The 234,536-nt window shown below is 36.7% G+C and overlaps 3 protein-coding genes and 1 long non-coding RNA gene across 10 annotated transcripts in view; 2 read left to right on the forward strand and 2 right to left on the reverse strand.

Moving 5' to 3' along the window:
* LOC100747772 (semaphorin-2A) overlaps positions 1–44,743 on the forward strand; it is a 564,473-nt gene extending 519,730 nt beyond the window's left edge. For all 6 annotated transcript variants that reach the window (XM_012386839.3, XM_012386840.3, XM_024368287.2 and 3 more), the window contains 8 exons: positions 18,880–18,942; positions 20,851–20,958; positions 22,219–22,489; positions 30,902–31,132; positions 31,753–32,166; positions 33,618–33,894; positions 35,949–36,396; positions 37,550–44,743. In XM_012386839.3, the coding sequence (XP_012242262.1) occupies positions 18,880–18,942; positions 20,851–20,958; positions 22,219–22,489; positions 30,902–31,132; positions 31,753–32,166; positions 33,618–33,894; positions 35,949–36,396; positions 37,550–37,624 (1,887 nt within the window). In that variant the 3' untranslated portion in view covers positions 37,625–44,743. The remainder of the gene's footprint in view (positions 1–18,879; positions 18,943–20,850; positions 20,959–22,218; positions 22,490–30,901; positions 31,133–31,752; positions 32,167–33,617; positions 33,895–35,948; positions 36,397–37,549) is intronic.
* A 24,404-nt stretch (positions 44,744–69,147) lies between these two features.
* Positions 69,148–190,906, reverse strand: LOC117151776. Its single transcript, XR_004461894.1, has 3 exons — positions 190,585–190,906; positions 127,420–127,522; positions 69,148–69,968 (listed from the first exon to the last, which is right to left on the reverse strand). It is a non-coding gene; the product is annotated as an uncharacterized LOC117151776 (long non-coding RNA).
* A 30,087-nt stretch (positions 190,907–220,993) lies between these two features.
* Positions 220,994–224,185, reverse strand: LOC100746738 (asparagine-rich protein-like). Of its 2 annotated transcripts, XM_033321287.1 has the most exons (4): positions 224,048–224,185; positions 222,105–223,323; positions 221,671–222,008; positions 220,997–221,625 (listed from the first exon to the last, which is right to left on the reverse strand). In XM_033321287.1, exons 1-4 carry the CDS (start codon positions 224,084–224,086, stop codon positions 221,524–221,526), a joined length of 1,698 nt encoding a protein of 565 aa, XP_033177178.1. In that variant the 5' UTR covers positions 224,087–224,185; the 3' UTR covers positions 220,997–221,523. The 2 variants fall into 2 exon arrangements, with proteins under 2 accessions (XP_024224106.1, XP_033177178.1); XM_024368338.2 differs by having other exon boundaries at positions 220,994–222,008.
* A 2,450-nt stretch (positions 224,186–226,635) lies between these two features.
* LOC100746858 (glutamine-rich protein 2-like) lies at positions 226,636–232,307 on the forward strand. Its single transcript, XM_033321238.1, has 13 exons — positions 226,636–226,811; positions 226,924–227,059; positions 227,479–227,645; positions 227,786–227,947; positions 228,274–228,652; positions 229,320–229,717; positions 229,865–229,969; positions 230,043–230,308; positions 230,447–230,695; positions 231,287–231,521; positions 231,586–231,652; positions 231,917–231,972; positions 232,041–232,307. Exons 2-13 carry the CDS (start codon positions 226,927–226,929, stop codon positions 232,170–232,172), a joined length of 2,349 nt encoding a protein of 782 aa, XP_033177129.1. The 5' UTR covers positions 226,636–226,811; positions 226,924–226,926; the 3' UTR covers positions 232,173–232,307.
* Positions 232,308–234,536: the final 2,229 nt, after the last annotated feature.

The raw sequence follows: 234,536 nt of genomic DNA on the forward strand, positions 1-234,536 counted from the left end.
GGCCGAAAGGCGCGACACGCCGCTGCTATAAGTACAAACAGTACGCGCGAGGAGGCAGGAGGAGAGGCGAGCACAAAACGAGAATACGAAAGGGAGAAAGATCGGTGCATTGCGCGGCGCGAACGAGACTCGAGTACCCTCTCGCGCGAATTTATGGCGAAAGTGTTCAAATAGCCATACAACCCCTGCCTGCAGTGGCACTGGCTGCGTCCTTGTCGCCGTCTCGCCCCGTCGTCGTCGTGATTCTCGTTGTCGCGCAAACTGCCTCTGCTACTAAACCGCGAAAACTCGAGAAAAAAAGACGCATACAGCAGCGGCCCGCTTCAGCGCGATCTGAAGCGTGATAATCCGTAATTGTTCCGTGCTTATTGACGGACGAGATTGGGTTTTCTGCGAAATTTATCGTCTCGTCGCCGCTTCGTTCCTCGATATTAATATTCTGCACGTGAATGGAAATATATGGATGAATATAAGAAGACAGCTGTGTTTTCGTAATCTTCGCGTGAAATGATTCTTGGATCGATAAATATTGGTAGAAATGTCTCCTTCTCTTTCGTTTCTGAAACTTTTTATAAGTTATGCAAACCCATTATATTACAGTTGCAGATGTATTTTATTGCACTTGAATACGAAATTCCAACTTTCGAGACAATTGAATCGTTCGGAAGTCACATTGATGCATTCCATAAATTGGAAGATGCAGAAAACTGATGATATTGTTAACATTGTGTTTTTTAATTTACCGTAGAATTTACTATTATTCGTGCCATACAACTTTAACAACTATTCATTGAAACGTTTTCTTGTAACATTATGTCTTGTGTAGCGAAATATACCGAATATTACTCGATAGTAATCTCGTGCAAGAAATCCCTCAATCCAGAGCATCGAGGATTTACGATCGTCCCATTTGATCGTTAAAATCCACGTCACTGATGCAATTCACCTCGAGCATAGTTCCGGATAATTTATCGAGATATATCGCGCGAACGAGTTCGTCATTGGCAAAATCAAGCCTGATAATTTGTTATCTGCGCGTTGTGGACGTTTACCCTCCGCGGACACTAATGTCCTGGAACTTTGGTCGTTAGATGTTTCTTCTACCTCATTGACTTCCTATAATTGGTACGGATGACGCGAAGGATTCACCCGCTTCTCACGTCCCTCGATTGCGAAACTTTGCTCCTGTAAATGCCTGGTGGACACAGGAGATTAGAATCGTGAACAAAGGAATGTGACAAAAATTATAGTTCAAGCGTGAATAGCGATAACTTCAAAGTTGTGTAGTTTGGCTTTGAGCATTTAACAAGACAATATCTGTTTTAACAGAAATTGGTGTCTAATGGTATCACTAAATATAAATTTTGCGTAGATTTATTTGTATCAATTTTAATATTTTAATGATTTGTTTTTCAATTTATAAGAGCATTAACTCGTAAAATTGTTACTCCGGAACTCATTGGTAATTTCCACTTATTATTGATAAAGATATAAACAGATTGAATTGATATCAACGTACAAGCTAGCGATTAAAATTAATTATTAATATTTATGTAGAACATGAAACACAGTTATGCAGATAATAATTTCTATGATATCACGAATATAAATAAATTACAAAATGTTATAAATTGATGGCTATTTCTCAAATGATTCCACAATCTCACTCGTACAAATTATTATAATACATCTTCTACCAATATCTCGTTCTAACTTTATATTTGTACGATTTTTACTTTTCAAGAAGCATCATTTTCTTGATTTTATTAAAATCGTCAATGCATCCCCATTCTCCCTAACAATGAATCGCATGATCTATGAGAGCATGACATCGGTATGCATTGGAGTTGACTTTCAAAAATCTCCGGCGGCCTTTTTCACTGCGTAGATAATTTTCACGCCGCCGGTGTAAGAAGTAAATCACAAAAATTGGAATCCACGATATCGGATTGAAATCAATATTGAATGCAGATTGAATCCCGGTTTTTCGCTCCTTTTACCTCCCCATCCACCTCCCATTCTCTTATCCTGTTTCTCCCTTCGATGTGCGCACACGATGTGCGTGTATCCGCCATCCACTCTGTTTCTCCATTTTCAGCTCTTCCTGCTACACTTCCTTTCTGTCTCTATCTTTCGCGTCGGATCGCAGAAGGGCGCGCAAGTTTGACGGTTTCCATTAAGAAAAAGTGACTTACGGTAGTGATCGACAACGAAAGGCACTTTTCGGTCTCATCGCTTCTGATCGCGAAAATTTTATGCGTATGATCACTTATGTACGACGAAGCTCGAGTGTTTAGTTGCAAGGCGAATCGAATACAGGTATTGTCACTTGGTCTACGACACGGAATTATCTAAATTTCAGTTTTAGCACTCGTGGTGTCGCTTTCGACGAGTTTTTAGTTCTTCGTGAATTACGTGATTGAAAGGTTTCGAAAAATTCTATCGAGAAGATAGCTTAAATCTTTGAAAGAAGTTTGAATTTTTATTTCGTTGTTAGAAACTAGTGGTGAAGAAGCTAGGAATTAAATATTTTCAATTGTGAGAAATTAATACGAATGATCGAATAACAGTATAATATTTACATTAGATTGAACTAGATTGTACGACATAGTGTTTTAATAAATGAGACACCAAGTAACCTGAGGGACCATAACTCTGAGATAGTGGTAGAAATATGACTGTCTATATTTAAGGAATACATATTTCTTTTTCTGAGTATCGTATTAAAATTACAAATTTAATGATGAATATAGATACATCGCATGGCATAGAGAATTTTCAATCGGCACCAACAACTGAAAAATGAACGTAAATCTTCCGACTTCATTCCCTGTATTAACAATTTCTCCTCATGGATGGTTATTAGTATATAGCACACGTAGCGACAAGAAACGATTCTATCTTCTAACGGTTCAGTACCGTGCGTTACTATTTGATGAGATAAAAAGCGGCGCGGTGGCTCAGCCCGATGAATTTTTAACCACGCCTCCCAGGTACCATTACGGGCCTCGAATTTCGAAGGTTAGGGGGTGTCGATACCCCTGAGAAAACCGTGGGTCTTGGTCGTTTCAATAATTTAGCACGGTAAATTGTACCAGTCGCCGTATAGACTGACGTTCCACTTTCTTTTACTTCCGATCAAAATGTCATTCGTAAAAAGACGACGGGCTGCCTAAATATTTCATTCTACCCTTGACCATAAATGTAGTTCGATTTCACTTTTATGCAATTCTGTTTCGAGTATAAATGAAGTCGTATAGGTGTGGAATGATTTATCAAGCAGAGGGAAAGGGCATTACATTTCCATGGCACGCTATATCCTGCATGAGTGAAATTGAATTTTAGATTTTATTTTCTGCTACTTTTTATCTTTATAGTTTTGTTTCGATCAATGGTAATATGTTTTCTGTTCTCCTTATCACAGAGGAAACGAAATTTCAAAAATATAAATACATGGATATGCGTGTGCTTCTTTAAGTCACGTCTTTATTATATGCCTAAACATAATTGCAATTAACACAATATGATGAATATAAATAGTCATTTTTTTATGAATCATTTTCTATTTCTTTTAACTTTGTATTGCGTATCACACTCTTTCCCTGACTGCCGTAATTAAATCTTTCCAAATTGTAGAGAAATCCCAAATCTTCTTCTAAAAATTGCATCGTTACCTTTCTTCCTTACTAATCTTTGAAACTTTGAATCTTCAAAAGACAAGGCTGTTCCTGAAGTAATAATTTCATTACGACCAATCTCGCGTCCTAAGAGAAAGCCAATCGAGGGATCAAACCTGCGTAGTAAAGAGACCAGCGCTTCTGTTCAGCTAAGATTAATCAAAAAGCGTCGCGCATCTTAAGGATCAACCGCTATCAGGACTTTTAGTTAACGATTCTTGACTCGCTATTGGGCCGAGGAATTCGCAGACGCGCGACACCACGGCGATGATTAAACCGTCGAAACAAGAGATGGGAAGAGGCGAAGAGAAGGTACAGGAACGAAGGAGCAACGAGTTCGTCGTAGTTTAACGACCAGATGACAACCTCTGGGTGTTCTATTCGCGACATCATCGCCTCGCCACGAGCTTAATCAAGCCGGATGCCGAAAGTCTAAAGCCACCCTCTGAGGAGCATAGCACCGCGCGGAGACCTCTTGAATAGAAGAAGCGCAGACGGCAGAGAACCGTGGCTGATTTGAAGACGTAGAGGCGCAAAGCAAGGGAGTTTTGGTCCGAACTGGGACACGAGCGGTGATTACATGTGGACACTCTGCTTTGGATGTTCGCGCAGAGTTCTCATCTTTGTTACATAATCAGGCCGCCTTTCTTGCACCCGGTTGCACCTTTTGGAGGCAGTTCTCTTCGCCCCGATCCACACGTCGAAAAGATTCCGTCCTAGTAGTGATTACGTTGCTCGTTTAGAAACCTGACCGATTTTTCTCTGCCTTCGCTCAGTGTGTGACCTGTTTTTGTGGATTTTAGAGATTTTTATTTAAATTTGGCTGACGATAAATCGCTCAGGGCGAAAAATATAGGATGACATGTTTCGGAGAATTGACTTGCTGAGGTTTAGGATTTGGATTTGGGTTATTTGCTTGTGAAATTGTTGTTGCTCGAGGGTTAAATCTATGATAAATTATTAATACAGTCGAACTCTGTTTATGCGATTTTTATTTAATTAACGAAATTTTCTTTCGTGTTTGACTAAATAAATTCTTGCCGTTTAAATATACTTATCCGATTGTGAACCATTATATGAACAATGAATTACGGGAATTTGAGAAAATTAATGACCTCCTTTTATATAAATTATTTGTCTCCCGAAAAATTCATATGAACGCCGTTCTAAATAAAATATTCTAATAATAAGTTCTAATAATAAAATATTTGCTAGTAATTTATACACCGGTGTCATTGAAAATATATTACGAAGTTTAGAAATGTTTCTTCGTTATTTCTTCATTAGTGTAGTATTTGTTAACGTAGTTAATTGTAACGAGACTATGTTGAACTTCCTTTGTTAACGATGAATGATGATATACAATATACGTAGAAGAAGATTAAAAGATTTATCGTGTGCATGATATTAAATTCTGAAAGTTTCGATCTATCGAAGACACGATTACATCGGTTAATTGAAGTTAGAAAATTGCAAAGGAAAATGTTCAATTAAAATACAGAGGAAAGGATGTAAGGTATATATAACACGCGATAACGAATATTATACGGCAGTACTTCAGAAGTATATATTTCGCTGCTAAGAAGATTCTTTGTCTTTGATGGCATGGCTCCACAAACCAACCTTCAAAAGCCTCGACCTATTTTTCAGCTATACTTTTCGTTGCTTTTGTTTCCTAACGGCTAAATGAGGAAGCGACGGAGTCTAATGAAATGCAAAGATGCTGCAGCCGCATAGAAAGAAGTGAAAAAGCCAAGATGCTTTGAGAAGTATGTTAATACCAGAAGCTACAAGCGCATAAAACTACCAGATAACTTCATTTATTGGAACGATATTTTATTTCGTGCTCCAATAAAATTACAAATATGCGACTAATTACACGGTTCAATGTAAAATTGTTAGGGAATTTAATTTTTAATTTTTACCTTCTCGGAAGCAAAATCGATCAACTCCGTGTTTTTATTAGTTTCTCAATTTCACTATATACATAAATACATAATTAACAATCAATTTTCAAAATACGAATGACGCTTAAGTTCATTCGTCGAAAGAAAATGATATCAATAATGATAAATTCTAAAAGAAATTTCCTAATGAGAAAGAGAAGATAATATTCTACGTGTTTCTCGATAAAACCCAAAGTTCTTCCAGTCAAATATCCACTCGTGTAATTTCTTCAAACTCGAGATTCAACACCTTTGCAAGTTGTCAGGCAGCGTGGCAACATTTCAGCATACGGTGCGGCGAGGTTGAAATTCGGTGTCGTCGTCTCAAAATGCAAGCGTCAACGACTTTCGTCGTCTGTAAGACGACGGACAGACTTCTTCCTCTAGGACTGCTTACTGAGCGTGTAAACGCGGCTTGGGGACGCCCCGTGGCCTCGCACTCGATCCTCGTCGACTTTTCTGCCTGCAGCAAATCCGCGGAAATCCGGCTCCGTCGATGGAGTTTGAGGTCGGAACACATACAACCAACGTGCAGGGAGACGGTAGATATTTCTGTTTAATAGTCAGCGTACCATGGCCGATAATGGAAGTCGAGGCGTTTGCATGCCGCCAGGCACACCGGTGCCGTAAAGTTAATGGCATCGTAGGCAACGCGATAAAATGATGCACCCCGGCCAGCTGACAAAATTATTGCCAGCATCCATACGTGACCTGGTGAGATTGGCAACCTGGTTCAACCTTTAGAGACACATAGAACGTATCCATGTTAGGCTTGAACGTGGCTGTGGTTGTGAAACGGTAGGCTTGTGAGAGATAGAATGTTTTTGGTTATTATTGAATAAATGTTGAAATGGAATTAATTGTGTAGATTTGGCTATTTTGGCTATTTTGGTTTATTCTTAGTTAAGTAATCGCAGGAAAATATAAAATATTAACGTTTCGTATTATTTTGTAATGTGATATATAGACATTTATGTTCTTTCACGAAGATTGGAATAGTTATGTATATTGTTTCCTATGAAAGCAAAAACTGTCATTTTGTATCAATGATTAATTAATGGAGGCAGTGACAGATGATACGATAAGATACGTTATTTTGTATCGAATCGCACAGAATAATATTCTTATAGGAATTTCCTCTGACACTATGAGTATGTTTCAGCAAACTGACAATTTCGTTTGTAATTTTTTTTAAGTTCCTATCGACTGGCTCCAAATCCTTCGATTCATAATTAGAAATGCTTTTTTATATAATTATACAATATTTTATACAATTTGTAAATGATTTAAAATATCGAGTATATATTTTGATTCTCATCGTATCAATAAATTTACAATACAAATATTTCTTGTTCACACTTTACAAAGACTATAAAGGAACGTTAAAACAACATTGAAACCTTTGCAGTAACATTCCAAACAGAAAGAAAACATTAATTCCACTATCACATTCTCTTTTCTGATCTAGACAACTATACATTTAAGTCCGACATACCAAGTGGGTAGTAGGTTACTATATAGGTAACTTGCACCTGTTCTTTCCTTTTTCTCTCTCTTTCTCTCTCTCTCTCTCTCTCTCTTTCTGTTTCTCTTACTCTTTCTTAGTCTGAAGTTGCTCGCGTCTCTTGGTTCTCCGTCTGCCTGCTCGAGAACTTTCTGCTGCTCTTTAGTGAATTAAGGACTAGAGAACATAGCCTTTAATCAGAAACCGAGCGAGATTAAGGTGCGTTCCCATTTCGCGAGCTCGTTAACGGGTCCCTGGTAATACGAGAGGTTCGTTAGAAAAACGACGTAGAAGGAGGCCTGATATCGGGGTTGTAATCTGAAATTGAACCGTTAGACGAATCGTCGGCCTCGCTTGGTCTCGCGTGGTTCTTTCTTTGCTTACGTGACTCCGAGATCTATGATCGATATTGAACAAACACTGGTTTTTCCTTATCGATTTTACATTCAACCTCTTGTCTCGTTTCCTATTTCTGCTTCTCTAAATTATAGCCGTATTGTAACTAATGCAAATTGTATTCACGATAAAATTTCATTTTATTTCTGAATCTCATTTCAGCGTACTGTATCGAAACTTTATTGAACCGAAATTATTTCTGAATTTTCATTTAACGTAAGTACTGCATAACGTAATTTTATTTAAGAGCGAAATGTTTATAAAACAAGGAGCTAAAATGATTCAGGTGTATAAGTGACGTATGATATTATGTGTTCCTTTATTTTCAAAATTAGAAGCTATGTCGGTGTAGTTTATTCAGATATGTTATCGTTAAATAATTTCTTTTTTGTTTAATTGTGAAAAAGAGGTAACTATAGTTTATGAAACGTTCTGCGGTTATTAAGTTACATTTTCAAGAACTGTGCTACGCATGGGTTATTAATATTAACTAAACGTAATGGCGAGAAAATTTTACGAGTTACATAAACTTTTATGTCGGCCAGCCAGATGGTAATGGAAAAACGTCGTGAGTTGGTTCCGATATTAGATTCTATGACTCATTTACTGTTACTATAGCTCACAAATGAGCGTTCTTAATTAACGACACGTTGTCGACGTGTGAGAGTAGAATTATAATGTTTCACGATTTCTATCTCGCTGGAAAACAGTAGTAAAAACATTTTATGCTTCTGTATCCTGTAACTTTTTCTATAATTATTCCACTCTCACAGAATTATTCACAATATTACTATTTATAAAAAATATCGTTTCCGATTAGTTATGAAAGATATATTTATTAACTTTTAACATAAAATGATGTACATGAGACGTTGTTGTAAAATTCAGCAGCTATTGAATGAATGAATTAGACAGATAAAAGGCAATCACAAACAATAATGAATATTACAACAAAGATTAATTAATAGAAATATCAATTAAAACAATCAATTTCTCTCCTTTCAACGAAGGAAGAGCAACGAACTCTTTCTATCAACTTAACATATCTAAGATTAAACTATCGTTTTTTCCATAGCCATCAGTTTTCACAGTCAAAGAGATTTTTCACGCTCGTAGAAAATCGAATGAAACACGAATGAACATAAATGCATAAACAAGTTACAAAGCAGGTCTTTCGATAGATTAATGACTCAACACGAGTTTCTTTCCTCTGAACGAGGAGCATTTGCATTTCGTCGTCGCACCTTTTCCATGTAGCCAATACCATTAACATGTTTCATTTCACTCGACCCTTCGACACGCGTACAAAAAGAGGAAAGAAGAAAAGAAAAAGGGAACGAAGGAGGAACTCGAGCACAGCCTCAGTCACGGTCTTCGTTTCGTTCTTCCTTTCGAAGATACTTTCACCCACACCTCGATCCAGCGCCTTCATTTCCCGGCAGCCTCGCTATTTCTAACTCGGCGTACACCACCGGATAGTAATGATTAGTGTAACGAGAAGATCCTTGGCTGGGTTGCAGTTAAGTGCGGATACCGGGAATGGCTCCGCTTTTAATTACCGGCTAGCCCGGTGTGTACATCGCAGCCTTAATGCACCAGGCTGCTTAACGAGTAATACGTCGTTATCAATGGCCACGCGCAGCTGTACTAGAGACTGGCATCGTTAAATGATTTTAACGGGCCAACCGGTGGAATTTACACGAGGCAAACGCCTTCCCTTCCGTTTTTCCTCCTTATGATCAACTGGATTGTTTCTACAGGCATACGAACCACATCAAATAGGAGGTGGATATTTTGAGAATTAGAACAGTGCGTGATCGTAATTTTGGTACGTTTAGGAGACGCGAGGTGTATTTAGGGAAATGTGTTAAGGAAGAAAGAAGAAATAACAGGTTAAGGTGAAATTTATACGAGGCAAACGCCTTCCTTTTCGTTTTCATCACATGCTGATGCTTAGAAGGAGAAAAAGGTGAATATTTTGAAAATTACGACAGTGTGTGGGAGTCATTTTGTGCTAGCAGGTCCTAGATAATCTCTACGCATATCCATTGGGAGATTTTTCTCACAAATTAGAATTTTCGCAGTGCGATAAAGAGAGTAGAATAACAGAATTTGACACGACCAAAGCTATTTACGCACCAAATTGATTTCCCGAGAAAAACGATAAAGGACAGACTCGTATAATATAAATTTTCCTTTAAAAAATTAAATTGTGGTATTTAAATGTATTAGGTTGTCCGAAAAGTTTCTTTGGTTTTATGAGGAAATAATAGACGCACAAAGTTTTTTGTTTTATATTATTTTGTCGTATCACGTACGATCCATTTTGTTCTGTTGAGATAAACACCGCGACATTTCACAGACTTGGTTTCACGTTTGTATGAAGGTGCATTGTTGTAAAAAATACGTTTGCGAAAGAAAGACACTTTCCGGGCAACCTAATATATTGCTTACTTGAATCGAATAATTCGTTTACATCTTCTTAATCATCTATATCTCTAGAATAATTTTTTCCCTATATCTGCGTTCAGTTTGTAGCGAGTCTACATATTGAATAATTGAATCGTTGTATTTTTAAACAAATGTCGATTGATACAAAATGTCGATTCATACAAAAATATAGAAGCAGAGTAATACAATAAAAGGAATCTGAATGAAAACGTGTCATGTTGAAAGTGGGGCGAATTCGACAAAAGCAACAGATAACTAGCTTCAGACAATTGTTAAAATCAATATTAGAATGGCGGTTAAATCGAGCCGAACGTGAAGATGTCAAACAGGAAGATAGTGCGGGATCTATTCAGTTATTACCTAGTTAACCATCGTTTTGCATAGGAAATTCCAAGCGCATATAAGCGACTTCGAGACGAACTAGTTCTCCAGCCACGTGCTTGGTATTTCGAGAATAATTGTACCGAGCGAGCGAACGTAACGTAGTTCGTAAGTAGATTATCTTTATACGCGGCCAGATCTCTGAAAATTACTATCTCGCTAACGTACCTCCTTTAACAAATATTTCGCGAACGTTAAGTTTCCTGGAACGATATAGACTCGCCGTCCTTATTTCCGCCCAATTTTAATGCTTTATCGTATAAATTATATTTTCAGGAAACTCTGCCTTGAAAAGCCTGTAATACAATTTAATTAGAGAGATTCTGTTACAAGATCTTTACATTCTTGAAGAAGAATCTCGTTTTCTCTGTTTCAAGAAATAATAAACACAGTTATACAGTAACGAAAAGAACCGTAGGTTTTAATATCAAATCAAAGTAACACGAAGATCAGAAATCATTTTTAATTTTTCTCTTTTTTAACACTAGAATTATTCCAGAAGAATTCCAGATGAATTATAAAAAATTATAAAAATTATAAAAGAAGAATTATAAAAAATCATCGAAATGTCCAAAAATACATCGATATAAATCTATAAAATTTCTAAGAAACATTACGAATTAGTGCGACCATTCCATTGCATAGTAGCTTCATGTAATGTGAATCACAAAACTTAGCTAAAAAGTAATCAATATGTTGCCTAATGTTCCATTAAAAGGAATAGAATCATTGCATTTCAATTTACCCGCAATTTTATAATTATAATACACTGTGTCAAAATAAACGGGTGTCCAGATATTTTCAGAGATCGTTTTAATTTTACTCATCTCATTAATTCAACTTCACAAAATATCAATTAGTAGCCAACCATGGACGAGTCATCTTTGTACAAGTCAATCGCGTTCAAACGTAATTAACATTCTATCGGACGAACACGATCAAAGCCAAAGTAGAGAGTCGCTACTCGTGTTACGATTCTTATCGCGAGTTTCCCATTGCAAGTTAGAATCCTCTGAAACGATACCGATCGAACGTGCATTTCGTTCCACCGGGAAAAATCTCGTTGTCTCGTGAATGAAATTAACTTTGGAATTAGAAATCGAAACGATAAAGGCCAAAGGCCAACGACTTATTTCGAGAACAAGACGTGTACACGCAATTCCACGCTCGTTCAAGCGCAATCGTGTAATCACAGAATCGCGAGTGGCGCTCGCGCGCTTCGCTGTTTAGCTATGGCAGGTTTGCAGCTTGATTACTCATTCGTGTGCGTGCGTGTCCACCTGTGCACCCTCTTGTTCCAACGTGCACGTGCGTGATCCACACTTGTTTGTGCACGATTATATATTCGTACGTACACAGGTACGCAAGGCTACATATATGTTGGAGGGACGGGTGCTAGTGTTTGAGGACAAGCGTGTTTGTGGACGTACGCGTGTGATTACCCGATGTTGCGGATGTACAGCTGCGATCGAACGTTTCCGTGATTGTACGAATGTACCGTACGTTGATCGGTATTGTTGCTTTATGATATGCCATATATGGAATTGTAGTTTAATGCTTTACCATATGAGTCGCATACGACATTTTATTTTAACTAGCTTTTATCACATTGCGTACGGGCTCAACGCGTTACCAGAGTCCGCATATTTTTAATTAGCACAGATCTATCGATGTACTGGCTATACTGACTGATTGTTCTTACATGCTTGGAATATCAACATTCAGTTGTTTTGCTCGTCATTTGTCACAAGAATGCGCGAGGTTTCATTATTCAGATAACATAACAAAAACATTTGTCTCTGGTTACCTAAGTCATCGATTCAGTCGAAAAAACATGAGGACGAAATATCTCGTGACCCGGCTACAACGTTCGGCTTGCTAAAAACGAGATATCTCGTGACCCGTACGAAATGTGTTATCACCATATATTGTATCGTATTGTTAATGTGTATTGGTATCAATATATTTTTATTAAATAAAAGAGCATTACTTTTGAAGGCTACATGTGTAATTTAGACGTACTTTAGCAATCAATATGGTGTATCGATAATGACGTATTTTTATTAAATAGAAGAGTGTGTTTTACGTGTTGAAAGAAAAAGAAATCGAATGAAATCAAACATCGAGTCTACTAGTGTAACACGATACTCGTGTAACGTGTTTCTGAAATGTTATTAATGTGCTTTTGATAAGCACCTTTTCTGACAAGTAGAAAAAGGACTTTAATCGAACATAAAAATGCTGTGCGCACGGTATAAATCCTTTGTTTCAATTAATATATTCCACGCGTGTATAATGACAGAAATACCAGTGCTATGTCACAAAGTGATTGCATGTTCGAGACGTGTTTAAGAATCGTCCAGTTAACAGTTATGGGTCAAGGAAAACAGAGGCTACTAATTATTTGTAAACGAGGAGTTCTATTTCCATTTTAAGAAACCCATTTTCCACGGGCAGAAACGCAGCCATGCAAGAAATAATATATCCGTACAAACGGAGCCCAATTACAAAGACGTTCACTGAACTGAAAGCAAAAATTCTACGTTAAGAACGTGTAAAAATGTGAGTATCTTTATTTAAAAGAAAAAAAAGGAATGTTTAACTTACTTAATTCCCCTGAATATAATAATTCGTAATATAAAAACTTGCCCATAAATCAAAAGTAAATTTACTTTTTCAAGCACTCGGAATCGACCTCATTTCATTCGTGGAAAGTTCAATAATGAAGTTAACGTAGCAGCTAATGGTTATTCTACCTCAATAAAACTTTCATTTATTATCCAGCTCGTTTGAAACGCTAAGAGATCAAAGGATTTAAAAACATTAATATCACGAGTTAAAAATTGAAATTAGAAACTTAACCATCGCGTGAAAGAGTTAGCACGCGAGAAACGTTATCCACAGAAACGAAATTGGACGATATCGAGCCAAACAAATTCGGGTAATTTTCTCTTTACAGCGGAGCGTAAAGTTGGTCTTTGCTCGGCCGAAAATTTCCCTTCTGGCGTATTCGGTGTATTCCAAGCGATCGGAATCGTAGCGAATATCGGAGAGGTTCGAATCGAGCCGCGTAAATCGTGGTACGCGCCGGGTTTACTCGAGTCGCGCGATTCGCGAACTTCCAGCGACCAAAAGCTCGTAGAATAGAATTCCTCGCAGGAATTCCATTTTACACGGCCATTGCCGGGAGCCAGACGATTCGATTCGGTTCGAGGCGATTCATTCTACCTTCAGCCCGAACAAATAATTTTCCACGTTCGCCAAAAACCTATTGCGAGATCAAATACCACATATTGTCTCTAACGTATGCGACGTCGCAAAAACGCAATTTATCGTGTACTCCGGAGAACATGTAATTTTTCTACCGGAAATAATTTTCTCCTTTGGTTACTTTCAATGCATCGCATTAGACGACGTGTTCCGTTTGATAAAATTATGTATATCGTATCTCATTGTATCTTAGTTTTATTATCGAACTTTTGGATTGTAGATTGTAACTAATTAAAAGTTTCGACTTTCGTAAAAATATTTCTTTCAATGTATTATTGGATTAAAAAGTTTCGAGTGTAACAGAAGTTCTTTTATTTGTATTCATAACTGAAATATCTGGATATTTTCTCGTGCCCTAAATTTCTTTCACTCGATATTTCAACATATTTTTAGCTTCTTGCGTTGTTCGCTCGGGTTGATTATGTGCTATATGTAAAATATCTGATATCTGAACAGTATACTCTGAACTGTATTTTATACATAAGTTTAAACATGGTCAAATAAGATAAAAAAAATTGTCCATGTATAATTCCCAACATCTGGAGCATTGCTTTATGTATTTCCGATATGTCAACTGAATAACTATATACATATTTACATAGAAAACCGAATTAAACTGTTGAACACATACAATAGAATTTTTAGATTTATCTCAAATCAGTAATACACTATCGTCCACAAATATTAGAATATCTGGTGCGATTCGATTAACAAAAAGAATACTTGAATCACACAAATTTCACGTTTGTTTGCAATGAATAATTGACATTTCATAAAATGTATATAAATTTTTAAGATATTTCAATTACTCTAGATCAGTTGATCTCGCTTTAATTATTGTTTTTTTATTCCCATCGATTAATATTAACTATTATTGTTATCAATATCTATCAATTGTAGATTGTTGTCTGAGACAAGTTCAGAAGCCAAAATGAGTTTAAAGAGCTTCATTTCAAGTATATTTATATTTTATATACTCGTAATAATTTGTAAGTGTCGAATTATTTATAAACAGCGGCATAAAGACTCGGAACTTGCAACGCCACAAGCCACGTTTAATTCATCGTAGTTGATGATTAAACATGTCAGTGTGAAACATCCAAAAAATAAAAAAGAAAGACGTGGCACCATCGAGATTGTAAAAATCAGACGCATGAAAACCAGGCGTATCGCATAATTTGCCCGTTTCGAGTGCGTCCCCCGTTACTGTCCTCCGCATCGTCCGAATAAATATCACGGTGTGGTCGCGTGCGCAAGCAAAAACAATTCTTTCGTTAATTTATTAGCCGTAGATCACTGTCACAGGACGGTGTTTCGGGTTTCTCCCCCCTGCGTTCTCCCGGGCTAGGACAATTTCGAGGATCAACGCGGTTTCTGGCCGTGACATCAGCGGGGAGCGGCACGCGACGTCCGCAGGAGATCGATCGTTAAAGGCAACGCGTTTCGGACGATTGACCGTGCAAACGAACCACTTCCTTTTCCGGATCGTGTCTACGACCTCTGGCACACGAAATGCTCTGGCTGAATGGGAGACGGTGAACGAGGGGTCGCTCCACGAAGGCGTCGAAATCTATGGCCGAAGGGTCTGCAACTCGCGGTTTCCGTTTTTCCGGTTTACCGGAGAAAGACCTTGCGGCTTTAGTGTCACAGATCAATTTCAATAAAATTCCTTGTGACGTTTCGTAAAAATGGCAATATTTAGCTTGGTTTAATTCGGACGTTGAATCGTCCAAGTTGAGCGAAGAATGGACGAAGGAATAGGTGGAAATTCGTGCTGTCGGATATTTTATAAATTTGATGTGAAATGTATGGAAAAACGTATTTGTAGTATTTATGAAGATGGTTATGTTGTTAAAATGAGGGAACAAAAGTGCTTTGAATAATTTTAGTGAAAACAATGCTCATAGTCACTGGTGTACAAAGGATATTTATTTAGTTTAAACGTTCCATTGTTTATAGACAGTTAAAAACGATGTTCGAATCATTAATAATTCCTGCTGTCTTGTTATTTTATAAATATTAATGTAAATATAGTAACAAATTCAACAATATATACAAATTTGTCATATTTCTGTGAAAGGAGAGAACAAAAATGAATCGAATAATTTTAACGAAAGCGTAGTTGAATGGAGTACAAAACGTAATTATTTTCGACAAATTAATCTCTGGACTTTCATATTAATAGAACGTTGCAGAAGAATTATAGAAATAAATCGTGATTTCTCGCTGTTAAATAATATTGTTTAGATTATTTGAGTTTCGTGTTTATTATAAATCATTTAATGAATTCCGTTACGTAATTGCGGTGAAAAAACAGTTCGGTCATAGTATATGAATCAATTACAGTTCAAACATTGCTGCTCAATTAATTATATTTTTGTCTGCGGATTTTTTTAAGCTTGAATTAATTATTTAGCAGCGTAAGAAACAACAGTTGAAATAATTATAATAATTGAAATAATTTATAGCTTTATATAAATAATATATTTGAAACGATTACATTTTGCAGTTGAATGCACTTGAAATAAACTTTCATAAAAGATTTGTTATTTTCGTCTGATCAGATATCTATTATAGGTTTTTTAAACTTCAAATAATTGAATTGATATTTAGCGTTCTATTTTGCAGAAATTGCTTGTGCTTGAAACAAACGATGTGATCTATAATTCAATCGCATAATTTGATTAGTTTCTTTTCCGATAATATACTTGGATTTTTCTTACCAGTTTCCTTGATAGATAAATGATCTTATTTTAATGTATAATCTTTAATTTATTGTTTATCGCTTGATTCTACGAAGATCAAGTTGTTATCGACGTAAAGCCCTCAAAATGCTAGGAATAATACCAACTTGATAGTTGAGAAAAATAAAATGCATGAGAATTGTGATGGAAAATATAGATTCGAATAAAGGTATATGGAAACACAAATATTGGATATCGTATTTTATTCTTGTATCATATGTATAGACGTCCAATCTTGTTTGATAGCCATTCAAAGTTTCGAGAAATGTTCCCTAAGGAAATATTTCTTTAATATTTTACTTTTTCGAAAGTATGTAAATATTTCACTTCTACTTAAAATATGTACGCGTATTATATATTTTACAATTTTTTGCTGTATACGAAGCTGGCAACACGAGAAATAAATAAAAAGTCCTGATAGTGATTAAGATACGTTTGTGTCTTGTGTTACTATCAAAGAAAGCAATGGCTTAGCTGGATGTATGAATAAGAATAATTTCAAAAAGCTCTGTTTGCTAAAACTTGCTCTTTCTAAACTCGCTAGACTATGTACTTTTAGTCTTTAGGAAGACTCATCGTCACAGACATGCGCACACATAAGCATTCACAGACAGTACTTCATCTTTCCAAAGTACACGTAGACTTGTCAAATCTTAGCTTTCGGACATGATACGGCATCTATTAGAAAAAATCTTAAATTATTTTATTTCAAGATTTAATTTTGAAATTCAATGAAAAATTTCAAATGCTGATTCAACGTATATGAATTTCAACAACTTCGTATAACTGTCCATAAGTTTGCCGAACTTACAGGCTACAAGTTATAACCTTCACTAAAAAATAAATTTTTAATTTATTTTTGAAATAAAATTAATAAAAATTTGTCAAGATCTAGCTGGAAATATTTACGCGATTCGTACTTTGAGCTTCTTAAATCTCCTAAACTGACCAACTTCATTTTTTGTCAATTTCTTCATTTCATTACGTAAGTGCACAATCGATATTCGATTCTCGAGAAACTTGATTTCTACAAGTTTACACATTACAAGAAGATGACACAAATAATGGTAAATTCTAAGCTAAATTTATAACATCATTTTTCTGTACTCCTCAATTTGAGGATTCAATTAACGTAGTTCATGAATGATCCATATGATATACCAACAAACATCGATATTTAACTAAAAATCATACTAAAATCGTCGTATCAAAAAACTGGATCGACATCATAAGTAGACATCCATTTGCCGACGACCGCGTAAATAGCAAAAGACGAGCCTCTGGAAGTTCTGTTCGAATCGAGAGTGAAACATCAAAGAGCAGCAGCACTCCCGTCGCGGAATTCGCGAGCAATGACACGTACACTGGACTTGATACGGTGCTCTTTACTTTTTTCAATTCCGTAACTCCGTCTGTTGACCTTATTCCGGGCGACACATTCGCAAGGGAGCTTTGGAAAAGCAAGTGGCGTCCGTCTGCCACGGCGTCGCGATCCGCACAATGACACGAGTGCAGCCTCTTCTTCGCGCTTGCGAACCGTCGAGCACACTCTCGTCACGCCTCTTCACGTTGTGTAAGGTCGACCGTGTCGAGCAGTCGACGGTTGCAAGAATGCCGCTGAGGTGAGGAGTGTTGTATGGAAAAGGAGAAAAGACGATGGCTGGCGACGAACGAACGTCAAACGTAAGAATGCGAGTTCCAGTCAAGAAGAGATTCAGCCACCAAATGACTCGTAATTATGGCGCTCGTCTTAGAAATACAATTTTCTGGCTTTCATCGCGACCTTTAGAGGGACGAGTGATTCATCGTGTTGCAGGAAATGATTCATTTTCATGGTGAATCTTCTACCGACCGAGACTTCTTCATCTCTGAAAATGACGCAAGATAGACGTGCAAACGAAGTTCGAAAGTACAGTTGCGCCTAAAAGAATATTTTAATATCGATACACTGAATTTTAATAATTTTTCGTATTAGAAATTTTTTTACAATATTGGTATCATTCGTTCTTTGATGTATTTATATTATACCGATTCGTTACTCTTATTAGGAAAATGAAAATTTGTGTAATTTTTTTATTTGAGATTCTGAACAGTCGTAGTGAACGAAAGTATTAGGTTGTCCAAAAAGTGTCATTCTTTTATAGACACGTCTTTTGCAACAACGCATCTTTATACAAACACGAAACCTAGTTTGTCGAACGTTGTAATCTTTATCTTAATAGAACAAAATGGATCATACGTAATTCGATAAAATAATATAAAACGGAAAATGTTGTGCATCCATTATTTCCTTATAAAACGAAAGAAACTTTTCGGACGACCTAATACTCGTTCGGGGACGAATGAGATCGGAGTACATTCGACTAACGATTAAATAAATATACTGCATATTTAATTTCACGATAAAGTATATAGTAGGATAATAAAATAAATGTGCTACATATCTAATATTATAGTAAGGTATATTACAGAACGATAAAATAACTCATTTGATTTCGTTTCTTTTACAGAGGGACGCGCTTAATCTGGAACCCAGCAACGTGGCAAATTGTGTGTCCAAAGGGAAATCAGAGGTGAATTACTTCTTTATTTCATTATCGCGTTTACCGGCCCTGCTCGCGTCGTTTTTCGATGGAATTTTAATAACAGCGTAATCTAATTAAAGCATCGCTTAAAATAGAAACGCCGAGTTGATGTAATTACAGAAATGTAGAAAAGTAGAGGAAAGACAAATGGCAGGGATAAAATTTCGTAAACAATTGTCCATCGTGAAAGAAAAAGGAACAAATTACAATTTCTTTAGATTTGCTCGGCAAAGGAGAACAAATGAAAAGGAACACAGTTTCTATGGACTTTGATGAACGCGATGATATCCCTTTGTATCAAAGGCAAAAAACGTATCGATAATCCCTGGTGAAACGCGAATTAAGGGTATAATTAAAAGTAGGCGAAAAAAAAAGAAACGTTCTTTTGGAATTGTCTATGATATTTCAAATAAAAGGACGGTCGCGCGCGATATCGTTTATTCGTTCTTTGTGAGAAAAAGTAACTCGAGTTCATTTGAAGGCATCGTAACGCATTGCCTTCGTTATTTCTTGTTGTTCGTCGTTTTACATGTAAAATAAATGGATCGCGTATAAGAGACAAAGAAGAAAGGGAAGCGAAATAGGGAGAAAAGAGTGAAATCCCGTTTAACGGGCCGTGCGTTTCAATTTTATGGCCGCGGAATGTATCTAAACGAAATTTGATATCGAACAGATTCGTTAAAAGCTGTCAACGAGCTGCGCAACTTTTACTGAAACGGAATAATGGAAACAACTTTAGACGAAAAATGTTTCCCCGTTTGGAGCCATTCGTTTTATGGAGTATCGATCGGCCGCGTTGACGTTGCTTTAATTGAGAACGGATTCGTTCGTCTGATGACGTTTCCAATTTGGCGGTGATAATGTTTTCATATAGCGATAATTTCCCAACGAGATGGAAGACCTCGGCCCCACTCACGCTAATTGCAGATTTCTCAACGATATTTACGTTTGGACGCGAACATCGTTTCCATTTATTTTATTCCATTTCGTGAGCGTATTGTGTCTGAAAAAGTAATTACCAGAGATGTATATTAGATGCTCCTTTTTCAATGTTTATTACTGTACTTTTAACGCTACGCGTACTCCCGTGATTCTTTCGTTTTAATTCGTAATCTACAATTATCAACATATGGAAAGCGCCAAATTAAAATTTGAACGATTAAAATAATTATAAATATGGATTCTTTGCAACAAGATAATAACGTGCGAAAATAATTTATCATTCGAGAGATACAAGTGAAATACATAATAAGTTACATTTTATGGACGAACAGTTTTAAAATTCCATATCCAAAATTCCTGTTACCAATCAGTTTCATATCAAAACAATTTTTGCATTTAATCTTCCATTCAATTACGTATACGTCTTTGTCAACCTTCTTGAACATTTCAATGTATAACATTAGATTGACAATTGTTTCCAATCACCAGAAATGAATTTATCATATTCTTTTTCGTTCAGTATTCATTCGAGATAAAAATACAAAATCTTGTCGCTAATAATCCTCGATTTGTTCCTTCTTCATCGCTTCATCTGCCCCCAGCTGTAACGGGTGACTTTTTAAGGTGCACAATTCGCCGGCCGCTTATCGCGGCTTCATTCTGTATTCATCGTGCACGCATCGGCGAGGTGTAAGGTCCACGCAAATACTCTCTACGTGACGACAAAACCAATTTATTTTCCGTGCGCCAATTCGCAGCGAAATACGCGAAGCGACGTGATCGACCATCGGCGGAACCCTTTGCCTCGATCTCGTTCTATATAATTTTCTGAAAAATCCCTGTCCACGCATCGAACTCTTGTCCTCGCCGCGCCGCCGCCTCTTTCCACACCCCGAGCCACGTTTCTTCGCACGTATCCGTCGAAAATTCAATTTTCTTCCCCTTCTTTCACAGCACTTCGACTGCCGGAATCACATAAGGGTGATCCAACCAATGGGGGACGGCAATCGGCTCTACATGTGCGGCACGAACGCTCACTCGCCCAAGGATTGGGTGATTTATGTAAGTATCTGTGTGTTTGTTCTTCATTTCGGCCGTTTGTTTCACCAACCGCATCGTCCAACTCACGGTTTCCGTGTCGAAGGGTTTTTTAGTGTTACAAATCCGAATGTATGCCAATGGTAAATACGCGAATGAAATTTTTGGGCTTTTTAACAGCGTGTCGTATTGTATTTTTTTGATCAGAAATTTGTGATTTTCAAGGTTATAGTTTTATACGTAGAACACGTGAAACGAAGAATTTTATTATAATTGAAATACGCTGTACTTTTAGTTATCATGTTCAGAAGGATGATTGTAAGACAATTCGTGTAACTATTAGATTATTATAATGCTTAGCGAAGTTTAAGGAAAATTTGGATAAGAGCAAAGAATTCTATAGAATTCTCATTTTATCGAATAAAATACATTTTGTTTGTTCTAAATAGGAGCAGGACTTAATAAATTCAATGAATGGATAATTAACGATAAGTAGTATATTAGGTAAGATAGATAGGCAGAATTTAGTCTCGACGGTGTCTACGTCGATGTTGCTGCTTCGTTACCGTGTAATTTAGGTATCAATTCCTCGAGTGGTATCTGCTACTAACACAGCGCCATTGACGTTACAGTTACGCAGCAAGGTAAATGAATCGTGCGTTCAAGTACCCGTGTAATGAAGTCAAAGAATATATTGGTCTCGCTTTGTCGAAGATTACGACTCCCGTGCGTGTAATAGAGTTTCCTACAGTAACGTACAACTTTTGCGTAGGAACGTGTTATTTTAGTCCCAAAATTTCCGTCACCTGTACAGCTATTTTTCTTCGATATGCCATTTATTATCAACCACGTTAATTTTTTGTCCGATAAGGTATCATTATTGATATGTTATATCCATCTGTGACGTTTTATTTCTATATCATTTACATTTAAAACAGAGTTGAAAAATTAAGAATCGTGGTATTATAGCTAATACTCAAAAACTAGATATTAGAATTTTAGGATTCAGAGATTTTTAGTTCTTCGTTTTCGTATTCTAACGTTTGTTATTCTACAAAATACATTCGTTATTTAATTATAAGCATTCTTCGCAATTACACGAGTGTTAGTATTCACACAAAATAGAAACGAAAGAAGCTGAACTACCAGCACGATACTATCTTTTTACCTCACTCTTAAGAATTCTACTAAACGTTTTAAAATTTAAACAACACGAAACGCGACAACAACATAAGTGAACATTATCGTTTACCTTTGTGTATCCAATGTGAATATCTGTTGCAGAGCAATCTAACCCATTTGCCTCGCCACGAATTCGTCCCTGGCGTGGGAATGGGCATAGCGAAGTGTCCTTACGATCCTGCGGACAATTCGACGGCGGTGTGGGTGGAAAAGGGCAATCCTGGGGACCTGCCAGCTCTTTATTCCGGAACCAACGCCGAATTCACGAAAGCCGATACCGTAATCTTCCGTACGGATCTGTACAATTTAACCACCGGTCGCAGAGCGTTCAGCTTCAAGAGGACGCTGAAGTACGACTCGAAATGGCTGGACAGTAAGTGCCCTTCTGCACAGCAATTTCTTTTACTTCTTCTTCTTCGTCTTCTTCTTAGTCTGAAACGAGGCAATATCCGCGGAAAATTAGTGCTCCACCTTACCGGAACTTTTATACCGACTGGTAGAGCCTAACGAGATGAAATCGTCGTAATAATACTGTAAATTTGAAACCGTGTTATCGGGATAGGGATTTGAAGGTATCGGTTTCTGTGATGAGAGTCAGCTAACAGGGAAGATTTTCTTTTCTATCGAATTTTCGAGTTGGAGAATTATTATCGAGCAAAATTATAGAAATCATTTTTATCGACTTTCTATAATGCCTTTCTTGGTCAAGATACCTAACATTTGTTCATTTTTTGAAACATATTGAACTATTTGAAGTTGCTTGTACTTCTTACCTTTCAAGCCAAACTTATGTTGTACAGATTGTCATGAAACGATGATCAAATATTTTACATTGAAAGATGAAATATAAAGATCGTAAAAAAGTTCTCTCGGATACTTCGGAATGCTACATAATCGTAACTAAGAAGAAGAAGGATAATATACCTTATATTAAAATAAAAAATATCTCCTGTATCTTTTCAAAGAATCATGTAACTAATCCAGAACTGATTTTTTGAGACATTTAAAAAAATGTATACCAATTAAAAAAGCTAAAATAAGTCTAATTGAATTCTAATTATTTTCGAGGATAATTTGTTTGAATTTAATCTATTATTTCTGCAAGGATAAACTTCGTTGACCGTCCTTACTTTGTTTGCTTTATTATTGGTAAATATAAAAGAATCGATAGATTTTCATGTATAATGCAACATAGGTTAATAATCTTCTATCACGGAAATAGAGCGGTAAGCTCCTCGAATTCCGGAGCTTAACTGGCTTAACGTGCTTTAATTGATCCTTACTAACTGGTGATTGACAGCTAATTACTGTGACGATAAACGCCGACTGTGTTAGCTGCTTGAAGATTAATTTTGATTGTCTTTCAAAACAACACGGCTTGAACTTTTAAGTATTTGTATCTAATTATTGATTATTCTATCTTATTTAAGTTTTATCCTGTATCCTGATTTATTTATTTATCTTTCTAATCCTCCCGTTTTGTTATTGTATATATTTATTAAATTAATAAATTCATCGGTTAATCTATTATATCTCATTGTAACTCATCTTTCGCAATATTATATTTTAGAGCATACCTCTCTGCTTTTAATATTTATGCAAAATCTTGTTCTTATCATCTTCTTAACATTCCAAGTTTATTTTTTGGATAATTTACATAAAGAAATACTCGTAGAAATATTTGATGTAGAAATATTAAACGCTTCAAATTTTCGCTATTAAGTATATCATTCCACAAGAGCCTACCGAGTGTAAACCAAACATAATATTCTCAACCTTTTCTCCACCCACAAGTTTTAATGAAAGATCGCTATCTCTAACGACCTTGCCATGAATCCAGCCAACAGCACTCTATCCAACAGAGAGTATAAAATTGAAAACATCAATTTCTCACCCATACTGAATATTCATCGATTCTCAGTGTGCTCGCCAGACGCGATAGAAGTCAGCGTTCACCACTTAAGGCGCTTGTTACGGCTCGCACCATCAACAAAGAAACTTTCATTACAATCCGAACGCGGATTTCCCGTCGGAAATATGCGGAACAGCAAAAGGAGAAGAAGAAAAAAAAAGACAAGAAAGGAAGAAACTGAAAAAGAAAAATGAGCCCCTCGTTACAGGACGCAAGATCCTTTGAAGCGAAGCCTGAACGTTGCAAGAAACGCGTATAACCTCGCTTAAATAGTTGCGTATAAAGCCGATACCGTGGCGTCTGTTCTCCGAAAAGGGTCGAAAGGACTGACATTTCCGTCTTTTGAGCGTGCTCCACGCTTTTCCACGGCAAACTGTGTAAAGAAGGTTGTCGTCGTAGCAAGGGAAAGATATAGAAAGAGGTTCGAAGGGTAACGCGACCAGCTAGTATACAGTCGGGCTTTGCAGCGAGGGTGTCGGTTCTAAAAATCGACGGGGTAATAAAATAACACCCGACCACTGGTTTTTCTTCGACTAAATGTTCGTCGGTGGCAGGCTTTCTCCGAAAGAAGAGAACATTTTCTCGCGTCGATGCCGCAGAGAAACTCCCTTTTTACCATCGGCTCTGTATTCCGATCTTTAATCAGTTTTAGCTAGGTCGTTGAATCGGGGAAGGGTGAGAGAGCCGGGATTATTGCGATTCGTTGGATTTTTCGTTACCGAACGAAACACCAGTTGGAATTCGAGAGAGGGGGTTGAAATTGGAAAATGTAGATTAGAACGTGTTCCGGGTATCGGATCGCGGAATGCGGTAATCAGATTCAAACGCGTTCGAACAGCTTTGATTTGTTTGAATTACGTTTGTTTGGTTCGTTTGATTGTGATTACCTTCTGTAATGTCGGCACCGCGGTAATTGCGTAAGTGTGTAATAACGGAGTGATATTAACGATGCTGCTTGTTTGGGGAAATATTGGAAAGGCGCAAAGGTACCCTTTGCAATTTAGAGGATACTCGATATCGTCAGGCAATGATTTTAATGTATTCCTTGGATGCACATGTTATTTTAAAATTCGCATTCAGCACCTCTAATTTCCAATTGCAAGCTTAAAATATACGTTATAAGATTGAGCACACTGCTTTATGTTCTGTTATGTTTCATATGTTCTACCATCGAAGAATCTTACAATTTTACATTAAACCAACAGGAACAATAGTTTGATACAATTAAAACAAAAGTGTGTGCACAATGCGATGCTCCGATAAATTTGAGTAATTTAGAAAGATTCCTATAAGCAATGAATTGAGTAAATCAATATCCATGTAATTATCAGTAACTAACGAAATTATATAAGTACCTGAAAAAAGACTCAAAGTTTAATTTCACAGTTCTTTGTAACAAATCCAAAAACTAGAAATTCATTAGAATTGTCCCGTTTGTCGAGCTATTAATCAAACTGTGTACACGCAGAATCCTCGAACGTAACGAACGAATTCTCATTTCTTCTTCCTCGTTTATAAGCGAAAACGCATGCTCGAAAGTAAAAGCAGGCGTGAAAACAGCGACGAACCACCGTGTCTTCGTATTCGCGAAGAATAGTCCTTCGAAGAAGAATAGTCACGTAGACAGTGGAGAAACAATTTCATTCACGCCGCGTGCCGCGAACGTATTTCTTACAGCCGTAGTTGGAACCGAATCATAAATCTCGAGCGAAGTTATCAATTAATTTCAACTTCGTCCTGTGTATCTTGTCTACGATAATTCTGTGGCGGTGAACTGCGGCGAGTTTCGCGTTTGCCACGCGAAATAATAGCATCTCGGACCGGCAGTTTGCCTTATATTTCTCATTAGGGTGTCGTTCTCATGCGAAGCATGCCGGTAACGTTCGACCTTGCTTTATCCCTTCGTCTCTCCGACTGTTGGATTTTCGAAGGGTCGCGAGAAACGAAAGGAGTAACACAAAGTGAAGGAGAACGACGACGTCGACCCCACTTTGTATCTTCCTAGCCCTTCTTGTCCCCTCTTCGCATCAGCTACTAGCGGGATGCATGATTAGCCGTTTGTTTCGTCGTTTAATTTGAAGGCGGTACCCTTTCACCTTTCCTCTCGCTCCTCATGCTCTTTTGCCCTCGCTTTCAAGGCCAGCACTGTTACCATCAAGAGCCATTTCCCCGCATCGAGTTTGTCTATTAACAGAGGCGTTGATTAAATGCAGGAGAGAGACCCGAGAGACGGATAGGTTCACGTGCTCCGCTGCTTGTACGCTCCTCTGTTTCCAACCTCTCTTCTTCTCTCTCTCTCTCTCTCTCTCTCTCTCTCTCTGATCCCCTCACCCCTTCGATTCTCGAGCGTCTCGTTCGTGCGTACGCGGTAAAGTATGTGGAATGAAGATCGATGCGATTTGCGGGTGCGAGCAGGGGTGGATAAAGGATCGCGCGTTCTGTGAACGGAAGCAATGGAACACACCGGGTGGCTAAGGTAAAAAGAGCGGTGGCTGGCTGGGATAGAGCTTAACGAGTCCTGAATAATCGACCGACCACTTTCACGGATCCTTGCCCGTGTCAAACGACGATCCGATGCTTCTCGGTCATTTGTTTCCTTCTACGGGACGCTGTCGTGCCCGCAACGCTACGAAGAATGCCGAGTTCTTGGTCGCGTTCATTTGTGTGCTTCTAACGACACTGAACGTTCGGGAGAGGAACAGCGGCCGTGGATTTATTAATCTTTCGCATACAATGATTGTTTAATTAAATGAAAATGGTTCGCGCGCCATTTTATATTATGAATTTTCGTTGATCGACCATCGTGCTTTCGTTCGTTTATTATTCTATTTAGAGTAACGATTACGTTGAATGGTTACTAACTACATTGATTTATAAAAATTCATTTGGAGACAAAACGAAATAGATTGAATAATACGAATTTGCCGGGGAACAAGTAGTTTATAAGTATAATTAGAATTGATATAACAAGAGTTCTTGTCACTATCTATGATTTTCCGTTTATATAATAAGAATTCACGTGTAGATAAGTGAATTCAGCCACCGAGAGTTCACTTAATCAAACGCTGATTATAATTTTGTACAAATAAACGGAATTCCACTTACATTTTTAACACTAGAACTACCACACCAGTCAAATCGACCGCTTTTACAATTTTATTTTAAAATTCCTACTTCATGTTATATTTTTTCCCGCAATGATGTAATGACTTTCGTAACGATAACTAAAAGAATAATTTTTATTTTGTCTTTTATGTATTCAAACTCAAAATAATTTTCTATTAAGGCTACTTATACCAATATCAGTCAAAATGACTGGTATTTGTCAAAATGTAAAAGAATCGTGGAATCGGTTTATCGAAACCCAATTAACCAGCTGCCTCGTTTTGTACAACTTCCCACACGTTTTTTAAATTTTTACTGCGTATCATTCAATATGATATAAAAATATTCTATTATTATATATTTTTTAAAGGTCAGTCATTTTGGCTGATTTTGGTAGAAATAGCTTCGTGTTAACTATTGGTAGTTCTAGCGTTAAAGAGTAATAGAATATTTGTGCAATCTGTTCTTTTCTAGCCGAGTGGCACAATTTATAAATTGATTCGATACTACTTCCTATCTTGCTAATATCCCATTCAAATGAAATTCGAATCTAAAGTAAATGTATTTAAATGTTCAACAGAGTTAACAGGTCATTGCGCGCGCCAGGCAATGGTTGACGTATTCTACTTAAAATACACGAACGCGTATGATTTGCATAATCTATCCTTGCTCTTTCTTCAATCCATTTGCTCCACAATGCCTGTTTCAGTTTCTTCCACGCAACACAATTAACATCAGAAATCGGTTCTAAACATCGCATTCAATTACTCCGGCGAAACTGCGTTTATCGTCGGTCAAGTCTGTCAAACTAATACAAACTTCCTCGAAACTTGGCTCCGAGCGTGAAGAAAGGCCACAGAGGTTACAGGAAAAGACTGACGCGAATTTGAAAACTCCACGGAAACATCGTCGCGGGTTAGGGTTCGGTAGGAAGAGAAGAGCAAGTTCGCGAATATTAACCGGCCGCGAGTAATTTGGCGTATTTATTAACGGGATGTCGTCTCTAATGGGTAGCATGGACGCGGCCGAGCCGCGGAAAATAGAATTTCATATTTGGCCGCGTGAGAGATGACGTCTCTCCGCGCTACTTGTAAACTTTATGAAACTAGCCCCAAGGGTGATTTCATTATTCCTCTCGCGGCGCGAAATCGAGAGTGCCGTGGCTAGAGCGTTTTCCGCGTCTGCTCTTCCACAATACCGTTTCACCTCGACGAGAGGAGTCCAATCAAAACTCGTCGGTCCCGCCGTGTTTCTCTCGAATCGAGACATTTCCTTTTTCCTGTCCCAGCCGCCGTGTTTCTCCTCGTCTCTACTATCTCCCTCTCTTCTTTTATCTTGTCGCGTTTCCCATCTCGTCCCTCCTCTCTCTCCGGCTTCCGTGCCTCAATATATCAAACTTCCAGCGGCGAAGCGTCAGACAATCGATTTAATCGGTGAACTGTGAAAGAGATTGCGGCCTCTCCGCTCCGTACGCCATCGCATAATGTAAAATCGACAGAGAGAAAGAGAGAGAGAGAGAGGGAGAGAGAGAGAGAACCTTCAGTGCTGGCGCGCGGTGCGATTTAAACGCGGCGGAAAAAAATTCGATTTCCGTCTGTACGCCGCTCGTGGCATCGGCCGGCATCGATGTTTTTCCACGACGTTCCACGGTAAACTACTCGCCGATATCGCGTGAAATCGCTTCGGTTGGTGAACGGGCAATTAGGGAGGCGTGACTCGAATACACGGCTAATTGATCGAGGAATAAAATTCGACGCGTGGGCGGACGACGTCGGTTCGTTCGGAATTCCCCTAGATATTTTTCGGTAAATTTACGAGATCGTTGCTGATATTTTGCGAGGGATGCTCTTTTTTGAGGGGGGGGGGGCAGCCATCGTAGATGAAATGGATGAAGAGAATTCCGGCGATTGTAAGATACTAGCTGATGTACGTATGTTCCTGTTTTATTATCGTTGTGATATTGATTTATGGAGTCTATAGTAAGAAAAGTTAACAGTTATTTATTTATTTTTATTCTCATATTTATTTGTGTTTGCTACAAGGAAAAATATTATAAATGCATTTTTAATGGATTTATGCAATGGATTGTGTGACTTTTATATCATTTGGTGGCTAAGAAGAAATATTCTGAGCTTGTTTAAAATAGATAACAAATCTACGATGTTTTGCAAGTAACAAATGATACTAGTTTAGTGTTTACGTTAGGTTACGTATATACGGGAAATTACGTATATAGTGACGAAAACGCGTATTTCGTAGGAAAATCAAATGAAAAAATAATCTTGACGCGGAATTGCTTTATAACATACTGAATTTTGAAATTGCTTTTCTATGCGAAACAAAAAATGTCACTTGTCATATTCATTTATCGTGGTCTTCGTATGGAACTTCACAGTTTACATCAGAAAATCTTGTTTTCGTTAGCTAGGAAAATCCGCAAAATTATCGATGCTCGAACTATAGTAACGAGCGTACCGTTAAACGGTTTTACGATTGTAGATCGTAAAAACGATAAGTGGATGCTCGTTAAGCATGCGTTCAAGTTGGTCGCTTCATCTTGGTGCTAAATGAAAACTAGAAAAGTCGTTCCTCCTTCGAGTGTAAAACTTAGCTCACCGTGTCGTAATTCCAGCTCCTCGGACGTTTGTTTTATAGTTTTTCTCATTGTTCCGCTTGTTCCTTGAATTTCGAAGTTTTTCGAGAGCCTTCACGATCGTTTCCTCACTCGTAACCCTTTCGCGTAATTTCTTGTGGTTGAACTTTTGTTTCTCTAACGAGCGCTCGTGGCGATATCCTTCAATGGAACATCAACGTGAATCGTCCAATATGTTATGTTAAGTAAAATATCGACACTACCAAAGTCAACTTTTACGGTCGCAATTGAAAGCTAAATTACCTCGAATATAGGAAGATTTCTTAGGATTACGATCATTGTATATTTCGAACGTAATAAAATAATGGTCGACTTTTATTTTTAATTTAGACTTAATATTCAGTATTGTTATCATTTTATAGTTTTAATAATTTCATGTTTGTATTATAAAAAGTTGTGTCATATAATACCGCGAATTTCAATTGCAATTGTAGATTATACGAAATTGATATTTTTAAGTAACTTCTCGTAATCTCTACAAATTCGAGAAATGTTTCAGTTGCATGATTTTCGCAGTGTTGATTTTTAACAGAACCAAAAGAATGCCGACCATTGTAGGAGATTTGCATCCTAATTTGCTCGACGCTGTTTAAAGAGCAAATCGTTCGGCGGAAATCTTCGAGTGGAATTTCATCAACGATAGAATCCTAGCGCGCCTGGTAGTCTCCGTCGAAATTACTGTTTCTCTGGATCTGACACGAAATTCCACTTCATTTTTACGCTCTGCTTGGTATTTCCATAAATTTCACCACGACTGGGAACCGACGTTCGACTCGTATTAGATTTGTCAAGAAATACTTATTGAACGTTAAACATAATTCTGCGATTTCGCTTTAATATACGGAATAGTAGCATCGCAAACTGATTTTAGTCTATTATTTTATACATTTTACATTTATGGAAAATTTTATTTCTCAAGTAAAAGCTCTATTGTAAAAGTGAAAATTTGAAATAGAAAATAATAAACACTTCTGTAAGATTAAAGACTTCTTGGAATTCAATTTTGCAACCTCGTTTCTTCAACGCAATATCGAACTTTGTCAAACTTTTGCCAGAATCTGCGGAAAACCGAGTTTTCTTGATCGAATAACTGTTATTCTTTGTGACTGTTTCAGAACCTAATTTCGTGGGATCTTACGACATCGGCAGCCACGTATTCTTCTTCTTTCGCGAGACGGCGGTGGAATACATAAATTGCGGCAAAAGTGTGTATTCCCGCGTGGCAAGAGTTTGCAAAAGGGACACCGGCGGCAAAAATATCTTGTCGCAAAACTGGTCGACTTATTTGAAAGCCAGACTGAATTGTTCGATACCTGGTGAATTTCCATTTTACTTCAACGAAATACGTAAGTTTTTATTCAACATCATTATTCGAGTTTATCTAATTAACCACCAAGTACAAGAATACTTTCATAACCATTTTTCAAACATGAAATTTTTTCGAATGTATCTTTATATATACATACGTACACACACACACACATATATATATTACTTGCTTAAATTTTTATATCTATTTTTCGCGTTCTATGTATTTTAAAATTTATAATTTTCATATGCATTGAAAAATCCCTATATTATTCGTGTTTTAAAGTTTAATTTTTTGAACGTGATGTTTCAAAATTCAGGTACTCGCAATGCTGCAAACTTCAACCAAAGAATAATATAATTATTTAAGAGGTTCCGAAAAATACAATTTTTAATTTGAGGTCGAATTATTGATAAATTTTAGTAATAAAATCAGCCTGCTTGTAAATTGAAACAAATTATATGTATTGACAAACTATTAAAAACTCGTAATAAGATCCTCTACATAAATATGAATTGTATAATATATAGCTTTCTGAGCTTATCATGTTTTTGGAAAAGTATATTATTTATCCACCGAATCTTGCACTTGGTGTCTAATAAAATTTGTTTAATTTATCAGGAAATTAATGGTTGCTTGTATTTTGTATATTTGCAGAGAGCATCTACAAAGTGCCCGGCGATGACACCCACTTTTACGGTACTTTTACCACGTCGACGAACGGATTGATGGGTTCGGCGATTTGCTCGTTTCATATCGACGCGATTCAAGAGGCATTCCGTGGAAAATTCAAAGAACAGGCGACGAGCAGCAGTGCTTGGCTTCCGGTGCTTTCCAACAAAGTTCCTGAACCGCGACCCGGTCAATGTGTGAATGACACTGAATCGTTCCCGGACACGGTGCTGAACTTCATTCGATCTCATCCCTTGATGGACTCGGCCATATCGCACGAGAACGAAAAACCTGTCTTTTATAAACGCGATGTGATGCTCACACGGTTGGTCGTGGATAAACTACGAATCGATTTCGTTGGACTCGATTTGGATTATACGGTCTACTATGCAGGATCCAGTGAGTATTAATTTCATACGTTAAAGGATTATACATTTCGTCGATTTGCTATGATTATTTGTTCTGTTCAACGATTAATTGATTTTCATTTCGAAACTGATGAATCTTATCTGGTTTGTAATTAACATTTTCTTATATTTCTTTATATTTGCTGTATTTATGCTTTCTATATATTACTCCAATATATTACTTATTATTATAATAATTTGAATAAATATTGTACTATGTACTTTAGACTCAATACTTTACAATTCTAGACAAGATATTAATAAAAATACAATAGAACTTTATTTCTTCTATCAAACCGTTAATAACTGTCAACTTTATTTTGCGAGTATAAAATTAATTTATCATTATTCTAAACAAAATATCTAAAGATTTATGAACCCCAGAATATATATCGAAGCTGTTCTTCCAGTTGTAGCATTTTTGTTTATAGCGACTTGCTGCAGTAGTTTCATAACTTACATTTTTCATCGTGTCAGGATTAAACTTTAAATCGGGAAATTGTGATAAGAAATTTAATTCGGGAGTCGTAGCTAGGTTGGAGCGCGTTTTGCGCTGATATCCGTTGGCCGATTTGTCGTCGAGAAACTCGGCAAGATAATCATGAGCGAACTTCAAAGTTCTTGCAGTTGACTCGTACAATCTGCTATCGCAATCGCAGCTCTCGTCTCACAGTCAACTGTCTAGTGTCTATTACCGCTAAAAACTAATATAATCAGAAGTCTCCTGTACATTTGCAAACTGTACAAGAAACAAGTTACAAAAACACGACATAAGTCCGTGACTAATTACACGTTGTAACTTCCATTATCGATTAATATCAGGATCTTCTAATTGCACGAACGAAACAAATTACTTTCTATCACCGCGGTATGTATCAAGAATAGAACAAAAATCTGTAGAGAAGGAAGCGCTTCTTTCAACAAGATCGGAGTTCAGAAAGGTGCAAAAGTCTTGTCAGTAATTTAATTCCAGGTGAAACAGCTACTTCAGAATATTTAACATGTTTCGCGCTGTACGAAGATTAATTTTTAATGGAACTTTATGGAAATATAGCAGTTACACCTAATTCTTAACATGTTGATCTTCTTTGAAATCCTGAGCCAGGATAAAATGGATCTTTGATGAAATCGATTGGAAAAAATATCTCTTTGCCTCTTGAAATCATTGCCTTTGATATTTTTTACGTTATCGATGGTATTTGCGATATAAAACGCATTAATTATAGAAAAGTAACACTTGTGTATTTCGATCTTCTGTACTTTAATCTTCTTTTGTATTTTGCTGTCGACTGTCATGAATTACCTACGTGATAGAAAGTCTGTAACATAAAAATTTGTTAATCGACAAAGGTAATGTTTTCACGATCAATTTATGCTGTAAATTTAATAGAACGTTGTCTGCCTTAATTGTGTTTGTGAACGCGTTATTCTTGTTTGTTACAGGTGACGGACGTGTACACAAAGTTGTTCAATGGATAGACAATAATGGCGATTCGCAATCTATTCTGTTGGATGTTTTTGACGTGACGCCAGGCGAACCGATTCAGGCGATGGAAATCTCGAAGGAGCATAAGGCTCTTTACGTAGCTTCCGACCATCGAATAAAACAGATCGACCTGGTGATGTGCACCCGTAGATACGACAATTGTCTCCGCTGCGTTCACGATCCTTACTGTGGCTGGGACAAGGACACGAACACGTGCAAACCTTACGAACCTGGGTGAGTGTATTGCTTTATCGTTATTCGAAGTTCCAAAAATGACATTGAATCCAGTGCGATTAGATCTAACGATGTAATGTAATTGGAAAGAGAATTCGAGTTTGGAATCCAATAAAAATTTATCGTTATACCCTTTAAGAATTATATCCAGAAATGGAATTAAAGATATTATCTTATATTATACTTAATACTTAGGTTTTGATGTATTTTGTAATGACAGTCAAGATTTTTGCAAATATTCTACGTTAACCTTGTTGCGTTCTTTCGATCATCTTCGATCCATTGTGCATTTTTCAATATTGGAAAATATCTCAAGTTTGAGCAAAACATGAAAGAATTGTTATATATACGCGTTCCTGTTTCGACTTTATATAGAAGATTTTCTTAACAGATTAGAAGTCTTCTTAAGAAGCATTAATCAGATGATTAATGTTATTGTCAATATTTCAGAGTTCTCAACATTGTATTGACAATATATATCGATCGTTTAAATAGTTACAGCTCCTGTAGTCGTAAAGATAAGAGTAAGGTTGTTACATAAAGATTCGAAGATCACAGCAGATTTATCACCTTTGTCGGTATATTTATACAAAAATTTGGAGTTTATATTTTATCATTTTTATTACAAAAAAGCGATTAAAATTAGAACGTCGATTTTTTGAACGTATAATAATTTTAAAGAACACAATAATAGATCTTGACTGTACACGAAAAATATATGAAATGGTAGAAATAAGACGCTGACGAAATACTTTGTGCAAATATTAGTATTTTATAAATGCTGACTGTTATATTTGACGAGTTTATTATCCTACAAATTTATTACATTTTATACCGAGAGGTAGTTACAGCGTAGGTAACAAATGGTACGAGGATAATACGTGTAAGAAAAAAATGTAGTTCGATTAAGTACTTTTCTAGAGTTAAACATTATCATGTTTTCAATGTTCAACATTTCACGGTGAACTTTCATGCACAGAATGACCTAGTTAAGTTGGTCCAGTTTAATAAATTCGAACGAACATTGCCCCGACTCCACTGTTTTCCTTCCTGAAATTTCCATAACCCGCTTAAATCCTTTTGAACACAGTCCGTTCCATCTATCCGATCGGTTATATATTTAAAGATACATACATTTGTTATAACGTATAATGCAAAGTTTTGTTTTATCTCCGTTCATAATGGATGATACTCGACTCATATTAATAGGAAATTATTTTTTTCTCTAATAACAACGAATTTAATATATTTCACGAATGTTTTAAAATTTGTGAGAAATAATGTTAAAAAGAACTTTTAAGCGTGTATCGAAGAAATTGGAATGAAAAACAGATATAATACGAAAGGGAATAAATCTCTATCTTTTCAGAAAACTACTTTACAGAAAAATTATTGAAATCCTCAAAGATCTAAGTTCAATCTATACAATTTTTATAAAATTTATGAATTGATTATCTCGAGTATTTTGACAGTCTTAATGTTAATGTATATAATATATAATATATATGTAATAAAACAGTAAGAGGGTTGTATAGTATATACATTGGATAAAAACAAATAAAGCAATCATTTAGGAACAGCTCATAAGCTTTGGAGTCCAAGAAAATAATTTTTACAATTTTTCTCTGTCCGTTTCTTTACCTGTTTGTACTCGTATCACGTAAAAACTATCGAGCGGATTTTGATGGACCTTTTTCTGTTGTATCGCTTACTGCCCGAAGGGGGAGAGGGATAGAATATGTTTTATCTCGATTCGTTTTGTAGAAGCTAAAAAGTAGCCTGGCATCTGAATTGTATGCGCTCCCATGTTTGGTAGAGATCAAGCAACGATGTTTATTGTTTACGTGTTTGTTCTGAAATGGAGCTTTTTTATAATTTGATATCTTTCACTAGCCTAACTGTTTATATAAAAATTCAGTTGCTTATAGACCGTTCCGGATATTAGTAGCCCACGCGAACAAAGTTGCAAATGCTAATAAATAATACAGTTTCATAACAAAAACATGAATAATACGAAACACTATGCTTATGATCGTATTTTTATTGTTTTACAGGCTTCTCCAGGACGTGTCAAACAGTACGGCAGACGTTTGCGACAGTAGCGTGGGTAAACGGAAGCTCGTAGTCACCTGGGGCCAGTCGGTGCATCTCGGTTGCTTCGTGAAGATGCCGGAAGTGCTGGCGAATCAGGAAGTCAGGTGGTACCACTACAGCAAGGAGAAAGGCAGGTATCAGATAGCCTACAAGTACGGTGCTGGGGGGGACAAGTTCATCGAGACGTCCGAGAAGGGCCTGGTGATCGTTGGCGTGAACGAGCAAGACGCCGGAAGATACGATTGTTGGCTCGGTGGTTCGCTCCTCTGCTCGTACAACATCACAGTGGACGCACACAGATGCTCTGCGCCAGCCAAGTCAAACGACTATCAGAAGATATACTCGGATTGGTGTCACGAATTCGAGAAGTACAAGTCGGCCATGAAGAGTTGGGAAAGGAAGCAAGCGGTAAGTCGACATGCTTTGATCCCACGAATATATTTGTATTGATGCTTGCGATCGAACCTAGAAACCTTTGATGAAATATGAATGAAAATATTCTTTTTGTAATCTTCTATGATCCTGTCGGCAAGAATTTTTCTATTTCTGTACTTTTATTCCTGGTTTTAGTAATTTTGTATTCTTTGCTTGTCGAGAAATCAATGTCATTAATTCGTTTCGTTTGTGAGTGTGATTGCTTATATATACAGTTGGTGACAAATTTGAAAAGTTTTATAAAGGAGACGCGTGGTTTGCAAGAAGAAATCGTTTGATGTAACGCTGGCAGATATGTAACCTAACTCTGAATGCGAAGTTCCTTAGAAAATTGAATTTATCCTTGAAAAAACAAAAGCTTCGTAGCAAGCTAATGTTTACTTTTCACGCGAGAATTCTTTTCCTTTATTGCACATGGCTACGATCTAAAGAGCTTTGTATAATGCAATACAAATTGAAGATAAAAACTACCAAAGGTCTTTCGTACGTATGTCCATTCTATCGAAAAGGAAATACGATATTCGTCAGAGGTTTCCCTTCCCTTTTTGCATAAATGCGAAGATAAACGCTATAGAGTGTAATTTGATGTAATTGAAATGAATGTGATTGTAATTTAAAATAAAAAAAGTAAACTGGCAAAATTACTTATGTTATAGAATAGTCGTCCTATGAATTACGCACAATATCTCACCATTGCAAATATTTCTCACAGAAAGTGAGTTATGGGAAAGCTATTAGAACTATAGTTACACAAGACAACTTTCTTCGAAATACCTTTGTGTTTTTAAATACACTATTATGCTTTCGATCTCACAATCAAGAATATATAAAGATATGCTTCAAATCATAAACAAACTGATTGCCCCAATCGATATAGAATTAAAAAATTGTAAAAACACTTTGCACTACAAAAGTCTATAACTAAGATATGCTACAATTTCTTATTCATCACTTTATTAATATCATTATTTGCACATTAAAATCCAAATGATAGATTTTTTGATCCAATCATATAATTCGTTTTTATTCATTTCGGAAAAAAACTTAAATATATTCACCTCTCAATTATTACGTAACGTTCAACTTATCGTCTGCTTGAGGATCCCCATCATTTTCTCTGTTATAGCAATGCGCATCGAGGCAAAACGACAGCAATCAAAATTTACACACGAACGAGGTGTACGGCACCCCCTTAGTCTGATGGAGCCGATCATTGGAGCCCTCGTCGAGCCGAGATCCCGACATACTGCCACGCGCGAGCGTCTTACCGAAGAATCGCGGTCCATCCACGATCAGTTGGACGAGGCTCACTCTCCTTCTGACCGGTTACACCACTGCCTTTGTCCTTCTTGCTGCCGACGATCTTTCGTCCAAGTGAAAGCCACGAAACGCGTCCGTATCAAAAGAACCGACAAATCGAATGTCCGAAACGCGAGCATCGTGTTCACCGCGACATCCATCCTCGATCGGTTGGACGAGCCTCACTCACCTTCTGACCGGTTACACCACTGCCTTTGTCTTTCTTGCCGCTGACGATTTTTCGTCTAAGTGAAAGCCACGAAAATACATCTGCAGCAAATACCCGGCAAGTCAAAACGTCCGAAGTACAAGTACATTTTCATCACATTCACAGTGACGTTCGTCTTCGATCGTTCGAACGAGCTTCGTTCTGATTGGCCTCATCACCCGCCCGGAACGTGTCTCTTGCTTAACTCTCAAGTTTTTGCGAGATAAATAAAAAGATAATATCCCCACGAAACAGAAATATTCATATGAAAGAGAGAAATGTTCACAGAAATATCGATATTTCGGGGTTACTTGTAACCAATCGGTGTAACGAGGCTGTCCGCAACGCGCAGTGTTCATCGCACGATCGCTCGTCATTGTTACATTAATCATAGTATCATTTACATTCTATATTGCCGTAATGTCATAATGCACGTGTACGGTGGAGCACTGTCAAGGATCCGCTTTCGTTTTCAATGGGCAACCCTCTCCACGAATATTTTTCATTAACCCCGTGTATAAATAAATGACACGCGACGCGGTCAAGAAGAACGCGATTCCAGGATCGTCTCGAGAGAAAGTGCGCCTTAAACGCGAACGACGATAGGAATAACTCGGCCGGAAGGGCAACAATAATACACGTGGACTGCACAAGCTGATACACACACGGTTCCTAAGCTTTCTCACGCCGTGGATCGGTTCCTCGAGCGAGGAAGATACAAGGTCAGGGAAGGGTCATTAGAAGAGATCGTCGAGATTGATCGTCCGTGGTGGCGGAGGTTGATCGGTGATCACGAAAACGCGGCTCGAATCGAGGCGTCCGTCCGCGAAGTAACGCGTTTAGAAACCGGAAATCAATCCTCCTGTTTCCTTAGATCTGTGATACGAACGAAACGAGACGAGAGAGAGAGAGAGTGAGAGAAAGAGAGAAAGAAAGAGAGAGAGAGAGAGAGGTTGATCGCTCTATCGAGAATTAGGAGGTTACAGGAGCAAACAACCGAGAGTAAAAGGCGACGACGAGATCGAAAAGAGAAGAGAGAAAATAAATACCATAAGGTCGAGCTTCAGTGTAGTTTTAACGAGTCAAAGATAACAAGTCAGGATCAACACAATCTTGTATGTAAGTTGTATATCGATTTGCTAATGAAGAAAGTGAAATTGAGAGAGAATGGAAAAGAATGGAACGCGTCCAGGGAGAGAACGCGACATAACGTCGATGCGTTTTCGAACGTCACGCAAAGTTACACATGAGATTATTAATTGGCTACCACGTAGGTGGCGCGCGCGCGATCACCTCGACTTATTATTAGCTTGTTAGCTTTTTCATATCAACAGTTTTCGCGACGAGCACCGCCGCCTTTGTCTTCGACTCGCACGATTCCTTTTATCATCCTTACTCGACGAAACATTCGTTTTCGACTTGTTTTCACTTTTTTTCTATAGCGTAGATGCATCGATCGATCGATGCGATTCTGTTCCTCGCCCTATAGATTATAATTATAGCATTGTAGTTTTTGGGTTCTTTTGTCGCGATTCTATTGAAATGTCTTTGAAATCAACATTTCTCGAGTTTTGTCAGTATTCGGATATAATATCTTGGAGACAATGAGAAAGGAAAGTCAGTTACTCAGTTCTATGAACGTGACAATTGTTGAATTCTAAAAGTGCAGAAAGAAATTGTATCGATTAACTGGATTTAAGTATTCTTCCAATAATTTCATGAATCACGAACTCATGTATTTAAATTTTAATCGAAAATCTATAATGTCGGATTTAGAATTCGATATTTAGGAAAAAGCTAGAAAGCCAGACTAGGGAAAATTCGATGACAATCTAATTAGCCTAATTTATTAACATTTATAAATATAAGTGTTTCGAATTGTGTTAAGATTTTAATCGATCGTTCTCTTTTCCTTCGTATGATTCTAAATTACCAAAATGCTAACCAAGACAATTCCATCCATATCGCTATAATCGAGCCCGTATTCACAGCCATCCTAATCATTCAACGATATCACTGTTACCATAATCATTCACGAGAACTCTAAAGGTGCTACGTAGGCGCGTCTGACGCGTATTGGAGATCGGTAATAAGGCCTGTCATCTTCATATTCACTATACGCTCTTCAAACCTATACAAACACACACAAAAGACAAACACATACTTGTATACTTGGATAGAAATACACACAGATTTATCACACGAATCTATCTGCATCCAACTTCTACGTTTACTCGAATTTCCTCGAGTACTTATCTTTTTGGATGCCAAAGATTCAAACAGATTCTCGTATATATCTCCGAGCCTAGGAGTAGAATAATTCTGTTTTTGCTCGACGATTTTCGCCAGATTGAATCGGGTCTCGATCGAGCTTAAATCGTTCAGCAAATCGACGTAAATCGCGGGTCAATCGGACAGACGATCGGTTCGAGACAGTTTCGAAATCCACGCGCTCGTGAACACGGATGTCTCGTTTCGAGCAGCAAGCAGCTTCGACAGCAAGACAAATGTCGGCGAGCAATACGTTCTCTTGTTCGTTTTCCGTTCGTTCGATCGCGTCGTTCGATTAAGTAACATTGATCGACGATTTACCGGTCTTGTTCTAATATTTCCATGTATGTCCGTGGCGAAGCGCGTTTAGGTTTCCCGCTGTTCGATTAAACGTATAAAGTCGTTTCTCTTCCGGTCCGGGAACGTCCGTATGTAAATAGGATCGTCATAGTGCATGGTATTTTTATAAAAATTCTCTTCGGAACGATACAATCGTAGACGCGAGGAATAATAGCGTTCTCTGTTCTCCGCAAGTTTTCCTTTCACCTCCACTAGTTCTTATTTCGTACGATTTTTCCGCGATAATTTAATATTTTAATCCTTTATAGTATATCACACGTAGTATTAGTTTATCGTATACTATTTTAAACGTAGATACTTGTATCGTCGGAAGTAATCGGAAATTTGAAATGGTAAACGATGTAAGCATAAAAATTGAAAATGTTCGGTATGAATAAGAGATATTAGCTTAAAATTCAAACCTACCATTTATTAACTAATAAAATTATCGAATTATTATTCAGATAATTTTTGTCCTTGTAACTAAATTAAATTATCAAGCATGGAATTCACATCTTTCTTTTACGGTTAAAGAAAAATCATTCTCTATTTTTCTGACATTTACCATTTGCCATTTTATTTACCATTTTAACCCTTTGAATTCTTTGATACAAACTTCTCGACGATCACAATTGCTTCTACCGACGGAGATGGATGCTTACCGGTGCTGTATTAAACAATTTGTGGAACGGTCGCTGTTTCCTGAAGACCCAGTTCGCCATCGCTAGTATACATACATAGGCTATAAAATATAGACCGTAGCGAGGTGGTGACACCTCTCGTTTTGTGTGCATGTATATGTCTGTGCGTGTGTGTGCGTGCGTGCGTGTGTGTGTGCGTGTGTGTGAGCGCGCGCGCGTATGCACGGACCGGAGTTCCCTCAGAGGCGAAGGACGACGATCGAAATGCTGCAAAATGAGATACGGTGAACGATAAATGAAATAATAAGTATAATAATGTAGACAAGCGAAGAAGATGAAGAAGAAGAAAAAGGGGTGAAGAAAAAGAATAAAAAGAGAAAAAACACCGATGTATCGGTGATAGTTTCGCTCTTGCCCTTAAGTTTGTACATAAACGTTCGTATTGTTGAGAGGTTCACGTCGCGGCCGTTCGTGACCCGCGCGCCATTTTCTCCTCGCCGTGTATGAAGCTTTAACTTCAACCGGAAGTTACGAGGACCGCGGGCCAATCGGAGGTAGACTCGACGCGCGTGAACCGTTAGTTATTCTTGTACAGAGGTTTGGAACGCCGTGCTCGACGATTTTCTGTTCTGTATCTATCGCGTCGACGGCATACAAAGGTACACTGTCAGATATAGTATGAGAAAACGAATGTATGCGTGTTATAGCGTGAACGAGTGCTTGATAAGCACGAGAAAAAAGAGAGAGAATGAAGAGATATAAATGTACATGAAGATGGAAGAGGAAAGATGGTAGAAGCGTAAGGTTAATACAATAATCGGTAATTTAATCTTCAAATATGTACTTATTATGAGCTTGAAACAAGTATTGAATAGTATTATGTCGTAAGGTTAAGGACTTAATTTTCGAGCAAATAAGATGATGAACAGAGAAATACCTTAGACCGTGTCCTATAATCGCGGATCGTGAGTTCAAGAGTTGCCTTCGAGACGATCGGAGAAAAGAAACTTTTCTCTTCGGGTTCGTCTACTTGTAATTCTCGAGGATCATTCACGGAAACGTTTCGCGTCGACTCTAAAACGAAACTGACTGGCAATGAGAATATTTCAACTATAGTTAGAATATTCCAAAGTAATCGACGCGATGTGTGAATGGATGGCGAGGGCTAACGAGAATCTAAATGACGAATAACGAAGACAGAATGAAAGGGAGACTGTATCAAGAAGCGTGTGTGTCGTGACGAAGCGATACGCAATGAATGATAGTAACTTACCTATATCGTACCTCTATGCAAAGCTATTTAAAAAGAGAAAAAGAGGGGAAATAATAAAAGACGAATAACAGAGGGGAGCAGTAAAAGAGCATAAGAGAGTAGTAAGAGAGCGCAATATTAGAGAAAGCGGAACTAAAACAGGACAAAGACGCAGAGGATTACTAAGGTACACAATAATCTTGAACCACGAGTCTCTCGTGTACGCGTCGACGGCCAGCGAGGAAGAAAAGCGGGCGCGATCGATAAAACGATCGAGCGATGAAACGCCAATTTAAACGATCCGTTGCCGCGAATGATCCTAGTTCGAGCCCTCGACGAGTGCACATTCAGACTCCGTAGAACGAGTCGGCGTGATCACGGAAAGCAATCTAAGATGAACTTAACGTTGTTAGATATATTATTTGTAATATTATCGGAGTACTGTATATTGCGTAGACACGATCGTGGCGGCTGGATCGCGATGGAAGCAGATGGAGGTAGAAGGAGTATACTGACCGGAGATAGAAGAGCTCATTTTCGTCTGGGTATCGAGATTGTCGTTTTCGTAAATTGATCGATCGGCTGACTGTAAGAATAAGAAGATGCGGTTCGGTTATTTAACGTGTGAATCAACGGTTTCGAAGTGAAAATGGCTTGGGGACCATCGCGTTTATGGAACTCCGATCGATCTGATCCAGTGGCGACAATCGTGTCAGCAAAGATAGGTTATAGCTCGATTTAGTGTACGCTGTACGAAAAGACGTCTCTGTGACGACAGTTACTCGAGATACATGAAAGCGAGAGTGAGAAAATGCAAGAGAGAAAGAATGATGGAAGAATGCGAATGCCCTAAATGAAACACTTAACTACGATGACTTATTACTACGATATAAGGAGGAGAGTAGGGTAGCCGGTAACGACTAATTCAAATATATCATTAGGACTAGCCGACGACTGTCTTAGGTTCTCTAGATTTCTGTACGGAAACGGTTTTTATTTTCTGGTGAACGTGGGGTGGGAGGGTGATCTACCGAACTGACATTTTTTTTTAACGTGCTTCATTCATCGCCTCTCTGCAAACAATTTATAAGCGAATTTATCACACATGACCACGCTCGTGAACCTTTTTTTTAATTCCTAATTTCACACACCATCCGATATCCCATTTCTTTTTACATTTTGCGCGTCATCGATTGTCTTCTCGTAACGTTTCCGTTTTGACATCGTTTCGACGACAATCTCCATCGATTGCGACAGAGAAATTCTGCGAGAGAAAGAACGAGAGTAAGAGAGAATGCTGCGTGAGATTCATCATTTCGCCACTGTGTAACTTGTTTCTCATCATCATCATCGTTATTATTTTTACCGTCCTTGCCATTCGATTTTATTTCCTCCCTATTTTTATCCTCTTTCGTTCTGTAACTTTTCTACCGTTTGTACGAGTTTCTTTTCCTTTTATTTTTTTGTATAGCGCTCGTCCCTCTCGACTACAGCGATCAAGGGTAGAAAATAGAGTCGGACCAAAGTACATCGTGAATCCGAGAATCTCTTTTATTTTACGAGCGAAGAAATTTATTTTAGATCAAAAGAGGCGTGGCCTGCGTCTCGGCTCGTTTCGAAAGTTCCTTCGCTTTCTATCGAATAGTCATTCGAGTTCGTGCGTTGATATCCGTTCGAAACATTCTGTTCGAATGGCAATGGTGCATGTAACGTAATTAAGGCTATTATTCGGTTTTCTTCCCTATCGGAGAAAAACGGACGTTGCACGCGCTTTCTCTGCTATCGATTAAATTTTCTACTGTTTGCGCGTTGGTTGGCACGAACTGACGCGTATATCGCGACAATTTCGTGTATGAACGAGCTCCGAGAAATTTGGACGCTTTACTCTTTTATATATTAACTAGATATATTATTTATATATTAATATTATTTTATACACTTTCGATATATATTCGATTGTGACTCAATTTTTATCATTTAATTAGCATGAGATAAAAGATCGTTGAGGTAGTTTGTTAGTTTTTTAATTTTTTCGATATTTTCTTTGGATTCACGCTGCACTTGCGCCACCAATGGAAAATTCACACGTATTTACGCGTTCGCGCAATTGTCATCATTAAACACACGACTGTAGACACTTCTTTTAGTTCGAACAACTTCGTACGGTAAGAGACCCTTTAGATATTCACCTAATACTTAAACCTAAACATCCAATTGCTATTTTTATCAAAAAAAAAAAACATGTTAAAAATCTTTAATAGTTATCCATTGTTCACTATTGCTATAATAAAGTTTTGCTTTAATAAACGATGGATTCGTATGTGCTATTTATTCACGTATACCCTTATGAGAAGTCCATTGTCTTTTGCATAATAAATGACGCGTACGGAATCTTGGATTGTCCGGATGTTCTGTTTTCTTTCGTTACGAGACGTGACACGCATATGGGATTTTATGGTAAGTATATTTTATTCTTTATTACTCTTAAAAGTCTTTCGATAGTATAAATGCTTATTAAAAGTTAAATAAATCCATTTACAACTTTCCGAACTAATATTATATACATTTATGAAACTGGAAAGATTTTTAAATTCAAATGGTTTATATTTCTTACCTTTGCGTCAGTGAGAGTTGTTCGAAAAATACCATTAAAAATTCGTATCCAAATCAGTAGCATTTTATATGCATGTATAATAAAAGTAAATAAAAAATGCCAATTTAAATATTACAATTTCTTACCTCGTGCTGTCAATTGCATAAATGAGATTATGTTCAGCAAAAGTATACTCTTTAATATACCCTCTAATAATAAAATAAAAGCATTTCAAAAGCACTTCAAAAAATAAAACATGACTTCCGTTTCCATATACCGTATATCATAAGAGAACAAATAAAGGCAACGATTCGAAATCTGGAATCATCTAAACGTGGTAAATCGATCGAAGATACGGATCCGTTTCAAGGCAACAAGGAATACTACGGTCTTTTGTAGACTGAAAAGAATACCGCGTCCAACTACCGCGAACAAATTTAGATCAAAATCCGTGGCGATGATTCGGTTACATTTAATAAGATTAGCAATAAGAGAAAACCGGCCGGCGCAACGCGGTCAAAACTTACGTTTCAACCGCGTCTGTTCGACCATTGCCCGATCAATAGAGCAACCTGAACTTCAAGCTATCCCCTGAGTTTGAATAATTACGTGTAACTACTAACTCTCTCCAAGGGAGTTATGCACCCTGTCTGTACGCTTTCTACCCTCTCACTCATTGAACTGACGTCGTCACGGCTGACTTCTACGCTCGTACCCCGCGACGTCATCGCCATTTGGATCTGTTTCCCCTGTGACGTCATCCTGGGAACCTTTGAGACAGAGTCGCGCCATCTATCGATCATTCAACTTTCCCGATGAAAGTTTACCGCGTGAACGATCGCACGTTTTACAACACGAGAACGCGTGCATCTCCGTCATGATAAAAAGGTCGTGAGAAAGCGCATCTGATGGCTCTTTACCGAGGAGATTAAATATAGAGCGGCTGTTTGAAGAGGACAATGCCGATCGACTCGGTGATAGAAGCAAGCAAAAAGTGCGCCGGCTTGATCAGGCTTCAAAAGTGAAGTTTTTGTTGGTCTACTGTTAGCAGGAATGTTTGCGCGCGATTCGTGATCGGAGATGTTTTGATTAATGGCAGCTGTCCTGCTGAAGTTTTAGAAGTTTTTAAACATTAGGTAGCTGTTTCGGAACAGGATGAACAGAAAGTATAATATTTGCTGTATTTCTGGGAACTTTCGAAGCTCCTTTGTCATTTTAATCCTTGGATGATGGTTAAATTCGGCTGAAGAACCGAATTCAAGATACGTAAGTAATTATGCAATATGATAAAATGGTTCATGAAATGATCTGATGTTCAAGGTTAATATTGTATTTAATTAGATTATTATGTACTTTTGTAAAGATCACTTAACAAATAAATAAATGAAATTCATAACTACCGTTATAATTATTACCAATCACATTATGTATATTCTGCCATTGAGCGTAACATATCGAGTACACTAGAATAGAATAACGAAGAAGATATTAAAGAAATTTTCATTATATTCGATATTTAAATTTTTCCACACAGAGAACGTGTATAAAAATTCCTACAAAGCTCAATGTAACTGAAACGCAATTCTGCCACATTGGTCCATCAAAATAACGACGCAACGGGTCATGTGAAAAAATATCGATTTTCGCGTTATCATTATCGACGAAATTAACACTCGAATGTTCACAGACCGTCAGTCGAGGATATTCATTAACTTAAATAATTGAGCGAAGCGCGCTGTCAATTTTTATCAACCATCGACACTTTCACGCCGGATTGGTTTCAATTGATCGAAGCGTTTAAACGTTAATGACGAGAGTTTCACTCAAACATGGCCGGCTGGCGTTCGATCTTTTCAATGCTTCGATTGATTATTTATTTCATTAAATCAAATGACATTCATTTACCGAACCCATCAAGATATTTGAAGCAAAATTTTCCAGAGATGTCTAAAAAACATTTTATTCGAAAATTGTGAAAGGGAAAAAATATGTCGATAAACTGCTGGATAAAAGTAAAGTGATTTTGTTTAACGATATCAGCGAAAAAACGACGCAGGATAGAGTTAGATTTCGTTCAGTTTTCGTCTTTTTATGACAATTCACTGCGAGGATACTGTATTCACGCGAGGATACTGTATTCGCATCGAGCCCATTACCGGCAATGAGACTTCTGAAACTGTTACCGAACGTATTTAGAAACGGTTTAGACGCGATATGTTGACGATAATCTGAACGTGAACGAAACTGTGCTGTGCAATTGGCAGCAAAGCGTTGCGTTTATGACCGTCTTTATTGCCTTTCGGCAACATCGCTATACATTTGTGAACATTTCAGCCGTTGAGGAAGCGCGAAACTGACGATGAAATCACCGGTGACGGCTCAAATTTTTGTGAATGCGTACCGACTCGTTTCAACCAGATATCCTGCTGCACAATATCATCGTATTTAGCGTTTGGAATGATAAGCTCTGATACGTAGTTTCGACACGAGAAAACGTATGAAATTAAGTATGATTAATAATGATTTACGAATAACGAAGAAAAGCTAAAAAGGAATGATATAAAAATTGGATTTTAGTTTTATCGAAATATTATGCTATACTGTTGTTTTTTGGATAAAATGTTTCATCTATCATTTCGAAACATTCGAGAAAAATTGTATTATATTTTTGTATGTATATTATAACCAACTTTGTATTTTCTCATTCAATATAAAACGTCGAATCATTATTTTTCAACGTTTTGCATAATATTACTTTACTTCAAAGGTAGAAACACGGAGATGTTTAACTATTTTAGTACATTTTGAAAAATTAAAAAATAGTTACATACAATAAAATATATTTTCGCTCTTTAAATAATCGAGTTCCCTTTCCGATCAACAGAAAACTAGTGCATTTTAAGTAGCTGACTTGTTAATTATTATATCGTAACTGTACCTCTTGAATTTCTGTTTTTACGATCCAATGCACGTTATTAAAATAAATGTTAAATCAGTCGCCGATCGGATTAACTAGAGCGAGTGATTCGATAAATCGATAAAAATATATGTCAAAGGCAGCCGCGCCAGTAGCTGCGAGAATGAAAAATTCGTCGTGTACACGTGATAAAAAAAAACAGAGTAACGTAACTCACGAATGAGCGGGAGCTATTTTTTCTCGGTGAAAATTGCTCGATGGCGCGATCACGGTCTGGACCATCAGCGTTGATCACAAGTTCGTTCATAGAACAAAAGAATTATGTTGTACTCTTCCGCATAAAGTCAAGGTAAATTACACGAGAAAAGAAACAATTTATTAGACAAGTCATTCGATTAACGGATGCTAGTTTTTCTCTGTACACATGTACATCGATCAGGTCTTCAAAAAAAAAAAAGATTAATCTATGTGTGTTAAGTCCATTAGTACAAATTCATCGGATAAAGTTACATTTAATTAGTTAAATAACACCTTAAAATCTTAATAGAGTAAAATTACTTAATAATCATCGAAATCTTCTTTGCTTGCGGACAATATGATATTTCGACATCATTAATTTCATTTTAGAGATATAAGTACCACGTAAATATGGTGTAATGTAAATTAATATAAATGTGACAATAAAAATTCCATTTTATCTATCAAAATATGTGAGAAAACCTAAGATTCATTCCATTAAGTTTCGTATAATAAGATATGTGTAAGACAAACGGTTTACCGTGGAAACGCGTGCATACGCGTTTCAAAGAGGGACGATCAATTTTGTGAGATACATATTTGGAAACCACGAGCACCGCTTAAGCTGGCTTTAGCGTATGACGTATGCTACGAGTCGTTCCGCTCGATGAGAATCGCAAAATCTTATGGGGGTTGGTTAATCTGTAAAATATTGCGGACATATCCTTACTTACGCGCTTTGCCGCGTGGAAAGGCGTACATACGCCATAAAAAGAGTTTATTCTGTTGGAAAGTACTTATACACGTATGGCGTATATTTTTTCAGAATGATGTTTGGTCTCGTTTGTATGAGAGTTTTTCAATCGTTCAAAATGTCCAAACAATTATTTTACGAGAGTGCTACTTTTCGATACCCAGTTATTCATTGTTTCAACTTTGAATAATTATATTTATATTTTAATTGAATTTCAATATTGATGGATACTTAAATTTTATATAAGCTAAAATTCAGGTTTTCTATAAAGAAAGTAAATTTTGCATAGGCTATGAACGCAATAAATACAGAAAATCTCATATAGATCCACTGGTGGTTAATACATCTGAAATAGTAGTAGTAATTAACATAGCGTATATCTGAATCGTCTGACGCATATTTACTTTCACATCAGTTGCATAATGTCACATTCATTTCGTTCTCCATTGTTTTTTCCTCCGTTGTTCTTTTTTTCCAAGCTTTCTTGCGATTACATTGTACCAAACTAAAAGATTGCTTTTTGTTAAACACCTATTGTTGTTACTCATTGTTAGACACACATGCAACCAAACGTATCAAAAAACAGAATAGAATTCACAATAAAGTAGACAGCATTCTTCCTATCATCTCAATCGTAAATTCATTCATTTAGTTTCTTTCATATAACAGATTCATTTATAAAACAATACTGATATCCTACTAATAACCTGAATGCATTCTATTGAATGCTACTTTATTAATTGACGTTAGAATTACTTAAAAGAAACAGAGGTACGCGTAGAACGAATTAATAAAGTAAATTCTCATCTCGCAAGAAAAATGCAGCTAATTCAACAAACGAATCTCTACTGCTGATTGGCTTTCAATTACGAACCAACGCTGACTAGAACAGACTTCATCCAACGTCCTGGTCATTCGGTTATCCTGTTCATTGACGCAACGATTCTTTATTCCAACGTTTTTCTTCTGCCTGCAGCCTCGATTTCCTATTTATTAGTAAATCGTCCATCCTGGCATTTATCTTTCAATTCCGGTTTCGGAAATATAATTCACTCGTTTAAAGCTGCGCTTGGCGTTGAAGATGGCCTTTATCCGAGAGGCTTTCAGAGCTCGACGATAACAGCCTGCCGCGGAGTGGGCCCGAGGAAAACAATGAAAATAAGGATACGTCCGACGAGTGTGTCCCGTTAATTAAATTTCCGTTTCCTGCTTGTCCGGCTTCTCATCTTTCCCATTCTTCCATATTTCTTCCTTTTTTCCCCTCGTTTTCAACCGCACATACTTACTGCCCATTTCATTTACCCTGTTTCTCCGAATTCTTTTTTTCGATTTTCTTCCTACTTCTCTGCTTTTTCTCTCTCCATTTATTTCAGCCGTTTGAAAACTCAGGTTTTCCGATGTCGTCTCGTGACATCGTTGGAAATAGCGAAGCTTAGATAAAGCTTGCGATAAGGTCTATAGAATTGTTTGGTCAATCGATACTGTTTCATCTTTTTCTGAGATGTGTCAGGATGAAACATGATTCCTTGGACCTAGGAGTTGTAGAAGGTAGAAAGTATTCAAGCGATAGCTTTAGTTTTCAGGAAATCAGGATTTATGTCCAAACGTACATGCATTGGTACTTTACGAATGTTGTTCCACTGCATTCTGTGTTACACTAAAAGTCTTCATCACGTATATCAGATTTATTGAACAAATCTTCTATCATTTCTATTTATTAATAGAGAATTTGATATTAGAACTGCTAAATTTCTAATGCTGATCATTTTAATCTCGACACTAACTCACGCGTATTATTTAAAATTCTACAAATACAATTTTTTGATAATAAAATTATCTTTGACAGTTTCTCTTATCATTCATACATATACCCAAAATTCCTATAAAACCAACTAAAGATTTCAAAGAAAGATCATGCAATTTTTCTCAATTTTAAATAGCTCGACACGAAATATTCTTTCAACAAATATCTTTATACGTTATATATTTCATCGAAAAAGGTCAAATAGCTGTAGATAAAAAGTTATACCTTCGTTCCATTTTGTGTCCCGTTAATTTTTATAGCGCCACACGTCGATCGACGAGGATGCCTATCGCGCGTCTTCTTGTATTCTCTGCGTGGCGGGAGGAATTTATAATACCGCTCTCGAGCGGCTTGGATCGGGCGTTAAAGTTAACGGCTTCCAATATCCGACGTATAGGGCTATACAGCACTCAACAGCCTGATAATGCTTTACTTGCATTATGGAAAACAGTTCGTTAAAACCGTATTATCCGCTCCGTCGAGCGACGACGTTGGTCAGAGGCTCAGCTGTGTGCCAGAAGTCTCTAGGATCCAATACATCGCTATATATTGTTATACACGGTTTGGGTTAGGTTTCTCAAAAATTTCGAATGTTCTTCAATGGATAACTAGACGATTAAACATTAATCAATGGAGAAAGATGAAATTTGTATAGATGAGAATTACAGGAGAAAAATTAGAGAAAGATTTTTTAAATATTCTAAAAATATTAGCGAATATTAACATTGAAAGTAATGGTAATTAAAATACAAAACTGGTACTAAAGAAATTAGAATGAAAGACATATGAAAAAATGTGTACTATAAGAGGGACATATATTTAAACAATATATTCTATAAAAAGATTCGAATTCTCAGAAATGTATCATTGTAAATTTACGTAACTTCTACATAACATTACGAATCGGTCAATTTGACTGTTCAATGTTAAGTAATTTGATTCAGATTTTAGCAAACCGATTGATAAATTGGTAAATTGATTTGTTAAACACAGCATTAAGAATAAATTATATTTGATGATTAACATCAGTGCCATTACTTTTAAACGTAACGAGTAAATATTCAACTGTTAACGAACCGTCAACCGTACTAAAAGAGCCATTTAGACGAAATACCTTAAGCATAAATGACTGTTGATGACTTTACTTGCGGATTAATTTCAGCGTACACGTACCTCCATGTAGAGGATGTATAAATTTCAGCTAATGGAACCACGGTACTATGAATTTCTGGAAAGTGACGGATAACAACGATAAGTGCTCCGCTTGAACTTGCTGGTATCAATGTGGGGAATACACTGTTAAGGAAATTGAGTATCGTCAATCTAGTAAACGATAAATTTCCTTATTAGATTGTAGAGAACGACTCGTCGCAAATAAGTATAGTAAATTACAAAAATGTAATATGTATGTATAAGTGAACTTCTCAAATAACATTCATATATCTCGTGTAAAATATTTCAGTAAAATCCGTTTCTTAACGTAGAAAATATTAAGTAGAACTGCTTTACTGACATTAAAATGTACGATGAAAATAATTTACGAAGTATCTAAGTCTACTTTTACAAGTTTACATTATTTTTAAATTATTTCCAAGGATTTCTTTTACGTTCAAATTAATAATAGTAGAGAAATTTTACAACCTTTCACCCCTAGTAACATTTGCAAATAATTTTTACAAGTTTCCCCATCGTCATATTGCATGAACACGAAATCATGATCGATTAATCATTTTCTGGACAATTCGACTTAATTGTTACATCTTATATAAAAACAGAAAGTATCCTAATACTTCAAAATATGAGTATATACACATACATTATTAATTTTCTATATATCCTAGTTAAAGAAGAAGGCTGGAATTAATTATCGAAATATCATTAACAGGGCAATGAAGAATTCAATGGACGTTACACGTGCTTATTGCCTCGCATTTATCATATACAAATCTTTCTACCATCCCACGTCGTTGAAACACGACAGATGGAAGCATGTACAAAACTGGATGGTGAATCGTCGCGCGAACATATCTCACCCCAATCCGAGAAGACAGCGAATTCGAGCCGGCATTGTTCCAGCGCTCTGCCTTATCACCGTTCTCCAATTCCCTTTGGAAGTGTCCCCTACATCTCCAAGGAGCCTCCGTGCAATTCTCAAGGCTTCGACCGGAGCCAACTCGATCCTCGGCCGTGTCGTGTATCCACGCCCACCGGCTGCACCGAGTCGATGGCCATTGTACTTTAAACAAAGCGGCCGGCGTGAATTGTACGGGATTTAATGAAAGAAGATCGGCCCACCCTTTCTATCCGTCCGGTAGAATGGCAGCCACTCTCGACTGTCTTTAACCGGCACCGATTTCTGAATTATTGAGAACACTCCTGGTGAAACCGGCCGCGCCTGGTCCCGTGGAATTTGTTAAACGAACTGTGAACCGACGTCGGAGAATTTTTCATACCGGAAGGCCGGACGAATTCGTCTGGCTGCTCTCACGAATCGTTTCTCGTTCATTGTCATCGATTTTATTCGAAGGTCGCACCAAGTTAATGGAATAGATAGGCTGTGAAATTTTCCCTGATTTTCGCGGGGAAATACGTGTAGGAACGTAAGAAGATGATCACGTTCGGAGTGTCAATGAATGGAGCTGATGGGTTTCGTTGTTCTTTAAGCGCACAATTGAAAACCATTTGGAAATAGGATGAAGTAATTTAGAATCGAAATCAACTATTTATGCCTTCATATTTCAGATAGAGTATTTATAAATTCATATTTTGGGAGGAAAATGATAAGTTCTATAGGAATGATTACAAGTATATTCTATTAAAAAATGATTATCGCCCTTCTAGATGATGAACATCTTCCCGAAAGATTATTTCTCTTTAAATTGCCTGCTAAAAATACGAAAGTTTAATTGACATATCCAATTTAATGAAGAAGTTACGTTATTCTAAAAAATGCTTTACGGAAGTTACATATCCGAGTTAAATAATATGAGGTGGAGTTAGATGTAAGATGCCCACGAAATACTCTCGATGTTCAACAATATAATTTATTTAACAATCAACAGTCAACAACCAACAATGAACAATCCTCGCTTCTCGACTATGTTTACTTCGTTGTTACACTTGACCCTTCGCACTTCGCTGTTCAAAACCGAATAAATCTTTGAACAAATTCTTTTCTTTCGTTGCCTCTCGATATCCCCACCGTGCACGCATTCGTTAGACGTCCGGGACCGTTGCCGCGTACGCATTCTTCCGAATATTCGGCGGAAGGACCGTAGGAATATCGATGGTACATTAGGCATGTCGGCCTTACGTTTTGATGACATTATGTTTTGTGTTGCGAAGCCGTTGGAAAATTCCGTCGTCGAATGCCGCCACAAATATAACGAAGATTAAAATCCAAACATCAACAAGTACCCATCCCTTCAAGATTAAGAATACCCCGAAAATCGTTCAGCAAACAGCAATATGTTCTATCTCCACGTTCCACAAATTCCTCCATCTCAGCGTGCCTCATAGCCTTAAGAAAACAAGCCTTATCACGCTTATTTAAACTTTGTTCCAAGCTTATTACACTACCCCAAATTCCTCAGGACTCCCCATCGTGAGTTGTTCCAGTCTCGGTCATCAAACTTCGAAATGCCGTGTCGTGCAGAGGGTGCTCATATCGAGGCGAGTCCAAAACGAGGCACGAAAATCCGTCGGAAGTTTTTCGTTGGCCCGAGAATCGTCACGAGACTGGCAGTTTCGCGGACGGAAGCGGAAAAAGGTGCGGGTAACTTAAACAGAACCGCCACTACAATGTAATTACCCCGGGGGTGAACTTTTTACTTTGCTCGCGGATAACTGCACGGTCTCTCAGCGCTGCATCCCAGCGAAGTTTACGGGCGGACGTTCCTCTCAGCGTGTCCGCAACGGTGGCGTGTCCGTCGAAAATTCCTCGGGAACCTCTCTGGTGAGAAAGTATTCCCGGGGAAAAGTTGCCGACGCAACCTTCTCCTGTACTATCCAGCGCTTAGTTTCACGCGCCGAGGAAAAACCTCGTTCCGTGACGAAAGTTTGCGTACGCTCTTCCTCTTTCTTCCTCTTTCTCGTGTTCTTGTTAACAAGAAGAGGAGAGACAAAGAGCTTTCTGCACGGCGATTTGCTACGCCTCGTAGCGAAAATACTCTGAGCCGAAGAGTGGGAATGAAGAGGGTGGCTTAACGACGGACCGCCAGGGATAAGAGAGAAACGAGTTGAACTTTTTGACGACTGGCAGCAGCGAGCGGCGAGATAAACGTCGCCCTTTTACGAGTGCCGTCAGTGACAGTAGATAGTGGCCAGCACGGGTCAACCGGGCCGACATTCACGTAACGACTTGTTTTGTCAGGCGCCACCTCGAGAGGCACAAATCACTCACGCGACAACACGAAGTAGCGGAGGGTACAGGGAAGCGATCGAACGACTTTATCGCGGGAATCGTTGCGATGGTCGTTCGAAGAGTTTTCCGTGAAAGAGTAACACCTATTAGGAAGATCGAAAAAATGTTTGGTTTGGAAAGAAGTGGAAGAAGTTTTAGTATCGGCGGTGAGGAGACGTAGGGCGAGATTATTTCGGAAGTTGTGGGAAGGGTGTGCAAAATGAGAAATTTTTGAGGTTTCGATATTTGTCTTGAATGTAGGTTTTTGATTGGAATAAGATGAAATGTAGTAAAATATAAATTTTAAACGATGATATATTTAATGACATAGTATTACGTTTACTTATTTAATTTTGTGATTACTATATGGACAATTACCAATGACATTATAGAAAAGAGAATTTCTTCTATTTATTTAAATGAATAACAATGAGTTAATTGTAAGAATATGTAGTTTATAATTTAATTTTTATTTAGTAATTAATATTAATCGTGGTTGTTCAAGTTTTTTCATTTAACTTAACAAAACTAGAGTTTCATCTAGTTTTTCGTAAAATTTATTTAGAAATGTTGTAATAAATAAATTGAAAGTATACGGCTTATGAATCATTAATTAACGTGATGAGATAGAATTGCGTTATGTACGTCACTCATCCATGGAATTAAACGAACAGCCGACTTTTCCATAGTGTCCACCATAGGATGGTAATGGTGTCGATTATATTTGGAGATATATAGGAAATTGAAAGCTAATTGCGTCGAGAATTAAAGGCACCCACGTAGCTCGTTACAACGTAATATCACGTATGCATCGTGGGTGCCAAGGGATCAATAAAACCATTTAAAGCCGATTTCGCATTTAGCGAATAAACGAACTTTGGTTACCGGCGGTTAAAGTGAAATAATAATACCAGGGCTGCTCACATGTTGATGGAGATTATTAAATTTCGTCCGAAAAGATGGATGACATGCAATTATGTCGCATGTTCGCATAAAACCTATAGTCTCGATGGAATTTGATTTAATGATAATTCTTCTTAAATTTAATCGTTTTAAATCCACTTAATCACAAATCACATCGTGATTCAGTCTCTTGTTATTGTGTATAATAGATTGGAAATAGCTAAATACTTCATTTTCGAGCGGATACGAGATTGATGATTTTTATTTGGTTGGAAATATTGAAGTAGATTCATATATTTTGTATATTATTTGTTTATTTGCTTGTAACACCAAAGAAACCGAGCCTAATATCGTGAAATAAAGCAAGTTTTCATATTATATGAGCCACCTTCAATTGTTAACGCGTGTTAAAAGGATATAAGGTACATTTTCCTTTTTTTAAATATTTCATTAATATATCCTTAAAAGGTTTTATTTGCACGTTTTAGCATGAATATACTCTTATACTATATGTATATCAAAATCTTTTGAAATTTTACCTTACGAACTTCAATACATTTACATTTTGAAATTAACAATCGCATTTTGTCCTTGTTACAACTTCTCTATATGATATTTTCACCAACAACACGCCATTTTAACACACTCAACGTATCGACACGTTTTCCCTTTGTTAAACGTTTCATGTCCGGCCACGAAAAACGAATGATTTCCCCTGGAGGAAATTTCGGCTAGGTTAGCGTGCATAAAGAGTTAATCGACCGAGTTGGTGGAAATTTCTGAAGCGGCCGCGGTTTCAAGCGAAAGAAAGAAAACAGATCGGAGCAGGAAGCGGACAGGAACCGGATACCGCGGCGGAGCGACGAAGTTTCGGGCTTTCGCAGCCTTCCACGCGGAAACGTTCTCTGATCTATCGCTACTTTAAACCAAAGGGGAAAGCTGTGGCGATCTCGTGGAACGCGTTGCTTCTAAACGAGGGGAAATCGAACTTTTCCAATTGATTCGACTTAAACTGACGAAGGGAACCGCCGTCGATAGAAATCGCCCGGTTTGTGCGCCGACTATCTCTGCCTTTTTCTCCGACTTGTCCTTCTCTGCTCCATTCCACCATTGCTCTTATGACTGCAAGTTGCACCCCTTGCTTTTCCTTTTCCAGTTTTATCGCCTCGACTTCACTTCGACTCCACCTAGACGACTTTACCATCGAATATCACGAGAACTTTATCGAACCAATGTTCTCGCAGCGTGCAAAGCTACCAGATTTGTTTTCACTTTCACGCTGGTTCATTTCGTGTTTGAAATTCGCTGGTTACTGTAGAGACCATTGATCATCGTGGAGTTTAGTGAGAGGTTTGAGACTTTCATGGCGAAGATTGGTCGAACTATTAATTGAGATTTCTGAACTTTGATCGATTGTTCTTATATTTCAATGTTTTGCTAGGAGCACAGCTGGCTCCGAACAACGCAGTAGTACATTGTGCAATTTTGCGGTATAAAAGTACCTTATGTACGTACAATGACACCTTTATCCGAATTGACGAGTCAGTTTTGTGGTAACCTACAGTTCTTGTACATCTATTCTCATAGATCATAATGTTTATTACGTTTGTCAACATTCGACAATTTTTATCTAAAGATCCATCGACTATTTCGTATATTCTGGGATTGAATTTTGTAACGCAACACATCTTCCTCATATTCTGAATTATCTCTTAGCTCTTTTCTACGCTTACAACGAAGATCCATAGTTATATTTCGATCCATTTTCAAGTTCAATTTCTATACTCGACGATAAAAACCTGAGGAAGATTCGCTTTTTTCAAGGCGAACCAACTTCGCGACTCTAAAGAAGAGAAATTAAACTCCGCGTATGTGAGATGATGGCGCGTCGTGGTACCACGTTCATTCCGCGATTTTCAGTGTTCCGCGCGCATGTAGTTTCATTGTTTTTCAAAGTCTTCCCGGGGATCTGCAGGAACTTTGGTAGGGTGTGAGTTGAACAAGTCTCCGCGGAGACAATACCGGAAGGAAAACTAATTTCGTCTCGGTGGACGAAAGACGAGAGGCAGAAGGAAATAGGAGCGATCCTATTCGAAAGGAAGGTTCGTAACGTGATTTCAAGAGACAAAACCGCGGGGCTATGATGCGCGATAACGTAGCACGTGCTCTACCGCCTAGAGAGATTGTCAGGCCAATAATGCATTTCTCGTGGAAAAATCCAGCAAAGAGTACGTTCAGTCCAGAGATTTAGTCATTTAAAATGCATAGAGTTCATAACTTATTCCCAGACGACTGCCGCCGTCCCGCGCTAGCTATTGCAACCTTGGCGCACCTCCCTTTCGTTCCTACGGAAAACCACACAGGCAATGTGTTTTCATGCTCGACACTCTTACGTTGTTTCACCGGGGAAACGATTTCCCTTTTGACATTTTACATTGTCAGGTCGCATCACATACGATGATGGAACGCGATATCAAATTTACAGCATCGAATTCTGGAAATGAAAAGTTGACGGCGCTCACCACTTTTTATTGTGCATCGATTTTATATCGAATCATCGCGATTTATCACATTCATCGTAATGGATCTTTTCTTTGACTCATACAGTTCATCTTTACGTTCTTTGATACTTTCGTTTCACGGTGATGGGAGATTTGTAAAATTGGATACGAGTATACAAGCAATGTTACAAATATATTGTGAATGTTTAAGCATTTATGGTTTAAAGATGCAAAAATATACGGGATACATAGAATGCACATAATTATGCAAAAATGTATGAAATATCAAAGATGTAGTTATCTAGCGGATGAAAGAGAAGAGAGAGAAAAATTAATTTGTATAAAAATCTATAGTCTGGTAAGAAATTTTTGGTTATCTAAATTTAGCTAAATGTAAGATACGAAAATTGTAACAGAAAAATGAAACAATTTTCTCGCGAGTCATCTAAATGAAAATTATATTTTCCCTTTTGATTCAACTACCTAAAAATTACTTCATTAGTCTCTACGAGATTGCAGTGACAAACTAACACGAGAAAAAAACGTTTCCTTTCTATATCTGAATGACGTTAAGCGTTTTTCACTCGATCATACCTGTCTCTCACCGTCGCACCGCGCCAAAGAAATTCTCTAACGCAATTACGCGCAACGAATAACAGCATTTTCCAGCAACATTCCATCGAATTAATGTCCGCGACGCGCACAAAGGAACAATTTTAACGGGTTAAAAGCGATCCAGAGTTGTCTTCGTTAACCGTTCCTCGACGCGATAAAACGCCAATATCGATCGATAACACGTGCCGTTAATAATCAAAATCGCTCTTAAGTGACTCCTTTAAAAGTCCATGTCTCTGTTTTGCTCTTTTTACTACATCCTTTTACACCTTTTCTCTTTTTTTAGTTACTTAATTTTCATATTATGACGCAGTATTGGAAATCCTGTTCCTTTCTATGTCTATAGACAAAAAGCAAACAAGTTTAAACAGTTTACTTTGAAATACATATAAACTACTTTATTACAAATTACAAATTATTTTACGATAATTCATTATCTTATATTTCATTATTTCAACCCTTTCAGAATCGAGTAATTTGGGAATAAATCTTTTTCTAATAATTTTATAAATATCAAATGGTGCATTCAGATTTAATATCAACTTTATTATAATGTTAATAAAAAAATGCTACAATTAGTAATATATTAGATTCACAATATTATGGCAATATCGTATCTGTGTGTAACACCTAAAGATCCATTTTCTCTAATTTTCAATTTATTAAGCTGATCAATATGGTTTCTGAACGGTTCAATTAACATACCGAAATAGATATTAAACCACGGAATTAATCACCAGGAAGCATTAGTACCTGTAAACGATCGATTTCCTCATCCCATAGAATAAATACCTAAAAACTGCCACCTGTATAAATGCTAATGTGAATTGAGGAAAATTGTGAAATTTTTTTCTGGTCAAAAGATAAGATAAAGGATTTAAGAGGGACGAAAGTCCACAGCCAAGGGTTTAACGAGCACGAGCCAGCGACAAATGCGAATTCCCTTTATTGTAACGCGCAAGTAAAACGCGAGAAACTGTGCAACACTGGTTAAAAGCGGTGAGGCGAGCGAAAGCTGACGCGAGAATGCAAGTGAATTATTGCACGGCGTCGAGATTTTATATTTCTCTTGGCTTCCGCCGCGCGACTCACCTTTCGCGCCTCCGCATAATGGTTTAATTGGACTCCAACACACGCGTCTAACAATTAACCGCACACATAGGAAGCCGCCCTCCCTTGAACGCGCCACCACCGCGGCTAAATGTCACCATAAAGCCGAATTATATTCGGATTAAGCTCGGTAAAAATATATTTCCCCCTTGACGCCGGCCACGCGTTACGCCCGACAGATTCTCGGCTCCTTGCTCGCGTGAATATTATCGCCGATACACGTTTCTAAACAAATTCGTCTCTCTTACTGTGCGCTGCTAATGGAATTGTCTGTTTTTGCTGTTTAAGTCGACACAGCTGACTACTACTGAGAGTTGTTTCGTTCGTTCCTTTAAAAAGTTTCGTCTCCGCTTTTGTTGAAGTTAGCTTAGGGGAAATTACGAGGGAATTTGTTATCTTCTGCATTTTGGTAATTACGTTGTGAATTTTGATTTAGGAAGTCGTTAATATGTTATCGTGTCGTGATACGAAGTATTGCTTTTTATGGTAGGATAAAGAAAATTTATTAATCGTCAATTGTCTATCTTGATTTCTGTTGTGTATTTTTACAGTAAACAAACATGAAAATTAAACAAACTAGGCTAAATCTAAATTGCTAATTCAGATTAAGGATTGATATAGATTTTCTATATTCTTTAATTCTGGCATTTTTGTATTGTTAATGATTTGGCGGATCTTAACTTAATTGAATTATATAAAAAAATGGTACTTAACACGTTTGTACCGTAAATCTATTCGATGCTGAGAATTCACTGTAAGTAATTCACTATATGTAAAATTATACATGCATTATCACATTTTAAATGCATACTTTACAGTAATGTATATGAAATTTGATGCAATCAGGTTTACAAATGTACATGTAATTTATCATTTCGTTCTGTTCGTTTGTATTCAAAAATGTTAAAAAAGTCAGGAAGAATAACTGCTAAATTTTGTAGCGCAGATATTATGTTACAGATGTTACTTTAAGGATGTAGAATGAAGAAAAGAAGGAAAACGACTTCTCTTCAGTTTTCATTGCACATTAGAATACGGTTAGTAACCTTATGCTTTACAAAGTAGAGAAAATATAGTTTTATCCGTTAAAGGGGATGAAAGGATCTAAAGAGGTACCGTCAAGAAATTAGTTTTCTTATGGAAATAAGAAACTTTTCAACTTGCTCTATTCACGGCATACTTTCCCTTCAGAAAGATAGTTAACGTTATATGGATTTTATACACAAACCTTCAAGTAAAACTGACTATATTGTAGTAACGAATAAAAGTGAATCTATAGGTTTTCGAAAACATGTAGAAAAACTAATAAAATTTTTCTAATTTCTAAAAATATTTTTCAGCTTGAGATTTAAAAAATATCTTTATCCCTTATATCAGGTTCTTTAAAATAAGTGCAATTATCTGCATATGTGCGTGAAAGTTTAATAAATAAAAAGCTGATCTAATGCTTGAAAGAAATAGTTTTTGTAAATGCACCGGTAATAATTACGGACGCAAGCGAAATATTACCAACCTGCTGAGCTTGTTCGTGCTGGAGCAGCGGTATCAAGAAATTACTGGAACGTGAAATTAAATTATTTGAGTTATTTCGCACGTAACACGCTTACATTGCCGCAGGAACAAAATTAAGATATGAAGTTTCAGTCGTTCCCTGCAGCAAGTTATGTATATATTATTATTATCTAAACGTAGCGGGTCTTCAATGTTAAATGCTTAGAATTGACCAAGCTACATGGTACGAATAAAATATATCATTCAAAGATAGCGGTGAAGTTACAAATTTTACAAAAATCTAGAATTAGAAAATTAGGACGTCGAAAAATTGCATTTAAATTGTTTCATCTCCTACATTCGCATTCTTGTAACATGTAACGCATATAAATATAATATTTATTATCGTATGCTGAAGTTTTGTAAAATTCCAAATTTCATCTCTGGATCCTCGAGCATAGCAAATTCTCACACCTATATTTCCTATCTAACACCGATATTTTCTATCATTGCTGAGTTATCAATTTAAAATATTCGACCAAGCAGTTTTTTCTATATCACAAGATCTCAGCGGTTATAAAAATTTATCGATGCTAATGAGACGAATCCGTGACGAGAAGATGAAGTTTGTCCTGCGAAGTTGCCTTTCGTCATTGAAATTGCATTCGGCCTTACCCCTTTCACGGGTTCTTTGAGTTGCACATTAAATATTGATGAACTCGAACCGACCGAGTGTTCTGAGAGCTTGGGGGAGGCGCTTAATAGAGCCACTTTCCGAGGATTTCTCCACATTTTCATGCTTACTGCTTCTTCAGTCACATTGGTAAGGATATCCAGCAGGGGGATAACGTCTTAGGGCGAACACCAGTTTCCAGCAACAGCTTCAGCAATGATTTAATAATGTGTAGAGCATTAGTCGAGTAACGTAAGCGGGGATAATCCTTTTAACCAGTTGTCTAGCAATCCCTTTAACCCTTAAACCTGGGCGACAACTAATTCCACTAGATATTGTGGGGTAACAGGGACTTATATAAAGGGCCATTAGTGCCGAGCGTCATACGTAACGTGCATATGTTAAGAGGATATGTACACTTCCGTTCAAAAGTTTCATTCAAACGTCTTTCATTTTTAATAAAATAACATAATATTTGATGTAAATTATAACATTTAAATTATATGCAGTTTTTAATAAAATGTTTAATATTTCATATTAGTTACTTTCTCCGTCGTATAAGGTATCAAATTAAACGATATTCCATGTATTATATGTCGCACCCATTTACTTTTATTTAATTCTTTTTTAGCTTTGAAGCAAATATAATAATTACCCTAACATCTTTTAACAGCGGTGTACATATGTATGTGCTGTGTATATATGTACGTATCAAGTGGCAAACGTAAATTTTTCGAAAATCCAAATGCATGCAGTTTCTTTAATTAAAGAAACTGCCACTTGTACCACTTTTCCACTGAATTCCTCTGTTAAAAGAGAAAAGAAGTATTTTTAGAAGTATTTTGCTGTACATTGACATACGAAAATAAAGGAATAAGGAAGTTTACATTTGGAACATCCCAAAATACAATGCCGCCCTTTTTTAAACACACCTTACACGAACTTCAGAAACAATAATATTTTTAATCTGAATATTTCATAAATTTTACTTGGCAATAAGTTGCCACGAGGAACTATAATTCGAAATTACTGAGGTTGAGGCGGAATTATATTTCTAAGGTATTAATAAAATTCCTGCTGCCTTATTCTTGCACTAATTACGAGAATCCCAAGTAAACTTCCGGCATTTTCGCGTTTCTGTCCCTGGTAAGTAGATATGCCGGGCTATGAAATTCGACGGAACTCACCACCTAGAGGGGCGGACTTATTACAAGACTTTCAAGTTTACTACCGAAAGGGATGGACCAGTGCGTCGACCAATTTTAGACTCCTTTGCTTTCGCATGGGAATACGTCTTTCCCCTCCAGGACCGTCGGTCGGCCTCTTAATGGTAATTGGTCCGTATTTCTAACGAGTCTCAGGAGAACCTGCGTGACATTGATTTAAATAATCCATAGGGTTGAATGGATGCTTTAATTAGGCGGGTTCGTGCGACGTTACTGCTTCGTGCCCTCTTCTAAATTCTTTGTCCAAATACGCGGCTTCGAAAACGGTCCCGATTCTCTTGAGTATTATTCCTGCAAACCTTTTATTGTATCGTGTGTAATGAATATTCATGTTATCTTCTGCGTGCGTTAATAACCCTCGAAATTGGTCACCCTTTAGGTTGCTTCATGTTTCGAACGGTTCTGATCGAAGATAATTTACTTTACACTAATTTGTCATTTATTGGTTGATTTTAAAGAACATAGGAGAGTAGATTGATGTTTTATTATTATAGAGTGTATTATAGTACACTATGATATGTGTAATACAGAAATCAAAGAAAGTGGATATTATCATTAATAACGTGTCATTAATGTTTTAACCTTTAAAGCCTTTGAGTCAAATGTTAAGAAGATTTTGTTATAAAAAGTCACAAAAAAATCTGTAGAGAAAAAAATTGTACAGAAAAATCATTTCCTCTTATGTAAAGTAGCCAACAAACTAGACAAATAGTTACGCTTTAAGTCACAAATATCAATTTATTATTCAAACAGACAACTCGTGTAAGAAATCAACGAATTTCAATAAAATGTACTAAATCGCCGTGTTGAAAAGGCATTGATATCTACACGCAATATTAAAAATCGTAAGTGGGTACACATGAATTATCGGAATGTGTGTAAGGTGAACAGAAATCCGGATTGGACTGTGAAAAGTGCAAACCGTCCAGTTTACCCAGTAAACAGTTGCCCTTAGCATAAGTCAACGGTTTGGAGCTGTACCTACGACACGACTGAAATCCGCTTAACAAACTTATCTATCGTTCTCTGCTGTATGAGAATATTTAATTGCGAGTCTAATAATCCCGCAACACGTTTACGCGTGTATTCTACTTGAGAATTTTTCAATAATACATAAGTTTAATCATGATTAATTCAAACGCTCTGATATACGATTATCACGATGATTGTATAGACATTATTAACCTGTTACAATTAGAAAATCTAATTGCCGGTATCTTGAAATTTATTTATTTTTTATGTTCGTTTAGTAAAAATAAAAACGTGATTTAACCGAAAATTAATTCATCTTTATTAAGATTTAATTTCTTATCAACTAAGAAACCACGAAAATAGGTTAAATAATAATAATAGATTATGGAATTTCAATACATCTACGAATTTCAAATTTCTCTGATGAATAGATTATAAGGAAAAGCAATTACTGATAATTACAATTTTATCATGCTTGTAATTCAGTATGTAAATTGGGTAATATCAAACGATTTAATTAATTGATTAAATATCAATTTTTCAGACATTCGGTTATAAAAGTAATTAATGTTAATAATAATGCATCCTTGGTAGGATTGGTGAAACACAAATTTGTCGACGATGTTTCGCGTTACATAGCATACAGTCGCGCCGGACGAATTTTAAACTAGTTCCCGCGACGCATAATTCATTTCTCATCTGATAAATGTAATTACGCTCGACAACGTATCGTTAGTTGCTTTAAAATCATAAAAGTTATTTTATAGTTCCACGTGACGTTAATACACGACCGCTTGTAACCCGAGTCGTTTATTTAATTATCATCCCGCTTTTAATTAGCTACAATTATTATTAGAAGATAGCGCGTTCAACAGGAACGATAATTCTTGATGTCTTTATGATATACCTTCAGCGCTTCGGTTTTAATTGCAGCTTTACCTTGCTTTCATTTCCTTGCACAAAGGATAAATTGATATTACGAACCTGGTAAAAAGATCTTGTTCCCTTGCTGTGTTATCGTGTGTGGTATAATAAACGGCGGAACTATAAAGGGAAAAACAGTAAACGTAATAAAGTCTGATGAAATGTAATAACACATAGATATCTATATAAATCATAGCTTTTAAACAACTTATCAAAAAATTAAGTTTTCATAAATCTTATAAATGTCCAACAGCATGAGAATTATTGCTAAAGTGTTAAATTGTTCCAGCACACTGGAAATAGTATTATATTCGGTGCTGTATTTATAATCACTATTAACTTTCGTATGATATAGAAATGAACCGAGAAAGTTACATAAATTTCATTAAATTTAATCTTGTCAGATTTTAATAAGCTAAAATTTGTACATGAAGACACGTAATATTTTTAATAAAATATGGTTTTTATCCAATTTCCTATTTTATTTCTTCACGCTGGCCATCGGATTTCATTTGAAAACATAAATTTTTATTTACAAAAGTAATTCATATACAACATTCACTCCTCCATTAACCATTAACGTCTTCTTTCATTCAAGTACGCTCGACATTGTCAAGAAAGGTCTGTTGCTTGAAATCTTTCTACTTGCGGTCGGTTCGTGCTGCAAACGGCGTTTTCTGTACTTAACCCATGGACTCTTCTTCCTCGGAGAAAAGTAATTTCCCAAACGATGGCAGAAGTTGAAGGAACAAGATGATTCCCTTTTTTCTCGTGAACCGTGTTAAATTGTAAAGTTTGCACAGTGACACATATCTCGTCCACTGGAAAACCGCGGAGAGGCCTTTCCTCGCAGTTTTTCGATCTTACTTATACATTTCTCTATTTGCGTTGATGGCGTAGACATTTGATGCCATACTCTCACGAGCAACGTTGTTTTCCTTATTCTTACAGCGATGTCAGTTTTATCTTTCATGTTAGACGAGGAATTCTATATTTTGGTGAACAAAACTGTAGCTTCTATTCTTTAGAAAGTGAAATAGTCTTAAAATGGTCAGCCATTAAAATATTTTTCATCTCCAGTGACTTTTCTTTATCTTTTAAACGTTTTGTCTCGATGTCAATAATTTTTATAGCTTTTTCAAGCTTTCCAAATTTTTATTACTAAATTTGTGGTACCGATTTTTACACGCAGTATGTTTTTCGGTACAGAGAAGATTTAACCGCTGTAATAGCCTCAGAGGCTCTTATTCAGCTAAAATACGAACACATCTCCAAAAAGGGAACGCTTTAAGGCAACAAAATACTGTAATTTGAAGTAATGCCATAGTTTGTAAAACTGAACACATAGGTTTTTTATATACCGCGACTTTAATATTGTTGGTAAAAACGAAAACAAAAAGAGAATATGATATTATATGACAGACGCAGTATTACATCACTATTTCTGGTACATGAGAAAATTGTGTCAGCGACTACAATTTTTAATTCACAAAGGGGCATGCTACTCCACCGTCGACAACTTTTAATACGTAAAACACGCAAAAAGCACGTGACATTGCGTATTGACAACAATTTTCAATTCCCATAAAAGTGTATGCCATTGACTATAATTTTTAATTCACGAGAAGACACAACTAGATCATTGGTTACTCTTTTTACATAGAAATATACAACTAGATTATCGACTACAATTTTCAACTCACGAAAAAACGTCGCGTTATGTCATTGATGATGAAAATGTTAAGACAACGCCGTCCTAACCACAGAGAACGGAAGCGAACATTTACCAGCATATTATAACGCAATCATCGCGATGTGTGCCGGGTTTACGAGCTCGTAAACTGATACGAGCCTTGATATAAGAATGTTATAGTTTGCTATTCATAAATTTGCCAACTAGCCAATGTGGCCTCGATGCAACGGCGCGTTCGCGATTTATTAGCCGGATAATCGAAAGTTGTCGCGTGAGCACGCGGTCTCGAGCCACGGGTTTCTACACAGGCGACGAGTTCATGCATACGCTGTACAGGGATTTACGTGCCCGAGATACCGAGCTGCCTGTTCAATTTTACTGCATTCCGAACGATTGTGTTTGATGGTTTACAATAATATGGTTGTTCCGATGCGAGGGATTGCATCGTGATACGGTTACACCCGTATCGAATCAAACGAGTTCGCATCTACGATATTTGTTTCGAGGGTTGCTTCTTGTTTTGCTAACGTAATCGTATTCCTATGGAAGAGTAATTTGTCTAAAAAGCTTAAATTATTGTCATTGAATGTAACACATTAATTCTAGTAAATTAATGGGAACGTATAATTATCGTACATATGATATACATATATGTGTAAATAACTAATATTGACGAAAAGTGAAAGACAATTTATAAGACAGCCTGTTTTGTAGATAATGATAATTCTAATTTGTGAAATGAATTCTGAAATCAGAAATCAATCCAGTTTGTTATGAAATCAAATCGTCTAAGAAAGATATATATTAATTTAATAGAGATAAATGCGACTAACGTTAAACATGTCGAAATACACAGAAACCGATCATATTATGAAAGTATAATTTTCCTCCACGTTCCCTTATCCTTCTTCCCTGAATTTTATCCCCATTTTTGACAACGCAATAACTTGAGCTACCACGAGGGCGTAATTGCCACGCAGCAAACGAAAGTACTGAATATAGAAAAGGATAGAAGGAACATTTGCTCAGCAGGCAAGAAACTTCCCAACCCTGGTCCCGTATATCTGGTGAGTAGGTATATTTCGGAATTTTTAATCTCGCGAAATTTTACACCGGCATAAGGAACGCGTGTAATACTCCTTCTCACCGTGCCAGCTGTATTTAGATGCGAAATACGCATGTACTACCGCGCCGAACGCCATTGTACGTTTATTAAACGCGTACCCCAGACCAGCTTTCGGAAATATATGAGGCGATTCATTCTTATTTCTTGGTAGCGTGATTCCAACAAAAGCGTGAAAACGCGCTATAAACCACTTCCACGAAGAGTCATCCGATTGTTGGCGCCTTGAAAGTGTCTTATCTAAGAACTGATATAATTTTAGCCAATTTTCATGATCAGTGAATAGCCTGAAATTATACTATTAATTTTAAAAGTAAGAAAATGTTTTTTAAATCTCCAACGCGGTTATACCTATGAATAAGAAAGAACACATAAACCAAAACTGTCACTCAAAACCTTGCAACTTTACAACAATGTTGCATTCAACGTTTGATTTAAAAGTTATACAGGTTATTCAAAGTTGCTGTGCGTGCATATAATTTCATCATTAAACGTCATGTTACGATTGTAGACACGATAAAAACAGTCAAACAAGTCTTTCCAAAAGACATCAGTACCTACTTTTGCACGTTGACGTAATGCATCAAGTACTCACCGAACGCACGAAACTTTTATATATTAGGTTGTCCGAAAGGTTTCTTTCGTTTTATAAGGAAATAATAGACGCACAATGTTTTTTGTTTTATATCAGTTTATTGAATTATGCACGAACATAATAATTGAAATATAACGAAATGGATCATACCTAATTCAATAAAATAATATAATACAGAAATTGTTGTTCATTTATTATCACCTTATGAAACGAAAGAAACTTTTCCAACAACCTAATAATATTATTAACATTTCGAGAAAAAGATTTCCACTGTCCACCATGTACTCCTCGGAACCCAAACAATATTCATTGTTTCTGAACATTTGTTTTTCAGAGTTTACTACATTCATTACTCGTAAACATTTGTTTGAAAATTTGGCCTATTTCATATCTAAATGCCATTAAGACCACTTTCACGTGAAATTCAAAAAGAATAAACAAGCAATCTGCTAATTTGACGTAATTAACAGGCTTTTCTTTGTCACCAAACAATCAAAGTCTAAAATGTGGACAAAGTGTGGAGCGCGAAAGGAACAGCACAATTTGCAACAAAACTGCGTTGACTAACGTCGGCGAAGGGAAAAGCAAAGTCTCGTGGGAAAACGTACTGGCGCGTCGCACCTGCGTAGACAGTTATTCACCGCGAAACAGTGACAGTTCGATTTTTTTCGGCTGCGGCATTTTTTCTTTTTTTTTTTTTTTTGGTACAACGCGGTGGACGCAACTACCGATGATTGATTCCAATCAATGACGTTGCCGGTGTATTTTACAGAAAAGGGAATCGGGCGTGCGAGGGCTCGAAATAGCTGCAGGGACTCTTGCAACAGTATCGTCGATCCATTACACGGTTTAACGTTAGCGTTAAGTGCAGGCGGCTATACATACAGGTGTCAGAGCATCGTAGGTAATAGTGCTCCGTCCTAGAGTGCTGTAGGTGTTTCGTATACCAATGGAAACCGATTACCGTGAACCCGTCTACGATCCCCGAGATTACCTTTGATACTGGAAAACGAAAAATCAAAATTAAAAGCGTCGTAAAGGAATATTCCTGTTGCGATTTAAATTTTGCATTTTTCTATGTATTCTTGGCAGACTGTGAATATTTAAACAGCTCAGAAAGGAAAATTAAAGAGTCTTTGATCGTTGAGTTTCTAAAGCGTTGGGTATATTTAAATTATTATATTTAAATTATTAGGTAGTTAGATATGAAATTGACGTCAAAGTTTCTACTTTGATTTGGCTTGTATAATTGTGAGTAATTTGAACAGAAAATTCAAGGTAATCTGTGGTGAGAGCGGAATCCAGTAATAATTAGCAGCGGTATAAATCAAGATTTTATTGTACGATTTTTACAAGTATCATCCTTTTAGTTTCACAGTTAAAAGAACATGATGAATTTTGGAAAATAATAGGTATAGAATATAGTATCATAGAAAACAACAGTACACTGACTTACACGGCTATATGATTCTCAGCCAACCGATCGTCAAAATTCATTTTAGTAATTCATTGCAATAATAATAAAAAGAAAGAAGCAGATAAATTCAAAGAATGAACGCATGTAAAATTGATCAAACCTCTTACAAACGTGACTCTAACGACGAGAACGTCGTGTTTTCCACTTAGCGGGACACCTTGTAATAACGTGGATATAACTTTCGGGGAAATTGAGCAGTCAGCAAACAGAGTCGAATTTGCAGGCAAACAAGATTTTCATAAACAAAGTAAAAGTGCACGATGAAGAAGCTTAGCGTGGATTGAGTTCGGTTACAAATTGCAATGGCTGAACGAACCGTGACACGATGCCCTGCCGATTAACTACACAATCGAGCAGCCGCAACGAAAAAGCTCTATTATTGGATTTCGTTTAACCTTACGAATATCCCCATAAATATTTATCGAAACGCCTTCGTGAAAGTCAGTCGATTTCATTGAACCGTGTCCCGGCAAGCCTCTTTCGTGAAACATTCCGGCTCCTGTTCTCACCGCTCGCCTCTCGTCCTCTGAATCGTATCCACTCGGGGAAAACTTTATTTCTGAAAGTAGAAAACTTGTCGTCGGATCGATTTACACCGTAAACGATGATCAGCTCTCTCCCCCGCGGAAAAATGTAAATGTTCTGGAATCGACGATCGCGTTTACCACTACGTTAAACTTCTTCGATGTAATTCGGATCCATAGTAAACAAAATGCGAACGAATAATGAAATTCGGATTTTTCTCGTTTCATTTGTGGAAATGATAACAAACAAAGTTTGTCAACAATTGATTTCACTTATTTTTCAAATTACAAATCGCTTTTCATTTTGACCCTTTCTTTTTGTTGTTGACTTGTAAATAATTGAAAATCAAATCGATACGATCCAATCGTTTACTAATTAAGAAATAATATGTACATCGTACGTTTCATGTTTCACAAAAATTGTTTAATGTAGGACAGTTCTCATATGAACGTTTTAGCCTTGGAAAATTGGATTTTGCTAGGTATATATTAATAAATGTCGAGAAGTTTGGGCTTTATGTTTTAATCTGATTTCAAAATTCCTTTTGATATGTAATTTTAATATGTAATAAACACATTAATTCGCATTACGAATGGAAAGAGGAGGAGTTTCATAGCTTTGGTATTAAAATTTGGATTAGTTTTGTTCAGATGAACCGAGCAAACAGAAGAGTTATTTATATAATCAGAAATGAAATTGGAATTAAAACTGTATCTGTGAGATTAGTTCTCGAATGTATATTGACCAATATTTAACCAACATTTTATCAACAAATTTACGTAGTTCTACTTTTATTCCAATATCCTTCACTCTCCCGCAAAGATCTAATAATAACGTTGTTACCTAATTACTACATAATCGAACATAAATTTTAAACTTTCACCAAAGTCAAGCTTCAACATCCATTGTTTCTATGAAATTCGTTGTTTCTCACGCATGTCGTACAGTATTTTACAAAACGCGAACGGACAATTGAATGAGGAGAAGTAAACGAGGACGAACAATAAACTAAAAAGAGAGATACGCTCCGGTGCAAACAGTCAATGAGCTTCATAATTCCGCGACATTATATTATGGTTTCCTCTTGGCCGGTTCGCATTCACGCGGTGCATTGCCGTCAACGTTCCAGCAAAGTGTTGACGGTCGACGTAATTAAACAAAAGCTTAATTTACAGAGAGACCGGCGAAGGTGATACGAAATGTTCGGTTCGCCCCTCTGGAATCCTTTATTCGCGCCCTTCCGTCAGTTTATTAATGCGCATTGCGAGCGTGCCAACGCGGCCAAAAATTTTCCGTGCAATTAAACCGATTTGTATTTTCGGAAGTGGCGGCATCGCTGATAGCTCGCCCCGACGCGGTAAATCACCTTCCTGTCACACTTTTTTTTTCCGCGAATGCAGAATTACTGGGATCGCGAGAATAAATTGTAATATAAATTTTTCGTTTTTGTTGAAAGTGATAATACAACAATGGCGATAAAACATCGTGTTTGGCTTGTCTCTGTTTTTACTACACGCCGACAGAAGCATGCTGAAATGGACGCTAACGAGGGGCTAAGCCCTTTCATTGAGAATTATTTTAGTATCTATAATTTTGAAGAATCAGAATCACTCTTTTCATCAGTTTAATCAAATAACCTTTTTCATAAAACGATTGGAAGGTCTGACCTATGCAAATCTATGCAAGAAGGATCATGTTTAAAAAAGTATAAAAAAGATGTAACTGCAGAATGCATGCTGTGTGTTGTACTCGTAAAAACATATGCTACTGAAAGTATAACTTATTCTCTTTAAAGTATTCCCTTGTTTCCTCCAACCTACTTTCTAATGGAAGTTAGAAAAAAATAGAAACACCAGCTGCGGAGGAAGCTTCGCATAATTTTTACGAAAACGAAAGATCTCTTAATTTAGAGTTAGAAATAAAAGAGATATTTATAATATTACAGAAATAGAAATGGAAAGTGTGTTACTATTACGATGATTAATTTTTGATAACTAATGTCTCAATTGGAAATCGTCCCGAAACAATTCGCAATCTGGACTCGAATTATAAAGTTGTATAATTGGAAATGAAATGGAACATAAGAGACGCGACACACGTTCAGAATTACTGCTCGTGCTCGGCTAGGCACGCGATTGTTCAAAACTTTTCTCCGGGTTATTCACCCTCTGTGTCTGTGGCTCTCTAAAGGAAGAAATAATTGTGTACCTGGAAGACTGTTTCTTTTTCATTGGTTAACTGCGGCAAAAAATTGCCTGTAACAATATTCGCGATAATATCGGGCGATGCGAAAAGTTCAGCGAGTAATTGACGTCAGCGCAACCAAGAGCTCGCATTGCATGTGACCGTTTGCTGTGTTTGCTCGCCGATTATTCCTCCATTTGTTTAAAAATTCTATCAGGCTTTTTTCCACTGTTCAAAGCAATTGTGTAATCACGTTTCCAGCTTATTTTCTATGGATTAATATTTTTTTGCCACGTGCACTGGTCAGGTTATAACATATGAATTACAGATTAACATTTTAATTGGTTATTTCATTTAACTGTACTATGTAAAAACATACCTCCTGAAATGTATTAACTAGGTTCAAATCTCTTATTAGACGTTTTCTTTGTTTGACTTATTAAAAGAATTTTTATTTGCGAACGTTAGATTATTCAAAGAAATTAGATAAAGTGGCCATATAATTTTATTGTATATTCTAAAGTATATATACAAGAAGAATATAAATTCAATTCTTTTACTTTATTAGGTGGAATTAATAGTAATTATTAATTGTTTAGTTATTTATATAATTCTTTAATTGATTTAACTTCTAAATGTTTAAATAAGATTTAAATAAGTACTTTTATCGTTACAGTAATATTAATTTAAGCAATGAGCAACAAAGATATTTCGAATATTGCGACACTCGAAAGGTATTTCCAGTTTATTACAGGATATAGGGCAATTTACAATTTGTCCGACATATGTAATGAATTATTCTATCTTAGAACACGCGTATTTTAACGAACCTTATTTATACGATTATTTATAGGGGTAAACTCGTTCTTGGTGGCTTGCAACGTTGCATAATCTAAGGAAACACGAATTGGCAGTAGGTTTACGAGCCAAGATTGCACGATTACAGCAACACTTGACCCACTATCGACTCGTTAAACTTCCGTCAACGTATACTCTTGGAAATATTCCAGAAACTTTTGTAATAAGACATTCCCATAATCGAAATAAAATTACACACGTAGCCTATTAACATTTATCCTTCGATTCTTGCGATTCTTACGTCAAAATCAAAACTCCATGTTTCTTTTATGCTTTATTCTTCGCCAATCAAGAGACAAACGTAGAATCTAATTTTGCAGAACGTAAATTTAACGAAACAAAAGATTCGAGCTTTCTAATAAAACGAGGAACGATCCATTCTATCGATTTCTCTGAAGAATCGTGTTTATTAATCCTCAAATATCGCGAGAAGACAAGCGTATTATATGTGTGTGTGTGTATAGATAATAAAATTACACAGAATCGTAGAATGTCAAAATGTGACCAAATCGTGTCTTTTTTTTTTGTTGGTTAACTGCAGAAAGAAATTTGTTTATAACAGTATTGGGAATAGCAGATGACGCAAGAAGTTTTGCAAGTAACTAATATCAGAAGAATCAACATAAACGTGACTAATGTAATTAAAAATTGAAAATTCCAAAGCAAAAGATAGATGACCCGTCCTGTCGATCTCGTTTAAAACAGTGAACGTTATCCTCAGAAACACAACGAGGAGGCAAGTGTACCGATCGTATGAATTTTGTATTCTCCAGATAAATTAGGTCATCCGCGCATGATAACTGAATTTTCTGGTTAAAAGGCAATCATCTTTGCCACACTTGCGCCTCTATTAGCCACGTCGCTCTTGAATAATTTTCGGGAAATTGCTCGTATAATGGAATATTCGCTCGATCGTCACTCTGTTAGTTACATTATAACGACACGGAAAAATGTAGAATTAGCTGACGCGTCCGGCCGGTAATTGCTTCGTCTATCGTTGCCCTGCGTGTCAGCCCGTGGACGTCGCTTTAGGTCGTAATAATTTCACCGTCGAAATTTTTCGTCGCCGTGGGAAAAAAGTGGAGCTCGTCGCCAGAATGACATCGCCGGAGGAGGCGTCGCCTCGATTTCGCTCCACGAAATTTACGCGAAACTCCACTTTTTTCTTTCTCCCGCTCTCGTTGCTCGTCTACCGGGTTTGTCGACTGAACTTGTGCATCTAAATTGATGTTCGCTCGAATTTGTCTACAGTTTTTTGATTAATGAGTGTTTTAGACTGAGTCGTTTGGTCCTATACTGTACTGAAAAGTGCAATCCACTTTGACGGTATTATTGGTTTTTTGCAGGATTTCTGCTAGATATATTTCATAGCGAAGTTAACTGACGAACGTTGAGTTCACTTTCGGTGAACTCGTGTTTTTTGAGAATTTTACAATAAAAATTATTAGATTTGTATATGAGTTGTGTTTATAAGATATTGTATATAAGTACATGTAATTTGGTATGGGTATATTTTAATGCAGATGGTTTGAAATAAAATTTCACAGTAAAAGATTAATGGTTCGTCAACAGTAAATTCAGAGTTCCTAGCGTGTCTTTTCTTTCCGTTGTGGTTTCTTTCACTAAACTTCTTCTATTTCCTATTATTGTTTCGTAAGGACATTCATTGTAATATTTTCTACATGAAATCACGATAAGATATAACGCAAGCTTCGTATTAGGTTGTTCGAAAAGTGTCTTTCTTTCACAAACGTGTTTTTTTACAACAGTACACCTTCATATAAACGTGAAACCAAATCTGTGAAATGTCGCGGTGTTTATCTCAACAGGACAAAATGGATCGTACGTAATTCGACAAAATAATATAAAACAAAAAACGTTGTGCGTCTATTATTTCCTCATAAACCGAAAGAAACTTTTCGGACAACCTAATAATATACGGTAAAAGATGATTAACCATTGATTAACATTTGATGTGCTTTGATGAGAAACCGGATTACCACATATATGCACTATTACAATAATTAAATCAAATAACCAACATAGAAAAAATACATAGATTTCAATCACGTAATACAATTAAGGAAAATCGCTATTTGAAAAATACATAGACGAGTCAAGATGCGAAATATTTCATTAACGTTTTATCCTCCTATAACTGGTTTCAATAAACCAATACATATCCTCACGTGCCACACGCTTCAACAATTCAGCCTAATCACATCCAAATTCCAAGCAAAACCCCTCTTAAATCAAAACAGAAGGAAAACCGTAAAATCGCTCCATCCTCTATCGATTTCCCATCCCCTTCTAAGAAAAGATATACAACCTCATATTCGAATTCTTTCCGCGCTAAAGCGCGCTACGCGCCACGACGTGCAAGCCAGGTGCAAGAATCGTGCGCGCTTTCGTGTCCGGTGTTTTAAACGAGAATAAAACGAACTTCAGAAACGACACGACGTGGTGCTTATCGAGGGAACGCATTCTCCCGGCCATTTACAAGCGCACACACGTTCGAACACGGGCGTGCCATGCCACGGCGAATGCGTTTATCGACGTGGCCCGTGCGGCCTGGAAACAGGATCACGGCTCTCTCGAGGCGTAGGTATTCATACGGACGAGCGGCACACGGCTGATCTACCGGGATTCGTAGTGACAATAATAGAGGGAAATCGATGCTGTCGTGCGAGCCGCATGCGCCCGCCGCGCGACTAATAATGCGTAATAATGCATCGCTACATATGTACGAATATTATCCGCCGTGTATAACCGGCCGTGTAGCCGGTGTTGATGATGATGATGATGATGATAGGGCCATACCGCCACCTCGGATACCTGTACCAGCTTCTGCCCTCGATCATGTTGTTACCGTTTCCAGATTAGCGTAATTATCGGCGTATCGATCAGTCGACGTAAACGAGGATTTAGATTTAGATTTAGATTTTCCTGCGGAGATCTGCACGGGGTGGCGCCGATAGAACGTACGAGAGCGTTTTACTTGTTTCGCAGGAAATTATGGTTGAAACCAGATAGGCCAGATAGAATGATCAGGGAGGAGATCGTTGGATTAATTTGAAGTTCAACGAGCCTATCGATATCCCGCTCAACGAAATCGCGATGGTTTTGAGTAATTCAATGCCCCGCGAAGGGTGAACGCGTAATCTTGTTTAAAGGATTGTATCATACGATGAAAAATCGTCCGGGGTTGTGTGATTTAGGGGAATCGCGTTTGTTAGGAGTTTTAGATTGTGTGAATTAATTTGATTCGAATTATAGCGTAGATGTGAATGGTGTTAATTAAAATTTGTCTTCTGTGTGAAAGTAATTGAAATTGATCGTCTCGCGTTGATTTCTCTCCCCTGTTTGTGAGTTCCTTTCAACGAATTGGAATTTAATAATTGATAATAGTACAACTTTCTTTTTTGACATTTTTGAGATAGTTTAGTCGTGTATGTGTATACAATTATATAATTGTAAAAAAAAATTAATTTATTCTTAATATTCTTTTCAGAGAAACAATTTAAGTATAAAATATGTCATTTCAAACATTTATTCTTTTTATTCGGAAAACGATCGGTTACTATAAGTACCCTGTTTGAGACTAATTCATCGAACATTTTCGATGCCGCCAGTGCCGCGGATGATCCCTCGAACGATCGGCGTTCCAACAAAGTTGAGTGGCAGTGGCGCCCTTCGTGCATACATATTTGTCGAGAGTTTCCGATATGCACATATTTGGGAGGAAAATCGATCATGGCTGTAGCGAAGAAGCGGCAGTTAAAAACGTAGAAGAACGAAGCTGTTGCTTTGACGCGCTTTTCCATTACAGCTACATACTTTTCATCGCAAATTGTTCAAGCATCGTTTAATTATTATTATCGGCTTCTTCAAATGCAACTAATGTATCATACGGCAAATACGAAGCATCAAAAATACGACTGATATAATTCTCAGTACAAAAGCATGCGGTTCAATTTTTTATTTCATAACTAATTATCTTAGAAATTAATATAAATTACTTATTATAAAATAAAATAAAAAATATGATCTACAAAATTATTTTATAACGATACAGAATGTCCTTAAAACATCTCATTAGCATTTCTAAATTATTTGAGAAATCACGATTTTTTATTTTTTTAATTTTTTCTTCAAATTTCGAAAATTTTCGTAAATGAAAGATCGAAATTCATCGAGCAATCGACAAACAGAAGCCGAATGGAGTGCACGCTAATTCCAGGATAGTTTGCAAAGAAGCCATGCGGATTTCTCGGTGAGCCGATGTCACATCACGGTTTAGGTAGCAGAATGAGATTACGAACAGTTAACGATATTCCGTACGGACGGTAGGTAGGACCGAACTAATCTAATAACCGCGGAGATCGTAGTGGATGTGCCTCCTACTTCCCTCGTGGCAGCTTGTAGTTGAAGGCCTGATCGTACCTGCTTTCCTGACGATCTCGAATGAACTGACCCGGTAAACCTGGCGTCGCTTCGCTTTTCCACAATTAACGCTCGGTATCCGCACGAAGGACTCGTCCCTCGCGATGGACCGCAGTCCTAAAACAACGAAACTGACGCGTGCCTCGACTACCAGATCGCTCAACTGCCGTATTGACTCGGGTTCACGATCTCAGACCACCGATGTATCGTGATTTTAGAATCAGTACGCGGAGAGTTTGAAAGTGGACCGGGACCCAAGTTTTGTATTTAAATTTAGTTCCGCGTTCCACCGTTGTGTTTTAGTAGAATAGCAATGCGGTGTTCTTTTTATGAATAATTTAGAGAAATTGTGAGACGGAGAGGGCGTAAAAGAGAATAATGTAATATAATTAAACGATAACATCATCAAGAATATTTTTGTTATGGAAAGTTTCGATGGTTATTAAGTGAAAAAAGCAGAAAACAGTATTCGGTCCTGTTTTATGAGAAATATTCTTTTTTAATGGTAAGTCTGATTAAGAATTTTCTAGGAATTTGTATCAATGATTGAAAGGTTTGGATAGTAAGCCTATGAAGTTTTGAACAGGAACGATCAAACACAGAAACCTGGTGAATCTTCCAACGCATCCTGAATTCCTATCGTCAGCGAAGCACTCGCGAGATATAAAATTCGATGGGTCAGCACCACTGTCCACAACGTTGTTTCACGCTAACGAACGTTTATGTACACGCGTGACGCGCGGGAAAAAATATTTGCGAACGAACACACTTGCAAATGCAAAGGAATAACACATTCCAATAAATACACACTGTCACACTGGTTCAGCTTTCCAACTCGGTATTTCAAAAGTGTAAAAAGACATTATTTAAAAAATTCGAAAGTAAAAAGATTTATCTGTGAACTCGGAAGTTTTTGTCACGTATGAAAATGAAATTTTGATGTATTTGCCTTAATGAAATTTTATAATATTATCAATCGTCCTGTATTTTTAATTATATATATACATGTATTATTACGTATATAATATTTATTTCTGTTATAACAGAAGATTGTATATATCTAATCTGAATCTTATACTCTATTTTATAATCTAAATAACAAATAATATAACTATCTAAAAAACAAATTTTAATAACGATTTTAATTTCTCGCAAATGAAGTACTAAAATCTATGAGATTAATCGTTATTTATCATTAACAAAATATCATTTTTTGCAACGCTAAATGGCTCACTATATTCATATAGAATCCTCTCTTAAGTGGAAAGTTACCTATGCAAAATCGAAAATATTTTATATTTTCAGTTTACACTTGCAAACAGTTAAACGTAACAGACAGAAAGTAAAAAACATCGCGATAGTTAAATCGTATAATAAAATCTAGTGCTGAATAGTCCTCAACCCTCAGTGGCTTTTGACCAGACGACAGGGGACGAAAAAATAAAAGTGAAGTAGTACGGTCGGTAACTAGTCAGACACGATTGGAAATAGCCATAGTTTCCCGTTTCAAGATCGCACGTCACACGCAACTGCAGCCGGGTGTCCAGAACAAAAGGGCTTCAGACGGTTGTTTGTTACGCGGGTTCACGCAAAATTGCGCGCCCAGTTAACTTCGGACCCAGTCGAAAGTTATCCTAGATTGTGCTCTGGTCTCGTGGCTCGATAAGTTAATCTCCTCTGTCTGCTCCTCCGTGTGCTCGTGACACCGGCCTTTGATTTATTAGAACGTCGATCAGTGTCGCCCGATGGCCCGGTATCGAATTTCGAATGCGTCTGTTTGCCTGTCGCTCCTTTTACGAAGCTTTTGTAGAATGACGTGACAACCTCGACGCCGGGCGAAGGAAAATATTAGCCTGGACAAAGATTGCCTCTCTATATTGATTGCGACAGGACACAGCGCGACGCGTCGAATATGGACGTTAGAAAACTGAGAATCAGTTTGTTGATTTCTTTGCTTCGATCGGCTATCATAGAGACGATGATCGTTTTTGGTCCTTCGACAGTTTAATAAAGCGAAGAACAGTGCAGAATGTACGGCTTAGAGAAGACACCATGTGTTTCTCATATCAGGTATGAAAAGATAGTTTTAGTTCTTTAGGGATCGAAGATCACGAAGAGAAATAACGTATAATACTTTCACAAACGTGACATTATTAAGAGACATAAATCGATATAGAACATTGTTTTATCGAAATATAAAAGATTTATTGTAGGTTTCATAAAAACACGAAATATAAATCAGAGATATTAACAGAATTGTTATCATTTAAAAACAAGTTTAACTATTATAAATACCTCAAGTTCATCAAAATTTCATAAATTTGGAAAATTTAAAGGGAAGAAGAAATAGTAACGAAACATAATATTAAGCAAACCATTGGAATTTTCCTTTAAAAGTTCTCCTTACAAGACTGAAGAACGGCAATCAATAATGTAAACTAACTGAAAACAATTAAAAATATGTTATGTATAAATCTTACATATAATGAGATGTTACATATATGAAAATTAAAGACGCTACAATGTTAATGATAATCAAGACAATGGAAACTGATTCACGATACAGGATTTGATTACAAAAGAGAGAATACAGGACGATCAATCGATACTATCGACTCGTTAACAATTTTCGTGATTGAAATTAGCCACGTTAAAGCAGTTACGCCACAAAGAAATCTGTGGGCGGAACGCAATTCAAATTTCAATCACTAGCGGTACCCGGACCATGGAGATAATGTTCACTAGGGTGTGCACGCGTGTGTTAATAAGAGTATCAAATAATGCGCTTGTCCAAAAATCACTTTGGAAACCGCGCGCGCGATAAATGAACACCCGTGTATTCGAATCGATATAAATCATGCGCTCTACCGAGGCGCTGGTAATTAATATTCAGTGATTATCGGTAATCGAGTTCTTCCGGAGTAATTGAACGAGATTGAAATCATTCTACACGGAGAAGTTCATTAACATCACCGTAAATCATCAAATCGCCCACATACAATCGTAGTATTTTATTATTATATTTAAATATTTGGAAAATATCAATAACCGATTCTCGAAATAGATAGATAGAAATAAAAATACGACGAAGTATTATTAAAGTACTTGAGTAATACTGTTATTTTTGACGGTATGTATTTTAATTGCAAAATTGCGTTTTCATAATCATCATAGTTATAGATATTATATACTAATTTATCTGCTAGGTATCTTACTTTTTCTCATAAAACAATTTAGTTTCCTTTTTTATAAGATAACATTTAAAAAATAATCGTGTCAAGCGTTCAACGTATAACGTAGAGGAAAGATATAAAAAGATTGATAAAAGAAAGTTATATTTCAAATTACACGCGAAGCTACTATAAATACATTCTTTACAACAAACACACTTATCAATATTCTATAAAAAGAAAAGTACATTTCCAAATTTTCACCAAATTTTCTGTGTTTCTAAAGCATAATGCAACGGTTTGAAATTTCGATAGAACGATTCTACGCCAGATTCACCTGCGTGTGTATCGATCTCGTTTCTCTGATTATCATTTAAACACGGTCGACGCGAAGTACCCGAATGTACTCAGGGATCCTCTCGAATACCTGGAACTTCTTCGATCCATCTTCGTTCCATGAATATCTGCGATCTAAACGATCGTAGCGTAGTTAAGCGGACGGACGAGACGTATAATCGCATGGTGCAACCGGGTTTCCATGGGAATCCACGAAACAGGGCGGCCACGATAGGCTGCCGGAAAACTCATCAGGTATGCAGATATCAATAAAGGGGGATTCTAGACTAGGCCATAGCATCCGACGCCGTGCAGGATTCGATCGGCTCGTTCTGAGCAATTCGCGGCATGCTTCCAGTCGAGCAATACCAGCAGCATCGAAACCGTAAGGGTTGGCGCTATGCCGACCCCTTCGTTTAAGGGGGCAATAACATACCGTGCGCCACCCCCGAGGCACTACGAATAATGGAGCCTCTCGACTATCCATGATTAACGCGGCAATAACGATTATTTATAGGCCTAAAACAATGTTTCACGGTGTCCACCCCATAGCTGGACGGCCGGTCTCGTCCGCTTCTCCCGTGGTTTCTCTACGGCTTGAATCAGCAGTTAGTACTTTCTCCCCCTGCTCCCTTCTGTATTTGTAACTCTGTGCCACGCGACAGGTGCGGATTTATGCAAAAATCTCCGAATGTCTCCGTGGGGTGCCACTACGCGCCTAATTAATCGCAACCACTGGCAAACCATGCTCGTGTCCACCGTCTCGTATTATCGCCTGGCTACTGATTGGAAAACTCGACGGATTTAGCACCTGCGAAATTGGGGCTTTTATGAAACTCGCGCACAACGAGTCTACCCTTCCCCATTGTCTGTCTCTGTTTTACCTATTTCGAAGAGATATCGGTCTGGAAATGGTATTTCAGAGGGTAGGATTGGTCATCACGATGGACGTGATATTGGGGTAATTTACGGTACGTATCCGCGAGATTGGGTAGGTAGGGGTTAAGAGGGACTAACGTGAAATTTATGCAATTTTTGTCTCGATCGAAGATACACGTGCCATCTGATGTTACGATATTTTCATATCACCTGTGACCCGTGAAAGATTAAAAATGGGTATGTGTAATTATCGTTAAATAGAAAACTTCCTAATATTCTGTGTATTTCTATCGTCCCTTCTATAATATAATACGTATTAAATGCCAGGTAGAAACTTGAAATTAGTACACATTCCATAGGATCCAGCAATGTAGAAAAATTAATTAAAATATCAATCAAACTGATGATGAATTTATTTGCAGGAATAATTTCGAATCAATAGTGAATTTCACAGAAAATTTGCTATGAAATCCACTGAAAAGTAATTCTGAACTTTTGAATCTTTTATATCATGCATATACTTCATTAGTAAAACAATTGTTCTACTACCAATTTATATTTATTCAAACGCGCAGCGCCACACGTGCACGTATCCGCAAGGAAACAGTTCACGTGTCGAAAATCCGTGCGCGATGTCCCGGTTAATCCCAAACTTTTGATTACTTTCCCGTGGAATCCTTTCCAAAACCGGCGGATAGCTAGTCACTACGATTGATCCTTTCGACCGTATAACGAACTAGGAGGAAGTCCAATTTGAAATTTCTCTGGCTGGGTTCAATCAGCTTAACGAAAGAACGTCGCGGCAGGAGAAGAGCATGAGGAGGGGAAAAAAGGAGTCAGAGATCAGATATTTTTCATCCTGTTTACCACTGTGTGTGGATGGGAGAAGGGATACTTTCTACGACGTCATTGTTTGTACGGGTCAGCGGAGGCATAATAATAACCAGTGGTGGGGGATAGAATAAAAGAACAGAGAGTTTGGTCCAAGAAAACATATCCATTCCAGAGGGATAAAAGACGACTGAGGGAAACGTGGAGGAAACAAACTAAATATTACCAGGCAGAGGGGAAGAAACTAGAGGGAAAGACAAATAAAGAAGACAGAGAAACTCGAGAAAGTGGCGAATAGGTTGGATCGAAGAAGGAGAAGAAATAAGGTAACTTCTTTCTTTTCGTTCGTTCAGATTAGTCATGTTACTTCAGTTGAAGTCGCTCGAATTTACTTTCAAGTTCATATACATATTTCTGTAGTTAAATTATCTTGAAGTTATTCAAATTCAAATAATCCAGTTTAAAGTATGAAAGAAAAATGGATACTTCAAATGGTATTTATGATTTAATATCTAGAGTTGTATATTGGAAAAAGTGAAGAAGAGGGAATATAAAACTCATCTCGGAATGTTTATCGGAAAGTTTGAAGTTTACTAATTGTCAGTATGATTGTTCACGAACATTAAGAATATTATATCATCCAACAATTAGTGTTCCTTTCAAGGAATAGTTAAAAATGTTCTAACTTTATTTACAACTTGAAAGGATATTTCGAGTCAAAGATACCAGATTCACATTAATGAAACGTTTCGAATGCATTCGAGCAATTTGCAGTGAAATGACTTCATTTCGATTCAAATAAATGACATTCGCTATCACGAAGAAGTTTCAAATCGCTTAAATTGCTCCATTTAAATTGTTCGAACTCAAGTAACTTGACTAATTCGAACAAAGTTTTATACGAATGGTTCGATGATTTTCGACATTTTGCTTTCGATAATTCGGCATCGAAATTCCATTGCTTTGCTCCGCTACTTTGGGCCACGCTCGTCCGGGATGAATATTATTTGCGATAAGAATTTTTCGTATTTCGGGGAGGAATGGTCAGGGTCGAGCGGTCATTTCTATGCGGACGTCGGAGCTCGCTGGTGCGTGCTGGTTCAGCCGTAACCGGCAAGCAATTTCCCAAAGAATCCGTAGAATTCGATGCATACCTATGGGCTCCCGAACGGATGAATAAATTAGATATACGTCGCTGACGTTATATCATCGCTGATACATCCGAATGGATTGGATTCAGTGCGGAATTCGTTATCGTCCACGATATTACTGATACGGTTGTTAACGGCACGCTTAAGGTCTTGTGTTTCCTTATGAAAGTGGAAACGCAAACGCATGCTCTGAACGCATAACTATAAGAAAGAAAGAGTAACGTTGAATGCAAATGATACTAAATGTACTGTAAGCTGTAATGAAAATTTTATGTACTGTTTTCATGTAGTTTGAAGAGTATTAAAGTCGAAGAAACTTGTAGTCAAAGAATTTTTAATTAATTAAATCAATATATTAAGAGGTATTTTGTTACATATTAAATATTCTAATTATTAAATCAAATTATTCCTCCACAACTTTTGTACATAACTTTATAAAACGTATCATAGGAGTATTTGTGTTAGTATTGAAGTATTGTGTTAGTATATTTGCAAATGATTAATTCTGACAATAAGTGGTTGGATTTTTATTTGCCGCAATACAACTACGTATATTGAGAACAAGATTACCACCATCCACTTATATCACTTAATATAATCGAGTTATTCTTCCAACATTCGTACGCGATCCTTTCTGTTTCATATTTTACAGTGAATTTTGATTGAATCTCTACATTATTACTGCAAAGTGTAGAATTATACACGTGATTACAGGTAGCTGAAACGAAAGACACCGCATACATTACGTAGGAGATTCGAAGGAAAGTCATAATGGGGCTCAGGCCACGAAAGCTGTTAGGGTTGACAAATACGATACAATACTACTGCATCTCCTCTCTCTCTCTCTCTCTCTGCCCCTCTGTGTTCTACGTATACGTGTACTAAGCTGGCCGATCGTAACAGTGAATGATTGACAGTGTGGAGATGGGAAATAGAGAGCAGAAATAGCAAACCGTATCAATCAGACATGGGAACTTAGCCATCGACGTGGGTATAGCAGCTCTCAGGTTCAATGAATTATTTACAACGCTTACACGTTTCTACGTAAAGATAGGAGCATGGTAAATTGAAATGGAAGCTTCTTCGTACATTTATCGTTTAGCTATGAATTTAACCAAGACTGATCATCATCATTCGCGAAACTTTTCCATTATGATATTTTATTAGTAAAATTTTGAAGATGCACAAATATTGTTTCTCTAATAAGTATAATGTAGTATCACCACTCTCTAATGTGGTAGATTAACAATTATATAAATTAACGCATACGACTATATTCAACAAGTTGTCTCGTCTTTCACTTATATTTTCTTCTTCTGCCCATTTCCTGTTTTTTTCATATTACATAATCACGATATATCCCCACCAATAATTCGATGCTCTATGGAGTTCTAATAGTCAGACAAGTTTTGAATCTATTGTCTAATCTACTACGTGTACACTATGAAACGTGATTTACGTCGTACATTCCAATTGTCCTGTGCATTATTTCAGGCCGTGGAACAACGTTCGCTCGAAGATGAATTAAAAGTTTTCACGTCGACAACGGGTGGCCCGTGAAGTAAATGCACGAAAGGCAAGCACGGCTGCAAACAGTGCGGCATCGACAAACGAATGTAAACGAGACAGAGTGCGATAATTCATGCAACGAGAGTTTGATACTTGTTTACGTGTGTTTGTCTTTGCTTCTCGATGTTGTTGATGCAACTACCGCGGTGTTCTTTCCCAAGTATGCGCGTGTCTATTAAGGTGTTCGTTTCTATACCTCTTTCTTTCTAACACTGTCTTTTAATGCAAATTACCTTTTATTAATTATTTGGTTTTTGATACAACTAGTTAAATATCTTTTCCAATTACAGTCATAATTTTTATATCTTATATTATAAAAATTTGTAATCGTATAATCTAGGCAAATTCAAGAGCAGATTTATTTATTATAAATCACCATAAATCTCACAGAACTTTCTATAGCATATTAAATATAAAAATTATTTTCAAGAATTCATTCTTCTCACATGATATCCTCAATGGATAATGATATAATGGCAAATACAATTTTTACACAGAAACGAAAATAGGTAATGTTTTATTGGATCGCTGATAGTTGATCCATAAATATAAATACGACATAAAATATTATCATATTTATAAACTAAATTATAGGTGGAAAATTATTCAGTCGTGTCAATAATAACAGGTATTTCATAAACAGATGAATGAAAGGTAGTTCGTTGGTTACGCCAAAATTTCCCCTGCTCGTTCAACGTCCAATCGCTACGATGTCACGTTTAGCAAATCACTCGGATGTTAATTCGTTTTTACAGCGGACAACGAGGCCGGGAATAGGACAGCGGGGAAATCGATAAAACCAATAAACTCTGGCAATAACGTGCTAATATCCTGAAGACCATTCTCGCCTACGGCATTTCTCCACCCCTTTACTGCCTCGTAAAGTGTAAACGATGTCCGAATGCCTTTGTAATTGCTTCTCTATGACTTGCTCTTGTCAGCGGACTCGGTCGTGAAATAATATCTATAAGTAGTTCAGTGTGGTGTAGCCGAAACTAACCATGTACTTGTATTACAGTCGAAAAATCAATGGTAAATATAGTATTATAAAATAAAGAATGCTATTTGACGTAATATTTCGGAAACTTTTAACGTTTGATTTGAGATTTTTATTGAAATATTCATTGCAGTTACGAAAGATTTACTAAAAAAAGTTAGAATATTAAATGCAATAATTTGCTTCAAAAATTCGAATTTATTGTTAGTGAATTTTTATTTAATGTAAGGACCAACGAAAGATAATTGTATATTGGCACAATCATCCGTCACAATGAAGTACGAATATGTGTTTAATTAAAGAACGATGCATAATAAATAATAAGATTGTCTGATCGTTAAGAAGTTACATAAGATTATATAGTTAGATAAGATTGTATAATTATGAAGTATAAAGTCGAAGATTTCACTTTATTGGATATAATATTAAATAATTTAATATACCATGGGAAATATCGAAGTAATATTTTGTGAATCCACAAAATTGTTCTCATCTTTTAAATTTATAATTTGGTAATGCAGAGAATTTCACGATCGAAAATTTATACAAAATCCAAAGCGACAGATAATACATCCCAATTGAAGCTAATTTATAATAAACATTCATATTTTAATCGATTCCCAGCGTCGTTCAAATAATTCAGCTACCTTGCAGTTCATTCGAAATCACGAATAATTGCCATTAATTACTAATACAATTATTCTATAACATACAGTGAACGTGTCGTCGCAATGGATTCAATCGATCTTTTTACCTAAACATATCGCGATGAACATTCAATATAATTAACATTTGAAATCTAAATTAAACGCAATATATCCTTTCATTTTCATCGAACGTAAAAACCACAATAACAAAATAAGCAACGCCGCGATAAATTATTTGTACGTGTTCATTGGATTATTTTCAAGAAAAAGAGTAATCCTGGAAATATCGGCGGATCAGCCGTTAATCTGACGTGAAAAATCTCACTCCAAATAATCGCGTATTTTCGACTAAAACACTAACGACATCATTTATTAAGGCACTAGCTGATTGAGTGGCTTTTTAAGGGAAAGTTCAAATATTAACGTTCATGAAAATACTAATTGATAGATTTACCGATAATCCAAGAAATCAATACCAAAATTTACTGACTACAAATCGAAAATACTCTCGAATTAGCGGTATCTGATAGCTCATTCCCTTTTTCAACTATTTCATGTCAAAACGCTTCCTTTAACCGCAAAATGACATACGACACGGATAATTAACAAAAATTCTAATCACATTTTTTCTCTATAGTCTTCGATTACATAGTAGACATATTTAACTTCCAATCCATTTTCTCATAAGCAAGCAAACAAAATATAATAGAATCTTATTTTTGAAGAATTTGTAACAACAAAATCCTAAATTCTAAAGGAACAGAATCGTCAAATCATTTTGATATCATTATTTCTAAACAAATCGTTTTAAATAGGAGTCAGAAAATTCATTTGAAAATTTATATAGTTGACACGGACGTCAGAAAGAGAAGCAAACAACTAGTTCGATTTAGGGTGCGAGGAAGACTACATAGTTTCACGACCTGTCGTGTTACGACTGCCGTCGATCCCGAGAATTAGGGAATTAAATCGAGCCACTACGCCCACCTTCTACACCCCCTTGCACCTGACGTATTTCAAATACGGGCATTGGATAGGAGGGTCGGACGTCTGACGGCAAGTTCACGAATACATAGATGCTCGAGTCGCTCGACGCTGGAGGCGCGTAGTTACTTGCCGGCTCGACGGCATTATTGACAGGAGAAGGCCAAGTGTGTAACTTTGTTGGGTTGAGACTAAGGAGAAGCAACCTTGTGCGTCGAAACCGCTATGGGGCTCACCGAATTCCCGCATACCGATGGAAAATAATTATTGTGTACATGGAACCATTAAGATGACGTTTATCAGTCGAGAATCATAAACGTCTCGTACGTTAAATTGATTTTCAATGTTTCTAGTCTGTGATTAGTAAAGTGGGATCTATTAAATTTCAGCAATTGAAGGGGTTGTTACTATAAGATGGCGAATTTCAGATAGTAAACCAATCATGTTTGATTAAGCGAACAAAAACTAAATCAGAGACAATTTAAGTCAAATCAGTTTGAAACGTATGATAAATTAATATTTGTATTAGTAAAGTTTGACATTTTTTAATATGAAACCTGTATTTCTCTTTTTCTTCCGATAAGTACAATTTAGACATTGGATTTGCCTTGTTATTGCTGTAAAATCTTTTTTTTTCCTCCTTCAACTTTCACTTTCAAGGCATCCTCGCCATGAAGTCATTTGATATCTGTCAACCAACGAAGTTTCGAACTTCTAACCATAGGTTTTCACTTTGATCTAAACATAAGAAATTAATTAACTATTTAATAGAAAATATCTTTTTAATTTGATTTTAATTAATTTTAATTAACTTTTAATAAATTCACTTAATTTTAATCTAATCATTTATAAGAAATAAATTATTACAAACTACTGAGTGACAATGCAGTGATATAGCAGTAAAATATAGTTTACGATGATCAAGAAGTAGAATAAGACTTTAATACAGACATATAGAGATTTACAGTATCAATACAGTTACAATTACAATATTTTAAAAACGACAGTAACATTTATAGTATATTTAATAACATATTTGATTGTACGAACTATTACGTCATAAGAAGGGATGCTAAGTTCCCTGGGAGTTCGAGTATTAAATCTTACGTTCAGGGGATTATTGGTATCGAAATCAACGATACTGGAATCACCGGTATCCGATATAGTTTCATAACCATCGAGTTCTATAATGTATAGATCGTTAGTTCCGTTTCCGGCTATTCCAATAGACTCATGTTCCGTGAATACGAGAATCCTCTGCAATGATCTTTGAGGCTAGCAGGTTGTGACCACGAACATTAAAGTGCCAAGTGTTGTTTCTAACGATCGCAGACGTGTCGGTATCGATACCAATATCTTTGCCAATAGGTGTCGCCCGAAATGGGTTTGAGAAGCACCGTGGAAATTGTGCCATTTGATAAAGCAATGATGCGCAGATTGCACCATTTGTGGAACATGCTAGACTACGACGAAAATTTGAATCGATCAACTTTATTTTTTTTATCAATTTCGTTAGACAAGTACGACTTGTTTCCATAAATTTATTCATCGCAGGATGACAAAAATAATGGTAAACTCTAAGAGTTTAAAAAAAACGTTTCAACGTATGGAGTTGATTAATGTCGTTTTATTATCATTTATATCATTCTACGTAATCTGTTTCTTTTACGAAAATAGCCGAATATATAGAACTTTCGGGAAATAAAGTAACATGTATAGTAGATCGACGTTCTGAGAATTAGAAACGTAAAAAAGGAATATTATAAATATCAGAATCATATTGGGAGGATCAGAAGATAATCCGATTACAACATTCATTTCAAATGTCCCACGCAATGAGACGATAAAATTATTTATCCATATAATTCTCATGGCACTTAAATGTAGATAATCCAAATAATTGGAAATAGGATAAACAATTTCGTTCGCGATATTCCACTGAAAGTGCATTGGAGGAAACGCAATTATAAATTAATAAAATAGGATAGTTTGTCATTTATTATAACAATTATGTAGATTCGTAAATAGGTGGAAATGCTTGGATATCGCGTTATTGTGGTCCAATCGTTCCGATTTCGGTGCATTGCGCTCCCACAGGACATCGATTCCCGTTACAAAATCCCTTGCAGCAGTCGAAGGGGATGAAGGGTGGGGAGGTCAGACAGGGTGGACATCCATTGCATCGATCTGGGTCTGCTCGTGCCACCGCAAAGAGCAACAGTTGGTTTTTATATAGACTAATATTCGGCGAGCGTGACAGGGGACGATTTCAAGTTGGAATTGCTCCCTCGTAACGGCATCGTTGCGCCTCGTGCTACTTCTATTTTCCGCGTCGTCTTTCGGAACTTTCTCTTTTCTTCATTTCAAAGCCGACGCGATGTCAGCCGCGTTTCATTGTTTTCGATCGTCGCGTACCGATGAAACGAAACGTTTCTATTTGAACATATGAAGCTTGAGCGCAAGGACTTATTGAAGCGTACATGTTTAAAAAATTGGTTGAATTTATTGTCCCTCTTTTATTTTATTTTAATGAATTCTTTATTCTTGCATTCACCATTGCCATTTTCATTTTTGGAAGGTAATTGGTTTACTTTAAACATTTTAACAATTCTAACGTTTAATTAAAATTTTGTATAAAAAGGGAATTGATTTTAAAGATTTATCGATTACCAGAGCGTATACTTTCACGAATTAATCGACGTAAATTCTCTAACGGTTCGAATCCAACGAACAGAGAATACGTTGATCGTACTTCTAGCACTTCGCTAAGGAAATCCGACGTAATCTCTGTTGAACTAGTTTAAACTAATCCGTAATATATGGTATTTAATGTAATTACCAATTGTGCCAGCCGTACCTCAAATATCATTAATTAATCTTACCGGTGCGTTTACATTTGCCATACGTTTGCTCGTGTCCCACTTAATGTAACTTACGTTAGAAATCGCGACATTTCCTACGGCAAGACTCTCTACGAGATTACGTTACCATCTCATCATCGAGGCAACGTTGCTAATGGCGTTTCTTCAAAAGCAATGATTCGAACGAGATTTATTAGAAACATTGTTTTAGGACTATTACTGCCAATTGTTATAAAAAATGCGGACTCAGTTAATAAAAGAAATAGACATATAGAACCTCTCTTTCTCATCTACAACACTAAATGCAAGATACATACTCTGGTAATTTGTTCCCTCGGCTTTAAATTTATCACTTCGTAAAATTATAACTTATTTAATTTAAATTATAAATTTACTCGTACGTTCTTGTTCTTAAATTGTTATATGTTGAAACCCAAACATATAGCAATTAATCGAAAATTAGTGGCAAGATATTCGAAGTGTCATTTTAGACATTAATACCGTCAACAATTTTTTTAACACTATTAGTATTTCTTCACTGTTTCACGAACATACTTTAAGATTAATAATCTTGATATATAATAATAACTTCCCAGTGACATTAATAATATTAATATATCGTGTCGTAAAGCTACGTGTAATTGCAGCGCATACTACATTAATCCATTGTCACAGGCTTGCACACCCTATATAAATAATATCCTTCAAGTGCACAAATCTGTCCGCATAGAAATCTTATTCTTACAATAAATTAATCCTTATCAATGCGAGTATTCGCGCGATCTCCCATAACAAAACCGATACTACGCCTGTATATTTCTACTAGCTTTCTGCCTGAATAAAAGATAACCATCGGTAAATCGCATGGTGTAATGAATATTCCTCTGTGCATTTATAACACCTCGGGAATTCCATATTAATACATTATAAATAAGCGCGAGACGGGACGAGGTATCGTAAGGGGGATGAAGTACGTAGGGGAATAATCTGCGTGATCGTATTTAAACTAGTGACTCGAGCACGCAATGCCACGTGTACCAGGATCATTTTCTTGCGTCTACGGGGCGCAGACTATCCGGATTACAGACCAATTTCATATTAATTTCCGGCCACGGACCAAGACGAGTACACGAGGCTTAGCGCCTGCCCTCGACTTCGTATTTGTTAATGTTATCGCGAAATTGTCTACAGTTCCGAGATCTGCACGGGGTATCGATGGTATTTTATTCGTATATCATATACGGTAGCGGTAATCCATTCTTTTTTATTAATCTTTTATCAAGTGATCCATTCCTCTCTATTTCTTTACGATATCTAATATATTGAGTAATTATTAGAAATCTGAACGCCGGATCATTTGCTATCATATAAAACTGCTGCCTCTCAGCGAGTTTGTTATCAGATTCGAGTTACAGTTACTGATAATAATGTCAAAGAAAATCAAGTGTAATCGATCATGGATAAATGAAATTCTACTCTATTGTTATTATTATTCATCATTCATTATTCATTATTATTATTTCGATTGGGTATTTGTTATCCGATGTTGATCGTTCATCACGTCAGTAGTATGTAGTTGATTATTTGCCTATAATAATTATTTTTACAGTTTTCTGGCGACGGAGGGATTTGGCGAGAGTGAGACATCATTGATGAGTAATTGACAATGAGTTGTTAATAGTAGAGTTGCGTAGAGGGAACGAATGTTTGAGATTATGGAGATGAAGATTATGAAAGAAAAATTTTCCAAGATATATAATTGTTCGTATTGTAAGAATGGTTGTTTAATTCATTTGATGCGAGTAGAAGAAACGATGGGCTACAGAAAGATAGAATGTGGGTGTGTTAGAATACATTTATTCACACATCTTTATGTATAATAGAAAGATACGTTAAGATGTGTTAAGTCTGTGAGAATTAACTGCTGAATCATGATCACTGACATATCTTGCATTATTCTATGTTTAGCTGTGTTATACTTTATTTTTTGGAATTACTTTCAATATTTTCAACTACAATTTCATTCCCATATTAAAATTGCTTTACAATCTTTTCATCGTACCAGACGTAATCTAATAAAAATTCTATCACAATAATTCTTTGGCTTAAAAATAGAAACAGACGTATGTACTATGACAAAGTCACCTTTGACAGAAATTTTTTAGTATAACCGATATTGCCTTGTACCGAAAGAAATGTACAATAATATTGTATTATTATACGTATCGATATTCGAAAATGGATCACAACTCGGATAGCGATTTACATTCCTTGAAAATTCATTGTGAAACCGCTTTTCCATTTGTAAGAGAGAATTCTATTGCACAGAAAGGAAGAATAGATCGTTCGGTCAAATTCTGGCGGACCTTTGATGGTGCATCAGAGGTTCAACGAGACAAAATCAATTCGCGTGGTGGCATGTTTCTTCATTTCCTGAATTCCGTGCCTCACGTCGCATCGTGCGGTTACCTTCGAATTCTATACGTTCTCGTGGATATTTCACCTGGCACGTTCGAAAGGGCATCGAACCGTTTCGTCGTAAATTTCTTTCGAAATTTGTACGATGGCCCTGAAATATCGAAGCTAGCGCATACTTTATTAGATTTGGAAAATTTTCCCCGGTGATTTTACATAAAGTATTTATAGACAGGATCTCCTCCTTCCATGATTTGAAATTACATCTTTTTCGATTTATAGAGCGTCATCGAAAATTCTATGAATTATTAATATTTGTACTTTTCATACGATTGATTCCTTTCAAAGATTGTTTAACAGGCAAATCAAATGAGTTTCCGTTTAAACGTTTCAAAATATGTATGAAAATCGATTGGAGAATACTTAGACAAATTAAGTAATATAATTGAACAATCAATACTTTGGGACAAGCGAACTGTTATATTATTACTGTGAGGTTAAATTACGAATTTTTAATAGTATCCCGACAATCGAGATTGACAGACGTCGAGTGGAAAATAGTGAAGGAAGCATGTGAAATTTCCATGAACTGAGACATATGTGTTGAAATAATATTATTCGTCAGAATATTTGTGATTAAATATCTGAAAATGCAAGCAATGAAGATAAGGTAAATGTCTCCGTGATTTTCATTATTATATCAAGAAATTCGATACCTCGACTCGATAAGGAAGTACAAATTTATCTTTTATTATTGAATATACGAAATCTATATGACAATATCGTCTGCTACGTGTCTAATCCACTGGGAAAGCACCGTGTCGTCATTTAATCCTCGCGATCCCACTCATAATCAGAAACCAAACATAGATGTACAAAAGAAAGATCATATCTATTGACTTGTAAGAGATAAATAATGAAGATAGAATATCATGCCAAATTAATATATCCAGGATTATACACATTTGAATATCTCTATCGAATGTTAAACTGTGAATATTTGATTTTCTCTATTGGAAATTACTATAAAGTACTATAAATATATACACATATCAATTTCAAAAGTATCTAATTTCAAATAAATGAAATATTCTATGTTATACATATATTCTTAAATATATTTTTTAGTTTTGAATATTTGTAATTTATCCTTTTTTTCTTGATATATATCATTAATTTTCTTGTGTTGAATCTACATATTTATTTGTTTAGGAATTGAAAATAGAACATACTATATACTATACTGAATTAGACCATAATAGATGAATTTATATTATTTTATAGAAAATGAATTTATTTCTATAGCAAATTTCCAGAGCACTCTAAATCATGAAAAGAGTAAATACGACTTTAAATTTACTTTCTGACCGGGTAATGTTTGTGTTATCGACCTTTTGCAACGTGATGAATGCAAACGAAAGACCTAAATGACGGCGAAAAATAACACCTCCCAGGAACAACGTAATTTCAGATGTAGACAGATGTTCGTTATTCCATTCTCTTCTTCCTCAGGTGAACGGCTCGTGTTATTTCTGGTACCTGCTTGAAATCGAACAAAATGATTACTTTGTCCGATACCTTTTTCCATTCGCGATTCCCCCAATATTTCACACGTTAGCTACGAATTCTAATTAAATATTATTACTTGTGCAAAATGTATTTCAAATGTATTTATCAATGTAATTTTTGTTGAAATTACAAACTTTCCTTAACAAGTGAGAAATACTATAAAAAGAATATTTTAATATAACATTCTTGTATTTAAAGTAAATCAGGTAACTTTATCATTCATTCTACAGACATACATCGCGACTTAAAAAATTATTACATCAAGTGCCTCCTTCGTTTCATTCAAATATCTCAGAAAGATATTCCGTAGATACAAGCACAAGTTTTAAGTAGTTCGTCTAAGAACCAGCTCAACATGCATTCTTAAAACCGGATAAAAAGTAGAGATTATTTTAAGTAATTCCACTTCGTCTGTTCTTCCAGTGGAAGAATAAAGGCCGTGCATTTAAGTAATCATAAAATAGTAGACAAATTTTTGCTGAACTTCCAATATCTGTAGGTTGAGTCCCACATTTTTGCTATAATAATACTAACAACTATAATAATAAATTTCAGTAAAAATATCCTATATTTAATTAGAGTATTAATTTAGAATATTAATAAAATCTTCGTTTACGAAAGATATTATTTTCCAAGAACTAAATTATTTATTACATGTAAACGTCAATATTTAAATATTATAGTATTAAATAAAATATAAAAATTACGATATTTAACATAAATTAATACCAAATATTATACTAAAGTATTTCAAAGACAAACATTCGACATTAAACAAAGTTTATTCGCATCGAAATACATCTGTCTGAATCTCCTTGCACGCGGAGATCAACGTGCTCGAAGAAGCATATACCGATTCAAATCACACAGCGTGGTGGCGCGAATCGAGCCGAGTGTTTATCAGGTCGGAAATCACACGGGAAGGAAGATGATTTATCGTCGTCCGAGATACATTCTCCGATACGTCGTAGCAACCGAGACGGATGACGTTTCGCGAGACTGACGATGATTTAAATATCTTCGTGGCGCTGGAGGGGAGTCAGGAATTCACCCCTAAAGTGAACGTGCCTGCTTCGTTTCTTCTTTTTCGTTCCATCGCATCATGAAAGAATAAGATTTCCCCGCTCATGGCCGCCCTGTCAGTCAACTGCCGCCTCTTCCAACCCTCTTGCTCGTTTAAAGGGATATTATCTCCGGGACACGCCGCTCCCAATACCGCATTGTGACGATGAATCATTGAAACCTTCATTCCCGTGTACCGTATCCGAGGGCTCGTTTAAAAAATTCAGAGGGCTACGGTGACGTTAATTAAGGCGCGACCGAATCAGGGTTCTTCGAGCGAACCGAGAAGCTGCGTTCCACACAGCCGAAATTCAAGCTATTGTGACGCCACGGGCGGTGGTAAAAAATTGTCCGTCATTAATCAGTATGTAATTGCAGAAAAGTGTATTACTGTTCAAAAGTATCCGGAACATGGTTACTTTTGACAAAATGTACTTTAATTGTCGAAAGGGGAGAACCTAATTACACGAGAGCATTTTACTTTATCCTTTATAGTCGTCGCAGCTACACTAGGAGTATTTGAACATTTCCAAATCGTTGGAGATATGAAACATATTATCAAGATGAAATTCTACTAATCTGATTTTGCCTTCTGATCTTTCCTCATCAAAGAATCATATACAATTAATAAAAATTGATAAGAACGTTAGTGAATATTATCTGATATAAGTAAAAGAACAATAATTGAAGATGAATGGAAATTGATCCTACGTAGACATTTGAGTCAAGTGATTTTAAATGTATCTGCTGAATGTCGGGATCTCGAAACGTTTGAAATACATATTTGCGTAGCCAATTTCTGAAGACATAAAAATTTAATAGAAAAGCTTCCAACGTAATGAAAAAAGTGATTTTTAAACGATAAATGTACGTAGTAATATATACGATGAATAATAAATATATTATTACTGTGCCTTTAACATGTAATTTAAGTTGATTAATCATTGATTCACCATTGCTCAAATTGGAATGTTAGTGCTATGGATTGAACAGAGTATCCGGATACTTACAAATATAAAGTCTACGTGAATACTTTCGGAGTATTTTTGAATCTAGGTGATTGCAGAAATCTGGAACGACTAGATTAAGTGGGTTTTGTAATTTCGTTTCGTGCGGATTGAAGGATGGGAGTGGTTTCCACCGTGGATTTTGTTCTTTTATTTACCCGCTGCGCTTCGCTGTTTGTTTGCAGGATTTTATTTCGTGCTATTGATACTCTTGGGAGGTAGGTATTTATGAAATACGGGAAAGTAGGTTGGAAAACAGCGATATCGATTTGTTGTACCCGATTGTGCGAATTGTTCGGATTAAAAATCTCTCCGTTTCGTCGGATTTCTGATGTTTTTTTTAATAGGAGCATCAATACATTAATATCGAGTTATTGTTTATTCGTTACGAAGGATTTAATAAATGAAAACCACAAGGGAAAACTTCGTAAATTACATCTTTTTTTTCAGGAGTAATTTTTAATTTCAATACGCTACCTGTATTAACAAACCATCTCACTTATTTCATTTTTGGGATTAAACGGATCTATCTGTATCGCCTACAAAATTTAACTTTTTACGGAACTTCATACATTTATAAATAAAGCTTAAGTTTTTAGATCAAACAGGTTGCCCCACTTTCGAAATATGTCATATTGAAGTATTCGCTTTTAAAGCGATAGAAATGTATTTGTGGTGCATCTAATTGTGTTTGAGTACAGAATAATCGATTGATATAAGAAGTTATTTGAAAATAATCTTCTACATCTTTCCTACCATTCAAATGTATTACGATCGACTATGCTGTCCTTCTTAACTTTAAAATTCTATATGCTTCTGTGCTGTACTTTCTTATTTCTATTTTCTGACAATCTCATATTAAAATACCAAAGATAAAATAAGTTTGAATCAGTTTCATGCGAATGTTACTAATATAGTTAGTTTCAATTCGAACCATTACTATTCTTAATCGACAATGTCGAACGTCACACGAAAATTGTAAAGGAGATTAGGTAACCTCTAAAAATGTCGAACAAACCACAAAAAGTATTGTATGTCACGTTTATTCTGTACCTCGCCTGTGACGTTATTAAGAACATCGATACCAGCAATCGATCCGAGGGAAGGCGAGAGTTGATTTTTAGCGTGGCACAGGGGCGTCAAGAGTTTTTCTCCATTAACGTGGCAGCCGACCCTTTTGATTCCCAGGGGGACCAGTGCCGTGCAAAGGTCACTCATATGCAGCACGCTCATAGATCATGGTTAGTCGGACCCCTGGTTGCCTGGTGGTTAGCCATAAGACTTTACCTTAGCATCCTCAATTATCCACGGGACGGTTCGTTTCCCCAAGGAGCTCCAGCATTGTCGGTTTCCCGCAGAACTTTCCCTTATAATTAAATCATTAATTAGACACTGACTTTTCTCTGTTTTTCAACGGGAACGCGATCGGCTGCCTCGTCGATGATCATTAGTCTGATTAGTACCGTGAAACATTAATCGACTAAGCTTCCCTGGCCCTTTCATCTTCGTAAATTTATAGAATGAAGAAGCATTAAGAATATTTAAGCTATTTCAGTCATACTATATCGTTTGAGGATGATTAAGTTCTTTGTATTAATCTATGATCTAGAATCTAGGAGATATGAAAAGAAAGATGTGAAAAGCATTGAAATATCAAAGATTGTTTAGTGGTATTTTTTCTCCATATTGAAAAAGGGAGATCGACATATTTTCGTTAAAGGTATTAGGTTGCCCGAAAAGTTTCTTTCGTTTCATAAGGTGATAATAGATGAACAACAATGTTTTATATTACTTTATTGAATTAAGTATGATCCATTTCGTTTTATTTCTATTATTATGTTCGTGCATAATTCAATAAACTAATATAAAACGAAAAACACTGTGCGTCTATTATTTCCTTATAAAACCAAAGGAACTTTTCGGACAACCTAATATATGAATGAAGAAATTGAATAATATATTATAGCATAAGAGAATCTAACAAAAAGAAGATATTCGTTTAGTGTGTTATTTTTAGTGTATTATTTTTGTATTCTAACAATACTCCTACTAACATTTAATATTTTCACGAGGACAGAATAAAATGAAAAGAGTACGATCAAATGGGACAGAAAATATTTTAAATATACGCAACTGTGAATCGTAATTCACGTATAATTATAATTAATACGTGACTAAGAGAGCTAGATATAATTATTGAAATTTAAACTTCTGATCTTCTACATTTGCAACACATTAAATAATAAAAACGTGCAGAAACATTTAAGGGGCATGACATTTTATCTCGTTTATTAAACGCCGATTCATTTGTCGCTTTTTACGCAACCAATTTGTGCTTCCATGCTGCGTATCGACAGTTCCTTTGAACGCAGAATGTTTTATTTTCATCTCGTTCGTTTTCACATGCCGTTTTGATAATGTCATGTATGATTTTGTTTCGACGAGAGGCATTTACGTTAAGCGATTTCACTGGCATTCGCGTCGCGAAAAACGGCTTTTAATCGAAAACATTCTTATGACTCTTTTACATATCAAAAAACAGAAAAGGTAGAAAATAACTTATTACGAAATAATTGTGAATTGTTATCAGATATTTTACAAATTGATAATTCTAAAATTAATTTCACAAGTACATGTTTATTTTCATTTTAAATACACGTTTTTATACTCGTGCTTCTCAATCTTTGAATATGTTGAATTTATCATTGTGGTATCTAAGAATAAATTAAAATAAGCAAATGCTCGATATCAAATATATATCTTAATAGTAAAAACCAAATTTTTATCTACTTCGAAATACTGTGCTCAACTTTCAGGGCTTCAAATTTTCCCTCCATCTTCAACTGAATTCCTACAATAACGTTAATACACTATCTAAAACTTGTTCCATGGTGTTTCTTTGTTTCCGCGCGGTATTTGCAGCGTAGCGAAGACAATTCGATTAATTCATCCCGAACTAACTATTCCTCAATTTTCCTCGCCGCTTGTACGTACGTACATTCGTATACGTGGTTGGCAATTAAGCGTCAACGATACGGTTTCCGATTGTATTAACTTCGAAATTGGGTCACAGCGTTCGTTATCAAAAGGATTATCAGTTAATTTATATTGCACCGTAACCGCGGGCGTAATTCCGGGAATCTCTCTTCCATCTCCTTTGTCTCAGCCTGTGTAATTTGTGCACCGTTTCGTGCGTTTCATCTGCTCCATTTCTTTCTTCCTGTTCTTTCATTTTTCTTTCTAGCCGCGTTACCATGTTCTCCCTTTTTCTTTGTTGCACGCTTATCCGCGATATGAAACGCTGACTTATGAAAAAGAAAAAACAAAAGGAAGAAGAAGAAAAGAAAGAAGAAAAAAAACACGATCGAATAGTCGCATACATATACGTCTGGAAGGGATTAATTTGTGAAAGATACCACCGAGCTCTAAATCGAATGGGCGCGACCGAATCTGTTCCTACCTCGTTTCACTTCTCTGTTTCTTTTCCCTGTGTTCCCATCTCTGTCCCGCTTTACCCAGATAGCTCTTTTTCCCTTCGCCGTGGCAAAGGCAAACGCGTATGCATCTGGGTTATCCAGCTGCCGGCGAAAAACGCATTCATCGATGGGATTTATTTTTCCGGCGGCTATACAGCCGCCTCCATATCCCAGGAACGTGCCATGTTTTGCTGGCAAATAATGACCATCGTCGATGAAAACGCGGATCCCGCGTGCTCGTAACTTTCGCGATCGACGGCTTCTGCTTTCGAGACGCGGAGAGAAAACTACTCGCACGATCATCAAGCTCGCGAGTAATCGCCACAGAATCCGCACCATTCTTCCTTTGGTCCCACATAATTTACGATACACGTTCTATTTCTATAACTTGCAGAATATTTTTTGAAAAAAAATGTGTAACTGTTGAATGAATTTACCAATGAAATTGATAAACTTTGGGAAATTCAATATTATTGAATGTCTGGTATGTCTGACACTTGTGGAGTAACAAATTTTATCAGTACGATTTCCTTTTTAAAAAAGTAATTAATAAGCGAATTTGATATAGGAGAAAATGAACAATATTGACGTTGATATTATTGTAAATTCAACAAAATATTGGTCAAATACAATAAGAGTATAATACGTATCGTTTCATGTTTCGTTAAAATTTAATTTCTATTGGAACTTCAAATGTAATATTAAAATGTAAATTTGAATGACAACGTAGAATTGACAGTGGAATTATAACTGTTAGAAAGTTATACATTTTTACTTTGGTAAAGAAAAGTGGCATATATATTAAAAATGAATATTACGCTATTTCAGTTTGTGACACTCAATTATCCGATAAATCTACTTTCTTGCTGAAGTTTTTATGTCTACAACTATATGTCTGACTTACAAGTTAATTATTCCAGATAATGATATTTTAAATATCTCTTGGCGATATCAGATTTTTATCTCTACGATCAACCTGCCGAAACTTCAGGTTGATAATGTACAGATGAGAAATGTCATCTCGTTGTCATTGTTTATTGTAGAAGAGAAAATTACTTTTTGGTAGTTTAATCGCTATCTTCGGCTGAACGTAGTCCATTTATTTCGCAATTCTATTTTACGTAATTGAATTACATTTGCCAATTAAAAGAGAAATTAACTTTCAAAAAGTTCCTGTCAGTTCTATTTTCCAAACGTTATCAAATTTTTATTTAAAAACCCGTGTAGGCTATTAATTAAAATAAGATTTTCGCAAGTAGAAAACAATATTTAATTAAAGATAAAGAGTATATAAAATGACCTAATGATTTCGTAATAATAAATATTACAAGCAATAAATTAATGACACAATAAACCTTTAAAAGCAGAGACCGAAAACCTGTAAAAATGAAAAATCGATTATTCCTCTGGAGTTCTACTTTTCGCGTCGCTATCGCGTCACTGTCACGAAAACGACCAGGATTTCCATTACATAATGTCAGCCCTTGATCCAACAAAAAATTCTCCCTTTAATTTTCCCATTTAAACCATATTTCCCGAGATTTCCGGTAACTTCCACATAGAAATTCGACTCGATTCCCCCAATGGAATATTAATTCTTGACATCGCATCCCGACGACGAGTAACCATCGTGATTGCTCTTCGATAAGTTACGTTCACCTGTCAGCTTACGTTCGTTATCGTACTGTCATTCGTGCACGAACTCGAAACCACCAACTGTTCTCTATTTTATTCATAAACTGTTCACCAGTCCACAGTGAACGAACTTGAACGAATCGATGAATCGATCGACGGATACACGACGAGGAGAGAGGCACCGGCGTCTTATCGGCGAAACGGAATCGAACGTTAGCCGGAGGGCGAGCTTCGAGTCAAATTACGAAAGTTTTAATTGGTGAAGCAATTAATTTTCCCGTAAATTAATTAAAATAATATCGGCCTCCTTTGGCGAAGTAGTTGCCGCTTCGTGGACCGGTTGCTCTGCTTTCGCCACGCGAAGACGCACTTCCTTTTCTCCCCGTTTCTTTCTCTTTTTTTCTTTTCATTTAATTTTGCGGTCGAATCCCGGACTCGTTATTGCTTTCGTGGAAATATCTGGGACGGATGATGAGGCGTTTTGTAACTCTTTTCATAATTTCCTTTCACATTCGTCGTTTCGACCAAAAGAATTTTGTTCATTTTGTTTCTTTTTTTCCACTGGCTCCTTTGAGCTTTTAGCGACTAATTTAGAACGCGAACCGTAAATGTAAATTTGAATATGTGGATTTTTATAGAAAACGTGGATCCTTTTGAGACCGAAATAATTTGAATGGCGATGATCATTTTATTTGCTGTGATAATTTCAAAATGCAAATGAGTCGAGAATCTTGTATCTTTCATTTGACTGTTATCATATGTACGTTTTCATAAATATGTTTAACATTTATTATTCGATTAATATATTCAATATTTAATACAGCAAATGGAAGAATCATTGAGTTACTATTTACATACGTAAATCAAGAAACGGGTAATCTTTAAATATTATAATTTCCGAACTCCCAATAGGAATGAGAACAATAATTCGTGGAAATTTCAGTTGTTTAAACACTCTGAGATCAATAGATGAAATTTTTAATAAAATTCTCATTTTTAATTTCTCTACATTTGAAATGTGTTCGCTGATCGATTACAGAATCTTATCTAACGAATGAAATTTTTATCTGACACTTAAAACATCAAAATAAAATTTCTTTATTCGTATTTAATTTTCTTTTTCATCATTGAGATGTAGTACCTACTTACCTTTTACCGTTTCTTTAAACATTTCAGGTGTTGATACTTAAGAATTAATTCGCAAAAAACTCATATCGTTATAGGGAAAAAAAATCGACAAGAAATTAGGAGGTCAGAATCGTCATGAAGTATACGGAAGCTTAAATGGGACTTAATTAGAGAATTCGAAGCGAAGAAGTACTTTTTCTACGGTAAAAGAGGATATGGTTCTTGTATCGCAACGAAATGCGAGTACCGACTAAAAGCACGTCGTATCGCAGTTTAATTGGAGCGGAATTAACGTTCACGACGACTAAATGTAAGTGAAGGAAACACAGATGCAAGCGAATCGTCTTTAGGTTTTTGTTTCTGGCTATCTATTCTGTTATTTCGGCATTATGTTCAATGTAATCGCATTGTCATTGCCAAGTTACTTTCAGAAGATGTATATATCTGTTCAGGCGTAAATCATAATCTGAAAGTATACTATAAATATACTGTATAGAACGTATTTATGTGTAGAATAAATTATTTAATCAATTAATCATTAATAATATGTTCTTAATTATCAAAGAAAATTGACAAACAGCCGTCTAGTATCAAAAATTAATTGATGATAAATGCTAGAATAAATACAAACATCTTTCGTGGTGCAATTGTATTTTATTAAAAAAGACATTTCAAATTTCCTATAAATGCAATAAAATCCACAAATCTAATCATCACTCTAGCAGTACCAATAACGACAGCATATGAACGACTGTAGTTCTATTCGATGACAGCGATCCGAATCGACGTGGCAAACGAAAACGAATGGCCGGAGAGGGATGTTAGAAATCCATTTTGCTGGGGATCAGAATAATCTAGGCCGAGAGATTTAAATAATAATGTAACTCGATCCCGTGCCGACGGTTTTCCCGCGTCACGGCTTTCCGTCTCGCTTCGCTGTCCTTCCTCCACGTCGGGACAAAGCAAATTTGCGAGATTGCGTTCCGACGAACACAGGGATGCGCGGCCTCGAAATAGCTGGGTAAGGGTAGTCGCGGGATTAGAGCGTAGCTGTCTCTACAAGCGAGAAAAGCGAACGAGGAAGAGAAGGAGAATGTGAGATAGAAGACGAAGGAGTAAGAGACGCGAAACACTCGAAGAAGACGGAACAAGGAAGAACGAAGATGCTGGTAAAGAGGCAAGTTCCATTCGCGGGCCACGCGACGGATGGGTCGAAGTTTTAAATGACTTTGGTATTAAAACTTTGATGGCATTTGTCAGTTTCCCGGAGCTCCGCGAATTGTTTCGCAACTCTTAAGCCATTTTAAAGCGCCATTATTGACTGGTCGTTTCCTAGCGGCTCTGCTCCGTCCTGTCCTGCTCGTTTCGCAATCGAAAGTCCGCTTCCGCCTCCAGTGTCCTTCTTTCGCACCTGTTAAATTAATACGAGCTGCTTACGGCCTTCGTTGACGGCCTGCCGTGTTATCGGATCACGTTAAATAGCGGCGATGATTGACAAATTTGGAGACATTGGTTTCAAGCTTCGGAAGCGTGGAAGAATTTGGTTTTTAAGTTTCGGATATGTTCTACAGTTTGTTTGGGTTGGGAGACTGTACTGTGTCGCTCAGAAGTCATACTGATTAATTTCATATTCAGGGTCGAGTTTGGTATACTTGAATGAATTTATACTAGAACAGATCGTGATAAATTTTTTGCTATCACTCGTTATAAGATAAAACTTAGTCGGTAACTTTTGAGGGAACTCGACTAAAAGCAGCTACGATCCAGGTTTTATACATGTATCGAGACTATGTACATATGTATCGATCGAACGTTGTTTCTTTTCTTAGTAAAAGAGAGGGAAGGATTTAACTTGAACTCCTTAGGAAATATTTACCTAATCTAAAAATAATCTAGGAAGTAAGACTACTTAATATTCATATTATACAAATATTAATAGTAAAATTAATTAAATACGTGTTTCAGACTTTTATTTTTTCACTATTCACCTTTTTCAATATAACTACCTAACAAATATAACATAGAATTATTGGTAATTGCTGATAGTTATACACCGTCATATTATTTTACTACGCATGAACCCACTTTATAGTTTCAAATAAGCATCATGAAACCAATTTTCACAAATGATCTTAACACCCCTCCTATTATATTTTATAATTATTAAATATCTTTATATCGGATAATACATTATAATAAATGATAAAACAGAACAGAACAATAGTCATAAAAGCGACGATTCAAGTGGCACCATTTAGCTATTCTCGTGCGTTCTCTACGCCCAAGGGACATGTTCCTTTCAGCCATCATTGCTCTTACACCTGGAAACTATGTCTGCCAGCGTCCGTGACATTCGAGATGGCAATCCTCCCGAGTAGTCCCTCGGTTCGAATCAACGTGGGGTTGCTAGGAAAACCTTCTTCTTGGGTTTCAAACGGCAACGAGAAAGCGCATTAGCGATAATTGCCGGGTTATGTCAACTTTTTGTTGCACTCTTATTCTGTTTCGGATGCAGCAACTGGTAGGCGAAATAATTGAACGCGACATTAAAAATGCACCCTGTTCCTTTGTTCTCGCTGCAATTTCTTCGGTAAGTAATGGGAAATACGGATACTGTTTTACTAACTTTCACGGTAAATTGGAATTAGAAATGAAGTTGTTCTATGAATATTTCTTTAGAAGATTGAAATATCATAAGTATGAAACGTTTTATGATTATTGTATATTGTTAACTACAAGACAATCGTTTATGGACATCTTATATTTATTAAGATTTTTATTTTCGAAAATATTACAGAATTGTTATAGTACTGAATTGAAAAACAGAAAATCGAGCCAATAATTGAACTCGATATCGACTTACGTACCTACGTATTTTATATACTTAATTGATATATCAACATAGAAATAAATATTATGAAGAATATATCATAAGATGAAAATAACCGGAAAGCATTCTTAAGTGAAATTTAAGAAAACTAGAAACAGCGATTCAAATGTTCCTTATGATTATTTCGGGATCAAAAGCCGAAGGTTAGGACCTTGAGTGGGTATAAAATTAAATTTCTAACTAATTTCTAATCTAAGCTAAATAACTTTAAGATAAATTTGATGTGATTTTTTGATGTAAAAAAAAAAGGGGGAACGATTACATCGGGCTGACTAAGTAGCGTTTCCTCGTCAGCAGAAATAAACACTCTGTCGTCACCTAAAATTACCTTCACCTTTGACCTCAGTGAATTATAAGCAGTCCAGATATGTATATATATGCTATATTGATCTGATATATCAAATACTACCTTGTTCCAGTATTTAATTTAAAGGAATGAACGACGACAATTATCATCTAAATAGAAATCGACCAGGTCAACCAAAATATCTTATTAAAATACTAAAATTAAAAAATCATATTTTAGTGCCTATTGACAAATATTTCCTTACCCTTTCTTACATAACATATTTATTATCTGATACGAAATATCTATATTTTGAGACAGAAAAGAAACACCTTGAAGTTGCAGTGATGAACGAACAGACAATAATTATCGCGTGACAAACAAACACAATGCGCGCGATTAACGGAAAAGCTAACGACGATAGCGGGACAAAAAGGCGGAATGACAAAAAGTCGACGAAAGGTACAATGAGAAGGAAACGAAGACGCGGAGTGTAAAAGGAGCGAAGGATTAATTCCAAAGATTTACAGCGCGGCTCAACCATTATCGCGTTTCGTCGGCTGGATAAGAGTTTGCCCTCCGGGCTTTTAATTCCCCCGCAGACGCCGCACCTTAGTCTCTCGCTTTTCTTCTTTTTTCTTTTTTTTTTTTTTTCAACACTTGCCATAGCCTTAACCCCTTAACCGCCTTAATGCGCCCGGCTACGCGTCGCTTCCGCCCTGGTGTGTCTGACACTTAATTAGAACCGTTGTACATGAAAACGGAGCTGCTGCTCGAAGTGCGTTCCCGCGAGGGAAACCTACAGAATTCTGTCAGCCAACCGCGAGAAAATCCATCTACGTAACGGTCTACGAATACCTTTTCGCCAACCATTTGCGGCGAACCATGAAGAAGATTGACGTTCGATCCTTCCATACGAATCGAACAATCGTGAAATGTCTGTTTGATAAAACATTGAAAAACGGAGCCGGCAGGATTGTCATTGTGGGACAAAGAGCGTCAACGATATTTCTATTCTTTTGTTGGAATTCTTTCTGTCGTGTGAAATACTATCGCGAAGAAATAAGCATTTTGTACAGAAAGAGGTGTTGCTATGTTGATTCATATTCGCTTGACAGTTAAAAATTTTATGTGCAGTTATCATGAATGGTGAGTTATAGTTTATTAAGAGGACTGGAAGCAAATAAGAATGAATATACTATGGTAATTATAATAGATTATTCTTGATATTCTGAGAATTAATACACTTTACAATTTTTTGTGATATATCCATTTGTGTTCAAGAAAAGTTGTCTTCAATTTTTTCTATTATCACTAGGTTACTTGTGAAATACATACTCTCTCATCTGGGCACAAATTCAGTCAGTAGATTTCTACGAGAACCTTAATTTCTTTTTTCTGGGACTTTGTTTTTTACAATTTTCGATTAGAATCTGTTTATGGTATCAAATTTATTTCTGAGAATGTTTAGTTCCTTTCTCTTGTTGACTCGTACTTTGTCTTTTATAATCTTCACTTAAAATATGTTTGTGATGATATTAGGTGATTTATTTCTTAAAATTTAAAATAGTAAGAATATTTCACTTGGACGACTTATTCGTGCGAAAAAATAGTAAGATTGAGATTAAACTTTTGAATTTTATGTTCTTCTAGTTTAATATATTTTAACGTGCACAGATATTGAAACACGAGGCCTTCTTACATGTTATAAACCATAAAATCCGTGAGGACGTTCCAGCGTTTCCGCAGTTCACGGAAAAAGTCATAACACCAGGAATATGGTAATATAACTTGAATCAAAAGGCGAGAGATAAAAAGGCTCGAACACGAAATCGCTTAAACTTCAATAGCGAGACGTGCCAATGAAATTCTAAAACCACGCTAGATCTATAGTGAGGGCCGATTTTACGAGCTATACTGACAAAACTTGCAGACAATTTTAAGTCTACATTCTTTTCAACCCCAGACGACTTTATTACACCAGCAGTTTCTCCTTTTAACCGTAGCTGAAAAAAAATCATATTGATTCATTTGGAAGAAATCCATAATCCGCTTCGAAAAAATTCCTGGCAGAAAATGAAAATTTCCTTCGTTCATGGTCCAAGAAGATGTTTATAACAGCAAAAGCTTCTACTTCCACTTCGGACAGAGTCGAATAATGTGACGAATTATCTGTTAAACCAAATTTGAAGAAATTTTAAGATTCTAATCGTAGATGTGCCGTTCTATTACGATAATTCTAAATTGCACATTACTTATAGCAATCTATATAGTAAAGGGAATCATGAATTTCAACTTGACTAAGGACTAAGAAGATATAGGACACAATTAATTAAAAATAATTAGAACATTAATTATGTCAATAAATATTCTTAACTTTTAGAATAATAAAATAAAAATTCACAGTTTCAGAATAGCAGTACTTAAAACATAATCTGACATTACAAAGAAATACTTGAGAATCTAGGCACTATCGATGTTTCAATTCTCATGGCCGATATAAATAGGTAGATATAAATTTCCTGGCACGTTTCGTTTCCATTCAGGCTGTCCGTTCCTCTTCCTTCTGTTTCTCTTCCTCCATGATTCTCCCCTTTATCCACAAAACGATGTGGATCTCCCTAACACCGACAACATAGTCGGAGTTTAGTTTGACAGGTAGTCTAGTGAGCTGACATAAAGCTCACCACCAAACACAGCCAGGCAACCGGTCCGCGGCTGCGAAACACCGTCTGCGAACTGTGGCCGACTTCGCACCGGGCACACACAGAATTTGAATAATCCCGATTCAAAATTACGTCACGTACGACGAAATTGCGATGATTAGGGAACTTGAGAATTTCCAGAGAATTCATCGTCGAGTTTGCATTTTGCTGGACTCGCGCCGCGATGTACGGGTTGGGTCGGCTGAAAATCTAGCTAATCAATGACGATCACGAAGCATCCTCGAATTTAAAAAACTTCACGTCGAATTATACGCCACTACTTTGTCCTATATTTTGAAGTGTCCGCTTCTTTGTTCGTTTTTGCAGGATCTTCAATTTTCTCTTTCCTTTTTTTGTGAACGAATTGTGTCGTCATTAACTATAATGAAATTCCGATTTCTTTCTAATATTCGTCTCTTTATGTTCTTTTGTTTCGAAATGTTACGTTGGTTATAATAAATATTGCTGTAGCATTGTATTTATTATTACTTTTACGTACTAATTCATCGGATCGAAGTATGTGTATATTAAATTTCTTATAATTTGGTAATATTTTCACAAGACTACAAAAAATTTGTTATTATAAAAATAAAGTGTAGATACTGATAAAAAAAATGCCCCATTAAAAAATAACGGTATGATCCAATCCTTTTTGTAGCCGCTATAAACCAACGTCAATCACGAAGCACTCTCGAAGTCCTTTGTAGAAAACTTTGCGCGAAATTACACTACTTCTTTGTCCTCAATTTCAAAAGATCGTTTCTTCGACAATTTTTGCCGGAGTTTTTCTTCTTTTTTTTTGAGCAAATTGCGCCCCCATTAACTACAAAAAGTTCCAGTTTTTTCTCGTATTCGTCGCTTCGTGTTATCCTTTTGTTTCGAAATATTTCGGGCTCGTAGTTTATGTGAATACACGGGCGCGTGTATTGTAATTATTTTGAAACTGGGTTGAATACCACTGCCACGAAATAATTTCTATAAACGTATGCTTAGCTCTCGTGCATTTCACGCTCATTTACCCAAAAAATGATTCCCTAATTGAAGAAATGTTGCCAGTGAAATTTTTACTAGTTCGCCAGAGCGACACGAGTGCGAAGTTACGTTTACGAGTTGCTGGAACTTCGTGATACACCCGACAACGTATCGCGCGTTCTAAAAGATAAATATAGTGCGAGAGTTGGGTTGAGCTAGTAAACTTCGTTCAACTACGATTAAAACACAACTGTATTTCCCTATTATTAAAAAATTTCTGCAACTTCAGACAAATATAACAGAATCATTATTAATATGCACAACTTTAATCTTATGTTTAAAAAATAGATAATTTGAAAACAATTTAAAAAAAAAAAATAAAAGTCCTTTTATCTGTTGAGACAAAAGTGAGATTTAAATATTTGAGAACCGTAATACGGTTAATTAACGACAATAAATTATATATCTATCGTAGAAACTGTATACTTTTCACATATATAATTATTATACCGCGGAGATTTGTACAAAAGTTTTGTGCAATTTATGAAAAATTTCGAAGGTGTAAAAATGCATAGAATGCATATAATATGCAAAAATACATAAAATATCCAAAGTAGAGCACACGTTATATTTTTTAGCAGCTGAAATAAATCTCCATCAAAATTGTATTTTTCCCTTTTTTGCTTGTATTAATGAAAGCGCAAATTTGCATAGAAATCTTAGTGATTATTTTCTGATATCGTTTCTTTCTAAATTTCGCAAATCATAATCGCTCGAGTCTTAAAAATTTAATGTCGCAGGTTATCAGTTATTTTTCTGATTGAAAGGGCGTCTTCTCGACTGGCTTACTGTAATAAAAACTCCGTACGAGTCTCCGTTTCCTCCGGATGGAACGAGAAAAGATGCAAAGCAACAACGTTCGTGCCAACGTCAGACGATTTCGACGATTTCACGGACTGGTGCTTTCATAGATTTTGTCGGTGCGTAGACGAACGAATACAAACAGTTCTGGTCATGGACTCTCTCGCTTTCTTTATCTATTCGTACGTATCTGTCACGGAGGGAGGATCAGATTGATGGTAGATATCAATTTTACGTCTAACGTTATTGCTACACTGTTTGCGTTCACTCGCATACATCAAGGTATAAATCGCGGATCCTCTATGAGGAGTTTTCCTCTTGCTGGAGACGCTTTTACGTTGCCCTCTGCGAACTATCCAACCGAGTGATTTGTATCCTCGAATATCAATCAACGAACTTCACTGTTCGTAACTTCTTTCTCGAAATCCTCGAATAATTCCTGACTGGTTTAATCTCATGGACGAACCTTTTAAATGTTACATTTCTTTTGCAGCTATGCACGTTTACGTTAGGAAATTTTACACTGGAGATAAAGAAAATTTATATCACACTAAATACATTCTCCTGATCCATTCTTAATTTTTCTTGTACTAAAAAAAGTTCTGAACAACCAATGAAGTCTGTATTTATTTTAGTTTAGATCAAAGTTCAGCTTTTGAAGGTCGTTTTTGAATTATTTTTTCATAATGTTGACAAAGAAATCAAAACATGTTCGAGCTGAAAGCGTGTCTTACTGCTTTGAACGTTTCATCGATGTTAATTCCTGACACAAAAGTCTCCTATACAAATTTCACGTCGTAGACGCTTAAATTACACACTCTAAATTGGACAAATCTATCTAATCGTAAAGACAGGTGAAAAAGGTATGATTAATTTAATATTATTATAAAATATCGTTAATATAAGAAGATAATTACTAATTATTTTCGATTTCATTAAACATACGTGTACGTAGAATCCACTAGAATTAGAAATGCAAACCAATCTACAAATCAAACAGTATCCATAATTTAAACTCTCTATCTCTCGCAAAACGCCTCTCACCTATAATCTCTCAAATTCAAAGGGAATGATTTCAGCACTCTCAGAGTTTTCATCGACCAATACAATCTTGCACGGCGCAGCTTAACGTTAAAAGAACATTTCCTTCTGCTCTAAAATCGAAAAGTTTGCAAGCACACGGAAACGGTTTCTTCTGCGTAATAGAAACTTCATTTCGTCTCTGTATCCCAGTAGATCAAATTTACGATCCGTAGAATTTGACCTGTCGTTTCGCGATCTACTTAAAGAGAAACCTTTCGCCGTATCTACAACCGGATGAAAAGAAATCGTACAGCGATCGTCGGTTTCACTTCCTTCCACCTTCTCTTACGATCTTTTCTCCTCTTCGCTCGGCCATAAATGCCCCGCTATTAACGTCGATTTGTAGCCTCTTAAGCGCGGCGAATTTATCGAAAATCTGGCCGCGTGTCCTTCCGTTCTTTAATCGATCAGTCTCGTCGATCAATTACGTTTCGTGCCATTTACTGGTGACCGTAGAAACCCACGGAAATCGAGAATCGTGGTTCGCTTTCGAAGGCTCGTCGTTTAAGCTGCTGCACGTGTATCACTTTCCTCGTGACTCAATTCAAACCGTGACGAGACTCGCGAGTGGGTTTCACCACAAGGTAAATACAAGCCACGCAATTCGTTCCGTCGACGAATATCAGCACGTTTACGGTTGCCATCGCGAGTTAAGGCGTCCTTATACTCTGTGCAACCACCTGAGGCCGTAGCCCATCTATATACATTCTTTATTTGCAAAGCGATGCAAGCTGTGCACAGGCTGAAAGAGAAATTCCTGCGATATTCGTCCATGGATGGCAAAAGGAAGTGTACTTCGTGGTTAGAAAGTTGACGAAGGAACACAGCTTTCATTGGTTTAGAATGTAAAAAGGTCACTTTCACGATTATAAAAACAGAAATGATGGAAATTATCATATCTTAAAATTAACCAATTTGCATTTACAGACTGGATGAGAAGCAAAATATATCTCTTATCTCTACAAAACCTTCCAATTATATTAGGTTGTCCGAAAAGTTTCTTTCGTTTTATAAGGAAATAATAGATGCACAATGTTTTATATTAGTTTATTGAATTATGCACGAATATAATAATAGAAGTAGAACGAAATGGATCATACCTAATTCAATACAAGACAGGTTAGTAGGAAGAGGACTGACTTAGTCGGATAATCTTTTCATGCACCTGTCACTGAATTGATAAATGAGTGATTGTACATTTTATTGATGAATGGAAACTATTCTCTAGCATAAAGCATATGGGCTCTACAAATGTGGTGAAAAATATGAGAGTAATCTATTTATGAAGCTCTTTTTATCTGGTCACGATTTTGTGATGTATGCTTGTGCATATGGACATCTGTGGTAAATTATTAATACCAATCAATAGTGTATAATTGAATGACCGGCGCGGCTATAAATCATAAGGATTTATTACGTGTGACGTATAAAGGAACTATGACAAGAATTTATTATATTTAACTTACTAATTAAGTTTCGATTTATTTGGTGGTCAGTTGTGAAGATGTACCACGAATCTTCGCATATCTTCGTACACAGCGTCTCTATCTTTCACAGGATTTTTCTCCGTTTCAACACCAGCTACGATTTCCATTATGTTGCTCGAATAGACTACTGCGCTAAAGTTCTGAGATTTTGGAAACTTTTCATATCCAGGGACGAATATAATCCTTGCAAAATATATAGGGAACACTAACTTTTGGAGTTGCACTCGGCAGATAACATGTAAACGTGTTGCTTCACCTGCATACTAAAATGAAAGTTCACAAACGAGAGTAAAACGAGAGAATATGAAACAAGTCTGTAGATCAAAAATACCATCTCGATACCGGAAGATAATTCAAAGAGGCAGAGCAATTAGACTGCTTTGAAGATACAAATTTTCATTTACTATTCTATCGTTTCAACCGATTAAATTTTGTCTCGTACAAATGTACAAAGAATTGTGTGCCATTTTCACCAGAAAGACTCTGAAAACCACAATCGATTATAGAATTCATTGATTCGAAAATCGCTTTTGATATTAAGAAGTAATTCACCTGTACTTTCGATTATACTTTATTCCATTAACTTTATTACTCGATAATACTTTATCGCCTTCTCTCGTTAATTCAAAATTAAACCTGGTAAATTTTTAGATTCCAATCTCTCGTCTGTAATTAGCAAACATTTTGTTGGTGCTTTAAATATTACTTAGACGATTTGAATAATGTCATTTTAAATGATATACGTAACAAGATTTCATTCTTCCGTACGTTCTTCAAGCTTAAAAAATTTATTAACGATAAAACTCCAACAGGATTGAAACTCCAAAATAATCCAAAGAACAGAGTGGAAATTAGGATAATTAAGATAATTGTAAATTGTCATAAATTAAGATAATTCTAACAAAAGGTATAGCTGTACCAATCCTCTAGAGTACATGTATAATCTCGTATCTTACAGTCGGCTGTAATCGCAGCCAACAACTCCACATCGAACAATCTGTTCTAAAAAGAAAAGTCACCGAACTAATACACTCCAAAGTCTCCTACCCCATCGAATGCAACGAAGTAGTGCCTCGCCAGCATTGGCGTAGCTTCCAGGTAAGTACCGTGCCAGCAACTTATCGTAGGGTCGGAGGAAACGTAGTCTAGGGACACGTTGGGGTACAGGAGGGACGCTGAGCCTGGCTGCCGGGACGGTATAACTTCGAACTTGGTTATGGAGTTGGTTGAATTATGTGTCACGTAGCTAGTCGCGCGCGAACGCGCCAACCCCAAATAGGCTGGGGAACCCTCTTGGATGTTGTACTGCTTCGCGAACGTGTGTGCCACGCTCGATACAGGCAGCTGTGAACGATATTACGTGTATGTATATACATCCAAGTAAATTATTGTATGCGTAACGTTTACATCGGCAACTTGTGAGTACATGTACCTTGCAAATTCATCCTTCGTCCTATTTACACGCTAGCTTACTCGCGAATCAATCAACGGTTGATTGGAAACCCTGAAGATTTATAATGGTAAACGTTTGCCGCAAAACATTTCTATCTTCAACTAGCCTATGCCCGCGAACAATTTTTCAGCAGATGAATTTTTATGAATGAAATACCTACATATCCTTTATACCAACAGTCGGATTATTCTCCGTAGTAAAAACTATTTAATTATAAACAGATTCAATTTCAGAACAAACAACTTTCATTCGTTATTGCTTACGAATAAAAAGAATTCGTTGCTTGATCTCTACCGAACATGTGTGTGCTTACGGATTGACCCGGATGGCAGGTTATTTCTCAGCTTCTACAAAACGGATCGAGATGAAACATACTCTGTTTTCTTTCCTGAACATTAAGTTATACAACAGAGAAAACCCCATCAAAATCCGTGTAGTAATTCTTCGCGATACGAGTACAAACAGATAAGCAAACGGACAGATAAAAGTTTCAAAAATTAGTTGTTTGGACTTCAGAGTTTATGAGCTGTTATGAGAAATGGATGACTGTTTTATTTTTCTTTATTATTTATTAATTTAGAGCTTTTTATTTGATATTTTTATTGGCATGTATCGTATCAAATGAAGTTATTGAGTTTCTTCTGGTATACTAGTAGAGGTTATAGAATATTTGGCAGACGAAAATTCTTTCGGGGTAAGATTTCTCTTAGACTTTAGTAAACGAATTTCTGTTATCACTTTTCATTTTGCAACCTGGAATTATCATATCATATCACATACAAATACTTCGATAAAACCTATTTATTATATTTATTACATCTCAAAAATGTATAAATACAGTCGCGTTTCTTTTATCTTATGACAAGAATAAAAAAGTTTGTCTCAAATGAGAAAAGCGTAAAAAAGAAAAGACATATAATGAATACAAGATTCTGTTCATCTTATAACAAGAACAATATTAAAACATCACAATTTATCTCATAAGCAAAGAACAAAAAAATGAAAGAAAGAAAAGACGTACAAGTAGATTGACACTTCTTTTACAATAAGAATGAAAATACAAAATCAAAGTTCCTTTTACAAAAAAAAAAAGAGAATAGAAAATATAAAAAAGGAAAATTATTCGATTGATCAACTATCCGTTTACCTATCCCAAGCCCGTGATACGTCCAAGTCGCGTCTTTGTGGAGGCAAAGTCGCACTCGATACAGAATGTAGTCCTGTTTGCGAGGCAAAGCGGCTGGTAAAGTTTCGAGCCAACTTCTCTCCCGCAGTATTATACGAGAATTGATAATGCCGAAGTTGTTAATGCATTCTCGGATCACTGCGCCATTTATGGACCGTAGGAGGACGGACCAGTGTTCCCAACCCCTTCTTTCCTCCCTCGTTGAAACGTCTCCTTTCGCGTGCACCGCTCGACCGAAATTCGAGGCGCGAACCGAGCCACGGCCAGTGATTAATTCGTTTGGAAAGTTCGCAAAGGCGACGACACTGTCTCTCGACGAGTATTCAAACGTGTTTACGTGCATGATACTGACAGAGAGAAAAGTGGTGACTGTTGAACAATCGTGGGCAAAACACTAAACTGAGAATGTCCATGCATTTATAGGAAACATAAATGTAATTTTCAAATATTGAAATTTAAATGAATGTACAAAATACATGTAATATATATTTTTATATAAAATATCAAAAATAAAGTATTTATTTATAATATTTGAAGGGTGAAATAAATCTTCATATAAATTCTATTTTCTTTATTTCTAATTCTTCTTTATTTCTAATTCTAATTCTTCTTTAGTCGTGCTGATAAGAATATGAATTTGCATAAACATCCGCAATTTGCTCGTGAATGATGGATGGTTTAATAGACGCTTTTTTGAATGACAAAATATCCGATTTTTATTGACAATCCATAATAGCTGAAAAATGTGCGTTTTCAATGACGTTTGTTCTATTGTTGCAAAACGCGTGTATCAAATAAAAGAATTTTTATTCCATAAACTCGAAAGCAACGATAATTTTGTCCATTTACTTCGTTCATTTTGTTTAGAAAGTTTTTGAATTCCTCCAATGAGCTTGCCGCGAAAGAAAATCGCTGGCGATTCGGAAAATCGCTGAGATCTCGCAATCTTCCTTCTAATTCTATACCTCTCGTTCCGAGGCAAGCATCGTGGTACGAAGTTGAACGAAAATTGCAAGATATTTCCAAGCTATCTACAAATTTTCACGGGATCAAAATTGAAAATGTAAAGAGTATCGAGGATTTAAATTGAGAAAGAAAATCTGACGAGCACAAAAATAACGTGTAAAAATACATTATCCATCCATTTTTATATGTATATAACCATTAAACATCGAACAATGAACAGGCTTTCAACGAAACTAGCTATTTTCTGAAGATTAATATTTTCTACTTATACAGATTTTCAATTTTTTTACGCCAACGTAAACCTCGATATGCTGCTGCGATGTGCACGTTAAATTCCTTTTTTGTTTTTTTCTTCTACCAGACCGTGGTTTTGCTAATTAAAAAAATGTTATGAACATGCATGCAGTCGACAATTTTCCAATAGGTACACTCGTATACGTATTTATATAGTACTTTGTTCCCTATGATGTCGCGTTCATACAGCACAGCTGGAATTTACGTACATAGGTAAAACGAGTATGCAGCTCACCAGCGTGCACTTTTATTATTAACGAAATAGACGGATCCGTTGATGGATCTGCCCGATGATATTATTGGTTGTTGCGTTCATTTTTTTTTTTCTCTTTTTTACTTTTTTTTAAAGGGGATCGTGGCATCGTGTAACATTTAGAGACCGTGAAAACATCGATGCTGTATCAATTTGCTAATTAATAAAGCAAAAAAACCAACAGCACATGGGAAAGCGCCTGTACCAATTATCACAACCACACTAACGTCAAATGTTACACGAATTTTAGTACTTGGATTCTCTTTGTACGAATTCGTTTTATTGAATCAGAATTCTTTGACCCAACGCTGGCAAGCATTGTTCATCATCCATATGCCCCGGAGATTTAAAAATGTGAAAGTAGCAAACGCGGTAATGGATATTAATAAAATATACGTACGAAGAAAAATTGAATACTGATCAAAGATTTTCTACGATTCTATATTACTTCGATAATTCTCAGTATTTCATCCATCGTTTCTATAATTGTTGTACAATTAACTATACAATTAATTTATTGTATATCGTGAGTGCGTAACACAACTCACTCTAATCGTTTAATTATTATATAATTATAATGTAATAATTACTACATCATTTTCCTAAATCCGATAAAACCATTCTCCGTAAATCCAACGACTTATTTCCAAAAACACACGATCAGGACGCAATATGAGAAACGTAAAGGGTTAAAATTATAACCAATCACATTTCATCGCTCCCTTCAAAACAGGGCTACTATTCAGTGGTATAATTTCTCCAAGTGCAATAACCATTTTCCATAAAACCATCGACTTAGTTCCAGCAATATATTATGAGAAAAATTAAAACAGAAGTAAAGTATAGCAGCGAATTACTGAATTCGAAGGATCAAATGGGGAAGAGACGAGTGAAGTAGTCTGAGCGAGTTTGTCCCGCTTGATCGTTCGCGCTTCACTGCTCTTCAATGCCTGCCATCGCCACGTCCTAATTATTCTGGTAATTATTCTAGCCATTATCGTGCCGACAGAGGATCGATAAGAGCGGTCTCGGGATCGTTTATGAGATAAAGTTGGGAGAGAATGTGCCTTACGAAGTCACCCTGCCGCTCCTGCCTTAGCTTTCATCGCCCATCGATAATCTTCGATGGTGGCTGCGACGCGCATCGTTGCCACGGCTAAAGCCGACCACGGATTTTCGCGTGACGCTGGCTACACGCTCTAACGAGAATCCAATAATCCTCAATTCCCCGGGATGATGCACGCCAAATAGAAGTTTATTCGAAAGGCACGGCTCGGCCACGATGGACACGAAGATCCACGGATAAATACGGAGCTCGCGTTTAACTAACACGCGTTCTGACGCGCCATCAAACTTCGTTGAGTTCGAGGTAACCCTCTTCTGCTTGCGGTTTGCAGTCAGATTTCTGAGGCGTTCATGGACTATGCAGATCCATGGTGTCTGAGCGTTATGATAGCGGGATTCACGCCCAATTTGATTTGTAACGGAACCACGTACCTCCGGGCACTGTTTAATGTAACGAGTTGTTCGGTACATGGATGTGGAGTTCATGTGGCGTGTTAATGTTTCAGATTAAATGCATTTCATAATCAGATTTTAGCGAAGAGTGGTGAATGTAGATTCTGGTCTATTTCGGTGATGAATTTCGGAGGGAATTTTGGACTAAGTGTTGTAATAATATTATAAATAATTTGTCAGCTAATACAAGCTTTCAAATTTTGAATACCATCCAATACCAAATGATTGAACTACATTAAATGATATCGTAAATCTGATCGAAACAAAAGATTATAATGCAAATACTGTATGCTTTAGCCTGATTTGAATAAAAATTTAATGTTGTAGACGATTGAAAGATGTTTGATTTATATCGATAAGTTATATCGATAGTGCATTAAAGGAATTCTGATAGAATTATTTAAGTCTCGTCCGATAATCAATTATTCGAAAATACTGTTTACTACTGCGATAATTTAAAGGAAAGTGTTCGGTTATATCGATTAAGAGCTTTGGATACCAGCAAAATTTCAACCTTAACTTCTTTGAAATTTTACGAGAAACAGAGCTTCCGCCGTTTTACAAAAATCCTCGTAGGAAATTAATTTTACCCAAGCTACTTTGCAGATAGACCATGGTTAATTTAAGAGAAGAGTTAGTCTCCCCGTATCCTGTACGCCTTGGTTTAACGGATCCTTTAATCGACATTTCACGAACAACAAAAAGCCTCCGATACCTCAGATAATTTCACAGCTCTCAGCTACGTGAAAGTAAACCTTTCCTCGGACGCGATACGAGCACATACAGGCCAATGAAAAAAGACCAGAATATACGAAACGTTCTCAAGTTAACACCAGAAAGCGATTCTTTCCTGCGGCATCGTAGAAAACACTATTTGCTCCTGCGAACGCAGCCGATGGAAAATAAAGATACAAAAAGTAAAAGACGAAAAAATAAAGCACGAAGAAGAAAAACGAAAATAAACAGAAGCAACGAATGGAATCGATAACCGCAATAAAGAACCGTGAAGCAAACTGCGAGTTCACCGGCCAAATTACTCGATTTGTGACCTAACGATAACGCTACGAATCCAACAAATTATCTAGCCCTCTTTCGTCGAAAATAAATCGACGAGTTGCCGAACTCGCATTTCTTCCCCGTTGCGGCGCGTGTCGTAATTACTTATTAGCCACTAAGAAGATCTCTGGCTCGCACTTTTCTCAAACCCTTTTTCTCCCCCTTGATTTTTCCCTTTTTTCTCTCGTTTCTTTTTTTCCTCCCTTTTTCACGTCGACGCGGAGCAGCCAATGCCAGAGGGTCGACGAATTTCAACGATTTATTCCATATTATGTAAATGACGGACCAACGAGGAGGAGAGGGGAAAAAGAAGGAAACGAGAGAGCGAGGGAAGACAGTGAAGGCGGAAAGGGTGATCCGTGAATCAACGAACGAGCCGGTGTGGACCAGAGCCGCAGCTTCTTTCATCTTCGGATATTAATTTCACGGTGGAAGAAGGGAGAAGGAGACGGCCGATTCGAAGAGAGAAGAAACCAGGGAACAGAAAGAACGCGGTAATCCAATTTACCAATGTCTCTCTCGAGCTAGAGCTTTGTCTGGATACCTCGGCCGATCTTTCTTCCGTGTCTCTGTCTTCCAACAACGCGAGAACCACTTCTTCCATAGGATGCCCCGTCCTCTCCCGATGCCGCCAACCTTCGTACTTGAAAATTCAAAAAGGCACGACCACGACTAGACCGATGCGTCGCGACGTTTCTTCGCCGTGTCTCAAGTATCGCGTTGATACTAGCTACTTATTAGCCTTGCGTTGCCGCTGCGACTTTTGGCAACTGTATGAGATGGCATCAAGAAATTTAGATACATCGAATCTTTTTATTTTTATTTTCATCGCGAAGGAATTGTCTTTAAGACCTACGTTGACTACCCAAGCATTTTTTAGCCATCTCGGTAAGAATTCTTTAATTCTTACATCCATTTTAATCGCCCTATTAATAGGATTATGCAATTTTCTTTAAAGATCGGAAGGAGCGACATCAGAATGATTAAGAGTTCTTAGTATCGTATTAGTATTATCAGCGCCCTTAGTATTATGTGGAAAATAATCGTAAAAAAGAATCATCTACGCGAAGGGAATGTAATCTTTTTGAGCAGAAAAATGTCAAAAAGCAAGAAAGTATGTAGATATCTAACCTCGTCTTTTGTTTTCAATAGTAAGGGATACAAATAAATAATAATTTAGTATAAACTCTTAAAACTCAACTCAATATTTTTTCATAGAATGATAAAAAAAAGGTTTTTATCGTCGCTAAATGGTCGAGTTATATTAATAACTTTCCACTTCTATCCAATCTGTTGAAAAAAAGTCCACTGTTTTTAGTTACGCTATTCTTTCATCCAATCGACGATACTTGGATCTACAGACCGAACAAATTTCCTTCCTTCCAAACTTATTCTAATTTCATCGTATGCGCGGAATATTTGGCGTAAAACTGAGCAGCTTTTTCCCAAGCATCCAGGAGATATCGCAGCGAATCGCCGAAAACTTTCAACCGATGGTAAACATCAGCAGGGATGGCGGGTTGACTCCCTTCGTTGGAAATACCATTACGTTCCCGAGCTTCATCCCCATCGTGCCCCGTTTCTTCGTCACACCCGTCCCATACAATTCTTCGTCTTCGTCGGACGAGAAGCCGTGGGTTATATTACAAGCCATAGTGGTAACCCTAGCCAGCATGCACTTAGACCCGACCGGTATCCCTCTTGCTCCTTAAATGCCTCAGGATCCCTTTAGGAAAGTATTCCTGATGGCATTACTTCTCACTGGACTTCGAAAAACCAGCCCTCCGGTTTCTACGTAAGCTCAGATACGTCTAACGTAAGTAGATTTCGTGCGTTTGCCGTGAAATACCACGAACGCGGCGCGATTCGATTAGTCAACGAAGAAGTTGCGTGCGTCCTAATGCTCACTGTCTCCAGAGTCGCTGTCAGAAACGATATTTCCTTCAGCCACTAAAGGGATTCTCTTGTACGAGGCTACAAGGTACAGGATAGAGCTCAGATGCGATAGAGTAAAGAGGAAATTGACTGTAAGGTATAAAAGAATTTAAGAAAATCGTATGATTGTAACTGTAAATGTATATAGATGTCTTTATAATAATACAGAAGTAACTATTACTTTTTGATACTTGTCTTGTTACTTTGATACTTTGACAGTAATGACAGTAAAAATCATCTTTCTGCGAAACAGGTCCAATAAATTTAGAACGGAGTGCGACTACGATAAGAAAAGAAGGAAATTATTTGTGAGAAATTTCAACTCGTGTACTGAAGTTGAAACTTGAAAATCCCTTTCTTCTTCTAAAACCAGTAGATCGTAAAAAGACTCTGGACACCCGTACAACGCCTCTCGTTAAAGATTGGCGGGCTCGTTTTAGGTTTGATACGTTCCTTTTCCTCGCCGTTCTTTGAGGACTGAGAAGAACATAATTTCAGGCCACGTTTTATTTCAACGGCGAAGTGTTTGTCGTTGAGCGCGCCAGGTTGGCCTTCCTCAATAAAATAGAAAGCGTTTGTGGCGTGGATACCGTGGATAATAAGATGAACATTGAAATACGCATGGCCTGTGAGATGAACCGGCGGCCTTCAAAGGGTTACTCAACGCTCGGGATTGTATCTCGCCGGCGTGGAAACCGTAATTACCTTCAAATGACGCCGTTAAGCGCAAACATTTAATCCGGACGAACGCAATGAAAGGCATTAAAACAAATCCACTTCCGGGTAATGTAGAAATTTCAGTGAAATAGATGGCCGTTCGAGAATCTGATTGCAATTTTACCTCAGCTACTTTAACTTGCGTCGTACATCAAAAAGATAGGGAAATGGTAGAAAGGAAAAAGAGGGAAATTAACGAAGACGACCGAAATGCGTAATATGACCAGTTTGCAAATATTGGGAATATTTAACGTATACCAGGTCCATGACTCGGTGTTTCGTTTACTATTTTATTAGGTATTATAGATTAGATTATCGATACATAATGTTATTCTGACAGAAAGTTACGAGTTTAACAGCAATTTTCGTTGATAAACAAGATATTTAATTAATTAAATACCCAAGTTAATAGTTGAAAGGTAATGCACGTGCATAGGTAAATAATGGTTAACAATAAACACAGAGGGGGTAATTATATTTGTTATATTTAGGTTAGGTTATGTTAGGTTTAGGGGTTGTTATATTTAGATCAAAAAGATAATGAAATAGTTAAGAGGGACCCGGTGCAACCTCATCTCGGCTTGAATTTGTTCTTCAAATGAATATCTCGCAACAAAAGTTCACTTTCTCTATGTCGTTCATTTTTTTTTCTTTATCATGCTGGCGACTATAATAATACTATTACGAAGATTCCATGCACTACCTTTTTGCTTCGTTTTATCACTTTGCTTCTTCTTTTCTTCGCTTTTACCCCTTTGTCTCGACCAATTCACAATCTTCCTTCCATTTTCTCTTATTTTCTTTCTGGACCTTCAATAGCCGCAAGTTGCACCATTAACGTGTAAACTATAAAGTGCGGTCTCTGTGTTTCGTAACTGTCGGAAAAATCCGTCGTTTCAGCGCGTGATAACCCGTTGCTCGAATTCGACGATAAGTTTCGTCGCCGTTCGGTTCCAATTTTCCCTCGCAAACCAACCGACACTGACCCGCTTCCAACGAAACGGACCACGTATCTAGTTGCAAGGCACAAATAACGGAAGTAAATGTCAGCAGGAACGGCGAGGATGCTTCTCGTGTTTTATAAATGGTAATTGCGCTAACACTCGCTTGAAACGATCGAAAGATTGCTACTTACGAGAAAATTGTCGTGGTATCTTCTTCGTTGCAGCAACAGTTACTGTAACGACTGGGAGAAATTTATAAAGATTGTTGCTAGGTTCGATTTATTTAATGTCTTTTAATTAGATCGAAGTTTCGAAGTGCTGAAATTAAATTCTCACTTAACCCCTTGCTATGTGATTTTAAGATATACTCAGATTCTGTGAAGATAATTTTAGACTAGAATTGATAGTAAGTTTAGATTAATTTTACCTTCATTTTCAATTCTCAGATTGAGAATTGTTAAATACAGGCTTTGTAGAATATTTCTATACTACGTCGTTTAACAAGGTGTTACAATGATCAACTAACCCCTATTTATATAGATACTAGAGAAAACGAAGTATTGTGAAAATTTTTTTTGGGAATATAATTTACGATAATCAACGTCCTCATATTCGCCATACATTAATTGATTTACTATTAAGTGATTAGCTGTGACATCAAATTAATTGCAGCAGCTTCTATGAAGTTATCGAGGATTTCTTATATTTCATTTTTAATTCTTATCAAGGAGATTTTATTTAATATGAGAATTTTCCAAAACTGTTTAGCAAAATCTTTATACGTGTATACGGCTAATTGATATACAAGTGAAAGGAGTACACTGTCAGCAATATCCGATTAACCTTTGAAACAGTTTCTTAGAAACTTGCGCCGTATCGTTTAGATCGTGGCACGACCTCGTTCGTCAACTAAATTCCTGCGCGCTGCGACTTCTGAATAAAGGATACAGAAAGAAGGAATTATATTTCCATAAATGCTCGTCTGGGACGCGTAAAAGATGTAATTTCACGGGGGAATTCCAGGTTGTTGGATTAATAAAAAAACACCAGCTTTATTTGAATACCACCCTTAATCTATCGTAGTATTATTATTTCAGTTTATAAATAAACATATAAATTTACCGGTTGATATCTTTAGCTTGAAATTTCATTATATTTATTTGTTGTTTCGAATGTAACTTCAAAAACATAAGTTACGATCACTAATCCAGAAATTCACACAATTTTAAATTTCACACGATACTCTAAATTAAATACCAAAGTTTTTATTTAAACGATCAATAATTACCAAAGTAAAGTATGGATTGCCAAGAATACAATGCATCGAAAGAAAAGAGCAGCACGATGATGGAACGCTATTTCGCTGGAAGGAGGAGAGAAGCTTTTCCGTAGTTTACCCAGCGTTTCTCGCGAGCATTCCGCACTTTGTGCTTTAGCGTTTGTTCCGTTAAATTGCTTTAAACGCTATCGTGGCGCTCCAATGGAGCAAACGACCTGCCACGGTGTTAACCTTTCGTTGGTCAGGCTATAACCTTTATCTGGTGACAAAATCGGTAATAATCTCGACCAATGAGTACCACCTCTGGCGACTCGTATTTCGAGAATTTCGACCAGGGAATTTCGTTCGCAAAGTTATCTGAATATTTACGAGATGTTTGTTCGGATCAGACTTGCAGCATTCGTTGTAAATAAATGTAAGTGTATACAAAGGTGTATGTGTATATATATATATACGAGTTATTTGTTTGAGTAAAAAATTTCAACGATAGCAAAGGACTGGGGTTGTCGGGTACCGTTATCGTCCTCGCGTAAACGGTTCTTCTTTCTATTGCAATTGTACAGAAAACGAATGTCTCCTGCAGTGGTACATACTGTAAATATCAGTTTGCCTTGACTGAGCACCAAGTCGTTACAAACGATTTACGAGCCATTCTGGAGGCCAAACTGTCCTGACGCAACATAAGCATTAATGTTCGGAGGACGATTACTCGATGTGCTACTAGGTCACTGTTATTTCTTGAACCGAGAAGATAAAACTAGCTAAGTCCTTTTTGGATGAAATAATATCTTTTAAATAGATTGTAAGAGATAAAACAGAAAACTGAGCTTTTCTAATACAAAATACATTTCTTTTTAAATATAAGTAGACTGAGTTACTATTTACACACGTAACAAGTATTAGGTTATCCGAAAAGGTTCTTTCGTTTTATAAAGAAATAATAAACGCACAATTTTTTTTGTTTTATATTAGCTTATTGAATTATGCACGAACATAATAATAGAAATATAACGAAATGGATCATACCCAATTCAATAAAATAATATAAAACAGAAATTGTTGTTCATGTATTATCACCTTATGAAACGAAAGAAACGTTTCGAACAACCTAATACCTGTTATTCGTAGAAGAAAATGTTTTCTGATTATTGAAAAATTGAAGATCTAGCAAGTTTTCGGGATATTGCTTCGGGATACTCGAGATTTCTTGTGTCATAAAATTATTACTTTTTGTTAATTCTTATTTCGAATAATTTTATATTGATAAATTTGCGGCAGTGAAATTATGAAGATTGATCGAACATGCATAATTTATCAAGGATACCAGAATGATGTTAGAAGATTAAGGAACATAGTGTACTCACGTAAACCTACGTCTGACATATTATACAGCTTGATTCCTGTGTTACGCATGCAGATGTATGCTGTGGGTCGGAAGATTCAGATCGCATTTAATGTTCATAATTTCTGAAATAAAACAAATTAAAAGATAATGTGTTTGTATCCTGATTCATTATTTCTTATATCTGGTAGGTTTAATAATCGTTTGCTTTCTTCTGCACAATAATATGTGTCTTTTATCCCTGTGAGCGAAAATATTTTATTACTCTTTTGTACAACTGCTATTACGCTGTTTCTTAGATTATGGAATCTTTCAATTTGAAATTATTTTATTTCCGCTCAGCAATACTCTTGAGAATATATGCCCGAGAGCGACCCAAAGAAAGAGTTTCTTTCTAGAAATACGTGGAAGAAAAAGAAGAAACAGAATCAATGAAAGAGGAAGAAGATAATGTTAGAAGTTAAAATAAAAATACAAAACTGTGCAAACAGAACCAAGATAAGCGGAAAAAGATTTGCAAGCAAACGAAAGAAAGAAAATAAAAAAGGAAAGGAGGACAGTGAAATAAAAATAGGATCTTCCATCCTGCGCCATCGCTTGTCTTCGATTTCTTCCAGCTATTGGTAGTCCTGAAGGTGTAACGTAGGTATATAAAAGTTGGTTTACGATCGAATCACGCGGCCAAACCGACGCGACCCAAAATCGATGAGAACTCGTAAAAGTGCATCGATTCCTTCGTCGGCGAGCATCGGTAAGAAGAAGGCAAATGAAGGCTTAGAGAGGAAAGGGGGTTTACGTCTAGAAAGATTGATTCCAAGATGTGGGGAAGTGGTGCCTGTCATTTGCTCGTTCGGCTTAACGAAATGCGTCCCGTCCTATCTACCCACTGCATACCAAGAAAACAGTGACCGAGCTTACCAATGCGGATTCCAAGCTTTCAGACGTAAAATTTTCTAAAACCAATTTTTGCGACCTTTGATGAAATGGATTTGATGGAATATTCCAAGGAATTTTCAAGATATCTACATTTGATATCTAACTTGCCACAGATAAATTTTTATAAAGTCATGAATAAGAAGATGAGAGATTCTTTCAAGATATCCATATTGTAGAGATTTATTTAAATTTATTATTTCAGAAATACTTTTAAAATATCTATATTTCACATCTAGGTTATAATAAAAAAATCTTGGGTGACGTTATGAAGAGAGAAACAAGAGATTAATTTTTTACAAAATTATACATCGGTGGCCTATATTATAAAGAAATTGTTTCAAATATATACATACGTCTTCTATGGCTCATGATTGACTAAAATCGAAGTGGACTATAAATAACGTACCTGTCCTCTATAATATAATTGGTTCCTACGTATCCTAAATAACATCTAACCGACACATTCAAAACGTTTCCCATTATACATCAGATGTTCCTATATCCCAGATTCCCTTTTTCTTATGAGTACAGTCATTCTCACCAACACCCACTTTCCTTCTTCGAACGACACCACCGCATATACCCACAAAACCTACCAAACATCAGCGAGACGTGGTGTCACTTGTATCATTATAAGCTGAACAAGCCACGTAACACGTGCGCGTTAATACGCCCGGCTTCAAAAATCTGCTCACCAAAATCCCGCGAAACAAAAATGAACCTCGTTATCTTCAACACGAACATTCTCCGTTTCCGAACAATAGAACCAAGTCGATCGGCCTGGAATCTGTAGATAAAAAAGACAATTGACTACTGGAAAGAATAAAGCGTGGTCCTCCAGAAGTGCTATCACATTTGATCTCTCATGAATGCAAGAATAAAAGCGTAGGAATAAACAGGAGTACGTAATTTTGTGAAATAAGGGTAACGAAGAACGAGCTCTCTTCTTGTTTCGTCGGAGTTATACGCGTCCCCGATGGTCGTACGCTAAAAAACATACGCGAGCCAGGCGTAGTCGTAAAAAGAAAAGGTTATGCCTGGTTTTACACCGGACCATAAGTGAAATGTGCATCCGGCGGCGAAGCTCTCCCGTTACGTATATGACAGGCCAACTTTCGGGTGAACTCGGGCGCGCGGATTTACACGTCCGCGAAATCACTATCTCCGTTCAGCGAGCGTGGAACCGAGCTACCAGTCGCTCATTGTGTGTACGTTACGTCTTTAGCCTAGTTCGCGAACAGAGGCACGCTGTCGTAATCCCTTCGCTGGTTTATCGCAAAATTTCCGAATTACGCGGTCGCGTACACACGTGATGTACAAGATTCAACAACGCGGCGCGGAGACGCGATGAAATTTACGCGGTTCCCGCGACGGTGAAACTTCACGAAACGAAGATAGTTCGTGTTTGTAACAGTTACTTTTCATTAGGTTTTGTGTCTAGCGGAGGCAACTGGTTGATGGAGGGTCGATTTCTCAATTTTTATTGAGAAAGTAAAATTTGTCTTTAATTATATTTAATGTATGTAGTTGATTAGTTCGGTACTCGAAGAGTAGAAATATGTTATTTTATGAATAATGAGGATGTAATGGCATGAACTACTGAGTATTTAAGTTTGACAGTTAAGTTAAGACATTAATAAGTTAGACTTTAAGGTAAACATACAGGTGATAGGAATTAATATATTATATTATGTACAAACGTTGGATAATTGTAAGATATTAAATCTAGAAAATGTACGAGGAAGTGCAATCATGTATTTTATGTATAATACGACAAAATTGCAAGCAAATCTCGATCTAAAACTTAGAACAATATAGTAAAGTCTCGTTCATATTAATTAAACTACTTGCGATTGAAGAAAACGAGAAAGGATTTGATGACTAAAGAGGAAGATAGAAATTTAAAAAAACATTTCAAGCCAGACATATCACTAGTAGAAGATCACTAGTAAGGTCTCAAGTTGTTTGAATTCAAATAAAAGTATCATACAGAAAACAATACGCGTCTCTGTGCATATTCTGCGTCGTCAAACGTAACAAAATTCATTGGACCATGGCGATAAACGGGGCCATTCCATACCCATAGGCTCTCCCCAAGTGCAATCATCATAACGACGACACGACACAGCAACTCTCTCATCACTTAGAAATCTATGTCATCAAAGAGAACGGGTTAATCTCCTTTACGTGGTCCGGATGAAAATTCATGAGCTAAGTAGCAAGAACTTGGAGCAGGTTTCTTCGAACGTAGAACCGAAACGTATTTCGGAGAGTGCACGGTAAATATCTGCGGGACCCTTTTAGTTCGGCAAACGCGTGTTAACAGAGAAACCACGAGAGATAGAAAGAGAGAGAAGGAAAGAAAGAGAACACCGTTAGATATAATCGAGAGGGGCTTCCGATGGTCGAGACCGATGCGACGACTGGGGACAGGATAGCGTTTTCTCTAGCTGAAAGTCGCTTTACTTCATAATCGCCCAGTTACACGGGGAATTACCATTGTCGTGGGGCTTGCGACGTCGAGTACTGTGAACGTGTCTTTAATCCAAGGAGACTCACCTCCGCTTCGTGGAGGGGGTTTGTGGATAAAAGGGGCGAAGGTACGCAGAGAAGGGGATGACAGAAAGAGAGAGAGAAAGAGAGAGAGAGAGAGACGCAGAACGAGAGGATAGGCAAGTTGTGGCAACGTAACAGCCGGCAACCTTTCCTTCCTTCGACGTGCTCTCTCCGCATTAAATATGCATGCCTGACTTGACTGCGTCCTGCGGGAAATGGAGATTTTATTACTCCGGTACAACCTAATGTCTCGTGCAACTTTGAATTACCGTTGTAGGACGAGGCTACGCAGACGCTTAAGCGCTTCATAAACGTTATTACTAACGTAGGACAACGAGAACTGTGTGCTTTCCACAATCATACGTTTTGATAAAGGTGAGAGGAATTGCTTGTGCAAGGTGACTAAGTAGTCTTATTAGCAGTGTTGACGCTTTGTGCCGGTTTAGCAGCTGTTCTAAAAGAAAATCTTGGACTACTGCGATTATTCATAAGTTCGTGACAAATTATTTTTAGGAAGGTTGTATTTTAATTGAACGGAGAGATTCCATTGTTGCGATAAGAAAGTGAGTGAGCATGCATCTACATTCATATATATTTATCGCAGAACGATTTCATTAAATAGGACTCTCGCTTGCTTTGAATGCGGGCGGATCATTTTAAAATTCCTGATCTATGCACAAAGATAATTATTGATATCGTAATTATCATCAAACGATTCACGAAACTAGCAAAATTTCTCGTTGAACATGCGAATATCCTTTATTGCTGAACATCCTGGAGAAGAGGGGATATTTTCATCCCTACTATCCTGCGATAAAAATAGAAGCCTGTACTTCTGTATGAAATGACTAATAGGTTTACCGATACTGTCATAAAACAGAGCAAAGAGGAGAGGAAAGCCATTTTGATTGAAATCTGCTGGTGGACTCACCGACAAGACTTAATAACAGATCAGACTTTGATGTCAGAAGAATGAAAATCCAGACGAGACCGGCAAATATTTTTCAAAATTCTATTTCTGGTAAGGAGCGTAGAACGATGGTACTGAAATTTTAGAACGTTTCATATGACGCACATAATATATTTATAAAAATTACCCATAAGTGCTCGTATAGTTCCGTGAACCTGTATAGCCTAGAATTATAGGGGCGTTTGAATAAAATTAGCGATAGAGGAACGCGATAGCCCTCATTATTCGATGGAATACGTTAATATATGGCTGGTCACACGTGTTGGTTGTCCGTGATTGTACATGAACAATAGAGTTCGGCGTAGTGCAAACAGCCGGTGTGTTATTATGAGTTAGAAGTGTATAAAACTGGCGACAATGACACCGATGATAGCGATGACGCGTTCATTATCCGTGATTCGACCGGATTGTGCGGCTCTATCGGCGGGCCTCAGTTGATAAATGCGGTAAAGAGATAGAGTTAATTCGGTGTTATCGAAATGCAATTTATGCGCACGCGATTCGGCCACGGAACGCGGGAGGACGCGCGAAAACGCGATATCATTTAACGTCAACGTTCACCGTGGTCAGCGTTGTATGTATCTCTTCTAGATCATCCGTATCGTTGATTCTTCAGTCGACCAGCCACCGAACCACCAGCACCAATTAATTGATTTATGAAATCTTCCACCGCGATCGAGTGTTACTCGATGGAATGTGAACTGGCGAGATAAGCGAGGTTATACGAGGGAAACAATGCTATTGTTTGCCCACGGATACGCTAATATCTCTTCATGAAACCTAGTTTATTGTACGTTGATGTATAGTCAGAACTTTTAATGAAAGTTTCTACACGAGTTTCCCAAATTTGCAATTTTAATAGAACAGTAAAATTAATGCATAGTTTAATAGAATATAATAATTGAGCCCCTCAGAAGCCAAGTTAATCAACATACGTAAGTACGTGAATAATATACGATTCTTAATACACAAATGACGTATTGTCATAAATTTATTCATCCTGAGGAAATTACATAAATAACAGTGGATTCTGAAATTAAAACTTAAAAAACAGTGTTTGTAACATCGTTACATTTGTATTACATACTTTTCAATTTATGGGGTTTATTTAATATAGCTTCTGAGCGGCTCAATTCCCGAATCGTCAATATTTCTCCTTTTTTAGCAAAGAATGCTCAAAAGACACTGATATAAAAAATATTCTTATAAAATAATATTCCAGTTTGTTATCCATATCTTCTAAGAAAAGATCTAATCTCGAATCTCTAAATGGAACTCAATTTTTGCGATACACCTTTCTATTAGCTGCGTAAACCGATTTATATGCATTCAGCGTATCAAAAAAAGGAATACTGTGCATAATAACCTATTCCATAGAATTATAAAATGATCCAATAAATTATTTCGTCCTTATCAATGTTTACTTGTACCTTTTCATACGTGACTTGAATGCTTACTCGCACGTTGCTTGCACCTTTCCTTCGTACATTCTCCCCGAAAAAACGACTACTCCAAGAAATCTTGCAAACCAACCAGCATACCAATCGTGTAACAGATACTCCATCTCCCGCGAAATGAGCCAGTAAAAGCATGCCAAGGGTTTTTCGAGCGTGGAGGACAGGCAGTCGAGAGCAACAGCGGAGAGCTTCCTTTCACGGTATTCTATTACCCGACTTCAGCTTTGGTGTAAAATCTTAAAACCGTCTCAGAGTTTCGTGTTCTGCCATTCGTTCATAGTGTCTCGTTAGGAAAGACGCCCGAAGATAATAACGACGCGATATAACTAAGGCTATCCACGAGTAACAACGTCTCGCATTTGGAACCAGAACGTGAGTGGATTTCGATGGCCCTTCGCGTTGTATCCTGCCTTGTCAGTGAATGGATGAACGGTGGTGTGCGTCATCACTCATTCATCGAATGAAAAAACAAGGACGCCTCGCGGCTGGATATTTCAGGCGGCTCGTGTTCAGAACAGCGAGGAAAGGAAACGAAGGTAGTCTCCCATGGGATGCGGTAACGTCGACCTTTGCGTGAACCCTCGCCAATATAGCCCTTGTTTCCCTATAAAAGTGAACTACCGTTGCGTGCAATGGCCATGGTTATGCTTGAAATGATAGCGAAAGGAAGGCCACTCTGTCATCCGGTGCACGAATAACCAAATTTGACTACGTAGGTGGAAGGGAGACTGTGGTCGCATAATAGGTCACGATATAAAGAAAGGCACTAAATCAAATAAATATTTCTGACCTCGCATAGTGGAAGTTCCTTTCTGTTTAAGGGTTTTGAATATACACCGGTTCAGGATAGTATTCGAATATTTAACATAGAAAAGTTTTACGTCCATACTGTATGCGTTATATAAAACATTCTGGAATTACAATCATATTGTCATGATTATATTGGCAAAACTTAAGATCGATCTGTTGAAAATGACAACGTGAGTTCGCGCTCGCCATCCATATGCAGATGCTCTAGTTACAATAAATAGTAACTAGGAGATAGTTCTAGATACAATCGATAGATTTAATCGATAGGTTTAAGATGTTCTTTTGTTTTTATCCCTAGTCCATGTAAGAAAGTGCAATAAAGGTTTTTCGGCTCAGAACTGTGTGATAGATTTATCCAAAGAATAAAATAATAGCTAACATTATCCTACCTCTGAATTCAGAAATAACAACACGATCTGAAAACGTATATAATAATTACAAGATATATACTGCAGACACATATTCGTAAAAAATTAAATATCGTCCCACTGAACATTCAGATTTATGAATACAATGAATGATTGACAATTTAAATACACTTGTCGTTTCTGCGAAATATATCTGCACTAAATATTTATGGACACTTTCAAATTTATTTTAAACCTTACGAAATAAGATACGATAGTCGAGTTTTATTACAGTGCTAATGAAGTTCCAAAATGTTTCGCACATCATATCTAATATATTCACAAAAATACAACTGTTCAAAATGCAACTTTCACGACTCTGTCTATAGATACGTAAATAACGAAAAATCGTCGATGCTGGGCCAACATTTTCGACCGATCCTTTGTTTGCTTGTTCAGTTTCGTTCGTCCGATATCGACTGATGTTTGCTTAATTAGTTTCCTTTATATTGGCACGGAGTATTGGAACGTGAAGCAAATTGCCAGATTGACCGTCCGTTTTGTTACTTTTTCGATATCAGGTTAATCGTATATCAACGTACACGTTAGTTTATGCGCGAGCACGTTTTTAATAAAACATTAAGAACACAGCGTACACGTTGGCTCTCCGTGATGACACATTAACCGCGTATCAATGATCTGTTTCCTGGATCATTCGAAACTTATTCTCATCGGGACGGATTTTAATTAGTGCGGTGACATTTTACCAAGTATCGTGTGGTGATTTCAGATAAAATTCCTTTGTTACCATAAGACGATATGCATATACAAAGTCGAGGGGGATCCATGGGCACGATCTCTGCTTGTCGCAGTCGCGGTAATAAAAACGCACGCGTCGCGCGTGCTCTTGCGCGATACGCACGAAGGACAGGGCCACCGTTCTCGTTAAATATTTTACGCTCGATTTTACGAACCTTCGGCGGTACTGTTTCTCCTTTTTTTTTTTATGAACGGTCACTGTATATCTCGCACCAGAGACATGAAAGTGGCTGTCACGACAACAAACAAAAAAAGGTTCGCGCTGCATTGCGCGACAGCGAAAAACCTTCGGTTTCGTGATCATTCAAGAATTTGTGGAATGTTCGCTAAATTATGACTATGTATACCACGCGTGGCTTTTTGTTGAGTATATCTATATTATTGAACAATGTATCTTCTAATTAGTTTAATGTTTAACAAATATTAGTCAAATAGTAGCAATGGTTTGCATTAAATTGATTCACTTTAGCTGATTCTATGTAGAACATTAATGTGATATATTACATTGTAAATTAAATTAGTAATACGCAGGCTTGGTGGATATTAATTGCTTCAAAATTGATTTTTGTAGCATTTATTAGACCTAGCCTACGGCCCATAAATATTTGAATATTTATTAGTGTAAATGTATAATACATATTTGCAATAATTTTACTAAATAAAACTCTTCAATTTAATAGTGACTCTGATATTGTGTCAGATAACCATAAACAGCTACTAGATACCAAAATAAAAATAGATAAGAAAGGAATAATCGAAGTTGGATAAGAATAGGTGCTCCGTATATACCTGGGTTCAATAGTGTCAAGCATCCAAATACTGAAATGTCAGTCATCACGTATGAATAAAAAGGAATATTTTTAAAGCGGTGTGGAAATTTTTCTTATTTTAATTTTAATTTAATAAAATCACGCTTGATCCCGCATGGCAAAAAGGAAAAAACTAACAGTAGTTATTTTATAATAAATAGATAAATTCAAGGCAACAAAATGCAACAAAAATATAGATCTTTTGGTAAAATTGTATCTAATGTACATATAAATACTTATATACGTTAGTATATATGATTCAATCAGTTGATTAACTTAGTTTTAAATTTTTCGAAGTTCAATTAACGGGAAGAATAACAGACACGCACTTTACGTCTATTCTAATCTATCGTATCCAAACTTCCACTTTTATGCCGTAAAAGTTCTCCCCTCTGTTATCTGCTTAAACTAGCATGCAAAAGCTAATACGACTCTGTCAAAACGGAAAAAAGGGGATGAATCAGCCGGAACAGTTCGTCGAGAAAACAGTTCTAATTGACTATCTCTGATCGAGAGTTCCGCCACCCTATTTTCTTCTACCCTCGACTAAACCAAATGTCCTGGTGACGGGTGTGTTGCGTCGAATCACCAAAGGGAATATCGTTTAACGTTTGTTTACCCGTAAATCGGGCGAGCAGATGTACAGGCAAATGCGACTCCGAACTTTTTAGGAATCCTTGTTGCGAAAACGACGAATACGATGATAATTGTAAATTTGATTTAAGCAAAATATTTGACAAAATTGTTTGTTACACTTAGAATACCAACAATGTAAAAGTGCGCTCTTTCAAATTTTTATTCAAGATTATTATACTATGTTATTCAAAGAAATAATCATGTAACTGAAAGTTCAACGTCACTTTGATAGATTCTAGACAAATACATTGGAAACCTATTTCGTTTTGAAATTTCTTAAAATAAGATAAGAGAATCAATCCAACGTGACATGCTTCATATCATATTTTACTGCATTTCTTCTGATCATTTCATATAATTCATCCAATGTATCGCGATATTATGCGACTAATTCGAAGAAGCAGTTCAAACTTAGTCTAGCCAATAGTACTGACAAAATGCAGCTCATTATACACCAAGAAATTCTCTAAATTCTCGAATTGAACAGAAGAAATGAAACTCAAGGAACAATAACTAATTCATTTTCAAAATCAGTGCTACATATTATATTGCCATGCGTGTGCTTTATAGAAGTATACCCTCATCAGCCTTGTTTTTAAATCGTTCGCGGCGCAATATAGAGACGTGCAGACACGCGGGAAGTAGAAACGGGTCGTGTGCCTCCGTTGTACGATCGTTTTTCCGAAGGCGAGACGATGCAATTGCTTGAAGGGATCTCACGCTAGGATACGTAGCGCGTCGTGGATACGTCGGTTCGTAGTTGTGCCGGTATTCCTTGTTCGAACTCGTTTGTACGGGACGAGGACACCGTTTCGTAAATGTCTTCTCGTATAACGGCTTCTTATTGCCCCACGTACGATGCCAACACGACTCTCTGTCCCGTTTCCAACCGAGTACGTCCTTCGATCGCAACCAACCTTCGGTTCTTCGCTTCGCTCTGAAACCTGGCACGGTATTCGATGTAGCCTCACCATCCTCTTCCTTTCTTCATTCTTTTAACCGTGGTTCTTGCATTTTTAGCGATTCCAACTACCAGAAACGCCGCATTCGCTTCGAAATTCCGGCTTTTTGAACTGACTCTCTTTACTATAGTACTTCGTGCTTAGTCTCATTCCACTTCCCATCTCTCTTTGGCTCACACATTTTCTTGCTTGTTTGCTTCCCACTAAAAATTCTTTTCTCTTTAATTCACACTTTTTCTTGCCTGTTTGCTTGCCTCTTTCCAGTAAATCTCTTCCGTTTGTTCCTGCTTTTGATCCTCTCAAATCGTACTTCATTCCACTCTGATGTAACTTCGCATCCTACAGCACTCTGAAAAGCGCGTATTCACTTTCTGATCTTCTTATTTTAGTCTAGTTATACTGATTACGAGAAATTTAAAGTAGTCTACGTTTTTCCGATGCTCAAATATTTTTGATACCTTTGAAATTTTTTACGACTGATATAACTTTGAAAATGAAAGAACTTAGTACGTTTTAACTCATATTTAATTTCAACTGCGTTGAACCTCACGAAGGAAAAATAAAAATGTCAATTTTTAATTAAATCAGTGATCGGGTCAATTTTAATGTCTGACATCAACTTTTACTACCCTAAAGATAAATACGTATTAAATCTTATTAAATTCATCCGTTTTAACTTCTTCCTTTCTGCTTCGTTCTCGTTCGCCCTCATCACACTTTTCCACGTTGATCTCCTTCTTGAAATTTCCTTTTACACTTTCTTTTCCATATTCCACCCTCCATGGGGAAGACAAACGCGTCGCGAATTCGCTGTAGCTTCTGGCTTTAATATCTCGGCTGGATGGAGTCGTGATTCTCCCGACTGACTGTCGAAGTTCTCACGCGACGAAAAATGGAAATATACCGTCGTAGTTGAGCTGTTCGAGAGGCTTACGCTTGCGGAATAAGTCGAAGTGATTTGGGATCGATAGGACGACGCGTTATAGAGTATACTGAATGTTATTCGCGCGTAAAGGCTTCTGCTCGCGTAGTGCATATTCGTCGCGTCCCCATGTGAAAATGGAGCAAAAGCTAGATCTGCCGTTTTCCGTGCTTTCTGTACGCGCCCGAACACTTGCGGTTGTGTGCGCAAGAAATGAGTTGCAAGTGAGGCAGATAAATTACGAAATGGGCTGTATGAATTTACTGGATGCGTGAGTATCCAGAGACTGTCCCCTTTAGATATATCAACTGTTATATCGTGTCTGACGGTCACATCACGACCCTTGAATTTTGTGAGACGGAAATGAGCCGTACTCGACGAATGACTGTTCGTATGTAACTACTCTGTCGTGTCCGGCGGTTGGACCACGACCGTTGATATTCGTAAGGCGGAGCAAAATCGTACGCTACGACTGACTGTTGGTATCTGACCCTGAATCTGCCTCGTCATGCCCGGCAGTCATATCACCACCTGACGTGGTATTTCGTTTACGTAAGACGGAAGACAACGAATGACGACAAGTGAGTCTTTGCATCTGCCCCGCAATTGTTCGCTCAAGATGGGCGTGAAGGTTAAAAGTAAAAAGTTTGCTTCTCTTACCGAGTGGTTTGTGACACTGTTGACTCGTCAAAAGTTTTTTGACCCTAGACTTGTTTCAATGGTTTCAAACGCTTTCTGTAAAAATTATTTCAGGTGCAACCATGTTAATGTATGCTAAATCGTTTGTACAACGAGATTTAACGAAAATGTTTATTATCATTATCGTTATTCCTACTTTACTTTGTCCAATTGGATCAACTATAATTAAAAAAAAATACTTTAATTAAAAAGTAAACGCAATATTTTTGTCCTTCTCGATGTTATTTTTCCCCCTTTTGCACAATACAATAGCCATCGTAATTTTTATGAAACGTTACCCCCGTTCCGTGGATGACGTTTAGTCGTTTCAACCAGTGTTTCCCATCCGTAAATTTTTGAATACACGCGAACATATTTAGAGAAGTATTTTATATGTAATCGTCACGCGAGGCGAAACAGCTATCGATTTTGACCGTGGTGTACAGATTTATCGCCATTATGTGTTTAAATTAAAGTAACAGTTCCCTTATTTGTATATTGTTAATTTAGGATTGAAAATATTAATGCCATCGCGATTTTAAAATCTGTGCCACATAAATTCCAATTTTACATGTTGCTCATACACGTGTAATCCATTATCGCAATTAGAGTCAGCTAAATGGAACTTTTTCCCATGCGAAACAACTAATTAAGCATTGTTATCTATGCAATCTACCTCGAGATCCTAATTTTTTGAATATATTTCAAATTCTCGAAATTATAAAATATTGGACTATTCCAAAAAATATTATAGTTTTTAATACATAGCATTGCAATTAATATTTAGAATTCTCTTCTCTAGATAATTAAAAATTTATTAGCAACAAAGTGACTAAAGGCTTGCAATATTTGCTTCGACACGTATCTACCAAGTTCTAGTATCTGTAAATATTATACAGTATATTTTAATATTTTCCAACTTATTCGGAATCGTATCTGAGATTACAAGTTAATTCCTACAATCATGTAATACGATCGACATAATAACCCGTACAATTCTCTCTATCTAATCCAAATAAAAAGAAACATTTATAGAACTCGTCAAGATGACAAATATTACATACACCTATAAAACATTCACGCAGTCTCGCGTTTATTACCTCATCAAAGATACGATAAGTATCAAAGGTTCAAACGCGTAGCAAACAGATAAAACCTAGGGAAAGAATAAAACCAGGAAATAAAAGGTCGGAAAAAAAAGACTAACGAACGATAATCACGAGAGAACGGAGTCAATTCAAACACGCGACTCATCAGCTGTACTATTAAACACACCGCGCTGTTATCTTTACATGTGTCGATGAACGCTTGCGCGCGCGTTTGACCTAACACGGTTCCGAGTTAATACGTTCCGCGTTAATTTATACACCTCTTAAACAGTGGCGTGCTCTCGGACGAACAATATCGATTGCTGTCCGGGCACAATCGTTCGTAAACATAAAGCTTCGAATTTGTAGAAGCATTTAGTGCGAAGCACATTACACTAATGAGCGACGAATTATGTACATTGCCGCAAATGTATTGCCGTGCTTGCACATCACGGCCGCGATGCGTCGTTACGTCTGGTAACAATTTCGGACGCGGAAGTATTAATCGTGTCGCGTAAACACGCTCGGCACTGTATAATTTACTGGTTCGCGCGCGCCCGGTTAACGCGATCTTATGCAAGCGAAATTTGTATGGTTGAACGGATGAACGTAATGTCACGTTATTAATTCCTTGACACGCTCCCGTATTTCCATGTCCATCTTTCTCTCCCAATTTTACTCAATCTGTTCACCCAATTTGCGTGTACGAGACTTGTTAGTTACTCTTGTTCGGTGACACGAGATCAAATAAGATAAATAAATTACAATGGTAATTGGACAATCTCATGAAAACATAGGTACGCTATCGGTCCAAATATTAGGATCTATATAAAAAGTCTAACAAATTTTACTTCCTTTAGTATTTTATATTATAAGACCAGAATGATGCAAATGAAATGGCGGAGTTATAATGAAATAACTAGGAGATAGAAGCAATGAAAAAAGTGTTCAATTTATGCGGAATATTTTCAGGTGTCGCATTATTTATAGCTAACAATGTATGTATGTTAGGTACGTCTAGAAAGTAATGAGACAGATTCCGGTCAATGTTGCGATGATGTTTGAGACGTAATATTTTTACTCTACCTTCAGCAGATCGATTCAGCTAACACGAGCGATTTTGCAGCGAATTTTAGAAAAATGTGTTTTAGTGGCACGTTATGGAAATGGAACGGCGACATATCGAGCAGTGTCCTACACTGTACATTCTGTAAATGTATCTTTGGTCAACGTAAGTATTCTTGTAATTCCATAGCTTCCACACGTCTTAGTCTTGAATCTATATGAACTTTTTCTTTTCTCAAAAATCAGAAGCCATTTTAAGGAACATCAATATGGAACTATGGGCAACGTCCAAAGCATCGTAACTGACCAACTAAAAGCAATTTCGGTAGAAGAATTCAAGCAATGTTTCCAGAAGTGAGAGAACCGCATCCGGAGATGTATAACTTCTCAAGGAAACTATTTAGAAGCGAACGATATACCATATATTTTTGGTTAAATGACATATAAACACTTTTGCAGAATCAGTCTCATTGCTTTTTAAACACACCTTGTACGTATATAGAATAACATGTGTTCAGTGTTAGATTGCATGAACACATTGGTGTTGTTACAAACATAGAATTATTGCTTTCAGAATATTTTAGGTGATAAGCACATTTTGTGATTACGTTACTATACGTTCGATGGAACTTCACGACCGTCTGATCAGGTTTAGGTATGCGATAGTAAGACAACTGATGTCTCAGAATGCTACATAGAAACCTTTCACTTCGTGGAATATTAACAATCATGAAATCGGAAAAAACGAAAAAGTTATTTTACAATGAAAAAGTTGAAAACAAGCCAGCCTTAATCTTATAATCCAATACTGATCTCTGAAATTTCAAAGTATTATCTTTTTAAAGTACTTATCTTACAGTATTTATCTTTGTGAAATACTAACAATCACGAAATCGGAAAAAATGAAAGAGTTACTTTACAATGAAAAAGTTGAAGATAAGCCAGCCATAATCTTACAATCCAATACTGATTACGTCAGCATTATAGAACCATGTCTGGCTGATCTCTGAAACTTCAAAGTGTTATCTTATCGTCGAGGAATCTCTAAATTTCAAACCCAAAATCGTTGATCCCCTGTTTCATATTTTCAAAACCGAAAATCCCTACCTTTATGAATCTAAACTAAAAGTATGTGTATCAAACTATCATGATACTACGAAACCTCGAGAGTCGCAAAAATCCGTCCTTCAGAAGTAACTGGTTTAAACCACCCTTTAGAGTTCTCATCGAAGATTGCCACGGAAAACCTTTAGATTCGCGTCACAAAGCTGTTAAAGAAGAAACTGAAGAAACTGCAAGGGAAGGAAACGTTTTGAAATAGAGGGTTAGGTGACACGTTAAAGGCAGGGTAGAGAGAAGAAAAGGGATAGTCGATTTCGTGGGACATGTTGTTCGCGAAAACGGCGTGGCAGGAGAATGGAAGCGAAGGGAAGGGAAAGACACATTGGTGGGTGCTCGGGTTTTAGTTGACAGTGTCAGCGTTTTTTAACATACTGCCATTTCGGCGTTTCATCTACCATGTGTGCGATATCGTGCGCGTGCAGGACCAGGGAATTCATGGAAAACGGAGAGCGTCGCGATACCACGATTCAAATCAGTCATAATTTTCGTATCAATGTAACGCGCGTAACACGTAATCGTCGACGCTATCTGCTAATTTATAATTTTTACCATGCAAATAACAATATTCCGTGTTGAATGAATATCGGCTACATCTCGTTCAAGTGGCTCACATTTATGTTTTCCTCTATTGTGTTCTGTATAAATAATTTATTGCATGCGAAAGTATCGTGCAACTGACGCATTCAATGCTCGTTATTAGAAAGCTATGTGTTGATTGTAGAAGAAAGTGATTTTTACGAGGTGATTTTCTTTGAGAATGAGATTATCTTTCATTTGACAAAGCAACGTTTACATTCACGATTATGCTATTACGGATGTAAAAGTAGCGTGGATATTAATCTCATTTCACTACTTTCTTCTTCTACACTGTTATACATACGAATTTATATTCTCGGATACTTGGAATATACTCGGTCCATTTATCGTCAAAAATAGGAAAATATATTTCACTACCCACACGGACCGCCGATTTTTATTGCTTCTAGATATTGCCGGTACGACTCGTTCGAGATTGTCATACGTTTATCCACGATCTTACGCGCGAAAGCATACAACGACGTGTGGTGTCGCGCAAATGTAAAGGATTCTCGTGGAACACATCCGAATTCCGTTGCTGTCTGCACGCACCGCTCAGCGATATTGCGATATGTATTCCAATAAAATATTGAGACAGGTAGCCAGTGGCGGAGGCACAGCGCCTGGCAATAATATATTGAATATTCCCCCGTCGGATTCTGCGGAATATAAAAACGAGGCACAAAATAACCGTTATGCCTGTTTTGAATATTAATATCCGACGTGTGTAAAAATTCACGCACACACAGTCGCAGACACACGTCGTGTCGCACGCCAATATACGGAACACCATGCACATGCAGATTTGTGACGCGTGCTGGCAAGAGTCGACCGATTTCTCCAGAAAGCTTAGAATCGCAGAGAATATTTGATGGTCTATCTGATTTCAATTCATAGCTGACAGTTTTGATATAGATACATTGAATTTATTACTATTTTTTCTCTTTTTTTTGTTATTTCAGTATATAAGCAGCTATTTGCCATGTGAACATTTAGTACATAATATAATTTTTAAGATTGATGATTAAGATATTTCTTCCTTAAAGTTTAATTGTGCGTTATTAATATTATATTGGTATATCGTAAAAAGAATTAGTCCTGTTTAATATCGTTGTACAAAACATATTAACGTAGTACTGATAGAGCATAATCTTAGTGAGTATAAGTTGTCAGTGTTAATTTTTTTATTAAATATTTCAAATCATTGTTGTATATACTTCGGGTATTGGTATTTTCGAAAGAATTTTCTGAATTTCGTTGGTTGTAATTGCTACTTTTATTTTCCATTGTTAAAATAATAACTCTTTATCGTTATAAAGAGCAATCACCTGTATGCATCTGGTTTTGGCACTCTATTATGGAAATTAATTACATAATCGATAAACGTTTCAGTATATCGTGCAGCACATATGTTCGGAATTATTATATTGTTATTATAAAAGAATCGAGAGCAGCGCGTTACCAAAATATTTAAAGCGCAACTGGTAACCAGAAATTGTTCATGCATGTTTATTTATGCACTCGATAATACATTAATTTGTCATAATCGTAAGTGAACAACGTAATTATTCAAAATATATTACTCTTTCCTAAGTACTTGGTGCTATTCGATAAGTTAAAGTGCAAATTCAGCGATCATTAATTTGTCAACGAAGCAGAATATGCATGCAACTATTCCAATCTACTCCAAATACAAATGCAAATACAACTTTTTCACAGGCACAATTTTTACATTTTTCTCAGAAATTCATTTATTCATTTGTCCAATATATTGTTCAACGGAATTCTTTTTGCAAGTTATGATTTTGCACGATGTAATTACACGCTGTCACATTGCACCTCGACATAAAAGTATCTCCAAAATTTTCTCCAAAACACAATTTTTACATTTTCCTCGCATTTTTTTATTTTCCCAATATTTCATCCAATGAAACTCTTTTTGCAAGTCACAATTTTCGTCAATAGCACACCCCTTCGTTTTCATAACACACACTGTAGATTTACGTACGAAATTTATGGAATCGCACCCATTTCCACGGATAATTAGCAAACATTCGAGTTCTTCATTAGAGGCACGAACGCTTCTATAATCGACGTATATGAGAGATCCAAAGTTATGTAAGATCCGTCACGCGCCATTCATTAATACCGTATTTTCTTATGTGCTCGCAGTACCTGCGCATACATGATCAAGGTAAGTGGCATCAACGGCCGGAAGTAATGGACGATGGTAGAAATTCCCAAAGGATGACGTAACGTGTACACAATCATCCCTTACACACACGGCTGATTAGCGGCTTATTAAAATTGAAAAAGAAACTACTAATTATTACTGTTACGACCGGTATCAACGGTTGAATCTGTTGGGCGTAAACTGGCGGCCGGCACGCAGCGCACGATAACGTAATAAAGATGGCATACTTCAGATAGAAAACGTAGTAAACTAGGGAAGCACGCTCAACAGTGGACCGAAAATAACCATATTTCTCTCGTCATTACCCCGCTATAATGCGGCATATCGTTTGAACGACCGAACGATAGCCGCAGTATTATAAACGTTTATTAGCTCGAAATTATCTAACTGGGTAGAGCAGAGCGGAGGAGAACTAAGTACGAACAATTACTCAAATTTTCGGCTGCATGTTTAACCAAAAATTATGGTCTTTAACGCGAACTTATTTTGTAGACGTATAATTGATACGATAATTAACTCGTGATTACGTAATATTTATTTTTCTCTCGATTAAAGTAGACTAATTACCTAAACTGTTAAGAGGCTACTATTCAATACTTTAATTATGTATATACAATTATTTGTCTTCTATTAATTAAAGACTAAATGGTACCGTTCGATAGAAATGTAAAGCAAGAAAGAAGGTTTGTAAAGATTAAAGGAAACGTGTATACGCTGGCGCGAAAGTGGAGAGATTTCTTGATCCAATATAATCCAGAAACGCAAAAAGAAGCCCAGGTGTGTTCGAAATAAAAACGAGAGAAAAAGGAAGGAAGAATTCTCGTGTACATTCGATTCGTGTTCAGGAATCTTAAAAACAGCTGGTACTTGCGCCCTTCTGCAATTAGTCGCAGTTAACCTGCTTCGGGAAAATCTTCGCCTCAGCTAAGTAGGTTAACCAATCTGAATAAAACGAGCGTTAGATGCGGATCCACGGCGATCAGAAAAAGGTAGCTTGCTGAACGGATTAAAGGCTGTAGGTCGGGTTTTCCCGGGCGAACGACCTTCTTCCATTGTTTTGCAGTTCCTTGAATATTCATACGAGGAAGGCGTCTCGCTGCTTTCTTATTCCATGATGGATGAGATCGGGAAAGCAGAACGAAGCCAAAGAGACCTACTTCTTGGATGGACAAAGGCGCCATCCATCACGTTTCCTGGTCAGCCGAACATTATCTTCCTCGCCCTTAATTCTCATCCGATACGTGATCCTTGTTGCGAGCGGCGCTCGCATGCAAATCCACGTAAATTAAGGATGAAAAGTGATTTATTTGGAAAGTAATTTCCGCGCTCCGATGATTCCACAAATTAACCCACTTTAGACTTTTTCGAAAAAGAGGGTTAACTGCGACTAATTGCACGCACGTCGTTCTTAAAGCTTCCGAACACGAAACGAGAACACTTTAATGTCTTTTCTTTTCCATTTTTTCTTCTTTTTTTTTTAGTGCAATGCACATATTTCTTATGTGGTTGGATTATCTTTCATCGAAAAAGAAATGTAGTAAAATGCAAAAGACTTCGGAAGACATGTAAGAAAAATTAGAAAATTATTCTGTAATTTTTTAATAAGTGCACTGTTATAGCGTAATTTCGGAGAAAATTCAAGTCGAGCGATTAATTTCATAAAATGTGGATATTTATATTATTGGTAGAATGGTTAACATATGTATTGTGTTATCATAATTGTATGTTCAATCGTCGATTAATGATATGTTAAGTGAATCCGTTGCAAGTAAAAATTGCATTTTGACGATTCAACGTGCTAAATGAATTTTAAGCACCGATGAGATCTACATATATTATATGTCAATGCATGCTCCGCAGGCCGAGTTTGATAATATGTAGATTTGTTCGGATGTTTCGGAGAATCTCTAGGTGTAGTATTCGCGAAACATATTATGACCGAAACATTTAATTCTTCTTTGTTATAGTAAATTAAAGTCTGCTTTATTTAAGATTAACATTCACACTTTTACTTCATTTCATATTGTGAAACTTTAATGTTAAACATGTTGTATTAATAATTTTCTGATAATCCAGAAGTTAACTTAAATGAGCCTCTTAGGAGTGAAACTGCTAACATTTTATAAAGTTCTCAAATTCTCGAACCTAATACATAATTAGAAAACAAAACGACTTATTTTCCTGAATTAATTTATCGAAAGATGATATCAAAAATTAGAAATTCTAATCGAATTTTAGAAAATTTTCATTTTTATCTGCATTTCAATTTATGGAGTCGATCGGAGCTGCTTCTTAGAGATTCGAATAAACCTTACTATTACTCGTGCGAGAGTATGTAGCATTTATGAGTATAATTACAAATAAAATTTCTTTCAGGCAACGATAGAAATTGCCCCTTCCGACATAGATTTATGGTAATTCACGTACAGTCGTATATTCACCCAGCTATTACAGTTCCATCGATAAAACTGATTTTTTGAATTGCTGCATCGTGCGGCTCGAGCAAAGAAGAAGGCAGAAAATCGAGCGAATCGTAAGAAGCAAACCGCTCGGTGTTCACGGGATCACGCACGCGATTATTCGCAACAACGACGACGTCGACGTTAGCCGATCGGGGTGACTGGGGTGTTCATAAGTACAGCAATCTTGGCCTGGTAATTTTGTGCAAATAGTAATATCGTGCAGACCAACTGGCTGTGAAAGGTTGCTGCTACTGCTGCTGTTGCTCGCAACCGCCGCTTTCGAGCGCGCCGCGTTTCCTTTTCCCCCCAGAAGTGGCCTACGTTGGATTCGCGTGTCAGCCTATCGTTTCCATTATGCCCACCTTTGCCGCTATAGTCAGATAAAACCAATTATAACCTATCCACCCTCGTCGACATCAAGCCAAACGTTGTCAGCGGCCCCAAGCCGTGTGGCTCACTGCGGAGACGATTTTACTTGCAAACCAGACATTTCACCCTCGTAAATATCTGGCCGCTAGCTTACATGGCGCGGTCGATCATCTTCCTTTTCGCCAATTTCAGAAATCACTTTGACCATAGACGAAACCCACCACATGGTCTACCCGTTTTCCATCCCTTCGTATTCTTGTTTAACCGAAATTAAGGGCAATTTAGTAAACTTCTTTCTGATTTATTAAAGGGTGTATATGATAAGTGTGAGGTGATTTATTATACATGTTGGTTTACTAAAGAGACGAGTGATAAAATTGTAATAATCAGTCTATATTAGAATCACTCTAAATACAGGTACAGAGATAGCGTATGCCGGTCGTAATCGTCGCTCCCTCAATGCCACTGTTCAACTCTACGCTCGTTATTCGACTGTCTATGACTCGCTACAATGATTGTCCTAGAGAGCATGTTCGTCTGTTTGTATAGACCGGTGATATTGTAAAAAGTTCAAATGTAACCCCGGTTGACGATTACAAATAACGGCGATAATGTTTTGTCCGGAGTTCGTTTACCTTTGAACCTAGCAAACGAAAACAACGTTGGCATTCGAAAGCACAACAATATGAGTCTCTCCCGATTCGAATCTTCCGTTGACTCATGTGCCGCTATAAATGTTTGGTTAGACGAAGAATGAGGAGGATAATTTGATAGAAATTGTAAAAAGAAATGTATCTGGGAGAAGTTATTCGAAAGATATTTCTAAATTTAGGAACATTATACTTTAACTTTTATACTACACGTGAGAAGCTTCCTGACAAGAAGGATCTACAGTCCCTAAATATGTAGGTGCCGAGTGTATTTTCTAATTGAATAGTTGAACTATGAGATTTTTATGTATTTTGTAAATATATGAAATGGACAAAGTTTTTTAATAGCCAGTACAATTACCAATTTAAATGTAACTAACATTATGAAACTATCATTAAAAACTTTCATCGTAACTGACTCGATCTATCATTTTGTCTCCTTTTTTCCAGAAAACTCTTCAGTTATACTAGAATTTACTGTGACTACAAAAAGATGATACATTTTACTGAGTAAAATGAAAAGAGAAGAGTTGCACAGGAAAATTGACTAACTGTAACCAAAGAACAGCAAGAGTACATCTGTCTTTATACTTTTTTATTATTCCATAGAACTTCTTTACCGATTTTGTTTCAAAAATCCACGCAAAACCCGCAAACCAATTTATGTAAATCCGAGAGAAAGACGAGAAAATTATTGGACAACTTCAAAATTTCACGAAGTCTGTTCGAACGTAACATAGCATAGAAAGATACGAAGAAAGATGGAGAAGCTCGAAAAGGTCGTAAAATCTATGCGATCGATAAATCTATCGGCCGCGTGTCGAACGTACGCGATTTTTCAACAAAAGGATGCATTTGATACACATAAGTAGAAACGTGGCTGCCTGTCGTACGAAGAAACACGACTTTCGAACACGGAATTCCATTCCTGGCCGAGCTGCATTGATCGCGGCGTATAAACGTTTCTGGGAAAAACGACGTGCCGTGTCGGCTAGAATTAAGTAACCACGTGTCGTTTCGTATCGCGGGGCTATGAAACTACGCATGGCCGCGTGTCGTCACGAGAAAAGGCAGTATCAGCCGCGGCAGAAATTATAATGCGTGTTCAGCCGACGAAAAACAAGTCGGCGCCGTTCTGCGTCGCGACAACGATGAAAATGTTCCCCGCATTCTCTCACGGAAACGTCGATTCCCATTCCTGTTGTTATATCGATTCAATTTTTAATACGTTTGCTTCGCCGCGCTAAAAGCACATACGTTTGCTTTTAAACCGATATAGCATCGTGGATGAACTTTTAAGCGATACTGTTAAATTACGAATGATTACAACAATTTAGATCTAGAACAGATCTCAGTTGGGTTGCACATGTTTATGGTATTTAACACTCGTTCTATTCTTCTATATCGTTAATTCTCTTGTATACTACTTGAAGGAATGGTAATAAAAAATATTCAACAAATTTTTGCAATTGCTTTCTGTAATTACAATATGTTTTCAATGAAAGTAAATAAGAACTAAACAATTTTTAAAAAGAAATTATCTATACATATTATCTGTCGTGTTATCGTAACGTTAACTTTTAGGGATTAATAGAGTTTTGAAAAACTAAAATGTTTACTATTTTTCCACTATTTTCTCTGTATACACAGTGCATTTATTCCACTGCAGTTTTCGTCGTAAATCGCAACGCTAACGATTTAAATTATTCACTACATTTGAAATATATAATCTCTTAAAAGGAAAACGATACGATCAATACAATTTTATCGTATTACAATACGCTTGATCGTGAAAAGCTTCGGAAATTGATAGTAATCGGACGAATTGCCACGTGGTCCTCGGTATATACCGCTGTCACAGTGATTTCCGCGTTTGTATGTCGGTATTATAGTTCGAATAAAAGGAACGGACAAATTGTCCACTGTAATAACTGTCGTTCGAAGTTACGTCTCAGCTGGACAAGGGGAGATGATAAAAATGGTAGACATCGACAACGAACGAATATACAGTAGAGATGGGTCGACACTCAGCGTCGAAGACGAGCAACAGAAGCAAAAAGGAAGTCGAAGATCGTAGGTTATATAGCCGCCATCCTCGGTGCCCTGGCTAATCCACTTGTCTTCCCGGCAAACTCAGACTAGCCTGAACTGACCTATCACGTCAGACGGGAAGCTTGCTTTCCGTCAGATTGCATTACACGGCTAAACTTTCATTAGCCTCGTCCAGCAAGCGACAGCTTAACCTTTCCCTGCCGTTTCTACCTTCTGTCTAGTCGTAACTGATAATTCACTCAACATCGCGACATCCCATGGGCTCATACTTCAAGGGCGTCTGCTCTCCCTTTCTTCCGTCTCTTTCATTCCGAGAGAAGAACCTTGAAAAGTTTCAAGGGAACGCCGACTGAGGATTCAACGAAAGTTAGGTACAAGTTTTAGTAAAGAACATTGTATGCAGCGCTTTTGTTCGTCGAGGGCATGCGTTTGGGAATGAGTGGAAGTAGACAGTAAATGTTAGTGATGAATTGGCCAACTTCTTCATAGCACCGCAATTTCAGATGAAAAGTGTTTTATACAGTGACTCGCGAGAGCACTTGAATATTTATCATGGACAATTTTTATGTCTACATCGTAAGTATTATGTAGAACATTTTGAACATTTCATCGCTATTATCACGAGACTGTCATGATTGTATTGATAAAATCCGAAATCAATCTGAAAACATACATACAGAAGTTTTACGATATTTACTGTTGAAAAATTGACGTATAATACGAATAGCTGTCTGAAACTTATAATAGACGTGGATTTAATAAAGTAATAATATTTTTGCCATCTCTGCGAAATATATACTTGTAATAAATATTTTCTCTCTATATATACTTTCAGATTTGTTTCAAACTTTGCCAATATAATCGTGATAGTCAAGTCTCGTAACAGTGCTAATGAAATTTCAGAATGTTTTATGTAACACATATAATGTATATCATCACATGTGTCCTACAGGTGTTCGAATAATTTCGTGAACTTGTATATTTATTAGGTTGCCTGAAAAGTTTCTTTCGTTTCATAAGGTGATAATAGATGAACAACAATTTCTGTTTTATGTTATTTTATTGAATTAGGTATGATCCATTTCGTTATATTTCTATTATTATGCTCGTGCATAATTCAATAAACTAATAAAAAACAAAAAACATTGTGCGTCTATTATTTCCTTATAAAACGAAAGAAACTTTTCGAACAACCTAATATATCACATGTCGTATAACTTTCCAACGTGCACGAAAAATTATAACAATTATAATAACTTTGCTTTAATAATCGCACATACTAATTGGAGCATAGATATTGTAATTGCTATGAGCATCTAGCATATAATAACTAGCGTGATTTGATAGATACTTATGCAGTTCCATTGACAACGACGAACTCAATGAAATAACAAACTAGACTTGAACAATTTTATTGAAAATATCATTCTACCGGAAACAATTTACTCTAACTGGATGTGTGACGAACGTCAATTTGAAAAAAAGAGAAAACAAAAAAAAAAGATACAGAATTGAACAAAATCGATTATTCTAAATAAAATGTTTGATAAACGATGCAATAGAATTACGTTCGCAATCGTAGCAAACCTTTTTTTTTTTCACTAACGACTTGCCCATTTCGTTTTTCGTTAACGACTATGTTACTAAATGTTACAAACTCTCTGTAATCTCTGTAATCTACTAGTTCGTTGTATCACAGAATGGGCAAATATTTACCGTGCATGAAACAGAAACAACTACATATGAAAATCTACGATTGATTGAAGTGACTTGATCAACAGACGAGTCAATGTTTGCTCTTTCGTTCAACTTGGTCAGCCGCGCGTGACATTTTTCGCGCGCATTACACTGTAATACGTATATCGATTTCCGATGTTTAATGAATGTGGGCGCAATCGAATTGTCTCGATAATGATGTCTATCAGTGGTTAATGTCGATGTAACAGAATAGCTGAAATTTTCCTGGGGGTGAACTACTTGATAACTTTTAATTTCGATTAAAACTATTATCTACGTTTCAATGAAAAAAATTTGTTCTTTTGTTCTATAAATTTCTGAATAATATAAAAGGATAATTGACCTTTTTATTCGAAACCCGTGAAGAATTGACGTTGTATTTTTTTAATTAAATTCATCGGTTATTCTTATTAGAAAGTATAATTTGCGTCATTTCTGTCATTTACTCTACTGGAACGAAATGATAACGAACAAATAATCGTGTTTCGCTCAAAGCTCGAGTTCGATCAGATAACGTCAGCCATAATTTTCTTAGTTGCGCTGTGCTTTCATACGTAATTAATTTCCCAGGTAAGCTACATATGTGCGGCATAGTTTTGAAATATGCTTTCACAGGAAGAATTGAAACGCGTTTATTTTACGGATTACTATCTCGTATTGATTTTCAAGCTCTTGCGGCGTCCGTATACGAATACGAATAATACGCGCTTTTAACTGTTTATTTCGCTATTCGTATATTAAGTTAAATTCTAGCGAATTTTTTACTTTTTGTCTCTGTTATCATTTCGCATGATGGTTTCGTATCACGGCAAAATCGAGCTGGTTAATTCCCAAAGACAAATGGTTTACAACTGTTTTGGTAACATTCGATTATTCTCTGCGCTTCACCGAATCGGCTGGCTGTATAAAATCCACGCTTAAAGTCAGCGACTTTTATTTTAATTCTAACAATATGCTTGAAATTGACAATTTTTTAACCGTATATCGGAAGTTTGTTCCACATGAAATTTGGAGTGTTTAGCACTTGACAGAGTGGAATATGAATCACAGTTTTATCGTGTATTACTATTCAGTTGCCTCTTAACCGAATTTTAGTGGAATTAAAAATTAACTCGTATGATTGATTGCTATCATCATTAGACGAAATATAGTCGAAATCAATTTTATCTAGAATTCAAATTTAAAATACATATATCGTTATTAACTAATTTCCAAAAATCATATTTCAGAAAGAATTGGATAGCGTCGTGTATAATGCTGTGAAAAATCGCAAAGTAAAATTATATCACGATCATCCTTCTGCAAGAATGATACGCCTATATAAAATGAAAATCAAACGTAATTATCTGGAAGGTACCAAATTCGTTCGAAAACTCAGACACACATGTTGACCAAATTGAAAATTGAAAAGATATAAAGTACGTAGCAATGATTATAAAAGCTAATAATAAAAAACACAAGACACAAGTAATTCAATATTATAGGGGCTGCATTTTTGTAAAGTTATACTTTCTTTGGATCCTCAAAGTATCTACGACAACATTAATTCCCAATATAATTTCAAAATCGATTTTCTCGAAAAGCAAAATCTTAATTAACTTAATCTCTTGTACTTATACCTTGTACTACACACTGTGATTGTGAGGCACCAGTATATGATATATTCCACTACTATCGCGTGGTAAAGGTTGTTAACGACAGTTCACGTTCGTCTTGCCAGCAGAGAACGACCACGGACAAAAGAAGCGTCCGCCGGTCGCGTAGCAATTGCAGCTCCCCTCTTGGGAATTGCATCTGAATATCCAGTGCGTACTCAGCCGGTTGATTTGTTCTGCAACCCTCCGGGTAATCGAATGAGGCGTCGCCCAATCTTCGCTCGTACATGTACGAGCGTGTGTCCCGATTCCGGTTCGGCCTACGAACGGTTCTATGCCGTTTAAAACGACGCGGCCGAGTGGCTATTTCGCGAGGGTTCGCGAATTTACGCGCGCGTAGACGAACGCACGACGTGTACGTGTGCGAGCATACAATACAAACCCGGAGGATCCCTAACGAATTCCTCGAGCAGGGGCTCCATGATATCCCTCCCTATGAAATTCTCCTCTCATTCTCCGCTATTGATTTTCCCCGCCGACGATTTAATTGGACCCTCCCTCTCGCCTCTTTAATTAGAAAATTAAATCACGAAAGAACATTGCCACTATGAAAACAGTTGTACCTAGTGTTGTTCTTTGCGATCTCTCTAGTAATGGGATAGTGCCCCTCGGATCATAATATTTGTATGGTACGTTATATGTAAAAGGGGAATTATGAAACCGAAATTAATAACGAGTAGTTATCGATGATGTTTATGCGTTTGTAAGATACTTATAGGAGCTGGAAATGCACATAATATACGAAATTATGGGAAGTATCTGAAGTGTAATATGTAATTACTATTATTTTTAATTATATTCAATAACAAAAAATAATAGCAAAAATTCGTATAACAAAGTTCGTACTGTTTCTAGTTGTAATTGGCGTATCATATTTGAATTCAGGAACACAGTGATTCTATTACAAATGTACCGAATAGCTTTCAAGTTTTTTATGTCTATTGATATTGGTATTTTATTAATAAACGTATTCGCAAACGAATGGATATGAATCACTATGTGATAATCTACCAATGATATCGATTTTTTATCCGGAAGAATCGTACTAGTTTTAATAACTGAAATGGATAATCAGATGTTTGCAATCCATCAAATAATTAGCAGCTGGTATTAGGGGCAACTCTATTATCATTTATTCAGAATGCAATCGAGATCTAAAATAATTTTCGATTAAATTTTTATTCCTTCATCTTCGATATTAAATTCCTAAATTTCGTTGGAAATTGTACAATAATATAATATTATATTTTTGTCGTTATCTAACTCTTCAACAACAAATTCAATTTTATAGAATACGAGTTGAACGATTGCATTAAAATTGAGAATATAGAAATACTTTTTCTATACCAGGGAAAGAAATATTAAGCGAGCAACGAAAAGGAAATACTCGAAATAGAAGCGTACGAGCTCTTTCGTAGTAAATCGAGATGAAAACTCGGGGGTGGAGGTATCGGTTCGAGTCGAAACGCTCTGAGACGCTTTTTTCTCTTTTTCCGCCAGTTTCCCCTTCTTTTGCTCTCCTATCGGCGATCCTGGAGTTGTAAGGGGCAGAATATCTTCGATAATCGACACAAAGCCGACCGATCAGCTTCTGCTACGGTTCGTCGACGTCCGAAAGGGAAAACTGGGCCAACGTCTAAAAGGCTGGCTATTTTCCACTTTGTTCGTTGGATGTATTTCGAGGTGTATTTCCGGTTACATCGATATTTTGCGGCTAACATACAAATTAAATTATTACTTGTCCGACAAAGACACAGACCAACTTAATCGACGACTCGTAACTTTCTTATAAAATTCATTGGAAATGTTACGTAATACAAATGAAAATTGATATTGAAAATTATGATGGAACGTGATATTCGTTTATGGATGTAAGTAAACGAAATAAAATCTATGAATAAAAGTGAACCGAACATTTTGTAATTCCATTAACGAATATGATGGGATATTTTTGTAATTTTTAAAAACGTTATATTCGTCTTATTATGCATAAATCTGTTTTTAAGTTAGATTTCAATTTATGCTCCATATAAAATATGTTATAGAAAAAATGAATATTATATAGTAACGTATTTTATATATATTTTCTATATGCCAATTTTATGCAGACCTGAAGGTACAATATCTAATCCTCATTGATATTTGAATATTTTTCTTTGTCCCTTGCTTCCTTTCTTTTTCATATAAATATACCCTCGATATTCGTCGATTATCATTTTATGCGTATAACATAATCGATGTTTCCTTTCTTAGACCCTCTGCAAACCTTTCTTGCGACATATAACGCTTTCTCCCGATATTACCGAGTATGTCTCTGCACTGTGTTCTTTCCATGGAAAAATATCGACACATCTGTCCAATAAGTATCCAGCACATCTGTTGTAACGTTTCTATTTATTGGACGTATTATATTATATATGACCGATAGCTTGACGATTTTCACTTAAATCGTTTTTTCTATATCAGTATACTCTTTATCTTACGTATTTTGAAGATTCTATTAATACCAATACAAACCTCTCCATTTCCACTCTTATATCGTTTCTTACATTTGTATGATTTTAATATAATAAGATTGCAAGTATTAATATAAATTAATATTTTTATGATCTTTTATTCATAATTTAAAAAACGGAAGCTAGACAAAGATTTGCATTATCTACTGATATCATAAAGAGCACTACATTTTTGATACCTCATATGTATACTATATGTATATTCTTTTTAGTATATTATATGCATGTATTCTGTGTAATTTTTCACCTTTAAATAAATGTATAAACATCCGGAGATCGTTAAATAACGATCGTTGTCGCCAAAAATCGGTAAAATCGAAAAAGTATCTAACCGAAGAAAGCAGGCAAAAAGACGACAGTATCACCACCCTTGCCGTAAATCCACGGGGGGCAGCAAATGAGTTTAATTTTAGTTGTATTTCAATGAAAAGGGCAATTCTCCGGTGGCTGTGCATCCATCATGGAGAATAACGTGAGCCGGCCGGTGGGATTAGCATGGATATGACTGAATTATACAGAGACTATGCGCCAGACTGCGTGTACCATACGCCACTCTCTCATTCGTTCTCTACCCCTCTCGCGCTGTCTTTCTGACTCTCGCGCTTCTGCCTCTCCGGAGAGCCGTCATTTCAAACTGGCTGTATGATGTTTAATATACCGGTAATGCGGTAAGCTTTAGGAGGTATACGAGGAAATAGTGTCGACTGCCTGGACCCTTCGTGATTGAATTTATCCATCCCGTAAGCAAAACTTCCGTATTATGAAAATAATTATACCGACTTCTCAGGTTTCCTAATTTATTTCCTTTTGTGTTTATGATTCTTGATTCTAACTTGCTTTTGAGATTATAACGAAGAGAAGTAACGTGAACGTAAGAAACAAGACAATAATTATAATTACAGTTTAATCAAACAATAAAGTTTAATGAGTTTATACAATTGATAAAAATATATAATAAATTAGTAAATGTAATAAAAATTAAATGTAGTGTCGTCTGCATAATTTAATTTCTGCATATTTAATAAAAAATTATTTTTTATAAGTAATGTCTACTTCTTTATAAATGTAATAACTTTAATATACATACGTTGATACGTATCTACAATAACATGCATGATACATATTTAGCATGCAGAGAACTAAGATCTCTTCTAGAAATACGATATCTGTAATATGTAGCCAGTATCAAATTTTAAAAAAATACACGTAGCAACTATTATTTGTTTTTATTAGTTAATAAATTATAATAAATATATGCATACTGTGAAATTTGCATGCAGTGCAGAAAATCTGATCGCACTTCCTTCAAAGTTAATATTATCTGTATTACCGTCTAAATTTACCAGTATACACGAAAGACAAATACAATTTTCAACAGTAGTACCAGCATTATGCATGAGTTTAATAGCAGCTTGCACGCTACATTACTGTACTTATCAATTATTAAATTACAGTACCTTTACTTAGATATAAGCGTACTTGTGATCGCTAGTGAAATTAATTATTTTATATATAGCCTATATCTGTCGTTAATTCAGAATTTACCGTAAGATGAAACGATACATAAATAGCGATACCGTTGATTTTTACAAAAGCATGACTTAAGATTAATATATTGACATGAACTTTTGAAAAAATTATAGTCAGAATCCAGTTAGGAAATTCTACACACATTGATGTTGTTCAGTATCTTTACGAGAAATTATACATCCTAATATATATATAGGAATTTCACCAACCAGATTAAACAATATTATTCCACTAGGTCTAAAAATAGAAAAAATCGCGGATAAATGTTGTGCATGCTTTAACAGGCTCTATAGCACGATTTTACATGTAATCAAACTTTTTATATAAATTTATTTCTCGGGTAAACACGTATAAGGGGAACAAGCTAACGTTATCGAAAATTCAGTATGTTGATTTTAGACGCCTGCTAACGAGCAATTTTCGATACGCCGGTCTACTTTGTTGAATTTCAATAACATCCTAATTACATCAAATATAAATCTGATTTACCAAAATTGGATGTGAAATTGGTTAAATATTTGTTAGCAAAACTATTTCACGATCATTTATTTTTATCATCCCTTTGCTTACCCACGATGACCAATCCATAAACCTAAATCATTCTGCACACTCTAGTTACAAAACTACCCAAATCAACTGCTCGTTCCAGGAAACGAGAGCAGGCTGCTCGATGGCACGTTTCTTTCGTCCTTGAGAAATCTCATTGGTCCGTAGATCTTTTTCGGCGCGAAAGAAACCGTGCTACTTCGAAAAACTTCTCGTCGGCTTTCTCATCCCTCCGCGGACGAAAAGTTGGCCGGCCGGGTCAAGAGGATTCTACATCGGTGAATGGAAAGGCTGGGGGTGGTTTGCTGTTCGTAGTAGTGCTTGTACTCAACTAACAAAGAGAAAGAGAAAGAGAGAAAGAGAAAGACAGAGAGAGAGAGAGAGGCAGAGTAGGTGGCAGTAGGAAAGGTGGTCTTTGGATATGGGGTGAGGCTTATCCCTTATCGTAAAGCGAGTTTAGACGTAGACGGGCCGAAGCCGGCTCTGTATTTCCCCGGAGCTCCGCAAAGTCCGTATAGGAAATCAAGTTAAATTTGTTGAGCCGATAAGGGCAGTAGGTAGAGGTTACCAAGGTATGGGATGATGGGGAAGGAGGGGTTAGGTGATGGAGGGGACCAACGACGGGGCTGGAATCGAGCTCGATAACGGGCGAAAGCTGTCTTTATGTACCACTACACTCTCGCATAGGTGCAAGCTATTTCTCTCTTACCCTCTTACTCTCTTTCCTTCTGTGTATATGTATGTGTGTTAACATTTCGGCCTTTGGATCGTGTTCATGGGAGAGCGGGTACGTGTGAACTGCCGCAGGAAATCCCGATCGGGCGTGGAAAGCTCGATCTACGAACATCGATTGATTCCTCGTGAATTCTATCCCCAGTACCCGGTGGCTGTGCTAGCCCGGAAAGCGATCGGGCACCGAGAGACGGACGACTTTGCTCGTGGAAAGGCAGCACGGGCCGGGAATTAGCTGTACGCCCGTTGACGTGCAAAGCCCGTTCCCGATGTCGATTTCGACCGTAAAATCCAGTCGGCGACGTGTGCCGTGTCACGATTACCAGTCTGCTCTGGCCACCGCACACCGCGTTACCCTGGCGTGTTGATAATTCCTGCTGATCGTCGCATTATTTATGAACCTCGATACCGTTCGTTGACCGCCTGTCGATCCAGATCGACTTTTATGCAAAATCGTGCGGCACGATTTCGTTTCGTACAGGTTAGAGCCGTGTAAGTCGGGAATAACGTTGTTGCGAGCAAACTTGAACGAAACGGAGCGAGCGAATGCGCTTTATCCATGCAAATCGACTCGTTTATCGGTTTCGTCAAGGACTTTGTTACTTGCAATTTATTGATGTTATTAATTTTTTAAGTTTAGATTTTTTGTAGATTTAAAATATATACTGTATCACGAAATGTGATGTATTAAGTCGTCCGAAAAGCTTCTTTCGTATTATAAGGAAATAATGGATGCACAACATTTTCCGCTTTATATTATTTTATCGCATTACGTATGATTCATTTTGTTCTATCAAAATAAAGATCACAACATTCGACAGATTAGGTTTTATGTTTGTATAAAGATGCGTCGTTGTAAAAGACGTGTCTGCAAAAGAAAGACACTTTTCGGACAACCTAATACATTTGTTGTATATTGTTGTATACAAAGAAATCGATGGTTTATTTCCAGTTCGTGTAACGAAATTGTTTTATCTTTGCTTTTGATAAAGTAGCGAAAGCATTCTCACGTTTCCTGTCATGTTATTTCTTTTGGCGAGAACGAATGGAAATTTGATGGAAACGTTGGTCATTCCACTGATTTATTCAGTTTCACCCATACGCGAGTATACCATTGTTGATTACTGTCGTTAGTGATCGAGTTAATGGCTCGAGAATAAATTGATAATTAGACGCGTACGTTGTTCACAGGCTATCGATGTACATAATTTATCACAGAAAATTAGGCTGCTAATGGAATCGCTTAGTGCCGCGTTAGAACCAGAAACTATGTACTACCTAATAAGTCATTGTATGGTTCATTGTATACTGTCGTAACATCGAGTTATCCAGTCCTAGATGCAGATGAATAAATAAGCACGTAGTAGAACTTTTATTTGCTTCTTTAACAATTTTCCACAAATATTTTGCAGATTTGGATTAATCAATCGATTGAAAACACTTTATGATGGTTTGAATGATTTTAACGCAACTTTGATACTTGTCGAAAGAATGTCTTCTAAATACCTGCTGAATTTACATGTTAGAAAATAATGATATCAAATGAAACGATATAGTCTGCATCGTTTTATGAATTTAAAATTTTTACGTAAATGTAGGAACAAAAATTGAAACCATATTGATAAGCAACATGTTCCTTGTAATAATCAGTTTATTATTGCAGATGACTAATATGTTCTCTGATTCCGTTAAAAATCACATCCACAGAGGATAAAAGAAAAATTGCGGTTGTTCATAATTCTTTGTTATCGAATGTAGTCGCCTCAATCACAACAGAACGGAAGCTGTAAATCGAGGTTGTTCATTCATAGAGTGGCCCACTTTTCCGGGACTACCATTGAAAATTATCATCGTCTGGGAATACTTGTAGCCAGTTAATTAAAAAACGTGGTACAGGAGGCGGCGCGGCGTGGCCCGTTGTCATTGAAATGTTGCCAAAAATTTTATTTCCGGCGAGCCACGCCGCCGGCCACGTTTCCGTCGAGCAAACATTGGAAGCCAGCGCATCCGTTCGCCCTCTCCTCTCTAGTTTTCGAATTTTGCATTGAAACGCAATTACCTCGTCGCGCAAAATATCTACATTTCAATTCTGTTACACTCGGTCGCCGGTTTTCCTTGGGAAAATTGTTCGCCGTTATGCTTCGCGAGAACGTTCTCCGTGCCGAGATATTTTCCAAATTTCGTTAACCAATAGTCGCGCAACGATGTGGAACATTCTGTTTGATTACCTAAATTGTTGTTTGCAGCCTTGATTCGTGTTGATTCGTGCCGAAGAATGGAGTTAATTAGGTAGTTAGTATAATAAAATAACGCAACCGCCTCTATAATACATAGATACGGTATTGTTACGATCGTCGAATCAATGGAAAATTTTAGTGGAATAATAGTTGAATTTTGGGTTCCGAAAATCCTAAATTTATAGACTTTTGTAAATATAAAATATGGAACTGTTTTCATATATGCGTACGATTTACAAATTCATTTCATATTGGTAATTACTTTCTTATATTAATTTAGTTGTCATACTACTGATTTAGTTTTGGTATGACCTTTTAGATGAAAATATCTCACATTTGTGAAAAATGTTTAAAAATCGTCGTAAAAAAAAAGAAATATAAAAGAGCCTTTTCATTTATTGAAAGGAGAACAAGATCGCCAACATTGCAACAGGGTTAAAACCAGTGTACAAGGTGTGATCATCTAAATCCATTTCTTTCGTCTCCTACTTCATGAAAGGAGCAACAAGTTTTACAAACATATTTCGTTACAAGAAAGGATATAAATATTAATTTTCATTTAACAAATAAAAGAAGGACATAGGTATTCGTCATACCAGATGATATACCTAGTTCGACTTTCAACTTTCTGAAAGCTATATATAAAAAGACGTTCATTAATCAACGTGGTAGAAGTGATCAAGTCATCGATTAAAATCGCAAAAATTTTGTCCAAAACGCTTCACCAATGCTTCATAGTCAGCTAGGAACGTTCGCAACCGTTCGACACAAGACATTAAGCTAATGGTTATTCCCACTCGAATTTTCCCTGCGTTCTGGTTAATAGGATCGAACGAGGGGCATCGAGACTGCACATAAAGCGCAACCCTCGACCGCAGCAGTCGGATACACGGTCCGAAGAAAAATGTGCGGATGGACGTATCAGTAGCCGCGCCTAAGATCGTTGCCGCATGCGGCTAGCGGCCAGAAAAAATAGGGGCGAAGGAGAGAGGCAGCCAGAATGCCGTTGAAATAGAGGGAGGCATCTCGAAAAAACGAGCGGTTCGTTTACAGGATATTTAGCCAACTTTAATTAGCATAATGAACTATCGTCCAAAGTGTGGTTACTATTTCAGCTACCCTCGCTGAGGGGGTGGATGAGATTGCGTAATCCACAGTCATTGGAAGAAGGGGTTACGGTGTTGCATACCAGGTAATCGTCGAAAAACCCGAAGAATTCACAGCATACCAGTCCACGCGTAACGAACTGTCTCTTCCGACGAACAATTTTATTATTAGTTTCGGAGTATGCAGGGTGTTCACGTAAAATTTGCGTCGTGAACCAGAGGTAGCCAGAGGTTACCGCGATTCCGTCATTTCTGGTTGGCTCGATTAATTTTTAATTAATTAGCCGCACATCCTCGCGCGATCTCCCACTACCTTGCAACGCGGCCTCACTGATAATTACGTTTGAAATTCTGTTCGACGAGTCTCGTTACAGAGAGCACTTTGTTCGTTTCGTGGTCTCAGCTGGAGAAGTTGCGTATTAAATTTTCAGGTATTAATTGGCGAGTAACGCATCAGGAAAAAGGCAGCTTGACTGCTATGAATTGCGCGTTCGTTGAAAACGAATTCGTATTCTATGAAGGAATTTACCTGCGAATTCGTTATTCGTAGCTTTTGTCGTGAATAATATTAGAATTGGAAGAATGTAGATGGCCAACTGTTTTAACTAATTCAGTAAAGAATCGGCTCATTTTTTCAGATTTCCTTAATATTTTACGAATACTTATTTTTATTCGTCTACTTTAACTCCCTCCTCGCAAATACCATCATATATGATAACTCGAAGTTACCACATAATCCAAGAAAGATTTTTGACAACTGCCAAATACAGTCTAATGTAATTCAAGAAACAATAAACGACGTCCGAAAAACACAGCAAACGAGGATTGCACCGAGGACCTTCCATTCCCCTCGTTCTGCTGTATAAAAAGGAATCCACAACAGTTGAGGTCGTGGATGTTTCAACAATGCAAATAGAGTCGTTCGTTTAGTGGCCTATAACAAAAGAGCGAGTCCGCTGAAAACAAAGAGGAAGCACTGGCAATGAAACCGGGACTCGGCAGGATACAAACGCGGTAGTCGTGCTCGTTCCATCTTCCTTCGTGGAACCGGCGTCGTTGCTGCACGCGCAGTCACCATTTCCCTGCCGCAAAGGTAAGCTGCGTTACTACTGGCTGTCTCCGCGAAATTACTGCCGCGATCTGTTGCTCTATGGGCCGTGAAGCTCGAAACGCGGCAATAACGTAACCTTCTTACCAATCCAGTTGTTTCTCCGCCATCGTCGTCCATACAAGAATCACGGACTTGGTCGATGGCGTGCACGTAAATCTGGCAGGGCGGTTTTACTAACGGCGATGCTGTCGATGGCGGGCGCTGCTTGTGTTCTGTAGTAGTAGCAACGAGCAACAGCGGTTACGAAGCTGGTTGCAACGATTACCCTCCCCATTTGAGAAAGGGCCCCGTCTGGTTAGTTTTGGTTCTTCTCTTCGGGTAGTTTAATTGCTAAATTGGCCTTGCTAGATTCAGTGGACTGGCTGTACCACGCGCCTCGCCACCGATTCCATTCAACCCCCTTCTTCGTCCTCCAATTCAGACGATGTACACGTTCAGAATGCTGACGATACTATAGTCGTTGAACCTCGATCAATTGCACACCATGACCAAACTGTGGAAGAAGGGGCACCTGATTCTTCACAGACTTTTTAAAGCAGCAAGATTTAGCAAAGATATTCGATAGAAACGTTCGTCTTCTGGCGACGTCTCCTCGAGACGAGCGAGACTGCGGCTGGGAAATTAGCGTGAAATTGTGTTCCAGCTAATGCGAGTTTCATTCGGCAAGGGGATTAAATTCCAACGCATAGCCGAGTTACCGCGTTTTATTGCGCGTCCCCGGTGGTCTGGTAGCCGGATAAATGAAAATTCGCGCTCAGTTGCGAATTGGCAGCCGAAAGAATATACATCGCGAAACGCGGTGTTGATTTAACACGCGGTCTGGGTGAATGTGTAGGAAGACTGCGTTGCCGATGACTTTGCATTGCACAACGATGATGCATTGTATGTGCATATAAATTGTTCTCTGCTTCTCTTCTGCTTCTCTTACAGTAGTTCTAAATTACAGAAAATTTTGTCGTACTCGATAGCTGAAGATGCTATTAATTAACTAAAGACACAGATAGCTGAAGTTCATATTATATATATTTGTGAAATTTTCTTTTTTCACATGCTGCGTTCATAGATTACGTGATATTACGAATAGACGGATCGATGTGGCATATGGTACGATAAAAATGTTTTATCAACGCTCCAATATACCAAACGTTATAAGAGGCACGTTGAACAGTCTATATTGTGACCATAAAGAGAAGATAAGGGGCTTCCTATTTTATTATCTCGGACGTATTCGTTATGGGTAATACACAAAATCCTGGAATAATAGGAACGAGATCCTAGAACTCGCTACACATGAGATTTGTGTCTTCTTCAACCGCCGAATAACGACGATTTTCGGTTCCCATTTTACCATGGAATTTCCTTCGTTCGCGAACTGTCTGGCCGATAACGTCTGATTTTTCGAACAGAACACGTACCGTCGTTCGTTTCACGATATTCTTGGAAGTCTTCCGTGTTCGCCTACGATGTACTTTTAAATGGAACGTTCTGTTCAAAACCCAGTGAGAAAAATCTTAACAATTCATACCGTATAGCTTAACGTTTTCATGTAACGAGGTGAGGTAACGTGAAGTTTTTAGCTAAAAGTACATACCATCGAAATATGAAACTTACAGATCCATTAAAAAGTCTTCAACCGGATAATCAAGAGTTTCACTAAGGATACTTTCCTCAATTAATGGATAATTAATGGTTAAACTGCAACGTGTAGAAACCACTTTTGCTAATTAAACGTTTCATTCCACCAAATCCTCCTAGTCGCGATTACAATTTTCGTAGAGTGCTTCTGGTGGTTGCGTAAACTCGAGATTCGAGAACGACATTAATTCTCATATTTTCATCTTAGCTGCAATTTAATTCAAGTACCTCCGCCACCACGTGTTGCTCGCGTCCGGCTTGCAGCGGCTGTATTGCCTTTATTAGAATCCCGCTGAGCTGCCACTTCTAAATGTTTCCCTTGTTCCATGATTACGCCACGTTGATAGCATTTTAAGAGAAGGGCGCAACGACGAGGTGTTATATACTCCCGGGATTATTTTATTAATTAAATGCGCCGACGATAAAATGTACTCTCCAAGGTAGAGGATAATGATGGATTTTTCTAGCATGGTTAGGGTACATTTTCCTTTTTACTCCATTTATATTTAGAGCGAAAGGAAGATTATTTCACAAAAATAAAACACAGCAAAATATTACAGATATGATAATAGAGGAACCGTGTGATTGCATTTTGTAAGAACATTTAATGGTATAAAACGCAATAATCTTTTGTTCTTACGCATTTGCAAATATTTCACTCTATTGAGAATGCAATAATTATCAGTTTCGATGCACAACGGGGACTCGACGAATTATAAGGAAGGGAAATCAATTCCCTTTGTTCCAACGGAATTTTTTCATTTCTTTCTCGAACAAAGCGAATTCTGATAGGGGATACGGGTAGGCTTTCCACGTGGCTCAGTCGTGCGGCATAATTTTCAATTACAATAGATTATATCGCGTTGAATTTAAACTGGGATCGGAATCACAGGACGTTGGTTCTTGTTTTGACAGTATCGCTGCGACGAAACCGTTGCTTCTCGCATACTGATATTAAAATCGGGTAACGACAGTTATCCTGATATAATTAAAATACAAACAACTCGTATCTTATAAATATGTTGAAATAAACCTGCATCAAGTTTGCGAACGTTTGATAAAAAGAAAAAAGAAAAAAACGAAAGAACATAAACGAACTAAAAGATCGTTCGCTAAACACCAATTTCTACACCAAATTATATAATCACATTCTCTGAAACTCTTTACGATACTATAACTCCCGTTTCATAATTTTATCTCAATTATTCCCTGTTCCTTATCAATTACGTACGCTTTTACGATCGGAAGGGGATGCAATTTTTTGCATGGTCAGCATAGCTCGTCGGCGACCAAGATCGTGACCAGGCTATAAACGGTCGGTTTGCGTAAACGCACAAAAATCGTCGAAACTGCATGCCGGCCGGTTACACGCGGAATATTAATTAAGCTGGTCGGGTAAAAGCCGCGTGTCGAGCAGCGGTGACGCTCATAACGCCCGTTGTACGCGTTGAATCTCCATTACGAACGGTCGCACGTTTCCCGCGTCCGTTTTGAATTACGAGCGGAAAGTATGGAGCGATCGTAAAGCTCGTCTCTGTGGCAGCTACGAGGGAACGCGTTTAAAAGGTCGAGACCTGGCCTGACGACGCTGTCCTACGCACGCGAGGACAATGTTAATAAGCGAACGGTGAATTATTGCCACGGAATTCTAACGACGTCTATCGTATATAAGTTTCTGGTTTCGTAGGGCCAGAATTTGGACGTTTTCGATGTTTAGATGTTATAGCGAAAGTGGCCTTGGTTAACGTTTTAAAGGCGACGTTGATCGTTTAAGTTAACCCGGTAAAATTTCGCTCATGAATTTCTTGCAAGGACAGTTTCATCTTGGAAAGTTTTTTACACATTTGAATTTAAAATTCATTGTGAACAGGTAGCAGGGACTTTCAGAAGCATTCTTGAGCTTTTTTAATCTTTTGGAAATATTGAACAGCAAACAATATAAAACGAGCCAGTTTGCCCATGGAAAGTGTCAAAATAGTATGTTTGCACAGGAAGGGCTGATATATATTTCCTTTGCTATTTATTGGTTTTGCAATAAAAATTCCAAACTTTCTCATAGGTCGTGATTGACTATCCAAGATACAGGACACGGAACTATCTACATGTTCGTAACTAAAGTAACGACGATAACTAAAGTAAAGGACGATAAACTAAAGTAACAAGAAGCGTGATGAGAATTCCTCGCTAATATTTTTATATGTCTATCTACATAACATTTCTACTAACTGAATTGATAAACTTATAATAATAAATACTTACTTGTATCACCACAAAATACATGGGAAAATTCTTTTTTTATATTGATTGCAGAGAAATTGACGTGGAGATTTCGATAAAAATAGAGGTGAAGTAAAGGAAATTATATCACTCCAAAATGCAGTGAATGATGGCTATAATTTAATTATACGTAAATTTGGTTAATTTATTAGTGCAATTATTAGTAGATATTATAGGGATGAGGTTCCTTTTTGGAGTAACATTTAAAATATCAAATCTCCGAGAGTATTTCCGACAATTTCTAATTACTAGATATTAAGTATTTACACCATTAAGGCAGATTAAGAAGCCAAACAATTTTAGGATCCTGATTAAACTAAATTGTTATTTAATTAAATTTTAACATGAAGTTATGAAACTTGATGGTCGTAAAAAGTCTTCCGTACCATCGGTAAAATAGAAATATCGTAAAACCTTTGACGCGTTAAATATGTCTGATTAAACGTTGTTCCGTTGTTAATTACCTCGTTAATTACAATACTGACCTATTTAGTGAATAAAATTAATTGCCGTTCCAATAAGTACTTCACAGGCAATATTCAAGAAGTGAAAACTTATACAATGTGTACATACTGTAACATTTTAAATTGTAAAATTCTCTCCAAGCATTTGAGAATGAAACTAAGTGTATTTAAATAAGATATAACGCTACTGAATCATGCTACCAATACATGATCTGTTGTAGTGTAATATATATCATCTAATAATAAAATATTTTATCCTAATATCAAATTAAATCTATGAATCTAACTTTAATTGGGAAAATTTCGAAATATATCAAACACGAAGCAAGTAAATGCTATACTCGCTGAAATCCAAATTCAACGAAGAATAAATTCTGGCGACATTCACGGGAAACGTCATTGTCAATCTCGTTAACTTTCATCGTTTCGAAACCTTTTAATGCAACCGGCTGCTTTTTCCCTCGATTTCGAAATTCGTATTTAATTCACCTCTGCGTGATACGCGCGCAATATTAATTTTCCACTCGCGGGCGGTCTTAATTTTGGATTCAACGGGGATGTACGAACGTCAGAAGTGGAATCAGGAGACGGTTAGACACACCACCTTCAGCGGATACCCCAGGCAGCGTGATAATGTCATGCTAAGATCAATTTTGTATTCTGAGCGTCACTTCGCAGACTCAAGTTAAGTACGAGCTTTTCGAAATTCCGCCCATTAACGACGAAGCTTCCTGCTTCTGTCTACATTTACGAGTGCTCTTACGCTGCGTTTATTTACCCTCCCGATTGTTTTATTCGGCTTTAACGTTTCTCTTTTTGTCGCGGCGCGTTATTTTTAAGTCGATACATTAGGCTTCGCAGCTCAAATATTTCTTTCCCCATTTGGGTTATTTAGATTTTAATATTGGTGGAATTCATAAATAAACTTTTATATTCCTATACTAACAAGATGTAGAGATAGACTCGAAAGCGTAAATATTCCCTCATTTTTCTATATGTCCATTTCTTTTGTTTTTTATTATCGTATTTAGATTTTTGTATGGATAATGTTCAAAACAAATCTTTTCATTTTTATATGGATAGAGTGTATTAAAACCTGCGGATTTTGGATAAATAGTAGTAGTAGTATTGGAAAATAAATCGTCAACACGTCAGACAAAAATTACGACAAGCAGCGGAGTGTCTAAATATTAAAAAGAAAATTTCTAGATAACATCTGACTTACCTGTAAATTAGATACGGGTCAGATCACTGGGTTAAACCTACGCCGATATCTGGCTTAACTAGCCGGAATTGGTGCATTTGCATTAGGTCGAATTTGTGGTATTGGTTACGGTTTGGCTAAAAGTAAGCCCAAATTATACGTACTAATTTGCTGGCTCGTGTTACGTACGATCGTGTCGTGGTAAATTTATACGTGTTATGCGCAACGTTTATCGTGCTTAACGTCGGTAAGTGGCTTTCGCAATGAGAAGCATCAGATTTTCGATTTATCCATCCCCAAATAACAATCGGGAACACGTTTACAATCGATCGCTGATAAACAACTAGACTTTATCACTTAACGTGTACAAATCATACATGAATACCTTCGCGATTCACCATGGCTTCAAATGCAAATCACTGATTCCTCTCTGTTAAAGATAATTCTGTTCTAATTCGTCATTTACAGCTTCTACACTTAATTGTATCCGTAATCATTCGTGACTAATCGGTTAATTAAATTGTATTCATTTAGTAAACTCGAATAATGTAGCCAACTGTATCATCGCGACGTATAGCAGTTTCTAAAATATATATATATATATATATATGTATAGATGTACACGTTTGACGGAGAAACATTTAATATACTTTGCGGAACAGAGACTTGCTGCTGTTTCTCCCAACGCGAGTGTCCCGGGCCCCAGGGCGCTTCAGTCGTGTTTCTTAGGCAACGACTATGTATATGCTCTCGTTACATTCGAATAGAAGTTAACACGAAATTCCCTGACGGCGTATGCGTCGCGACAACGCCACTTCCGGTGGTACAGAACAATAAGGGTTACACGAGGACGACGAAGATGTAAATTGGAACCGGAATGAAGAATAGGAAAAAGATGAAAGTGAGTGAATGACAAGGGAAATATGATGTACAGGTGAAAAGGAAACAATCGGAGAAGGGGAGAAGATAGCCAAAGACGCTTCAGAAGTCGAGAAAGAAGCAAGAGAGGCGTGAAAGGTAAATGTGGAAAGATGATGGAAATAGAAAGATGAAAGTGAAGATGAAATGTAAGTGGAAGATTACACAGAAATGGAAGGATACAAAAAGATAGCTTGAAGGAATGAAAGGGGGGATGAGTGAAAGCAGTAAAGAAATGAGAGAAAAATTACTATTCTTTCAAGTGAATAAAAGGTGATCCTATCTTGTTCCATTCGCCAATAATCCAACTAGTTAACAGTTGTTGGAACAGGAAAATAAATTCAACGGTGAAGTGATCTCCGTGTAGTTAGTGAATACAAAAAAAAAAGGACAACGGTACTTAAGAACACGATAAAGTGAAACAGAAACTACAAGAGCACAGGAATTAACTAACAGACGAAGTGAAACAAACACAAAAAAGAACATCGAGCTGAAAGACAAAGTTTTCCAAGGGAAGAAATCAGAAAATCATCGTACGAATGAAAACGAGAGTGAAACGAAGAGGGGAAAAGGGGAGAAGTCACAACGAATCCTGGAAACTTCGAACTGGCTTTGGCAGTTTAAAAGTTGCACGAAGGCGTCGCGTTGCGTCTCAACGCCGGGAAACCTTATCATGGCACGTACACTCGGTCCTTGGCCAACGTCTTGCTACGATATTATTTCCGGTAAATTCCAGGCCGGAAACTGCAGCTTCTCAGCGAATCGGCGACGAAGAAGGCGTAAGCCTGGCTGCTTGTTTGAAAAGATTTCGATTCGTCGCCATCGGGAACGCGGAGGGAAATCGTGGTGCGACGAAGAGAAACGGAGCCGCAGGAAGGTAAAAAGGAAGGGACGACGGTAGCAGAAGGTGAGGGATTCGAGTTCGAAAATTGGCTTCCAGTTTTCCAGGGCAACTTCAAACACAGATATCATCGGATCTCGCTATTTCTTGGATGGAACACAACATTTCCTGTTTCAGAGTTGGTGAATCTCTGATGCTTCTTCTTTCTCCCTGGGGCTCTTTCATCTAGATCAGATTGATTCCTTTTAAATTTACGTGAGACGCTGTCACGAATCTTGCTGGAGCTATATAAACGTTTGAAATAAACGTTTCTCTTACCCTATCGAGCCAATGAAATTAATCGATAAATTTTTGACTTGAAATTTAATTAATGCGTTGTTATGTAAAAATTTCATTTTTACACATCGCCTCGATATTTGGGGAAAAAGAATGAACAGCAAGTGCAATGATATTAAAAATACGTTGAAGAATTAAAAACGAGATTAATGTTTATTTCCACGGCAAACATTTTGCGCCTCGTTTTTTGTCACGAACTCCTCTCATTAGCATGCGAAATAAACGCGAACATCCTCGCTACGTGCAAAACATTAATTAAATACGAAGCAGGAGAAAAAAAAATATATAACAGACTGGCAGGAACAAACTTTTTACCAAACGAATGGCCCGTTAATAGCCCGATTCAACGTTTATCCGGGCTACTCGTCCGAAGAACAATGTATTATTTAAATATCGCATCGTGGAAAAAACATACGAGTCAAATGGCGAGCCATCGTTACCCGCTGAATTATTCATTAATTATAACGGGATTACTTCTCGAATCTTCACATGCGTATAAAAACCTGCGCGTTACATTACGGTAAAAAAGCACTCGTTTAATTGTAGAAGTTGCCGGTGTTCGCGAGGAAAACGAAACAAAACACACACAAAAAAAAAAAAAAAAAAGAATGAATGGGCCAACGCACGGTCGCCACTTCACTGGCAACAATTCATATTAATAAACAAACTTCCCGGCCGTGTAACGTGTTTTTACGCCAGCCCGTAAAAATAAAACTTAATACGCGACGGCTCGTACCTTTCATCTGCCCCTCACTTCTTTTCCTCTCCCCCCTCTTCTCCATTTTCCGCTTTTAATCAACCCTTAAGATCACCCGTAGGAAATTAAAATTGTTTATAATTGATAATTAGCTCCGGTTAGGAAAAAAAAACAGCGTGGCTAATAGTCCACTAGGTACTGTTTCGCTGTTTAATCAAGCGTTTTACGATGTGCTTAAGCAAACTTTTCGTTAACATCGGTGAACTTATGATCGATGCTGAGCATTAAGCCGTATTTCGTTGCGTCGTTGTATAGTTAATATCAAGGACGTTGAGAGAAGTTCCTTGAGAACTTTCAGAATGGAAATTGCCATTGTTACCATCGGAGAGAAGTATAAACGAAGTCTGGCGTACCGTTTGAAAGTTGTATGAGTTCGTCGCCGTCGTTCAACTGTCATAATTTCGAGTACATTTGATTTTAATTTTAATCTCGCCCAAACGTAAAACACTTAGGACGGATTAAAACTTGTCCCCTCGTTCAAATTCTGCCGCGAAGTACGAAAATAGTTTCGCAGAAATCGACAATTGTTTGCGGTTATTTTGCGAATCGGCTTCTTAGTTAAGAGAACAGCCAAGTTGCAGGAAGTTTCGTCGAGTTCTCTTCCGCTTTTGCGTGAAAATTTAGCTCCGCTCAAATTTTCCTTTGATGTTGTTGCGGCGACTGGTTCTTTGATCAGTAGGATTCTTCGAAAATGTTAGGTTCTTAGATGCTTAAGAACAATTGGTTATTTCGCTTCGGTTGCTCAAAAATTATTGAAAAATAATTAAAAAATGATAAGTAATTATTGTGGAAAAAACCAAAGTTAGTTATTAATAAACTAAGAAATAGAAATAAATACTGAATCTTTTTGATAAAGAAGAGAGAATATTTAGAAAAATATTTTGATATAAATATAAACTCGTAAGTGCTTAACAAACTCCTGAGCGTAGTTTGTACATCCTTCCTTGTTGGAAACTCACTGTACATTAATGATACTAGTTGATCTCCTATTTCATTATCGGCAATGGTCCCTGAATATTATAATTTTCTAAATAACAACAATTTTTCTCCTACTTCACGAAACCGGATCACCTTGACGCGAATTTCTGGTTTAATAATCGTATGTGGCCAAAAAATAAGGTTGTAAGAATTTCCCCGAAACCAGAAGCTGCACAATCTTCAAAAAATTCATGGATTTTGCTAAAAGTATCGTATTCACAGACGATTCAAAAAGAGAGAGAATGGCATTTCAGCGCCGTTTCGACGGTGACGCCACGCTAAAAGAGAAACGGAGCGTTCTCGCGTTCGCCAGCGTCGGATTGCAAGCGGTTACCTCTCGTCTTCCGTCGAACGAGTGACAAGAGGCAAACAGAAAATGGCGTCGAACGGCGAACGAGAACGCGCGAGGTAGAGATTCGAAAAAGTATTCGCAAGGAGCACGTTACTCGCATACCATGTGTACCTATACAACGTACTCTTCTTCCTTGTAAAATATCGCAAGCGCAGCTTTCCGAAACTGGAGCCTGTGTTAAGAATCTGCCTAAGTATTTCGTGTTCGGACCAAGTATCGCACATGATACGGACTTCGGCACGGGAACTGAAGATATCGCAGAAAACTCGTGTTCTTGTACGTTTTCAGATATCTTGAATGGGATCCATCGACGTTTCGTCGAAAATCGATAACGTAAGTCGATGATAAATTGTGAAAATTGTATTGATTATACGTACATATAATCACATCATAATTATAGCTAATTAGAATTATACTGTTAATTGTAGGTTTAGCATGATTATTATTGGTCGTATAAATTTAAATACAGGCACAGGGTAATATAATCTATTTGATCTATTTAATATAATCTACCTTATAATATAGAAAAACACTGAAAAAGTATTGACTTACGATGATTAAGTTTCTATAATATCGTGAGGATCCTTTTACTACCTAAATTTCTTTTTTTCTATTACCTACTATGCATTTGATAAGACTAAAAATGTCAAATTAAAAGCAAACACAAACCGAGATATATGTGTGAATATAGTTTGTGCAACTCGACATTCGTTCTCCAAGAATTCTGTCATTCAAAAACTATAAATAATACACATCAAAAGACGGCGCGTAATATACGGAATTTCTCATGACGTAATATAAAAACCTGCAACCCTACATTTCAATAACCACCACGTATTCCACGTAACCACGATGTAAATTATAAAATCCAACAGCCATTACTTGAAATTCACTAATTGTAACAGTAAATACAAAAGTATGCTCATGCACCAAACAAGTCACAATATTTGGCGCGTCCTATTAGCGGCAACGGAGTTTGCGTGAAACTTTCAAAGTTAACCACACGCACAAGGAAGGCAGCTGCTAACTTGGTGTCAGCCTGGTGACTGAGCCAAGTGCTGATAGTCTGACATCGCTGTTAGTCGAGGGGCGAAGACAGAGAAGGGTTACAGGTTTGGTTTAACGGAGTTATTTAGACATGGTGTTGTTCTGGCTCGCGTAGTATGTGGGCCGCCGGCGGCTTATTGGCGCGGGTAAGCCTCATGAAACATGAGTACCCACTGGAATGGCACAGCTATCTCCTTTATGGAGATGGAAGCTTATGCATGAATCGTAAGGACAGTGAGATCCTTCTGTTCCTTGGGCAGCAGCTTGTCTATGACACGGTGGAGTATGCTTCATGCTTTTAAGTAACAGTCCGTCAAGTAAGGCGCGCATCCTCGTAACCTTCGATACGTTCATTATGAAGTTGAAGGGTGGGAGAAAGAAGAAAACTAAAGAGAACAAGCACTTCCGCAAGCATAACCCTGTCTGGTAGTAAAATTTCGGCGTGTAAGGGTACACTGTCGTTCTACGCTCAGTTTACGAACGTTCGGTGAGAAAGTTTTGGATTCACCTCGTCACCGCGAGGGCCAAACGACTGTTATAAACTCAGCGAAGTTTCGTGTGGGGGAGAATGCAGAGTAACTCTTCTCACGGTACGCTGCGCAAATTTTTCAATGACATCGAGGATGTGTGACAACTATGCTAAACCAGCGGTCGATGGTTCGTCACAAAGTAGTAGTAGGTATGAAAGGTTATTGGTGGATGGTGTCGGTAGCAAAATTCCTGTGCCAAGTACAACGTCTAGTTATCTTGGAACGAATAATACTATTTTTATTAAAAAGGTATGTTTTCTTCTAGAAATTACAGTAAATATTGGTTGCTGTAGAATAAAATTTATACGGTTAATTTAATATACTCCCAAACGTAGATACACATCAATTTCTTGTTTTTCATAGAATATTCTATAACGTACCATACAGTATTCTCTATCTCCCCTTCACACGAGAATATTTTCATATTTTATATCAGTTAGCAGAACAGACTTCGAACCGAAGGACAATAAAATTCGTCGAGGAACGATAAATCTGAACGATAACCCCCGCAAGGGAGCAGGAAGTCGCATACACTTTACATAATTGCGATCGCGCCTCGAATAAATCGTTTTCGAAACGATCCCGCGCGCTTTTGTACTCTTGGTTCGCCACAGGGAACAAGGAATATTCGATTGGTAGGATGTTCCAGAGCAAACGAAGTACCATCGCGTCCAGCCCTGGGAAGAGGTGAATTTCGTAAATTGAACTTACGTCTGGATCCGTTTAATATGCATTAAAGCGCTTCACTCGCTTAATCGCCTTGAATTCCCACGACGTTTCATAATTAAGCGGAAATCGGACGCGGCCTGGATCAGTTCGCGATATTAAATTCAATTATTATCAATTCTCGTAAATAATCGAGCTCGAAATCGAAGGAGCTGAGGCCTCGTTCAGTCTCCTTCAATTTATTCGTTGCGATCGGATCATGAGAAGTTTCCATTAAAAGGGAGGCGCAACTTTTTCACGATCCACGACAGCTGGGTGTCGCCGAGTGGAAGATTTGCGACAGCCTAGCGGCGCAATAACGAAGAACGCCCTGGCTAGAAAGTAATATGTAAGAGGAAATAAGCTCCCGCTGTACGTTCCGCGATATCTGATGCGACCATCTCGAGACCCCGAGGGATCGTTGAAAACTTAACTCTTTCTTTCTCTGCCTAAGCCAGCCGCGAAGCTGCGCACAGCCTGGGATCCAGCCGTGATATTTATACGACTTTTCGCTTAATTGCCCTCGCTTGGAAAGAAGTTGCTGGCGTAATTAACGCTATCGTTCGCGGGAAATCGTCGCGTCTTCCTCTGTTACCTACGAATACGTAATATACTTTGGTGCTGGTGAAATCTGTCCCAACCGTTTGATTTATTTTATCTGCAGATTAATCGGTAACAAAAAAGCTTGAATTTTTGGGATCTTTGATGGAGAAGTTCGTGTAATATTTCTTAAATTCTACTGTTCTCCTTATATTTACATACTTGAGGTAGATATTATTATACGTGTTGGTTTATTAAAGAGACGAGTGATAAAATTGTAATAGTCAATGTATATTAAAATCACTTTAAATGCAAGTACAGAGATAGTGTATGCCGGTCGTAATCGTCGATCGCTCAATGCTACTGTTCAACTCTACGCTCGTTATTCGACTGTCTATGACTCGCTACAATGATTGTCCTAGAGAGCATATTCGTCTGTTTGTATCGACTGGTGGTATTATAAAAAGCTCAAATGTAACTCCAAATGTAACTAACTAACTTGACGAATACAAATAACGGCGATAATGTTTTGTCCGGAGTTTGTTTACCTTTGAACCTAGCAAACGAAAACAACGTTGGCAGTCGAAGGCACAACAATATGAGTCTCTCTCGATTCGAATCTTTCGTTGACTCATGTGCCGCTACATACTACTATATTTCGATAGATATTATTAAGGTATAGATAGTGATTAGATATTTAACTTTAATATTCAGTATATTGAAATTTTACTAATATTTATATATTTCACTGTTCGTAAATAATACAAAAAAGCTATCTCTGAAGAATATATGAGAAGATCAGTAGGGTTAAAAGAAGCTACAGTGATTTTGTTTCTTTATATCAGCTTATGATACTCATAAGGCAAGGGGAATACTTATGAAAGAAGAAAACGAGATTTTTTTACGATCCTTACAAGTACGTAATATAGAAGACGCGAAATGGTTGAAGGCGTCCTTTAAATCAATTATACGATCGAATATTAAAATGTCATGAGGTTTGGATTAAATATTGTTCGATCGTTCACGAACGTTGTTATATCGGTAAAATGTAATCCACGCAGGATTTCAGAGGGATCTGGCTGATGGAAAAGGGACGTCGAGAAGACATAACACTGTTTCAGCTACGTAAAAATAAGCCATTACAAACACGTGTCCTTGTCGATTAGCATAATGGTCGGACTTTTTGTACTTGCAACGATCCTCTTGCAAAAAATGTTAATACAGCGCGCTGTCGCGAACAGATTTAGAACTAGGGACCCAGATGCTGTGCATGTGCTTACCGGAAGTCATTACACTTCTTCAGGGTGCCGTTCAAGAAGATCCACCTCTCTGCTCTGACAAACTTGGTTATCCAGAGTGAATCGATAAATTTATAGACCACTTCGTTTCTTTATCGTCGCGTTCCCCGCAGGATAAGAGAACTTATCGTACTCGTGTTAAAATAATATCGTCTTGAATTCTGTAACTCCTAATTTTTAATCTATTTGAAGATATTATAACATAACAAGTATTCAATGATTCTTGTTTAATTTATAATATGATAGTATACGTTAGACTTTACTATAGGGTGTCCAGACTGGTCCACTAACCGGGAGAGCGAGATCACCAGTGCAGTGGTGCTTGATATAATTAATACGATTTTAACTTCATATCTACAACGTAACACTCAAACTTCAAATCTCAGATTCTACACCTCGCACTTCGCAATCCAGTAACCAAATCTCACATCGTATAATTGAAATCCCAAACCGCAGGCTTTAGGTCTCAGACCATATACTTTAAGTTTTAGATACAAATCTAAGTACCCTAATTTAAAATCTTAGACCTTAAAATCCAGAACCATGTTTATTTTTCGAGTTCCTCCATTTGCGTATGATTAGTCCTGTGATTTTGTTGGAAACGTGCGCTTCTCCACGACATTCACAAGAACGAAATTTATTACGTTTACGAGTTCACATTATGGTGCCGTGTTTGCAGATGTTCCAGAAGACAATCTAATACGTAATTAACCAGGACGCGGGAATGTCGCGGCAACAAACGCAACAAAATCCGTAAAAGCAATTTCTGAAGCTGCTCGAGTCAACGGGCTGTCTGTACTAAGGGAGACGCGCAAGAACATTGTGCCGCACCTTGTACGACGGACAAAGAAGGAAGCCTCTTAACTGACACGACGGCAGAGCTAATTAAGCGCACGTAACGTTTTGCAAGGCGATTAAACCGGCAAGAGGAATTCCGTTCTTATCTCGCCAGGTTTCCTCGAGGCGGCTTCAACCACCAACCCTTGCCATCCCATTCTTCCTCACACCATCGTCGCTTCTTCGTTCGTTCGCGAAATTATATCACGAATCTCGGCGTATCGTTATTTGTTTATAATTAGCGCCCGACTGACGTCGTTCGAGGATAAAATGGAGGCCATGGAACGCGTACGAGCCCCTTCAGATTTGGCTGGTATAACGTTTAAACCGTAGAATGGCAGTGGTCTGTGTGACATCATTAACAACTTTCTGGCATTGTTTTCCGTGCGACCGACAAACTGGGCTAATTGCTTCAACTTCTGACCCGTTTCAGTTAGAACGCTGTAACTAGCTGCTTCTGCCGAGCGGAGACGATTGTCCTCGGCCGTTGCGAATACCACTCTCGCGCAGGCTTGCATAAAATTCATCCCCTCACGGCGACAAGCACCACTACGCGACCGACGCCGCTTGCAATCGTCGCGGCTTATTAACCCGACGATAATTAGCCGTAATCGCGGGACGTGAACTACCCGTTTCTCTTCGTGGCCTCCTCCTACCGGCGTGTCGTGGACTCACGCGTCAGAGGTCACTGCTTATTTCTTTGAAAGCTCGTCTGAACAGTTATACTCGCGTGACAGTGATGTTAATCGGTAGTTAGACGGATTAGAATTGGAGAAAACACAACTTTGACGATAGATAGTGATAGATACTGTCAAAGATAATATCTGCGGTGACTCATAAAGTTAATAAAACGTTTTCTCACTATGAGCATGCTTATAGTAATTTATAGTAATGACAAAAAGATTGATTAGAAGATATATAGATTAAAGATAGAAAAAGATTATAGATTAAACGACATATCGCTTTTACTTTAAAAAAGTGTAACGAAAGATAAAATCGTAACTTGATCAAATATGAGAGTTTCTCATTTTCAGGTATCTCTGTCTTTTGATGCGAAAGAGTAGGTTTGAAATTATAGAAAGTTGTCGAAAGTCTTACAGTTTCTTAGGAAAAGTTTTACATTCCCTAATAATATGAGAGAGGAATAAAGAATCATGAATTTATGAGGATTTTATTTTAGAAGAATACCAATTAAAAGATGCTATGTAAAAACGGAAGAGTCTCTAGCATCAATAAGGTAACTGTAAGAAAAATTTAAATCGAAAGTGTTCTTCATGCGAGGAGTCCATTTTTGGATTGTTCTCTATGAAAAGAAAGAAAGTTAATCTCTTTATAATCGGACAAAGTAGTAGCGAAAGCATTTATAAAAGTCGGATAATTAAGCAAATGAAAAATTTCCTCAGTTACTTGTTCGTTTTCAGTAACAAAGCAAGTTCGATTAGCTTCGTGACGTTGATCGTTTCATCAAGTTACGCCGCAGTTTTTACAAAGTATAATTAAGAACAATTGATTCGCTATCGTTCACAAAACTTCTTGTTTACATCGTTCGCCAATTTGCAGATCTATAAGAAATATTGTGTAAAATTGTCTCGGTGCAAGGAAAAAGAATAATACTGCAAATCAACCGTTGTCAGTCGCGCCAATTATTTGTTCGTGAAAGTTGCTTAAGTATCTGTTCCTTGTTCTTTCAAACATAATTCACGTATTTTACAAAAGACAATCGCCAAGAAATGAAAGAGCAAACAGCGACAAAAAAGAACACTGGTTCTTGTCCTTTAAATCGGATCAATTGTTAACGAGCTACCTTGAAGAAAGATTTTTTAAGTCGAGTCTTTTCTTTTACTTATAAATAAGACTAAGAAGAAGAAGGATTTTAAGAACTTGCATACAGGAGTATTTCGTTTTCTGACTCCATTTCGTTTCGTTATATTGTCTTTCCTGAAACCGAAAAAAAGATTCTTTAAAGGCAGTCTAGTTTATCTTAAGAAAACAATTGTGCAGTAAAACTGGTAAGAGAATATTTATATCAGATTTAAAATTATATCAGAAAAATATTCATATTTAAATTTCTGTAATTATACTTTGAGATTCTAACGAATATTTCGTACTATTTATTGCGTTATTCTTTCAATTTCTTACTTTTTTTTTATTTAATTATGAAGTTCAATTTCTTAACACATTTTACAATTAGACTCTTATAAATATTAGACTTGTATATATTATATATTAGACTCAGATTATTGTAACCGTTCTTAGATACCATATTTATTATAAAATCTGTCGTGTAATATTTTGCTAACAAAATATTTTATAAATTAAATTCATCAGTTTTCACTCTTTCATTATACTTTCATGCGCGTTATGCAAAATTTTTCGCTCTAACGATATTTACTTTACAGTAGATTTACGTATATCGACCAAACGAGTTCTTTCTATGAATTTGCATATAGAAACGGTAGAGAATGTTAATGCATACGCGTTCATCACATGGTTGAATTTACAAATCCATGGATTAGTTTCACGATCGCGATGTAACGATGCAGCCGCATATACGATACGTTCTCCTATTTCATCGGAGGAAATATGGTATTTCAGAGATGCGTTTTTCACCATAATAACAAATTTCATCGTTAAGCACCGTTTTCATTTGAACTGAAAATTATGATTGCCCAACCCTTCGGTATTTATGCAAAGAGCAAATCAGATGGCACTCGACTGTTTGAAATCGCCGCGACTTTTTGCTACGCACCGCCCTTTTTCCACCTGCATATAAACGATAATCGATAGAAGAATAATTAACGAACAAAGTAGCCGAACGTTTTTCATTTGCAGTAATTTTAGATTTTGTCGAGTTATCGTTACAAGATACGTCGGGGAAATTCAATTTTATACCTATTTCCCTTTCTGATTTTAATTATACGCAATATCCTCGTTTACCTGTCTCGAATGCAATTTTTAATGGCTTCCATCTCCACGTTTTAATACTTGTCGACGTATTTGTACTAAAATACATACGTACAATCAGCAAAATTTCAGAATATATACAAATATTTTTATGAAATGAAATTGAAATACCCACGCTATCAAGTTCAGCTAAACATATCGTTTATTAAGATTTAAATATTTAATGCTCAGTAAATGCTTTCTATCGATGATATATTTGACGTTTATAAAAAGTAAGCGAGGAATACTTTTCAATAATCATTGCTTTCCCGTAACGATATCTTTCCTACTCGATCTAAATTCTAAAACTTTACAAAGTTTGCTGGCTGGTACTTTAAATGAATCTACTGCTCGATCTTTATTTTGCAACGATGCAAGAAATGAAAAAACGGAAACAGAGAAGAAACTAAAGAAAAGAACGATCACGAAAGTTTTATCCCAAAGTGGAACAGTATTCCCGTGGCCTGACCGCAAAGGATACCGCGTTTAAGTTAATTTGGCATAGTTTATGTTACAGGTCCAGAAAGAAGTGAAATTTTACAATGCCCATCGTAAGTTGTTTGTCTGGTGGAAAAGTCTCGGCTATTTTTATTCAAGAGATGTACCACTGCTTCTTCTGAGGTTTCTTAATTAGCATGTTTAAGTTACTCCTCGGTAAAATTTATGTTCAACGTCGAAGCACAACGAAATATCAAGTACGTCGTATGGAAAAATGAAACTCGCGAACGAATTTCATTAGCAACAGCAAATTTGTAGCTACTGCTCCTGTCTTGTGCAAATCTACTGTCGGCATTGAAATTTTTATTTTATAATCCTTGAATTTTATTTTATAAAATATCTCAGAAGCATAAAATTGGAATAAGATGATTCTCTTAAATCTTGCAAGAGTAAATTGTTATATATACTTTATATTCTTACATACGTATAAATTTTTCATATCTACCTGGAATTATTTTTATACATTCTATAACTCCGATATAAAAAATGAAAGCAAACATTCTAAATTCATATTCAGCTAAAGAACCATAATTTTCATTAGGTATCTCTTATTAAAATATCTTATTCTTTATTCTAATGTTGATACTGTTTAATATCGTTCTATCCAATCGATGGATATCGGTAAAAACTAATCGTCTATTTAATTTTCTGCCGCGATACACGGTGGCTTTGACGTTCCACACTGTGATTGTCAAATACTCCTAACAATATAACATTATTACTAGACAACAAATGTGTATGCAATTTTAAATTTTTACAAACATAAATATAAAAATAAATTCTACAAGTCATAAGACAAAGTACCAACACTCTTATTAAAAAGGCATTTCTTGGTAGCACCCATCGAATGGGAGCCGTATTAAATTTTAAATCACCGCGCACTGGAAAAAACTTCGCATCGACCACCAAAAAAGGATTATGAAAAATATCATGGAAAAAGGAATAAAGAGAAGACGAGAGAGAAGTGCAAAATTATTCAGTGGAAAGCGCGCAGAGGACGCGCGACAGAGTCCCGCTGAGAGTGTATCCGCGTGGCACGTAAACGGTGAGAGGACGTGAACGCCGCGGGCACCTCATTTACGCACATTTTGCATCCACTCAAGTTTCGTTTGAGCGTTGGAGATTACATAGAATATTATTTCGTCGGTGAAGTGGCTGGCACGTCGCGTGCGAGATGGTGAGGTGTGCGTGGGACGCCCTACGCTCTGGGTCGACTTTAGCCCGCTTTGATACACATGGCGGTCGAGAGTAGACCAGAGAGCACTTCGTTCGACGGTTTGAGCCTCGATCTATACAAACACTAGCGTTTCATGTACCATCGTGTCGATTCGGTGTACAATATTCTACCTGCGAACACTATCCACGAATTTGCAATACGTTTGACAAGTATACCTTTCAGAGCAGAAGAGAAGGAAGAGAAAATGCTGCCATTACAATATCAATCTACTTTGTCGTCTTTTGTCTTTCCTCTTTTCTATTTCTTGGACCATACGTATTTTCTTTCCTCTTGTGCACTTTAAATGTACTTTCATGATGTGTTTTGGATTTTTACAATCATATTTATGGTTGTCCTTTGATACTGATTCTTGTAATTTCTATCATTGCATTGTTTTTTCTGTAGGTAGATGTTCTGTATTTTTTCGTTTTGTCGTAGAGACAATCTCGTAATATGCGCGTTTATTCAAACGATATGGGTGAAGGTGGAAAGAATTTCTTGGTACTTTATATATTTCCACGTCTGTTTTTTAAATGTTTTTACATCTATGATATGTGTACATTTTCTTTATCTTTATTTGGTCTATTTTTACTGTTAATTATCCGTTCTTCTGCCATCTGTTTTTAAAGATGTAACTTTTTACTTCTTTATCGTATTACTGCAGTTCACTCGCAAACAATAATGTAACTCTATATAAATTCATAAGCTCTCCAAGCACTTTCTTGCTTCCTTTTTTTGCTGATTCTCTTTTTTTTCGTTTCTTTAATCTCGCCTTATATAAGTACCTTACCTTGTATCTCCGTTCCTTTTTCTTCCACCTTATCTTCTATCCACCTTCCTTCTAGTTATGATTTTTCTCGCATACTCTTCCGTTGCCTCCTCTTTTTAACGTTTTCTCCTTAGCTGTATGTCTCGCGAATTTAATTAACTCAGTCTGAGCTTCATTGAGCCGCGTTAAGTCACATCCTTCGCGTAATCTTTGTATTATACCATTCAAAACGTATTTCTCTGTCGTGCTTGCATGGCGATAAACCTCATGGAACAAGACTTGTACAAGAAAGTTACGCTTCCGAGAAGTGTCTCGCTGTTTCTGGGACGAAATGTCCCACGCTGCTTTTATCCAACGAGCTAAGTGCCTCGAAAAGGAAAGAATATCAGCAAGTGATGTACCTGGTGCACGTTTGCAAACTTCACATGTTGTTTATGCTTGCCTCTTCTAAACAACTTACCAAAGTTTGTATTCCATCCTACATGCGCACTACATCCACCGTAATCTCGTCATAAAATATTAATTTCTTTAAAGCATTTGATAATACGCGGAGCGTCGTAAGTAACATTTTTGGGCTAATATTTTTTTTTCTTAATATTTCAATTAGATGTCTAAACTTCCAGCAGGATTAAATTCTGGCAAATCAGATTATAGAAAATTAGAGATTTAGATCAGAAATAGCTTTGTTTGGAAATAGGAAGTTAATTGTATTTAAGTAAACGAGTTTCTAGAGAGTTTGAAGGAAACTTTGAGCTTTATTTGACTATATATCATCGCGTGTTAGTGTGTGCAATTATTGGGATTAGTTTAATCTGAGTCTGTCATAACGAAGTCAGAACTTTGTTTGGCGAATATATTCGCGTTAGAAAGCAAAATATTAGTGAAGTTGCGACTTTTCAACGAGATAAAGCGAAATAACTTTCGTCAAACATCAAGATCCTTATTATTTCTATATCACTAAGCTAAGAATGTCTCAGAGAATTAAGTTGAACTTGTATAGTCAGACAACATATTAAAACCATAATATATTAATCATAGAAAACTTTTTTCTATATATTATATACGTTGTAATATAAAATATATAGAAATTTCATCAAATAATGAGACACGGTCATCGTGATTACACTGATTAAATTTAAAACCAATATGCAAATGCGTATAGAAGTTACAAGAAATTTACTGTAGACATATATTTAATAAAATAAATTAACAGCTGTCTGTTAAAGTGTAATAAATATGTAATAAGTGTTAAAGATGACTTTACTGAATATTGAGACGAATATGACAATTAGGCCTCGTTGCAGTGTCAATGAAAATTCAAAATGATTCATACAACATACATAATATATTTGTAAAATATTTCTAATAGATCGTCCGAAAAGTTCCTTTCGTTTTATAAGGAAATAATGGATGCACAACATTTTCCATTTTATATTATTTTATCGAATTACGTATCATCCATTTTGTTCTATCAAGATAAAGATTACAACGTTCGACAAATTAGGTTTCATGTTTGTATAAAGATGCATTGTTGTAAAAGACGCGCCTGTAAAAGAAAGAAACTTTTCGGATCTCCTAATATAAAGATTTAAATACGTTTGCATAGCCACTGTATATAAATATTAGCAGCGAGCGTTTTAAAGAGCAGTTAACTTGGACGAGAATTTACAAGTTTGAAAATCGTGATTAGTGGACAATATTCTGCGTCTGATGGTCGGTTATTATTCGGTGAGATCAAGCAGGTCGCGACAGTAAAAATTTCCAATTTAAATTCACGCCGACGCGTTTAAAAATTATTAAGACAGCGAGGATGTCTGCGCCGACAGGTAGTTTGCATTCGTGGCCGACTATAAAGATTTCACGTAGCTTCAACGAGTCGGTAATAGAGTCCGTAAGCAAGTCTCGCCAGGTACTTGAAAGTTTTTCCTTCTCCTCTCAAAGGTGGAGGTGAAAGTTCCTCAAATCCAGAGCATCCTCAAGTCTCAGGAGTACAGCCGTAACATGTTGCAGACGCATCAACCAAAAAGTGAAAAGAAAGAAACTATGAATACCTTCGGACGAGTAAAACGGTGTATGATTGAGGGACAACCACGTAACTTGAAAATATTCCCTTATGTATTAACATAAACATCTCAATGGCATAAACATTAATAATACGAGGCTTTTAATTGTAAATACAAAATGTTTAAATTTCTAATTGAATACATGTATCTTTACATAGACTGTCTGAATGAAATTTAATGAAATGGCTTTTGAAATTTAGTATGAATATTCGATTATTAATATATTATTCATCATTCGCAAGTTTTTTATTACTCCTATACTATAATATATTCTATATGATACAGTTAAGTACCTGAACCTTTCTTGAATAAAGTTGACTTCAATAAAAGAAGAATCATATAGGTGTCGCACAATATACTAATTTGAAAAAGAAGAAAACAGAAATTGGCTAAGCGCTGAAACGTACTGTACGTTGAACGCTATGTTCTTAAAGAAACCGTAGAAAGGATTTCAACTGGGTGAAACTCGCGCGATCAAGCAATATTATCGTTGCTTAAATATAGTGAATCGTTTAACGAGTTCTCTTGCTCCAGGAATCTTTTCCTGGGTTTCGCGAGAACTTCGTTTAAACTCCTTCAATTATCTCAGAGTTGTTTACATTTCGCTAAACATTATCCAGGTCAGAGGCTCCTCGGAATAACGCTATAATAACGCGGTCCAAGAAGCTCATTTTTCACAATCCGACGGACTGGGTTAGCTCGGTCACGTTGGTTCGCACCAACGTGTTTGTAAAACTAATTGAAAAATTCCTTTGCACCCTGTCAGGAACGAAAATAAAAGCTCTGGCCGTGATAAACGAGAAAGAAGGAACCCGTGGACGACCGGCCAGGGAAAAAAATGTTCATCGGGCTTAAACCGACTTCGGTTCCCAACCAGGAATTAGTCAACGTTTTTCAAGTTTTGATGGACAACGACGATGGAATGCGCGAGGGTTTTCCTGTGTTTCAAATTTCCAACCTCCTCGAGGACCCTCTTCGCGTCGAATGGGAGCACGAGTTCGAATCTGTCAAAGAGAAGAGCATTAATGTTTCGTCCCTTCAACGCTTAATTTCGTAGCCGCGTCACGTTCGTTGTTGGCTCCGTAAGTGTCACCATCGATAACGAAACAGGACCGATCGTCGTTGTGTATATCCGTGGTTTTATTGGCTTTCGACGAGGGATCAACGAGAAATTGAAAGTGAAATGAAAAGCCACGGTTGAGTATCGTTGGCTACAGGTCGTAAATTCGCTTGACATTTGCAGTGGTTGATATGAAGGATAGTGATTGGTTACTTTTGTGACAAATTAATGGAACGAAGTCATGTTGGTGTAAGGCGCAAGTTATATAGAACTTCTATACAATGTTGGTTATTACGTAGCAGAAAATGTTACGCAGCGTAACAGAAAATGGAATTATATAGTTTTCAATTGTGTTGGATACAATAACGAGTTTTACAACGTGTGGATTGGTTGCTGCGATTTTTGAGTGGATTATTGAAAAGAGGATTTTGTTATTGTAGTTGAAAGCGCACGATACGATCATTTATTTATTTCATTTCGAAGATTTAGGATTCAGAATTTCTGTTAGATGAATTTTCGATATTGGCGCTTGAAGAAAGAATATAATTCGTCATCTACAGTAATATCTGAAAGATTAATTCCGTTCAAATACGAATAAATTAATTTTCGAACGTGCTACTGAACATTTTTTTCTATTACTATTACAATATGCATTTTTCGTGAAAGAGAAAGTAAGAGAAAAAGTAAATAATCGATAATAAATAATGAAATTAAAAATATCAGCTAACATTGTAAATAAATAAATTTCCCCATCCCCTTTACGACACGTAGAACGTTTGAAAATTTATTTCAAACGCTTAACATGTAATTCCAAATGAAATCTACCGTAATTATACCGCACGTATCTACGATGTGCTCCTTTAAATTGGTGGAAATGATCTCTCGCGGTATGTAATGGAACTGGGTGTATTCCGTCTCGAATAAATAACGCGCTGTCTAAAGGTAGAAACCACAACGAGGGAATTACGAAAAACGGAAATGAATGGTAAAGCAAGCGGGCAGACTTGAAGGAAGCGAAAGATCGATGAGATCTCTCCAAAGGGAGAAGCACAGTTACCCAACTCTCGTATCTCAAGTGGATGCCTTTTCTGAAAGACTCGCTGGAATATATTGCGAGTTCTGGATGCTCGTTATACATCCCGGTGAAATTAGAAGAAAGAGATAGCCTTGGATTTAAAGAATATTTCTTTCGCATATATAACTTGACCAAGATTCATTGTACAACGAAAGGAAAACGAGGCACCTGAGTAAGATACTACATAAAAATTCAGATTTTAAATGTAAATAATACAATAAGAATTTAATTGTATAATAAACCAATTGATTAATTGTTGTTTTAATTTCTATCGCTGTTATATTTATTAAGATGCGACGAAAATATTTAAGTAGAACAATTGTTAATACGTTTTATGGAAAAGACTAATTCAATTAACCTATCCTTCTTTTAATCATCTCACAGAATTTATCGTAATTAAAGCTATGAAAATTCCTTTCAACTACTGGTATCGACTCATAGTTCTTCCCGATATTTCACCAGATATTTAAATCTGACAAAGTAATGGATACTTCATTTAATGGAATATTAGTGAAAGATGTTCTGCCTTTCACATCACGTGCAAATGGCATTGAGAAAATGCTTTAAGTGTTTTATCGTGAAGACGAAAATACGACATTACGATTTCCAATATCCATATCTCGACAACGTAATAAATCATGTCACACGCGTCGTAAAAACATCTCTAGTCTTCAAACATCTCTTCCAAAAGTGAATTAGACGACTGAAAGTTTCGAATTGGCTAACGATAAATATATTATTAAAAAGATACAAACGACCACCTATGAGTATTATATATACGTGGTTTCAACCTCAAGTTAAGGTTCAGAAGAAAATTACCGTTTAATCACGAGAAAGAGGCATCTAGCCCACTAATTACGACAAAAACGTGAATGTTTCACGGAGCCATCGGCGCGAACCGTCTGAAGAAGCGTATGCGAATAATTTTCACGAAATTCCCGCCGGTGCTGGTATCGCATTAACCATGCTGTTACCGTTTAACGATACTGCCAAAGTAATAGGATCCCACTCAAAATCCGTTCTTTCACCAAGGCATTGCACACGTTACACGTCAAGCTACTCTCGCGATCGTTTTACAAGCGCCGCCAGGAATTTCGCGAAAGGACTCCATCTCGCTCCGGGATTAACCGGTGCACATTCTAAAAGTAAATGTGACGATGGCAGGTCGTTCATTGATTTTGTTTTAAGCATCTCGGAAATTCCGTGAATTTTCCCCGCTCGATTTACCAATCGTTTAGTAAGGAACAATGTTGCGACGATGGTCGTATTACGAAACAAAGTTGAATAAATTTATTTTATTGATTGACATGCTATTCGAATTAATGTTACGTAGTGCCTAATTCGTAATTAAGTTTATGGTAACTCGTGGAAATTTTGTGGATTTTTAAAGATATGAATAAACTGCGGATTTTCATGCGTTTACGTGAAATTTAAATGTGCGACAATGAATAAGATATATATACATGTAATATTGTGACGCTCAAGTATAAAACCGATGAACATAGAACCCGGTATTACACCGAGAGTAAACATTGACTAGATATTTTTTTGGTCGACGAAACGACGCCTGCGGCATTATTCTTTTATTTACGCTGGTATTTATGAGAATGATTTAAGTCAGGGAATTAAAGTCAATGAATTTATCAATTATTTTGTGTTTGCATACATTTACATTACAATAATGTAAGACCAGTTTTGTAAGGTAGTAAAAATTTACTCGCTTGATATGACGTTAAACAGAATGCAATTTATATATTAAACGCAAAACGTTAAATATGTCGAAACAAAAAATGTATGACTAGACCATTTTCATGATACCAGCATATTTCGGACCTTACCGCATGGTTGGATTTATCGATCTTCAAAAGTTCTGGATGCTTCTACCGTGAGACCGAAAAGCCTCATCTCCAATGAACCAACATCGAGCAACTTTTTATCGCAGCTTGTTTGTTACTGCATATTCAAAAACATTTCCAATAAACAATTTACATTATAAAATATTTCCATACTGAAACAACATTCGACAATAGGCGGTGATTGTCTCAAGGAACAGAAACAGCAACAAAAATTTACTCGATACGACTTCAACAAAGATGAGACTAAAGAGTAACCTAACGAACGACACACTGTAGAACGATACCTAAGCGCGAAATGGGAAAAATTATTTTTTCCTATAGAAAATAATGTAGCTTACCTTGTCTGTATCCTCCGTTATCGACATGATTCTCCAAAGATCCTCATCAGGCATTGCTTTCTGACACAAACTCACATACAAAATGGCGCACACGAAACCGAGATGCATAAAGAATCACGTATAAGTACGTAGATCGTAGAAACTTTGTACGATGGGTAAAGCCGATAAACTATGCAATATATCTATACAACAACACTTCGTTCACAGCATCAAAACAAAGAGGTTAATTGATGTCGCGAAGCACGCGTATTACGTTTAACTGAAATAAGAAGCGAGTCCCCCCCGTCTGCTACGTGTGAGGAAATCTCCCACCCCTCGTCGTATCCCTCCAACTGCCGTTCTATCGATTATCGATATCTAATCGCGAACTCCGTCGAATGTGAGATCGATGCTCTCGTAAAATCCAACGCGCATCTGAGCCGCGCAGCCAGCCTTTCGGCGGTTTCAATCAAATTCCTGTAGTTACGATACTTTCCTTTTCTGTCATAATGTCAGAATATACGAAAATATACAAAATATTCGAAGTAAATTACTCATTATAATATCTAAATCGAGAGGCAAATTACTTTTTATATAATAATGTCAAATAGTAATAATGAAAAAATAGTAATAAAGGGTGTTTAATTTCGAATGCATGAATGACAATGAAAGAAATGTGTATATTTTTTTACAATATTTAATAATGAGTTAAATTTTTAATTAGAACGTCAAAAAATTACGAAACATTATAAATTAATATCCATTTCGAATATATTATTATAAGTATTAATAGCATTGAATAATACAGAATAGAAAGCGTTCAATTTTTCTCCAACGAACACTTTTTAAACATATAAGTTTTATATCAATGGTTTTATTACAAAGCATGATTTTATCATTATTTTTTATTGTATCGTATAGCTCGGGGATAATTTTCATAACATTGGATATTCGCAAAGCGTCTACATATATATCTGTGAAATTTTGTTCCAACGTAAAATTTAATTTAACATTAAAGGGAACTTTGACTTCAATAAATTGTTTAAACATAAAAATAGGACAAAAGATATGGAATATCTTTTCTATATTAAATATGGATACCTTTTTTACGATATATATGAGATTTAATGAAAGAAACTTAAAGAATTGAATCGACAAGTTGCTTTATGTAATAACGCTTGAGACATGATCAAACAGCGCAGTGTTCCGGCAAAGCCACTTCAAAGGGTTTCCCTACAATTCTATTGAGTTTGAAGCGTTAAAGCAAAAACTTTTCAATTTGTGCTCGAAATCTTGTGTTTTTAATTAAAGAGATTTGACTACGTAAAAGTCGATGGAATTTTTTTGAAAAATCTCCGATACACGTTGCTAAACTTGTATTAGGTTTTCCTTAGGTTTCCTTAGGTTTCCTTTCCATACTCCATTTAAAATTTTATTTCCTATAAGTTTATCTCCGACGTTTTTCATATATTCATATATGTTACTAAGAAGAATTTTAAATGATCATATTGCATCTTCAAGTAAGATTTAAGTAGCAGTCTTCTTACTCTCAGAGATATCCGGATTAACATAAAATTCTCAAAAATCCTCATCTAATCACCCCGACTATGCAATTACTTTAATCTGATGTTACCGTGTACATATATCTAAAGCATAGATCTGCTTCGTACAGAAATGTTTCTTTTCTTCACTCTTTCGCTTTTTTTTATCTTTTTCCTTATTAGAGCGTCGCAATATCAATAAATATATGATATTTACTACTTCTAGATTACAGATTTTTATGCATTTATTGGAAATTTAAAGATACAAAAATACACACAATATGCACAAATATACATATAAGATGTCCAAAATATAGTAGCTGTTAATGAATGTTTAAATGATTAACGAATGGAATAAATCTTTTTAGATTTTTATATATCTAGATGCTCAATCTTTACTTGTATTCATAAGGATATGAATTTGCATAAATATCAGCAGTGTAGTTACTTATATGTATATTTATATTGAAATACTATTTGCACTAAAATCAAATAAGATATTTTTAATAATTTCGTGTATATGCATTGTGCTAGCCGTGTTATTGATGGAATTGTATCAAGTACGAGAGTATATCGATGTTTAATCCGTTCGTGTCAGGAAATTCAAAGTAAGTGACTTTACAGGACCTACTTCTGCAGCAGCACCGAAACCAATTATCCTTCTGCATTTGGGCTTTGAGCTTTGGCAAGGATATACGGCAGGGCCTCTCGAATCACCTTGTCAATCATTTGCCAATTAATCTTGGGAAATTATTGCTTGGATTGATTCACCTACCTAACGCACCTGACAACTAGATCAAGTGTGCAAAGTGCACTTGCGTCTGACTTCGAGTAGACCGGAGACTGACTCATTGATTTCTCGAAACGGAACGGCGACATGCACTTGGTAGCACGTACCAATTTCGTGCAATATCTGCACGTGAGCTGACATATAGATTTTCCAACATTTTGTACGCTTTCGTTGAGATAGTTACTATAAAATCGTTGAAAGCTTTACATATTCTATTTCTTTAGAATATTTCATAAATTTTACAATAAATATTATATTTATATTAATCATCGTCTTTGTTACTCATCAAAATTAAGAAATTAATACCTCAGATGCTTTGTAACTATTTAATAACATAGGAATGAAATGTATTTTATTGATTAATAAAGGTTTAGAACCAGAAATTAAATTCTAAATAGGTTAATATCATTAATATTATGTATAAATAGAAGGAAATCTGAAATTCTATATGGAATATAATAAATTTGACTATGTGCCACTTTGTTCTATAGTTAAAATAGGAAAAATTTATCACAAAGATAGCTGACTTCCTTCCAAACAAGTCCCTTGAATAGCCACATAAAACTAACTATTAATCTTCTCTCACTAGATACTGTTCAATTGTATAGGTCTGACAAAGCAGCATCCTATTCTACTCGTCTCACCAGACACGATTCTATTCTACTTGTTCGATCAAAATACTTTCCAATCCCGTCTCCCTGACCATGCACTCTTTTGTACTTCCGCATTACATTATTTCCATTACACTGGATAAAATTCAAGCTGAAATTAAAATTTAAAATTAATCGTATTTCCAAGCGCGAAATATAATAGTACTATCGTAAAACAAAATATTACGTTGTTGCCCAGTAATACAATAACATGGTTCAACTAATTATAGAATCCATGTTTATTTAATTTGCTGCCAAAATACAATGAATAAAGGATGTTCTGCATTTATGCTAATAATAAACGTTCCATGTTCTCTGTAACTATTACCATTATTAAATTAACCAGAATAAAAGGCAAAGGTTTTTGCTACGTCGGTTATTTTCATGTAAATTTATTAAAAAGACAACCAGCTAAAATATCGCTGTACGGTGACATTCTGCAGCAAATTAGATTACTACTCACTCATCAATTCCCCTTTCTTTCCAGCGGCTGCGTTATCCGAAGAATTAATAAAGGCTAGATGGAAGAGAAGAGGGTGGGCGTAAAAGAGGAAAAGAAGGAGAGAGCATTGATGAAGCGCCCGCGATAAAGAGGAAGACAGAGCATGAACAAGTACCACTCTCGATTCCGTATTTACATAAAATAATCTATAGCGTTCAGGACGTGGTGAGAAATTACATCGTGCCTTCAGCAAGCCCGAGTACTTGTGCCGAGAGGAAGTATTTATTATAGACAATCGATTTTCGAACTCTGCAAACATCGAACGTTAAGTGAAATTTAAACGCTAAAGAACAATTTGTATCTTCTTATGGAATTCTATCCTCTGGCAGGATCACGTTTCTATTGAATTATTTAATATCGATGACTGATTAAATGGAAGAATGTGTTTCTCCAGGAGAAAGATACAATGTGATGGAAATATAAAAAATAATTTGAAAAAAAGTGAAATAATTGGGAAATATAGAGTGTTCTTTAAAGTAAGTGAAAATTTATCAATATTTTTCTAAATTTATCCGGAAATAAATACATGCTCTTGTTTTGAAGTCGATTGTGTAGTACAGGATACCATATATCGTGACGTGTAGAATTTCTGTCTCTTTTATGGAGCTGTCAAATTTGCATCGAAATAGAAAATGGAAACATATATCATTTATAGAGAAACTGGGGCAAAAATTCTATTTCAGACATCCATCATTATTTTGATCTAGTTTTTACGAAATTTTGCGGAACGTTTATTTATTCTATTAATGAATACTGCATGTTCTAAAATTATTCTATCTTCAAATTGTTTGGTATAATCTGTGTTTTATACGCACGTACGATGTTCTAATTTTGCTACCGATATAGAGAAATTTTCCAAAGAACCACTACGACAAGATAAATATGTCTACCTTTCTAAAATTGACTTTTTTATAAAATTTAATAACCACTGATATACTTTGAATATTATTTTTACAATTTTCTTCTGTTGTTATTAAATTCAATTACTATTTCATCTGAATATTTTATCTTTAGAAATAAAAGAGGAGAGCAGCTAGATCCTAAAAGAACATATGCAATATAAAGTCAATTTCTTACTTTCAAATGGGAATCTCTTTCATTTATTTTTCAACAGAAGATTTATGAAACTGTACAGTCAAATCACCTAACTTAAATTAAGATTGCAATATCGTCCACTAAATTTCTCGAAAACGAGTTGAAATGCATCGTCTACCCGATCGAACCGCTTTGAACGGCTCTTTGAAAAAGATAGCCTGGCTGCTACATTATCCTTCTCCACTTTCACATCGTTTCACATGCGTTAGGTAGAAAATTCCTTTGTATTAAAATAAAAATCCGAAACAAAGAGATTCCTCATATAATGAAGCTATCGGATTAGTTTTTCACTATCTTCTTTTTTCAGTTCGATTAAAAAAGGTGAAAAACGAATTGATTAACGTTCGTTCAGCGAAAGCTCGGTCATAATTATAACATTTAACAATAAAATTCACTTAGAAATTAAAACTGCTTAATGTAATGATAATACGCAAGAGTAGCTTAGGGAGTAATAAACATAAAATATGCATATAGTACGAAGTACATTTTATGTCAAAATTGTCCCAGTCCCCAAGAGTTAATTCGCGCTCTATTTTCGGCGAAAAAAAGCATCTCAGATTTATTTGACTCGAAATCCTCGCAATAGTCGTTAACCACGTAGAACCTGAACTATCTGAGATCGTTAGAATCGCTCCAAAGCCTTGGTCATTTCGTCAAACGGCTAACTTTGCGGCCGAGAAAGCAATTTCTTACTGCCGATCATATATCTCAAATCAGTTTTACGAGTGTGGTGTTCACGAAACAGGGGTTAGGGGGCTGAAAGGGGCAAGGAAAGATGTGGAAGAATGTTCAGAGTCTGTAGCATCGATGCGTTGGAAGTGGAAGTATAAGAGGAAAAACAGTATTAAGGCCGGAGGTCACGTCATTTTGTGTTATTAAATTTATATAGATGGCACAGAGCTCTGATCCCCACGACGTAGATTTGTCAGAAGGCATGGCAAAGGGGGTGGAATGGGGTTGAAGAGCGGCGACCCCGCAGGCCTTGCGGGAATTCAATATTGCACTTCCCCGTGTCCATCGTAGCGTGCTGTTCCTCCTCAACCCTCTTGGGAAACCGACGCAACCGGTAAATGTTTGTGAATCTAATGCAACCGTTCTCAGATTTGATGGTACGGAGAGAAAATGTGACGCCATTCAGCCTAGCTGACAGATGATACGTTGAAAAACGGTCGGATTACGGGACTCACCAGTGGAGAAGGACGGGAAAGAAGGGAAATCACATATTGGGGTTAATAAAGAGGAAATATGAAATAGACGATCAGCAAAGACGTGACTCTTTAGTGGGATTTTACTTTGAAGAAAAAATGAAATAATGCGTGGAAACTGTTATTAGAATAAATGATTACTTGTACTTCGTTTAGTTTTGTTTGGATCTTGAAAAGGTTAATTATTTTTTATGATGTTGGAATTGGTTTCACGTTTGCGTGCTTGCTTTTTTGGTTTATTCTTCCCTTGCATGTAATATCAAACATTCAATCGAGTATACGAAACATTACGGTGTACTTTTTGAAGTTAAATAAATTCATGTCGTCTAAGTCTTCTCTCTAGACTCGCAAATAGATAAATTTGTAATACTTTATATAATAAATGAAACAGATTCGTTAAATGTAAAATGAATATCTTGTGTCTTATATCACGTGGAAGATATCTACGACAACATATATTGGCATGAATATATACATATATTTAGAACATTTAATTGAATTTTCATTTGGATGCTAAAGAATACCGTTTAATTAATTAATTCTCGTGTTTTGATAAATTCAATTCCGTCCATTTGGGTAAGAACGCGGAATATGGAATTAATAAAATCAGGGTTTTCGAATGCATATGGTTCGTTTTTCATTTATCAAAATATAAATTTGCTTTGTGAAAACCCTATGTCCGACGGAATATATCTCGTGCTTCAAACTGAAACATCGTTTTCATTATTTCAATAACGTCAGATCTCGACTCTCAACCTGTTAACCTTTCTGACCCTTCCCGATTGGATTTTCCATTCCGTGTACACAAAAGACGGGGGAAATTCGAGTTTCCAAGAATTCGATCGGCGACGTGGCGGGGTCTGAAACAAGAGAGTGGGCGAACACGATTAGCGGAGAATCCGATCAGAGGATCAACGTCGTCCTTTTACGGCCGTGAAGGGATATCGGAACCGGCTATTTCCTTTTTTTCTTCTTTCTCTCTTTTTTTCAAAAACGAACCACCTGATATTCCAGTCGTGTACACAAGCCGTATGTTTACCTCGCAGTAATAGGCGGTAGAGCGTGCTTTGGTTTCTTAATTTTTCACTTCCCCTCTTCGATAGATCAAGTAGAAGTTGGAGTGCGCGACTCCACGAATCAGGAAAGAAAGTAAATAAAAAAGTTCGGTTAAAAGACTAAAACTTTTCTTAGTTGGCAAGAAATCAATGATTTGGAGCGGCAATTTTAAAAGAAAAAAGCTATCGAATTTCGCTATATGTTTTTTCAAAATAGAAAGAAAATAATTTATGATCTCAAACGGGACAGAGTCCCCGATAACTTTCAATCTTATCTTATAGCTTATCTATTTTAATATGCACATAATTTTGAAAGAAGGGCATTTTGTAAATCTTCCATTAAATCATAAAGATACAGTGATTACATAAAAAAGGTATTTGCCCTTGTTCTTACTTTCCAATGAAGCATCTTTTTAGTCAGATCCTACATTTCATTTTCTTAGTATCAAATTTCTGTAGTCACGTGAAGATATTACCTTAGGATACGAAATTCAATATATCATTATTTTAATATTAGATGTAATTAATTGTTATGTAAATTCTATAATAAGTAGAATGGTGTGCACATACATTTTTTAGCCACAATATTTTTATCAAATACAAGAAAGAGATGTAACAACTAGAACGACTTAAAGGATACACCATTTATAAATGATGTAGTAAATATATTCTGGAACTTTTATAAACATTTATGGTCGTTTGTATCGACATCCGGAGGATAAAGGATGAGAGTTAAGAAAAAGTCGAAGGCGAGATGGGTTAGTAAAAAGAAGGCGAAGAATAGGAAAAATAACGATAGAGCACAAGTAGAAACACGAGAGCAAACGAAGACACTCACAGCATGTGAAACAGTTGCTCAAAGCGTAGCGGAGCTCTTCTATTTTTCTTTGCCCTCCTTTCCACCCTTACTTTAATGATGAGGCTGACCCACCCTCGTTCTCTACGATCCGTGGTGCAAATGTAATCCACGTGGCATACGTGCCAGTTTTTTGTGGTACCAGATGAGAACCACCTTGTAAATGAAATGGACTACCAGCCACTGTCGATGAAACTTCACCACCACATATATTTCTCTTGCTTTAGGATATAGAAAAATTATATTTGTACATATATCTAACAAAGAAGAAAAAAGAGTTCAACCCCTTTTATACAAATCGTTCGAAATAAATTGAAAACTTTGCGTGCCTGAACAATTTCGCGTTTAATTTCATTTTTCGGGGTATTTATTTAAATTGCATTAATTCGCACACATTTTTCATATATTTAATGAAACAATTTTCCAATGTTTCCTCGTTGAATTATGTTGGAAAATATGCCTGGAACGTTTTCGTATATTAAGTGAGTAATTTTATTTGCTTTTACGATAATTGGTTTTTTAACAACTTCACATTGTTGCGTTCCACCCTTGAATGCTTGCATGCATGTATGTAACGTAGGAACATAGATAAAATATAAATTTTTACCTCCGACTGTGAAGGGTTAATATTTACTCGATTAATGCGAAACTATAGATACTTAGATATTTAAAAGATACTATAGATATTTAAATTTATATTGTTCGAGCCAGCTAATTTATAAGCTATGATATATACACTCATCTTCTTGAAGTACCTCGTCTCAATTCTACTGCATTGTCTGAATGATTTTCGATCCAATTGTATCTTACTATCGTCTTCTTTTGTTTGAAGAAAAGTGAAGTAATTGTTAATTGTATTTCGTTTCAATATTTTGTTAGTGATCTTGTGAAAACATTGAACGTCTTTTGTCGTTAGATCGAGACTACGTTCCAGACATAAAAATTAAAATTACAATTATTTCCTAAATTCATTCATTCTTTGGAGGCGTGCAAATATGAAACAAGCAACTCTCGTCTAAACAAGTTACTCGTTCGCTGTCTTCTCCGTAGTAAACACAAAAATTAAAAATTGAATTACCTAATATTTTAAAATATCTGGAACAAAATAATACTATACCCTCAGGATCGCGAAAACCATGTATAACACCTACTACCACAATATTAATCGACACTGAACTCGACCTTTCCCAAGAACTTCTGTCGTTCATCTTCGTGGACTACCATTCTCCAGAGAAAGTCCTTTAAATTCGCGTATCACAGGCGACATCTCGATACCATCTTTCATCCTGCTTCCGGCCAGTTTCGTTCATCGCTCAGTCATGAAGCTCACTTTCATTCAAAGTTAAATACTCGGCGTAGAACTTCCATTCCCGGCATGGATCCCCACCTTTAATGATTGATACCGACTCACACCCGCCTCGAATGTATAAATAACTAATTAGCTCGGTGACACGGACAAGGGGAGGGCGCTGGGGATGCATAATTTAAACGTCCATTACTGTACACGCCATAGTTCTTCCTTAATACGCATGAGGAACCGTGCACTTTAATTTGTCTCGTGGGAATTCGAGTTGTTTCCAATCTTCCTTGTGCAACCAACCAACGTCCTTGACTTAGCCTTATCTGGTAGAACTGACGTGGTTTATTAAACGTGTTGGTTGGTTTATTAAAGAGACGAATGATAAAATTGTAATAGTTAGTGTATATTAAAATCACTTTAAATGCAAGTACAGAGATAGTGTATGCCGGTTGTAATCGTCGATCGCTCAATGCCACTGTTCAACTCTACGCTCGCTATTTGACTGTCTATGACTCGCTACAATGATTGTCCTAGAGAGCATATTCGTCTGTTTGTATCGACCGGTGGTATTATAAAAAGCTCGAATGTAACTCCGGTTGACGAATACAAATAACGGCGATAATGTTTTGTCCGGAGTTTGTTTACCTTTGAACCTAGCAAACCAAAACAACGTTGGCACTCCAAGGCACAATTTGAGTCTCTCCCGATTCGAATCTTTCATTAACCGCTACAGAACCACGAGGCAAAGAAAATGTCTGATTGCGCTTCCTAATATTACAAACAATTGAACATAGAAATAATCGGAATCGAAGACATTCAAGAGATAAATTAATTCTACTGAAAGCGATTAGGTTTCTTGGATCTTTTCGATAAAAGGAAATATAAGTATTAGAAATTTCTTTTGATACATTATGAATTTCCTTTTTGTTCAGCTTTTGTTGGGAAAGGAGAGAATATAGGAATAGAAAGATTTATATTAACAGATTTTTGTCAGTGATATTATAAATGATTTTATTTCCTTATACTCTCAATTTGTATTTTAAGTGTAATTTGATATGTCTTATACAGTAAAATGAAATAATGGTGCAACACTGGAGATGATAATTGATAATCGCTTCGATCATTTTAAATCGTTTCAATATCCTAATACATACAACCATGTACAAAATATGCAGCAATATTATTAAAACTTTAATCGATCTCAATTACAACTAACAGTGACATAGCTGACATTTGTTATTGTATTTTTAATGACCTATGTTGCATAACAATTAGCTCCCTAAATTAATTGTGAAAAATAGTTTCTCATTGTCAAAAACTACATAATTCTTTATTTCTATCTCAACTAAAATATTATACTACCAAGAGAACTCAGCCAGAACAATCTAACTCTGATTTCAAGGGTTGTGATAGAAAATCAAGAAAATAATATTTATGTATAATATGTATGTATTATGTATTTGATAAATAATCATCTTGTAAGCTTGTCAATAATTTTGCCAGAAAAATCAGTTTAAGTAGTGCCACTTTTAAAATAGACGTGTGATATGTAAAAAAGGAAGTACCCAAAAAAGGATGGAAAAAGTCCTCTGGTAAAACAAAACTGGAAGTGCGATGGGTTAATTAACGAGGAGCCATTAAGGGAAGTAAAACACGAAACGAAGGGAAAGTGTGTTTTCAATAACGAAAATGAAAGCAAACGCGAAGCAGGTCGCCTTCCTTCTAGTCGAAACTTATGGACGACACCCAATATTGAGATTGCTAGCGAGCAGAATGTCGCGCGACGTGTACGTACGACCACCATAGAGGCAATGGTATCAAAACGAAAACAGAAGAATAGGGAGAGGAGGGATGAGAGGGATGAGAGAACGATCGGTCCTCTCTCTCGATCAACGTGGAAACAGGTTGACAGATTGGAAACAGGCCGAGACTTTTATGGCAGCTGTTTCCCGAGCGGTCATAAATCCTTTATCTAGATTGTTTATCGCTCAACGGGAGAGAGAATTTCTCATTTGCGTTAAAATTGTCCCCAGGAATCGCATGTAGGGTGTCGTCGTTTACGATCCTTCTCCTACGTCCATTGTTGTCGATCTTAGAAGCAATTTTAACGAAGGAATTACGATTGAATAAGAATAGTATGTGTAAATTTGCTTTTGGGATTTCGATACGTTTTGTCTTCTTCTTCTCATTTACTCTTTTTTTTATTGTTCTCTGTGTGTTTGTTACTCTATAGTTAAAATCAAACGCTGAATGCTTTATAACACTACGACTATTTCTAAAAAATTTGTTAATAAAACAACCGAAAGTAGCATTTTCTGGCGTCTATTCATGAAGTTTGTAATGATTTTTTTATGCTTTTTAAATCTTTTATATCTTCTGTATGTTATAACGCATACGTATTTATTTAATCTTTCATATTTCTTAATTGTATTTTCAGTGTGTCAAGTTTTCAATCTTTTGGTAAAAATAATTGAATTGATTTTTTAATTCAGTCATATGATCTTCAGAAATTATTACGATTTGTTGTAGAATCCTGTTAATCTTCTATATTACAAATTGAAATCAATTCAATTTATTTCGTAATAATCACAGAGAATTTTTCTTTCCAGTTTTCATTAAACACGAGTCTGTTTTATTATGACGATTTTCTTGAATTAAATAAATCAGAAATCATTGTAATAGCAAACGGAGGTGAAGGATTGTTGCGTTCAATTGAATGCGATCATACCCATATGTATTCGATGTGACTATCCATATCAGGGAAATGTTCAATTTTATGGGTCATTTCTCGAGGCTTCGTGCCGTTGAAACCGGGATAAACCGAATCTGGTGAGAAAATTGTGACAATGAAAAGTTGGGCCCTTGACGACGACGTCCATCGTCGTTCTGCCGCGAAATTAAGGAAGGCGTTTCGACTCGATCAATTAAACAGAACGTCGAGAGGACGGGAAAATAATAAAGCAGAGCCTTTATGGGAAATGGAAAATCGCCCGCTGAATAATGGGTATTTCGATTCAATTTGCATTTAATTGGTCCATTGATATTGATATGCTGTATGTCAGGAACCATTTCGAATTATGAGCGTCTGAAAAACCAAATTGATTATATTAATTTTTTAATTGCATTACATAACAAAAACAACATTTTTTAAATTACTTAAAGAAATTTGAGGTTTAATAGATTCGCAAGTCGTATCTTGTTGAAGTAAAATAATAGAATAATGTAACATCTCATTATACGACTTTTTAAAATTAAAAGATAGCCAATTTCTATTGCAAGCTACCTAGTCGATCTTGGATCAATTGATAAACGTTACAACATTTACTCTTCGTTCATTCACGACCAAATCGTGTCTCTAGTTTTCATTCCTATCAATTATTACTTTTCTTCTGCTACTCTACTCCCATGATAGCTTTCCAAACTATATACGAAATTACAGAAAATATTCTTGCAATACTACGTACATGCAATTCGTAATTGAATTGAATCACCAAAATGCAGGCGCGGATACAAAATTACCATAGAAAGATAGATCCCAAGCGTCTCCATGGTCCACCAAACAGATCGAAGCAATTATCCGTAACAAAGCAACGAATATCCTACTAATAGGATTAATACACCGTATTAGCCCCGACAGAGTCGTATCTAGAGGCGTCACAACATTTCGCAGACATTTGTAAAGCTCCAGCGAACCGTGGCAATAACGAAGTAACGTTCGACTCTTTGCAGTTGTCGAATTTCATCAAGCTGGCCGCGATTTGGTTACGTGTCGGCGATGTGTTTCGCGCCCGTGTTTCCCTACTCACCTGCACAAGCGCGAAGCCGACGTTTCGGTGCAAACGCCGTGTATTATCCAAATTGCATTATCGTCCGCTGTTTGCACGGTTATATCGTCACAGCCGGATGTATTTGCCGTGGAGCACTTTGCCTGTGCGTAGCCAGTCAAATGGCTTAATTGCTTTGTCCACGCAATTACGAAATTGCTTACAATTTACAATCAGCCTGTCTAGTGCATGGCGCGCTACTCTCTTCGGGCCGCGTTGATCAATTTTATGAATGACTGGCCCCGTACGGCCCGACCTTTTTCGCTTTAACTCCGTCCCGATGCATAAATCAGCGACCCGGGTCCACCGACAAATGCGCGTTTGTATAAAAAGATCCATTCGCCGGTTTTAATCGATGATACTTATGCAAGTTCGAAGTGATGAAGTGGTGGATTTTCATTTTGCATAAAGGAACACGGGTTTGAATTAGAGGGAGATATAGAATTGTGCGATGACTATCTTGTGCTTAAATTGAATATCTCAGAAGCCATATTTATCAACTACATAAAGTGGAAAACATATAGAAAAAAATTATATTACAGACAATAATTAAAAAATTAAATATAATAAAAAGAATTTTTTAACATTTTCTTTAAAATTCTATGTCATATCGGTAAAAGAACTTATCGAATTACCTAAGTCATTCGTTTCTTTAGAATTGAACGATAATATTAAACTAATTACAAGAGGTTCATTTATTAAGATACCTATTTTTTTGTTTTCTATAGTCTTCATTTTATAATTATTTCATTATAATTCCGTTGTTTCATTTGAATTTGTATATGCCTTATAGCGTAAGATACTGGATAAAGTAAGGCATTTAAATTGATCAATTTACGTCTACCTCACGTTATTTTTACCAAACATTTAACATATTTAAAGCCACATTCCACAAATAGCGCATCCATGAAATAAGAAGTAGTAGCCGTCATGAGGAATGAGTTATTTTCATAATATCTATATTATTCTTTCGTACAGACGTCTTTAATAAAATGTCAGCATCAGTTTGATCTTTAATAAAAGGAGCAGTAGTTGTTGTTTGTCCACAAATAACTGGCACCGTTACGATGACGCCGACAGTTTTGCTCAGTGACTTTCATCCACGCAAACAGTAACTCGCTCGCTTCCAGCTGCCGGAAATTTTCATAAAATTCCGCCCGTTTTTTGTCTCATCTTTTTTCTGTTTTGTTTTCTCTATCTTCTCCCCCCTCTCTCTTTTTTTCTACGTCTCCTCCGCTCCTGCGGTTTTAATAAATAGCCACGCTAGGCTCCGTCGCTCATTTTTTTAATCTGCGCGCAGCGTACGCGTCCCGCATTGCTCGTATTTCACAAATATCGAATCGCTTACGGGTCGTAAAACGTTCCCCGAAATTCCGGCCCGTTTAAAACAACCGCCAGGCCAGGCGACCGTATTTTAGTAAATTTATTTTTGCGTACGGCCGGTTGACAGGCTGAGTTTAACCCTGTCGTTGTCGTCAGCAACTCGCCGGACGAACCGCGGTCACGTAGTCTAAGGCCGAGCTTTTTTTCCGCGGTACGCTGAAATTAATGTTTCGTCAGGCCTGCGGCGACGTTTCGCGTGCGCTGGAACATAAACGATTCCCAGATACGCGAATCGAGAACGTTTTGATTCAATATAGTCCAGAGCACAGATTTTTTCGACGTTCAAGTCTTTTAATTGCGAATTTGAAATTGCTTGAACTACCCCATTTTTAAAACGTAGTTCGGTTTTTTCGAACTAGTGGAACTGCATGTTTCTATTTGTTGCATATTTCCGAAGAGTGTGTGTGCAGTCTCATTTGAAATTTTTTGGATATTTGCTGGGTTTAATAGAACTCTTATATCCGATGTGAATTTCCATATTTATATTTCTTTACTAAAGTTATTGTTCTGTGAGCATCGAGCACTTTTTTCAAATAATACAAAGCGTTAAATAAACTAACAACCCTTCGTATTTCTTAATGATTTCCTAATTTTTTCCAAATTTGAATTAGATAAGCACCAAGTATGCAAAAGTTTCCCACTTAGATTTTTTAATTCATATTCCAAAAACGATATAAAAATGAATTTTGAGTAGTATTGAGTATAAGACATTACAAGCAAAAGAAGATAACGCTTTAGTTATATTATACAAATTGTAATGATACATATTTATGTGCGTTAATTATAGAACTAAAAGTTCATTCAGAATACAGCCTTCATTAATTTCTTTATATCGATCAATTTGCATTTTGAAGTTATTTAGAAATAATCCAAAATGTCATCGACAGAAATCAAATTAACAAGCAACCCGACATTGCTCTATTCCAACAGTATGGAACAAAAATTTGGAACACAATTTGCGATGATTGAGTTTCATGCTTTAATAGTAATAATTGACCGTCGGGATAGAGTTTTAATTTCAGTTCGCTAACCAGACGAAACCGGCTGTTTCGCTCGGAACTGCAAACAGCATGGTTCATCACACGAAAGTAGCCATTCAGCAAAAATTCATTTATGTTCGAGATTCGCGATCGATCAAGTGTTAATCGACTAGATAAAACGTACACGCGTGTGTAAAAAGTGGAACCAACACGATTGCAACGTTTGATCATCGATGATAAAAGAGCGTTCATGGCTTAGATAGCAACGCCATCGATTTTTTCGCGGTAGATAACAACTATTCCATATAATTGCACAGTGGCCAGGATAATTTAATAGCGCCGCTGGCTACGTTGAATGTATTTAACAATCAACCAGAGGACTCGAACGTTCCCTCGCTTTCGGCTATTTTTGATGCGCGAGCCTCGATAATAAAATTATAACGGATGATCCCGAAACGACTGCAGTGTTTTTTCGTAAAATCCAATAAAGCGCCTATCGAACTGACACAGGGAAGGAGAAAAAATGTCGGCCAGTCTGGTTTTCGAGAGCCACTTTCCATCGCGGCCGCTCCCGCTTCCTGCTTCGCTTCCTGTTCGGGCGCCCCTTTTCGAAAACTACGCCCGTACTGTGAATTCTCATTGTTTGCCCAACATCGTGGCTGTCACGAAAAATATCCATTGCCAAAATATCGAGCCTTTTGACCATCCACCAGTGTATCGACGATGACGAATGAAGTCGCGGGAATTGGCGAAACGATTCGTGAACGAGTTTTGTTGACCGATCTTTTGTCAAGACAACGCGTTGCCAAGCGATTATTCTTCGTAAAATTTTTCACATTTCCCATTTTGTGTGGAAAATATTTTTCTCTTTTTGTTAACTAAGAAGATATAGGGAAGAATGATTTAGGCTAGGTGACGGATTTGTTTATGAAAAGCAAAGGTTTTAATTCCCAAAGGTTCTGAAACCAAGTTTCGCTATTGGACAGTGATTGATATAGTAATTGATAAAGATTGAGCGTTTCTAGTTCTAATTCTGACCACGATCGATAAATAACCTAGTTTCTAAGCATGCCCAATGATTAATTCGTTCCTCGTTAAATTTCTGTTAAATTACTATTGACCTAACTACATATTTTGTATTATGAATTCTGAACAGTAAGTAAATCGTGGGTTCTACTTGTTGATCCCTGTATAATTTGGAAATCACAGGAGAAAAACATGACAAGTATATTTTCTGGTTTTAATGTTAGAAGTCAAGAGGAGGATTTCAATGTGACATAATTGAGAATGAAACCAATCGGTTCAGTCGAAAGATTTAAAAATAGCTGATAGGTTGACGAAGTTTTATGGAGGCCAAAGGTATAATTATTAATCCAAACCACATTTTAATATTATCACGATATCGGACAATATTTTTAACATTTTGAAGTATATGAAAGAACACAATAAAAAGACAATTTTTGTATTGATACGTACTGAATTTTAAAACTGTTTCTCAAAAAAGAAAAATATAAAAATTTAGACTTGCTCTGTTCTCCCCTATATTCTTCATTCACTAAGTATCCATTAACAATACAATTACTGAATGCATTCCTCCTTCATCCTTGTTTTCTCGCGCAAAGTAAGTATGCACCCTAACCGGAATCAGCAACCGATTCAAAAAAGGCAAATTTCTCCAGCAGAATCGAATCAGTGAAATTAGCTTGAGCCGTTTCTCTTCGAACGAACAGAGGGAACTCAGTCAGCCATAAGATTCTCGATATATTATTAAGAATCGAACGGTATAGGGCGGTTGATTCATCGTGTTCGAGAGTAATCCGAAGGAATCGGCCCATTACGTGTCGGCTCGTAAAGCATACGACAGCGAAAGAAAAGAAAATAAAACGTGATCAAGGAGAAAAGGAGCCCTATGAAAACCGAGGAGACGCAATAACATGCGAAGGATCATCGATCGAGCGAAAGTCAACGATATTCCGTGCGCAGGGACGAGAATGTTCGCGTAGCGTTGTCTCGTATTGAAACGATATGGCACGCCGCGCTGGAATTCCTAAACGCAGTCCAATAAAAACTTTTCCAATTGACTTCCCTTGGCTTAATTCACCCAAGTCGAAGGTAAGTAGCGAGCTGGGTTATACGACCGCCCTGTGAACGAGGAAGGTTATTCGTCGAGCATCTGCAACAGTGATGGGGATGGATAAGGGTAAAAGTACGAAGGGTAGTTGACTGGCGAACATCGTTGCCTTAAAACAGAAGATCAATGAGAATTTTTTCCAGATTGGAGGCTGTGATTCTTAAATAGTTTGACTTTCTTTAAGTGTTACAAATCGTTCTCGTTGGTTTAATAATTGCAGACTTGACGACTGCGGGCTAATCGCAGTGTTTCGAATTAATATTACAGAGAATGTTGTCCAATTGTAGAGGGTAATACAGTGCCTGTATACAATTTTCGGATGATCCAACTTTTATAACTGCTGCCTGTATTATTTATTTTTCATTTTCTCTTACGATAGTTGCATAATGTATTTACACTTCATTCAACTTATTATGTGGGGTATTAAATTATTTATATTAGATGTATTAAATTTTGCATTATTTACTACGGTTTTCATACGGCTACAAAAAATTGATGTTATGAAAATGAAATGTAGAATCTGATTAAAAAATCGGAAGAAAAATAAAATTGTTTCTTGTTTGCTACTGAAGACTAGAATATCAAGAGAAACAGTGGATATGACAGACGAACGTTTTAATTACTACCCTGGGACAGGACACTTTATTCTTTCGAAACTTTATCTATTTAACAAAGGAGAAGAAACTTTTAATAAAAATTATATGCTTTCATACTAATTTTAATTTAATGTTTTAAACAATTCAACAAAGGAACATAAAATCTCAGCGTGTTGTAACTTAATATAATAACTCGTCAATTTCTGTATTCATATTTCTTTGCTACACTCTTCTATAATTTTATTCTTTAATTATACAAAGTAATTTGAAACACTAGTTCTTAAATATTAAATATTCATTTTAAATCTTGAATATTATTTCTATTTACAGAAAAATTGATTCATCAACAGTATAATATTATAAAACGATATAATTTTTACAGAAAAGTACGAACGCGCAAGTGATTTCGTGGAGTTTTCCGCAACATGGCGGATTCTACGCAGGTATTTCCGAGTTAATAGCAATTACAGAACGAAACATAGCTACTAGATAGCGATAAGCCTTGCCCTCTTGTAATTCGATTCGATTCGATTCGGTTGGGAAATAGCATCTGTTTCTGATTTTGAGAAGAGCGAAGTTATTGAAATCACGCTGTTCTTCGAGTAAGCTGAATAAACGATTTCTCTCGCAGTAATGTCGTTTAGCTCGGATGAGACGTTCGATTAAAACGCATTTCCTTCGACTCATTTCCCATGCATGCAGCGTACAGTTTTTAAAACGAAACCTATCAATGTCCTGCCTTTGAAATACAAATTATGCACTGTGCTTAAAGGTACATTCTCCTTTAATGGAGTAACAATGTGCATAATGTGAATATGTACATATGTGTTACGTTACGTATAAAAAACGTCGGATTGGTCACTTTCTGCTTGAGTAAAAATTTACATGGTCGAGGAGTACGTGAAAGTACATATATAACATGAAATTATTTCTCCGAACTTTTATCTTCTTTTTTTTTTTTTAATCGGAATCTGGAACTGTTCGGATTTAAAGATTCGTATGCTTCCCACTTGCCATAAAGTAAATCGATTTTAAACACAAAGCGAATTCCGATTCGCGATGACGTGAATACAAATTTCGGATCTCGAACTCTAAAGATTTACAATGTTAAACGTCTCACAGTTTCTATTTCCATCTCTATACATAGGGTGAGTCACGTAACTCGTCGTATCTCTTTCTTGGTTGAAGTTAGAAGAAATTGTTAAAGAAAGAAGATGGATGGTTCAAGCAGCACCACATTTTCGTGACTACATTTATTTCCTAAGCATAAATATTTTATTTTATTTTTTAAAGTGAAAGGCATACAGTCTTCTGCATAGGTCGAATCATCTCGTTCTAAGAGGAGAAAGAAACTCTGTTCCACCCTGTACATTGTATATTACATGCTACAAACGACCTTCAGTGCTTCATCTCTTTTACAAAATTATGCACTTTCAACTTCCTGCATGAATCGTCTTCGAAAGAAATTCTCTTCCCTGCTTCGTAGATAAGAAGATAAAACCCCTTCGATTCCACGTATTATTCGTAACTTTCTCATCGATTCGATGATTGATGAAGAAAAAAATATAACGGAACAAAGTCTCAAAAAAGAAAATAACTTCTGCGCTGTACTTCGATTTACTTCGAGAAGCAAGGATCCCTTTGTAGGATAATTCGTAACGAAAGGGTTTGTACGAGGGTAAGAGAGACAGCGACCGGATATCAGCGCAGTTCCGTGAAGTTTCGATAAGTCGGTCTCGAAGCGTTTACTTCCTGGTGAGCACGACTGCCTCGGATAGGATAGAAGACTGGAGAAAGTCTAGACTTTGAAAGATCAAAAGGCATCGGCGGCCTGGAAGTAACACGGTCCTGGTGTCTGGCTTCTCAGTAGGAGAGCTTCCAGAGAGTACCCTCCTTTTCGCTTCTTCATTCTCCCTCCGTCATCCTTTTTGCCAGGTCTTCCTCTTCTTCTCCGCTTGTTCCTGTCTTAGTTCCTATTTCAATCGCCCTGTCCTCTTTGTCGAGCCTATTTGCCTCTCTCCTCTTTCTCTCTTTTCCTCTCTACGCCATCGTGTGCCGTCTTTATAGGTTATGCAATCGTCCTTAAACGCTTTACAATACCCAGCAGTTTGATATCGAATGCTGGGATCATCGTAGAAATTGTGGTATTACCTCGCGACCGATGTTCTCGTTGTAAAATGTAATGCGCGAAATGGACACGGTTAAATGAACCGGACAACAACCGGTGCCGTGGGAATCCATGTAATTGACTGGATTATGGTACGAAAGAGGAGGATCCTGTTTTTGGTTGACCGATTACAGGACACGGTTTGTAAATTCTTTGAAATGCTGCTATTGATTTCGACATAAATAGGTACTCGTGCGATAATTAAATGTTTATCGTTGGCACTAACGTCGGTTAATTTTAGAAAATATCGAAAATATTGCATTTATTTTCTACATAATTATGATAAATGTATTTCAAATAATATCTAATTTAAATACTGTTAATTGTATTATACGAAAATAATGATCGGGACTTATTTAATATATTTTAATATATTTTTAATATATTTTTATAAAGTTTATCTGATGGGTTACAGAGTCTAACATATCCAAATTACACTAGGATAAAGAAGAATGCAATATAATATGCTGATCGATCGTATGTATAATTCATATAACCGATTAATGTAATTTTGAGTTTAATCATCTTTTCATTATTTTCTCCATCAAATTGCGAATATTCAACTATAACACTTAGAATCCTTAAAACTACAGTCTCGGATATTATAGAAATTTTCCGGAATAAATAATTACAGAATCGAATATCGCAATTTTCTACTTTTCGTTGGAAGATACTGATAAAGGTGATAAAATAGTTCGTTAAATGATAGGACAAGATTTAGGGATTTTTATAAAGCGGATTATTCAGTAAAAAGCAACACCTTTACGCCGTGCTTCTTCATCATTCATTATCCTTTGCTCAGCTCTTTTTTCCATCTATTTCTTCTTCATTCTTAAAGATTTTACGCGGGATCAAAGCACGCGATGGGAAATTTGATGCGATTATAAGTTCGAAGGTAAGAAACGAGGGAGCTAATTGCATCTTTTTCCGAAGGAGCAAAGGATAAGCTTCTCCTTCCTTTGGAATCGAGGAGCAAACTAAACGGTCGACCTCGTTCTCGTGGCGTGCTCGAATCGGGATTCTATTAACCCATTTCCCTGAAATCGTGCGTCAACTCTACAAAAACGAACTTTAACGACGTTTTTACATCCTCCACCCCGGCGACACGATTGCACATCACAGAGAGATCTTTGTTCCAAACAGTTACAACCCCTGAAATTACTTCTCGCGCCACATTGAAAGAATAAAAGTTTCAATCGTCTCTTTGCGTCAGACGTGGATGAAGTAATACTCGACTTCAAACTCGACGTTGCAAATAAAGTTCATCTACATTACACAACCAATATTCTGCAATATAACAATATGCTATACGTTTCTGCTTAATTAATTTTAAACTAAACATCTATCGATTTATTTTTACTTCTGTGTGCGATGAATTTAATACTTTTATATTGCAAATATAGCTTCGAGAATTATATTAGTACGGATTTTTGTTTCTACCGAACAAAACGTTTATTCATTGTGAAGCGTAGAATATTATTTATCTTTGATATTTATTTCTCCATCGAGTAGTTTTTATATGAGATTAGCTTTTTTGTATATAGAAACAAAATTAATGGCGAATTAACTAGCTTTAACAATTAAAAATGAGCATAAAGGAGATTGATTAAAAGTAAGATTCCTTTCACGTGTATTCATTTTAATTGACAATACATTAAAGATTAAAAGAACTAAAAGAATAAAACTGATGTTCATGACTTCTTTTTTCTTTAGTTCTCAAGCTTCAACAATGAAATAATATATTTGAACTAATTACAAGGGCCACTTAAGAGATCCGCCTTTTTTATTCACGGCATTACAATAATTAACACAAATACGTATCTCTGTTAGACTACACAATGGCCTTCAATTTATTTTACATTTTGAGCAGACATTTATTTAAGAGTTAAGTACCTATACAAGGTGTGGATCCTACATAAATTACATTTTAATGTAACAACGCTGTTCAGTCGTTAAAACGAGAAACTAGAATATCTGTCCTACCGAGCAGAATAAATGTAACAACAACAAATGACAGTAGCCAAAATGTGCATAGAATTCGTTTACACGAGCCAGCTGACACTAATGATGCTGCGTTTACGAAACACAGGGGTGCCATGTTTTTCACCCATTCCGCTTAAAATGTACAATTGTTTCGTTGTTATTATTATCATTATCGCGATGTCTATTTAATTTCACTGCTTCTATTTCGCTTGTAACGATTAAATAGACATCGAACGGTCGCGTGCCAATTTATGGCACGACTGTATCGCGAAGCACTTTGCTGATTACACGCATCGATGCTCGCATAAATGTCCAAATAAAATTCAACGCCATCGATTCTCCGTGATAATTCCATAAAACGCGGAAACGTGATCATCGAGCCGTTTCATCGGCCGTAAAAGAATCGCATCGTAGCGAGTGATTTCGTTGCTGCAATCTTTCGCTTTATGTGAACGCTTGGAAATTCAGGTTTCGTTAGTGAATGTTTGTTCCGCCGAGTTGATGTTTATTCGATCGAGTTGAAATTGAGTGTCGTGTACAATTTTCACGACGGTTGTAAGTTAATTAATGAAGATTTTCTTTTTGGGACGGTTGTTAAATGTTATCGAAGCTCTGTTCGGTATGAATTTTGCGTTACAATTATTCATTTGTAGACAATTCAAATCTTGAAACAATTGGAAAGTTAAATTTTATATCGATAGTACTTTGAGAGTTGAATGTTAATAGTAGTTTTAGTTAAGTTTTAAGCTTTTCTTATTAACTGTAGAATTAAAACTTAAAACTTGCAGCAAGAAATGAAAATGGAAGAAGTTGCAAAATTGTATTGGTATGGATCTATAAAATTTCTCTGAAAAATTATAAACTAGTTATTTTAACTACTCCCCTAATTCTAACGTTAAATGCTTCTCATATCATAAATTCAAATTGTATAAATTTTATATATTCTCGTACTTAATCTTACGAATCTCATTATTTTCAGGAACTTCATTAACGCAGAAAAGGCCCATCCAAAGGTGAGTTCCTATTATCCGACTATATTGACTTTTAGATAATCGTCGGCGGTCCTCGTCAGAGAGTACCATCAAAAATACAAGATTCGTTTGCATAACGAAGCAATTGAAGAAAGTAAATTCCAATTTCCCAAGAAAATGATATCCCTTGCGTGGATTGTTCCATCATAGAACAAGTAGTTTAAAATTGCAGCCACTCCACGTAAACCAGAACAACGAGCATAAACGTTGCAACGGGAGGTAGGAACTGAGCGTTTCGCACGGAACACGGGTTATTTCAGACTAGTTCGCAAGAACGAAAGTTCATAGCGCAAGAGTTATAATTGCAAATAATGAAATATTTCGTTGGAGTTGTGTCTGTGTGTCTTCGTGCATTCACTTACACAAGAGGAAGGGAGCGTAGTGCTGGCGACGAGAAGAAACTTATTCTCGTCGTTCAAACTTTCTCGTCTCTAATTACCAAAACAGCCGCGTTCGTTTTGGATCTAATTCGCGGATGATAACTTGCTTGACGCGAATTAAAAGCAGAGACACAAGGAAAATGCGTTGACGCGCGCCTGAGCTCTTTTCGTTCGTTGGTTCTTTCGTGCACCAATTATCCAGTGAATATCGAAACGACGAGGTAGACAGCGAGATAGGAAAGACAGGGACGAACGAGTACGTTTCCACTGGTTCGATAAAAAGACGCTTTCAATATATCCAGCAAAAGGAATTACAAAAATTCGGATATTAGTTCGGTGCAGATCGATCGTAATCGTGTGTGAGAAACCGTCAGTCCATGGGAACACGATGGAGCAAGATGGGGAACGCGATGGAAAGGAAAAAGCTGCAGGGGTGGCGTAAGCGAGGGTACAGAGGCTCGACTTCTCCTTTGAGATCGTGCCAAAGAACGTTCCATATGAAAATAAACCAAATAAATCGCGTGTTTCAGACGTTCACGTAATAGGAAACGAAATAGGATGTCGATAGATCGAGCTGTTTTTAGTTGTTCTTTCCTTCATCCATCCCCCTCGATCAAACTGTTCACCCTTCTTTCTCTCAACGTTCGTCATCCCTTTCGTTTTCCCTCCTTTTTTCTTCTTTTTTATTTTCCTATGTATGTATGTTTCAATGGAATGTTTCGCGTGTTACCATTTCTCCTTCTCCTTCTTTTCGTCTTCGTCGTCGTCGTCATGGAGGTCGTTGTGTGCACATTTTGCGTTCCTCTAGCGAAAGAACGAAACTCACAGTTTCCTCTGATGTACGCGCGTCTTGTTCGACTGGCTGTCGAAGAAAAAGCCAGGTGCGCACCTTTTCCGGAAAGAAATATCCAATCTTCCCCTGTCGGTCAAAGTGCGCCGCAAAAAGGGCCGAAGAATGAAGCGAGGCGTAGCTGCGTTGATGTACGCTGCCAGGCTATCGGAAACGTCTTTACATCAATATCAGATCAACGTTGAGAAGCTTCTAACGCGACCTTCTCCATTGAAAAACTGTAAAAATACCGCGAAGCATTTCCAATGCTTAATTCGCAGATCAAAGAGACAGTAAATGTGATTTTCGAGTTTTCAGATAATAATTACATGTTACTTTTAATCGAATGAGATTATTGGTTGATTGTAATTTATTAATATAATGTTCGGAAATGTACTAATTAAAAGGTTACCAATTCTATAGTCTACAATTGTATAAAAAATTAAATTTTAAATATTCTTAAATATTCGTAGTCATAAATTTGGCCTAAATTCTTCATAGAGAATGCAGCGTGTTTCTTTTTCCTTCTTCTTCGTATTACACGAATGAAAACCGTTCGACCATTAATCCTGCATATTCCCTTCGCGAAACACCAGGCCGGTGTACTATTTTCTCGTCGGGTCGGCGTTTCTGTCGAGGTCGTGGCTGGCAGAGGTCGCAATAAAATTGCATGCCCTACTCGCGCAGAGGTCTAAGAAATCGCTCATGTGTCACTGGTGGACGTGTTCCTTGATACCAGCAGATGCTTTTCGGTAGGATTTACAGGGCAACGGTACGTGAAGCGCAAGTACCTCGGGTACCAAGCCGGAAAAGCCTTTGCCGGATACGGGTTCACAGCCGAGACAGACCGTTCGTGGCGCTGTATTTGGTGGTAGGGGGCAACAGGCAACGATAAAACCAGCACCAGAGGCGTATTGGGCGGGATGTTTTTAAAACTTACTCCTCTGCTCGTCGGCACACCCACACCATTAGGAAGCAGGTTCTGAATCTTCTCCTTCCTTCATTCCTTCTTTTTCTTCCCTCCTTGCCTCTTCTTGTTTACCATCTTTCTTCTGAAGCCGCGCCGCGTTCTGCACCTCGCGTTTCCTCGCGAGAGGGCCCCGCAAAAGTCTGAGCACTACGTCTTTCGGCCTCACCCTGACAAGAATACACGTTACGCTTGAACAACTAGCTCTTCCTTCCTTCCCATCTCCCCGACCAACCCTCATCTCCCCAACCCCTCGCCATTCTCTGTTTCTTTTGCTCGTTCACCGAGGCTTGCTTTCAATGCACAACGCTCAAGATACACCAAGGTTCCAGACGAACACTCCCGCCCCCTTGTCTTCGAGATTTCGGCCCCGAGTTCGGATTTAAATATCTGAAAACGGGAAAGACGGCCTTTCCCGCTGCCTTTAGTCAAGTCTATCCCCTTTCCTTTTTTCACTTTCTCCTTACCTCCGCTGCTATCGTTTGTTCGCTCAGGTGCACCACGATCGAGGAGCTCCATCCGTCTGTCTTTCTTTCCCCTCCTTCTGGAGAGCGAGCGTCAATTTCCCATCGGACGAGTTGTAAACCTTCACGGTCTTACCGTTAAAAGCCTGGCTCCTTCGCGCTCCACTTTTCCGACCGATTTCTTTTCGTCTTTCATTCCCCTCATTTCCGCTGGAACACCTCGCGCCGTTTACTCGACCATACTCCCCGTGTGTACACGATGAGCCACACGAGGGAGCAAAATTTCAGGAGTCATCAAGATGCGGTTCAACGAGGTTCAACGAGGTTCAACAAAATACGAGGTGTAATTAAGGAATGGAGATGGTAAATGAGGTAAACGACGCATGCAAATTTTATGATATCGTAGAAGAATCTTACTAGAACGAGAACCACAAAAAATATTTGCAAATATTATTAGCTTTCGAATGGAGCATTCATTTATCGAGTTTTACGTTGTTTCATTGTCATAATATGAAATTTTTTATAATCTTTGTAATCTATATGGAAATATCACTAAATAATACGAAATTTAATATATTTGATTAAGTTATATATCCCTATGATTATCTGTCCCACAATCATAGTTATACGTATATAAAATAATTTTTAATTGTCGACGCATATGGAATTCAAATACCCGTGCAAAAATATTTGCACGAAAAATTTTAATCGGCTTGGAAAGCTGAAAATACCGAGAAAGGAGCCAAGTTATTCGATCGAGTAATATTCTGATTATTTTTTAATCTGTCGTTTTTGTAATTTTATTCGACCAACATTTCAATGAACGAACATTAACTTCCCATTCTACATACCTTCCTTCTTTTTTCCCTTTATTGTACTATATTTTTCATAAATCTGAGTTTTAATCAAAACATTTATTAAATTGTTCGGACACCGGTGGAAACATGCAAAATTCGTTAATACTGATGAACCGGCGAGATAAAAAACGGAACAGCGATCGAAATGGTAGGAAATATTTCGATGGCGCGTACTATACGATCATTGAAATAAACATTGCATAAATGACGCGAAACCGTACGACGGCCGTGAGCATTGCGGGTTATAAAACACTGAACATTCGAAAATTTATAATTTCGCACGTCAGCGTGTCGCGGCACGAAACCACAGACAGAAAAGCAGAGGTAAAAAGCGACAGAGAGAAAGAGAGAAAGAAGTACGTCGGGGTGAAAGAGAAGCAGAAAATAATTTTGAGTCGTTGAAACGAAAAAAGAGCTGTTAATTAAGCCAGATCTCAATGAACATGTATTTACCCTGAGCAAACTATAGCCCGTATCAATATTAACTTTAAATATTCCATTTTCTCACAAACATAAATATATAGGTGGTTGCAAAATCGTTCGCGTCTCGAACATGAAAAGACCAGTGCCATTTTGAATTTTTCGCAGCGTCGGTTCGCCCGAGGAAGATTTGCCGTTTTAATATAATTTATCCTATTAATTTCATACACGCGCGGATTGTGTCAGTATTCCCAGGAAATATATTTTAATTACGAAAAAGCTAATTTGCGAACTTTAATATATCATTATTATTAGCGTGTGTAGAAAGAAACGCGCCCTCACCGTTTCGTAACGCTTTTCCTTTGCTTTAAGCCGTAAACGTAAATAATAATTATTCTAATGGGAATAAACCGTGCCTGAAAGGATTGCAACGCTCTTTCGATATTATTTTCCATGGGATTTCTAGTTTTTTAATTCATTTCATTCCATTCGATTCTACGTTTGCGGATATGACGTGTGTTCAAGGTAAACATATATTGGCCAGTGTATGAATAACGCTTGAATATCGTACGAAAAGCAAAGTTTCGTGACTGGAACAAATAATTAAAGGATCATAAAAAGAAGATTTTATCTCGAGGTATTCAAATCACGAAAGATTTTTAGGATAATTTTATACAATTTCATATTTATCGTGAATATAATGAATAGGCTAAATTAATCTAAAATACAATTAATCTAAAACTCGTAAGACATTTCAAAAAGTTTCTCCGCATGAAGAGTGAAACATTAACACGACTATTCTTGTTGTTCCCTATAATCGTATTTTCTATTACAAATGCTTCACGAATGGCCTTTAGCAGCAAGAGAAATTTCCGACAAAATGATTGCTAATTAATATTCCCGTTGGTCAAACAAAATTCTCGGAAACCAATCGATGCTACTTTCTCTCGATCAAATCTCGTTAACAATCCCATTAAGAGCGACGTCTCTCGATTGCACGATCATTCTGGCATTCCCCGAATTATATACACGATCGTTAATAGAATCGACGACACGATAATAATAGCGAAACCCTCGCACTTGCGCGATAATACCAATCTCGGTCTCGAGTTCGACGGTTTGAGGTGGTTAGAAAACGAAGAACGACGGGGGATGGACTCTCATTTTTTGGACGAGCGTCTTTAATTAAGATCTTCCGTCGAAATTTCCCCGGCGTATTCGGTTTCTGGGGTTCCAACGAAAGCGGCCGCAATTCTCGATAAACCGTGCTGAAAGGAAACTCGTTAAAAGCAATCCAGCAGTGATCGAATCGATCGTTTTGCGCCGTTCGTCTGTACGCGGCTAGAAAGCCCGCGGAAGAATGAGGCGAAAGTAAGAGGGTGATACGAGGAAGAAAAAAGAAACAGGGTAGATTAAAAGAGGACGCTTTTCAAGAAGATAGAAACAGAGGGGATAAGCAAGAAACAGAATATTTGTACTCTGTGTGTGGTTATAGGACGAGTGATCCCTGTTTCAGATAAAGCAAGATACAGATATTTGAGACAAGTAATTAACGATAAGTAGTTTGTCCTGCAATTCGTTCAATTTAATTGTGAACAATTTTTATGAACATTTGGAAATAGCCTATTTGACTTGTTTTCAATGGTGTGATAAATGTGTCGTGTAAGTATTTACATCGACAGCTTGTCAACGTTAATTTTTGATGACATAACTTCTACTTATTAAAGAGAAGGTTTGACGAATTAATATTAATATAGTCAGTTGTAATTGCCATAATTCGATAGTTTGTGCATATTATTTATGCTTTATCCGTAAAAGTTACATCGTCGTTTATTTTATCACATTGTTCTTTGTCATATCTCTTCGCTGATTCAAACAACTCTACTGTATAATTATTGGAATTATTTTCTCGTTCTTCATATTTTCTTTTGGTGGACGAAAAGTACACGGTACTTTCTCTTTCTAATGCTATCTCATAATATACATATAACAAGCTCGATTATTCCATGCAAAGTTCAAGACTGAGTCCCAAGATGTTGAAGCTCGTGTGACTCTAATACCTCTACCTTATACTACCTTGAAGGTTAACCATTTGCGAGGACAGTCGGGCGAATGATTTAATTAAAAAGCTTGAACGTAATATACGGAGACATTCTTTGTCTCGATTCACAATTTTCAAGACGTCGAAATCGGCCGACGAAAAAGAGGGAAACAAGAAAGAAAGAAAGAACAGAGTGTCGTCTGGTAGGAGACGATTTCTGTGATCGTCTCGAGTTAGGTAAGAAATGGGCCAACGAGCGTGAAAGGAAACGGAAGAAAATTAACGAAAAACAGAAGGACGGCGAGGAGCAAAGTACCGAGAGCAGAAGAGAAATCAGACGTTGGGAAGGACGTGGAAAGTTGGCTAGAAAATCAGGATGAAAAGAGGAAGTAGTGGGACAAGTAGTGCGGATCGCGCGGCAGATAGCAGACGTAGAAAGTGAACGTGGCTGGCAGGACGCAAAGGGTAGATAATTAGACAAGAAACACAGACTCGTTGCCTTTCTCTCTCGTCACCTAGAGTTTCTTCCAGCCATTTCGACTTTCTCTTTTCGCTCGAGCCCGTATCCTCCTTAATTAAATATAAACGCCGGCTTACCTCTGCTTCTCAAACCTCACCGCCTGAGCCCGTCGTTTCATCCCCGTTTCTCCACCATTCTCTTTCTACTTCTTCTTCTTCTTTCCCCTTTCTTTCTGTTCTTCTCTCCTGTTCCCAAAAGTACACCGTTAAGCCAACGTTTCTCGTTCGCGAGATACTCTCTCGCGTGCGCGTATGTACTTTCAGCTGTTTGCACAAATTCAGCCCGTGTGCATGAACACGGTCCCGTACACCTCTGCAAACGCGTGTACGCGTGCAACGAAGGGTAACACTTAGGGAGGCGTAGAGTACACGCGTGCACATACACGTTCGAGTACATACGTGTACATACGTATGTATATATATATATATATATACGTATGTGAGATATACACAACGCGGTTCTATCGCCACGCAATTACGAGAGGAACCAAGCACGTTTGCGTAGGTCACACGTGGGACAGAGAGGTTCACCCGCTCTTCTCTCTCGCCTGGGCGACTAATACGCGAGACTGATGCGATGCTTGGCGATACGGCCGTGGGACAAGGAAGGGTTATAATCGTTTTAAACGATCGCGCCAGGCCTGATTAAGGATCGTCGATCCTCTTAGCACGCCGCCGATGGTGCGACCCGCGGGCTTACGGTGTTTAGGCGAAATTCCCAAGCCCTACGCTATTTAGTTTGTTTTATTATAAGATGTTTCCAGCCACGACACTGAGGTTCCTGAAAGCGCGGTAATAAAGTATGATTTAGGAATTTTATTACCGCGTTTGCTTTACGAAGAATATGGGGAAATCAATGGATTTATTCTGTTCAAAGAAGGCGATTTATCGTGTCATCTTCATTTGTACGCGTACTCTTCTAGTTTTCTACAGTTTTTACAAAATAATTCATTTTGTTAAAATTGTTTGTTGTAAAATCTTTATCACAGTATTATACGAATAATGTAACGTTTATTTAGTACGCATATTATCCATTTGTATGTTATACATCTTACATGTGCGCTAGTGTGTGTTTTCCAATATATGAGAAACGTATTGATCCCGTACACAGATTTGTAAATATACAATAAGTATATAACGAATATATTATTGTAAAACAAAAAGATGCAAATTTACATTCGTATGTTTATAATATTTTTTTATTACTTCTAATAGCAAACCTTCTACCATTAAAAGGACTTGTAGTAGTAATGAATTTCCTCATACATGTCCCTTAGATTTTTAAATAAAAATGTAAACTTACCTAGTTAAATTTCTGAAATTATCATGCTTAGAATCTTTGTTATTCAATATCATACTTGGACTCACACATGCATGGATATCGAAGCGTGTAATTACGAGTTATTACGCTTCGTAATATCGTCAAATTTTGTAGTTGACTCGGTAGTTACTAATATCTTATACCTACGAGGTGAAAATTTATACACCTGACTATTACGGCTGACGTTATTTATCTTGGAATTATTGTAAAATGTACTATTGCTATAATTATTTTCAGATAATCTAGAATGAAACCTATTAGATATATTCTTATTCTCTGCGATACTATTCTGCATCTTAAGGTTTAGAGTGTAACCGTTGTTTGATTTACGATCAAAATTAATTGTATTATTCATAAACTTATTAGCAAATGCATTATCACTAGATGTCGTACGTTCTCTGTTCCAATTTAAAGTATAAGGCCATCTTTTCTCAAACGAAGATTCATTTTTGTTTTCTTTACTGCGAAGAGGGTGCAGACGGCCTGCCGCTCCGAATCCTGGGAAGCCATTTCTCGTTTCCTGTAGTTGATGCTCCTCTTCTTGTCGACTCAACTTTTCTAAAATAAAATACAATAATTCCATAAAATTAGTCGCTTCTATTTCCGCTTATTCTTTAACAAGCAGAACAATTTCCAAAATAATTTCTGGATTACCTGTTGATGTCAGAGGTTCTAGAAAACTTTCAATAGATCTCCTGTTATTGTTCAAAGAATCAAATATCCTTCGTAATATTCTCTGATAAGCAGTTTTATTCCGACCAGCCGCGTTCAAAACATTCGATACCGCAGAGTTCATCAAACTCGTATTCGTCGATCCGTCAGCAGGCACTACGTGTACCAAGTGTTTCTGTCCCATCTGATCAGTACCCAGAATCAACTTTGGTATCGATTGCCTCACCTTGCTCCCATTTTCCCTCGATCTGGCATCCTTCGAAGATCCACTCACATTTTCCTTTAATGCAACACCCTTCGAGGATTCGCTCAAATTTTCCCTCGATCCAACATCCTTCGAAGATCCGTTGAAATTTTCTTTCTCGCTAGCAACCTTCAACTCTGGACGTTGTCTTTTGACATTTCTCAACTCATTCCTCTTCTCGCCATTTATTCCTGCATCATCCTTTTTCGGCATCGCGCTTGTGCTCTCCGAAGTCTCTTCAACATCACTTTCATTACGTTTCTTAGAAATAATATCGTCAGTCGAGTTTCCAACAATACGTTTCTGAGGCAACGAATTCCTATCAACGTACGACCAAAAGTTTCCAAATTTTCTCTGACCGGAAGAATCGTTTTCTACGGCGACGTAAGCAGCGCCGTCGCTATGATAGCTATGCTTATCGTTCATGTAGATATCCTGCTCGCCTTCTGACGTCACGTAGACGTACGTTTGCGGCCACAGGCTCCTCGTGTGGTAGCTACCGTCTACCTGCGGTAAGATCGTCAGCTGAAGATCGTGTCTTGCGGCGCCGTGTGAAGAGGTTCTCTTGATTCTCCGCAGCACCCACTTGACCGTAGGGTGCGTGTGGTCGATACACACGCCGCATTCGACGCATCCTTGTTGACAGAACAGCCAGTGGCCGCTCGGCAGTTGGTAAACGTCGCCACGCGACAAGACGACGTTGGCCACGTCGTTCGAGACGATGGGAAACGGGCCGCCATAAAATGGCGCCTCCAACAGACGTCTGTACAGCTGGTGGTTTCCTGATGGCGATGGCGAGATCGTCTTGAACACGAACTCTCGGAGAATATACTCCCAATAGGATGGCGTGTTAAATGATTGACTTGATGCAGAGGCATGACGCTTTCCGGAATGATGTTTCGACTGCTCTGGATTTTGTTTTGACGGTGTCTGAATAGCCGCGAAGATTAGCGAGAGCTGTGCGAAAAATTATAGATATTAAGGATAGTTGATTCGTAGATGATAAATTCTCGAAGATATGCAACTTTGATAGAGTAAATATCTAGTTTGAGGTTTGGATGGAATATCTAGAAGAATTGGATATTTTTTACACGAAGTATTTAACAGAAAGGAATATTCTATCAATGTGATTGTATTTAGAAGCATCATTTTTCGGAAATGAAATATTTGCGGGAATCGAGTATTTTTCATAAGGTGGTTGGGAAAGTTGGATATTTTATTGGAATATAGTATTCGCACAGAATTAATATTTTTATACTGCATATCGTATTTATAAGAATTATTTTTTGAGAATTCAGTTTTTGGGAAGATTGAGTAAGTAAGTATTGAGATTTTTAAGGAAAAGTACTTGGGAGAATTGGATATATCTCAGAGATGAAGTAATTGGAAAAACTAAGAAACTTTGTGGTTTGTAAGTTTCGGAATATTACGGGAGTTTCGTACAAATAGGAAAAAGAATTGCACGTGGTTAGCAGAAAATGTAAAGTAGAACGAATAATGACAAAATTGATAAAGAAGTAAGAATTTATAGGAAGAACTCAGGGTACTTCAAATATAACGGCTATCGTTAATCAAAAAGAGTGAAACCTAATATCCTTGTAGTTGAAATGTTCGCAATATCATTCTCAGAAGAAGTATTTCCACAAGAAAAATATCAATTGAATTATTGATTTTCACTCACCATCACCATTGAGACAAGGTTCCACTTTGTCGGATTCATGTTTCCCTCCCTCTAATCACACTGACACTGGAAACGCAGCAAAAAGTGTAAAGTTAAAGAGAATTCATGATGCACAAGGGTCGGTGTAACGTGTCCAGCACCTGGTGGGCGACTGAATCATACAAAAATCATGACCAGTTTCTGATATTGAACATATGTTGGAGATTCTACTATGGATACCGAGCTACTGTCTAAGAAAACCGAGATTATCTTCGATTAGACATTCGATCCGCTAATCGAACAATATTATTCAAACATACCGGTCAGGTCAGATTTATCGCGTGTAACTTAAGGATACGATGTGTCGAATATATTTAAAAGATTATACTTGTCAAAGACTATACTCGTCAAACAGTCGGCATTATTTTATTCGATGATATAAATATAAATGTAAAATAAATACATTCTTTCTTAATGATGGAGGCAACAAGTTCTTCTGAATGTAAAAATGAGAATTTATTGTTTGCGAGTGTTTAGTTCAAAATACAAATGATATATTCGCGAAAGAATGAAATAAAAGAGGAGAAAGGATATCTAGAAACGTCACTTATTCTTCTGAAAAATCAAGCTTTTATTACTTTACTATCGAACGTGATATTGTTTTCGTCTTATTAATATCTCGATGAATTATTCTCGCTTCACATAAATTTTCATTTTCAATTATTTTATACAATAAATATAAATTTAGTAGCCTGAAAATAACGATATAATAGTGATTATAATGCTTGTTATAGCCATGATATAAACTTCGATTAATGTCGAAAGTTCTCGAAAGTTCCATAGAACAGCATACTACCGATAAAACAGAATTAATCGTTTTCCGTATCGGCGATATAAATAGTGGCGATCGATGCACGCGTTGACCATATCGGATAGGTATTGCAAACGATCGACAATGTCATACGGTATGTCAGGTAAAATATGTACGTCGCGAACTAATCTGCGTTTTGATCGTGAATTTGTTTCTATTCCGCGATAGGGAACCACCTGTCACGTACGGTCAGATAAACGGTTTTACTATGCAAAGAATGGAACACGATGAATTATTGTTTCATTAATACGACACGCTGGTAACGCAACACATGACAGAAGTTATTGTGAACAGACGCGTTAATATTAAAAGCGAATGGTTGTTGCATTTTTCACGGTGACAAACGTTTCTTTGTTTTGGTTTTCTAGCACACCAGGCGTTCCACTTTTCGATGATGAATCGTATGGCCGGTACTTCAGGAAATTTTTAATACGAGAATAAATATTCTATGTATATAATCGATATTATAAGAAATACCAGAAAATAAAGTAACTAAAAGTTAAAAGTTAACTTTTTATTGTTTATTCTTTAATAGGAATTAACCTATATCTTATGAAATATTTATTCACCGTCGTTGGTGTAATAAGTTTTATGAAGTATTTTGAGAATTCTTCTTAATCTAAAGAATGTTACCTAATATAGGAGAATGTCCACAAACCGTAGCTTAAAATTTCTTTAATTTTTATTAAAATTTATTTCGTCGACGTTTCAGGCTAGAGTTTCAATTAAGGGGGATTTTATAATGGTTGCAAATTTTCGAATTTAAAATAAGAGGTGGTAATTTCGACTACAAGAGGGCGATACTTGTCGACAATACCCGTGGCGCTATCTTTAGTTCATTCACGGAAGCTAAGGGTTGAAAGTATAAAGTCTGGAATATCTGTGATTTAACAAAGATAAATGTGCCTGTGTTAGTGTTTTATACGTTACACAAATTTATAAATTCGATATATTTATTAAAATTACTATACTAAATATTTTAGGATAAGATACGCGCTTTTTATTCCGCAGTTCAAAGATTTGCAAGTTTCTTTACCATTTCAGTATCCCTTCGAGTGTTACCGATTCATCATCAAATTATATCACAGTTGCAAACGAAAATAATTTAGGGGAAAGTAATACGAAATAAATTCACAACTCTTTTTCTAGATTGATTGAGGAATGGATGTAGAGAAAAAAATAGACGATAAGAAATGAAAGAATTAGATGAAAAGGAAATAAAAAAGAAGAGTAAAAGTAGAGGGTTCTTAATATCTATCTTTGTCAAATTTCAGAGTTGCAACAATGAATTGACGTCTATTTAATTACAACTCTATGTTGCCATAATACAACCACTCGTCTAAGATTTTTACTATTCTACTAGAACTATTTACCATATATTGTAATAAATACCATTCGTATCTCATCTGTGTCCATGATACTACAGTCGAATAAAAGAATACCGATGACTTGCCAAAATGATATGTCCGCCTGACATTCGAGATATAGAATTGCAAGAAAGGTTACCGTAAAATCAGAAGTTCTTATTATTATGTTTTTTTTAAATAAACACTTTGGAAAATTGTTGAAGTGAAGAAGAATGTCGGCAAAAGTCGCGAAATCGCCTACGTCACCTCCTGCCGCTAAGGAAGTGGACAGTCTGCAGGTTTCTTTACCGCAAATGTTGGATCTTGCATTGGGAACTCCGGAAGTAAAAAGAATTTATCTTCGATCTTTCACGCAAATAGAACACGATAATTCACGAAATGAGGTATAAGAAATACTTTAACGACAGGTACGTCGTTTTACGTTCGCGTCTAGGTTGGAGCGGTAAATTTAAATATCCTCCACAACTTCCTTCATATTTTACTGCATCGGATAAATTTAGGATCGACCAAGGTTGAGTATCGTGGCGACGATGCTAATCGAATCAAGGTAAAATACTGTGTGTATTGTGGTTTTGCTTAATTTTTGGAAAATATAATAAAGCTATAAATAGTGAAATTTAATAAAATGCAACGAAAGGTTAAATAATATGTATTTCTAGACGATGGTAAGTTCCCTAAAAGCAGGTCCCTCGCTTTACCTTCAAGAGTACAATATTATCGATGATTCCAGTGACGTGAAGCAACAAGTTCGTAGTACCGACGCTGTAAGTGTAAAAGTGGATGTAGTCAGTGATGGTAAGAAGATATTCTGATAATTGTAAGCGATGCACTAGTTTTGATATTGTTATTTTTATATTAAATTAACGATACAATTGTACATGCTTTCGTTATCGTAATAATTTCATACTTTTCGTTATAAAATCTGAGGCGAGAGAAAGACCTGCGAGTGTTCCAGTTACAAAACGTGAAAAGTTTGAAAGCGAGCTAGGTATCTATGTAAGAAAATAATGTTTTATAACAAAATAATATTTCTGTAATACACGCAAAATAAGATAGATATTAGAAGAACGTGGTTATATCAGTGAAATCCCAAGCAAACCTGCACAAGAATGCAAGGAACAGAATATTAAAAAATTACCAAATTCAATTCAGTATTTCAAGGTTATTTCAAAAATTCAACTATTGTTAATTAATGCTGGTAACGAATTATTTAGTCAAAAGTGGAGCATCCCAAGACGCGGTGGATTTAAAAGAGACAACAGGTGTCAGAAAACAAGTTGGTCCTGGGAAAGAAGGCAAATGCGAAACTGTTATCTTTGTAGAACCGATTGTTGATGGTGCAACCCCTACAGCTTTAGGTTTCAAACGACTCGAAAAAAATGTAATAAAAGTTTATCTTCTACTTACCATATCACTCCATATGTTTTTGCCATATATATATTTTTTCTATTTATTTTCGTCGAGAGAAAAATATTAGGTGTAAAATTATATGATAAGATTCTAATTAAAATATTTATATAGGTTAACGAACTTCAACAACGGTTTCAAGCATTGGAAGAGTTAGCAACGACTCCAGAGCTTATCGAACGACTGAAAGGTAAAATCACCGATCCCCTGACCGACGTTTGGCAAATTATCAGCATTACCAAAAGATTGGACGCCAGTGAACAAGGTATTGATAAGGTATAACTTGATTCCTTCAATCGTTACTTAATCTCACAATGAGGAAACTTATCGATATCTCGGTTGTCTATTATTTAGCCGTAAACTACTGCGTACGTACTCGTAATTTAATAGTATTTAGAAACACATAAAAGATGTGGTAATACAAGAAACACATAAAAGCAGGGATGTCATAAACAATCCAGTAATGATTAATAATTTGTATTTTGGTAATATAGATCTTTCAATTTAAATAAAACTATTTAGTTGTATTTATATATATTATATATATTATAGTCTACTTAACTTCCGATATAGTAAAACTACAGAAAATGCTCTGCTTCCAGTTGACAAAAATGGTGCAAGATGTGATGAAGGGCGACACAACACTCGCCACGGAAGACACGTCGAAGCTCGAAGAAAGACTAGTGAATTTAGAAAACGCTTTAAACAATTTGGATCACGTCGTTCAGAATTTACAATTAATCTCTGACGATGGAGAGGTTGAGGCGATAAAAAAACCTGTAACGACCGGGGAAGAAGAAGAAGAAGCTCAGCTTGTACAGGAAGAAAAGCAACCCGTTAGACGAATTACATTAAGCGAAATTCTAGGCGAAATAGACATAAGAAAAATGCACCAGGACGTGGGCAACTTGCAAATGGAAGTTAGCCAAATGAAAAATCAACTGAAAGATTTGAACGAAAAGATTGACAAAACAAAAACTGGTAATGAATCATAAGTATCGTAATTAAATAATTAGTTATAGGGAATTAATGAATCTTATCAATACTTACTATTTCTTACATTTTAACTGTCCCTGTTGAAGTATTCTTTGATATATTTACGGTCATCTTCTTTAATAATTTCTTACCCATCTTCATTTTTAATCTAAACTTGGAACTACGCTTAATTTAAGCCTAAGATCGAAAGTTTGCAATCATTACACTATCCAAAGTTCACTATGATTGTTGAAATTTCTGTGATATTCTAGTCTATGTTTATTAACTTACTTTATAATTACATTCGACTTGTGAAAAGGAGACAAAATACTTTTAAGAATTTAAGGAACATTTCTTTTAAAACATTCTGAGAATGAAAGAATTATTAGAATGATCAATTAAATTAAGGTATCTCAAAAAACTTATTCTGCAATTATTAGCAGCAACAAATGGAAAACTTGATAAATATTACAAACTTGATAAACAAAAACTTGATAAATATTAGATCTAATACATGAACGTTCACTAATATTGAATCACTGAAAGTCATCATTTTCAGTTTCCAATAAAATTCGACCTTACACGCTTTTAATAATCAATATTTGATATTTAAAGTTATATATCAATTAATTTCTCAGAGATAAATTATCGATTTTTATACACGTCCATGTAGAACTGACCAAAGAGATAGAAGCAAAACAACTGACTACGCAAAAGGAAGGAAATCCGGTCGAAAGAACACAGAAAGAGGAAACAGAGGAAACGACGAAGGAAATAACGACACCACGTAAAAACACACCTTCAGAACTACGCACTCAGGTTGAAAATCCGAAGGGAATGATAGATTCAGAAGAATTGCAAGACATGAGAAAACGCATTTCAAAATTAGAAAAGGACGTGATTACCATATCTGATAAAGTGGACAAAGTACAAGTGACTGGTGTCGCAGGCGCCACTAATATCGACAATTTATTCTCTAAGTATAACGAGGTTCAAGCTGAAATGGAGAAATTGAATCAAACCGCGGATCGTCTGATCGATGATCGTGAAACTCGCGAAATGCATCTTAATGTTAGTATATTATTCATCGTATTTATATTCATCGTTATATTCATTCTATATCGTTCAATATATAATTAATCCCCCTCTTTATCGTGGATTATTTAGTTAATATTTCTCCTCCTTATTATTGCACATATTGTTCTACTCCTCATTTAGGCGCTGTTAGAACAAGTGGAACTTTTGAAAACCATTAAAGCCGATAGAGAAGACCTCGAAGAAGCTCTTGCCGATAAAGCTGATGCTCAGGCGATACATAGAAAGGTCTGCACATGTATATTTACCAAAAAATCAGAGGAAACTAAATAGCAATCTTTCTGTGGTATTTATTCCTCAGGTTTCTTACGATCAATTCGATGCAGCTTGCGATGATCTCGCACACGGTCTCGAAGACGCGATCAATAAATTGGGACAGCAAGAAGAGATCTGGCAACAAGCTCTGGATGAAGTACAAAAGGAGATCGAGGGAAAAGTTGATAAAATGGAGATTTCTCCGCTGAAGGATTTCGTGAATCATCGACTGAAATCTCTTCAAGATAAGTTGAAGAGAGTGGCGGAAGCGAGACAAGATATCGAAGCTGCCGGAACCAAAAAAATGCTTAGGTAAAGTTACAGCAATCCTTCAACAGTATATGTATATTTATATTGTTCTAAATTTTGTATCTCAAGTAACTGAGTTCATCGCGCAATATCCAATGATAATTAGATATACGCTCGATGACATTTTGTATGTGTTATTAGGGACGTTCAATGCATATCTTGCGACAAGGATGTGGTCATGAGAATGGATCCTCCCCACAAATTTAAAGTTGAAACATTACCATGCACCACAAGCATGAAGCCGTACCTGACCTATGAATTGGATCAGGTTAGAAAGCAACACAGAAGGTTACCTCATAGTAGAAATATGATTCAATTTGAAGCAGCCATGCAGGAGGAGGCAAAGAAGCAGAAGAGCGCAAGAGCGGACACGCTTGTGAAGACTCCTAGGTACGTAACTAATATTGAGATGTACATCTTTTTTTTAAAGATTCAGAACAATATATTCGCTTTGGACTTCTGAGCAAATTTAAAAGAAACGTTTAAATATAAAAAAATATACTTTTAATCTCAGTACCGCTAAAGAAGTTAAATTATCCTTTCTGTTAATTTATAAATTGCCTTCGATTTTTGCTAAATTGATGACGTCGGGAGAATAAATGCAATGATCCATTATTATCAGTGATTGACATGTTAACCAAGTCATTTTTTAATTAGAAACTTACATAATGATAAACTTGAAAATTAGTAGGGACAAACTAATTTCTATTGGAACGATCTTAGTTCTTGTAAGTAATTACTTATTTTCAATGAAAATAACACAAAGGATAAAAGGCTGAGGAATCCATAAGCTTAAAAATTATTACATGTAAGTAATTAGAAATTCAAATGACGAATTAGTATACTCTGATCGATTAACGAGTTGAGCTTAGAAATCTTTAAAATAAATGAACGTCTAACTATATTTATCTTATTAAATTATTATATGTTTCTAGCTAAAAAAAGGACTAATTTTATTCGAGACATATGTTTAAATGTTAGAGATCATCTGTGCAATCGATACTGCGGTGGAAGCCACACGATTACCACTCCTCAGCAAAGAGTAATGCGAGTGGGCCATTTCCTCACTGAGTGGGGACCGGAAATAATTCAGCTGACGGAAGGGATGATAAAGGGAACGGACGGTAAGATGTATAAAGGTCGGCGAATGCCAGATAAAATCGATGTCTGCGGACCTACATATTGCGACGAGCGTGGCGACGAACTTCGATCATCGGTAATTATTCGTTTTCCCCACGTATTTTTCAGCTTCGAAATTAACAAAGGTAATTGTATTTCAGGATAGACAATCGATAACTACTATACCATCCTTGCGAAAGCCTGACAAGCAAACTTCCACTGTTTCAAGTACGTTGAACATGAACCAATTTTTTCTTGCTCTTTGTAATTACCTAAATACATATCATTTAATTAAACAAAAATAATGTTTGGAATTTTCTATGCTTCTATATAAGATTCAGGGTATAATTTTCTATTGTTTATTTTTATTTTTATTTCATTATGAATTTTTGTAATAACGAGACAAACCAAAAATTGAAGGGTACAATTTACATTACAACATACATTTTAAAGAAACTATTTTATAGAAACTTATTAGTACAATTTTAACAGGAAAACGATCGTCGAGGAGACAATCTCGAGAAATAACTAAGGAAGTGATAGAAGAGGTAAATAAGTCGAAAAGCTTAAACACGGAATTGAAATGATACGTAAATTGTTTATGTTCTATTCGTAGCTTGCAGAGACACCGAGAACAGAGACAGAAGATCAATCTGACAGATCTGCCAGTGCACCGATGGATACAGTTGAACCTGCAAATCATGTTGTTCAATACATAGAAGAAGAAGAACTGGGAGAACAAGATTAAATGAGATTCTAATTATTCACTGTAAAGTATTCTAAATATTTTTATGAAGTGCTTGTTCTAAGGTCTTATATCTGGTTCAGTGAATAATATAATACAATATATTACATACACAGAAATATTATAAAATTAATCTAAAATTCATAATATTTATTTGCAATTTGTTATTATATTTTTATCTACATTATTGAGAATATAAGTTTATTTTGATATCATCTTACTAAAATTACGTTACTGAGGATAATTAAGAATAACTGAGGATCGACAGGACAAAGAAAAACGAGGAACGTTATTTTATTAAATGTTTTATTATTAAGAGGGAATTTCGGAGTACACAAGACTATCTAGTGAAGTCGATTTGGAACATCGGTGGTCTGTCATGCTAAAACAAAAATACCGAATCGCACCACGCATCGCGGCGACCACACTAGATCGCTGTTTCGTTTATTGCACATCACACCGTTCGAATACCGTTTACATTAAGAGTGTACACAGCGCTCGAATCGTGTCTATATAATATCGGATTTTGTTTCCTGTTTCCCTTTTCCATTACTTCCGATCTGACGTTCGATTGCACCTTCTATAAACGACTATGCGCTAGTGTTTTCTGGTAATAGTAATAGAATATTTATGTATACGTATAATGATGTATACATTGGAGCTAAATGCTACTTCATATAAATTTCAAGGTACAGGAAGTATCTACAAGTTAGTATCTACCACATAATTTTTACGACTGCCTTGTTCATACGTCACATTTTTTTTTGTTTTGTTCATTTTGGTGAATGGCGTTTTACTCTACGTTTCTCTAATACCTAACAATAATAAGATTACCATGGATACTCACTATGATCTTACTATTAAATCAAGGGTATACACGGAACCATGACAGTAAGATCATTGACTTATAACGACACAATGCAATAAATAGAACGCCAAATAAATATATACGTACAGATAGATTATACCTTTTTTCCCATAATCATCCGTCAAGGGCGGGGGACAATATAATGTTCTTAAATATTAACATGGATATGCATTATCGATTACAGTTAATAATACTGGCAGCTTAAAATACAACGTGTATGCATTACACTCAACCTAATCAAAAGGATACGGTAGAGAGTGCCAAATACAACGTTGGTGAGGTGTCAACTTAACGTGAATAATTCTAAACAAATACACTATGACTAGTATCACGTTCACGCGTGATTTCCACTGAAATCATAGGAATAGAACGTATCCATCTACAGTCAAACAATATCTATCGAAATTAGTTGCAATTCTACCGACTAAAATCTTTTTATGGCACTTGCCTACGTATGATGTGGATTCTACGTTTTTTCTAAACGATGACAAATACGTAAAATATTTAGTTACATGCCATTTGGCTTAACCAAATGACCAACAGAAAACTCGCTCACAACCGTTTGCGAATCGAATCCTTACCTCGAAATAATTATTGTAACACCACGGACGTCTCTTCGTGTCGCGCCTAATTACGCATCGTTGCTGATTACCCAATTACAATAGCGACTTAATTAGTTACCATTATCGTTAATCGTTATTACTATTACGCTATCATTATCCATTATCAATAGTATTATTATCGTTATTATAATCGTACGTACGACAATATTGCACACAGCGACCAACAGACATGGATAAAGGGAACTAAGTAACAGATCACAGGTGAAACTAGGCTATCTCTGTAACAAATTCATATCACATGAAAAAATATGTATCGGTTGCCTCCTCTCACAAAAATCTCCCAAAAATAAGAGACTGTCGGACGGATGACTCGAGTGACGAGCCATCAATTGTTCGGACTGGCTGACCTCGATCATCTTTACTCACTTCCATCTTTCTCGCCTTTTCTTTCTCACCGTACGCTCTTCTATCGGTCAACCCGGACGAAAAAATATTATCATTATCATTATGTTTCACGTCCATTCTCTTCTTCTTTCCTCGGTTTCGATTCGCAGTACATCAACGTAAAGTAACTGCCGATCAATTTACTTACTGTTCCTTATCAACGATAATGTGAATAACTAAACCCTGACTAAATGATTACACGATTAGCAGTAAACTTTGGCAATTGAACCGCGGCCACTTTGCGCCACATACGTTAATCGCGTTATTTCGTTCACCTTGTCCTTCCTCTTGCTCCTTGCTCGCGCGAACGAAGACGCGACTTAACTCATTTCTTTGGCTTCCAGCTCCTTCGTAGAGGCCGACGTCGGCCAACTACGCGTGTATCTAAATCTAAGTACGTATTACCTCATGCCTCTCTAGATTATCAGCTTGTAGTACGACGATTCTGATCCCATCGATAGTTTCTTACACGAAACTCGTGGCTTCGCGAGC

The sequence above is a fragment of the Bombus impatiens genome, unplaced genomic scaffold (assembly GCF_000188095.3).
Source record: "Bombus impatiens unplaced genomic scaffold, BIMP_2.2 scf_0418, whole genome shotgun sequence".
NCBI classification, from domain to species: domain Eukaryota; kingdom Metazoa; phylum Arthropoda; class Insecta; order Hymenoptera; family Apidae; genus Bombus; species Bombus impatiens.

Bases quoted from the DNA above. Each gene is read 5' to 3' on its own strand.
- LOC100746858 (XM_033321238.1), top strand. From the start codon at position 226,927: ATGGTAAGTTCCCTAAAAGCAGGTCCCTCGCTTTACCTTCAAGAGTAC. The intron at 230,309-230,446 runs GTAAAGTTACAG...ATGTGTTATTAG, and splicing joins GGAACCAAAAAAATGCTTAG to GGACGTTCAATGCATATCTT. The intron at 230,696-231,286 runs GTACGTAACTAA...TTTAAATGTTAG, and splicing joins ACGCTTGTGAAGACTCCTAG to AGATCATCTGTGCAATCGAT.
- LOC100746738 (XM_024368338.2), bottom strand. From the start codon at position 224,086: ATGAATCCGACAAAGTGGAACCTTGTCTCAATGGTGATG. The intron at 223,324-224,047 runs GTGAGTGAAAAT...TTTTTCGCACAG, and splicing joins ACCTTGTCTCAATGGTGATG to CTCTCGCTAATCTTCGCGGC. The intron at 222,009-222,104 runs GTAATCCAGAAA...ATTTTATTTTAG, and splicing joins AGAACCTCTGACATCAACAG to AAAAGTTGAGTCGACAAGAA.